Source organism: Mustela erminea, chromosome 7, assembly GCF_009829155.1.
Source record: "Mustela erminea isolate mMusErm1 chromosome 7, mMusErm1.Pri, whole genome shotgun sequence".
In the NCBI taxonomy this organism is placed as follows: Eukaryota; Metazoa; Chordata; class Mammalia; order Carnivora; family Mustelidae; genus Mustela; species Mustela erminea.
The window spans coordinates 51,501,311-51,789,551 of record NC_045620.1 but is presented as its reverse complement, the minus strand read 5'-3'; the positions used below and the strand labels follow the sequence as shown (position 1 = coordinate 51,789,551).

Sequence of the window (288,241 nt, the reverse complement as noted above, 5' to 3'; positions counted from 1 at the left end):
ATCTTGGTTTCTTGGCTACATCTATGATTTATATTATAGAAGTATAGTGAAAAAGTTGTCATAATTGAGTCATGAACAAAAAGAGTTGATCTATATTTTGGAATTCTGTGTGGACAAGAGATACAGAGCTGTTTCACAGATAACTCCCTGTCTGTTCATGCCCAAGCTCACTGAGGGCTAGACGCTCCCAAGCACCAAGGCTTTGAGCAGACCTGTGCCTGATCCTTTGTTCTTTTCCTCCAGTTCTTTTGACCTGGCTTCCCCTAAGCCCTTCCTGACCCGTGAAAAGCTCTTGGTCATCTTCTCACTCCCTTGCTTCCCCAACTGCTGACTTACTATGTGCTCACAAGGCACACTTTACCATTCACTCCTTCTCCACACCTGGCACAGCTCCAGCTTTCACTCAGTCAAGTTTCTTCTGCTTCACAGAAGTATTTCCAGATTCTCAGTCTTAGTTTGGACCACCTGGAAGGAAAGTCTGGGGAAGGAGGAAACTAGAGTAGTTAGTTATACATCAGCTCCTGTCAGTCATTTGTTAAGCTTTAATTTTCCTGCATATCTGGACTGCTGTACATGCATGCTCTGAAAGAGCCCTTAGGCACAGAGATCAGATAAGGCAGATGGGACTGACTCTAGTTGATACTGAAAAAGGAAGGGTCTGAAGGCTACTGATGAGAAAGAACAGTGGCAACCTGGTTCATAAGCTCTTAGGATTTTAGAGCAGAAAAGGAGTTTAGAGACCATCTAGTCCACTTTCTCCCTCTCCCCCAATGGAGTCACATATAAACCTTGCATTTATAAAGAGGAAACTCAGATGGGAAAATTTCCTGAATTTCTCCAAACTTCACTGTTATTTTTTAAATTTTATTTTAAAATTTGTTTTCATTTTTAAAAAATTTTAATTCCCATGTAGATAACACAGTGTTATATTAGTTTCAGGTATACAATATAGTGATTTGACAATTCCATATATTACTCAGTGATCATCAAGATAAGTGTACTCTTAAATCCATTCACCTGTTTCACCTGTCCCTCCACCCACCTGGAACCATCTGTTTGTTCTTTGTAGTTAAGAATCTGTTTTTTGGTTGTTTTCTCTTTTTTTCTTTTGTTCATTTGTTTTGTTTCTTAAAGTCCACATATGAATGAAATCATATAGTATTTATCTTTCTGCCTGGCTTATTTCATTTAGCATTATACTCTCTAGATCCATCCATGTTGTTGAAAATGGCAAGATTTCATCTTTTTTTTAATGGCCAAATAATATTTCAGTGTGTGTGTGTGTGTGTGTGTTTTTATGTGTGTGATGGGTACTTGGGCTGCTTCCATAATTTAGGTTGTAAGTAATGCTGCTATAAACATAAGGGTGTTATGTGTCCCTTTGAATAAGTGTTTTTGTGTTTTGGGGGGGTTAAATATCCAGTAGTTTATTTACTGGGTCATAGGGTAGCTCTATTTTTAACTTTTTGAGGAAATTTCATACTGGTTTCCTGAGTGGCTGCATCAGTTTACATTCCTGCCAACAGTGCACGAGGGTTCTTTTCCATCTGCATCCTCACCAACCCCTATTGTTCGTTGTGTTGTTGACTTTAGTCATTCTGACAGGTATGATGTGAGGTGATATCTCATTGTGGTTTTGATTCGTATTTCCCTGATGATAAGTGAGAGGTTAAACATCTTATCATGTGTCTGTTGGCCATTTGTAAGTCCTCTTTAGAGAAATTTCTGTTCATTTCTTCGGCCCATTTTTAAATTGGATTGTTTGGGAGTTTTGAGTGTGTGTTGAGATATGTAAGATCTTTATATGTTTTTTGGTTGCTAATCTTTTTTTTTAAATTTTTATATTATTTATTTATTTTTAAAAATTCTTTTCAGTGTTCCAGAATTCATTGTTTATGCACCACACCAAGTGCTCCATGCAATACATGCCCTCCACAATACCCACCACCAGGCTCACCCAACCTCCCACCTCCCTCCCCTTCAAAGCCCTCAGTTAGTTCCTCAGAGTCCATAGTCTTTCATGATTCAGATGCTAACTTTTTATTGAATATGTCATTTGCAAATATCTTCTCCCATTCAGTATGTTGTCTTTTACTTTTGTTAGTTGTTTCCTTTGCTGTGCAAAAGCTTTTTATTAATTTTAATTTTTATATTTATATATATTTATTTTTGCAGTTTTTTAAATTTTTTAATGTTAGTCACCATAAAATACATCATTAGTTTTTGGTACAGTGTTCCAAGATTCATTGTTTAGGTATAACACCCAGTGTTCCATGTAATATGTGCCCTCCTTAATACCCATCATCAGGCTCATCCATCCCCACATCCCCCTCCCCTCAAAAACCCTCCATTTGTTTCTCAGAGTCCACAGTCTCTCATGGTTCATCTCCCCATCCAATTTCCCCAATTCATTTTTCCTTTTCTTCTTCTAATGTCCTCCATGTTATTCCTTATGTTCCACAAGTAAGTGAAACCATATGATAATTGACTTTCTCTGCTTGACTTATTTCACTCAGCATAATCTCTTCCAGCCCCATCCTTGATGCAAAAGTTGGGTATTCATCCTTTCTGATGGCTGAGTAATATTCCATTGTATATATGGACCACATCTTCTTTATTTATTCATCTGTTAAAGGGCATCTCAGCTCTTTCCACAGTTTGACTGTTGTGGCCATTGCTGCTATGAACATTGGGGTACATATGGCCCTATTTTTCACTACATCTATATCTTTGGGGTAAATATCCTGTAGTGCAATTGCCAGGTCATGGGGTAGCTCTATTTTTAATTTTTTGAGGAATCTCCACAGTTTTCCAAAGTGGTGCACCAATTCACATTCATACCAATGACGGTGCTGGGAAAATTGGACAACTATGTAGAGAAGAATGAAATTGACCATTCTCTTACACCATACACAAAGATAAACTCAAAATGGATGAAAGACCTCAGTGTGAAACAGGAGTCCATCAAAATCCTGGAAAAGAACATAGGCAGTAACCTCTTCAACATCGGCCACAGCAGCTTCTTTCAAGAGACATCTCCAAAGGCAAAGGAAACAAAAGTGAAAATGAACTCCTGGGACTTCATCAAGATAAAAAGCTTCTAGGGTGCTTGGTTGGCTCAGTGGGTTAAGCCTCTGCCTTCAGCTCAGGTCATGATTCCAGAGTCCTGGGATCAAGCCCCACATCAAGCCCCACATCGGGCTCTCTGCTCAGCAGGGAACCTGCTCCCCCCACCCCCTGCCTGCCTCTCTGCCTACTTGTGATATATATCTCTGTCAAACAAATGAATAAAATCTTTAAAAAAAAAAAGATAAAAAGCTTCTGCAAAGCAAAGAAAACAATCAACAAAACAAAGAGGCAACCTATGGAATAGGAGAAAACATCCGCAAATGACACTATTTATTTAAAAAAAAAGATTTATCCATTTGAGGGAAAAAAAAGAGAGTGAGCCCGAGGGGGAAGGAACAGAGGGAGAGATTCTCAAGCTGGTGTGGGGCTCAATCTCACAACCCTGGGATCATGACCTGAGCTGAAATCAAGAGTCAGATGCTCAACTGACTAAGCCAGTCAGGCAACCCAAAGCTTTTTATTTTGATATAGTCCAAATAGTTTGTTTTTGCTTTTCCCCCCCTTTCCTTAGGAAACCTATCTAGAAAAAAGTTGCTATGGCTAATGTCAGAGAAATCACTGCTTGTTGAGCTTCACTTTTGTCATATGTAAAGTGAAGATTAAAAATAGTATCTAACCCGTGGGTAGTGCAGAGTACACCATAAATGTTAGGTGTCATTTTAGGAGAAAGAGACTTGGATTAGTTAGCTATTGCCACAAATCATCCCAAAACTTAGTGCATGCAGTAAGATCATTTCTGAAATGGTGCGAGATGAGCTCTGCAGACCTTTTCCCAAGCAAAACAGCCAAAACAGGCAAAGATTATTTGAAAGAAATAGCCATGTAAAGTCTGAAAATCCTAAGGGCATACAACACATGGAAAAACACTTACTCAAGAAGTTCTAGAACTCTTGGTAAGAATAATGAGAGTCAGTGGCACTGAGATATGATCTCCCCTCTTTCCCTCCCTGAAGCTCTATTCCAGGTGGATACCATCAATGAGATGGTCTCTTCCCCTCAACTCTTAATTTTGGTCTACAGATTTACCCTAGAAGGGAAAATATGCTCATATCTCTCATCTCTCTCCAGCTCCATGTTCACAAGAGCTCCATTTAAGACGAGTGGCCAAGAAGCCTATTGCTATCTTTCTCCACCTATGAGCACCCACACATATGGCAAAAGCAATACTCCAGTTATGACAGGCCAAAAATACCGGGTGCTGATTGCCTGTACCCCAGCTCATTCATAAGACAGACATTCCATACCTGAAAAGGTAAGTTGAGAAAACCTCTGAAAGCTGAGGGGCTGTGTCCCTGCTTAGTGCCATGCTATTAAAGCAAGGACATCATTCTAGGAGCAGGGGACAACTGTCCCTTTCCCCAGAATCAAAGCAGTGGTGCAGTTGTTCTGTGAGGGAAAGAGACAGGTCATAAGAATGACATAGGGCTTTGTAGTTCTCCTCAAGGGGACTGACTTACATGAGATAGAATATGTGGAAGTTGAAGCCTAATCAAACTTTCAGAAGCAATAGAGATTTTGGTGCTCAGCAATTAAGAGGAGATGGATAACAATGAAGGAATTGGTGGGCCAGCTGTACTTTCCACAGAACCAGGGAATTAGGTAGCTAGGAAGAGCCCTACTGGAGTCAGAACATGTCTCAAAGACCGATTCAAAGACTACTCCTTTAAAGGGACCCCAAGTTTAATTGGATCATCCAGAGCAATTTATGGCCCAGCATATTGTCAAAAACTAAGCTAACAAGCAGTGGATGTTAAATCTGACTACAGTATCAGTAGAGGTAAACGATCTAGAAACATAAAAGGACATAGTCCTTTCCACAGAGAAAGAGAAGTCAAAGCAAGTCCAGCTAGGACAATTGTCCTCCCTGGATGGGGAGGGTTAACGTGACTGTGAAAGAGCTGAACATTGTGCCTTCTAAAGAATGAATAACAGTTTGCATATAGGACAGGAAATGGACATCAATAAAAAGGTCTAGACAAGTCAGTAAACAAAAAAGCAACTATAATGTTGGAATAAGTGTTCAGAGTTGCTACATTATATTACTTAAAATGCACAATTTTCAATGAAAAAGAATGAGACATGCAAAGAAACAGGAAAGTGTGACCCATTCACAGGAGGAAAAAAACTAGTAGTAGCAGAAGTTATCCTTCAGGAAGCCAAGATGTTGGACTTAAAAGACAAATACTAAATGAAAATATATCTAAAGAATTAAAGGAAAGTATGAGAACAATGCCTTGCCAAATAGAGACTGTCAAAAAAATAGAAATTATTTTAAAAGAACCAAATAGAAATTCTATAATTGGAAAAGGACAATATTTAAAGTGAAAAATTACTAGAAGAGCTCAATAGCTCTTTGAACCAATGGAATCAAGAATCAGCAAATTTAAAGTTAGAGCAATTGAAATTATGCAGTCTGAGGATCAGAAGGAAAAAAATTAGACAAATGAAGAATATAAGAGACCTGTGGGACATCAACAGCCATACAAACATACACATAGGGGAATTCTTAGAAGGAAAGAAGGTAAAAGAGCACAAAGGATATTTGAAGGAACAATAGTAAAAAACTCTCCAAATTTTATGAAAAACATTAATCTGCATATTTCAGAAGCCAAACTATTTCAAGTAGAATCAGCCAAAGAGATCTATACCAACACACAACACAAACAGCTTAAAGCCAAAAACAAAGAGAGAATCTTGAAAGCAGTGGAAGAGAAGTGATTCATCACCTAGAATGGATCCTCATTCAGAAACCATGGAGGATCGAAGGACACTGCCTTCCAAGCATGAAAGAAAAAAAAAAAAACATAAAATTTATATTCAACAAAAATGCCATTCAAAATGCAGAAGAAATTAAGACATTTCCAAATAAAACCCAAGGGAGTTTGTCATTAGTAGACCTAACATACAAGAAGTGCTAAAGTGTCTTCCAAGTTGAATATAAGGACACTAGACAAAAACTTGAATCCACATGAAAAAGCAAAAAATACTGAAAAGATATATGTGTATATATATACATATACATATACATATATATCTGTATTTTTGTTTTAAGCATTTTCTTTTCATATATGATTTAAAAGACCACTCTATAAAGCAATCATTATAAAATTGTGTTGATGAACTCCTAATGTATACAGATGTAATCTGTTTGACAATAATAAGACAAAAGCAGGAGCAGGGAACAGAGCTACATTGTAGCAAAGTTTTTGTGTACTATTGAAATCAATTAGCCTTAGTCAAAACTAGATTATTTTAAATTAGTATGTTCATTGTAAACTCTGGGGCAACCACTAAAAAACCACCCAAAAGTATGATAAAATAAACAGAGAGAGAATTAAAATGATATATTAGAAAATATTTAAATAGAAAAGACAGTCATGGAGTAATGGAAACGCCAAAAAGATGTAAAAAGTGATTACTGAGAAGGTAGGATTTATGGAAGACATAAATCTTACCTTCTCAGTAATCACTTGGAGTGTAAATGGACTAAATATTCCAATAAAAAGACAAAGATTGTTGGAATGGGTAAAAATGATCCAATTATTCTATTAGCCAACCAGGAAGAGTTCTTTTATAAGCTGATTTATATAATACTCTCTCAAGATAGGGCAATGTTATATAATTATATAATGAGAAGGAAAGGTCTTTCTGAGTCACAGACACATAAGCACTAAGATAGCTTTAATTATACAATTTTAGCTGCAGGCAAAAGATACAAGATATAAAATTCATAGGTCTTGATATCATAGAGTGTTTTCCAGTGGGCTGATGTGTGCTCAGACAAATATGCAAAAAAAACAATAATGATAAGCCAAATTCTCTGTCATTTCTAATCCCAACAGAGAATATAACTCTATAAATCCATTAGACCAAAACACCAAATTCCATAATCATTGCTATCACTGCTGGGGAATCACTTGTCAGATATAAGTAAGGCAGAAACAAAAACAAATCAAAGGAGTATGAGAGAAACAATAAGTCAGCAAAATTAAAGTTCCATTTGTGCTTGAAACACACCTGTGGAAGTCAGCAAAAGTGGTTACTGAGCTTAAGCAGCCCATGTAGTGTGTTTCTTCAGCAACATATTTTACCTGGCTTTGGGTAAATCCATTGGGCATCTCAGTTAATAACACCCCTAACTGTTAAAGGATTTTCTAAATTAAATTATTTATTTTCAGAAAAACAGTATTCATTATTTTTTCACCACACCCAGTGCTCCATGCAATCCATGCCCTCTATAATACCCACCACCTGGTACCCCAACCTCCCACCCCCCCGCCACTTCAAACCCCTTAGATTGTTTTTCAGAGTCCATAGTCTCTCATGATTCACCTCCCCTTCCAATTTCCCTCAACTCTCTTCTCCTATCCATCTCCCCATGTACTCCATGTTATTTGTTATGCTCTGCAAATAAGTGAAACCATATGATAATTGACTCTCTCTGCTTGACTTATTTCACTCAGCATAATCTCTTCCAGTCCTGTCCATGTTGCTACAAAAGTTGGGTATTCATCCTTTCTGATGGAGGCATAATACTCCATAGGGTATAGGGACCACATCTTCCTTATCCATTCGTCCGTTGAAGGGCATCTTGGTTCTTTCCATAGTTTGGCGACCATGGCCATTGCTGCTATAAACATTGGGGTACAGATGGCCCTTCTTTTCACGACATCTGTATCTTTGGGGTAAATACCCAGGAGGGCAATGGCAGGGTCATAGGGAAGTTCTATTTTTAATTTCTTGAGGAATCTCCACACTGTTCTCCAAAGAGGCTGCACCAACTTGCATTTCCACCAACAGTGGAAGAGGGTTCCCCTTTCTTCACATCCTCTTCAACACATGTTGTTTCCTGTTTTGTTAATTTTGGCCATTCTAACTGGTGTAAGGTGATATCTCAATGTGGTTTTAATTTGAATCTCCCTGAGGGCTAGTGATGATGAACATTTTTCATGTGTCTGATAGCCATTTGTATGTGTTCATTGGAGAAGTGTCTGTTCATATCTTCTGCCCATTTTTTGATATATTTGCCTGTTTTGTGTGTGTTGAGTTTGAGGAGTTCATTATAGATCCTGGATATCAACCTTTTGTCTGTACTGTCATTTGCAAATATCTTCTCCCATTCCGTGGGTTGCCTCTTTGTTTTCTTGACTGTTTCCTTTGCTGTGCAGAAGCTTTTGATTTTGATGAAGTCCCAAAAGTTTATTTTCACTTTTGTTTCCTTTGCCTTTAGAGACATATCTTGAAAGAAGTTGCTGTGGCTGATATCAAAGAGATTACTGCCTATATTCTCCTCTAGGATTCTGATGGATTCCTGTCTCACGTTGAGGTCTTTTATCCATATTGAGTTTATCTTTGTGTACGGTGTAAGAGAATGGTCGAGTTTCATTCTTCTACATATAGCTGTCCAGTTTTCCCAGCACCATTTATTGGAGAGACTTTTGTCCACTGTATATTTTTTCCTGTTTTGTCGAAGAGTATTTGCCCATAGAGTTGAGGGTCCATATCTGGGCTCTCTACTCTGTTCCACTGGTCTATTTGTCTGTTTTTATGCCAGTACCATGCTGTCTTGGTGATCACAGCTTTGTAATAAAGCTTGAAATCAGGTAACGTGATGCCCCCAGTTTTATTTTTGTTTTCCAACATTTCCTTAGAGATCCGAGGTCTCTTCTGATTCCACAGAAATTTTTGGATTATTTGCTCCAGCTCTTTGAAGAATACCGGTGGAATTTTGATCGGAATGGCATTAAAAGTATAGATTGCTCTAGGCAGTATAGACATTTTAACAATGTTTATTCTTCCGATTCAAGAACATGGAATGGTCTTCCATCTTTTTGTGTCTTCTTCTATTTCTTTCATCAGTGTTCTGTACTTCCTCAAGTACAGATCCTTTACCTCTTTTGTTAGGTTTATTCCCAGGTATATTATGGTTCTTGGTGCTATAGTAAATGGAATCGATTCTCTAATTTCCCTTTCTGTATTTTCATTGTTAGTGTATAAGAAAGCCACTGATTTCTGCACATTGACTTTGTATCCTGCCACGTTGCTGGATTGCTGTATGAGTTCTAGTAGTTTGGGGGTGGAGTCTTTTGGGTTTTCCATATAGTTTGACTACTTCATTGCCAATTTGGATGCCTTTTCTTTCTCTTTGTTGTCTGATTGCTGTTGCTAAGACTTCTAATACTATGTTGACCGAGAGTGGTGAAAGTGGGCATCCTTGTCTTGTTCCTGATCTCAACGGGAAGGCTGCAAGTTTTTTCCCATTGAGGATGATATTTGCTGTGGGTCTTTCATAGATAGATTTGATGAAGTTCAGGAATGTTCCCTCTATCCCTATACTTTAAAGCGTTGTAATCAGGAACGGATGCTGGGTTTTGTCAAATGCTTTTTCTGCATCGATTGAGAGGACCATGTGGTTCTTCTCTCTTCTCTTATTAATTTGTTTTTTTCACATTGATTGATTTGCGAATGTTGAACCATCCTTGTAGCCCAGGGATGAATCCCACCTGATCATGGTGGATAATTGTTTTAATGTGCTGTTGGATCCTGTTGGCTAGGATCTTGTTGAGAATCTTAGCATCCATATGCTATATGCTATGGTCTGAAATTCTCCTTTTTGGTAGGACCTTTGCCTGGTTTGGGGATCAGGGTAATGCTCGCTTCATAGAAAGAGTAAGGAATTTTTCCTTCTGCTTCAATTTTTTGAAACAGCTTCAGGAGAATAGGTGTTATTTCTTCTTTGAAAGTTTGGTAAAATTTCCCAGGAAATCCGTCAGGTCCTGGGCTCTTGTTTTTTGGGAGGTTTTTGATCACTGCTTCAATCTCATTACTAGATATTGGTCTATTCAGGTTTTCGATTTCTTCCTGGTTCAATTTTGGTAGTTTATAGTTTTCCAGGAATGCATCCATTTCATCTAGGTTGCTAAGCTTATTGGCATATAACAGTTGATAATAACTTCTTTTTTTTTAATTTTTAATTTTTAATTTTTTATAAACATATAATATATTTTTATCCCCCGGGGTACAGGTCTGTGAATCGCCAGGTTTACACACTTCACAGCATTCACCAAAGCACATACCCTCCCCAATGTCCATAATCCCACCCCCTTCTCCCAAACCCCCTCCCCCCAGCAACCCTCAGTTTGTTTTGTGAGATTAAGAGTCACTTATGGTTTGTCTCCCTCCCAATCCCATCTGGTTTCATTTATTCTTCTCCTACCCACTTAAGCCCCCATGTTGCATCACCACTTCCTCATATCAGGGAGATCATATGATAGTTGTCTTTCTCTGCTTGACTTATTTCGCTAAGCATGATACGCTCTAGTTCCATCCACGTCACAAATGGCAAGATTTCATTTCTTTTGATGGCTGCATAGTATTCCATTGTGTATATATACCACATCATCTTCATCCATTCATCTGTTGATGGACATCTAGGTTCTTTCCATAGTTTGGCTATTGTGGACATTGCTGCTATAAACATTCCGGTGAACATGCCCCTTTGGATCACTACATTTGTATCTTTAGGGTAAATACTCAGTAGTGTAATTGCTGGGTCATAGGGCAGTTCTATTTTCAACATTTTGAGGAACCTCCATGCTGTTCTCCAGAGTGGTTGCACCAGCTTGCATTCCCACCAACAGTGTAGGAGGGTTCCCCTTTCTCCGCATCCTCGCCAGCATCTGTCATTTCCTGACTTGTTAATTTTAGGCATTCTGACTGGTGTGAGGTGATATCTCATTGTGGTTTTGATTTGTATTTTCCTGATGCCGAGTGATATGGAGCACTTTTTCATGTGTCTAACTGGCCATCTGGATGTCTTCTTTGCAGAAATGTCTGTTCATGTCCTCTGCCCATTTCTTGATTGGATTATTTGTTCTTTGGGTGTTGAGTTTGCTAACTTCTATATAGATTTTGGACACTAGTCCTTTATCTGATGTGTCGTTTGCAAATATCTTCTCCCATTCTGTCAGTTGTCTTTTGATTTTGTTAACTGTTTCCATTGCTGTGCAAAAGCTTTTGATCTTGATAAAATCCCAATAGTTCATTTTTGCCCTTGCTTCCCTTGCCTTTGGCGATGTTCCTAGGAAGATGTTGCTGCGACTGAGGTCGAAGAGGTTGCTGCCTGTGTTCTCCTCAAGGATTTGGATGGATTCCTTTCTCACATTGATGTCCTTCATCCATTTTGAGTCTATTTTCGTGTGTGGTGTAAGGAAATGGTCCAATTTCATTTTTCTGCATGTGGCTGTCCAATTTTCCCAACACCATTTATTGAAAAGGCTGTCTTTTTTCCATTGGACATTCCTTCCTGCTTTGTCGAAGATTAGTTGACCATAGAGTTGAGGGTCTATTTCTGGGCTCTCTATTCTGTCCCATTGATCTATGTGTCTGTTTTTGTGCCAGTACCATGCTGTCTTGATGATGACAGCTTTGTAATAGAGCTTGAAGTCCGGAATTGTGATGCCACCAACTTTGGCTTTCTTATTCAATATTCCTTTGGCAATTCGAGGTCCATTCTGGTTCCATATAAATTTTAGAATTATTTGTTCCATTTCTTTGAAAAAGATGGATGGTACTTTGATAGTATTTGCATTAAATCTGTAGATTGCTTTAGGTAGCATATACATTTTCACAATATTTAGTCTTCCAATCCAGGAGCATGAAACATTTTTCCATTTCTTTGTGTCCTCCTCAATTTCTTTCACGAGTACTTTATAGTTTTCTGAGTATAGATTCTTAGCCTCTTTGATTAGGTTTATTCCGAGGTATCTTATGGTTTGGGGTGCAATTGTAAATGGGATTGACTCATTAATTTCTCTTTCTTCTGTCTTGTTGTTGGTGTAGAGAAATGCAACTGATTTCTGTGTATTGATTTTATATCCTGACACTTTACTGAATTCCTGTACTAGTTCTAGCAGTTTTGGAGTGGAGTCTTTTGGGTTTTCCACATATAGTATCATATCATCTGCGAAGAGTGATAGTTTGACTTCTTTGCCTATTTGGATGCCTTTAATTTCCTTTTGTTGTCTGATTGCTGAGGCTAGGACTTATAGTACTATGTTGAATAGCAGTGGTGATAATGGACATCCCTGACGTGTTCCTGACCTTAGCAGAAAAGCTTTTAGTTTTTCTCCATTGAGAATGATATTTGCGGTGGGTTTTTCATAGATGGCTTTGATGATATTGAGGTATGTGCCCTCTATCCCTACACTTTGAAGAGTTTTGATCAGGAAGGGATGCTGTACTTTGTCAAATGCTTTTTCAGCATCTATTGAGAGTATTATATGGTTCTTGTTCTTTCTTTTATTGATGTGTTGTATCACAATGATTGATTTGCGCATGTTGTACCAACCTTGCGGCCCTGGAATAAATCCCACTTGGTCGTGGTGAATAATCCTTTTAATGTACTGTTGAATCCTATTGGCTAGTATTTTGGTGAGAATTTTCACATCTGTGTTCATCAAGGATATTGGTCTGTAGTTCTCTTTTTTGATGGGATCCTTGTCTGGTTTTGGGATCAAGGTGATGCTGGCCTCATAAAATGAGTTTGGAAGTTCTCCTTCCATTTCTATTTTTTGGAACAGTTTCAGGAGAATAGGAATTAGATCTTCTTTAAATGTTTGGTAGAATTCCCCTGGGAAGCCGTCTGGCCCTGGGCTTTTGTTTGTTTGGAGATTTTTAATGACTGTTTCAATCTCCTTACTGGTTATGGATCTGTTCAGGCTTTCTATTTCTTCCTGGTTCAGTTGTGGTAGTTTATATGTTTCTAGGAATGCATCCATTTCTTCCAAATTGTCAAATTTGTTGGCGTAGAGTTGCTCATAGTGTGTTCTTATAATTGTTTGTATTTCTTTGGTGTTAGTTGTGATCTCTCCTCTTTCATTCATGATTTTATTTATTTGGGTCCTTTCTCTTTTCTTTTTGATAAGTCTGGCCAGGGGGTTATCAATTTTATTAATTCTTTCAAAGAACCAGCTCCTAGTTTCATTGATTTGTTCTATTGTGGTTTTTTTTTTTTTTTTTTTTGGTTTCTATTTCATTGATTTCTGCTCTGATCTTTATGATTTCTCTTCTCCTGCTGGGTTTAGGGTTTCTTTCTTGTTCTTTCTCCAGCCCTTTTAGGTGTAGGGTTAGGTTGTTCATTAGAGAACTTTCTTGTTTCTTGAGGAAGGCTTGTACTGCTATATATTTTCCTCTCAGGACTGCCTTTGTTGTGTCCCATAGATTTTGAACCATTGTATTTTCATTATCATTTGTTTCCATGATTTTTTTCCATTCTTCTTTAATTTCCTGGTTGACCCATTCATTCTTTAGAAGGATGCTGTTTAGTGTCCATGTATTGGGGTTCTTTCCAAACTTCCTCTTGTGATTGAGTTCTAGCTTCAGAGCATTGTGGCCTGAAAATATGCAGGGATGATCCCAATCTTTTGATACTGGTTGAGTCCTGATTTAGGATTGAGGATGTGATCTATTTTGGAGAATGTTCCATGTGCACTAGAGAAGAATGTGTATTCTGTTGCTTTGGGATGAAATGTTCTGAATATATCTGTGATGTCCATCGGGTCCAGTGTGTCATTTAAGGCCTTTATTTCCTTGTTGATCTTTTGCTTGGATGATCTGTCCATTTCAGTGAGGGGAGTGTTAAAGTCCCCTACTATTATTGTATTATTGTATTATTGTTGATGTGTTTCTTTGATTTTGTTATTAATTGGTTTATATAGTTGGCTGCTCCCACGTTGGGGGCATAGATATTTAAAATTGTTAAATCTTCTTGTTGGGCAGACCCTTTGAGTATGATATAGTTTCTTTCCTCATCTCTTATTATAGTCTTTGGCTTAAAATCTAATTGATCTGATATAAGGATTGCCCCTCCTGCTTTCTTCTGATGTCCATTAGCATGGTAAGTTCTTTTCCACCCCCTCACTTTAAATCTGGAGGTGTCTTCGGGCTTAAAATGAGTTTCTTGGAGGCAACATCTAGATGGGTTTTGTTTTCTTATCCATTCTGATACCCTGTGTCTTTTGATTGGGGCATTTAGCCCATTCACATTCAGGGTAACCATTGAGAGATATGAATTTAGTGCCATTGTATTGCCTGTAACGTGACTGTTACAGTATATTGTCTCTGTTCCTTTCTGATCTACCACTTGTAGGCTCTCTCTTTGCTTAGAGGACCCCTTTCAAGATTTCCAGTAGAGCTGGTTTGGTGTTTGCAAATTCTTTCAGTTTTTGTTTGTCCTGGAAGCTTTTAATCTCTCCTTCTATTTTCAATGATAGCCTAGCTGGATATAGTATTCCTGGCTGCATGTTTTTCTCGTTTAGTGCTCTGAAAATATCATGCCAACTCTTTCTGGCCTGCCCGGTCTCTGTGGAGAAGTCTGCTGCCAGTCAAATATTTTTACCATTGTATGTTACAGACTTCTTTTCCCGGGCGGCTTTCAGGATTTTCTCTCTGTCACTAAGACTTGTAAATTTTAATATTAGGTGACAGGGTGTGGGCCTATTCTTATTGATTTTTAGGGACGTTCTCTGCACTTCCTGAATTTTGATGCTTGTTCCCTTTGCCATATTGGGGAAATTCTCCATAATAATTCTCTCCAGTATACCTTCTGCTCCCCTCTCTCTTTCTTCTTCTTCTGGAATCCCAATTATTCTAATTTTTTTTTCATATTATGGTGTCACTTATCTCTCGAATTCTCCCCTTGTAGTCCAGTAGCTGTTTGTCCCTCTTTTGCTCAGCTTCTTTATTCTCTGTTATTTGGTCTTCTATATCACTAATTCTTTCTTCTGCCTCATTTATCCTAGCAGTGGGAGCCTCCAGTTTTGATTGCACCTCATTAATTGCTTTTTTGATTTCAACTTGGTTAGATTTTAGTTCTTTTATTTCTCCAGAAAGGGCCTTTATATCTCCCAAGAGGGTTTCTCTAATATCTTCCATGCCTTTTTTGAGCCCGGCTAGAACCTTGAGAATTGTCATTCTGAACTCTAGATCTGACATATTACCAATATCTGTATTGATTAGGTCCCTAGCCTTTGGTACTGCCTCTTGTCCTTTTTTTGTAGTGAATTTTTCCGCCTTGTCATTTTGTCCAGATAAGAGTATATGAAGGAGCAAGTAAAATACTAAAAGGGTGGCAACAACCCCAGGAAAATATGCTTTAACCAAATCAGAAGAGATACCAAATTGTGAGGGGGGAGAAAGGGGATAAAAAGAGGTTCAGAAAGAAAGAAAGAAAAAAGATAAAGAAAAGAATTAAAAAAAGAAAACGAATAAAGAAAAGTATTTTTATATATATAATAAACTAGTTAAAAAACATTAAGAAAGTAAAGGGTAAAAGTTAAAAAAATTTTAGCAGAAGAAAAAAATGAAAAAGAAAACAAAATTAAATTAATTGCAAGACTAAAGAATCACATGGAGAAAGCCATGAGTTCCGTGCTTTGCTTTCTCCTCCTCTGGAATTCTGCTGCTCTCCTTGGTATTGAAACCGCACTCCTTGGTAGGTGAACTTGGTCTTGGCTGGATTTCTTGTTGATCTTCTGGGGGAGAGGCCTAGTGTAGTGATTCTTAAGTGTCTTTGCCCCAGGCGGAGTTGCACCACCCTTACCAGGGGCCGGGCTGAGTAATCCGCTCAGGTTTGCTTTCAGGAGCTTTTGTTCCCTGAGCACTTTCCGTAGAGTTCCGGAGGACGGGAATACAAATGGCGGCCTCCTGGTCTCCGGCCCAGAGGAGCCGAGAGCCCAGGGCCCCACTCCTCAGTGCGCCCTCAGAGAACAGCGCCCAGTTACTCCCGTCTGCCTGACCTCCGGCCACGCTCCGAGCTCACCGAGACTGCAACCGGTTCAAGGTAACCCCCGAGCTGTGATCTTACTGTTGGCTTTGTCTCTGAGCGGGCTTCCCTGTTCCAATACCCGCAAGCTCTGCGCACCACTCAGACACCCCCGATTTTTCTGTGACCCTGCAGGACCTGAGGCCACGCTGACCCCGCATGGGCTTCGCCCCAGTTTAGCCTCTGGAGTGATGTCCCTCAGCGGAACAGACTTTCAAAAGTCCTGATTTTGTGCTCCATTGCTCCGCCGCTTGCCAGGAGCCGGCCCTTCCCCCCGGGGTCTATCTTCCCATCGCTTTGGATTCACTTCTCCGCCAGTCCTACCTTTCAGAAAGTGGTTGTTTTTCTGTTTCTAGAATTGTTGTTCTTCTCTTCAATCTACTGATGGATTTGCAGGTGTTTGCAATCTTTAGATAAGCTATCTAGCTGATCTCCTGCTAGCTTAAGTAGTCTCAGCCTGCTACTTCTCCGCCATCTTGACTCCCCCTTGATAATAACTTCTGATGATTGTTTCTACTTCCTTGGTGTTAGTTGTGATCTCTCCCTTTTCATTCATAATTTTATGAATTTGGGCTTTCTTTTCTTTTGGATTAGTGTGGCCAATGGTTTATCGATCTTATTGATTCTTTCAAAAAACCAGCTTCTAGTTTCATTGATACATTCTACTGTATCTCTGGTTTCTACCTCATTGATCTCAGCTCTAATCTTGATGATTTCCCCTCTTATGTGTGGAGTTTGTTTGATTTGTTGTTGATTTTCTAGTTCTTTAAGGTGTAGAGACAGCTGCTGTGTTCTGGATTTTTCAGTTTTTTTGAGGGAGGCTTGTATGGCTATGTATTTCCCCCTTAGGGCCGCCTTTGCTGTATCCCATAGGTTTTGGATCAAAGTGTCTTCATTCTCATTGGTTTCCATGAATTGTTTCAGTTCTTCTTTGATCTCCTGGTTGATCCAAGCATTCTTAAGCAAGGTGGCCTTTAGCTTCCAGGTGTTTGAGTTCCTTCTGAAGTTTTCCTTGTGATTGAGCTCCAGTTTCAAAGCATTGTGATCTGAGAATATGCAGGGAATAATCTCGGTCTTTTTGTATCGGTTGAGTCCTGATTTGTGACCCAGTATGTGGTCTATTCTGGATAAGGTTCCATGTGCACTTGAGAAGAATGAGTATTCTGTTGTTTTAGGGTGGAATGTTCTGTATATAAAGGATTTTTTTTAAGATTTTATTTATTTATTTATTTATTTATTTATTTATTTGACAGAGAGAGAGATCACAAGTAGGCAGAGAGACAGGCTGGGAGCAGGGTGAAGCAGGCTCCCCGCTGAGCAGAGAGTCCAATGTGGGGCTTGATCCCAGGACCCTGAGATCATGACCTGAGCTGAAGGCAGAGGCTAAACCTTCTGAGTCACCCAGGTGCCCCTAAAGGATTTTTAAAGAAGGAAATATTATGACTTCCAAAGCCATATAAATTGCTCATATGCCAAAGATTATTTGGCTCATTAATTAATGAGGGAGACTGTAAGTAAAATCTTAAAATCAGTATAAAGGCAAATTTTGAGTAGAATTATGTAGTCAAGTATGAAATGCTGAAATAAGTTTTAAAAGAGAGGGGAAAACTTACAGCTTTAAAAATAAATCCACAATATCTAAGTGCATTCCAACATACAATTTATATTGTAAAATATCTCAAAGTCAAGGAAATGTGAAAAACCCCTGTAGAAATAGATACACAAAATGGGAATATCCTTAGTAAACTCTCAGTCCATTTCAGGTCTTCAAAAAAGATCCAATTGTGTGGCGGGGGGAGGGCATCTGAGTGGTTCATTTGGTTAAGCATCTATCTTTGGCTTAAATCGTGATAGCAGGGTCCTGGGATCTAGCCCCAGGTGGAGCTTTTATTTTCAGTGGGGAGTCTGCCTCTCCCTCTCTTCCTCTGCCCCTCCCCATGGCTTGTTTTCTCTTTCAGACAAATAAATAAAATCTTTTAAAAAATCCAATGTGTATAAGAGACAATTAGATTTAAGCCCACAAATAAATGGAAAGTAAAAGAGTAGAAATAAAATACAGTAACCAAAGGAAAGCTGTAATGGCTATGCTGACATCAGGCAAAATAGACTTTAAGACAAAATTTTACTAGAAACAAAGAAGACATTTTATAATGATAACAGGGACAGTCCACCAAGTAGAGATAACAATTATAAATATGTATGTACCTAACAACAGTTAAAAATAAGTGAAGCAGGGGTGCCTGTGTGGCTCAGTTGGTAAAATGACTGCCTTCACCTCAGGTCATGATCTTGGAGTCCCAGGATGGAGTCCCACATAGGCCTCTGTACTCGCCAGGGAGTCTGTTTCTCCTGCTGACCTCTCTCTCTCTCATTCTCCTCTCTCTCAAATAAATAAATAAAATCTTAAAAAAAAAACAAGTGAGGCAAAACTGAATAATTTAATTAAAAGTATATGAAGCAAATGTAAATAATTGAAAGGAGAAACAGACAATTCAACAATAATAGTTGGAGACTGTAATATTCAATGTTCAATAATGAATAGAGACCATGTATGCAAATGGCTGAAAAGGAAATAAAAAATTTGAACATTACAAACCAGCTAGATCCATTAGATATTTATGGAGTATTTCGCTGAAGAGCACACGAATATATTCATCTCAGGCACAGGATAGACCATTGGTAGGCCATAAAGCAAGCCTCAATGAATTTAAAAGAATTGAAATCATACAAAGTACATTATCTGACTTTGATGGAATGAAATTAGAATCAGTAAACATGGAAATTGAACAACATACCCAAATAACTCATGAGTCAAAGAAGGACTCCAAAGGTAAATTAGAAATTGAGATGAATGAAAATGAAAACACAACATACCAAAACTTACAGGATACAGCTAAAGCAGTGTTTAGGGGGAAATTTATGGTTATAAATGCTTATATTAAAAAATAAGATCTCAAATAAACAACTATCCATCTTGAGCAACTGGAGAGAGAAAGAAAATCAAATTCAAAGCAAGCAAAAGGGAAAAATTAGTAAACATTAAATTAGAACTCAATGAAATAGAGATTAGAAAAACAGAAGAGAAAATCAAGAAAACAAAAAGTTGATTTTTTGAAAGCCACAAAATTAATAAGCCTTTCACGAGATTAACCAAGAAAAAGAGAGAGAGAGAGAGAGAGAGAACACTCACATTACTAAAATAAGAAGTTAAATATGTTTATCATGGGGCACTTGGGTGGTTCAGTAGGTTGAGCATCCAACTCTTGATTTTAACTCAGATCATGATCTCATGATGGTGAGATCAAGCCCCACATCAGCACCATGCCCAGCAGGGAGTCTGCTTGATATCCTCCCTCTCCCTGTGCCGCTACCCCTGTGGGTACATTCTGTCTCTCTCTTTCTGAAATAAATTATAGAAAAAAAGATGTTTATCATGACCAAATTTCAGAAATAGAAAGAATTTTAAGAATACAATGATCAACTGTATGCAAGCATATTAGGTACTCAATGAAATGGTCAAATTCCTAGAAAGACATAATTTACATAAAATTACAAAGACTGATTTAAGAAGAAATAGAGAGGGCCACCTGGGTGGCTCAATCTGTTAAGCAGCTGCCTTTGGCTCAGCTCACAATTCCAGTGTCCTAGGATCAACCCCCATATCGGGCTCCTTGCCCAGGGGGGAGTCTGCTTATCCCTCCCCCTGCACTTGTGTTCTTGCTCTCACTCTCTCTCCCTCTCAACAGATAAAATCTTTTTAAAAAGAGAGAAGAAATAGAGAATCTGAACAGACTGCTGTAAGTCAGAGATTGAATTAGTAATCAGAAGTTAAAAACAACAACAAAAACTCCACCCCAAACAAAAAAACAAAACAAACAAAACTTCCTATAAGGAAAAGCTCAGGCCTGGATAATTAAAAACAAAATTTTATATAGATATAGATATCTACATATATTTTATAGATATCTAGATATCTATATATATTATATCTATATATATTAATGTATAAAGATATATATAGATATCTATATATTAATGTATCTCTATAGATATATATTGAGATCTATATATATATCTATAGATATATAGATGTATAATGTATAGAGATACATTATAATGTATAGAGATAATGTACATATATGTATATAATGTATATATGTATATAATGTATAGAGATACATTATATATGTATATAATGTATAGAGATATATTGAGATATATATATCTCTATATATATAATCTATATAATCTATAATCTATATATATAATCTAAATGTAAGAGCTATCTATATATATTATATATAATAATATATAATATATATAATATATAATAACCTATATATAGATAATAATCTATCTATATAAAATATGTCTATATATATAGATATATGATATCTATATATCCATCCTTTCTAATATCACCCAAAAAATAGAAGGGAACATTCCATTAACTCATTCTATGAAGCATGTTTTACTCTGATAACAAAATAAAAGACATCACAAGTAGAGAATACTACAGACCAATACTTCTTATGAATATAAATGCAAACCTCTCAGCAAAATAGTAGCAAACCAAAACCACCAACATATTAAAAAAAGATTGTGTTGCATGACGACATGTAATTTATCCTAGAAATGCAAGATTGGTTGTATGAAAACCAAAGTTAAACATCATATTAATAAAATAAAGGACAAAAATCACATTATCATCTCAACAGGTACAGAAGCACTTGACCAAATCCAAAATACTTCCTGATGTAAACTAGGAATGAAGGGAACATTCTCAAAGTATTAAATGATATCTATAAAATCCACAGCTATACTAGCATAAGGACAGACATGAAGACCAATGGAAGAGAACAAAGAGCCCAGAAATAAGCCTGTACCTTTACATCAAACAATTTTCAACAAAAGTGCCTGCAGGTGGGTGGGAGGTTGGGGTAACAGGTGGTGGGTATTATAGAGGGCACGGATTGCATGGAGCACTGGGTGTGGTGAAAAAATAATGAATATTGTTATGCTGAAATTAAATAAAAATAAATTTTTTAAAAAGTGCCTGATCATTCAGTGGAGGAAAGAACAGTCTTAACAAATATTGTTAAGAAAACTGGATATCCACATGCAGAAAAATGAAGTTGGATCCTTACTTTACAATGTATACAAAATGTAATTCAAAATAGATCAAAGAGGGGTGCCTGGGTGGCTCAGTGGATTAAAGCCTCTGTCTTCAGCTCAGTCTTGATCTCAGGGTCCTGGGATCAAGCCCTGCATTGGTCTCTCTGCTCAGCAGGGAGCCTGCTTCCCCTCCTATCTCTCTCTGCCTGCCTCTCTGCGTACCTGTGATCCCCATCTGTAAAAAAAAAAAAAAAAAAAAAAAAAAAAAAAAAAAAAAATCCAAAATAGATCAAAGATCTAAATGTAAGAGCTAAAATAAAATTCTTAGAAGAAAACAGAAAACAGGAAAAAACTTCATAACATTAGATATGACGGTGATTTCTTGGATATGACAACGAAAGTACAGAAACAGATAATAAATAGATAAATAAATAGGACTACATAAAAATTAAAAGCTCTTATGTTCATCAAAGATAGAGTGAAAAGAATCCACAGAATGGGAGAATATATTCACAAATAATATGTCTGCTAAGGGATTACTATATAGAATATATAAAGAACACCTATAAGTCTACAACAAAAAACAACCTGATTTTGAGAGGGGAAAAGACTTGACTAGACATTTCTTTAAAGATATAGAAATGAATAACAAACACACAAAAAGATGCTCAACATCACTAATTATTAGGGAAATGCAAATTAAAACCACAATGAGATACCACTTCACATCCATTAGAATGGCTATTATTAGCAAACACAACAAAACAAAACAAAACAGAAAATTACAACTGTTAACAAATATGTGGAGAAACTAAAACACTTGTGCCATTTCTGGTGAGAATGTGAAATGCAACTGCTATAGGGAAGAGTACGACAGTTCTTTAAAAAATTATGGAATTACCATATAGTCCAGCAATTCCAATTCTGGGTATATAACTGTAAGAATTGAAAGTAAAATATTTGTGAAGCCATGTAGCAGCATTATTCACAATAGCCAAAAGGTGAAAGCAACTCAACTTTCTATCAATGGATAAGTGGATAAACATAATTTAGTACATCCGCACAGTGGAATATTATTCAACTTGAAAAGGGAATAAAATACTGACACATGCTGCAACATGAATGAACCTTGAAGACATTATGCTAAGTGAAATAAGTTATGCACAAAAGGCTATGATGCCATTTCCTTTAATATGAAATACCTAGAGTAGTCACACTCACAGAGATAAGAATAAAATGGTTATCAGGGAGGAAATGGTTATCAGTAGGAAAGAATGGGAGTTAGAAATTAATGGGGACAGAGCTTCTTCAGTGTAGGGATATATCTCATTCTATGAAGCCAGCATTGCCTTGATCCCAAAACCAGGCAAAAATCCCATCAAAAGTAGAATTACAGACCCATACCTTTGATGAACATGGGTGCCAAAATACTCAACAAAATGCTAGCCAATAGGATCCAACAGTATATTAAAAGGATTATTTACCATGACCAAGTGGGATTTATTCCTGGGCTACAAGTGTGGTTCAACATTTGCAAATTAATCAACATGACAGATCACATTAATAAAAGAAAACCAAGAATGATATTATGCTTTTAATTGATGCAGAAAAAGCATTTGACAAAATGCAGCATCCTTTCCTGATTAAAACTTTTAGTATATAGGGATAGGTGGAACATACCTAGGTCTCATAAAAGCCATGTATGAAAAGCCCACAGCAAATAGAATTCTCAATGGGGAAAAACTTGAGAGCTTTTCCCCCAAGGTCAGGAACATTACAGGATATCCACTCTCACCACTGTTCAACATAATACTAGAAGTCCTAGCCTCAGCAATCAGAAAACAAAAATAAATAAAAGGCATTCACATTGTCAGAGAAGAAGTCAAATTCTCACTCTGCCAATACATGATTCTTTATGTGAAAAACCCAAAAGATTCCACCCCAAAATTGCTAGAACTCATATAGCAATTGAGCAATGTGGCAGGATATAAAATCAATACACAGAAATGTTACATTTCCATACATGAGCAATGATACAGAAGAAAGAGAAATTAAGGAGTTGATCCCATTTATAATTGCACCAAAAACCATAACATACCTAGGAATAAACCTAACCAAAGAGGTATAAGATCTGTACTCTAAAAACTACAGAACATTCATGAAAGAAATTGAAGGACACACAAAGAGATAGAAAAACATCCCATGTTCATGAATTGGAAGAATAAATATTGTTTAATGTCCATGCTACCCAGAGCAATCTACATTCAATATAGTCCCTATAAAAATACCACTGACATTTTTCAGAGCTGAAACAAACAATCCTAAAATTTGAATGGAACCAGAAAAGACCTCAAACAGCCAGAAGAATGTTGAAAAAGAAAACCAAAGCTGGTACATCACAATACTGGCCTTCAGACTCTACTACAAATCTGTGAACATCAAGACATATGGTAATGGCACAAACACAGACACATATTGATCGATGGAAGAGAACAGAGAACCCAGAAATGGATCCTCAACTCTATGGTCAACTAATCTTCAACAAAACAACAACAAAAAAAGAATATCCAAATGATAAAAGGCACTCTCTTCAATAAATAGTGCTTCTGCCACATGCAGAAGAATGAAACTGGGCCATACACAAAGATAAACTCAAAATGGATGAAAGACCTAAATGTGAGACAATAATCCATTAAAATCCTAGGGGAGAATACAGGCAGGAACCTCTTTGAGCTCAGTTGCAGCATCATCTTGCAAGACACATCTCTAAAGGCAAGGAAACAAGAGCAAAATTGAACTATTGGCATTTCATCATGATAAAAAGCTTTTCCACAGCAGAAGAAACTGTCAACAAGACAAAAAGGCAACCTACAGAATGGGAGAAGATATTTGCAAATGACATATCAGATGAAGGGCTAGTATCCAAGATCTATAAAGAATTCCTCAAATTCAACACCCAGAAAAATAAAAAATCCAATCAGGAAATAGGCAGAAGATAAGAACAGACATTTCTTCAAAGAAGACAGGCAAATGGACAACAGACTCATAAAAAAATACTCCATGTCACTTGCCATCAGGGAAATACAAATCAAAACCACAGTGAGATACCACCTCACACTGGTCAGAATGGCTAAAATTAACAAGTCTCTGGAAACAACAGATGTTGGCAAGGATGTGGAGAAAGGGGAAGGAACCCTCTTACACTGTTGATGAGAATGCAAACTTGTGCAGCCACTCTGGAAAACAGTATGGAGGTTCCTCGGGAAGTTAAAAATAGAACTATCCTATGACCCAGGAATTATACTACTAGGTATTAACTTCAAAGATTCAAATGCAGTGACGCAAAGGGGCACCTGCTCCCCAGTGTTCATAACAGCAATGTCCACAAGAATGAAACTCAGGAAAGAGCTAAGATGTCCATCAACAGATGAATGGATAAAGAAGATGAGGTATACACACACCTACTCACCCACACACACACACACACACGCACACAAACACTGGGATATTACTCAGCCATCAGAAAGGATAATACTTCATATTTACATCAGTGTGGATAGAACTGGAGGGTATTATGCTGAGTGAAATAAGTCAATCAGAGGAAGACAATTATTGTAAGGTTTCACTTATATGTGAAATATAAGAAACAGTGCAGAGGATCATAGGGGAAGGGAGGGAAAACTGAATGTAAGTCATTAGAGAGAGGGAAAAACCATGAGAGTCTATTAATGGTAGGAAACAAACTGAGGGCTACTGAAAGGGAGGTAGGTGGTGGGATGGGGTAACTGGGTGATGGTTATTAAGGAGGGCACGTGATGTGATGAACACTGGGTGTTATATGCAACTGATGAATTATTGAACTCTACATCTAAACTATTGATGTACTCTATGTTGGATTATTGAATTTAAATAAAAAGAAGAAGAAAAAAACCCTTATGAGGTATTGCTTCACTTCCACTAGGATGGAAACAATAAAAAAAGAGAAGAAATATTGATGAGGATATGGAGAAATAGAACCCTTGAACATTGTTGTTTTGAATGTAAAATGATGTAGCTGCTGTGGAAGACAGACTGGTAACTCCTCTAAAATTTAAAAATATATCTTCAATATGATCTAAGAATTCCACTGCTGGGTAGAAATCCCAAAGAACTGAAAACACATGCTTAAAACAGTTATTTGTGAATGTTCATAGCAACAGTATTCACAATAGCCAAAAGGTGAATGTCCACCAATTGATAAATGTATCCATTTATAATGTGACATATTACCCAGCCCTAAAAAGGAATGAAGTGCTGGTACATGATGTGACATGGATAAATCTTGAACACGTTGTGATAAGTGAAAGAAGACACAAAAGTCTACACATTGTATCAGAAGTTTCCAATTTTATGGAATGAGCAGAATAGGCAAAGTCACATAGACACAAGTAGATTAATGATTGCAGAGGCTGGTGTGAAGGAGGAATGGGGTGTGATTGCTAATGCCTTTCTTTTTGGAGTAAGGTAAATGTTCTAAAACTAGATAACAATAATGGTTTCAAGGCTCTCTGAATATACTAGAAATCACAGAACTGTACACTTCAATAGAGAGAATTGTATGGTTTGTGAATTACCGCTCAATAAACCTTTTATAGAATAACAAGTATCTTCACTGCTATAACCACAGTACAATAATTAAAATTAGAAAGTTAACACACTAATATAATACTGTAATTCATATATCTTAGTTTGAATTTATTATTTGTTCTATTAATGCCCCCTATAGCAAAAGAAAGTCTTTGATTTTGTGTTGTAATTAGTTTTCATGTCTCATCTCATTTAATCTGGAAGAGTTTCTCAGTTTCCCTGCCCTTCCCTTCCCCTGACCACTTTAAAAAAAAAAAAGATTTTATTTTTCTCAGAGAGAAAGAAAGCACATGCAGGGAGAGCAGCAGTCTCCCTGCTGAGCAAGGAGCCTGATGTGGGACTCAATCCCAGGACCCTGGGATCACGACCTGAACTGAAGGCAGGAGTTTAACCCACTGAGCCACCTAGGCATCCCTTGACCATTTTTTTTAAAAGAGTTTATTTATTTATTTGACAGAGAGAGATTACAAGTAGGCAGAGAGGCAGGCAGAGAGAGAGGAGGAAGCAGGCTCCCTGCTGAGCAGAGAGCCCGATGCGGGACTCGATCCCAGGACCCTGAGATCATGACCTGAGCCAAAGGCAGCGGCTTAACCCACTGAGCCACTCAGGCGCCCTCCCTTGACCATTTTTAAGAGTAAATTATTTTGTACAATGCTTCTCACTTTGCTGCTTCTGATATTTTCTTATGATTAGTTTCAGATTGTGCATTTTGTCAGGAATACCACAGAAGTGATAATGTGCCTTTTCTTTGCTGTGTATCCTAGCAAAGGGCAGGTGGAGGTTCGTTGTCCAGTCATTGATGATGTAAGGCGGTGTCTGCTTGGTTTTTCCATTGTCAATGTGTTATATTTTCTTGTGAAATTAATATGTACCTTGTGGATAAATACATGTATGACTATGTAAATATCCTCAAATTTCCATCCCTTTGCGTGGAATTGAAGATTTTTGCCTGAAAAATTCAGACTCATATCAGTTCCTACTTTTGTTTTGGTGGGCTTTATTTTGATTTAAAAGACTCAAAGAGCTTAGAGTTTTTTAAAAAATGTACAGTCAAAAAAAAAATAAAAAAAAAATAAAAAATGTACAGTCAAGCACTGTCCTGCCTTTTTTTTTTTTTTAAGATTTTATTTATTTGACAGACAGAGATCATAGGTAGGCAGAGAGCCAGGCAGAGAGAGAGGAAGGGAAGCAGGTTCTCTGCTGAGCAGAGACCCCGATGCGGGGCTTGATCCCATGACCCTGGGACCATGACCCGAGCTGAAGGCAGAGGATTTAACCCACTGAGCTACCCAGGTGCCCCTGGCTTGCCTATTTTGAAGGGAACATAGAAATAGCCAAATTATCCAGGTTTAATCATCCCTATTTGCAGAGAAGATGATGACATCTTGACTCAGGGGCTTAACACCAGCTAATTTTTGGGAGTTTTTTCCTCTGCCTTCTTAGACTTGTAGGGGTGTTTTGATGATTTGGTAATTATTGTAAATAACACTAAGCTAGTGTTATTTATATCATTGATACCATTTTAAACTTCTGCCAGGTGGGCTTTCACTTCTGTCCTTAGACATTCTATGTTGTCACTAATGGTTTTCTCTAACCTAGCCATTGCCTGGATAATTTTTACTCTGAATTCCCTTTCCGACATACTGTTTATGTCCATATCCAATAGTTCTGATGGAGAGGGCACAGTCTCTGAATTTTTCCTCTGTTGGGTGTTCTTCCTCCTAGCCATTTTGGTGAGAGGTGGTTGAGGGTACATATAGCTGAATATATCAACCACTATCCAGGCGAGGTGCACCCTGGAATGTTTTTATACTTCACAGAGGTTGAGAGGGTCCTGGACAACTTTTATTTGTTGAGATTTCAGAATATTAAAATATAAGTAACAAAAGTGGGTTGTGACTCTGGTAGAAAAAAGATCAATAGTTACTGCCTGTGGGGGGTGAGGGTGAGCTGGGGTTGCCTGGAAAAGGCCAGAGAACTTTTTAAGGTAATGGAATTTTATGTATCTTAATTAGAATGATACACCATGGTGTCAAGTGTTACATTATGTTTTACCTAAAAATTCCCACCAACACATACTGAGCTCTGGTTAATGATGCACATGCTGAGACTTTTAGGGAAGGGCACTGATGTTAGCTTAACTTAGATGCTTATCTAAGTTAAATACCTATCATTGGATGGATAGGTAAACAGAGGGATAAATTTGTGATAAGACAGGTTACCAAAACTTGTAGAAGGTTACCAAACAATTGTAGAATGTAAGTGGGGGCTAAATGAGTTTTCACTTTCAACTTTTCTGTATATTTGAAAATTTTCATAATAAAGTGTTGAAGGAAGGGGGAGGAGTAAAATGGCAGCGGAGTAGGAGACCTAAATTTCCTCTGGTCCAGGAATCCAGCTAGATAGTTTTCAAACCATTCTGAACACCTACAAACTCAACAGGAGATTGAAGAAAAAAAATAGCAGTAATTCTATGAACAGAAATACAACCACTTTCTGGAAGGCAGGACATATGAAGAAGTAAATCCAAGGTGACATTTGGTATTAGGCAGCAGAGGGGGTGGGGGAAGGAGCCTCCATCAGCCAGTATCAGCAAGTGATAGAACAGAGGAACACAAAATCAGAACTTTTAGAGGTCTTCTCTGCTGAGGGATGTCATTCCACTGGCTAATCAGGAGGTGGAACACTTGCTGGCACAGTATGGTCTCAGGACCCTCAGGGTCACAGAAGGACCAGGGGTACCTGGGTGTGGCAAAACTCCCAGGTATCAGAGAGAGGAATCCGGCTGCAAAGACAGAGCTGACAGAGCTCTCAGCTTGGAGTTTACATAAGCCATGATCCATGGCACAGTTGGACCACTACTCTTTGAGCAGGGACCCCAGGAGTGGCAGATCGAGGGATACTCCCCTTCCTCCTCCCAGCAGGAGCAGCACAGGAGCACACCACAGGAATCAGCTGGGTCTGGAAACTCCAAATGGTGTCATGTGCTAGGGATAGAAACACTAGGTCACAGGCTGGGTGAGAAGGGAGCATCGCTAGAGACCAGGGGGACAAGAGAGATTGACTGCTTTTCTCTAAGGGTGCACTGAAGAGTGAGGCCCTGAGCTCTTGGCTCCTCTAAGTCTGAGATTGGGAGGCCACCATTTTCATTATTGTTCTTCAAACCTGTACAGAAAGCTTTCAGTGAACAAAAGCTATTGAGACCAAACCCAAGCAGATTACTTAGCCTGGTCCCTGGCAATGGTGGTGCAATTCCACCTCACGCAAAGGCATTTGAGAGTCACTACAGCAGGCCCTTCCCCCAGAAGATCAGCAAGAACATCCAGCCAAGACCAAGTCTACCAATGAACTGCAAAACTCCAGTGCTAGGGGAATACAGCACATAGAATTTGTGGGTTTTCCCCCATGATTCATTAGTCTTTCAAAGTTAATTTTTAAAATTTTTAAATTTTCTTAATTTTTCTTTTTCTATTTTTTTGAAATTTTCTTCTTTCCTTTTTCAACCATCTTGTCAATTCCTTTTTAAAAATCTTTTTTTTTTATTTTTACACTCATATTCTGTCCCATCATTGTATTTTATATATATATATAAACACATATATATAATCCATGTATTACATATATATAATATGTGGATTATATATACTTTTGTATATATATATGTATATATAAATATATATTTGTATTTTTTGTATATATATGTATATATCCATACAATTATACATATATATATATATATATTTATTCTTTCTTTCTTTCTTTAAAATTTTGGGATACAGTTTCTTCTAGCAGCCCAAAATATACCTAAATTTAGGGTTCTAGTGCCCACCTGATCACATTCTCTCCTTTTTTCTTTTTAAATTTCTTTCTTCTTTCAACCAACTTCTTATCAATTCCTTTTTAAAAATGTTTTTAAACTTTCATCTTTATACTCATAGTCCATCCCTTCAACATATTTACCCTTATTTTTGTGTATATATATATAGATTTTTCTTTCTTTAAAATTTTGGGAGGCAGTTTCTTCTAAAAGAACAAAATACATGCAAAATCTAGTATGTGTCTTTGTTCTATCCAGCATCCTGATCATATTCTGTTTTCTTTCCCCCCTCCCTTCTTTCTCCCCTGGTTTCAGGTCTCTCCTGATTTGTTTAGTGTATATTTTTCTGAGGTCATTGTTACACTTTTAGTATTTTGTCCTCTCATTCATCTATTCTTCTCTGGACAAAATAACAAAACAGAAAAACTCACCTCAAAAAATAAAGAACAAGAGGCAGTTCTGATTGTCAGGGGCCTAATCAATAAGGACATTAGTAAGATGTCAGAACTAGAGTTCAGAATGATGATTATAAAGATATATAGCTGGGCTTGAAAGCAAGCATAGAAGATACTAGAGAATCCCCTTCTGGAGAAGTAAAAGAACTAAAATCTAATCAAGTCGAAACAAAAAAGGCTATTAATGAAGTGCAATGAAAAATGGAGGCTCTTACCGCTGGCATAAATGAGACAGAAGAAAGATTTGTGATATGGAAGACCAAATTATAGAGAATAAGGAAGCTGGGAAAAAGAGACAAACAACTACTGGATCATGAGGGGAGAATTCGAGACATAGGTGATACCATAAGATGAAACAATATTAGAATAATTGGGATCCCAGAAGAAGAAGAAAGGGGGGGCAGAAGGTATATTGGAGCAAATTATAGCAGAAAAATTCCCTAATTTGGGAAAGAAATTGGCATCAAAATCCAGGAGGCACAGCGTACCCTCCTCAAAATCAATAAAAAATGGGTCAATACTCCATCATCTAATAATAAAACTTACAAGTCTCAGTGACAAAGAAAATATCCTGAAAGCAGCTTGTGACAAGAGGTTTGTAACCTACAATGTAGAAATATTCTATTGGCAGCAGGCCTATCCACAGAGACCTGACAGGCCAGGAAGCACTGGCATGATATATTCAGAGCACTAAATGAGAAAAATACTAAGAATACTATATCCAAAAAAGATGGCAGAGAAGTAGAAGACCCTATTTCAACTGGTTGCCTAAGTGAGCTAGATATCCACTCTGAACACCCATGAAATCAGCCCGAGATTTAAGATTATACACTTCTGGATCTCTACAGGAGCAGAAGACATCAGTGGAGAGGTAAAGCGGAGTGGGGACACTCAGACTGATATCAGAGGATAAGCAGAAGGGGGAGGGAGTCACCCAAAGTGACCCATTGGAAAGTAATACCCCAGTATGTAAGTGCCCTGTGGTTGGGGAACAGCATTAACTTGGAGTCTGGTTGATGGCACTCAAAAAGAGCAAAAGATCTTAAGGGGCAAATGGAGGAATCAGGCTGTCATGGGCATCAACCTAAGCCCACGGACCCAGGACAGCCACAGCCAGTGACCACCTGTGCCAGAGAGAGTGCGGCAGAGGCTCCAGTCTGTGGTCCCTGAGCCCCTCCCTTTGCACTGCCTCCACCACTGCTTGGCTGGGCACACTCCCGTCCACATGTGAGAGAATCTGGTGTGGGCACCAGCTGGTGCTTTGTAGGTCCACAGCCTTCTGTGCTCTGTGTGCTCTGCACAACCATGGAGTGTGAGCACTCTCCTGCCCATGCCTGAGAGAGCTTGGTGTGGGTGTCAGCCAGCACTCTTTAGGACCCTGGCCTTCTGCCACCGGTGGAGGGTCTGGATGCTCCCACCCTGCACCTGGAAGAACCTGGCATGATCTCCCATCAGGATACCTCGGTGGCAGCCTTCTGCAACCTGTGCAACCAGGGGTCTGCGCACACCCTGCATGGGCCTGGACCCCAGACAGCAGTCCCAGCAAAGGCAGCCACCAGAATTGGCCTCCCTGGATCAATATTGCTTGTCGTTTTAGTGGCAGAGGGTGCAGAGACAAGCGGGCACCTCAGGTGACCACTGAGACAATGGCTAGGGATGCACACCGCCTGTAGAATGTTGTGCTGTTTAGCGGAGTTTGTAGAGGAGGAGTCTATATGTTCTGGACCATCCCAGAGGAGAGCAGACTGAAGCTTCTATCTGAGGTGGAGGTCTGGGTGCAGTTTACTTTTCACTAAACCTCCAAAAAGCTGCAAAAAGCCTCGGAAGGAAAAAAACCTCCAGAGAACAAAAGCCTGAAAAACCGGTTTCCACAGAGCCCAGCCCCTTGAAAGAGGGCAGGATGAATCAACCCAAGCAAAACCTGTTTCCACAGAGCCCAGCCCCTTGTAAGAGGGCAGGATGAATCAACTCAAGCAAGAATGACCGAAAAACAACATGGCAGGCCCCTTCCCCAAAAGGCAAGTCAAAAAAATGAGAGGACAACAACCACAGGGTGCCCATAAAATGTAAAACCCCAACATCAGGGGAAAAGAATATATTAAGTTCCCGGTATTGCCCTAAAACCTGTATATTTCATAGATACGACTTTTTTTTTTTAATTCATTCTCATAATTCTTGTTCTTTTAATTTTTTTTAACTTACTTACCATTACAACTAGAGGTTTAAACAACATATTCCATAATAATCTTTTAACTTGAACTTTTTTCATACAAACACCTGTGTTTTTCTTTTCTTTTTTTTTTCTTCTTTATAAAAATATACATATAGGGTGCCTGGGTGGCTCAGTGGGTTAAACCTCTGCCTTTGGCTCAGGTCATGATCCTGGGGTCCTGGGATCAAACCCTGCATCAGGCTTTCTGCTCAGCAGGGAGCCTGATTCCCTGCCCCCCTCCCCCAACGCCTGCCTCTCTGCCTACCTGTGATCTCTGTCTGTCAAAAAATAAATTAAATCTTAAAAAATAAAAAAAATAAAAATATATACATATAGATACAAGCTTCAAGGTAATCCTTTTTCCCTAATCAATACTACCCCTATATGTAAATAAGTTTTAATCTCCCTTCATCTCTGGAAAGTTGAGTCCTTTAACAAAGTTATCAAAATACACCCAGAAAGAATAAAATAACCTTATTTGTCCACATCAAGGATTTATAACCACCCTCCCATCTTCTGTCAGCATTTCTGTGTATTTGTTTTTGTTCTGGTATTATATAAATCTTATTCATGGGGTTCATTTTGGTTGGGTTCATTGTTTTGGATTTTTTTTTTTTTTGGCATTTACTTTTGTTGGTCTTTTTGTTTGTCCATTTTTGTTTATGTACCTTATAAGTCTTATTTTGGGGGCTCATTCTGGCTGAGTTTTCTCTTTTTCTTTCTTTCTCTCTTTCTCTTCTTTCTTTTTGGTGCTAACTTCTGATTGCTCCAAAACATTCCAGGGTGCACCTTGCCTGGATAGTGGTTGATATATTCAGCTATATATACCCTCAACCACCTCTCACCAAAATGACTAGGAGGAAGAACACCCAACAGAGGAAAAATTCAGAGACTGTGCCCTCTCCATCAGAACTATTGGATATAGACATAAACAGTATTCAGAAAGGGAATTCAGGGTAAAAATTATCCAGCCAATGGCTAGGTTAGAGAAAACTATTAGTGACAACATAGAATGTCTAAGGACAGAAGTGAAAGCCCACCTGGCAGAAGTTAAAAATGCTATCAATGCTATCAATCTATCTAAATACTCTAACAGCTAGAGTAACTAAGGCAGAAGATAGAATTAGTGATCTCAGGGACAAACTGATATGAAAAAGGATCAGGAGGAGGTCTGGAACAAACAGCTTAGAAGCCATGAAAACAGAATTAGGGAAATAAATGATGCCATGAAATGTTCCAACGTCAGAATTATTGGGATCCTTGAGGGTGTGGAGAAAGAGAGAAGACTAGAAGTTAGAGTTGAACAAATTCTCCATGAAAATTTTCCCAATCTGGAGAAAGGAACAAGCATTCCTGTCCTAGAGGCAAAAAGAACACCCACCAAGATCAACGAATCTAGAAAGACCTCAAGACACTTGATTGTGCAACTCACAAATCATAATTTTAGACAAGCACTTCTAAGGGCAGCTAGGGGGAAGAGATTCCTTATGTACAGAGGAAGGCCTATCAGAATAAAGTCAGACCTATCCACAGGAACCTGGAAATCCAGAAAGGGCTGGCAAGACATATTCAGGGACTAAATGAGAACAACATGCAGCCAAACTTGCTAGATAAAGCCAAACTTGCTTTATCTATCAAATTTGACATTCAAAATGGATGGAGAGATAAAGGGCTTCCAAGACCGGCAAGGTTTAAAAGAGTATGTAACCATCAAGCTGACACTACAAAAAAAAAAAAATATTAAGGGAGGCTCTATAAAAGAAGAAAGAACCCAAGAGTGACATAGAACAGAAATTTACAGAGACAATCTATAGAAGCAAGACAACATGATGTCAATAAAAATGTATCTTTTCAATAATCACTCTCAACATGAAAAGTCTAAGTGCTTCCATAAAATGGCACAGGGTTGAAGACTGGTTAAAATGACAGAACCTATCCATATGCTGTCTATGAGACATATTTGGAACCTTAATGATATATCCAGACTGAAAGTGATGGGTTGGAGAAGCATGTTTCATGCTAACAGGCCTCAAAAGAAAGCTGGGGTAGTGATTCTCATAAAAAATAAATTAGATTTTAAGCTAAAGACTATAGTCCGAGACACAGAAGGACACTACATGATTCTTAAAGGGTATATCCACCAAGAAGTCTAATAATTGTAAATATTTATGTCCCCAATATGGATGCAGGCAATTACATAATCCAACTGTTAATCAAAATAGTCATACTGATATGAATACATTAATAGTAAAGGATCTTAACATGCCATTTTCAGTAATAGATCATCTAAGCAGGAAATCAATGAAGAAACAAGAGCTTCGGATGACCCATTGGATCAGATGGACCTCATAGATATATACAGAACATTCCACCTTAAAACAACAGAATACTCATTCTTCTCGAATGCACATGGAACTTTCTCCAGAATAGTTGACATACTGGGTCACAAATCAGGGCTCGAAGAATACCAAAAGATTTAGATTATTCCCTGCATAATCTCAGACCACAATACTTTGAAACTGGAACTCAACCACAAGAAAAAGTTTGGGAGGAATTGAAACACTTGGAAGCTAAAGACAACCCTGCTTAAGAATTTTTGGATCAACCAGGAAATTAAAGAACTTAAGCATTTCATTGCAATCAGTGAGAGTGAAGACACCTCGGTCCAAAACCTATGGATACCAAAAAGGCAGTCCTAATACATAGCCATCCAAGCCTCACTCAAAAACAACAACAACAACAACAACAACAACAAAAATAAACAGAAAAAACCCCAAACAAACAAAAACAAAAACAAAAAACCAGAATATACCAGCACTCTTTGCAACCTTAAGGAACTGGAAAATTAACAACAAATGAAGCCAACCCCATACACAAGAAGGAAAATAATAAGGATTAGAGCAGAGATCACTGAGAGAGAGACTACAGATACAGAGGAACACATCAATGAAACTAGAAGCTGGTTCTTGTAAAGAATCAATAAGATCGATAAACCACTGCCCAAACTAATCCAAAGAAAAGAGAGAGAACCCAAATTAATAAAATTATGAATGAAAGGGGAGAGATCATGACTAACATCAAGGAAATAGAAACAAACATCAGAAATTATTATCAACAGTTATATGTCAATGAGTTAAGCAACCTAGAAGAAATAGTTGCATTTCTGGAAACCTATAAACTTCTAAGACTGAATCAGGAAGAAATTGGCAACCCAAATAGACCAATATCTAGTAATGAGATTTAAGCAGTGATCAAAACCTCCCAAAAAGCAAGAGCCCAGGACCTGATGGATTCCCTGGAAATTCTACCAAACATCCAAAGAAGAAAGAATCACAGGTGGCACCTCCTCCTTTCTCCGTGGCTGGTCTCAGCTGCCTCTTTCTCCGTCACCTCCGCTGCAGCCCTAGTCCCTGCGGGGCGATGGGGCCCTTCACGCTGGCAGCCCCTCAGTGTCGCTCCAGTGCCTTGACGAGCAGGTGGTTGAGGCGGCCCACCATGGGGCGGAGGTCATCCACGAGTCCTGCAGTGATCATGGCATTCTCGTAGATCTGATCCACCAGCAGCTGCGCCAGTTCTGGCTCACTGTCCCGCAGCTGACTGAGCTTCCTGATAATACCTATTCTCTGGAAGCTGTTTCAAAAAATAGAAACAGAAGGAAAACTCCCAGACTCTTTCCATGAAGCCAGCACTACCCTGATCCCCAAACCAGGCAAAGACCCCATCAAAATGGAGAATTTCAGACCAATATCTCTGATGAATATGGATGCCAAGATTCTCAACAAGATCCTAGCTAATAGGATCCAACAGTGCATTAAAAAGATTATCCATCATGACCAGGTGGGATTTATCCCTGGGGTGCAAGAGTGGTTCAACATTCGCCAGTCAATCAATGTGATAGAGCAAATCAATAAGACAAGAGAGAAGAACCATATGGTCCTCTCAGTGGATGCAGAAAGAGCATTTGACAAGATACAGCATCCATTCCTGATTAAAACTCCTCAAAGTATGGGGATAGAGGGAACATTCCTCAACTTCATAAAATCTATCTATGAAAAACACACAGCGAATATCATCCTTAGTGGGGAAAAGCTGACAGCCTTCCCTTTGAGATCAGGAACACGACAAGGATGCCCACTCTTGCCACAGTTGTTCAACATAGTACTAGAAGTCCTAGCAACGGCAATCAGACAACAAAAAGAAATAAAAGGTATTCAAATGGTCAATGAAGAAGTCAAACTCTCTTTGCAGATGACATGATACTTTATATGGAAGACCCAAAAGACTCCACCCCCAAACTACTAGAACTCATACAGCAATTCAGTAATGTGGCAGGATACAAAATCAATACTCAGAAATCAGTTGCTTTCTTACACGCTAACAATGAAAATATAGAAAGGGAAATTAGAGAACTGATTCCATTTACTCTAGCACCAAGAACCACAAGCTACCTTGGAATAAACTTAACCAAAGAGATAAAGGATCTGTACTCGAGGAACTACAGAACACTCATGTCATTTGGTCTTCTATATCGCTAATTCTTTCTTCTGCCTCATTTATCCTAGCAGTGAGAGCCTCCAGTTTTGATTGCACCTCATTAATAGCTTTTTTTATTTCAACTTGGTTAGATTTTAGTTCTTTTATTTCTCCAGAAAGGGCCTTCATATCTCCCGAGAGGGTATCTCTAATATCTTCCAAGCCTTTTTCGAGCCCGGCTAGAACCTTGAGAATTGTCATTCTGAACTCTAGATCTGACATATTACCAATGTCTGTATTGATTAGGTCCCTAGCCTTTGGTACTGCCTCTTGTCCTTTTTTTTTCCGCCTTGTCATTTTGTCCAGATAAGAGTATATGAAGGAGCAAGTAAAATACTAAAAGGGTGGCAACAACCCCAGGAAAATATGCTTTAACCAAATCAGAAGAGATCCCAAATCGTGAGGGGGGAGAAAGGGGATAAAAAGAGGTTCAAAAAGAAAGAAAGAAAAAAAGAAAGAAAAAAGAATTTAAAAAAGAAAATGAATAAAGAAAAGTATAAAAAAGAAAAAATATATATATATTAAACTAGTTAAAAAATGTTAAAAAAGAAAAGGGTAAAAGTTAAAAAAAATTAGCAGAAGAAGAGAAAAAGAATGAAAAAGAAAAAAATTAAATTAACTGCAACACTAAAAAATCACAGGAAGAAAGCCATGAGTTCTGTGCTTTGCTTTCTCCTCCTCTGGAATTCTGCTGCTCTCCTTGGTATTGAAACCACACTCCTTGGTAGGTGAACTTGGTCTTGGCTGGATTTCTTGTTGATCTTCTGGGGGAGGGGCCTGGTGTAGTGATTCTCAAGTGTCTTTGCCCCAGGCGGAATTGCACCACCCTTACCAGGGGCCGGGCTGAGTAATCCGCTCAGGTTTGCTTTCAGGAGCTTTTGTTCCCTGAGTGCTTTCCGTAGAGTTCCGGAGGACGGGAATACAAATGGCGGCCTCCTGGTCTCGGGCCCGGAGGAGCCAAGAGCCCGGGGCCCCACTCCTCAGTGCGCCCTCAGAGAACAGCGCCCAGTTACTCCCGTCTGCCTGACCTCCGGCCGCACTCCAAGCTCACTGAGCCTGTGACCGGTTCAAGGTAACCCTGAGCTGTGATCTTACTGTCGGCTCTGTCTCTGTAGCCGGTTTTCCCGTTCCAGTACCTGCAAGCTCTGCGACACTCAGACACCCCCGATCCTTCTGTCACCCTGCGGGACCTGAGGCCACGCTGACTCCGTGGGCTTCGCCCCGGTTTAGCCTCTGGAGTGATGTCCCTCAGCAGAACAGACTTTTAAAAGTCCTGATTTTGTGCTCCGTTGCTCTGCCGCTTGCCGGGAGCTGGCCCCTCCCCCCGGGGTCTATCTTCCCGTCGCTTTGGATTCACTTCTCCGCCAGTCCTACCTTTCAGAAAGTGCTTGTTTTTCTATTTCTAGAATTGCTGTTCTTCTTCTCTTCGATCTGCCAATGGATTTGCAGGTGTTTGCAATCTTTAGATAAGCTATATAGCTGATCTTCTGCTAGCTGAAGTAGTCTCAGCCTGCTACTTCTCTGCCATCTTGATTCTCATTTTTCTACAGAACACTCATGAAAGAAATTGAAGAAGACACAAAAAGATGGAAAAGCATTCCATGCTCATGGATCAGAAGAATAAACATTGTTAAAATGTCTATACTGCCTAGAGCAATCTATACTTTCAATGCCATCCTGATCAAAATTTCACCAGAATTTTTCATAGGTCTGGAACAAACAATCCTAAAATTTGTATGGAACCAGAAGGGACCCCAAATTGCCAAGAAAATGTTGAGAAAGAAAAACAAAACTGGGGGCATCACATTGCCTGATTTCAAGCTTTACTGCAAAGCTGTGATCACCAAGACAGCATGGTACTGGCACAAGAACAGACACATAGACCAGTGGCACAGAGTAGAGAGCCCAGATATGGAGCACAACTCTATGGTCAAATAATCTTTGACAATGCAGGAAAAAATTACCAGTGGAAAAAAGACAGTCTATTTCTTTTAATCTCAGAAAACAAACTGAGGGTTGCGGGGGGGAAGGGGACAGGGAGAGGGTGGTTGGGTTATGGACGTTGGGTAGGGTATATGCTATGGTGAGTGCTGTGAAGTGTATAAGCCTGACGATTCACAGACCTGTACCCCTACCCCTGGAGCTAATAATACATTATTTGTTAAAAAAAATTTTTTTTAAGATAGTCTCTTCATAAATGGTGTAGGGAAAATTGGGCAGCTATGTATAGAAAAATGAAACTTGACCATTCTCTTACACCATACACAAAGATAAACTCAAAATGGACAAAAGACCTCAACGTGAGGCAGGAATCTGTCGAAATCTTGCAGGAAAACATAGGGAGTAACATCTTCCACATTGCCCACAGCAACTTCTTTCAAGATATGTCTCCAAAGGCAAAGGAAACAAAAGTGAAAATGAACTTTTCGGATTTTGTTAAGATCAAAAGCTTCTGCACAGCAAAGGAAACAGTTAAGAAAACAAAGAGGCAACCCACGGAATGGGAGAAGATATTAGCAAATGACATTACAGACAAAGGGCTGATATCCAAGATCTATAAAGAACTCCTCAAACTTAACACTCAAAAAACAGATAATCATGTCAAAAAAAAAATGGGCAGAAGACATGAACAGACACTTCTCCAAAGAGGACATACAAATGGCTAACAGACACATGAAAAAATGTTCATCATCATTAGCCATCAGGGAGGTTGGCCACATTAAGATACCACCTTACACCAGTTAGAATGGCCAAAATTAACAAGACAGTAAACAACAAATGTTGGGGGGGATGTGGAGAAAGGGGAACCCTTTTACACTGTTGGGGGGAATGCAAGTTGGTGTAGCCACTTTGGAAAACAGTGTGGAGATTCCTTAAGAAATTAAAAATAGAGCTACCCTATGACCCTGCAGTTGCACTACTGGATATGTACCCCAAAGATACAGATGTAGTGAAAAGAAGGGCCATCTGTACCCCAGTGTTCATAGCAGCAATGGCTACAGTCACCAAACTGTGGAAAGAGCTGAGACACCCTTCAACAGATGGAGGGATAAACAAGATGTGGTCCATATATATAATGAAATATTACTCAGCCATCAGAAGGATGAATACCCAACTTTTGCATCAGCATGGATAGGACTAGTTAATTATCAGATGGTTTCACTTATTGGGGGAACATAAGGAATGACATGGAGGACATTGGGTGAAGGAAGGGAAAAATCAAGGAGGAGAATCAGAGGGGGAGATGAACCATGAGAGACCCATGGCTCCAAGAAACAAACTGAGGGTTTTAGATGGAAGAAGGTGGGGGGAGCTGGTGATGGGTATTAAGGAGGGCACATATTGCATGAAGAACTGGGTGGAGGATAAAAACAATGAATCATGGAACACTATCTCAAAAAGTAATGATGTGCTATATGGTAACTAACATAACTTAACAAAAAAAAAAAAAAAAGAAAACAAAGGAAACAAAATTAGTATCTTGAAGAGATATCTATACTCCCATGTTCATTACAACGTTATTCTCAGTAGCAAACATGGAAACAACCTAAGGGTCCATCAATGGATGAATGGATACAATGGATACAATGCCATGAGAAAGGAGATCCTGCCATTTGGAAAAAGGATCTCCACTCAGCAGGGAATCTGCTTGTCCTCTCCCTCACCCCCCCCACCCAGGCTAGTGCACTCAAGCAAACTCACTTGCTCACTCTCTCTCAAATAAATAAATAAAATCTTTTTTTAAAAATTCTACCTCTGAAACTAGTTTTTAAAATGTGTTTTCTATTGGGAATCAGGAGTGATTCAACATCAAAACTCAACTTCCCACATTTACAAAATAATGGAGAAACTCAGATGATTGCCTTAATAGATTAATAAAATATACAAAATAAAATTCAACATCCTGTAATGATTTTTTAAAACTATTAAACTGGATTAAAAGCTCTTAAAAGAAAGTTTTCTTAATCAGATGAGGTGCACATTAATATTTAATGATTAAAAAGTTAAGGGACTCCATGGAAGGGAAAATAGCAAATATGCAGCTGCTCAAGGTGTTAAACAGAACAATCTTCCACATTAGTCCGTCTGATAGTTAACCCAATCACCCAGAACACTACTTACTCTTGTTATAGCCACATTTATTGGGGTCCCAACTAGATTATCACTATGGTGCAGGTGGCCTCTGTTGACCATATATCAGAAAGTCAAAGGAGACCTTGTAATGGCCAATGTGGCAGGCAGAAATAATAATAGCCAACCTCCTCTGGGCAAGAGGAAGTTTTCCCTCACATTTTTCATGTATGTACTTTTGGAAAATGGAGGGCTAGCCATGAATGCAGAGGATGTGACTTTTCTGGAGAGTTAAGAAAGAAAAATTTGAATGGGAAAGCAGCAATTTGTGGTTATACTTTCCAGAGAATCAGAAGTGACTAAGATACTTTGTTATCAAAATGACCTGTGAGCAATGGGTGTCTTAGACAAAAATCTCCCCAAAACAAATGCTAAAAAGGGAGTGTAAGTAGTTGGGGAGCCTAGATGGCTCAGTCAGTTAAGCATGTGCCTTTAGGTCAGGTCATGATCTCAGGATTCTGGGATGGAGCCCCTTGTTGGGCTCCCTGCTCAGTGGGGAGTCTGCTTCCCCCTCTGGCTCTCTGCCACTCATGCTCTCTATCTCACTTTCCCTCTGTCTCTCTCTAATAAAATAAAATCTTAAATAAAAAAGGAGTGTGTGACCCCAGGAAACTCTAATAGAGTGGGAAAGACAGGGACAGGGAGTAAGCCAGTATGGGTCATTGCTCTGGGCAACTGGGGCTCAATTACACTGTACACCTTGCCAGAGTGCTGTTCTACTTGAGGTGCAAGGGAGGGAGAGGTAAATGATCCAGGGTATTCATACCTGTCATTGCCTTAGCCAATGGAAGCATTAGCTCCCTGGTGCTTTGTTGTCCAGCATGCTTGCGCCAAAAGAAAGCTGTCATGGGGAGAATCATTGGTGATTGAAATGGGAAGGATATGGGGCAGGGAGGGTGCTGGTACATTCTGATACCAGGGCAGTGTGGAGTCCATGTGTTTCTGTTTCATGTAGTAGATCTGCAGATGTCCCCCTGGACTGATGTGAGTAGGTAGATAAATCTGAGCAAGCATCTGCACAAAATAATGGGTTTCTGCCACTCTGTCCGTAGTTACACTGGGTAAACTGAGGCAATTTAGTAACTCATTTACCTCTTCTAAAACTTCCTTACCTCCCAAAGGTAGGGCCAGTCATACCTCCCTGCTGTCAGAGCACTTGCACACATTGTCTGCCATCCCATATTGTTGGTATCTGTCCCATTTCCTGTATGTCCAGAACAGGTGCCACTTGGCTTCCATCATCTTTCACCCAGAGGACTGAGCTGCTGCTTCTTGGCTGAACAGTGAAAACTGCCAAAGCACTACAATTAATCTATGCATTCCTTCAACAAGTACTTATTGAGCATTGCTTTGGTTTGGGTTTCCCCAAAGGCACTCTGGACAAGAGCTTAGATCTAAGTAGTTTATTTGGGAAAGGGGGCCAAGGAAGAAGAAAAAGTCAACCCAAGGGGCTGGACATGACTGAGCTGGTTACCACTGTGGGAAACTCAGGCTCAATCCAACTCTCATGAAGCGTGGGAGGCTGAAGCATTCAAACCCAATTAGTTAAGGGTTAACTTCCCTGAACTTCCAGATTATTCCTGCTCCCAGGGCTACCAGAGAAAGTTCTAAGGTAAGCTCTACAGCGGACAGCAAAGATCTACTTGAGGTGGCAGCATTCATGAGAACTCTCCTCCGCCACTGGAGAGCTGAAGTCAGAAGTGGACTGAGGAAATAAGGTAATAACAGTGTCTGCTACAGGTACCTACCACATGCCAGGCAGGGTGCTAGGTGCTACCCATGCAACAACCATCAGGACAAACCACTTCCTCACTTCCATAGAATTCACCTTTCAGTAAGGTATAAGGAATATACCAATGTACAAATGAGCAAATAAATAATGATGGGTTTGAAAAGTACTATTAAGTAAATTTTAAAAAAAGATTATCGGGGGAGGGGGACAGAACCACTCTAGATAAAATGTTTTCATGACATTTGAGTTGAGTCTTAAAGGAGGAGAAAGAATCTATGTCTCAGTCCATTGGGACTCCTATATGACTAAAATATCATACACTGGGTGGTTTATAAAGAGCAAACATGTATTTCCCACTGTTCTGGGGGCATGGAAAGTTAAGATAAAGGCACTGGCAGATCTGGTTTCTAAGGGCTGGCTTCCTCAGAGGGCTGCCTTTTGGCTGTAACTGCACATTACAGAAGGAATAAGGGAATTCTCTGGAATCTCTTTTATAAAGACATTAATCACATTCATCTCCCAAAGACCGTAATACTATCACCTTCAAGGTTTATGATATGAACATATAAATTTGGGGAGTATACAAATATTCATACCATAGCAGTTTACTAAGCAAAGACCTGGGGTAAGAGCTTTCCAAGCAGTGAATGGCATATACAAAAGCCCATGTCAGTGAAATTGACAAATTCTAGAAACTCTAGGAGTGAAATATGGTAAAGGTGATGTTATGGGTAAGGTGGACAGAACCAAGGTCATCACGGTTTCATGAACAGAAATTTCAAAATATTAGAATAAATGTAAATTTAAACTGTATGTGAGATAGAATTTTTCAAACAGTGGGTTGGCACAGATACAAAGGTTTGTAATGGTTCCACTGGGGAAAAGTGGGGAAACCCACACTCCCATATATTATTGTGGGTATGTAAGTACAATGTCTAAGAAGCAATTTAGCCACATGTATCTTAATATTTAAAAGAAAAAGGGGAAGGAGGACATAGTCTTTACCATAGCAATTCTAAGAATTTTTCCTATAGATATACACACATGTGCACACAAAAATAGTCCTCTAGGATCCTTGTAGTATTACTCATGACAGCAAGCACCTGGAACAAGGGACCATACGTGCTAACTGTTGTGTAACCAAGTCTTAGCAATTTGACCTGGTGAGTAAGGGCAGAGCCCAAGCAGGTGCTCATGATGATGACATGCCCCATGCCAACTCCTGGTCTATGTATGTTGTCCCTATGTCCTGTCTGGTTAGCACTGACTCACTTTCAAAAGTGCCACCATCTTGACCACAGACCTAAGAGCACCGTGTGCTTCTGGAATCCACTAAGGGCCCTCCCAGGGTCTCCCCCTTCCCCTGCCCCATACCACCTCGAGATGGGGGGGGGGCGGTTCTGAACCAGCTCCAGAGGAGGCACACACTCAGCTCGTTGGCCAGATGCTGTCACATGGGCAGCCCAGCTGCCAGGGAAGCTAGGAAGGCAGCTCCAGCACTGGGCTGAGCAAAAGGGGACTGACTGAGCAGACATCTGGCTGACCCTTCCACCATGATCCTTAAATAAACCGGGAGCCTGCGTGGATGCCTAAATAAACTCATGAGCTCCAGCCAACCTTGGCAGCACCTGGGAAGTTAGGAAAATGGGGGTCAAGAACAAGAGAGATTCATCGCACTGCCTGTCCTGTTGTAGTTCCATTTTCTATCTTGTATGACCTTCAAAAGAGAAGGCTGGGGTGGGGGGCGTGGCTTTAGGTGTGGAGGGACCCAAGGAAAATTCTAAACTTCCTCAGGCTGGTCAAGGTCAAGATTGTGAGGTTAGGGCGGTAACTCCTTGGCCAGCACCACAGCCTGCCCTGCCGCCCAGAGGAACCCCTGCGAGCTGGGACAGCAGCCGAATCCGGCCGGCGAGGGCCCGACTGGCGCTCTGGAAGCCAGACGGGCCAAGATCCCGGCCAGGGCTGACAGTAGGCAAACCTATTCTGAAGGGAAACGTGACACCTACCCGCCAGAACACGCGCCCGCGTCTGCGCAGCGGGGTCCACCCCGCCCCGCCGGTCCGCCGCGCCTGCGCGCTGGGCCCCCAACGGCCCGCTCCGCCCAGCCGGTGACGCGACGAGCACGTGGGCGGGACTCCTGCTCCGGGGAACCAAGGAATCGCGGCTTGTAGGCGGAGGCCCGGGTAACGCCGGCCGGGAGCGAGAGCTGGAAGCTTACTCTGGCGCCCGCGCGCTCCCGGGAAAAAGAACCTCCCTCGGTGGTAAGGCAGAGGGGACCCTGCCGGGTAAGGGCGGTCCGGGGGCGCGTGTGGGGCTGGCGGAATCCGCAGGGCCCGAGCAGCTGCACGTGGGCAGCCCGGTGTACTGCGCGCAGGAGGGGGCCTGAGTGGAAGAGGGTCGGGGTCTTGGGGATCTAGACCCACACACCTGTCAGCTCCTTGGTCTCTAGCAGCGGCTCCAGCAGGCGGACTCAGGGTCATTCGCACGCGGGTCTTCCCTCTTGCTGCCTTCCTGTCCTGGCTCCATTAGTCCTTCCAGAACTCTGGGTTCGGCTGACCTGTGAGGGAAGCGATCCGCGTTCTGGTTACTGGATGGGCCAGACAGCAAGGGTCTCTACCCAGAGGAAGCCTGGAGCTGTTGCATTCATTCATTCAGCGTTTGCTGACCCGCTTCCCAGCTCTACGCCAGCTGCAGGAGATCCAACAGGGGAAGGACTGGCGAGGCCCCCTTCCCTCCTGGGCCTCACAGCCCAGTTGGAAAGCCCAGGTAACAGGCAAGACCATGCCATTCTGAGACTACCGCAGATGAGAGGACAGTAAATTCTGACATTGCTCTGGTGACCAGAAGAGCTCAAGGTGGTTCTGCCTGAGCTGAGGCATGAGCGAACAGTGCTCCAGACTACCAGAAAGAGAGAGAAGGAGAAAGACACCCTGAGGTGGATGGAGCTGGACACCAGGCTCGACTCCCTTCAGTGGAAATCCTCGAGTCAGGAAAATGAAAGAGGAGGGAGAGATGGACAGGGACCATGGAGGAAGGAAGGGTGGCTGTATCTTAAGTTCAGCTCGGAGCCATAGAATGGTTTTAAGGGTTGGGGGAAAGCCTGACTTGTTTTTGTTGATTTTTATGATGAGCACAGCGCTCCATATCCCAGGTGTCCTTCCAACAGAATCAGCCACCCAGAAGTGTCTGGGTAGCTTCCAGGGTCATGCATACCAAGCCGTACATTGTACATCCTTAAGATCCTGTGGTGGTCCTAGCCCATAGTCCGCCACCCCCCCAGTGTGGGAATCTGAAACTCTAGAAGGAGGTTCTTGGGGATAGGTAGATAGCAACTGTGATTACAAGGGCTTTCTGACCCACTGTGCAAGAGCCATGATGGGTGGGGAATTCGGTTTTGTCTGGGGGAGATTCTCCTGTTGGTGTTACCAATAGAATAACAAGGTTCGTGGGGGTGGGGTAGTGGGGGGCATAGTAGTATAAATCCAGAAATTGTTTTCTGTACCCCCCATTTCTTCCCTTGTAAGCATCAGTTGGCAAGTATGATGTGTGTCTCTCTCCCCTGTGGAACCTGATATGAAAAATCAGAGAGGTGGACAACCTTGTAAAGAGATCTGGAAGAGCTTCCCCACCCACTGTGTCTTGTGGAAAGGAAACAACCGGTGGTGTTAACAGGGCTGACTCCTGTATGTATACTTTTTTTCAGAAAAGGAGAAAGAAGTCAGTTTAAACCTCCAGGAGAACAAGTAGTGGTTTGTTAATGTCGTTTAAGTTTGGATAGGTTTTTAGCATATGTGGAAGTCATTTGCACATGTGGCTCTTTTGTGTACTTTAAAGGAAAACCTTGAAGAAACTGGCTAACAGATTGTGTGGCCACTGATCCATATCAGATAAAGCTTATATTTCCAAGAGCTCGCCTGCCTTCCCCAGCTCCTAGAAAGCTAGCTGAGGGATGGGGCAGGCACCTGCCTCCGGCACCACTGTTCCACAACCAAATTCTCTCTGACCCCGACCTCCATTTGACAAAGGGTAGCCCCGGATAGGAGCCAGATGAGTACAAGTTTGCTGAGCCAAACCTGTTTGCCTTTGTGCACCTTTCATCATGCCCCACCCTACTGCCAGCCCACTTCTTATTCCCCACCTGGCTTACCCTTCCTTGTGGCCTTGTTCTAGACTCTCTCTCTCTTATAAAGGACAAAACTAAAGCTGGGTCGTTTTCTTGAGCAGACCTCTAGGAAGAACCTGATTGACACATTACACTATGGTGTTAGTGGTCCCCATGGAAATGCAGTTTGCTCCTCTGGAAATTGTCTTACAGTGCTTAGTATTACTGAACACCTTAACCCAATGGAGTGAAGCTGGCTTTTAGGTTTGCACCTCCAAGACATGGAGGTGCCTGTGGGCCAGGCTGTTCCAAGCTCTGTGCTCCCTTAAATGTTTTCTGTTTGGACTCTGTTTATGTTGGGCTGAGCTTGTTGGTGTGTAACTGTAATGATATGCATGTAATTTCATGTGATATTTTTTGGTTGTCTAAAGTAGAGTCTTAATAGGGAAAGTGAAATGATGGAGCACATTTGATTTGGAGACAGAAGCCACAAAGTCTTGTCTGTGCCTCACCACATGATTCCAGGCAAGTCTGTTTATGGATACTCCCTGGGTCTTGGCACTATTTATTATATGGAAATAAGTTGTCGTCTGTTGTATCGTGTAAGTATTGGCTTTGTGGTTCTCTCAACAGGATATAGTATATGTAAAGGGTATTTTTTTAGTGGGTAGTTAAGTTTATTTATTTATTTTAAAAGATTTCATTTTTTTATTTATTAGAGACAGACCATGAGAGGGGAAAAGGTCAGAGGGAGAAACCGACTCCCCGTGGAACTGGGAGCCCGATGCGGGGCGTGATCCCAGGACTCTGGGATCATGACCTGAGCCCAGTTGCTTAACCAACTGAGCACCCAGGGGCCGTGGGTAGACAAGTTTAATAAAGAGCAACCTTTACCTCAAAATCTGTTGTACCACCACCATGATCAGATTAATCTGATCATGTAGGTCATGGTTCTTAGACTAACAAAGGGCATAATAAAAGTTGATTATGTGAAAGGGTCTTATACCGGTGCTGCACTGGCCCACTGGCAGAGAGGAACAGGAGAGCAAGGGAAAAAAAAAGAATAAAAAAGAAAAAGAAGGAAAAAAGAAGAAGAAGAAGGATCTTTTTAAAACAGTGTCAGATTATAAGATGTATTACTTTTATTAGTATTACTTTTGTGTCCTCATTGTTCATCCTTAGAAATAGTTGCTCTAGAACATTGTCCAAAAATACTTTTTGTTTAATGATTTCTTAGCAATGGAAAACTCTGGGTTACAGTAACCTAATGAAAGGAGGCCTGTGAGACGTTTAGTTGTAGGGTGAGTGCTGGCTGCCTGGGAACAGGCATTCCCCAGGTCACATTTCAGCCTCTGCTCATTCCTGGGTCTTCTTTTTCTCATTGATGTCGTCACTCCTGATCTTAGCTAACATCCTCTTGATGCAGATCATTCCCTATGTCCCAACCCCAAACCTGCTGTCTCACAAGGGTCAGTTCCATTTCTGACCAATGTCCTGCTGTCATTTCAGATTTAACATATTGAAAACCTGGTCACAATTGTCTCCTGCCCAAATAGCCCCTTCCTAAATGGCCTGCTTGTGTTGGTGGCCATCATCTGGGTCCTGAAACACTGTTGATGGCTCCATCAGCTAGACTCTCGGATAGCCTTCTTCACCAGCAAGTATTGACTGAATGGCTACTGGGCTCTGGCCTTGTTTTGGGGTTGGAAGACCCAGGACAAGTGGGCTGGTCCTTGTTTCTAGAGAGGCACTCTAACCAGGGGAAAGAAAGGCGAAATGAACAACTCCACATACTGTTTACTCAGGGACACTGAAAAGCCGAAGAGAAAAGCCTCTAGCTGCCAAGGTTCAGAGTGGCAGTAAACATCTTGGGTAGATTTTGTAGGAGTATGGAGAAAGGACCAAAGGAACAAGATTTAAAAAAAAAAAAAAAAAATGCTTAACGTAGAAAGAATCACATTAGGACATGACCTGCTGCTGTTGTTGAGAGAGTGAGGTAAGGCAGAATTGAAACTTTAAACGTTTGATGCAATAAGCAGGCCCAGCCCTCTTCCTTCTCCCTCCACCACTGCCTTTAGTCCTGTGCCCACAGAACTCATTTTTGTCACCTGTTTGGCCTCAGGGCCATTAAAGGATTTTTCTTCTTGTGGAAAATATATATAACATAAAATTTACCTTTTCAGCGATTTTAAGTTTACAGTTAGTGGCATTCATTACATTCACATTGTTGTGCCCATCATAGCTATTCATCTCCAGAACTTTTTCATCATTTCAAACTGAGTCTATGCACTCATTCAGCATTCCCTACCCTACGCTAACCCCTGGAACCACTATTCTACACTCTGTCTCTGAATTTGACTACTCTAGATAATTGATGTAAGTGGACTGTTCAGTTGTGACTGACTTATTTCATTTAGCATTGTGTCTTCAAGGTTCCATGTTGTAGCATGTGTCAGTTTCCTTCCTTTTTAAGGCGGAATAATAATCCATTTTGTATGTACACTACATTTTCTTTATCCATTCTTTATCCAACTACATTTCTTTATCCAAAATCAGTGGATTTTGGAGCTGTTTCCATCTCTTGGCTATTGTGAATAATGTGGCAGTGAACATGGGTATGCAAGTTCTCTCTTCAAGACCCTTCTTTCAATTCTTTTTCTGATATATACCCAGAAATAAGATTGCTGGATCTATATGGTGATTCTATTTTTAGTTTTTGAGGAACATCTCTACTATTCTCCATAGTGGTTCAACCATTTTATAATCCCACAGAGGGGGATATCTAGGTGTCTCAGTCAGTTAAGCATCTGCCATGGGCTCAGATCATGATCCCAGAGTCCTGGGATCGAGCCTGGCTTTGGGCTCCTTGCTCAGCAGGAAGCCCGTTTCTCCCTCTCCCTGCCACTCCCCTTCTCTCACCGCTTATATGCACACACTCTCTGTCAAATAAAATCTTTAAAAAATATATATAATCCCACAGAGGTTCTAATTTCTCCATCCCTTTTCCAACACTTTAGTGGCTATCCTAATGGGTGTGAAATGATACGTCATTGTGGTTTTGCATATCTAATGATCAGTGCTGTTGAGCATCTTTTCATATCCTTGTTCGTCATTTATGTATCTTTTTTTTTTTAAAGATTTTATTTATTTATTTATTTGAGAGAGAGAGAGAGAGATCACAAGTAGGCAGAGAGGCCAGGCAGAGAGAGAAAAGGGGAAGCAGGCTCCCCGCTGAGCAGAGAGCCCGATATGGGGCTCAATCCCAGGACCCTGGGATCATGACCCGAGCCGAAGGCAGAGGCTTTAACCTACTGAGCCACCCAGGTGCTCCAGTCATTTATGTATCTTTAAAGAGGTGTGTATCCGGATGCTTTGCATGCATTCATGCTATGAATTAAGTTCAGTTTTTTTGTTGTCGAGTTTTAGTTCTCTGTATTCCAGATGTTAATCTCTGAGCAGATATGATTTGCAAATATGTCTTCCTATCCTGTGGGTTGCCTTTTCTCTCTGTGGTTAGTGTCCATTGATGCATAGTTTTTTTAATTGTCACATTTGTCTTTTTGCTTTTGCTCTCCTGTTTTTGCTTCTGGTACTTTTCCAAGAAATCATCGCCAAATTCAACGTTACAAAGCTTTTCTACTATATTTTCTTCTTGGAGTTTATATAGTTTTAGGTTTTATACTTAGGTCTTCAATCCATTTTGGGTTAGTTTCTGCATATGCTGTAAGGTAAGGCTCCAACTTCAGTCCTTTTTAGGTGGATATCCAGTTTTGCCAGTACCGTTTGTTAAGGAGACTGTCCTTTCCCCTATTAATGGTCTCGGTACCCTTGTCAAAGATCATTTTATCATATATGTGAAGGTTTATTTCTGGGGTTTCTGTTCTGTTCCATTTGTTTTTGTGTCTGTCTTTCTACCACTACCACAAGTTGTTGATTAGTGTGGCTTTATAGTTTTATAGTTTTGAAATCAGGAAGTATTAGGCTTCCAACTTTGTTCTTTTTCAGAATTGTTTTGTTTTTTGGGGTTCCTTGAGATTCCTTGTATCTCCTATGAATGTTAGAATTTTTTTCCCTGTCTCTACAAAAAAAAAAAAAAAAAAGGTCATTTGGATTTTTATAGGGATTGAATTGAATCTGTGGACCACTATAGCTAGTATTGATACCTTTATCAATATTAAGTCTTCCCATCCATGAATGCAGGATATCTATTTGACTCTTAATTTTCTTTCAGCTATGTTTTGTTTTGTAGTGTTCAGGGTACAAGGCTTTCACTTCCTTGGTTAACTTTATTTTTAAGTATTTTATTCTTTTTGATGCTATTGTAAATAGAATTGTTTTCTTCCTTTTCAAATTGTTCATTATAATGGATAGAAACAATTGATTTTTGTGTGTTGATATTATGTACTGTTGAAATTATTAGTTCTTAACAGTTACTTTCCTTCCTTGTGGAATCTTTAGGGCTTTCTACATATAAGATCATTTAATCTATGAACAGATAGTTTTACTTCTTCCTTCTCAATTTGGATGGCTTTTAATTTTTTTCTTTCCTAATTGACCTGGCTAGAACTTCCAGTACTATGTTGAAGGGAAACATTGAAAACAGACATTCTTTCTTGGTCCTGATTTTAAAGTAAAAGAGTTCTCAGTCTTTCACCACTGAGTCATGTTAGCTGTTGGATTTTCATATATGGCCTTTATTATGTTGAGGTAGTTTCCTCCTATTCCTGTTTATTGGTTGTGCTCATTATGGAAAGGTATCAGGTTTTATTAAATGCTTTTTCTGCATCAATTGAGATGATCATACTGATTTTCCCCTTTATTCTGGGTGTTTTTTTAAGACTTTATTTTTACTTACTTATTTGAGAGAGAGTGTGTGTGAGAGAGAGAGAGAGTGGGAGAGAGAAAGAGAGAGAGAGAGAGAGAAAGAGCTGGAGAAGAAGCAGAGGGAGACAGACAGGCAGATTCTGTGCTCAGCACAGAGTCCAATGGGCCAGATCTCATGACTGCAAGATCATGACCTGAGCTGAAATCAAAAGTTGGATACTTAACCAACTGAGCCACTGAGGTGCCCTCCCCCCTTTATTCTGTTAATGTGATATATTTGCCTTGATGGATTTTCAAATCTTGAACCATCCTTGTATTCCAGGAATAAATCCCACTTGGTCCCTTTGCTCTGTGGCTGAATTCAGTTTGCTGCTTTTTTTTTTTTGAGGATTTTTACATCACTATTCATAAAGAATGATGATCTGTATATTTTTGTAGTGTCTTTGTCTGGCTTTGGTGTTAGGGTAATGCTAGCCTCATAGAATGAGTTAAGAAGTGGTCCCTTCTCTTCATTTTTTGGGAAGATTTTGGAATTCTTCTTGAAATGTTTGGTAAAATCAGAGGTGACCAACAAATCAGTATTCATTTGGGCCAGGGCTTTTCTTTGTTGGGAGATTTTTGAATACTGATTTGGTCGCCTTACTAGTTATGTGTTTTTAGATTTTTATTTCTTCATAATTCATCTTGGTAGATTGTATGTTTCTAGGAATTTGTTTATTTCATGTAGGTTATCCAATTTATTAGTGTACAACGGTTCATAATACTCATAAGCATTTTAATTCTATAAAATCAGTAGTAATGTTTCTTCTTTCATTTCTGATTTTAGTTATAATTTGAATCTTCTCTCTTTTTTTTTTTTAAAGATTTTATTTATTCTTCAGAGAGAGAGGGAGAGAGAGCGAGCACAGGCAGACAGAATGGCAGGCAGAGGCTGAGGGAGAAGCAGGCTCCCTGCTGAGCAAGGAGCCTGATGTGGGACTCGATCCCAGGATGCTGGGATCATGACCCGAGCCGAAGGCAGCTGCTCAACCAACTGAGCCACCCAGGCGTCAAAAATCTTCTCTCTTTATTCCTTAGTTAAGATAGCTGAAGGTTTCAGTTATGGTCATCTTTTCAAAGAACCAACTCTTAGTTTCATGGATATTTCTCTGTTGATTTTCTATCCTCTATTTATCCTGCTTTAATTTTTATTGTTTGTTTTCTTCTAGCTCTGTGCTTAATTAATTCTTTTGGGGGGCACTTGCGTGGCTCAGCATCCATCTGAGCTTAACCATCCAACTGATGGTTAAGCATCCAACTCTTGATTTCTACTCAAGTCTTCATCTGAGGGTCCTAAGTTCAAGCCCTGTGTTGGGCTCCATGCTGGATGTGGAGGCTACTTATAAAAAATAAATAAAAATTAAAAATGTTTAAAAATAAGTATGTGAGTGGGGGGATGGGGTAACTTAGTAATGGGCATTAAGGAGGGCCCCTGATGTGATGAGCACGGGATGTTATATGCAACTGATGAATTACTGAACACTACATTTGAAACTAATGATGTTGGCTAATTTAATTTAAATTTTTAAAAAATGTTTAAAAATAAATAAGTTGTTCTTTTTTAGTTTCTTAAGGTATACAGTTAGGTTGTTGGTTTGAAATCTTTTCTTTTAATGTGAGCATTTACAGGTATAATTTTCCCTATTGGTACTGCTTTAACTGCATTCTATAATGTTGTGTTTTCATTTTCATTTGTCACAAGATACTTTCTGATTTCCCTTTTGATTTCTTTTATGACCCATTGGTTGTTTTAAGAGTGTGGTATTTAGGGGCACCTGGGTGGCTCAGTTGGTTAAGTCTGCCTTTGGCTCAGGTCATGATCTCAGGGTCATGGGATCAAGCCCTGCATTGGGCTCCCTGCTTAACAGGGGAGTCTGTTTCTCTCTTTGCCCTATGCTGTCTCTTGTTCTATCTCACATAGATCCTTTCACTCTTGTTCTATCGCAAATAAATAAAAAAAATTTTTTTTTAAAGTGTGGTGTTTAGTTTCCAGGTATTTGGGGATTTTCTAGCTTTCCTTTTCCTGTTAACTTCTAGTTTCATTCCATTGTGATCAGAATATATACTTTGTGATCTTTTAAAATATATATTCTTGATGAACAAGGATGCAAAAATTCTTACCAAAATACTAGCCAGTAGGATCCAACAGTACATTAAAAGGATTATTCACCACAACTAAGAGAGATTTATTCCTGGGCTGCAAGTTTGGTTCAATATCTACAAGTCAATCAATGTGATACAATACATTAATAAAGGACAAGTACCGTATGATACTGTCATTAGATGCTGAAAAGCATTTGACAAAGTACAGCATCCTTTCACGATCAAAGCTCTTCAGAGTGTAGGGATAGAAGGTACATACCTCAATATCATAAAAGCCATCTATGAAAAAGCCACAGTGAATATTATTCTCAATGGGGAAAAACAGAGCTTTAAGGTCAGGATCATAACAGGGATATCCACTATCACCACTGCTATTCAACATAGTACTAGAAATCCTAGCCTCAGTAATCAGACAACAAAAAGAAATTAAACATCTGAATCAGCAAAGAAGTCAAACTTTCACTCTTTGTAGATGATATGATACTTTATTCTACATAAAACCCAAAAGACTCCACTCCAAAACTACTAGAACGCATACAGGAATTCAGTAAAGTGTCAGGATATAAAATCAATGCACAGAACTCAGTTGCATTTCTCTATACCAACAAGACAGAGAAAAGAAAGTAAGGAGTCGATCCCATTTACAAATGTATCCAAAACCATAAGACACCTAGGAATAAACCTAACCAAAGAGGCAAAGAATCTATACTCAAGAAACTGTCAAGTACTCATGAAAGAAATTGAGGAAGACACAAAGAAATGGAAAAATGTTCCGTGATCACAGACTGGAAGAACAAATATTGTGAAAATGTCTATGCTACCTAAAGCAATCTACACATTTAACACAATCCCTATCAAAATACCATCAATTTTTTTTTCAAAGAAATGGAGCAAATAATGCTAAAATTTATATGGAACCAGAAAAGACCCCAAATAGCCAGAGGTATGTTGAAAAAGAAAAACAAGTTGGTGGTATCACGATTCCAGACTTCAAGCCCTGTTACAAAGCTGTAATCAAGACAATATGGGGGCTCCTGGGTGGCTCAGTGGGTTGAAGCCTCTGCTTTCGGCTCAGGTCATGATCCCAGGGTCCTAGGATTGAGCCCTGCATCGGGCTTTCTGCTCAGCAGGGAGCCTGCTTCCCTTCCTCTCTCTCTCTGCCTGCCTCTCTGCCTACTTGTGATCTCTGTCTGTCAAATAAATAAATAAAATCTTAAAAAAAAAAAAAAAAGAAATGAAATCTTGTCATTTGCAACAACATGGATGGAACTAGAGGGTATTGTGCTGAGTGAAATAAGTCAATCAGAGGAGGACAGTTACCATATGATCTCTGATGTGAGGAATTTGAGAAGCAGGGCAGGGAGCTGTTGGGGGTAGGGAAGGAAAAAATGAAACAAGATGAGAGGGAGACAAACCATAAGAGACTCTTAATCTCATGAAACAAACAGAGTTGCTGGGGAGTAGAGAGGTAGGGATAGGGTGGCTGGGTTATGAACATTGGGGAGTGAGGGCATGTGCTATGGTGAGTGCCGTGAAATGTGTAAGCCTGATGATTCACAGACCTGTACCCCTGGAGCAAAGAATACATTATATGTTAATTAAAAACATATATTGAGACATGTTCTGTAGCCTGTCATTGGGGTACAGATGGCCCTTCTTTTCACTACATCTGTATCTTTGGGGTTTATACGCAGTAGTGCAATGAGCATGGAATGTTTTTCCATTTCTTTGTGTCCTCCTCAATTTCTTCCATAAGTGTTCTGTAAGTTTTCAGAGTATAAGTCCTTTGGTTAGGGTTATTCCCAAGTATCTTACAGTTTTTGGTGCAATTAGAATTTGGATCAAGTTCTTAATTTCTCTTTGTTCTGTCTCATTGTTAGTCTATAGAAATGCAGCTGATTTGCTGAATTCCTGTATGAGTTATAGCAATTCTTGGTTAGAGTCTTTTGGGTTTTCCACATAGAATATCATGTCATCTGCGAAGAGTGAGAGTTTGACTTCTTTGCCGATTTGGATGTCTTTTATTTCTTTTTATTTATGATTGCTGAGGCTAGGACTTCTAGCACTATGTAGAACAACAGTAGTTGAGAGTGGGCATCACTGTCGTGTTCCTGACTTCAGGGGAAAAGCTCTCAGTTTTTCCCCATTGAGAATGATACTCTCTGTGGGCTTTTCATAAGTGGCTTTTATGATATTGAGGTATATTCCCTTTACTACTGTGGAGAGTTTTAAGAAAGGATGCTATGTTTTGTTTTGCTTCGTTTTTTGTTTTTTAAAGATCTTATTTATTTATTTGACAGACAGAGATCACAAGTAGGCAGAGCAGCAGACAGAGAGAGAGGAAGGGAAGCAGGCTCCCTGCTGAGCACTTATCCTCCCCAATGTCCCGCATGGATCCCGATGCGATGCGGGGCTCTTTCCCAGAACCCTGAAATCATGACCTGAGCTGAAGGCAGAGGCTTTAACCCACTGAGCCACCCAGGTGCCCCAGGATGCTGTATTTTATCAAATGCTTTCTCTGCATCAATTGAGAGGATTGTATGGGCCTTATCCTTTCTTTTATTGTGATGTATCTTGATTGATTTGCGGATGTTGAACCACTTTGCAGCCCAAGAATAAATCCTACTTGGTTGTGGTGAACAGTCTTTTTTTTTTTTTTTTTTTTGGTGAACAGTCTTCTTAATGTTTTGTTAGATCTTTTTTTAAAATAATCTTTATTATTTTTTTAAATAAACATATAATGTATTATTAGCCCCAGGGGTGCAGGTCTGTGAATCGCCAGGTTTACACACTTCATAGCACTCACCATAGCACTTATCCTCCCCAATGTCTGTAACCCCACCCACCACTCTCTCCGTGTATTATTGGATCTTAATGTATTATTGGATCCTATTGCCTAGTATCTTGGTGAGAATTTTTGCATCCATGTTTATCAGGGATATTGGTCTGTTATGTGCCTTTCTTTCAACATGGCACTTTCCTGTCTCCTTACCTCTAGAAGTGTCCACTCCACTTGCCACAACAGAGTTAGGGATGGACACAGGTGGACATTCCCCAAGGGTAGGGGATCCCTGAGAATCAAGTACCCCACTTCTTGTCCTTTGAAGCCTCAGGTTTTCAGCATGTAATCCTTTAATAGCCATATTCCACTGTTTTCTCTCCAAACTTTGAAGCATGGTGTCTTACACCAGAAGCTGCTAAGAAAGCCCAAACAAATGCATTCATTTGGGGGCACAGGGGGCATTGAACAAAGACAGTGGTGCTGAGGTAGTTCTTTTGATATTCAGGTAGGATTTTCATAAGCTTGGAAAGCACACAGGCATTATTTCCTCCTTGGCAGAGTGTAGTACCTGAGTGAAAAGAGACATCTGTGAAACCTCCAGGAAAATGAGCTGCATTTCTCAGATATGGCTGGGGCTCACTGTAGTTCCCAAGGGATGAGACTTTAAGCCTTCTAAGAATTGAATATCTGTATAGAAGAGGAAGTGAGAATTGAAAAAATGAATTGGACATGTGTTTATGTACCTTGAAAAGTTTGGGGACACCATTTACATGTGGCTTTTTAAAGTGGCAACAAGTCCAAAAACCATTAGTCTGGAACATTACTTGCTGGGGACCAGGCTCAGGCCTTAGAGCCAGCAGTTGTGGGTCTGTGCCCCAAGTCAGACCCTCCAGGACCTGCTGCCTCGAACAGGTTTTCTGGTCTTTGTAAACTCCCGTTTCTGTTCTCTTCTGTAAATTGGGCTCATACCTCTGGAAGCACTTTGAGGACTGAATGAAACTTCTGATTCCAGGGGGAAAATGCAGATCAGTTTCTGGCTGACCATTTTGTCCCTAAGCACAGGAATTTCTGACTTGCCCCAGAAGCTTGTATCCTAACATGTCTTTCCTGCCTTCCCTTCAGCAGCTGCAGCACAGTCCTCAGCAGACAGAGAAATGAGAAAAATACCAAATAATGGGAACCTGAAGATGACAAAGGTGGCATACCCCCTGGGGCTGTTCATATGCCTGTTCATCTATGTCGCCTACATCAAGTGGCACTGGGCCTCTGCCACCCAGGCCTTCTTCAGCATCACTGAGGTGGCATCAGGGGCCCGGAGGGGCCACCAGGCTCACAGTGCCCCAGGGACAGCTGCACATGGTCATGAAGTTTTCTACGGCATCATGTTTGATGCAGGAAGCACTGGAACCCGCGTCCACATCTTCCAGTTCAACCGGCAGCCTGGAGGTGTGCTGGGTAGAGTGCCTTGGCCTCTCACTGCTAGGATCTCTTCACTCACAGCAGAGCTCTTGGGATCTCTTTCACTTACAGCATAGTGGTTAGGCTGGATGCCCTGCCTCGGACTCACCTGGAAGCTTGTCAAAAATACAGGTTCCCAGAGAGGCTGGTTCAGATGTGGGTTGGGGCCCAGGAATCTAAGTTTCCCAGGACTCCCTGACTGTCCTTACTCACAGTAGCTTCTGGTGACCACCTGAAGGCATCTGAGATCCCTGAGGGTGTTGGGTGGCCTGTCTAATCCCAGCATTCAGCAGCAGGTCAGGTGGCCAGGATCATGACTTAGGTCAGAAGCTGCACTGAGAGAGTTTAAGGTAGGAAGTTGCTCCTGACTTGGGCTAGTATGAGGCAGAGTCTGGGAAGTCATGAACTAGCCAAGGAACTGGGACCTAGACTGACATGGTGCAGCCCAGTGGGTCCAGTCAGAGTGACAGATGAGAGTGGCCTCAGCAGTGAGAAGGGAGCTGGAGCCTGAGCCCCATTATAACCTGTTTTATAAACTGCGGATGGGGGTCCGCAGGCTTCCGGCCCTAGGGTGGAGGGAGTTTATATGTGTTCTCCCGTAGCTGCTTCTGTGGGGAGATCCAGTCCAGTGCGCAGCTCTGTACTCTATCCTTTCTCCCTTTGATCTCCTTTCCTGTCACCTCTTGAACCCTCCTGCTCTGAGAGTCACCCTCCAGCTTCTAGCCTGAGTGTTTTCCCCCTGACTGCTCAGTAGGTCCATTGGCCACAGCTGGTTCTTTGCTGACCCTCAATACCTTTTGAGTAGACACTGTTCTGGGCATTTAACAGAGCTGGTGGCAACAGACACTGTTAGTAGCTCTCTCCAGAGCTGTCATGTTTTACTTTTCATCTGCTTTATCTTTTAACTCACTTCAGTAGTTGTTTTTATCTGCCAGACCTACCTACCTTCAAAAATGGTTTTTAAGCTTTTAAGACAACTTGTCAGCATGTAATCCTTTAATAGCCATAGTCCAGTGTTTTATCTCTAAAGAGACCTCCTTTCAAAAAGTTCTGTCCCTGATTTTTCCTCCTGGGTCTTCATGTCCAAATTCAGGCCAACATCCCTTGGCCACCAATGTGCCTCTAAACAGTCCCCTGCTGTATGCACATGAATCCAGGGCCTTCATAATTTAGGACAACTGTTTTTTTAAACGAAGAGAAAAAAAAATGTTCTTTAGAACCTACTACACCTATCCCAGGATAGAAAAATAACTTTTATATTTGCAGTTTAGAATTATCTGCCCTGCTCCTCAGTCAATGTAACAGGAATTAACCATATTAAAATTCAGCAGTTTAGATGGATATAGTTTTATATGTAAATCATACCTCAGTAAATTGGGTTTTTTTTTTTAAGTTCTGACCAAAGCATCAGGTAGAATGCTTATTTTGTTTATCTGGGCTAAAGAGGCAGTGTTCCGGTCACTTTGGAATTGGTCTGATTTCAGACATTTGCCTTTAAAAAGGGTGGCTAGCCATAATTATATATATTCATATATATGTTCACATTTGTACTTCTTTTTTTTTTAAACATGTTTTCCTCTTAGAAACTCCCACGTTGACCCATGAGACATTCAAAGCACTGAAGCCAGGTCTTTCTGCTTATGCTGATGATGTTGAAAAGGTAATGATTTTCTCTCAGGTCTATTTGTCCTTCAGATTTGTTTTTCAACTCGGCAACTTGTTAAAGCCAACTCCCTTTCTCGAGTGCGTTGATCTTTGCAGAGGAAAGCATCTCTGATAGTGCTGCCCTGAGACATTTCATGCTATTTAGGATAGTCAGTTGGGGGAAACTGGTACAGTGCATGGGGCCAAAGGAGGACCACGACCCCTACCCCACCACCTTCCCCCACACTCCAGCTTCCCAGGCCCTTCCCCCAACCACCAGGCATGCCACCCAGAAGTCTTGGCGCAGTTCAAAAACACAAAGGCTACAAACTGACAAAAAAAACAGTGTTTGAGGGTTTGTTTTTATTCCAGTTCCTTCAACTGAAGATGACAAAAGTTGACAAAAAAATTGAACTTAAAATGTATTTTGCAAAAATCCACAAAACCAAATAAGTGTAAAAGTGATTTACTTAAACTGTCCAATAATGATTTTTGTAAATTCGTAACTTTTATACTTCTCAACTCCTTAAAGCTTACAGCTACACTCATTCAGGACACCTGTATTTCTGCTAAGGTGCTGATGAAATGGACTGGGTAGTAACATAGCTACTATTTCCTTTTGAGTCAAGTATGTCAGGGCACCTGAGTGGCTCAGTTCAGGGAGTGATCCTGGGGTCCTGGGTTTGAGCCTCATGTCAGGCTCCCCAGTGGGGAGCCTACTTCTCCCTCTGCCGCTGCCCCTGCTTGTACTCTGTCTCTTTTTCAAATAAATAAATAAAATCTTAAAAAAAAAAATAAAGTAATACATATTTTTGTGCACAGGTCCATCTTGATATCAGATAGTAAATTCATAGGACTGCTTTCCTGTGGCTTGGTTAAAAAACAAGTTGAAAACAAAAAATGAGTGATGTTAGAGTAACTATAATATTACACACGAGTAAATTAGGTAGCTTTAGAATAAACTCGTAAGATTTTTAAAACCTTAGTTGTTTTAGGCAATGCATATTCAAGTGGGACATATTTCACAGCTTCACAGGGCAGGTGGTGAGAGTGTTCCTCCTGCTCCATTCTTCCCTAGGAGGGCTGGTGATCCTGGTTTCTTTTCTTTTTTTTTTTTTTTTTTTTTAAGATTTTATTTATTTATTTGACAGAGAGATCACAAGTAGGCAGAGAGGCAGGCAGAGAGAGAGCGGGAAAGCTCCCTGCTGAGCAGAGAGCCCGATGCGGGATTCAATCCGAGGACCCTGAGATCACGACCCGAGCTAAAGACAGAGGCTTAACCCACTGAGCCACCCAGGTGCCCCCTGGTTTCTTATGTCTTTCAAGGACTTGTTGACATACCTATGAACAAATTCATCTGTATTCTTCCCTTTCCCCTGTTTATTTCACATAAACAATAGAATGGCATTCATGTTGTCATGTACTTACTTGTGTCCCTCATCAATATAATAGAGAGAGTATTTACTATCAGAATGAGAAGGGCTTCCTTTATTTTTCTGGCAATGATATTGCAGTGTGTATGGGTACATTGAATTTATGGGAACCAGACCTCCCCTGAAGGACATTCAGGTAATGTCTGAGAAAGGCTACGGTTTGTCACCTTATTGAACTTCATTACCCACATATTTAAGGGCATCCATCTCAGATGAATTCATAGAATGAGATTTCTGAGTAAGAGGAATGTACGTTTTCTCCTTGGGCAGGCCTTGCCAAATTGTTCCCTCAGCTTTGTAGCTGTTGGTAATATCCAGAATTACTTTACCAAAGTTGTTTTCCCACCTTTGCACTGACACAGGGCCTTAGCCAATTTTGGATTTCAAGCATTCTGGCAGGTATAGATGATTCCTTTGGGGTTTTCAGCACCATGAGAAACCCCAGGATTCATTCATGATGTCCAGAGGAGTCACAGCTCATCTGAGATCGTCTGGTGAGGGTTGGTGATGGGGCTAGGCCAGAGTTTAGAATAGCAGAACCCTCTTATGTGCCTTCACCCCACCATGCACCACTGCCAGGAGTGTTGCTCTGTACTCGCCTGGTCTCTATACCCCTCACACTCACAAGCACCACTTAGGTCGTTTTCTGCCAATTTGGAAAGTTAGAAGAGGATGTGTTTGTAAGTTAATAAAGCCAAAAGGGTTGGGGGAACATCTGTGACCCTGTATGCTGAGCTTTGACAGACCCTACTTTTACCACATTCACAGAGCACTTCAGGAATTCAGGAATTACTGGATGTAGCTAAACAGGATGTTCCTTTTGACTTTTGGAAGGCCACCCCCTTGGTCCTCAAGGCCACAGCTGGTTTACGTCTGTTACCAGGAGAAAAGGCTCAAAAGTTACTGCAAAAGGTGATTTTACCCATTTCCCCCAGCGGGGTTGGGGGGGCGGTAGGGGCTGGTGGATAGCTTAGGATAACTGAAAACACCAGATACTCAGCCAGTGTCTGAGCAGTCAAATGGGCTATGTAGAAGCTTCCTGAAGAGGAAAACACATCAAAATGTTAACAGCATCACCTTTAGCTGTTCCTGTTTTCTATAATGAACCTTGTTATGTAATAACAGTAACTTTAAGTATGTGTTGAGGCCTTTTGAAGGGCTTCCCCCCATGCAGAGACTAGATCCTTGTAGAGGGTTATAGAAGCCTGAGTTCCTGACGCTTCATTTCCAGGCTGCATGTTCTCATGGTAACTGCCAATTCTTCTCTTGGTCTGATCCACAGATGTAACTGCTGAGGAGGCCTTTACCCTTCCCCTGCCAGGATCTGACTCTCACATGGCCCAGATTGCCGCCAAGCCTAGCGGCAGCCCTGCAAAAAAACTATGAACCCTGTTTCTTACAAGTGCCTGGACAGTTCTTGTTGTCAGGCCCATTAGGAAAACTGCTTTTCATCCTTAGTACTGTTTCTAAACTATGCAGCTGGTAAATGATGAAATGTTGTACATTGGTCAAGGTCCATTGTAAAAGTTACCTTTACATGCTCAAGTCTGATTGTAGGTCACAGGTGTAGTTGGGATGTGCAGATGTACTGAAGTTTCTGTATGTTAGTACTTGCTAAAAAATGGGGAAGGAAGTGCACCCAAATGCTGCTGCTCACTGCCTTTACCTCCTGGCTACAGGGCCACCTCCTGGGTCCCAGGCTGAGCTCTGCTTTGAGGAGCTTCTGGAGCCTCATCTCCAGTCTAAAGCAGGGCAGTGTTTGGGGGCCTAGCAGGCTCAAGGTGCCCTTGAGCTCTTCTAGCTCAGAGTGGCTTTAAAACAGGGTTCTTCAAACACACATTGGAGAGGATGTGGAGAAAGGGGAACCCCTTACACTGTTGGTGGGAATGAAAGTTGGTGCAGCCACTTTGGAAAACTGTGGAGATTCCTCAAAATATTAAAAATAGAGTTAACCTATGACCTGGCACTTGCACTACTCGGTATTTACCCCAAAGATACAGATGTAGTGAAAAGAAGGGCCATATGCACCCCGATGTTCATAGCAACCATGTCCACAATAGCCAAACTGTGGAAAGAACCGAGATGCCCTTCAACAGACGATGGATAAAGAAGCTTTGGTCCGTCTATACAATGGAATATTACTCAGCCATCAGAAAGGGTGAATACCTAACTTTTGTATCAACATGGACGGAACTGGGGGAGATTATGCTGAGTGAAATAAGTCAAGCAGAGAGAGTCAGTTATCATATGGTTTCACTTACTTGTAGAGCATAAGGAATAACATGGAAGACATTAGGAGAAGGAGAGGAAAAGTGAAGGGGGAAAATCAGAGGGGGAGATGAACCACGAGAGACTGTGGACTCTGAGAAACAGTTTTAGAGGGAAGAGGGGTGGGGGGATGGGTGAGCCTGATGGTGGGTATTTTGGAGGGCCCATATTGCATGGAGCACTGGGTGTGGTGTATAATCAATGAATCTTGGAACACTGCTAATGATGTATGGTGACTAACAAAACACAATAAAAAAATTTTAAAAAGAAGGTTTTCTTCAGGGTAGCATCTGCCTCCACCAGTCCAGGCAGTAGATAAGGATATCACTTGCAGAGGATTCGAAAAATTTAAAATAAGACATGAATTTTATTACTTCACAGCACCAGCTGACACCCTCTGCTGTTTTGTCATGACCTGCTGAAAGCACGGTGTAATTGGAAACTTTGAATTTTGACTGTAAAGGATAATGGTGTGTCTCCCTTTACATTTAGGTGAAAGAAGTGTTTAAGGCATCGCCCTTCCTTGTAGGAGATGACTGTGTTTCCATCATGAACGGAACGGATGAAGGTAGGGTCTCCAGGAGCTCTCTGTGCAACGAGGCTGTCCTGTGAGACAGGCCATGTGCAGGGTTGCTATGGGAGCTTTCTCCTCAGTCAGATATGGGCAAGCAAGAACCAAAGTGACAGTCCGATTGTATTCGGTGTCACTGTCTTCAGAGGATCTCTGGGGGGCCAGTATTAGAGACAGATTCTCATCTCAACGAGCTCCAAACCTGGCACAAATGAGGTTTCTGAAAACAAATCATCTTTTCAGCTTTAAGAACATTTAGGGAGAATCCCCAGATTTTAGAAGTTTGTTAATGCTGAGATAGAGACTGTCAGGTTCTTCACCAGCTCCTGATTTTAAAATATGACCAGGGGAGAGGGAGAGCAAAATTCTCTTTCCAAAAAGAGGAAGTTCATGATAAAGAATAGGAGGGAGAGATGTGACATTTGGCCGAGTATTGTGGTGTTGTAGTATGGCATCTTCTGGAATAGTCTGCCAGAAGCTGCTGGGTGGCTTGGTGACCACTGCCTCTTCCTGTAGCTGATCTGGAGGCTGAGGAGTGAGGGGCACTCACTTTGAGCTCCTGGAATCTCAAAGTGGTTATTTGAGTGCATGTGTTGTTTACAGCCATCTCAGGTGATTCACATGGTGTCTATGACCCTCTCTTGTAGGCGTTTCAGCGTGGATCACTGTCAACTTCCTAACAGGTACATTCTTCCTCCCTCTCCCTGAAGCAGACAGTCCACAGATGCCATTCTTGATGGCAGAGGTCTCATTTCTACTCTTTCAAATAACCCCTTGGGTTTCTGGAGTGGTACTGGCTCAAAGTAGAGCATTAGGTTGAGTGAGGGCTCATCGGGCGAATATCAAGCTTCCAGATAAAATTGCTGGGGAAAGGAGCTTCTTTGTAGGCCTGGATTTCTACAGCATAGTTCCTGCTTGCTGTATCCGCTTCAGCCAGGGGCCGTGTCCTTTCATTTCTAAGAGAAGTCATGAAGAAAACCTGTCATACTTTCAGTTATTCAATGTGGTGGGAATGCTTTTCACCTTAAAAATGAATTCCTCTTCTGTAGGTAGAAGAGGGAACAGAAACATCTGTTCTTGGAACAAGATGACAAGGAATCATTTTTCTTAGATTATTCTCAGTATAGGTTGCTTTTGTACCTTATATTATAATTATGGCAAAGACCAGTGTGTGTGAGATGCATGTATGGAAAAAGAAAGAAGCTTTATAACAGAATTTGCCCCTTGGGGATGGAAAGCCATGTTAAGGGACACATTAGGAGCACAGTGCTGGGGGATGCTTGCCTCTGGGCATGAAGGGACGTGATGGAAGTCAGTGTCCCTGGGGATGAGCAGTAGATAAGGCAGGCCCCAGTTGATTCTCTGCTGAAGGTCAGTATTGTTTTACATTGTTCAAATTAAAGCCACAGCTGGCAGAGCCACATTCATGTCCCTTCAACATGTGCATCCTTCCATGGAGATTGTTAAATACCCACAGTTGCTTGTCTGTTTTTCTTTCCACTGTGGGGCTTGGCTCTCAAACTAGCTGTACTTTTTCACCTGTTCTCATCTATTTACTATGTGACAGTGCTGTGTTGGTTTCTACTCACTCTGCTCCAGGCAGTTTGAAAACCCCAGGAAGGAGCAGTGTGGGCATGCTGGATTTAGGCGGAGGATCCACTCAGATCACCTTCCTTCCGAGAGTTGAGGTAACCAGCCCTTGCTGCTCCACTGTGGCCCCCACCCTCCAAAAGCCACCTGCCACCAGGAGTTGCAGTCCCTCAGGAAAGGCCCGTTAACCTGGTGCCTCTCCGCCTGTGCATTCAGTTTCTGTCCTGAAGGCCAGATTCATTCACAATTAATGCTCCTTCACTTGATTTTAATTTTGCCTGGGGGGAAGAAATGGAAGGTTGATCTTCAGTTTGATGATAAATTAGGTACTACCTAGAACCCTCAGGGCCAACCACAGGATGTGCGATGTCCCCTTTTCCCCCAGGACAAGCCAGAAAGGGGGTCATTACTTAGTCTACTCCTAGAAGGGGAGAGAGCCTCAAGCCCTGTGGGATGAGACATTGTAAAGGAGATGAAAATGCTTCTAGTCTGGACCATCTGCTGCTCTAACCACAGTGCATCCCTCACCCACCACTTTCTTCTTATTATTTTTAGTTTACAGTGGAAGCGTACTTAAATTTATTCACAGTTGTCTTGGTTGGGCCATATTTGTCAGAATGGTAAATGTTAGTTAGGAGGAGGAAAAACATTTTTCATTTTGGTCATTTTATTTTTCATTGCTTATTCAAACTCTTTCACAACATGTGACTTAATGAAAAACTAATTTAATTGAATACTTCTATGAATACCCTGGTATTTTCAAAAGAAAGACCGGCAGAAAGGATAATAACTTTCATGTTCTTCTTCAGGACACCCTCCAGACCTCCCCGCCTGGCTACCTGACATCACTCCAGATGTTTAATCGGACCTACAAGCTCTATTCTTACAGGTTTGTTTGGGAGTTGGGGGAAGAGGGAGAGGCTGCGCATCCAGGATTGTTGCTCAGCCAGCCCTGTGCTGTGACCCAGAGCACCTGGAAACCCCACTGCTGGAAGCTCTCCCTCTAGCACTTCCTCCTCCCTTGCTGTTCCTTTCTCCTCCTGCCTTCTCCCCACTTCATTTTTTAGTTCACCTACAGTAAAATCCCATTTCTTTTTTTTGTGTGTTTATTTTGTTCTGCTTTGGAGGAGGTTTCTAAAAGGTGGGGAAGAGCCCATGGATTGTTCAGGAATTTTCTTGGGCATTTGTTTAACACATGGTGCCTTCAGTCGATTCTTGGTGTAAAGCATATGCACTCCATAAAGATCAGGGCACATCTATGTCATTGACTGGCATCTGAGGCTCCTAGGCAAGCTCCTGTTAAGTAACAGGCTTTCACTTGTTGAGCTGAATGCCCTAACCTCCATAAAGAAAGGCTTCTAGAAGCAGAAAGTCTGCTGCCTCGCCACAGGTTTCCTCCCTTTCCCACTTGTTTTGGATTTAGGCCAGGTGAACTGGAAGCAGGAATGAAGGTGTTACCCAGCGGTTGCTGTGGCAGGCCAGCCCCTCACGCAGACTTTTCTTTCCACAGCTACCTGGGGCTCGGTTTGATGTCGGCGCGGCTGGCGATTCTGGGTGGCATAGAGGGGAAACCTGGTGAGTGGAATGAGAATTGAGAGTCCTTCTTGCTCAGCAGGCTTGAGGAACCCTTCAGGAAATGTGACCCTGCCCTCCATCATCACAGCAGCCTACTGGACCCTGCTCCGCAGGACTAGGGGAGCCCAGGAGGGATGTGTGAGGAAGAATGCACCCCACATCATGTCAATGGGCACTATGAGAGTGACAAATGGTCATGTGTTTTACTTGTGTATGTATGCTGTTATGTTTTAAAAGGAAGAGATGCTGGAGAATTCATTTCTCAAACTGTGGGCTGTGGGCATTTAGCCACCAAGTAACTGTTTAGTCATCCCATGCGTTTGGAGTGGACTGGTTTTTAAGCATCTGAAGGGAATTTATTCTTTATGACAGTACAGCAGGGACCATCAGCAGGTGATTCTGGGGCTGCTGCTGTGGAGCTGGGGAGACTTTTCCCCTCATTCACAGAGATTCCAGTGTTATGAGGATGTCCCTCCATCTTCTCTTGCTCTGTGAAGGATCATTAAACATGAGCTTGGCCCTTCCTGCAGACATGGCATTGAACTGGAGATGGAGTCTATGTCAGGTCAGGAAGTTTCCTCCCAGGCCTTCTGTGATCATTCCTGACTGGGCTGGGTGAGGAGAAGCCTGGTGCTGGCCAACAGGTACATGAACTCTAAGGAGGTCTTAGGGGATCATTGTGTCCCAGTTTGGGAATAGGGGGACGTTGCTTCAAGGGTGGTATGGCCTGTCTTTCCTGACGACATCGATCAGGGCCTGAAGGCCTTGACACATGCCTCTGGTCCAGATGTGTGCCTGTGGGCCTATACTTATGCTCCAGCCACATGCCTCTCCTTGCCCCACACCTGCTCACCTCCACAGGCCTACCGCTTCTCTGCAGTTCTTCCAAGGGCCTGGTTGTTCTGACTGGAATTTTTGTTTTTCACATACATCTTATTTCAAATCTTGGTGTTTAACCTCATTATGGTACTCCTCTATTGCAAACCAAAAACATTTCCATGTCTCAGAAACACTTGTAACTTTCATTTTGTGGCCAGATAACACCTATTTAGCCAGCAGGAAGAAGGCAGTTACCCATTTGCTTGTTGAGGGCCAGCCTTAAACCCGTTAACTACATGAAGTGCCTACCTGGGACACATAGGGCTGTGACACCTGCCAAGAAGGGTGTGGACAGCTCCTTGCCCTAGAGGAAGCATCTCCCTATTGTATTATCTGTTGTTGCACAACAAGTACACACTAAACTGAGTGGTCAAAACTAGCAAATAGCATTCATTTTATTACAATATCTTGTGATTGCACAGGCTTGAGCTGGGAAGTGCCTCTCCTGGGATCCCTAGAGTCTTGTATGGTGACAGCTGGGGTGGCTGCATGAATGTCTTACACCTCAGTGTTCCCCCACGTGGTGTCCCCCAGCAGAACAGCCTGCGCTTCTCTGGCAGCTCAGGAAGGAAGACTGGCCTGAAATCATATGCCATCATATCTTACACATTCTGCTAGTGAAAGCAGGCCCCAGCCAGAATCAAGGGCAGGCATAGGAACTCACTTAGCATGCGTATCCTTGAGGGGTGGCATCATGAGGCCAACCTTAGAGGCCAACCACCATACACCCTTTGTTATTTGTGGGGCCCCAGTTGTTGTGTTGTGGGGCAGCACAGATACATGGCATGGTGGCATTGTCCTGGCCCTGCCAGGTTTCTAACAGCCTCGTTTATCTATAAAATCAGGTAGTGTTTGTTTCCCTTCTATTAGGGTGGTTTTGACAGTTGACTGAAAGGCACTTGGCCCAGTGCCTGGAACCCTGAAGCGCCTCAGAACATGTAAGCTAGGAGAGGCTATGTCTAGAACTGATGAGGCTTTGCAGCAGCTTTTGTGACAGAGAAAGGCTTGCATCCCCTAGTTGACCTGGAAAGCATACACAGGTCAGGTCTCATCTGGCAAAAAGGAAGAATGTTCCTTGGCCCTCCAGTGCCTTCATTACTAGTATTGGGGAGGAAGAATTTTTCTTCTGCCTTTTAAGATTCTTTTGGCCTGTCTACCAATTAAATTCACATGAGATGGATTAATGGGAGAAAATTTTAATTATGTATATACAAGAGCCCTATAAGAATATGACATTCAAGGACAGGTCAGACAATTGAGGCTTATGTGCCATCCTGAACTAGGGAATAGGATAGGGGTCTGGAGCTTTAAAGGGGAGGAGGATAATTCACACAGAACAATAAGAAGAGTGGCCGTTTGGTCATTATATGTTTACCCTTGCATACAGAAGTCATTCTTAAAAGCTTATGTCTATTAACAGCTCTCTTTCTGGGCCAGACCCCCTATCTAAATTCTTTTAGATAGTTAAGAGAAGGGTAAAAGTTATTCTTGAATCTGCTGGGTCTAGATTGTCTTTAGCTCAGAATAGTCCACATGCCAAAGTGGCACAGTTTGGGGTAATGTATTTTATTTCCTCTCAGTCCTGTCTTTGAAATTTCCCTAGGAAGTGTCACAGTGCAGAAGTCAAGCTGCTAGATTGCTCCATCTCACTGAACCAGGCTCTTAGTCCCAATAATAAATGGGTTCAGTTAGAGAGTTGTTTCTCATTTCAGGAGGCAGTGATGCAGTTGGGCTCCCAAGTTAGGCCTGTGGTACAAGAAATCAGGTATTTAATAAAAGGCATTTCTATGGAAATAAATCATGGTTAATGATTAGAACAGATTATAATCCCAGTTTTTGCATTCTGAAGGCATCCAGTTGACAAAGATTTCTAGATCTCCGGCTTGAAGCATCTTCAGACAGAGTGAGGGCAGGCAGCAACAAACTGATAGGTTTTCCTGTTGCAGTTTCAGTGTCTTTGGTAATCTTTCGGAATGGTCTACATAGCAGGAGGCATGAAGATTATCTCTACTTGATCTGTTGTGGTGATTTCTCTGAAGTTGTTATCAGAGCATCTAGCCTAGGTTGCGTGACTTTGAAAAAAGGGCAGTTTTAGTTCTCAGTGATTCCAAGTCAGAGGGGTGAGAGAAAATCTGGAAATATTATTTTGGAGAGTTATAGCCAAATATTGGAAGAAGGTAGAATAAGGAGGATCCAGTCCAACTTATAGGCAGAAAAGAAAACCTCAAAGACAGCAGGAGTAGAATCTAATATCCACAAGTGTATACTGTGGTTTCTACTGAAACATAATTTTTCTTTCTACAGTCTACTGAAGATAACAACAGTAAGACTAATTTGTTTGCAGATTAAGTCTAGTGTCAATAAATTTGGTTTGATTACTTGTATAAGTACAGTAAGAATAGGGACTGGCTATTTAGGATTTTTTTTTTTTTAATCCTCTTTGCTGGAATTTTTCATAAGGAATCTCAGATTGAAGTTCTTAAAAACTTCTTAAAGCCAGAAAGGCAATCCTTGGCCATCAGACTTAACCTGCCATACCTTTAGATTTGGGTGAATTCCTTTCTTCTGGAGATCCCAAAAATATTATGGGCTTCTGTGCCTGCCAGTAAAGGACCTTGTTTACTCACCTGGTAAAAATGCGGTAAATCCTGTGAGCAAGGTACCAGGCTAATTTTTCCAGGGGCTTCTTTGGTTTCATAAAGTCACCCTTAGTTCCTTAAAGCTGTCTGGTCATATCTGAATTTCACACATCCTTCTCAAATATGACATTCTGGTCAAAGCCTTGGTAATATAACTGGCATTTGCAGTTGTGTCTTGGAGACACAAGGAGAATAGATTCCTCCTGAAGTTATGTATATAACTATCTTGCCATGAAAATAAGAATATTGACTGTTTCCAAATTGTGGAAGGATCAGGTAGAGAGAAAAAGCAATTGTTTCATCTTTGTTCACAAAGGTATATCTTACCAAACTGTTGATAGCTTAGGAGAAGAGTAAAAGGTTTCCTTCAATCTGGAAAAATGAAACAGAACAGGCAGTGTTTCAAACAAAAACTCATAAACATTATAATCCTCCTCCTCCATTTATTCAGTTCCATATGAGTAGTGGTTGTTCTCCTTAAATCCAGTTTTCCCTTTAGTTCTGGAAATTCTTACCCAGCCCAGTTTTATGGCCTTTAAGGTTATAAGAAACCTGGAGGTTTCTGACAAGTTTTTGACAAGTTCACTTGTCAAAAGTCCTTTTCTTAAATCTCCTTGAAGGGAAGTGCTTTTTCAGGAACACGTTTACCCAGAATCATAGTGATACAGTAACTGTAATTGACAAAAGACTTAAGATGCCCATTATTAAAGATATAATGAGAGTTCATTGTAGCAGAATTGACAAGTCTGGTTATTTCTGTGGTGTGCAGTATTTTAAGGTAATAGCTAGAATTATGACTGATAACATTATACCAGGGCATATCAGAATTTTAGGAATTCCATAAAATTTCTATTAATTCTTACGTTAATAACATTTACCTGTACATTTTTTTTTTAAAGATTTTATTTATTTATTTGACAGAGAGAGAGATTACAGGTAGGCAGAGCAGCTGTCAGAGAGAGAGGGGGAAGCAGGCTCCCTGTTGAGCAGAGAGCCCAATGTGGGGCTTGATCCCAGGACCCTGAGATCATGACCTGGGCCGAAGGCAGAGGCTTAACCCACTGAGCCACCCAGGCGCCCCTTATCTGTATATTATGACCTAAGAAGGCTTACCATCACTTATTTGACATGCCTACCAGGTATTTCAACATACCAGATAAACTCAGTGTAACATCTCTTTTTGTAAACAGAGAGCACATATTTTTTTATTATGTTATGTTGGTCACTATACAGTACATCTTTAGTTTTGGATGTAGTGTTCCAAGACTCATTTTTTAGGTGTAACACCCAGTGCTCCACACAACACGGGCCCTCCTTAACACCCACCACCAGGCTCACCCAGCACCCCACCCCCTCCCTTCCAAAACCCTCAGTTTGTTTCTCAGAGTCCACAGTCTCTCATGGTTCGTCTCCCTCCTCCAATTTCCCCCAATTCACTTTTCCTTTCCTTCTTCTAATGTCCTCCATTATATTCCTTATGCTCCACAGGTAAGTGAAATCATATGATAATTGACTTTCTCTGCTTGACTTACTTCACTCAGCATAATCTCCTCCAGTCCCACCCACGTTGATACAAAAGTTGGGTATTCATCCTTTCTGATGGAGGCATAATATTCCATTGTATATATGGACCATATCTTCTTTATCCATTTGTCTGTTGACGGGCATCTTGGCTCTCTCCATAGTTTGGTGTGATATCCAAGACCTATAAAGATCTCAAACTTAACACCCAAAAAACAGATAATCACATCAAAAAATGGGCAGAAGACATGAGCAGACACTTCTCCAAAGAAGACATACAAATGGCTAACAGACACATGAAAAAATGTTCATCATCATTAGCCATCAGGGAAATTCAAATCAAAACCACAATTTTTGGTATGTTCTAGAGGCCCTCTTGAAAATCTCAAACTGAGTTTAAGGCCATAAAAGACTTCATTTAGAATGATGTTGGAAATTTGTCAAAAATACCACATAAGATTTGGACACTTGACTAAATAGGTTAACAGATCATTATGAAGCATTACTTATCTGTTTAACCAAAGTGACAAAGGATTTTAAGGGCAAATACAGAACATTATGTAGTTGTGAGCAAAAGTGATCAAAGACTTGATAAAACATGGAAAATTATTTTGATAAAATATAATCTGCTTTTTGAAGACTGGGTACTTAGAAGGTGACAAAAAGCCTTTCACAGTCTTAGCAGGCCAGTAGTCCCAGAAAACTGTCCTTTCAGCAAGTGAAAGAACATTTAGTTTTGGTCTCGTATAAGTACACTACTGATTTTAAAGCTTCATTCTATAACCATTAAAATAAATTCATTCAGTTTTAGCCACCTGAACCACACAAGGTAACATTTTCTCTCTCTTTCTAGCTATTTAATCTGTCTTTATTTTCCTGTTTCCCATCTGGAAATAACCAGTTTTACCTGGGACAAATTTACTTTCCCTTTTTTTCCCTTAAAAACATGCCTTTTTATGCCTCATATCTCTTCTTACCAAAAACACATCTTACTTTCCTTGCATACAGAGTTGTTTCTCTTATATTATTTCTAGTAATTTTAGTTACATATATTAATTAGAATTAACTCTTAGAAACCTTGACTAAGAAGTAAGCAGTTAGTGAACTGTCACACCAGCATTATTTACAATGGCAAACTGATGAATTCATTTAATAATTTCTAGAGATGTATGTTAACTCATGACCCAAATACCTTTTAGTTCTTCTCTAAAAGGAATACTGTATAAATCTTTGTTCAGCAGTTAAAGTGTGTAAATCTGTTTGGTGCTTTATTTAGAAATGGTATGGACATTCAGTTAATTTAACTTAATTTATCATTTCACAAAAGTTTAAAGCTTCAGCTTACCTGAAAGATTTGGGGAAACTATTTTTAAGTACACATACCATAAAAGATAATCATTGCTAAAAAGTTCACCTAAAAACCTTTTATACTACTAATATATATTTACTTGTTCTTAACAACTGTTTAGACTGCTTCATGAGACACAAAGTAAGCCATCAGCCCAAGCTATGTTTCTTGCTGACAAATTTTTTTTTAAAGATTTTATTTATTTATTTGACAGAGATCACAAGTAAGCTGAGAGGCAGGCAGGGTTGGAGGGGGGAGCAGGCTCCCTGGCAAGCAGAGCCCAATGTGGGGCTTGATCCCAGAATCCTGGGATCATGACCTATGCCGAAGGCAGAGGCTTTAACTCACTGAGCCACCCAGGTGCCCCTTGCTGACAAATTTTTGTAAGAGATAGGATGAACTCATAACTACACCTTGTGTGCACATTGACCGACAGCAACATTTGTCTATACTAGCCTGGTGAGAACTATGAACTTACCAGTCTGTGAGTCCAGCCTGTCCCGGCAAAGCGGTGGAGCAACGGAGCACAAAATCAGGACTTTTAAAAGTCTGTTCCGCTGAGGGACATCACTCCAGAGGCTAAACTGGGGCGAAGCCCACGCAGGATCAGCGTGGCCTCAGGTCCCGCAGGGTCACAGAAGGATCGGGGGTGTCTGAGTGTCACAGAGCTTGCAGGTATTGGAACGGGAAAGCCGGCTACAGAGACAGAGCCGACAGTAAGCTCACAGCTCGGTGTTACCTTGAACCGGTTGCAGGCTCGGTGAGCTCGGAGCGCGGCCGAAATTCAGGCAGACGGGAGTAACTGGGCGCTGTTCTCTGAGGGCGCACTGATGAGTGGGGCCCTGGGCTCTCGGCTCCTCTGGGCCGGAGACGAGGAGGCCGCCATTTGTATTCCCGTCCTCCGGAACTCTACGGAAAGTGCTCAGGGAACAAAAGCTCCTGAAAGCAAACCTGAGCGGATTATTCAGCCCGGCCCCTGGTAAGGGCGGTGCAATTCCGCCTGGGGCAAAGACACTTGAGAATCACTACACCAGGCCCCTCCCCAAGAAGATCAACAAGAAACCCAGCCAAGACCAAGTTCACCTACCAAGGAGTGCAGTTTAATACCAAGGAGAGCAGCGGAATTCCAGAGGAGGAGAAAGCAAAGCACGGAACTCATGGCTTTATCCCTGTGATTTTTTTTAGTCTTGCAGTTAATTTAATGTTTTTCTTTTTCATTTTTTTTCTCTGCTAAAATTTTTTTTAACTTTTATCCTTTTCGTTTTTAACGTTTTTTAACTAGTTTATCTAATATATATATATTTCTTTTTTATATTTTTCTTTATTCGTTTTCTGTTTTTCATTCTTTTCTTTTTTTTTTCTTTCTTTTCTTCTTTTTTCTTTCTTTCTTTTTGAACCTCTTTATATCCCCTTTCTCCCCTCTCATGATTTGGGATGTCTTCTAATTTGGTTAAAGCATATTTTCCTGGGATTGTTGCCACCCTTTTAGTATTTTACTTGCTCCTTCATATACTCTTATCTGGACAAAATGACAAGGCGGAAATATTCACCACACACAAAAAAACAACAAGAGGCAGTACCGAAGGCTAGGGACCTAATCAATACAGACATTGGTAATATGTCAGATCTAGATTCAGAATGACAATTCTCAAAGTTCTAGGCGGGCTCGAAAAAGGCATGGAAGATACTAGAGAAACCCTCTTGGGAGATATAAAGGCCCTTTCTGGAGAAATAAAAGAACTAAAATCTAACCAAGTTGAAATAAAAAAAGCTATTAATGAGGTACAATCAAAAATGGAGGCTCTCACTGCTAGGATAAATGAGGCAGAAGAAAGAATTAGTGATATAGAAGACCAAATAACAGAGAATAAAGAAGCTGAGCAAAAGAGGGACAAACAGCTACTGGACCACGAGGGGAGAATTCGAGAGATAAGTGACACCATAAGACGAAACAACATTAGAATAATTGGGATTCCAGAAGAAGAAGAAAGAGAGAGGGGAGCAGAAGGTATACTGGAGAGAATAATTAGGGAGAATTTCCCCAATATGGCAAAGGGAACGAGCATCAAACTTCAGGAGGTTCAGAGAACGCCCCTCAAAATCAATAAGAATAGGCCCACACCCCATCACCTAATAGTAAAATTTACAAGTCTCAGTGACAAAGAGAAAATCCTGAAAGCAGCCCGTGAAAAGAAGTCTGTAACATACAATGGTAAAAATATTAGATTGGCAGCTGACTTATCCACAGAGACCTGGCAGGCCAGAAAGAGCTGGCATGATATTTTCAGAGCACTAAACGAGAAAAACATGCAGCCAAGAATACTATATCTAGTTGGCTATCACTGAAAATAGAAGGAGAGATTAAAAGCTTCCAGGACAAACAAAAACTGAAAGAATTTGCAAACACCAAACCAGCTCTACAGGAAATCTTGAAAGGGGTCCTCTAAGCAAAGAGGGAGCCTACAAGTGGTAGGTCAGTAAGGAACAGAGACCATATACAGTAACAGTCACCTTACAGGCAATACAATGACACTAAATTCATATCTCTCAATAGTTACCCTGAATGTTAATGGGCTAAATGCCCCTGTCAAAAGACATAGGGTATCAGAATGGATAAAAAAACAAAACCCATCTATATGTTGCCTCCAAGAAACTCATTTTAAGCCTGAAGACACCTCCAGATTTAAAGTGAGGGGGTGGAAAAGAATTTACCATGCTAATGGACATCAGAAGAAAGCAGGAGTGGCAATCCTTATATCAGATCAATTAGATTTTAAGCCAAAGACTATAATAAGAGATGAGGAAGGACACTATATCATACTCAAAAGGTCTGTCCAACAAGAAGATCTAACAATTTTAAATATCTATGCCCCCAACGTGGGAGCAGCCAATTATATAAACCAATTAATAACAAAATCAAAGAAACATCAACAATAATAAAATAATAGTAGGGGACTTTAACAGTCCTCTCACTGAAATGGACAGATCATCCAAGCAAAAGATCAACAAGGAAATAAAGGCCTTAAACAACACACTGGACCCGATGGACATCACAGATATATTCAGAACATTTCATCCCAAAGCAGCAGAATACACATTCTTCTCTAGTGCATATGGAACATTCTCCAGAATAGATCACATCCTCGGTCCTAAATCAGGACTCAACCGACGGTATCAAAAGATTGGGATCATTCCCTGCATACTTTCAGACCACAATGCTCTGAAGCTAGAACTCAACCACAAGAGGAAGTTTGGAAAGAGCCCAAATACATGGAGACTAAACAGCATCCTTCTAAAGAATGAATGGGTCAACCAGGAAATTAAAGAATTGACAAAAATCATGGAAACAAATGATAATGAAAATACAACGGTTCAAAATCTGTGGGACACAACAAAGGCAGTCCTGAGAGGAAAATATATAGAGGTACAAGCCTTTCTCAAGAAACAAGAAAGGTCTCAGATACACAACCTAACCCTACACCTAAAGGAGCTGGAGAAAGAACAAGAAAGAAACCCTAAGCCCAGCAGGAGAAGAGAAATCATAAAGATCAGAGCAGAAATCAATGAAATAGAAACCAAAAAAACATAGAGCAAATCAACGAAACTAGGAGCTGGTTCTTTGAAAGAATTAATAAAATTGATAAACCCCTGGCCAGACTTATCAAAAAGAAAAGAGAAAAGACCCAAATAAATAAAATCATGAATGAAAGAGGAGAGATCACAACTAACACCAAAGAAATACAAACTATTATAAAAACACATTATGAGCAACTCTACGCCAACAAATTTGACAATTTGGAAGAAATGGATGCATTCCTAGAAACATATAAACTACCACAACTGAACCAGGAAGAAATAGAAAGCCTGAACAGACCCATAACCAGTAAGGAGATTGAAACAGTCATTAAAAATCTCCAAACAAACAAAAGCCCAGGACCAGACTGCTTCCTGGGGGAATTCTACCAAACATTTAAAGAAGAACTAATTCCTATTCTCCTGAAACTGTTCCAAAAAATAGAAATGGAAGGAAAACTTCCAAACTCATTTGATGAGGCCAGCATCACCTTGATCCCAAAACCAGACAAGGATCCCATCAAAAAAGAGAGCTATAGACCAATATCCTTGATGAACACAGATGCGAAAATTCTCTCCAAAATACTAGCCAATAGGATTCAAAAGGATTATTAATTCAAAGGATTATTCACCACGACCAAGTGGGATTTATTCCAGGTCTGCAAGGTTGGTGCAACATCCGCAAATCAATCATTGTGATACAACACATCAATAAAAGAAAGAATAAGAACCATATAATACTCTCAATAGATGCTGAAAAAGCATTTGACAAAGTACAGCATCCCTTCCTGATCAAAACTCTTCAAAGTGTAGGGATAGAGGGCACATACCTCAATATCATCAAAGCCATCTATGAAAAACCCACCGCAAATATCATTCTCAATGGAGAAAAACTAAAAGCTTTTCCGCTAAGGTCAGGAACACGGCAGGGATGTCCATTATCACCACTGCTATTCAACATAGTACTAGAAGTCCTAGCCTCAGCAATCAGACAACAAAAGGAAATTAAAGGCATCCAAATTGGCAAAGAAGAAGTCAAACTATCACTCTTCGCAGATGATAAGATACTATACGTGGAAAACGCAAAAGACTCCACTCCAAAACTGCTAGAACTAGTACAGGAATTCAGTAAAGTGTCAGGATATAAAATCAATGCACAGAAATCAGTTGCATTTCTCTACACCAACAGCAAGACAGAAGAAAGAGAAATTAAGGAGTCAATCCCATTTACAATTGCACCCCAAACATAAGATACCTAGGAATAAACCTAACCAAAGAGGCACAGAATCTATACTCAGAAAACTATAAAGTACTCATGAAAGAAATTGAGGAAGACACAAAGAAATGGAAAAATGTTCCATGCTCCTGGATTGGAAGACTAAATATTGTGAAAATGTATATGCTACCTAAAGCAATCTACAGATTTAATGCAATTCCTATCAAAGTACCATCCATCTTTTTCAAAGAAATGGAACAAATAATTCTAAAATTTTTATGGAACCAGAAAAGATCTCGAATAGCCAAAGGGATATTGAAAAAGAAAGCCAACGTTGGTGGCATCACAATTCCGGACTTCAAGCTCTATTACAAAGCTGTCATCATCAAGACAGCATGGTACTGACACAAAAACAGACACATAGATCAATGGAACAGAATAGAGAGCCCAGAAACAGACCCTCAACTCTATGGTCAACTAATCTTCGACAAAGCAGGAAGGAATGTCCAATGGAAAAAAGATAGCCTCTTCAATAAATGGTGTTGGGAATATTGGACAGCCACATGCAGAAAAATGAAATTGGACCATTTCCTTACACCATACACGAAAATAGACTCAAAATGGATGAAGGACATCAATGTGAGAAAGGAATCCATCAAAATCCTGGAGGAGAACACAGGCAGCAACCTCTTCGACCTCAGCCGCAGCCACATCTTCCTAGGAACATCACCAAAGGCAAGGGAAGCAAGGGCAAAAATGAACTATTGGGATTTCATCAAGATCAAAAGCTTTTGCACAGCAATTGAAACAGTTAACAAAATCAAAAGACAACTGACAGAATGGGAGAAGATATTTGCAAACGACATATCAGATAAAGGACTAGTGTCCAAAATCTATAAAGAAGTTAGCAAACTCAACATCCAAAGAACAAATAATCCAATCAAGAAATGGGCAGAGGACATGAACAGACATTTCTGCAAAGAAGACATCCAGATGGCCAGTTAGACACATGAAAAAGTGCTCCATATCACTCGGCATCAGGAAAATACAAATCAAAACCACAATGAGATATCACCTCACACCAGTCAGAATGCCTAAAATAAACAAGTCAGGAAATGACAGATGCTGGCGAGGATGTGGAGAAAGGGGAACCCTCCTACACTGTTGGTGGGAATACAAGCTGGTGCAACCACTCTGGAGAACAGCATGGAGGTTCCTCAAAATGTTGAAAATAGAACTGCCCTATGACCCAGCAATTGCACTACTGGGTATTTACCCTAAAGATACAAACGTAGTGATCCAAGGGGACACGTTCACCCAAATGTTTAGAGCAGCAATGTCCACAATAGCCAAACTATGGAAAGAATCTAGATGTCCATCAACAGATGAATGGATCAAGAAGATGTGGTATATATACACCATGGAATACTATGCAGCCATCAAAAGAAATGAAATCTTGACATTTGCGACAACATGGATGGAACTAGAGCGTATCATGCTTAGCGAAATAAGTCAAGCAGAGAAAGACAACTATCATACGATCTCCCTCTTATGAGGAAGTGGTGATGCAACATGGGGGCTTAAGTGGGTAGGAGAAGAATAAATGAAACCAGATGGGATTGGGAGGGAGACAAATCATAAGTGACTCTTAATCTCACAAAACAAACTGAGGGTTGCTGGGGGGAGGGGGTTTAGGAGAAGGGGGGTGGGGTTATGGACATTGGGGAGGGTATGTGCTTTGGTGAGTGCTGTGTAGTGTGTAAACCTGGCGATTCACAGACCTGTACCCCTGGGGATAAAAATATATGTTTATAAAAAATAAAAAATTTACAAAATAGAAGAAAAGAAATTGGGAGGAAAATATTCTCACCACTTGCTTCAGCTAGATCCTGCAGGCAGAGATCCAGGAGCCTCACGTGGTAATAAGAATTCTTACCTGCTGCTGCACCTGTCAGAGGTCCCATGCTCTCCCCTCTGCCATAGCCCTTGAATAGGCAGTTGTGCAGCCAGTGAAGTTTCTCCAGTCTAGCTCACCAACTATGGGGGAGGGAAGATTTTTCTCCTGCCCTAGTTCTTTTGGCTAGTCTATTAATTAAATTGACATAGGCAGATTAATAGGAGAAAAGCAAGTTTACATATGTACGGGAGCCCCAGAAGAAAATGACGCCCAAGGACAAGTTGGGCAATTGAAGCTGTGGGTCATCTGGAGCTAAGGAATGGGCTAGGGGCCCGGGGCTTTAAAGGAAGGTGGATGATTCACAGAACAAAAGAAGAACAGATATTTGGTCATTAGATGTTTGCCTTTCCATACAATGGTCATTTAGATAAAAATTTATCTCTAGTTTCACTTATTTGTGGAGCATAACAAAAAGCATGGAGGACAAGGGAAGTTCGAGAGGAGAAGGCAGTTGGGGTAAATTGGAAGGGGAGGTGAATCATGAGAGACTATGGACTCTGAAAAACAATCTGAGGGGTATGAAGTGGCGGGGTGGTGGGAGGTTGGGGTACCAGGTGGTGGGTATTATAGAGGGCACGGATTGCATGGAGCACTGGGTGTGGTGAAAAAATAATGAATACTGTTATGCTGAAAATAAATAAATTAATTAAAAAAAATTTATCTCTAGTAATACTTCTCCTTTTGGGCCAGACCCCCTACTTAAATTCTTTAAGGTAGTTAAGGGAGAAGTAAAAACCTCCCCTTCACTAGAATACAGACTTCCTCCCAGCAGAATCCACATCCCAGTCTCCCTGTGGTAATGTGCCTTTCTTCTTTATCTGTTTATTTCAGCTGAGGATGGAAAGGAGTTGGTCAGCCCTTGTTTGTCTCCAGGTTTCATAGGAGAGTGGGAACATGCTGAAATAACATACAGAATTTCAGGACAGAAGGCAGGTAAGGTGGAGTTCTCATTTGTCATTGGTGTGTAAGGGTTAAGAATGACAGCCTGTCCTCTATCCCATACCTTCCAGATACCTCTGAGAACCAAGGAAGCTGTTGTCAGACGACCTCATTCACAGACAAGCCCATACTTGTCCAGGAAATGGAAGTAGCTCTGTGAACCGTTAGGGTTGCAGGAGGCCCTTGCCAGAACACACTGGGAACTGCTGGCAAAGGGTCTCTCTGCACAACGCTCCCTTCTCTGTTGCCACATACTTTCTTTCAAAAGACTGCATTTCCTAACAAGCCTCCAGTGAGGAAGGACCTGAGCATTCTGCCGCTCTAAGACAAATGGTCAAGTTGGGGCTATTGGCCCAGTAGCAACAACTCATCTCTGAATTGAGGGAAAAACAGCTTCTCCTTAAGTGAAATCACCTGTCACCTCAGACTGCCTGGTGAGCATAGGAGAGGCTGCTCCAAGCTGTGTAGCCCACCGCCTGTGACAGTAGGTGTGCTGTCCCACCAGCCTGGCCCCTCTCGCCCCATGTGGGTGGTCTTTGTTGCCCTGTGCTCCTTTAGTGGTGCTAATAGAAACATTCAAATACTGTTTTCAAGCTGGACACATTGGGCAAGAATTTTGTCTGCCTTTGGTGACAGAGCTATTTCTACCCACATTTCTGGCACCAAATGTGTGTGTGGGTTTTCCCCAAACCAGCCAATTCTCCATCCATGAATAATTCTATTCCCACTTTCCCTGGAGTTAATGCAGACCACAGAGGTTAAGGGCTCAGTCTCACCAAGGCTCCCCCTAGGCACCTTCCACTTCAAATGCAAATCGCAAGTCCTAGGCCTCCTGTATTTCTAACCAGCCAACTACAAATTAGGGGTTCCCACAACCCCCCACCAGATAATTTGCCAAAATAGCTCACAGAACTCAGGAAGGCACTTTACTTATTATCACTATTTTATTATAAAAGATACAACTCTGGAACAGCCAAACGGAAGAGATGCATAGAGCAAGGTGTTGGGGAAGGGGTGTGGAACCTCCACATACTCTCTAGGAGCACTATTACCCAGCCCCTCCATGTGTTCACTACCCAGGAGGCTCATGGGACCCATCCATTAGGGTTCTGGGAAGCTTCACTACACAGATGTTAACTAAATCACTGGCTGCTGGTTTACCTCAATGGCCAACCCCCTACCATCCCTGGAGGTTTGGGGGTGGGGCTGAAAGTTCCAACCTTCTAATCACATGGTTGGCTCCTCTGACAGCTAGCATCCATCCTGAAGCCACCTGGGACCCACCAACAAGTGTACACTCATTCTCATAAACTCAGGTATACCTGAAAAAGAGGTTCATAGTGAATAATGGAAGAGGCTCATCTCATACCCATCATGCAGGAAATTCCAAGGGTTTTGAAAGCTCTGTATTCAGAACCAGGAACAAAGACCAGATATTTGTTTCTTATTATCTGGTGACCATGGAGTTCACTCTGACTCAGCCAGCCACTCATGCACGTGATAGCATCAGGTCCTGCAGCAGCCCCTGGCACCCAGCTGATACTCCAGTGTGAGGAGTTATTAAAACACATGAGGAAGTAACTTGTAGGAAAAAACAGAGGAGGGCTGAAGAGAAGATTGCAGTTTTAAATATGATGGCCAGGGAAGGCTACATGGGTGGTATTTGAGCCAAAACATGAGCAGCTGGGGAATGGGCCACATGGATCTAAAGCATCACTTTTCCAGACCAGAGGAGCAGCGTGTGCATAGGCCCTGGAGTGGCTGCTGTGTTTAAGGAAAGGGGGAGGTTGTATGGCTGTCCTGATATGGGAGAGTGGAGAGAAATAAGGCCCAGCAGGCAAGGACATGGGGAGAACTGGCTGGAGCTGCCTTGAGACTTTGGGCAGGTCTGCTGGTGGAGATGGGAAGCTGATTCTACCGGTGGGTAGTGGGATACTGACATCTGTTTACCTCTGGGGCTCTCTGTTGTCCTTCTTCCAATCAGGGGTTCAATGATCTCAGCTATGTGATTGACAAGCTGTCTGTTAGGCCTCTGTTTTCTCATCTATGACGTAAGGAGGTTGTAGGCCACACCTCCAAAGTGACTGATGGGACAGAGTAAGAGTTTAGAGTTCAGCAAGGGCCAGCGGAAAATAAACGGTGTGAATCTGAACCCACTGGGCTAATGCCAGGACAGTAGATGTGTCCAGTTGGAGGCTGGTGTCCTCCAGGCTTGAGGGCCATGCTATCTCTAGCGACCATACTTTGGGTTTCTCTCCCTTGATCTGAGCCTGCAGTGCTATGGCTCCTGTAAGGTTCCTGTTGGCATGGGTGGTGTTGATGAGCACCCAGACCCAGGTGCCATCCAGGCTTCTTTTCCTGCTTCACCCTCCAGGTCCAGGTCTCAAGTCATTGGGAAGGGCCTCAGGGGTTGTATGGCCCAGGCGCTAAGCCCCCTAACCATTGTCTTTGTGCTTTTCTTTTGCCCCAGCGGTGAACCTCCATGAGCTGTGTGCCAGCAGAGTATCGGAAATCCTTCGAAACAAAGTGCACAGAACGGAAGAAGTGAAGGATGTGGATTTTTATGCTTTTTCCTACTATTACGACCTTGCTGCAAATGTAGGCCTCATAGGTAAGGGTAGGGCTGAGGTGTAGGTTCTCTGGACAGAGGGCCCACAGCAAAGAGTAATCATATTCTCAGTCACTCTCACAGTAACAGAAATAGAGGAGTGTCTTGTCATCCATATAAGAAGTAATAAGCTCCCATTTTATAAATAAATCAGGTCTTTGAGCCACTTAGTAAAGTTACATTGTCAGTGCAGGAACAGATAATTGCTGTCAAGTTGTTCTGCTCTAAGGCAGAACTGACCTACCTATGTAACTGACCCTTAGTCGTTCCTGCCTGGCCCCAGGTTTCTGGCTGAGGGAGCCCTTTGTGACATGGTCACATGGCCATCTTTCCCATATAGCACCCAGGCTGGCATGGGGAGGGGTCAGCGCACTCCACAGACCACCCTTAGGAGCTTATAGGCATTGTGGTATCTCAAGGCTCACTGAGCCACCTACTGCTCGGACCCAGTGTGCAACGCATTTAGCCAGGAGTGGGTAGTCCAGGTAGAAGGTGACCTTGTCATGCCTTGCTTGGGCCCGGGTCTCTCTGGCACAGGGCAAGGTCCTTGGGTGCCTCCCAGTAGCTGGTCCTATAGCTACTTGGTCTTTTGGGCCTGAGGGCCCCTGTGGGCTTCTCATAACTGGAGCAGCAGTTTGTTGATCTGTACTCTCCTGGCCGTGCCACTAGCTATGGACATCACAATGCTCAGGGTCTACTACATGCAGCGTATTGGGGGCTCCACCCTTTCAGGCTGGCTCAAAAGGACCCTCCGCAGTATCACCTCATCAATTTGGGGCCCCTCACCTTGCCTTTAGATTGCCCTTCCATTAAGGGACTGACACTATCCCAGAGTGACCTCAGGAGGCGCTGGGCTGTTCAGAAAGCTCTTCCAATTCCCTTTTGTGGTCACACATGGCTCTGAAAGAGCTGCTTGGGTCTGTTTTAAGAAATGGAATCCATCTTCAGTGATGATATTTGCTGACTGAGCAAATGCCCAAAGTCAAGGAAAAGTCAGCTCACTGAGAAGCTGCCTCATACAAAATGTAAATGTGTGGGACAGCTCGAGAACCCTCTATCAAATGTAGAGGTTTTCGGGTGCATTGAAGAAACAGTTGCTATTTATAAGATTTGGGGGGACACAGTTTTCATGCCTATTTCCCTGGGAATGTCACAGAGGCCTAGGGCCACTCTCTTCTTGAGAGCCCTGTAAAGGCTCTGCCCATTTGATCTAAGACCTGACAAACCACTTCTTGGCTTTTTTTTATAGAACTTTTTTCCCCACATTCAGAAAATTGATACCCAGCGTACCGTTGCTGAACTCAAGGCCACAGCTCATGGAAACATGTCTGATTCTGTGCTTTTGTTTTTTTAACTTAAAATGAAGAGATTTCTCAGTCTGTGGGGCCCAGGGCTCCTGGTGACCTTCCTGTGAGAGACCCCCGAAGATCCGTGACTGCTAATCATCCCCTTGTGGTCTTGCACGGAACAGTTGCCCACTCCCAGCCACATCACCTAAGACACATGACCAGTGCATGTGGGGCTGCTGGCTGCTTATACCCAGACTTGTAGCCAGCCTGGACTCTCCACCGCATGTCATCCTCTCACGGGTGCCAGCCTCAGCGCCTTGGTGGCATCTCTGGTCCAGGGATGCTGGTGCAGACCAGGTGCTTGGTCTTGTCCAACAGATGCAGAAAAGGGTGGCAGCCTCGTCGTAGGAGACTTTGATATCGCGGCCAAGTATGGTGAGTAGCGGTTTCCCTGCTGGCTGAGAAGGGCCAGGTTGGGAGGCAGGAACCCTGCCCCACCATGTGGCAGGTGCAGCTTGGTACTTGTGAGGCAGTACTGGAAGTTCCAGGTTTGGTTCCTGATTGAGCCAGCCTAACGTGTTCAGAGGTATGAGAGTGTACTTGGGGGGTCACTGTCCTGTGGGCCCAGACCACGGGTCTGCCCCATCCTATGTGACCACGGCAGGGGGAGGGGGAGCCTCAGTGTCCTTCACTCTGAAAGTGCATAGTTCTAGTCCTAGGGTTGTTAGGAGTGGGCTTCCTGGATTTCACTTTTTCTGACATCTCTTCACGGTAGCTCAGGTGATTGTCACAGGGATTTCTCCTGAAAGTGTCCCAGCAAATTCACAATTGTCACAGCAGACCCAGCTTGTGGGGGTGAAGAGCTCTTCCTCTTGAATTTACAGATGGCTGACCCCCTTCCTCTCCTTTGTCCATCACAATCCGGCCAGATGGGGTATGAAATGAAGGCTGGCTATAAATATTCTGCTCTTCAGTGCTGTTCCCAATTACAGATCAAAAGAGTTAAACTTCATTTGTTTCTCTATAGAAAGTCCTTTCTCCCCCACTCCCCCCAAGTGGCTTTTTTTTTAAGCTTTCTTATCACTTATGGTTTTATCCCATGGACACCTGGTATCCATGACTCTTCAACAGGAAAAGATTCTGAGCAGAATTTTGGGAAATCTGTTGGTGGGTTTGTTCATCGGCTTCAAGAATACACAAGAACACACAAGAATGTTTGTGTTTACATTCCCAGGAAAGCCCAGATTCACACCTGGAAAAGGTGTCCAGAGTCACAGGTGCAGGGCTCTGCCCTGTGAGACTATGGCCTTCAGCTCCTGATGCTAAAACATATAAGTCCTTCTTTGTCTTGGAGGCCAGGCCCAGTGGAGGCTGGTTCGCCTTGATATCCTACCTTTTGGTGTACTCTTGGTGAATCACCTTGCTATAGGCTGTAGTCTTGTCTAAACCAGTGAGGACCTGGGGCCAGCACAGAGCCTAGCATAGGGTGGGCACCTGGAGTGTGTAGAGCCAGTCTGCCCAAGCCCTGCCCCCCCCGCCCCCACCTGGAATCTGGGAAAGGGCTCTCTCACCCCCAGTGTGCCGGACGGCAGAGACCCGGCTTCAGGGCAACCCCTTTCTGTGCATGGACCTCACCTACATCAGCCTGCTGCTCCAAGAGTTTGGCTTCCCAGAGAACAAAATGCTGAAGGTAAGGACTGTCTCTAGATTACCCCTTTTGCCCTTTATGGCCAGAAGGGCTGGGGGTACTGCTTCCAGCCTCCCAACCATGCCCACTCTGCCCCTCCCTTTGTGTTTTCAAGCTGACTCGGAAAATCAACGATGTTGAGACCAGCTGGGCTCTGGGGGCCATTTTTCATTACATCGACTCCCTGAGCAGACAGAAGAGTCCAGCCTTGTAGCGGCCAAGCCGCCCTGGCCAACCTCACAGAAGTGACTCCGTCTCCATGAGAACAGACCTTCATGAAAATAGACCTTTGTGGAACCCCTTGACATGTTGGGAGGAAGCTGCTACTCTCCCTTTGGACTTGCAGAGTTGCCCCTGGACAGGCAGAGGGCTGTAGTGTGACCCAGGCCCAGTGTCTCTTGCCTTGGCTCCAGGTAGACAGTGAACCAGATAGGGAAAAGGGCACATGCCAAGGCCAGGGTGATGCAGCCACACCATCCCCGACCTGTCCCTCTCTGCAGGATGGAGTGGTTGTAACGTGTTTCTGTGATAAGAGTCTTGTTTTATCTCCCTTCCCCTGTCTGGTTCCTCCCCCTATGCCCAGGACAGACCTTCACCTTCTCCCCAGAGACTCGGTGGGAGGTTGTACAGGCTCCCTGGCTGCTCTCAGGGAGGACTGGGTGGCAACCACCATGCCCTCTGGGACAGAGGTTCTGTCAGACTTGAATGTTTTGCCTCCTCCTTGGATATGGATGTGTGAGGTCATCCAGAGGTCTGTTTTTTCAGGTTCTTGGATGGCTTGGAGCTGATAAGAGTTGACCCTGTGAATGGGAAGAGGGGCTGGGGGAAATACCTCTCATGTGCCCCAGCCCTACAGAGGAGGTCTGAATGTGAGCGTGAACTGCTTGCAATATTTATGGCTGTGCTGTGTGAGTGATGTCTCCATCGTGTGGGGCTGAGTATTTGTGTAACAACTGTGTTCTGAGCCCCAGTGGATGTATCGCTACTGTGAGCCATTTGCAGCTGAGCAGTGTTGAAGACACATACCAGTCCCCTATGGGTCAGGCAGGCTACAGTCCCTAGAGCTGCCCTCTGGCTGTGCTGGGGTGCAGGGCCATGCCCATCCACAGGACACTGGGAGCTCCACAGGGCACTGGGCCAGACTCTACACTGGGGTGCAAGATCTGTGAGATCTGGTTCCCTGGATCACAGTCGTTCCTGCGGTACCTGTATGGTATGTGGAATAAGCTAAACATTATGTGTTCCACTTAAAATAAAGGGTTTACAAGGGTTTCTGGCCTGGTGACTCCTCTCAGTGAGTGTGGGCAGTGTCCTTCTACCCCAGCACTGGTGGGAAAGTCCCTGAGGTCCCTGTTTACTGTAGCTGGAACAAAGAACTGCCCAGGCTGGGTGACAGATGGCACATAGGTCTCCTCAGTGTGCCTTTTGAGGAGACAACCACAAGACACATGGCAGCCACTCTCAGGCACTCCTGTGTCCCCATGGTGGCAGGCTCTGTGGAGGCCCAGGCTGTTCCAGGGGAGCTGCTCATCTTCCCAACAGAACTCCCCTCCTCCCTGGACCTGCGACCTGCAGCACCTGCTACATGGTGTGTTCGATGCGAACCTGGCTCTAATCTGGGACAGCTAGAAAGGGGTCGCATGCCAGGAAAAGACTGGGCAGGAGCACAGGGTCTGGCCCCTTGACCACCCAGGGCCACAGCAGGACCATGATGGACATGACTGCCGAATGAGCCCATGAGTGGAGAGGCTCATCGGGAAAAGGGTTCTGCAGAATGCTGCAGAAGGTTGGTTTAACTCCTCACCTCTAAAAGCCCTTTGTCCCCAGTCCCCACAGGCAGAGGCAGGGAGGAGTCCAAGCCTAAAACCTTCTTTGATGTTGAGGAAGTGCTGTGCCCACAGGACATGCCAGGGGAGCAGTTCTCCCCTTTTCTGAGGGTCCTAATCTGGTGGTCTGATCATCACTGCCCCAATTCCAGAAGACTGGAGAGAAACAGCCCCCCCCCCACCCTGGACAAAAACCACTGACAAAATAAGGCTAACCACCCTCTGCCCAGTGGTTTCCCCAAAATGTAAACCCTGGGGCAGAGGTCCAGAGGTGTACATGTGACATGAGCAGAAGAAAACAAAGCAGGAAAGGTGCTTCCCCTAAATAAAAAGCCACCTTTGGGCTATGAATCCTTCCCTTGACAAGGGCAGGAAAATTCAGCCTCCTGCACCTCATCACCCCTGCCTGGGTCTCCCCAGCCTTTTCCTTCCATAATATCCATAAAGTTCCATAAAGAACTCCAGAGGCCAGGAATCAAATATGCATGAAGGTAAAAGTAAAAATTTATTTGGTCCATTTCTAGGTTAGTGCTCTCACATCTGAAAAAATTGAAACAACTGGAAGTCTCCCAAAAGATCACCAAATAAGTCCTGGAATATTTTTAGGCCCAGAAAAGTATGCAAGTCATTTTGCTCTGTCTTTTGTGGTTACAAGGTAGGCCCTTGTTTTAAAAAAAAAAAAAAAAGTAGCTATATAACACATATCCGAATGTATAAAGCATGCAAACTAGGGGTATGGTAAGGATGTCATCACCTCTGCTGTGCCCCACCTCACAGGGATGTGCTCAGATCTTCCTGGCACACTACCAGGCACACTACCTCCTGCTCACATGTCCTGCACCTTCCTGTTCTCAGAACAGCTGCATTATCAGTGCACGCTCAGTTGCCTCTGTCTTGCAGTGGTTAGTGGCAGTCCTACATCTGGCTGACAAGACGCCATGGCATCAGAGGGTTTCCAGTCCCACATCCCTGTGCATGAGCCCTTCTGACATTGCCAGATCCAAAGGCTGAAGTATTTTAAATTATGGCTGTGTTGTCAGTTTTCCCTTCAGTTCTACTAGCAGCTTCTGTGCCAGCTTCCTAAGCCCTCCTCACCAATAAAGCTACAGCCAACACTGTTAACTCTACCTTACTGGAGGGTAGAAAATAACTGGTAATTTTACTGGGCACTGACCTAATTTTTTTTTTTTTAAGATTTTGCTTATTTGGGGGTGCCTGGGTGGCTCAGTGGGTTAAAGCCTCTGCCTTTGGCTCAGGTCATGATCTCAGGGTCCTGGGATTGAGCCTCGCATCAGGCTCTCTGCTCATCGGGGAGCCTGCTTTCCCCCCTCTCTCTCTGCCTGCCTCTCTGCCTGGTAATGATCTCTGTCTGTCAAATAAATAAATAAAAATCTTAAAAAAAAAAAAAAGATTTTGCTTATTTGTCAGAGAGAAGGGAGCAGAGAGAGAGAGAGAGAGGCAGGCAGAGGGAGAAGCAGGCTCCCCACTGCACAAGGAGCCTGATGTGGGACTCAGTCCCAGCACCCTAGGATCATGACTTGAACTGAAGGCAGATGTTTAACTGAGCCACCTATAATTCATCTTGTTTGTATGTCCAAGAGCATTTCCTTTTCAATGAAACATCCGTCTTTGTCCCATACCAATTTTTCTGAGAGACTGTGGTTATTCTCTTACTGGTTTTAGATTTTTATACATTAAGGAAATTAACCATGCTGATAGAAGTGTTGCAAATTTTTCCTCATTTTGTTACTACTTTTTTACTATATGGTGTTTTCTTCAATGCACAGTTTTACTATTTTTGTTTATATTTTTATACAACTTTATTACAATGACTTCCAGGTTTTATGTCATAATTAGAAAGGCTTCTACACTGAGATAGTTGTAAAAGTCAACAAAACAGTGTTGTGGGTTTTTTTTTTTTTTTACCTTAAGAACTTCCAATGCATGCTTATGAACACCCTCAGTTCATAAGCAACTCATAGTTTCAAGGTAGATTTGATTTTTAGAACCATTTCAGGGTCACTGGAAGGCAAATGTGATATTCAAACTGGGATAATACCATTTTTTGGATAAAATCAAGTCTGAATATAAAGTCCTGAGGCTCTTTCATAAGTGTGCAGAATCCTAGCAGTGTCAGGAACAGTCTCCCCAGAAAGCCACACTGCACACGCAGCATAGTAAGGTTGTTTTCACGACTTGTTTGGAGAGCATGAAGCATGAGGAATGACTGAAGCCCCTGGGACAGTCAGTTCATGCTCATGGAGGAAAAACCCCTGCCTCCTCTGCTGCCCACTCAGTCCTCTGTGCTCCATACCTCCTTCTGACACTAGTTATTCAGGGTCTACCCCAGGCGCAGCAGGGCTGTGACACCAACTGGGTGGCCTAACCCTGTCTACCTGCAGTTGGTGCAGACCACACAAGTACCCCCCTCCCCCCACTTCAGGCTCTAGGCACAAACCCAGCTTGCCACCTGTGCTTCTGACCAGCTGGCTCTAAGTCCATGGTTTCCATGACCGCTTTCTCAGATTCCATAGTTGCTAAAGAGGCTCACAGAATTCAAAAGAATTCTGATTCACTATTGTTGATTCACTACAGAGGATACAAATGAACAGTTTGGTGGAAGAGACACAGGGCAGGACATGGAGGCAGGAGTCTGGAGCTTCCATGTCCTCTTTGGGCATGCCACCCTCCTAGCACCTATATGTGTTAATTAAACCAGTATCGGGGAGGCTGGCAGGCCCTGCCCTGCTGGAAGATCATGCAACTAGTAATCTCAGGGTTGTAAATTCCAGCCCCCCATTGGGTGTAGGGGTTACTTAAAATCTTAGAACAAAAACCAGAAGCTCTCCAAACCCCTACTTGGGATTTCTATAGAGGTTTTATTATGTGGGCTTGATTAAATAATTGGCTTTGGTGATAAGGCCAATCTCCATCCCTTCTTCCCTCCAGAAGTCAGGGATAGGAGAGGTTGAAAATCCCATCCTGCTTTTTGTTGTTGTTGTTGTTAAGATATATTTATTTATTTATTTTAGAGAGAGAGTGTGTATGGTATGAGGGAGGCAGAGGGAGAGAATCTACAAGCAGACTCCCCACTGAGCATGGAGTTGGACACTAGGTTTGATCTCACAATCCATGAGATCGTGATCTGAGCTGAAACCAAGAGTTGGACACTCAGCTGACTGAGACACCCAGGCGCCCCTGAAAGTGCCAACCTTCTGATTACATGGTTTCTTCCCCTTCGCAAATGTCCCCCACACTTTGTTCCCCATGGGCTCTCTATAAATCACCTCATTAACATAAATTCAGATATGGTTGAATGAGCTGTGTTGAATGGAACCTGGGACAAAAGACCCAAGTACGCAAGTATTCTAACAAAGATGCTCCCATTATTCTTAACGCTTAACCCCAAGGGTTTGGGGAGCTGTGAGCTAGGAGCAGGAATGAAGGCCAAATCTGTTTCCTGTTACAAATCACGTGTGCAGTCCTGGGAAGAGAGGCTTTAGGGTGGATGGGACCCTGACAGCATCTTCATTACTATGAGGATTGTGAGACCCTGGCCTTGCCTGTGTTGCTGCAGGGGCCAGAGTTCAGACACGTGGGCACAAGTTACAGGGAACTGTTTTCAGATTTCTGTCTAACAAGGAAAGATGTCCTAAAAGACAGGGTCTTAGCCATGTGCATCGCTGCCCTGTCAGCACACAAGGGTGCTCAAAAAGGGATTCCTGCCCAGATAAGAGGTCGGAATCCGGCACCAGTAAGGCCTCTTCATACCCAAGATCTTTGGATTCGCCTAGAAAATGATCTTGAACATCATGACCAGGTAAGCGTACTTGCATGTAATGTCCCTGAATTTGAATTGAAATGACAGTGGCCTTTATTGTGGAGTGCTTATTGTGCGTCAGGTATGAGTGATTGCATCGTTGTGGCACCCATGAACAGGTACTGATCAGGGGACCCCAAGGAGCTCAAGGTTAGTGAGGAGTGAATGGCGCCACTCAGACCCAGATCTGGAGACTTCCAAACCAGTGTGCCATATTGCATGCAAAGTGAAAGGTGTTAAAAGAGGAATTCTTCCTCCTCACATCAGGCCTTACACAAAGCTATTTATCAAAAGCAGATCTCCCTGCTAAAGAATAAATTATCACAGTAATAATTTGTTTTGTAATATTTAGAAACGTAGTTATACAGTCAAAAGAAATTAAAACTAACTGGGCCTAAGTGTCCCTTTATCATTTTGACAGCCTGACAGCCTACTTTTCTGTGTTATTGATTGGTGGATAAAGGTTTCTGCCTAAGAGCTTAAGTGCAGCTCTGTAAATCTGCATGTCGGTCTCCGGATTTACATAGTGCAGAGCAGATATCCCCCTATATGGCATCCTGCCTTGAGAAGCTGCTCAAGGTCAGAAGAGCGCCAGAGTCACGTTTATGGTGTGGAACACAGGGCAGTGGGATGGCTCCAAACAGCTTCCAAGGTGTGAGGTGCTGAAAAAAGCAGCCTCGTGGTTTCCCAGATCCATCTGGAGGTCAGCTAAGGATCAGGTGGTTTTGCAAATAAAAATGCCAAAGTTTAGAAGGCCACAGGGCTTGTCCTAAAGCAACAAGGAGAAGTGGGAATGTAAACCAGGGTTTTCAGCTTGCTGGGGATGAAGAGATTTTGAGGACTCTCCATACACTGGAACATTATTTGCCAGTAAAAGTGAGTGAAGTACTGACATCTGCTGCATCATGGATGAAACTTGAAAACATTAGACTAGTCAGTGAAAGAAGCCAGATACAGAGATCTCATGTTACATGATTCTGTATACAATGTCCAGAACAGGCAACCTGATAGTACAGCAAGCAGTTTAGTGGTTGCCTGGAGCTGGGGTGAGGGGGAGAGAATCGGAAGTAGCCGCTGAGTGGTCTGGATACAGGATTTGGGGGAGGTGATAGGAAGGTTCTAAATGATTATCTGGATGGGTGTGCACGTCTGCAGATATACCAAAGATCACTGAATCATGCACTTTAAATGGGTGACTGTGGTGTATAAATTATATCTTAACACAGCACTCTAAGAAATGAGGACTGAAAAAAAAAAAAAAAGAAATGAGGACTGGAGGGGCAACTGGGTGGCTCAGTCAGTTGAGCATCCAACTCATAATTTTCAGGTCATGGTCTCAGGGCTCAGGGTTGTGAGATCAAGCCCTGTATAGGGCTCCATGCTGGGTGTATAATCCTGCTTGGGTTTCTCTCTTTCCCTCTCTTTCGCTCTACCCTTCCACAGCTATCTCTCCCCTTCTCTAAAAAATAAATAAACAATAAAAATAAAGTAAAGATGGGGATGGGAACTCCAAAAGGGCAAAAACCTAAAAGAGCAGGTTTCCCCTAAGTGGGTATAACTGACAGGTAACATTATTGAGTTTCTGGTGTGCAACATAATGGTGTCATAGTTGTACACACTGCAAAATGATCACACGAAATCTGGTTATGATCTGTCACCATACATAGCTAGAATTTTTTAAACATTTTTTTCTTGTGATGAGAACTTTTAAGATTTATTCTCAGCGACTTTCAAATAAACAGTACAGTATTATTAACTATAGTTACCATGTTGTATATGACATCTCTGGGATCTGATTATTTTGTAATTTTTTGACCATCCTCTTCCATTTTGCCCACCCCATGCCCCCTGCCTCTGATAACCGCATATCCATTTTCTGTATCTGTGGGCTTGGGCTTCTTTTTTTGTTTGTTTCTGGTTTTTTTGTTGTTGTTTGTTTTTAGATTCTACATATAAGTGAGATCATACAGTATTTGTCTTTCTTTGTCTTACTTCTTTGTCTTACTTGTCTTTGTCTTGGCAAATGCCCTCAAGGTCCATCCACATTGTCACAGTGGCAAGAGTCCATGCTTTTATGGGTGAATAATATTCCATTAGAAGATACACACAGACACATACACCACACACACCACATCTTTATCCATTCATCCATTGATGAACACTTAGTTCGTTGCCATCTCTTGTCTATTGTAAACAATGCAGTGAATATGGGGGTGTATATATCTTTTTGAGTTAATGTTGCTGTTTTATTCAGTAAATAAAGTAGAATTGCTGGATCATCTGGTAGTTTTATTTTTTTAACTTTTTAAGGAACCTCCACACTGTTTTCCACACTAGCTGCACCAGTTTGTATTCCTACCTACAGTGCACAAGGGTTCTTTTTTCTCCACATTCTCTCCTAAACTCACTATTTCTTCTCTTTTTGACAATAGCCATTCTGACAGGTGTGAGGTGATATCTCATTGTGGTTTTGACTTGCATTTTCCTGATGATGAGTGATGTTGAGCACCTTTTAATGTGTCTATTGGCCATCTGGATGTCTTTGGGAAGGAGACAGTTCAGATCCTCTACGCATTTTTTAATTGGATTATTTCTTTTTTGCTATTGAGTTGCAGGATTTCTTTATATATTTTGGATATTAACCCCTTATCAGATATGATTCACAAATACTTTCTTTCATTCAGTAGGTTGCCTTTTTGTGTTGTTGATGATTCCCTTTGCTGTGCAAAAGCTTTTGGAAAACCTGTACACAGAAAATTATAAGACATTTGTGAAAGAAATAGAAGAAAACACAAATAAATGGAAAGGTATTCCATGTTTATGGGTCAAATAATTAATATTGTTAAAATGTCCATACATCCAAATCAATGTACAGATTCAATGCAATACCTATCAAAATTCCTCACAGAAAAAAACAATCCTCATTAGTATGGAAACACTTAAGATCCCCAAAAATCAAAGTAATCTTGGGAAAGAAGAACAAAGTTTAAGTACAAAGCCCTGATTTCAAACTACTACAAAGCTGTAATAATCAAAACAGTGTGGTGATGTGGTTTGAAGTGGTGGGGTTCAGAGTGAATGGCCAAAAAAAAATTCTTGAGACATCTTCAGTGCAAAAAGTTGGTTTTATTAAAGCACAAGAACGGGACCCCTGAGCAGGAAGGACTGCTCTGGGGTCATGAGGAGTGGCTGATTATATACTTTCAAGCTGGGAAGAGGTTAGGAATAGTACAAGCCTCCAAGGTATTTTGGAAACAAGGTTTCCAGGATCCTGAGGGGGCTAGTTATTGTTAGCAAAAAGTCATTTATTATTGTTTAGTAAACCCTCAGTCTTGAGACCCTTCAGATGGTATCAGTGGGCCATATGCTTGGAGAAGATGGTTGCTAACACGTATCTTGGTGGGGGGTGTTTAGAGATAAAGGAAGTTTCCAAAGGAATGTATATGTTAAAGTAGACTTATAGGATCCTGGGTGGGGGGCAGGGAGTCAAGCTAAGATTGCATTTTCCTTTAACATGAACATCAAAGCAGCTGAGCTCCCAGAGGAAGGTCACTGTACCTGTTTCCAGGATTTGTCAATGGGCTGTGAATAGGAAGGAAATTTAATTCATTCTTTTGCCTCTGTTTCACACATGATATGGTACTGACACAAAAACAGACACAAAGATCAATGGAACAGGATAGAGAGCCCAGAAATAAACCCACAATTATATGGTCAATTAATCTATGACAAAGGAAACAAGAGTATACAGTGGAGAAAGGACAGTCTCTTCAATATATGCTATTGGGGTAACTGGACAGCCACACACAAAAGAATGAAAGTAGATCATTTTCTTTCACCATACACAAAAATTAACTCAAAAGACCCGAGACCATACAACTCCCAGGAGAAAATTAGGTGGTCAGCTCCTTGGCATCAGCCTTAGCCATGATCTTATGGACTTGATTCCAAAAGCAAAGGCAACAAAAGCAAAGTAAACAAGTGGGGGCTACATCAAACTCAAAGCCATTTGCAGAACAAAGGGAATCAAAATGGAAAGGCAACCCTGAGACTTTTTCCAGTCTCATGGACACCCCTTGCACCTGTGAGCTAAGAGAAAATCCCATCCCTGGGGTGAGTTCAGGTCTGCTCCTTCCTGTTGAACCCCTGGGTCCTTTAAGTTCTGAGCTCCTGGGGAAGGGCTCTCTATTGCCTACTGAATAATGAAAGGTTGAAAGAAAACAGGAGAATTGGAAACCCCTGAGAATAGGGACACGGACTTTCCCTTCCCACCCTCCAGATTTCCTAGTGGAGCTAATAATCCTCTTGTTTACTCAGTGGGAGTGCCTGGCCAGGACTCCACCCAAGGCAAACACATTTAACACATTAGGTTAAACTGTCAGCAAGGCAAGTAGGTTTTCTTTCAAGAAGGCTTCCTTCACTTCCGTCTTGCATGGAGCCTTCACAGTTGGCTCAGAGCTTCATCGGGAATTCCTCTGCAGAAAATGAATCTTGAAGGAATTTGGTACTGCTTCCTACAGGCCTGGATTTGCAAAAGGCTGCCTGTGTTTGGAACTGAAGATTGTTTTAGCTTTTACTTCTAGTGAATTTTTTTAAGACTATTTTTGCTTAGGTATTTTCATATAGAAGGGTGTACAGATCTTAACTATACAGTTCAAACGGTTTTGGCAAATACACGAGGCACATACCCCTATTCTATTGGCCGAGAAAGTCCCGAGACAGTCCCCTCACCCTTGGCCCCTGGTAACTACAGTTCTGATTTCCATCACAGCACCATACTTTTGCCAGTTCTGGAATTTCATATGAATGGAATCCTACAGTATGTGCTCTTCTGTATGTCTGGCTTTCGGCTCAGCATGTGTGTGGGTGAGTGTGGGTGAGATATCAACATGCGGGTCAGCAGTTTATTCATTTTTATTGTTGAGTAGGAGTCCATTATTTCCATATATTCTACCTGTTTCCTCCTCTTCCTGTTGACAGTCACCTGTGCTGTTTCCCATTTAGGGCTTTAATGATAAGACTTCTGTGAACATTTTTGCACAAGTTGGTTTTTGGACATGTTTTTATTTCTTTTGAATGAATACAAGCATACTTCATTTTATTGTGCAAAGCAAACATTATTGCACTTCACAGGTAATATTTTTTGTTTTTGTTTTGTTTTTTACAAATTGAAGGGTTGTGACAACCCTGCATTGAACAAATCTGTTGGTCCCATTTTTCCAGCAGCATTTGCTCACTCTGTGTCTCTATATCACATTTTGGTAATTCTTGAAATAATTCAGACTTTTTCATTATTATCAAATTTGTTAGGGTGCTCTGTGATCAGTGATTCTGAGTCACTGACAACTCCAATAATGGCTCTGATTTTTTAATTAAGATACATGCTTTTTTTAGACATAATACTTAATAGTCTATAGTATAAGCATAACTTTTTTATTTAAGATTTTATTTATTTATTGGACAGAGAGAGAGACAGCAAAAGAGGAAACACAAGCAGGAGTGAGAGGGAGAAGCAGGCTTCCTGCTGAGCAAGGAGCCCGGTGTAGGGCTCGATCCCAGGACTTTGGGATCATGATGTAAGCTAAAGGCAGATGCTTAATGACTGAGCAGCCCCAGATCCCTAAGCATAACTTTTTTTTTTTTTTTTTTAAGATTTATTTATTTGAGGGAGGGAGCATCCATAAGCGGGAAGGGCAGAGGGAGAAGGAGAATCTCAAGTAGACTCTGCAATGAGCCCAGAGCCCAACACGGGGCTCAATCTCACAACTGTGAGATCATGACCTGAGCGGAAACCAAGAGTTGGACGCTTAACTGATTGCACCGCCCAGGCGCCCCTGTGAGCATAACTTTTTTTTTTTTTTTTTTTTTTTTAAGATTTCATTTGTTTATTTGAGAGCACGAGCAGGAGGAGGGGCAGAGGGAGAAGCAGACTCCCCACTATACAGGGAGCCCCATGTGGTCCTCAGTCCCAGGATGCCCCCAGGATCATGATCTGAGCTGAAGGCAGATGCTTAACAACTGTTGGAGCCACCTAGGTGTCCAAGCATAACTTTTATATGCATTTTATTTGCACTGGGAAACCAAACAATTCATTTGACTTATCTTATTGCAGTATTCGCTTTATTGTGGTCTGGAACCAAACCTACAGTATCTTTGAGGTATGCCTGAACCTGCAAGTGGAATGGTTGGGTCATATGGTAAGTGTATGTTTAACTGTAAGAACCTGCCAAACCATTTTCCAATGTGAATTACGATTTACACTCCCATTAGCAGTGCTTCACATCCTCACCCACACTCGGTACTTTCACCAGTCATTTTAATGCTAAACATTCTAGCCGGTGAGTTCTGGTACCTCGCTGTGGTTTGACCATTCATTTCCTTGATGTGATATGAATTTTAAAGAGCCTCAAAGGTGCCTGGTTGGCTCAGTTGGTTAAGCAACTTCCTTCAGCTCAGGTCATGATACCGGAGTCCCGGGATCAGGTGCCTCACGCTCCCAGCCTCAGGAGTCTGCTCCCCTCTCATGCTCTCTCTCTCTCTCTCAAGTGAATAAATAAAAGTCTTAAAAAAAAAAAATAAAGAAGGTTCAAGAGTCCTGCCGGGGCCAGCTGCCTCTTCCACCCCCCAATCCACCTTGGCTGCCACGCTGCACGCAGATCCACTGGGAACTACTTTATTCAGTGTCCACTTGTGGAGCCCACACATGTGAGGCAGTGCTGGGGACACACTCCAGGTTGGGGGCAGCAACCTCTTTCTGTTAAGGGCAGATAGTAAATACTTCAGGGTCTGCAGCCATGTGGCCTCTGTCCCGTTTGCTCAGCTCTGCTGTGGAAGTGTGAAAGCAGCCTTAGACTGAATGTGAAAGAATGGCTGCAGCTGTGTTCTGGCCAAACTTGATTTACAGATGCTGAAATTTGAATTTCATGTCATGTCCATATATCGAGAATTAGAATTCTTTTGAGTTTTTGGTTATTTTTGTCATTTAAAAACATAAAATGTATTCCTAGCTTGAGGGCCATGTAAGGGCTGAGGACCTGCCCTAGGTTAAGCAGAAGTGGCCGGTTCAGGTGCAACCCTAAGCCAGGCAGGAGCTTCACCGAGGGCCCAGTACCCATCAGGGAAAGTGGCGACATCCAGCTCCTCCAGGAAGGGACTCCATGAGATCAAGGGACTGGGTGCCTCCCACTCAGGGGCTGAAAGAGGCAGTGGTACAAGAACCAAAAGGGGAAGGTTCCTCACAGACCCTCACAGCAACACAGGCAGCCCTGTGCTCCATAGTTCTGGGGCTCCTCCCCACCCTCACCTCGGTTCTGACACTCCCGCTCCTGCCTGGTTCCTTTGGAATCAGATACGTCAGAATGCCCACCCACTGTAGTCAGGTGCCCCCCATCCCTTTCCTGCACATCAGATCCCCCTCTGGGCCAGCCCCACGCCTGCCCAGAGCCCTGCCAGGGAGTGGCTGAGACTGGCTTAGAAATCTTGCCCAGTTGGGGTTGTGGTTTATAAGAGCAGTGTTGGGCTCAACCTTCCCCTGAAGGAGTGTTCAATTCTGCAGCCTGTGTAAGGACAGTTCTAGGGAGTGTCTGAGAGGAAAGGGAACACATTAGGAAACTACAACAGGAATCCCAGCAGGAGGACTAAAGAGCAGCCGAGGATGGGTGAAAGGAGTCTAGACCCGCAGAGAACAAAATGGCTAGAGGCCCCAGATTTCTTGGAGGACCTCAGTTCCTGAGACAGCCCTTGGGAGCTTGGGGGAGAAGATGCCCATGGCCCTTTGTGGTGTTGGCACCTGATCTAGAAGTAGGCAGAAAGCCACTGGCCTAAAAAAGTATCTGGAGCCCCGTTGGTCTGTTGGTTGTGGTGGGAGGAAACAGGATAAGCTGGGGAGGAAGATGGTGGAAGGCCAGGGACTGCACAGTATGAAACCCCAGGCTCTGCCCCCAGTCTGTGGTGTTCACCATGTCCACAGATGCTCTCCACATGGGACTGGCTCCTAGTGTGCACAAGGTGAACTTTTGCACTTATTCATGCCATACTGCGATAGTTTTCCCAGACCCCGCAGACTCATGTCATCCCCAGTGGTATCCACCCCTCAAACTCAATCACCAATCTTAAGGCTGATGTCCTAGAGAATTGTCTGTCCTAGGACATCATGTAAATGGAATCTTACTGGATGTGCTCTAGTGCCAATGCTCTCACCCAGCATTATTCGCCCGCGTTCCTGGCTGGAGTTGATCGTTCTCGCCACTGTAGACTATTCAGCTGTATGAATATGCTGCAATGTATTTATCCAGTGTTAATGGATATTTGCATGGTTTCCAGTTTGAACTGTTTTGATTAGGGCTGTTACAAACATTTTTGTGCATGCCTTTGGGTAGGCATATGTATTCATTTTTTTTTTTTAAGATTTTATTTATCTGACAGAGAGATACAGAGCACAAATAGGCAGAGAGGCAGGCAGATGGAGAGGGAGAAGCAGGCTCCCTGCCAAGCAGGGAGCCCAATGCAGTGCTCGATCTCAGGACCCTGGGATTATGACCTGAGCGGAAGGCAGCTGTTCAACACAACCGAGCCACTCACGCACCCCATTACTGTTGGGTATTTTCTTTGGACTAAAATAGCTTGTTCCAAGGCAGGTGTTTGTTTAACTTTCAGGAAAACTACCAGGACACCTAGCAGGCTCAGTCGGAAGAGTACTGTGACTCTCGATCTTGGGGTCATGAGGTCGAGCCCCACGTTGGGTGTAGAGATTACATAAATAAATAAACTTAAACAAAAGGAATACTACCAGTTTTTCAATGTATCAACCTGTAAGTGTTCTTACTGATACAGAAACTGCAGAGGCCAAGATGAGATCAGGGTCAGTGGGAGCAGGGCCGAGCCAGGGACTCAGCCTTGCGGAATACCAGCAGTGATGTTAATGGGTGTGGACCTGAGTTGCTGGTAAGAGTAAGCAAGGAGTCGGTCCTCAAGTCCAGGGTCTGCAGGCAGGAACTAGGTAACCCTGGCTTTGGGTAGGAGGAGGAGCAAGAGGAGAGGGGTGCTGAGACATTGTCATGGCATGGAGGGAAGGACAGATACCAGCAGGAGTGTGGACCACAGGTCCAGACCTCATCCTCAGCTCTGCACATTGAAAAATTCAGCTAATTCATTCATCCAGGGGTCAGGAGATGGCAGGAAATCGTGATATAGCAAGTTGTAGGAGATGCCAATTAAGAAACAATTTGATGGGCATGCCTGGGTGGCTCAGTCAGTTAGGTGTCTGACTCTTGATTTCAGCTCAGGTCTTGATTTCAGGATCGTGAGTTCAAACCCTGTTTTGGAAGAAAAAAAAAAAAAAAAAGAAGAAAGAAAACAATTTGATGTATTTATGGTGTGGCATACACCCATCCTCCAAAAGGCACTGGTTGTCCCTAACAGCCCCAGGTAAGCTCACTCAGAGTCACAGCACAGTCTGGAAATTCCAAGTCAGCAGAGATAGGTAGATGTAATGGAGGGACACTTCCATCCAGCCCAGCCACCTTGAGGAACTGCTCTTCCTCCCTCCCTGCAGAGGACAGTGGCAGGGAGTGTGGGAAATCATGATTTCTTCAAAACACCTTTCTACTAATTTCTATAATTAAAAACTCTGAGCTGTGATTATCCTGTAAGGCCTCAACTCCTAAGGTGTGCTCCCAGAATATGGGGGCTTGTTTGAAATGCAGACTGCAGCCACACTCCATACCTGCCGAATCAGAACCTGCCTCCCCCTCCATTTTTTTAAAAGTGAGCTCCATGCTAAGCATGGAGCCCCGTGCAAGGCTTGAACTTACAACCCTGAGATCAAGACCTGAGCTGGTATTAAGAGTCAGATGCTTAACTGACTGAGCCACCCAGGTGCCCCCAGCACCTGCCTTCTGACACTCTTGTGTACCTCCCAGGAATCAGGGGCCAGGGGTCTGCTATAACTGTTACTCAGGTGAAGTGGGCCTCCTGGGGGCACCTGACAATGAGTCCACCGGACTCAAGGAGGCTTAAGGAATGAATAATGGAGCCCTTTACCTTGTCCTCTTGGGAATTTTTACACAGCTCCTCCCACAGAAAGCATCCTAAAATTCCCCTTGGGCTGGACCCCGGTCTCCTTCCAGCCCCTTCTTTGTGTCTTCTGTGGGTGTGGAGCAGATGTACAGCCTGAGCTGTGCACAGCAGGTGTCAAGAGTGCCAGAGACTTTGGGAAGCTCCTGTGCCAGGGGAGCAGGTGACACAGACCAGGCGCCTCCTCGTGCAGCCTAAGGAGCACAGGCCCGGCTCAGCCGCACCTCCAGTCCAACTCCCCACCCTCCCCCTGGGCTGTGCATGGATTCACAAAGACACTTGTTTTCCAGGGTGACTTCCACAGGTAGCTGTTATCCCTCATTTTACATTAATTCAGGCTGTGCTGAGCCAGACTTCCTCACTGTGAGCTTAAATATTCTCTGCAGAGACAGGCTGTGCAAAAACCAGGCCTGCCTGTGTACTAGAACCTTCCTCTCCTTGCGTTCCCAGGAGGTCTGTGCTAAGGGACAGGAGTGATACTGAGGACCCTGAACCTCTAAAGGCTGATTTCTTCCTGGGGGTCTGACCTTGAATGAGCAGGAGTTGTGGGGTGCAGGTGTGCATGTCAGACTCTCCTCACGCCTGGCCCTTCTACCCTGGCCCCATGGGTGAACTGCTGTCCCCCAGCTTACTCCGGTACAGCAGGAAGCCCATCCAGTATTCAATTCCAGGCTAATCTTAAAACTGCAAGGGCTTGTCCAGTTCAAGCCTATCAACATTGGGGAATGTTTCTGGCTTGGAGGACACCAGGGCAATGGCCCTGGAGTGTAACCAACTTCCTGTCATTAGCATGTTCACCACCCTGTCCCTTGCCAGCCCCTGTCTGTGCCACCTTTCCAGGGGAGAGGGTCCTTTGGGTAAGGAGGACCTCCTAAACTGACTCTTGCTGGCTTTAGACCCTACCTCACAATCACTTAAGAAGTAGCAGAACTTAGGACCAGACAGCTACATGCAAAAGAATGAAATTCTTTTTTTATACCACACACAAAACTAAATTTAAAATGGATTTAAAAAAAAATAATAAAATGGATTAAAGACCCTGGCACCTGGGTGCTCAGTTAGTTGAACATTCTTTTTTTTTTTTTTTTTTTTTTTTTTTAAGATTTTATTACTTATCTGAGAGAGACAGAGAGATCACAAGTATGGGGAGCTGCAGAGACAGAAGGATAAGTAGACTTCCCACTGAACAAGGAGCCTGAAGGGGGCTTGATCCCAGGACCCTGAGATCATGACCTGAACCAAAGTCAGATGCTTAACTGACTGAGCCACCTGGGTGCCCTATAGATTTCTTTTTGACATCAATGTTTACAATACATTAATGTCATTATGAGTGTCTGTTACATACCCCAGTAAAGGGAAATCCCCAATTCCACAATATCATTCTAGCTGATGGTCTTATTTCTACTGAGGTTTACAATTATGGACCTCTCAAAAATAATGCATTTATTGTTTGTCTCCCATTTCCTGAAAGGCCAGGTCTGTGTTCATTTGCAATACTTAATTGACCCTCACAGATTGGCCAGGGTGTTGCTGGGATCCCAGGCAGTCTCCCTCTCTCTTTTCTTAAATTTTATTTTTTCAGTGTTCCAAGATTCATTATTTATGCAACACATCCAGTGTTGAAAGAACAGTCCTTTCCTTGGAGGGGCAAAGCTGAGCCCACTTTCTTCCCATTTTATCTGTTCAGAAGCCCTACAGCTCTGTTGGAAGATCCAGATTCTTTATCAAGCCTGACCTGGCTCCCCACCTCCAGTCTGAATGTATCCCTTGGTTGTCTTGGGGAGGAATAAATCTTTTCTGCTATTTATCTCAAGTTCTCCATGTGGGTCCCTATAAATTTGGCTGGCCAAAGACAGATTAACAAGAGAAGAACAAACATAAACTTATTAGCATGTGCATCACACAAACACCCAAGAGTACCCAGAGACGAGCAACTTTTTTTTTTTCTTTTTAAAGATTTTATTTATTTGACAGACAGAGATCACAAGTAGGCAGAAAGGCAGGCAGAAAGAGAGGAGGAAGCAGGCTCCCTGCTGAGCAGAGAGCCCAATGCAGGGCTCGATCCTAGGACCCTGGGATCATGACCTGAGCTAAAGTTAGAGGATTTAACCCACTGAGCCACCCAGGCGCCCTGAGATGAGCAACTCTTAGTGGTGGTTAGAATTTGAGTTTAAATATCATTCTAGACTAAAACAACAGAGAGGGTTTGGGCGTCCTAGCTAGGAAGGCAAGTTATGGGAAGGTGACCAGAAATATGGTAAATGAAAGTTGTTTAGTTGTTTTATAGTCACACCTGTTAGGAGCGGAAAGATTTCTAGGAATGGAAGTGCCCTTTTAAATGTAAATTTTCCTCTACAAAGGGAGAATTTGCGCCCTATTTTTAGAGTTTTCCTGCTTTTGCTGTTTTCTCAGAAGCCTTTAGCTCAAAATAGTCTATAGGCCAAAGAGGCATTTTGGGGCTGGCATATTCTGGTACCCCTCAGTTGCCCTCTTTGCTCCACCTGCACTGGACTTGCTGTTCTGTGAACTGTCCAAGTGGGTGCCCACCTCAGGACCTCTGTAGTTCCTTCTCCCCCAGATTCTTTACTCGTTAATATTTTGGGGGGGGTCTCAATTCAGATATCATCTCCTGGCTGCTTAATGTGCTTTTCTTCACAACACTTAAAACTATCTAAAAATTACTTATCTGAAAATGGCTGAGATGACCATGGGGTTCATTATCCATTCCAGTTATATTAGTGACCACCTGGAGAAATGCCAGCCTGCCTGCAATTTATTGCAGTCAGGCTGCAATTAATTCCACATTTATAGTCCTCCAAGAAGTATGCATATAGGAGAGAGTCCACGTAAGAGGATTACTTGAAGTATCACACCAAGAAAACTCCTGCATCTACTTTCATGGCATCTTCTGCAGGCAAATTTGACCTCCATGTAAGTGGGGAATCTTTGCAGCCCATCAGTGTGAGACCACCAAGTGCAAACCTGCAGTGGCACAAAATTGGGCGACTGTTCCACCGCAGTGAAGTAACTACAGGGAGTGGGACGTGGGCATCCAGGGAACAAAGGAAAAGAAAGGCAGGGGTCAGGGTGAAACTCCCATAAAGCAGAAGCTCAGAGCAGAGCAGAGCTGTATGCAAGGTGCCAGGTGCAGTTCCCTTGGGAAACCACTGCCACCCCCCGTGTTAAGCAGATGTGGGAGTCTGTGTCCAGATTCCCCTTATCTGGGGCTCCCACCTGGGTGGGATGGCGGAGCCTGCATCACATCACCCAGATCCTTGGCCAGAGTGTGGTGTTTCCTTCTTCCTGAAGTAATCTGTAGGGCAAAGTGAGGGCCAGTGATTTAGGGAATCCAGTTTCTCAGTGAGTAAGCAGCGGTTGTTCCTCAGAGGGGTTGTTGTGACACTTCAGGGCGGCAGTGCCCCTGGGGAATGCTGGCTCCTGTTCACCAGCCTTGTGTGTCAGCCCAGGCCGAGGATCGCAGCCAGGCTGGCATTTATCAGTATGAGCAGTTTTACGTTAGCTGTCGTTTTCAGAGCCACTCCGCCTCCAGTTCGGGAGACTGAGCCCACCAGGCGTTGGTGGGTGCGTTTTTAACATGCACCGGTTTCCCTTCCCATTTCCCAGGCCTCGGCATCACCCCAGCACCCAGGGCGCTCCCAGCTGGGGCAGCGCGGAACCCTGGCCGGGCGAGGGACGCGGGCCCCCAAATCCCAAAAGCCGCGAAAAACAGAGTATTCCATCCCCACGTGGCACTGGGGGCAGGCAGGGCGGGATCGAAGCTCTTTCCGAGGCCTCCGGCTCCTCCAGTCTCCCCGCCTCTGGCCGGGCTTGGACATCTTGGGTCAGACCCCACTCTTAGTTGACGTGGGTAAATCACTTCATCTTCCCCACCTGTGAAACAGCACGCCCCTGCCGCCGTCCGACAACTAAAGCCTGGACCCGGGACCCTACAGTGCCTCTCTGGAGGCCCCGCCCCTTGAGCCGCTCCCCGTCTCCTGAGGCCCTGACTCAGGAGACTAGCGTCCCGCCCCTATGTAGCCCCGCCCCTCCTCGCCTCTCGGCCCCGCCCCGGCACACCGCGCAGGCGCGGCCCATGCCAGCCGCCTAGCCGCAGTGCCCGGCTCCAGAGCCGCCGCAGCATCCTCGGTGTCCGCGTGTTCTCCTCGCTCTGCATCTCGTCCTTCTCCTCCTTGGCCGGCGCGATGGCGAAGCCGCTGACGGACAGCGAGAAGCGGAAGCAGATCAGTGTGCGAGGCATAGCGGGGCTGGGCGACGTGGCCGAGGTGCGGAAGAGCTTCAATCGGCACCTGCACTTCACGCTGGTCAAGGACCGCAACGTGGCCACGCCGCGCGACTACTACTTCGCGCTGGCGCACACGGTGCGGGACCACCTGGTGGGCCGCTGGATCCGCACGCAGCAGCACTACTACGAGCGCGACCCCAAGGTGAGGCCAGGGTCGCCTGTCTGGGGTCACTCCGTCCGTCTTGCCGCGGCCGCTGCCCCATCCCGGAAAAGGGCAGCCCTTCTGCCGGCTCTCGCAAGCCGGGGGCCCCTGTGGCGAGAGAGCAGAGTGACGCGTCTCTCCCTGAAAGACGCACGTAGTGCCTGTGCTTGCGGGTTGTCTTTAAGTTGGGCACGGCCACCCCCTCTCCGTCTCCGCAGGCCGTCGGTGGTCCACGCCCCGGGCTCTCTGCTGGGAGAATAGCCTCGGCGGCGGCACGTTTCTCCCACCGCTTTTCCCCGGTCAGCCAGCTTTGCACAGGCCTAGTCCGGGACTTCCCGCACTGCCACCCCGGGCGCAGAGCGGATTTGGGGGGTCAGGAGGTCGTCTAAGTAGGCAGATTAGGGTGTTGTCTACCCTGGGGTCCCCGGGGGACCAGGCCTCGGCATCCTCTGCTTGGGCCCGAGCCCACAGACCCTTAGCACGAAGAGCTCAGTCTTGCAGGGGTCCGCTGCTCCCCGCGACTGCTGAGCCCCGGAGTCCTGGCGGAATTTTCCAGTCTGTTTCTAGACCGGAGCTTCCGCGACGGCGGCCCAGTCCGTGCTTCCTCCTCCGCTGTCCCCGCCCCCCACCTTTTGTTTTTCTGCAGCAGAGTATTGGAGAAGAGAGTACTGGAGCCAGGCCTGGGCAATTTTGTGTCGGAGGTGGGTGAGCTCAGTCTTCTGCGGGGAATTGTGGGGCTTTTTTTGGCTAGGCGGTGACCAGAAGAAAATCGTTGAGGAAGCCTGCTAGGGGGTAAGGAGCTCAGAGAAGGAGCCCTCCAAGAAAGCTCTGTCGTTAGGGGTTTCTACACCTTCCTTGAAGAACGTTGTCTTTGGGTTAAAGTTCACGGAGATTAAGTAATTAATCGCGGAGATTAATTAATTGTTACTTCTTGTATTTTGCAGAAATTTATGCTTATGTAGAAAAAGATGAAATATGCCAAAGAAAAGTCACTGATGGGACTCCATTACTCTTAACCATATTAAAATAAAAGTGTATGGACTTTCAGATTCTTTTCTATTAAATATACATACACATTTTTAAAAGTATATTGCATGTACAGTTTTGTGGTTTTTCTGTTGACATTTGTAGCTTTTTCAATAGCTTTCCAAGTTAGTAAATATGCTTCTCGAATGCCATTGGTAGGTTGATGGGCCTATCATAGTCTTGGTCACCCATCTGCTGCCAGTTTGGGGTTTTTCTTTTTGCTCTTGACTGTAGAGAATATTGTTCTTTCTGTGATTCTGAGGTAGAGCGACTGATGAGGAAAGGACACACTTGCAGGCCTGAAACCAGTTTGCAAATACCCGATTTGCAGTATACACATAGGCAGTGCTTAGCTTTGTTGATAGTATTTTAGAGTATTTTCATGAGGCATTAAGAAATGTTTAATAAGTGGTAAGACTGAGATTGACTGCTTTTCCAAATTTACTCTGGGGAACTCTTTTTTTCTAAAATAGAGATGGTAAGAAGGACAGATTTGTTAGAATACCAAATGGGCTGCTTCACATTTAGCATGCAAGACGGCATAGAAAGAAGTGGCACCAAATGGGCAAAATGGATTTTTACAGCAGGGGCTTAGGATGACTTTGCCAGGGACACTAGCCAAGAGGCAATGGCTGCCCCAGAACTCCTGAGGATGTCAGAGCTCTGGTTTGCAACATCATTTTTGCTGTCAGTGTAGCAGTTGACAGGGGTACAGCTTTGCTTGCACATTCAAGGACATTTCCCTGGATCTGGGCCAGGACACACCCCCAAACCTTGCGTTCCTGGTAAAGTGTTTATGTATAATTAGATCCTGAAAAGGACAGTGAGGCTCAGGGATTACGGAAATGACCTTTAATGAACAGAATTAATTCCTCTAACAAAACGGCTTTCCCAGTCCTCCTGCCTCTTGTGAGAGGTCTGAGTTTTGATTGCCGTGGTGGATACAGATGGAAAGTTTTGTCTTTTAAAGAAACCGCACAGCCTGTAAATGGAAGGTTGTTTGCCTGTTTACTAACAGCTCTTTCCCATAATTATGCTCACAGCATAGCCGTGATAGTAGATTAAGTAAAGACAGCTCCACCATGGGCCCAGACTGCAGTCTTAAATATTTCTGATAGAATAACCATAATGAATATGATTAATCTTATGGTTTGGCTGGACACAGGAGTTAAAGGAATATGATCTAGAGCAGTGTTTCTGCATTCTTGGCTGCCCACCGCCTCCACTTAAAAGATTTCCTTTCAGTGATGGGACAAGCCACTGGGGTCTTTTTAACACACCCAGTTTTGGTATGTTTCCACTTGTTTTGTGAAGTTGACCTTGTATCCCATGGGCAAACTTCCCTGACACCAGAGAGCTGTTATTTTCTCTCAAGCTAGAAGCTTGAGGATAGACAGATGTTTTGTGTTGCTGATTAACCTGACAGCTCACCAAGTGGAAGATAGGGTTAAGCTGTCATTTTATGACACTAAGAAGCCTCTCAGAGTATGTGCTATGATTTTTCGAAGAAGACAATCTGGCTCTGCTCTTAAGAGCTGTGATGGCTTATTTACTGTGTCACCTTTTCTGGGCCCCAGTGTCCAGAAATTTGATCCAATACTATTCTGGACGTTTCTGTGAAGGTGTTTTTTAGATGAGATTAATATTAAAATCAGTGGATGCTTGAGTTGTGCAGATTACCCTCTGTTGTGTAGGGTGGGCCTCATCTGATCACTTGAAGACCTTAATAGAATAAGGACTGATAGCACCACCCTTGACCCCCACCCCCCAGGCTCTCCCCTCCCTAGCAGGAGGAAATTCTGCCAGCAGATTGCATTTGGACTGCAAATACCATCCTCCCTCCCTCATCTGATTTTAGCCTTAGACCTCCACAACTGTGTGAGCCAATTCCTTAAAATAAATTTATATATGTATTTTTCCTGTTGATTCTGTGTCTCTGGAGACCTCTAATACCCAGATGCAATGGATGGCTGCAAGGACCCTTTGTATTTTTATGAAATACCATCACTGACCTTGCTTCTGAATCCTAGCCCTTTTTAAATGACTTTTTAAATAATTCTATTTTATCAGACTTAAAAGTTGCAGAAATAATAAATTCTCTTTTTCATGCAAATTCACAAACATTAAACATTTTAACACATTTCTTGTGTCCCTTTCTTTCTTTCTTTCTTTCTTTTTTTTTTTTTAAAGATTTTATTTATTTATTTATTTGTAAGAGAGAGAGGAGCGAGAGTGAGCACAGGCAGACAGAGTGACAGGCAGAGGCAGAGGGAGAAGCAGGCTCCCCGCCAAGCAAGGAGCCCGATGCGGGACTCGATCCCAGGACACTGGGATCATGACCTGAGCCGAAGGCAGCTGCTCAACCAACTGAGTCACCCAGGTGTCCCCTTGTGTCCCTTTCTTTACATATTAATACATTTTTTTCTCTGAGCCATTTGAAAGTAAGTTGCAGACTTGCTGCTCCTTTACCCTTAAAAATGTAAGTGTGTGCTTCCAAAAATCAGGGAGACTCTGTTAGACAAACCCCATGAAAGAGTAAACCCAGGACATTCATAGAGACATGGTGCTGCCTCTTACAGATCTCCTATAAATACAAATAAGACAATTTGGAGAACTTTATGTCTTTTCAGATTGTACCTAATTTTTCATCAAACAAATCCATGCTTTAAGCTATTTAGAAATCTGTACATTCTGAGATAAGAAGCAGATCAGCAACAGATAATTACTGGCTTTTTTTTCCTACCTTCTACAGGATGGGGTTCTTAGGACACAGTAAAGGGAAGAGAAATAAACACAAATTTAGCAAGGTAGTCAGACTATAGAAAGGTTTGGTCAGCTCTATCTTGGATGGGATCTTCTGGTGTAGGAATTACATGTGATTTCAGCTCTAGTTGAGCATCTTCTCAGCCTGGAAATAGCACTTAAGATGAAAGGTGGAGGTAGCTTGGTTAAAATGCTGACTAGAAAAAAATTTTTTTAAATAAAAAAAAGTGCTGACTAGGACCACATGGGTTATAAACCTACTTCGACATAGTCCAGATCATTTCACATAAATTGATTAGGCTCTGGCTTCTCTGGCTGGGGGAGGGAGACTTGCATGATTGGCACTGGAATGGGAGTGAGTAGATATTTTGTAGAGCTTAACAGCATGGAAGGCAGAAGGGAGGGGATTTTAAAAATGTCACGGAGCACACAGGAAATCTGTTCCCTGCAGAACTGAGTGATCTTTGTGATCCCTGTAAGTTCTCAAATTCTATTATTATATTTTACATTTTCCAAATTGAGCAAATAGCCCCATGTTCTAGTTCTAGGTACCAGTACCTAAAGTGGAAAAAGAAATTCTTGATCCACACCGGAACAAAAATCTTCCAGTTACAGGAAGCCAAGTTTCCCTGGCACTTAATCCTAAAAGAAAGTGCTTGAGTGTGACTTCATAGATTGGGGGTTTAAGAACTGAGATAATGTTGGCACCCAGGTGGCTCAGTCGGTCAAGCATCTGCCTTCAGCTCAGGTCATGATCCCAAGTCCTGGGACTGAATCCCACATTGGGTGCCCTGCTCAGTGGGGAGTCTGCTTCTTCCTCTGCCTCTCCATGTGCACATGTTTTCTCTCTCAAATAAATAAAATCTTTAAGAAAGAGAGAGATGAGCTAATGTTCAACATCCTTATGGCAGACAGAGCAGTGGTTTCATAAAGGTGTTGTCAGTGTGACTCTCCAAAAAGCCCCTCAGATGCAGCAGAATGTGTGCCGTGACACAGCCAGTGAAGATTAGGATGAGCCTCAGTTGTCGGCAGCAGGGAGAGGCTGGGGCAGTGTGGCCCTGGAGCCACTGGAGAGGCTGGGGAGCCCACCAGAGTTGGCCTCTTGTTGGGCTGGTGGTCTCTGTCCTGGCCAGCTCCCTGACAGAGCTAGCTGCCTGCTGTGGGGGCCACTCTGCCTGATTAGCCACCACGAGAAGGCATTTGGCGTGTGAAGACATAGCACAGACAGAATCTGGTCGAGAAGGGGAGTGCTGCTGCCTTTTCCAGGGCACAGGATGACATGTCTCTGGCCAGAATCTGCTTCTTTTTGTTGAAAACAATTGCCCAGTCTGTGTTCCGTTGCCCTGAATGTTGGAGAAGTTCTCTGTTCCTTTTCCTGCAGAGCATTCAGAGCCTTCTGCTAAACAAAGACTTTCTTTTCCCTTGGGGAGGGAAAATAAATTGGTGGTCTGTAGAAGTCCAGTTCTGTTAATGAATCTCCATCGTGTAAAGAGAAAATGAGGCTCTGCCTCTTGTCATTCAGCTCCAGCTCCACAATTCAAATTCCTTAACTCCTAAAATGTCTTCAGGAGATTACTGTGTGGTGTAGGGTTTGTGTTGCTCCTCTTTTCATCTCTTTATGTTAGGGAGTTTCATTTGTTTTTCTGCAGTGCTGCCTGTTAGTTTAGGCTTCGCCTGTAATAGGTGAACACAATTTGAAAAAAAAAAAAAAAAGCTGCCTCTAAGCCACTTTTTTTAAAATATATTTTTTTAAGATTTTATTTATTTGGCAGAGATCACAAGTAGGCAGAGAGGCAGGTGGGGGTGGGGGTGGGACAGACTGAGCCGAGAGCCCGATGTGGGGCTCAGTCTCAGGACCCTGAGACCACGACCTGAGCCAAAGGCAGAGGCTTAACCCACTGAGCCACCCAGGCACCCGTCTAAGCTTCTTAATATGTGTTACAGTCGTATTGCAAGAAGGGACCATACAGGAAAGTTCAACAGCCTAGCTCAGCATCTTAGGCGGCAGGCCCCCCCGCTGCTATAGAGGGGCTAAAGGGGTCCCTGTCTCTCTCAGGCCAAAGCAGGGGAGCGTCTGGTTTTTCAGCTGGCTCTCCTTGAGCTGGGTGGCCCTGTCCACAGTTGCACAGACGGTGGCTGGGGAAGCTGGGAGGGTGGGAGGGGTGGAAAGAGGCTGGGCCAGACCTGGGATGAATCTGGACTTGCAGCAGCAGCAGCAGAGTTTGGTCATACTGAGGAGCTGGGCCTTCACAGGTGAGCCGACTATGCTTTTTCTTATGCCAAGCCTGTGCCCTCAAGTGGTTTTGTCCAAAATTGCCACCCTGCTAATTAGGTTCTGTTACTCTCCCTGAAAGTTTGGCCTGGCAAAGGGACCAATATAGCCTGAGTTCAAAGCTTGGTTGTACCCCAAGGTACACACGGTGTTTCTCAGGGAGGTGTACGGATCCAGGCCACACAGCTGGCCAGGCTACATGCCGAGATTGGGCCTGAGTGTGCGTGATTCCAAAGTGTGCTCATCTCCTTGGGCCGCACCGCTGGCAAGCCTTCTTCAGTTTGCCTTACTCTGAACCATCTTAAGGAAATGCGAAAACAATTTCAATACATTTGAGGAAACTATAAAAGTTCCTAGAACAAATTACACAGCAACAACAGAAAACTTGCCACAGGCCAGAGTGCAGAGCTCCAACTGGGCAGATGAGCTATGCCTGACTTAGAGCCCACTGTCTCCAGTCTTCTCTGAGTGACTGGGGGAGCCCTAGGGTCACTGCTTCTGCTCCCCTCTAATTCACAGGGGAGGCTCCCTGGAACTGTCTGTAGAATTAAATAAACCACTGAGCCCTTGACATTGTGCTCGACTTGGGAGAAAAAAGAAAGACTGGAAGATTTTAAAACTAGACCCAACATTTCATCCCTTACAAAAAGATAGTCAAGCTGTTTTCCTAATGCTAGTTAAAAGTTAGAGACTTTAGGGGCACCTGGGTGGCTCAGTGGGTTAAAGCCTCTGCCTTTGGCTCAGGTCATTTTCTCGGGGTCCTGGGATCCAGCCCCTCATTCGGCTCTCTGCTTAGCAGGGAGCCTGCTTCCCTTCCTCTCTTTATGCTTGCCTCTCTGCCTGCTTGCGATCTCTGTCTGTCAAATAAATAAAATCTTTAAAAAAAAAAAAAAGAGACTTTAGCAGAGATGGAACTACAACTCAAAAGTACATATTTCTATGGGGCACCTAGGTGGCTCAGCCAGTTAAGCGTCTGGCACTTGATTTTGGCTCAGGTCATGATCTCAGGGTCATGAGATCCAGCCCCCTATGGGACTCTGCCCTGGGTGTGGAGTCTGCTTGAGATTCTCTCTCTCCCTCACCCTCTGCCCCTGCCCTCATTGTGCATTGTGTGAGCGCATGCTCTATCTATAAATAAACAAAATAAAAACACACATTCTAGTTAAAGGCAACATAAAAACGTCTTGATTAATATTCCTGAGCTACCAACTTGTTATAAAGCCTCTTGGGGAGAATCTCAAAAGTAGTTACGTGGGGGAGAAGCAAGCCTTCATGTGTACATAGGAAAAGGGCACAACTGTTCTTGAAACCTTCACTCACACTCTTCTCAGACAGCTGGGTTTTGTTGGGCTCCATGTGTTCTTATGGTGGCTGAGCCCCGTTTGGAGGGAGGGGCTGCGCAACACTATGGAAACCCTGTATGACAATAACTCAGTTCAAGTGCAGAGTAAATAGCATCTGGGAAGAAGCAATGGACCATGAGCCGTGGTGACAGCAGCTGTCCTCAGCATGGCTGTGGATTCACTCACTGTGCTGCCAAGTGTGCGAGAAAAGGCTATCAGAGACGGAACTCGGCATGATTTTTTTTAACGTATGGGTTCTCTGAATTTGTGAATTTAGCTGGGTATGGAAAGTTTTCTTCAATTATATCAAAAAAAGTTTTTAATATTTTATTCAGGTGCTGTCTTTAGGAACACTAATCACACAGATATTAGGTATTCTTTGTATTCCGTATGGATATTTTCCTCTCCAATCTTTTTCGTGCTGTCCCCCATTTTGTTCACTTTTCCAGCCAGGTTTTTGTTTCCAGCTTTGCCCCTGTTTTGCATTTAGCAGTATCTCCATTTCTGTGGTGGTTTTATCTCTTATTTATTTTTCTTTCTGTGTGTGGTGGTGTCTTTTTGTTACCTTATCAGTGTTTCTTGATATCTGGGATTAGTCTGTATTAACAAGTTGTATTTGTCCCTTGATAAATGCTGGGTGTTGTTTGCCCTTCTTATTTCCTGTTCTGTTTTCTGTTTTATTTAATTTTTTTTTTAGTTGTATTATTATTTTTTTCCCATGCAGCCCAAAGGGGCAAGTTTTCCTGTTTTAAATTTCAGGATGTAGATCCTGAGTTCCATCTCCCTGAGTGGAGGGAATTCTTCCTGAACTAGCTTTTTGCAACTAGATAATGGGGCAGGGGACTGGAGGATGTGTGCAGCCTTGGAGCAAACAGCCCTTTCTTGGTCCCCAGATTTATGAGTGTGTACATGTGTTTGTGTGTGTCCATATGTGTGAGTAGACATATGCGAGTGAGTGAATTGCATACAGGTTTGAGTGTGCACATCTGTAAGTGCATGCACATGTGCCCACTTGTGACTGTGTACATAAGTGCATGCATCTCTGGGTGTGTGTGAGTGCACAGGTTTGGGAGCGTAAAGTGCTTTATCCATTCCTCCACTTCAGAAAAGCAGAAGCCAGCTGCGGACAATCACCTTTGTCCTCCCCTTGCAGCTCGGTGGTAAAGAGGTATGAGGGCCAGTTTTCTAATTTAGTTCTCCCTGTTCTGACTTCCCATCAGTGTGTTTTAGGGAAAAATGGGCATTTATGCCATTTTTATTCTATCATCTTTACATTGGAAGTATTCTACTTAATGTACATTTATTTTACTATAATCTGTCAAAATTTTATACATTGTTTGTACTATTTTATGTATATATATATTTTAAAGATTTATTTATTAGAGCATGTGCGTGTTCATGGGGGTGGGGGCACAAGGGAGAGACTCCTCAAGCACACTCTCCATTGATGCAGAGCCCAACACAGGGCTTGATCCCAGGACCCAGAGATCATGACCTGAGCTGAAATCAAGAGTTGGACACTTAACTGACTGAGCTACCCAGGTGCCCTTAATATTTTATACTTTTTGGTAAAAGCTTCGAGATAAAATTCAGATACCATGCAGTTCACCAATTTAAAGTAACAATTCAGTTTCAATATAGTCACAGAGTTTCAGTATAGTCACAGAGTTGGGCCATGACCACCAGTCAGTTTTTAAAACATTTTCATTACCCCAGAAAGAAACTCGACAGCTTTTAGCTATCACCCACCCCAAACTCCCTACCTCCAACCAGTTAGGCAACTCCTAATCTACTTTCTCTTTCTATAGGTTGATCTATATTTTATAAAGGGAATCATATAATATGTGGTCCTTTGTGACTGGCTTTTTTCATCTAGTGTAGTATTTTCTAGGTTCCGTCTTATTGTAGCGTCTCTCTCTCTCTTTTTTAAGGATTTTATTTGACAGAGCAAGAGCTAGCACAGGCAAGGGAAGTGGCAAGCAGAGGGAGAGGGAGAAGCAGGCTTCCCATGGAGCAGGGAGCCCTACTCAGGGCTCCATCCCTGGACTCATGACCTGAGCTGAAGGCAGACACTTAACCAACTGAGCCATCAAAGTGCACTGTACTCGATTTCTTTTTATGGCTGAATAATATTCCATGATACAAATATACCACATTTTATTTACCCATTCACCAATTGATGGACATTTGAGTGGCTTCCATCCTCTATTACATACAAGTTTTTGAGTGGACATAGATTTTCATTTCTTTTAGGTACCTGCTTCAGCATAGAGCAGTTGGACACATGGTATCTACTTTTAACTTTTTGAAGACCTTCCAGACTGTTTGCAAAGCAACTGTACCATTTTAGAACTCACTTTCCATACCCCATATATGAAGACTCTGATTTTTTCAAACTCTAGCTGACATTTGTTATCATCTGATAACTTTTTGATTACAGCCGTCCTATAGAGGATGTGAATTGATGTCTCATTGTGGTTTTCATTTGCATTTCCCTGATTGTGATGTTGGGCATCTTTTCATGTGCTCATTGGCACTGGGTATTTTCTTTACAGAAACATCTGTTCAGATCCTTTGCTCAAAAAACCATTGGGTTGTCTTTTTATTATTAAGTTGTATATATTCTAGATATAAATCTCTTGTCAGTTATATGATTTGCAGATATTTTCTCCTATTCTGTTTCTTCCCATCCTTTTTACTTTCTTCATGTTATCAGAAGTTTTTAATTTTGATGAAGTCTAATTTTTCTGTTTTTTCTTACTTGTGCTTTCAGTGTCATACAAAAGAAACCATTGCCTATTCCAAGGTCATGAAGATTTACTTCTGTGTTTTCTTCTCCAAGTTGTATAAATCTTTGATCTGCTTTGAATTAATGTTCATATATGGTGTGAGGTAGGGGTCTGTCTAACTTTGTTCTTTTGTATGTGGATATCCAGTTGCCCTGAGCCATTTGTTAAAGAGATTATTCCTCTGACTGAATTATCAGGGCATGATTGTTGAAAATCAGTTGACCATAAATGTGAGGGTTGATTTCTGGCCTCTATTCCATTGCCCTGTGTGTCCATGCTTATGCCAGTACCACACAGTCTTGTTGACTATAGTTTTGTAATAAGGTTTGAGATTAGGAAGTGTTAAGTCCTCTAATTTTGTCCTTCCTTTTCAAGATTGCTTTGACTATTTCAGATCCCTTTCATTTCCATCGATCCACCTAATCCACCTCATGAATTAGTTTATCAATATGCAAGGAAGCCAGCTAGAATTTTGACAGGAATTATGTTGAATCTGTAGATCATTTCAGAAGTATTGCCATTTTATCAATGTTAAGCCTTCCAATCCATTGACATGGATGTCTCCATTTTCCTAATTCCCCTGGCTGTGTATTTTGCAAATTGGGAGCCCCTTTCTACCTTGGCTCACCTTCTGAGGCTGCTTCTTGGTTCTGAGGAGAATTGTCTAAAAACTGCTGCATGAAAGTTTGAAGTAATGGTATGAACACAGCTGTAAAAAATCAGAAGACGACACTGCTGAAACTGAAACCGTGGAGTTTTATCAAAAGGCTTCTGGTCAGCTGCTGGTCAGAATTCTAAATGGGGTATAAAGAAATACAGTTTAAGCGTGTCACTGCATGGAATATGGGTTCCAAAGTGGCTCAGGCTGGTCACCCTGTACAGGCTGGACATCCCAGTCAAACCCTGGCCCGACAAAGCCTGATGATGACGGTCTGTGGAAAGTGAATTCTCTTGCTGCATTCTGCAACCAGCTGATTTTTTAAAAATTGTCTTTTGAACATTTTAACCTGAAGGAAAGATAAAACTATAGTACAGTCCATACTTCCCCATGGATTCACACCTGAATCTGAGATACATACACTCATCGTGCATGTGCACCACAGACACACCCCTTTCCAAAGCCTGGTTTTGCTTTGTAACTTTTTATTTAGGAGCAACATTAGATTTGCAGAGGGTCACAAAGATAGTGTGGAATATTGTGTGGTGCTCTCTTTCTGCATGACCATAACACCATTATCAAAATGAGCTGGCACTGGCTCAGCACCTTCTTCAGATTTTTAGCACTTTTTCCTCTAATATTATCTCTGTACCTGATCATACCCAGGGTCCTCTGGTTATTATGCTTCCTTAATCTCCTCCCACCTGTGAATGTTATTGGTCTGTCCTTGTCTTTCGTGACCTTGGCAAATTGGTGAATGCTAGCCAGGCAGTTCACAGAATGACCCCTAGTTGGGGACCTGTCCAGGGCTCTCTCCTGATTAGTCTTGGTTGGGGGCTTGGAAGGAATACCGCAGGGTACCTTCTCGTCACAGCATATCACTGTGACCTGGTACTGAGTCTGTTATCCCTGTCACCTGAGGAAGGTGCCACAGCCAGTTCCCTTCCCCATGAAGTTACAGTTTCCCCCCACTCCTAGACTGTTGAGTAGCTGGGAGTCATCCCAATCCAGCCTACCCTCAGGGAAAGGGCTTGGACACAACCTACTGGAGGGACAGATATCAGAATTTTGGACATTTGTTGAAACCACCATTGTAATTAATAAATATTTTGGGGGTGATGTTGGAGGCTGACAGATACCCCATTAGTCTGTAAAGCTGTGTCTGCTGGTTTCAGTGTTCATGGTGACTCTTATCTGTGACAGTTATACTGTGCTGTATTTGTGGTGATTTTCTGTCCCGCTCATTCCACCTGTGTGCATTCATTGGAATTCTTCTGTAAGCAATATTTCTCCCTTCTTCCCCATTTATTTTCCCAGGCTTTCCTTTCGATGGCAGGAAGCAGCATGGAGTCCTGTGTAAGAGCAAGACTCTGAGGGCCAGAGTGTGGCTCATTCACTGCTGCCCCATGGCCCACTGTATGGATGGTTGTGAGGAATAATTCATACCTTGCGTGGGAAGGGCTCAGAACCCCGCTTAGCTCCCAGCGAGGGGTTGGTCCTTATCCTTGTTTACACAGACTGTTGCATATCCTAGTCCCCCAGAGTCAGGCAGCAGGCACTATCCAGACGTGTGCCCAGTGGAAAGGGATGTGTCCATCCATCCATCCTGTTGTGTTGACTGGGTGTACTTATCGTGGGTGTCAGAAGTTGTTAATACTTGGAAGTACTTCCCTGTCACAGGGTTGTTTTCTCCTATGTTAGAGAGGTGAGGAGGTCATTTACTCATGGGCACGTGGTGGGGAAGAGGCCAAGGTAAGTTCAGACCTGGCTTTGTCCATTCTGGGAGCCTTGTTCCCCAGCACTGCCCTGCCCTCCCTCCGGCCATCTGGGGGAGGCCAGCTTACATCCAGTAGGGCAGTGAGCAGAGGCTCTGTAGTCAAAGGGTCCTGAGTGCTGCCCTTGGAAAGCTGAGGTTGGCCAAGGCTTTGCACAGGGAGTGAGCCCATCTAGGGGCTGTGTGGGTAGCCCAAATGAAAGACCGAAGTAGGTACTCTTATGAATTTGCTCATCACCCTAATCTTCATCATGTGTGGGGTTGGAATGCAAAATCTGAGATGCTTTCTTTTGCCTCCCCAGCGCATCTATTACCTTTCCCTGGAATTCTACATGGGCCGCACACTGCAGAACACAATGGTGAACCTGGGCCTTCAGAATGCTTGTGATGAAGCCATTTATCAGGTACGGGACCCTAGGGCCCTGCTGCTGGGTAGCCTCTCATGGCACACTAAGTCTTAATCCAGGCCTCACAGAGGTGAGCAATGACATTGACATTTTCTCCATCTGGGGCTAGGAGTGACTTACGTCATAGTCTATCCTACATGGGACAGAATGGGTCAGTGGGTGGCACTCCTCAAGGGGCAAACATAAGGATTGTAGGGGAAGTTAATGCATGAGCCTGTGAGCACAAGGATGCATAGTGATGCTAAGGTTTCAAGGCTTCTAAAAGCCATTGCACTCCTCATTCCCACCCCAGGGGCAGATTTACCGCAGGGCAGAAGTGGGTGGTTCTGTCCCATTTTTTGTCACTTTACTGAACTAGTAACCCACCTCTGGTCCCCTCTCCCACCCCAGGCAACCTGTTGTGTTCATCTTGCCCTCTAGGTATAAAATTGCCCTTTCTCCCCAGTCAGAATAAAAACTGCCTTTGCTTAAGGGTTCGTCATTAACAATTGTACATTTGTGATTCCACCCACAGTTCATCTGTGGCTTTAGAGCAGATCTGAAATCCAGAACGTCTGTTTTCTGTCTCCATACATACCCTCCTTCTCTGGATACCACCTTCCTCCTGCACTGGACACTCAATACATAGTTCTTAGGGTATGAACGTGCAGCACTCCCTCCCTCCTGCGTGAATGTATCAGGGTCCTCACCAGAGCCTTCCCTCCCCTAGCTCCCTTGCTTTTGTTCACTTTTGGTGTGGGAGGTGCTCTGGAGGCGCCACTGGTAGCATCGTGGTAGGGACCTCACATGGGTCTCAGCAGCCTGACATTTCTGGGGCTCCCGTCTCCCTTTCCACAACTTAGTGGAGAGGAGTCACTGGGGCAGGTAGTTTCAGTTGGCAAAGTAAAAATTTGGAAAAAAAAAAAAAAAAAAGTGACTCCCCCAAATGGGAATCAGTCCTCAGAATTATATAAAAAGAGATTGAAAGGGAAGACAGTGGTGGAGTAGGAGGACCCCAGGCTCACCTTGTTCCATGAACACCTAAATATCCCAGAAATCAATCTGGAGACTGACAGAACAAGCTCTACAACTAAAGAGAGAAAAGAAGCTACATCAGAGAAGTTTGGAAGTATGGAGACATGAACGGTTTGGGAGAGAAACTGATCACGCCACGGTGATTGGGAGGGAGCCATGATTGCAGAGAATGGCAAGAGTCATACTAGCACAGAGGGGAGCATGCAGGGAAGACGAATCCCCACAGCAACTGGTATGGAAAGTGAGAGGGGTTGAGGCTGAATTTCATGACTTCTTGCAACCAGTGGGGCTTACTTAAAGCCTGGGGTTTTAAAGATCAGTGGGCTTGGCTGGGATAGTGGGCGTTGCACTGCTATTAGAGAAAAGGCAGGCAAACAACCCACAGACACACAGCATGGAAACAGCTACCTGAAGAGCACCTGGGACACACAGAGGTTATTTGCTTATCTCAGAGCATGTTACAGAGAGGCAGCATTCATAGAGACCCCTCTGAGAACAAAGGAACTAGCAGTCACCATTTCTCTCCCATACCCCTCAGCATATGCACAGGGCCACCTGGGGGAACTGGCACAGTGCCAAAACTCACTAGGTCACTTGCTTATACCAGGTCTCACCCTCCCCCAACCCCCTGGTGGAATTGCTCCTCCCAGTCACACTTGTCTCAGTCCGAGAGTGGTGATCCCTTCCACCAGAAGACTGGACCAAACCCCTGCTCACACTGTGTCTCCTGTTGCGGGAGTTTTGGGGGGCTTCAGTTTCTGCAGTGGTGGAGACAGGTATCATTTCACAAGCAGACCAGAGTACACCTAAGTCAAAACTTGCACGTTTGGGCCAGGGACTAAACACTGCTCACAACAAAGAGAGTGACTGCAGATGACTGGCTTGAAGGACAAAGTGGCCAGGACACAACAGAAGAGTGCACAGAGCACACATTGGAGACACTCCCTGAAATGCCAGGTCCTAGGGAACATGGGACACTGCACTACAGAACACTATAGAACCTCATCTTCCTAAGCCATTACCTCAAGAATAGGAGATATAGCTGACTTTCCTAACACAGAGAAATGGGTATAGAAACTTAGACAAAATGAGAAGACAGAAATTTGTTCTAAATGACAGAACAAGATAAGGCCACAGTCAGATGTCTAAGCAAGACCCATAAAAATAACATGCCTGATAGAGAATTTTACTTGTTTGTTGGTTTATTTATTTATTTATTCCTGATAGAGAATGTAAAGTAATGATCATAAAGATACTTGCTGGACTTGAGAAGAGAGTAGAAGGCCTCAGACATTTAACACTGAGATAAATAATATAATAGGCATAACAGGTTCAATACACAAAATGAGAAGCATGTTTGATGGAATGAACAGCAGGCTGGAAGAAGCAGAGGAACGAAGTAATGACTTAAAACACAGAATACGGAAAGTAATCAAGTTTAAGAAAAGAGAGAGAAAAGGATTATGTAAAACAAGAATAGATTTAGGGTAATGAATGACTCCATCAAGCATAATAAATTATATGGATCCCAGAAGAGAGAGTCCCAGAAGAGAGGGAAAAGGGGGCAGAAAATTTAATTGAGGAAATAATAGCTGAAAACTTCCCTAATCTGGGGAAAGAAACAGATAGCCAGATCTAAGAGGCACAGAGAATTCTCCCAACAGAATTAACGAAAGTAGATCCCCACCAAGACATATAGTATTTAAAATGGTAAAATATAGTGATAAAGAAAAAAATTTAAAGCAGTAAGACAAAAGAAGACAGGACAGAAGGAAAACCCCCTAAGGCCTTTAGCAGACTTTTCAGTAGAAACTTTTCAGACAAGAAGGGAATGGCATGATATATTCAAAGGGCTAAATGGGAAAAATCTTCAGCCAAGAGTACTCTATGCAGCAGAGCTGTCACTCAGAATAGAAGAGATTAAGAGTTTCTCAAACAAAAAAAAAATACAGGATTTCATGACCACTAAACCAGCCCTGCAAGAAATATTAAGGGGACATTTGAATAGAAGGGAAAGACCAAAAATGACACCATGAAAGTAGGAAACACAAAGCAGTAAAATGAAAATTTCAGTAAAAAATCAGTCAAGGAACTGACAAAAGGATGTGAAATATAACACCATATACCTAAAACATAGGGAGGAGAGAAGTAAAGAATTGGTCCAAACAGTCATCAACTTAATATAGACATATATGCAGAAAATGTTATATAAAAACCTGATAGGGGGAGCCCGAGTGGCTCAGTCAGTTAAGCATCTGCGTCTGGTTCAGGTCCCGATCCTGGGGTCCTGAGATCAAGTCCTGCATTGGGCTCCCTGCTCAGCAAGGAGTCTGCTTCTCCCTCTCCAGCTCCCCCTGCTTATGAACACTTTCTCTTTGTCAAATAAATAAATAAAATCTAAAACAAAACAAAACAAAACAAAAACACTAATAGTAACCACAAATCAAAAACCACTAACAAATATGCAAAGAATAGAGAGAAATCCAAATATATCACTAAGAAAAACAGCAAATCATGAAAGAAAGAAAAGAAAGAAAAGAAAGAAAAACTTCAGAAACAACCACAAAATAAGTAATAAAATAGCAATAAATACATATCTATCAATAATCTCTTTGAATGTAAATGGACTAAATGTTCCAATCAGAAGACATAGGGCAAGGGTACCTGGCTGGCTCAGTGAGAAGAACATTACCTCTTCACCTCGGGGTTGTGAGTTTGAGCCCCATGTGGGGTGTAGACGTTACTTAAATAAACTTTTAAAAAAAGACATGGGGTATCAGAATGAATAAAAGAAGCAAGACCCATCTATATGCTGTCTACAAGAGACTCATTTTAAACCTAAAGACACCTGAAGATTGAAAGCAAAGGGATGGAGAAATATTTATTAAGCAAATGGATATCAAAAGAAAGCTGGAAATGCAGTACTTCTATCAGAAAAAATAGATTTCAAAACAAAGACTGTAACAAGAGACAGAGAAAGACAAAATAAAATAATAAAGGGGACAATCTTACAAGAAGATAAAACTATTGTAAATATTTATGTACCCAACACAGGAGCACCCAAATATATAAACAGTTATAGTAATAATGTAATAATAGTAGGGACCATAATAGTAAGGGACCATAACACCCCTCTTACTGATGGATAGATCATCCAAACAAAAATTCAATGAGGAAACCATGGCTTTAAAAAAAAAAAAAAAAAAGATTTTATTTATTTGTGAGAGAGAGCAGAGCAAGAAATAGAGCACGAGGCGGGAGGGGGGCAGAGGAAGAGGGAGAAGTACAGGGAGCCCAATGTGAGGCTCAATCCCAGGTCCCTGAGATGACAACCTAAGCTGAAGGCAGATGCTTAACTTACTGAGCTACCCAGGCACTCAAAACTGTGGCTTTGAATGGCACATTGGACCAGGTAGATTTAACAGATGTATAGAATATTCCATCCTAAAAACATCAGAATACATGTTCTTTTCAGGTGCACATGGAACACTTTCCAGAATAGATCACATATTAATTAGGCCACAAAGCAAGTCTCAATAAATTCAGAGACATTGAAGTCACACCATGCATCTTTTCTGACCACGACACTACTTCAAGAAGCAAGAAGAATCTCAAACAGCCTAACCTTGCACATAAAGCAGCGAGAAAACAAATAAAACCCCAAAGCAGCAGAAGGAAGGAAATAATAAAGATGAGTGCAGAAATAAATGATATAGAAACCATAAAGTTTTTAAAAGTAAAGCAGATAAATGAAACTAGCTCATTCTTTAAAAACTTTAACAAAATTGATAAGCCTCTAGCCAGACTCATCAAGAAACAAAGAGAAAGGACTCAAATAAAATTACAAATGAAAGAGGAGAAGTAACAGCTGACACCACAGAAATACAAATAACTATAAGAGAATATTATGAAAAACTGTATGCCAACAAATTGGACAGCCCAGAAGAAATGGATAAATTCCTGGAAACATATAACCCACCAAAAGCGAAGCAGGAAGAAATAGAAAACTTGATTTCTTTAGAAATCAAATCAGTAATCAGTAATCAGGGGTGCCAGGGTGGCTCAGTTGTTAAGCATCTGCCTGCCTTTGCCTCATGTCATGATCCCAGGGTCCTGGGATTGAGATCCACTTTGGGCTCCCTGCTTGGTGGGAAGTCGGCTTCTCCCTCTCCCTCCCCCTGCTTGTATTACCTCTCTTGCTGTGTCTCTGTCCAACAAAATTAATTAATTAATTGAGAACCCTTTTTTAAAAAAAGGAAATCAAATCAGTAATCAAAAAACTTTCAACAAGCCTAAGTCCAGGACTAGACAGCTTCTTCACAAGTGAATTCTACCCGACATTTAAAGAAGGCGAAATACCCATTCTTCTCAAATTATTTCAAAAAATAGAAAAGGGAGGAAAACTTAAAAATTCATTCTGTGAGGCCAACATTACCTTGATTCCAAAACCAGATATGTATATTTTTTTCTTAAAAGTGATACTTCACTCACTTTAAGCTTTTTTATTAATCTTATATTTGAAAGGTTTTCCTGATGATCAAATCTTTAGTGTCTCTAGGCACACAATTGCTAGACCCTTATAGTTGTAAGATGGGGTGCCAGATTTTTTGAGTGGGAACCAAATGATGATGCAGGGCTTAAGTGGACCCCCTCCCCCAGGCTCCTGAATTTATAATGTAGTGTGAAAAGTGAAACATGCCACTACTCTATTGTACAGAGCTAGAAAGTAGTTCTGGGGAGCAGGTTACACTAAAAACTGGAACTTGAATAGAAGTACCTCCCTCCTGACTGAGCCATCAAGGATGCATTTAAATCTTTTCTTTAATCATAGAAAATTTTAATTATGTACAGAAATGGAGTGACTGCTATGATGAACTCCTTCCATACACCCATCACCGGCCTCCACCTATCTTTAAGCCTCACTCATGACCTCTCTTGTTTCCCCTCATACCCCTAACTACTCCCAGATTATTTAAGCTAATATCAAATAGCATATTTCACTTATTGCTGTTTCAACAAGTATCTCAAAAGATAGGGTCATACCATTATGACCCCCCAAGATATTGACAATAATTTTCAGGCAATTGACAAACTTGTTGATTGCCTTATAATTTTTTAACAATGTATTCAGAAAATTATTTGCATTTGGTTGATATGTCTCTTAGGTCTCTCTTAATCTGTAAACTTCTTCACTTTTTTAGTGTTCTGCCTTGCTGTTTATTTGCTGAAACTGAGTTTGTCCTGTAGAGGGTTGTACAGTCTCTATTTGAGTGATGGTGCCCCAGCTGGTATTTTTTTTATTTTATTTTATTTATTGATTTGAGAGAGAAAGAGTGAGAGAGAGATCACAAGCAGTGGGGAGGGATAGAGAGAGAAGCAGACTTCCCACTGAGCAGGGATCCTGACATGGGACTCAATCCCAGGACCCTGGTATCATGACCTGAGCTGAAAGCAGACCACTGACTGAGACACCAGACACCCCCCAGTTAGTGTTTAACCTCCCACCTGTCCCAGGGATTTTGCTCTCACCAATTCTACTCAACATCATACTGATGATTTTAGCTGGGGTATTTAGGCAAGAAAATGAAATAACAAGCATCCAGATTGGAAAGTAAGAAGGAAACCTATCTCTATGTGCAGCTGACATGATCTAGAAAATCTTTTGGAAACCAATAAAAATATATTAGTACAAATGAGTGAGTATAGCAACATTGCAGGATATAAGATCAGTATACAGAAATCAACTGCATTTTTATATATTGCACTGAACTGTCCAAAAATGAAATTAAGAAAGCAATGCTACTTAAAATAGCATCAAAAAGAATGCAATTCTTAGGAATTAATTTCCAAAAGAGATATAGACTTACATTCTGAAAATTGTAAAACATTGTTGAAAGAAATTAAAGGAGACCTAAAAATGAAATGACATTACAGGTCCATCCATGTCTTAGAAGACTTAATCTTAAGATGGCCATATTCCCCAAATCCATCTACAGACTTATTGCAATTCTCACTAAAATTCCAGTTGTCTTCTTTGCAGAGATTGGCAAACTGATCCTAAAATCCAGATGAAATGCAACAGACCAGAAATAATTAAAACATACTTGAAAAAGAAGAACAAAGTTGAAGGACTCATACTTCCCAATTTCAGAATTCACTGTGAAGCTTTAGTCGTCAAGACGGTGTGGTACTGGGTGCTGGCATAAGAATAAACATATAGAACAATAGAATAGAATTGAGAGTCCAGAAATAAACCTTCACATTTATAGTCCATTGATTTTTCCTCAAGTGTTTCAAAACTATGGTAAAATAGACACAACAGAAATTGTATTCATATTGTACCATACTCACCACTGTCCATCTCTAGAACCCTTTCTGTCTTGCAAAGCTGAGCCTCTATATTCACTAAACACTAACTCCCAATTCTCCTTTCCCTTAAGCCCCTGACAGTTACCATTCTACTTTCTGTCTCTATGAATTTGATATTCTAGGTACCTCATGTAAGTGAACTCATGCAATGTTTGTCTTTTTGTGGCTGACTGGCTTAATACTAGTACCTTCAAGGTTCATCCATGTTGTAGCATATGTCAGAATCTCCTTCCTTTTTAAGGTTCTGTGAATAATATTCCACTATATGTATATACCATACTGTGTTTATCCATTCATTTGTCTATAGGTGCTTTGATTGCTTCTGCCTTTTAGCTCTTGTGAATAATACTTTCATGAATGTGAGTGTATAAATATCTCTTCAAGACCCTGTTTTCAGGGGCATCTGGGTGGCTCAGGTAATGATTCTGGAATCCCAGGATTGAGCCCAACATCTGGCTCCCTGCTCTGTAGGGAATCTGCTTCTCCTTCTGCCCTTCACCCTACTCGTGCTCTCTTACCCCACTTCTCTCTGGATCTCGTTCTCATTCTCTGAAATAAATAAAATCTTAAAAAAAACAAAAAACCTGCTTTCAGTTCTTTTTGGTCTATACCAAGAAGTGGAATTGTTCAATCATATGGTAATTCTATATTTAACTTCTTGAGGAAACATCATATTGTTTTCCACAGTGGTGACACCATTTTAATTTCCCACCAGTAGTGCACAAGAATTCCAATTTCTCTACATCCTCATCAACACTTGTTCTTTTTCTTTCTTTTTTAAAGTAGCCATTCTGTTGTAGGGGGGATAGTATCTCATTGTGGTTTTAATTAACATTATTACTGATGAGTGCTGTTAAGCATCTTTTCATGTGCTTATTGGCCATCTAAATATCTTTGGAGAAATGTCTGTTCAAGTCCTTTGCCCATTTCTCAATCGAACTCTTTGTTTTTTGTTGCTGTTGTTGAGTTTTAGGAGTTCTCCATTCCGGATATTAATCCCTTACCAGACATATGATTTGCTAATACTTTTCCCTGGGTTACCTTGTCACTTTGTTGATAGTGTCCTTTGATGTGGAAAAGTTTTCAGTTTTCTTGAAGCCCAGTTTTTTTTCTTTTGTCACTTGTGCTTTTGGTGGCCTGTGTAGTCAATTGCTTTTCTTCTTTTTGAAGAAATTTCCCAAAACAGCTCAGCAGAGAAAAAATAGTGTTTTTGATAAATGATGCTAGAACAGTTGGATGTCCACATGCAAATAAATGAAGTTGGATCCCTACCTCACACTACATATAAAAATTAAGTCAAAATGGATGAAAGATCTACATATAAGAGCTAAAACCATAAAACTCTTAGAAGAATATATATGAGTAATTCTTCATTATTTGGTAATAGATTCTTAGAAATGACATAAAAGCATAAGCAATAAAAGGAAAAATAGTTAAACTGGACAAGAGTAAAAACTTTTGGGCATCCAAGTATATTATGAAAAGGTGAAAAGACAAAATAGGAGAAAATATTTGTAAATCATAAATCTAATCAGTGTCTGCTGTCCAGAATGTACAGACAGCCTAATTTAAACATGGGCAAAGCACTGGAATCAGCATTTTCCCAAAGAAGGTATGAAAATGGTCAAAAAGCATGTGAAAAGGTACTCCACCTCATTAGTCATCTGGGAATGCAAATCAAAACCATGAGCTACCGCTTCACATCCACTTGAGTGGCTATAATTGTAAAGACAGAGAACAAGTGTTGGCTAGGATGTGGAGAAATTGGAACCCTCATACACTTCTGGGAGAAGTAAAGTGGTGGACCCTCTTTGAAAAGTAGTTTGGCAGTTACTCAAAAAGTTAAGCATAGAATTGTTTAAACCAGCAATTTCACTCCAAGGTTTATTTCCAGGAAAAATGAAAACATATGTCCACACATAAAATTGTACATGAATGTTCATAGCAGCATTATTCTTGATAGCCCCAAAGAGGAACAAGCCTAAATAACCATCAGCTGATAAATGGATAAGCAAAATGTAGACTAGTCCTACAACAGAAAGCTATGCAGTGATAAACAGTACTGTTACGTGCTCCAACGTGGATCAACCCTGAAAACATTATTCTAATTGAAAGACGCCAGATACAAAAGGCCAAATGTTTGTATGCATTTCCATTTATATGAAATGATGAGAATAGGCAGATCTGTAGTGACAGAAAGTAAGAAAAGTGATTGCCAAGATCTGAGGGAATAGGGAAAGTGGGAGTGATTACCAGAAAGTATGGGGTTTGTGTTGCGGGGCAAGGAAGTACTGGAATCAGTGGTGGTTGCACAACTTCGTGAGTATGTTAAAACCATTGAATTGTTTGCTTTAAAGGGTGGGTTTTTTATGCGATGTGAATTATATCTCAATAAATAAATAAACAGGTTAACATGCTCTATCGTGCTTTTTCTGTCTTCGGTTCAGAGCCCTCTTTTGCGAGATTTTAGACTTGCTGTCACTTAGCTCTTTTTTTGTGCTTCTTTTGAATAGTCTCAAACTCATGGCAGAATTTGCCTTACTAGGTAGGCTGAGGTGTACCTACAACATTCAAGGTAAAAACAGAAAAGAACAAAACATCTTGCCTCCCACATTGGCTCTTAGCTCACCTTTATGTAGTGTAGTGGTCTTTGACTTTAGCAAATGTTTCATGAGTAAGAGGTTCCATAGTCAGATAAATTTGGAAAATGTAGTTAAACGTGTTTCTTAAATTGGAGCTGGTGTGTACTACTAGGTAAATCCTGCCTCCCCCACATACCCAAAATATTTTTGGTGGAACATGTTCCTTGAAATTGCTATGGGAATTCAGTCAATATTTTGAAATCTTTCTCTGAATCAGATTACTGTTTGTATTAGTACCATTCAATTTATTTAATAGACATTAAACCATCTCTATAACTTTGTTTTTATTTTTCCACAAGTTTGCTTTCACCCTTTGTAATTTATCGGATTCTTGAAGTGTGGTCTGGAGACCTCTGGGAACTCTGAGACCTTTTCAAGTGGTCCACTAGGTCAGAACTGTTTATTTTTATTCTATCATGACTATGTGGTGAAGCTTTCCAGAGGCTGTATGATGTGTAGTATCTCAATAGATTGAATGCTAAAGCAGAAAATTTATTAAAGAGATTTGTAAAAATGTAAAACACTGCTACTCTTCTTAGTATTTGTTTTAAAATACTGTCATTACAAAAAAAAAAAACCCTGTCATGACATTGTGTTATGTTAATATTAATGGGATTATTAGTTTAAAATGAATTCATATATACTTAAAAAATATTAATCTGTTTTAAGTTTCTAACTTGATAAATACTATAGATATAATTCCATTAAAGAATAGCTCTTGAAGTCCTCCAGAAGCCAAAAAGTTTAAAACACACTCATCAAGATAATTAATGTGAGCGATTTGTGAAGTTTAACACACTAAAGCCAGATTGAGATTGATGGAACAGTTATCCATCCAAACCATTGTAGGATGATTTCAAGTCAGGTGAAGAAGTTGGGACTTTGTTACTTTCGTTCCGATTTTCAACATTCCATATACCTGCTTCACAAGATTGCTTGAATGCAGTTGGGATACCCCGGGAAAGGTGCTTTAGTTTAAAAAGCTGTCGCATAGGAGTTCCAGAGAAGATGGCAGAGCAGAAGGACCATAAGCTCATCTCATCCACAGGCACAGTTAGGTGACTCCCACATCAGTGTAAATAACCCAGAAACTGACCTGAAGCCTGGCAGAACAGATACTCTACAGCTAAATGTAGTGAAGAGGACACTTTGGGGAGGCAGATAATAAATACAGCTAGTTAAATAATTAGTAAATAAATAAATAAGTCACATAAATATTATGAGACCATACAAAACTAGAGAATTACTGAAGCTACTGGTTTCATTTTTAGGATACATGTTATAATCTGTTCACTGTACATAGGTTAATAGTATTTATTATTATAAATAATAAATATTTATCTTTGGCTATTAAACCATGCTCCCTTTTGATTATTAATTCTTATGTAGTTTGGCAGCTTTTAAAATGCCTGGAAACTTTCATTTTCATGCTTTGATTAAGTGCCTGATTTTAATATTAGATTTTCAAGTCTCAAAGAAAGCAGACTCTGAGCTTTGACTGATACAAACTCACAAGATTTACTATCTTTTCACCTGTTGCTTGAGGAAGATATTAAGTGATATTGAAATGTTGGCTGTTTTTTTTCATAGCTGGGGTTGGACTTGGAAGAACTGGAGGAAATAGAAGAGGATGCTGGCCTCGGGAATGGTGGCCTGGGAAGGCTGGCAGGTAACCCCGCCCTCTGGCTAGGCATGGCCTCTCCTGATACGGTGCCCTGGTCGCTGGTATCATGGTGAGGCTGAGGTCAGCTGTGCTTCCAGCAGCAGTTTGTTGGGGTAAATTGGCCTCTCTGAGTGGATGGGAGAATGTGTCATCCAAGTGGAATAAAATGCAAAACATGTTTTCCTTCAGACAAGGATACTTCCTGATGATCATGAAGACAGGCCTTGCCAGTGTTGGGTAGCTGGCCATGGGGGTGGTTTCCAAGGTACTGATCACATCCCACAGCTGGTAATTAGGAGAAAGATGGAGAGACACACACACGCATGCACACAGGCACACACATATACACATGCACAGGAGTGAACATGTACATATATGCATGCACATGTTTGTACACACACAAACACAGGTACAGGCACATACATATGTGCATACACATGCGCAATTGATGAATGAAGTCCTGCTGGGAAGCTGTTCCTGCTTTACTGTAGTAAACAGATTGCCCCAGAATAGCGAAGTCATTCCTTTTGGGATATTGCTCCTTTGGGTCATTATGTTGGAGAGCATATCCAGTTTTGTTTTGTTTTTCCTGTTTGAGTTATTTTTGCTAGCCTTTTAGGGCAAAGGGAGCAGAGTGAAGGACTTAGAAGTGGAATGCTGCCTAGTGGTCTCAGTTGGAAGAATATGTGGCTCTTGATCTCAGGGTCGTGAGTTCAAGCCCCACATTAGGTATAGAGATTACTAAACAAACAAATAAGTAAATAGACTTTAAAAAAAAACAAAAACGAAAACAAGAACTTAGAGGTGGAAATCACTGTCACAGTGAAATTTGATTTTGCTGTGTGCTTCAAGGCTCTTGGGCACAGTGTTTCTGGAAGAGAAATAGCCCAGGTTTTGTATTTATGTCCCCTTGTGTGGGGGCCACGGGAGGGTGGGCTCAGACCCCTGCCATGTTGTATTACTGCTCTTTCTGAGAGTTGTCATTTTGTAAAGGGATCAAACCCCCTCAGATTTATCTGAGTATATGTATTATGTATATGTTTATGTTTTCAAATCTTAAGTTAAATTCTTCAAAAATTATAAAAGCAGCAGATGTTTCTCTCAAACGAAATAACACCTGTATCTGTGTAATGGAACAGCTGGCAGGGCCTGCCCCACCTTCACCTCTTTGTGGGAAAGGTCTCGAGGTCCCTGCATCTGCTCCAAATGCAGGGCTTTTTTGTAGCTTATGATGTGATCATTCCAGACAGGAAGCTGAACCTTACTTCCCCCACAGATGGAATCAGGGTGCCCCCTCCTGAGGGAGCCCCACTGTGCTGCAAGCTTGGGACATCAGTCCCCTGCAGCCCCCTGCACCCTCAACAGCTCTCTCCCAGTCAGTAAAACAGCACCCGTTTCACCAAGCTCAAGGAAGGCTCCAGAACACTTGGTTTCCTTCACAGCTCAGGACAGCTTCCTAACTTCTCCTCCGACCCCAAGGCTGGTGACTGTCAGCCAGGACAGTCCCATCCATGGCCTTCCACCATCTGTGCCCTTCAGGGGTTCAGGCCTTCCACAGTCTGGATCCTATTTAGACTTCCTAGTCAGTTTCCTGCCCCTTGTAACTTGATATGTCCTGTGTTCTTTCTGCGAGAATGATTTCTTCAAAACAGGAGCCTAGGTCTTATATTTGTGGATACTGTTGTTGCTTCCCCTTAGTACAAGGTCTGATAACAGGGGTCTGGGAGTATTTGTTCAGTTCAGCAAGTATTTTATTTGCTTGTTTCTTATGGACTGTTTTTTTTTTTTTTTCTTTTTAATCTGGAAGTTTAATAAGACTGCTTTCTGGATCTTTACTTAAAACATTGTTTTTGTCGGGATGCCTGGTGTCTTGGGAAGTAAGGTTCAGCTTCCTGTCTGGAATGATCACATCATAAGTGTCTGGCTCTTGATTTTGGCTCAGGTCATGATCTCAGGGTCATAGGATCAAGCCCTGCATGAGGCTCCATGCTCAGCATATAGTCTGCTTAATACTGTCATTCCCTTTTCCTTCCCCATCCCCGGCTCTCTCTCACTTTATCAAATAAATAAATGAGTCTTCTAAACATTGGTGTTTTTTTGTTTTTTTTTTTTTTCCCCAAGACATTTTGATTGGAACAAAGACTCCTTATGTCAACTAGCTGCTCCAGCCACCTTCCTGGAGGTCTTGGGGAATTTTGGTTCTTAGGTGTTTGACGTGTTTGAGTCCTTATATGTCCATCCATTCCCAGCCCCCATCCCTGTGCTTTCTTCACTAGTGCGTAGAGCTATTTTGTGGTGTTACTGTCCAAACTACTTGGAGTTTAAGTAGAACATGTAGGGGTGTTGCACCCTCCAGCCTGCCTGAGGCTCTCCAAGACAAAGCTAGCAGTGAGGGGACTGTGCACTCAGAGGCATGCCAAGTTAGATGGGCTCTCTGTGGGGTGCCTTACTTCTGTCCTTGCCACCTCCCCTCACCCTCATGCTGAACACCCTCTTGGCCTGGTCCCCTGGCTCTCAGGGAGGGGAGGGGGCTGTTTTCATTTCATGAAATCTGAAGATGATAGGTCAGCCTTTAATTGCCATCTGGCACCCAGTGGCTAGCGTCCCAGGACCTACTTAATTAACATGGTTGTCTAGGCTTTGCTTCCAGTGGGCCTTGAAGCTGCTGATTGTCTTTGATCCCAAGAAGTGCTTTGTGTTTGGAATTTTCAGCCTGCTTCCTTGACTCCATGGCCACGTTGGGCCTAGCAGCATATGGCTATGGAATCCGCTATGAGTTTGGGATTTTCAACCAGAAGATTGTCAACGGCTGGCAGGTGAGTGAGACTCCCATTTCTTCACTTGTTTCCAGCTCTCATGTACACAAGAAAACAGGCACTTTCAGTCCAGCCTTTTATACGTTGAACTCCTTTCTGGAGAGATTGTGTGCTAGTCCTGGCCAAAGCAGAGGTGGGACAGATCTATCCTGTGAGCTCCATTCTTCCCTTAGAGTTCTCTGTGGGCTGCCAGAGGTTGATCTGTGTGAGCTTATTGCACACAACTTCTTTGTGAGCCTGCGAGGCCTGTTGGGGTGGGACCCGGCACCCAGCTGGTCCTGTAGGAGCACCAGGGGTTGAGGACATCACATGCTGTGTGCTGGTTCCCTGTTGTACCTCAGTGTGGAGCAAAGGTGACCCTCTCTGGTTCACCCTCAGTGGGACAATTGACTCAGAGTAGTTTGAGAAATAGCAGTTATTGTAGGTTTTGTTCCCACCTTCTGCCTTCATTCCCTGACCCCAGAGACAAGACAATGTCCTGGGGGTTAGAGGCCAGACTGCAAAGCAAAGTGGCTCTGGGGAAGAGTGAGCTTGGATTTTGAAGCATCAAACCACAAGCAAAAGGAGGTGGCCAAGACCACATTGGTGGAAAGAGTGCAGTGTCTGAGTGCAGGCTCATTGCCCTCCAGTGGACAAGGAGACCATTTCCCTCATTCAGGACTTAAAATAGAAGGCATATTCCACTTGACTGGAGAATAGTTTCTGTAGTATAATTTGAGGCCTAACAGTGACACATAAAGCAAGGCTGGGGTTGGGATTAAAAGGTTTGTAACAGGAGAGTAGTACAGAACATGAACAGACTGGGGTGTTGGAAAGCTCTTGTGTCTTGATGGGGCTTGGGTCAAGGGCACAAGCAATTGCCAGAGCTCAAGAGTATCCTTCAGCTTTGTACATTGCACTGTATACAAATAAACCTAAAACATAAACACAGGATACACTCTCCTTTACGGTGTGCATGCTCAACTGTTCGTGGAGAAGTGTACAGATGACTTTGAAATGCATCAAGAATTGGATGGGTTGATGGATGGATATGTGATAAATCTGTTACCCGAAGGTAACATGGGCACACCTGATACAGCAACGTGTTAACACTTATGGATCCTAAGTTGAAGGTGCGTGAGTGTTTACTGCCAATTCTTTTAATACTTCTGTATGTTTGAACACACTCATAATAAAAAGTTGACGGGGAAAAGTATGGCTAACAGTAAAAGAAAACTTAAAACAGATTTGTATCTATTGCTTAATTTGTAAACATACTTTCTCCAACCTTAGAACTGCACTTGTCCTCCTGGACAAGTCTGGGTGATTTCATGCAGAGTTCCTTATGCATGTGTGTCTATCAGAGGCACACCAGCCCTCGTACACCTGTGTGCTTTGACCCATTCAGGCTCCTTACAGTCTGTGCAATATGCATTCATAAGACAGAAACTTAGAGGCCCCTCATTGCCAACCTAGTGTGATGGTTATAGCAGGAAGATTTTTTTTAAAGACTTCATTTATTTGGCAGGCAGAGAGGCAGGCAGGCAGAGAGTGGCGGGGGCGTGAGGGGGGGGGAGCAGGCTCCCTGCTGAGCAGAGAGCCCAATGTGGGGCTCGATCCCAAAACCCTAAGATCATGACCTGAGCTGAAGACAGAGGCTTAACCCACTGAGCCACCCAGACGCCCCTAGCAGGAAGATTTTTTTGTGTTGTCTTTTGTTTGCTTGATCACAGACATTTCTTTGTTGTGTTTTTGTTCTTCTACTTCTTGCCATCTTGCATAATAGCTTAAAGACACCTGTGGTATGATGGGTGAGTTATAAATTCATCCTCCTCCCACCCTGTTGTGATGGGAGCCAGTTTTTGATTGAGTTTATCTATAGCAGAATTAAATGCGGGCACTGGTCAGACAGCAGTGTTGTTGGCCATAGGGGCAGAAATAGGGGTCCCTGAGAGACCTCTCCAACAACCTCTTACAGTCGAGGAGATGCTGCTTCTGCAAACTATTCATGGACGTAGATGGCCAGGCTGTGGTATTGGAGAATCTTACTAATGTACAAGGACATGGCACCAGATCAAAAGGCAGGGCTGGTCCCATGATGAATAGCTGCCTGCACCAGACAGAAAAGCCCAGCCAGGAGTACGATGCAGAGACACATACTGATGCAATAATCTCGGCTGTGTCATCTCCCTATAACTGCAACCAGAAATTCTTGACTTTTTACTTCTGTGTAAGAACCATTAATTTACTTCTGTGTAAGAACCATCCTGCTATAACCAAAAAACAAAAAACCCCAGGGGTGCCAGGCTGGCTTAGTCAATAGACCATACAACTCTTGATCTTGGGATGGTGAGTTCAAGCCCCACACTGGGCATAGAGCTTACTGTGAAATAAATAAATAAATAAAAATTAAAGAATAAAAATTTTTTAAAACCCTGAAGGTAACGTATGGGCACACCTCGTTCTATTGTACTTCAATTTATCATGCTTCTCACATAACACATTTCTTACAACTTGAAGGATTGTGTCAACTCTGCATCAAGCAAGTGTGTGGGTCCCATATTTCCAACAACATTTGCTCTCTTTATGTCTCTGTCACATGTTGGTAATTCCCACAGTATTGCAAATGTTATTATTACATTGTTCTGATGATCTGTGATCAGTGATTACAACTTGCTGAAAGCCCAGATGATGGTTAACATTTTGTAGCAATATTTCTTAATTAAGGCATTATATTTTGTTTTTGTTTTTTCGCCAAAATTAAGAAAAAATGTTTATTGTGTTATGTTAGCCACCACATAGGTATTATATATATTTTTAAGACGTAATGCTGTTGGACACTTAATAGACTACAATGTAGTATAAATTTAACTTTCACATATGCTGGGAAACCAAAACATTCACTGGGCTCTCTCTCTGGCTATATTCACTCTATTGCTGTAGTTTGGAGCCAAACCTGGAATATCTCCAAGGTATGCATGAACTTAAGGTTGCTTATTAAATTTTTGAAGAAGACAGGGGCACCTAAGTGGCTCAGCCAGTTAAATGTCTGACTCTAGGTTTTGGCTCCTGTTGTGATCTCAGGGCTTTGAGATCAAGCCCTGATCTTGCCTGCTTAGGACTCTGTCCCCCTCAGCCCCATCCCTACATGTGCACAGTGTGTGCACGCTTTCTCTTTCCCTCTCTAAAATAAATAAATAGACCTTTTTTTTTTTTTTTTAACAATTTGAAGAAGACTCCCATTTACATTTATATTTCTAATTCTTTATTCACTGCTTACCAAATTAATTTATTCCATTGCAACCCCACCAAATGCTTCTGCTCAAAGATTGTTAGATCTGTGGGGCTACTTTTGGTTTTATTTGTGGGATACTCTTCTGTGTATTTACTGATTTTGGATGCTACCAGGTGCAGTTTTTGAAAAACAACCTGGTTTAAGGAAGGCCTTGCAGAAAAGCAGTGTCTTCCAGTGGTGTATCCAGGCACTCCTGTGGCAAAGGCAGCCCAGCCACAGGTACCCACTAATTTGTGGTATTATTTTCCAAGCAGTGGGCTCCAGTGATTCTTTTCTTTAATTTCTTTTTCTTTCTTTCTTTTTTTTTTAAATACAGCTTTATGGGATGCCTGGGTGGCTCAGTCGGTTAAGCGGCTGCCTTCAGCTCAGATCATGATCCCAAGGACTTGGGATTGAATCTAGCATCGGGCTCCTTGCTCAGTGGGGAGCCTGCTTCTCCCTCTACATCTGCCTGCAGCTGTCCCTGCTTGTGCTCTCTCTCTGGCAAATAAGTAAAATCTTTAAAAAAAAAAAAAAAAGTTTAAACAACAGCTTTATTGAGATATCAAGTGGTTTTTAATATGTTTCCAAAGTTGGGCAGCTATCACCACTATTTCTGGAATACTTTTCATCACCCTAAAAAGAAGTCCCACATGGATTTGCAGTCACACCCAAGTGCCTGATGAGCACTGATCTACCTGCTGTCTCTATGCATTTGACTGTTCTAGACATTTTCTGTGAATGGAGCTGTACCCTACCAGTACTTCTTTGACTACACGTGTCTGTGAGGTTCACCCATGTTGCAGCACGCAGCGGGACTTCATTCCTTTTTATTGTTAAATTTGGGTGATTCTTTTTATTATTATTTTTTAAAATTTTATTTATTTGACACAGGGAGAGAAAGAACACAAGCAGGTAGAGTGGGAGAGGGAGAAGCAGGCTTCCTGCCGAGCAGGGAGCCTGATGCCGGGCTTCATGCAAGGCTGGATCCTAGGACCCAGGGATCATGACCTGAGGTGAAGGCAGATGCTTAACCACTGAGCCACCCAGTGCCCCTAAATTCCGGTGATTCTTAATGTCTTTACTTTAATGCTTTTTCCTGAGTTTGTTTCTTTAATAGTCCAACATGTTCACTTTTGAACACATGCCCTCGACCAGAACTGGAAATGTTCCTGGGCACAGAGGCCGTGGTTTGTTCGGCACGGCACGGTGGCTCCTGGACGGCCAATCCCTGTGGGCTGAGGGCCTGTTTCCCTCACTACCGGCCCCTTTCCAGGTGGAGGAGGCGGATGACTGGCTGCGCTACGGCAACCCCTGGGAGAAGGCGCGGCCAGAGTACATGCTGCCTGTGCACTTCTACGGGAGAGTGAAGCACACCCCTGATGGCGTCAAGTGGCTAGACACCCAGGTAGCCTCCCCCAGGGGAAGTGTGGGACGCAGTGAGGGATGGCCACAGTTCCTGGTCATACCAGCTTCCCTTTGGGAGTGCACACTGTGTGGTTTCCCCACACAGCCTGACCCGAGGTGAAGGCCTGGGAGGTTTTGTGCTCATATGCCTGCTTCTTACCAGTTGTCGGTTGTTGGGAGCTGCCCAGGCAGGGAGAAAGGTTCCACGGGGGGCTTGTGTGGGAGTTGAGACCAGCAGTCATTGAACGGCTGGCAGGACAGTGTGGTGATAGGGGCAGGGCACTGAGGCCCTGGGGGACACAGATAGCTCCTCAGCATCTCCAGAGAGCAGGTGCTTGATGCCTGCTCTCAAATGCATACCACAGGCCTTAGTAGTGCCTCCCAGGTGTCATGCACCACCACTGAGCTATCTGAGCCCTGGGCAGTGTGGTGAGCTGGGTCTAGATGTCCCAGAACAGGGCACTGGCATTGACAAGGGGACAGGAGCATGGCGAGTCCAGTCTAGGCTCTGGGATGGCAGGTAGTGCTCATCTGGGTGGTCTTGGGGGCAGAGGGAGGTAGCAGGAGAGCCTTCCTGGGACATAGCTGTAATGAATAAGATTCAGTCGTCTGGATGTGGGGAGGTGAGCCTGGGAGACTGGGGAAGCCCTGGGCGTGCAAATGTGAGTCGTCCAGATTTTCTGCAGCATAAGTTTTAAACAGAGTGCATAGGCTAACGCTGGCTAGAGCCATGTTAACATGGCTAAGCCATGTTAAGATGCCATCATACATTGTTTTTAATCTGAAAGAATAGAGAAGGGGTCAGTTATCCCAGTGCTTGTAGAAGATAAGCATATCAGTGTATGCTGATAGAGAAAAGTGTAGAGACCATAGGGGCCTTATGCTGGAGGGCTGGCCCTGGATAGGGAAGGAGGGGTGGTTAGGGATGCTTTGGAGGGCTTGTAACTGGCTTGGACAAGGCTTTGGGGAGCCGGGGGGAGAGGGAAAGGGAGGGGAAAGGTGATACTAAGGTTCTCGTGATGCTATCCTGTAGTCCTTTTGGCTGTAGGAGGGGATTTCATCTTGTAAAGCTACAGAGTTGAAACTGTATGAGCCCCCACAGACATGCTTGAGTGTGAGAAGCCCCTTCCAGGGGTCTAAGGGTTGGAAGTGACCGTGAGACTTGTGCATATCTTCCTGTCCTTGGTAAGAGTAAAGCAGATACTTGTGGACAGAGGGGCGTCAGGAGGGGACATGGCAGGCCCTATGTTTGTAGCACAGGCCATACATTTTCCATTGTGAGTAGAGTGTGGCCTGGTTTGGTTTCTCTGAGGGTTAGAGGTCAAGACCTTCTACAGACATTGGGAAATGGAGTCAGAAATAGAAGCTGTCTGTGGAGAAGTTAGCTGAGTCCTGCAGTTGCACAAGCAGAGTTGAGCAAGAAGAGGGACAGTGTTGCGGGCAGAGGACGAGGATTGAGGAGGTGTGGCTGCTAGCCCTGAGCATCAGTGAGGTTGACACAGTGGCCCCTTGAGCAGCTGAGTGGGAAGAATTCTTTTTTTTATTTTTAAGATTTTATTTATGTATTTGACATAGAAATCATAAGTAGGCAGAGAGGCAGGCAGAGAGAGAGAAGGAAGCAGGCTCCCTGCCGAGCAGAGAGCCCCATGTGGGGCTTGATCCCAGAACCCTGAAATCATGACCTAAAGCCAGAGGCTTTAACCCACTGAGTCGCCCAAGCACTCCACTAATTCTTAATGCCAGTGTTGAAGGAGGTGAACTCAGAGAAGATAGAAGTGACCTCAAGAGTGTGGTCAGGACCTTCCTGCAGGGCCACCACAGGTGCTTTTGGCCTAGGCTGCCCTTGGGCTGGACTGTGGCCTGTCACAGGGTGAGTGGCAGGAGTCTGGGGTAGAACAGCCAGAGGGCAAGCAGGTTGGCGGCCAGCATGCAGCACAATGTTATTGGTGGAATGGGAGGAGGCCTGGGCCTGGGGCCTGCATCTCTGACTGACTGGATTGGACCATCTCTCCTTGGCCAGGTGGTGCTGGCCATGCCGTACGACACCCCGGTGCCCGGCTACCAGAACAACACTGTCAACACCATGAGGCTGTGGTCCGCCAAGGCGCCCAACGACTTCAAGCTCCATGACTGTGTGTTCTGCCTCTCTTGTCTCTTTTGGGTGGTTTCCCCCAAACTTGCCTCTCAGAGCTCTTATCCTGTCTGCACTGTCCCTGCTGTGGAGAGCATGAGGCTCTCCTTATAAGGCAGAGAGCGGCTCCTCAGAGACCTGGGGCCTCCCAGGGAGCACCCCCGGGCAAAGCCAGTGCTCCTGGGACCCTGTGCCTTCAGGAAGGAGCGAGGGGCCTGGGGTCCTGTAGGGTGTGAGGGCTCAGTGAAACCATGGCTCTGTGGGCACCCCCTGTTTGGGAATGCCCCTCCCACAGTTCAGGGAGGTGAGGGGGAAACTGGAGGCAGAGGGCACATGGGGAGTCGGGAAGGCACACGGGTCCTGACTTCACCGTCTCTGCTCACAGTTAATGTGGGTGGCTACATCGAGGCAGTCCTGGACAGGAACCTGGCCGAGAACATCTCCAGAGTCTTGTATCCAAATGATAATGTGAGTAGCTCACGTGGTTGGTTCTCATCTACTAGGAAAGTGCCCTGGGGGGCTGGAGCTGTCTAGAAGAACCACACTTATCATCAGGTCAAGACCACATAAGTGCCCACCAGCAGCCCTCATGTGGCTCCTTGGGGTGAGGACGGCACCACATGCTTGATTATGCCCCACGAGTCTGTGTGTGTCTGTCAGCATCTCCCCCTTGCCGTCTCCCTAAGGGGACACTTTGGGAGGTCCGTGGCCTCTTCTCACACCTCCACGCTGCCCCATACACGGCTGCCCCTGCAGGCTGGCTCTTAGCTGACCCCATATGAGGCCATATGCAGGGCTCCATGGGGGCAACGTGACTTCACCTGTGGCCAGTTTCTGCTCTTCTGCCATGTGATGCTGCTTCCCTGAGAGTTGGGTGACCCCTTTCTCAAGTGGGGATAGCGGTCCCTGTTTGTCAGTGATGCCTTGAGGCATGTGCAGTCATGGTTTGAAAAACTTTTAGTATGTGTCACCACGCACTAGATCAAGTCCCAACCACAGCCTCCATTGCCACCGAGTTTAACATCTGCTGGCTTCGTTATTGTTGCCAGGCAAGAGCCCTTTGGAATTCACCTGTCTTAGTGGGTTTGCATTTTCTATTTAATCCGAGTAATATGTGCACCTTAGTAGCAAAGGGCATTGGTGCTGAAAGGCTCACAACCAAACACACCCCATCCTCACTACCCCCGCCAAGATTTTAAGCATTTTACCCCCGCCAAGATTTTAAGATTCTAAAGTTTTGGAGCTTGTGCTCCCGATTGACTCTGGGTGTTAAGGAAAGAGACCTGCATGCCTGCTGTCCTCATGCAGGGCAGTGTGACCCTGTGCTGGCTGCCTACCTGTCTGAAGATCACATGCAGATTAGGCCGTCATCACTTAATGCCTGTGCCCTTGAGCTGCAGGTTACCTGACCTTGGGCCCAGGCCGGGGGTGGGGTGGGGGCCCCCAAGGGCTCCCGTTCTCATGCACACATATGTCCCTGCACCCCTGGAGCGGGATCTTTCAGCCTAGTGCCCTTCTTGGGTCCTGAGGGGGTCCCTCGAGGGACCCTGTGCTGGTCCCGCTGGCTGTTGGTGATGCCAGCTCTATTCCATGTCTGCAGTTCTTCGAGGGGAAGGAGCTCCGCCTGAAGCAGGAGTACTTTGTGGTGGCTGCCACCCTCCAGGACATTATTCGCCGCTTTAAGTCCTCCAAGTTTGGCTGTCGGGACCCAGTAAGGACCTGTTTCGAGACCTTCCCCGACAAGGTTGGTTTGTTGATGGGTCTTAACGCCGGTACAGAAGGCAGAACATTCCCAGGCTCTGTTTGTTCCTCAAGGTTGGGGTTCCTCAAGGTAGGGGAGGGGCAGGACCGCGGTCTCCCCTTATCCTGGTCTCCTTGTCGTCGGGAGCTGGGCCCCTCCTCCCTGACTAGGGCCACACAGGGCATCCTAGGAGAAGCAAGGGACACTGTAAAAGGTTCCCGTGGGTGAAACATGATGCATTTGGCAGGCTGGGTTCTGTGTTTTAAAACAAGGCCAACGTATCCTAGGGGGGAGGAACGTTCTGGGCCAGGGGGAGCAGTAGAGAGCATGAGGAGGGCCTTGGAAGCAGGCCAAAGGTCCTACTGAGGAACCTGCCTCCAGGGTCTTCCTGGCCCCTCCCTGTGGCCCCTGTGACCCCGTTGTCTCCCTGTTCCTTGGCTGGTTGTCCTGCTGGGCTCAGCACCTGTGCCATTGCTTTCAGCTCCAATTGTTGGCCCTGTAGACCAGGCTTCTCAGGGGTAGGCAGCTGAGGACCCCCATTCTGCACACAATGACCACAGTGGCGCCCATGCAGGCAAGAGGATTGAGGGGGAGACCCTATGTAAATTGCAGGTCGCCATCCAGCTGAATGACACCCACCCAGCCCTTGCCATCCCTGAGCTCATGAGGATACTGGTGGACGTGGAGAAAGTGGACTGGGACAAGGTGAGCACCGAAGGCTGGGCACCAAGGATATGGTATCCCCACAATCATGGGCATGTGGGGTGATGGGTGTTCCCCACAGACCGGGGCATGTGGGGTGATGGTGTCCCCTGCAGATACCTGGGTATGTGGGGTTATGGTATCCCCCAAGACCTGTGTGTGGGGTGACAGTGTCCCCCAGACCTGGGCACATGGGGTTATGGTTTCCCCCTGCATGTATGGTGGTCGTGTCCCCCACAGACATGTGGGGTTATGGTGTTCCCCCCAGACCTGCATGGGGTAGGACAGTGTTCCTCTCAGACCTGGACACATGGGCTTATGATTTCCCCCCCCAAACCTGCATGTGGGGTGATGGTGTCCCCTTCACTTTCAAGCCTGTCCCAACAACAGTGGTTGAGTACTGAGCTGGCCCTAGGATGTTGAGGAAGGCTTTTCTCCTGTGGCCTGGGGAAAAAGGGACATTGTCCCTGAAGAGACAGAGCCATGGGGAGGAGGATGTTCCAGGAGTGGGTCTGGGGTTTATCCCAGGGGACCAGGACACGGTGGGTGGGACAGTGGTACAAAGGCACAGGAGCAGTTTTCTGGAAGACAGGAAAAGGATCCTGACACTTCTTAGAGCTTCTCACATACTTTTTCTCATCTTAGAATTGTGACAAAATCCCCAGAAATATCAAGTGTAAAGAAACACATTGTTTATGTTTTTATGTTTGTTCTCCTGATTCATTTGGTCTTAGATCCTTGTATAGTGGGATTTTCTTGATCTAGTTTAAATTAACATGTAAAACTGTAGAGCAACTTTTATGTCATGGTGTAGAACCCAGATCCCCTCTCTGGTTTGCAGTGCACTTCCAGGTGGGGTAGGCAGCACTCCCATGGTCCCATCTGCTCTTGGCCAGTGGAGGGAGGTCACACAGTTTCCCAGTGTTCTCGGACTGGATGTGAGATTAGTTGGGTGGAAATAAATTAGAAAATTGTTTGGTGTTCTGCTTTGTTCACCAATAAAAAATGGTTTACACAGAGGAAAAGTCAGTCAGTGAATGATGCCACATGGTGAGGTAAGCGTTACTCATTTATATGTGTGTGCTCTGTTAGGAAGTAGAATGTATGTGGTCATGTCTGAAATGTAAAGGGCATGATGCTCACTTGTGGGTTTTGAGAAGATTCTAGACAGGGCCAGAGGGCAGAGATGTATAGCTAGCTGGCCTGGCCCCTTTCTGGTGGATCCGAATATCTCTATTTGATACTGGGCTTGCCCCTTGCCTAGGCATCTGGTAGAAGAACTGTTCCTAAACAAAATGCATTGGAATGTTCTGGAATGTTCTAGGCCTGGGAAATCACAAAGAAGACCTGTGCATACACCAACCATACCGTGTTACCCGAGGCCTTGGAACGATGGCCTGTGTCCATGTTTGAGTCGCTCCTGCCACGGCACCTGGAGATCATCTATGCCATCAACCAGAGGCACCTAGATGTGAGCAGCAGGGATGCGGGTGGGAGATTTGGGGTTGCTGCCTGACCTCCCCATGTCGTGATCAGGGGTGGAGGTGGTGGGCAGAGGTAAAGGGCCCTCCCATCCTCCACATGGAATCGTCTGGCCTAGAACAGGTGCCTTATTTCTTGAATAGCCTCTGCCCAGCTGAGGACTTGGGACAATCTGGCAGAGGTGTCAGAGTCAGTGATATCTAGTTCCCACACCTAGACCCCCACAGTGTATGTAGGAGTCATGGATTCAGGTCTTTTTAAAACATTCCCATTCCTGAGTGGGGCTCAGATGTGTCTGTTCTTGAAATGTCTTTGTCCTGGGCCATACAGCAACATTTGGGTGATTTGGAAACCAAGTAGCATTTGTCTTTCCTCTGTTACCTGCAGAGAGGAGAATGTACACGAAAAGGGCAACTTCGAGTCCAGGTGTGTTTGTTGTTCATTTTTAATGATTTTTTTTTTTTTTTAAGATTTTTAAAAATTTATTTGACAGAGAGAGAGAGATCACAAGCAGGCAGAGAGGCAGGCAGAGAGAGAAGGGGAAGCAGGCTCCCCGCTGAGCAGAGAGCCCGATGCAGGGCTCAATCCCAGGACCCTGGGATCATGACCTGAGCCAAAGGCCGAGGCCTAACCCACTGAGCCACTCAGGTGCCCCTGTTATTCATTTTTTTTTTAAGTTTTCTTAATTAATTTTTTTAGAGAGAGAGAGCACAAGTGAGGGGATGGGCGGAGGGAGAGAGAGAGAAACAGACTCCCTGGTGAGAGCGGAGCCAGACTGGGGCTTGACCCTGGGCTCGATCCTAAGATCCCGGGATCATGACCTGAGCCGAAGTCAGACACATAACCGACTGAGCCACCCACATGCCCCTGTTGTTCAGTTGTTAACCTTCTGGTGAAAAAGTAGCCATTACCAGCTGATCAGACTGTGGCTGGACCGTGCCTAGGCCAGGAGGGCAGCACTCTTGTCTCATCCTTGTGAGTCACATGGCATGCCTCCGCACCAAGGTCCTCTGACTGTCTGCTTCTGGCAGGGCAGGTTTGCTGAGTCCTCTGGCCAGCACAGGCCCTTCCCTGGGTGGCAGCAGCATGGAGAGCTCCTCCTGCCCTCAGGGCTCTGGGAAGTGCATTCCAGGAACTCAGAGGCATATATGGAGTACAGCAACCCCAGGTTTTTCTTGGAGGAGGTGGACTCTTCCATGTGGGCCCCTGGGCCTTCTGCTCACAGCTCTCTGTCTTGGCAACAGCACGTGGCTGCCCTGTTCCCCGGGGATGTGGACCGCCTGCGGAGGATGTCTGTGATTGAGGAAGGGGACTGCAAGCGGATTAACATGGCCCATCTGTGTGTGATCGGGTCGCATGCCGTCAATGGCGTGGCGAGGATCCACTCGGAGATTGTGAAGCAGTCAGTGTGAGTAGGGCCAGCATTTGCCCTGAGCTGGGTGTATCTCCTCCTGACCCCAGATCTGCCTCTGGGGACGGTTAGCAGCCAGACACATGGTGGTTCCACACTTGCTCTGCTGCCGTCATGCACGCTGACTTAACTGCCTGGGGCATATCCTTCCATGGATGAAGACACCGAGGGCTCCAGCTCAGTGGTATTAAGGTGCTGAGCCTTCTTGTCACCAGTGCCCTCCTCTTTTCAGGCTCTCCCCTCGCCATCTGCTGCTTGCCAGGTGCTGGGAGTGCCCCACTTCAGGACAAGTGTCCCAATGCCTATACAGCATGGAGGTCAGGGCAGGGAAGAGCCAGGGCTTGTCAGCGAGTGGAAGGAAGTATTCTTAGGTCGGATCTCATGCTTCTGCTCTCTCTCGGTGGGATGTGATCTTGGAACTCCTTCCCTCCATCCTCGACCCAGATGTGTGTGGAGCACCTCCATGACACTGGGTCTGTCCGTGTGGAGGCTTCTGTGTTCCCAGGGCCGGCCCAAGGGCTTCGTGTGTAATAGTCTTCATTCCCTGCAGCAGGCCTGTCAGTGGGGTGCATCCCCATTTTACAGATGAGGAAACTAAACCCCAGTTCTCAGGCTTCATAGCCTGTACCCTCTCCAGTGTCACAGTCCCCGTGGAAGATGGCCAGGCTCCACTGCCTGTATGGTCATTGCTCTGTGGCCGAATGTGCAGTGCTTTGAAAAGCGTGTGCTCTATGCCCACTGTGGTCAAGGTGGGCAGTAATGCTAACTGCTCTGTGCTCTTTCGAAAACAGAACAGAAAAACAGAACTTTGGGACCTTCCAGAAGATTTCCTTAATGTTTTCTTGCTCACTTTGTTCCAAACACAGCTCTTGTGATACTTGCCTGTCTTCTTTCTTAGCTTTAAGGATTTTTATGAGCTGGAGCCAGAGAAGTTCCAGAATAAGACAAACGGCATCACACCGCGACGGTGGCTGCTGCTGTGTAACCCAGGACTGGCTGACACCATCGTGGAGGTGAGACCCACGGCACCTGAGTCCCCAGGGAGCTGCGGGCACACTTAGATCCTCAGCTGTCACCCAAGGCCCACAGGCCTGTCGCCAGGATGTGCTGAGGGGGTAGCGATCCTCCTTTGTGTGTTGGCCAGCAGTGGCTCCTGGCTGGGGACGCATGGAGTCAGATATGGGGACATTGAGCCAAGCTATACTGCCAGTCAGTGGCCCTAGCGGCTTGTGCAGGGGTTCAGAAGTGAGGTCCTAGGCTTTGGGAAGGACTGGGGTGGGGCCGCCTAGCTGAGCAGCAGCCACAGACCCACTGGAGAGGTTTGGTGAGGCAGACACGCGGTGATAAGCTGATCATTTATGTGCTTGTGCAGGAAGGAAGGAGGAAGTGGGTGCTTTTACACACCAGGTGCTGTGCTGGCCTTGAGAATGCAGCAGGTGGCTGGAGGGTGACGCCTGGTGAGGGCCTGCCATGGGGACACTGGCAGTCTGGCTAGATGTGTCAGGGAAGGCAGCCCTGGCAAAGGGCCAGCAGAGCACAGACCTGAAGGGCTAAGGGGAGGGAGCCAGGAGCCCTGACTCTCTGCTCCTTTGGCCGAGGGGCATGGCCCACCTGGGAGCTGGACCGCCAGCGGGGCTCAGTACCAGGTGAGGCAGGCAGAGGGAGGACAGGCCAGAAGTTTTCCTTGTGATCCTAAGTTAGCAACAGGGGCACTTGGCGGGGGCACTTGATGAGCAGTGCATTCAGACCGACGGCCCTGCTGTAGTGCAGAGGGCCGGACCAGGAAGTGGCTGGAGGGTGCAGGGCCTTGGGTATGGGTGAGGAGCTGCTGGGCCATGGTTGGCCCCCAGGTTTGGGACGTGTCTGTGAAGGGGACAAGGAAGGATTGCATGATTATTGTGGGTGTTTGAGCTTGACCAGACTGTGACGTCCTAGTCAGGAGCAAACCCAGGTCTGATTGGAGAGAGCCTGGGGAAGGAATGCTCGCAGCAGCTGCGGCCATGGTCTGGGGGTGTTTTCTGATTGCTGGCTATTGTAAGAGAGAAGCAGGCCTGGGGCCAGGCTAGAGCAGATCTAGCAAGGAAAGCAGAGGCAGGGATGACAAAATGGGAAGACAGTATCCAGGACGACAGGTCCTACAGTGAGCAGAAACACTGTTTCCCTTTATGTTTTATAGAAAATCGGAGAGGGTTTCCTAACTGACCTGAGCCAACTGAAGAAGCTGTTGCCATTGGTTGATGATGAGGCACTCATCCAGGATGTGGCCAAGGTCAAGCAGGTAGGCCCAGTGTGGGACAGCAGTGCTACGTGATCTGGGTGTCAGACCCAGTGGCTGCCCTCAGGTCACCATCAGGCGGGCAGGTGGGTGCAGACCCCAGAGCAGCCCAAGGATGCGTTGCCCCAGGTTCTACAGGAAGACTTTGTCCACAGGAGGAACTCTGAAAGTCCATCCAGTCCTGGCATCCCTTCACGTGGCACATTGCTTGCTAGTGTGAGAGCCTCTCCCCAGGACAGCCAGCCTCACAACCAGATGAGCAGGGACCCTAGAGCCCTCAAACCTGACAGGTGACCCCCATGACCAAGAACACAGCCCCTCTGGAACCTGCCTTTCTCCTGGGCTGCCACATGGTCTTAGGCCCCAGAAAGAGTCCTACCTCTTGAGTCTTCTCTCCCTGCCTGCCCCCATCTGTGTCCTTTGACACCACACTCATAACTCCCCTTCGTTCTACATTTTTTACCTTTCTGCTTCTGCGTAGGTTTGCTTTTTGGTCTAGTTTCCCATTTATTTCTGCCACCGGGGAGTGTGCCCAGCTTCAGTACCCCGCTGCCCCACCCCTATCCCCAGAAGGTCTCCGGGAGCCCCTGCCCTGCTGTGTGGCTGGAAAGCTGAAGCCTCAGTCAGACCTTGGGGACTCAGGGGTTTGACCTTCCTTGTCCTTTTTCCTCCCCAGGAAAATAAGCTGAAGTTCTCTGCCTTCCTGGAGAAGGAATATAAAGTGAAAATCAACCCTTCCTCCATGTTCGACGTGCACGTGAAGAGGATCCATGAGTACAAGCGGCAGCTGCTGAACTGTCTGCATATCATCACCCTGTACAACCGTGAGTGTGCCTGGGCACCAGGGCCTTCGCTGCAGCCCCCAGCAGCCTCCACAGCACCACAGGGACAAGGGAGCTGGGCGAGAGGCTCCACATAGTGTGGCATTCAAAATTAGTTGCTATCCGGTAGACTTGTCATGAGTTACTGGGAAAGATTTTACTTAACAGAATCATTTGAAGTATACTTCCCAAAAATAAAATAGAAGGTGTTAAATTTATACATGTACCTTAAACTGAGCAAACATGAATCAAAGAACCACTATAAGTAAATATGAATATTTGCCAGATTTTTATATATATAAATAAAGTCTTATGCAAAAACTTAGATTTTAGAATTTTGTAATTTAATATGCTGACTCTTAATTTTGAAAACCAAGGAACCGCAAATACTCTATTCAGGATACAGAGCTCGTCATATTGGTCAGGTGGAGGAAACCGCTCCCTCGTGAGACAGTTAAGTAACAGGACAGGTGACGTTCATGGCTGAGTGTTTCTGATGCTCCTGGCGCCAACCCTCCAGGAAAGGCCCCAACCGAGGGCCGCCTGTGTGTGGCTGAAGGAGGCACTCCACAGGCCCTCCCTGGCCAGAGAATGCAGTTCACAGAGTCTGTGATTTGTTTTCTTTGCCATGGTTTTCTTTTGTGGTGGTTATTTTCCACCTTTTCTTTGTTCTGGGCCTCTGCTGGAAGCACGCCATCCGTCCCCTGTCTGTGAGCAGCTATGATGTCCCTGGGTGCCCACGCCATCCCTGTCGGTCTGCGTGGGCCCGAGTGCTTCTTTCCCATCCACACCACTTCTGGGCTTGCTAGCTTTCTATGGCATCCTGTGAGCCCAGCTGTACTACCAGGCAGGCTGCTGGGGGCTTGGGCCATTCCCCCCCATCATCTCCCCTGCCTGCCAGGTGTACTTTCTCCCTGGTCATAGCAGACTGCCATGTCACTCTGCTCTGCTGTCCCAATTCCCATCTCAGTCTGAAGATGAATACAGTCTGTGCTCACCACCCATCTTTCTGCAAAGCTGTCCTGCTCTGCCCTTCTGCCCAAATTTCCCTCTGTTTCATGACAGCCAGTTGTGTGAATTGTGCTGAGTGAGTTCTTGCTTGTTCAGAACATGTAGGACATTTGCAGGTGACATTCTTGGCTTCATTTTCTTTCCTTGAGCATCTTTTAGGTCCCTCCTGCACTGTCTGGAGCGGGGGGGACATTGGTGTGTCGTGGTGTCATGAGGACCTGTGCTGATGTCATTGGGCTGGTCTTGGTACTGAATGTTGTAGGTCAGTTTTCCAGTTTTCCCGGATACTCAGGGCATTCCGAATACACTCACTGAGGTCTTGTATAATTTCTAGGAAGGTCTCTTGAAGTGTATTTAAAACATCTATTTGGCGCCACCGTTTTGGTTTCCTTCTTCCCAGGTTCCAGTGAGGTATGCGATGGCTTCCTTCTACCTATTTTCTTCTTGTCTCTTGAGTACTCTCTGAACATTTCCAAAGATCTTTCCTTTCCTGCTATGTTGTCTACTTCTTTCGTTTCTATCCTGTGTGTGTTGTGTGTGTGTGCTTTTTCCATCTGGCTCTTTCTTGGCTTCCTTTCACTCCCTTATCCTGACAGTTCTCATTTCATGCACTCCAGTGTGATGCCCTCCCCCCCGGGATCTCAGTTCCCAATCTGTGGACTCTTCTAGGCTGACGGCCATCCCAAGTTGGAGGTTCTTATAGGGAGGGCAGTTCAGCTTCTTGTCCAGAGGGAAACCATGTATCTTCTGTGTTTGAATTTGCCTGAGCTGCACTACCCGGGGCTACCAGCAGGGGCTTCATGGAGCCCAGGGCAGCTGTGGGCTTCCTCAGTGCTGCCGTGGCCCCTGTCTGTGTGGCCATTGGTCCTCTGTCTTTCCAAGCCCAGGCTGGCTTAGAAGGCCACTCGCCCTGACCCCTTGATTTCTGCCTGGGGGCCTCTGCCCCAGGATGTCAGACCCTCCAAGCAGGTTTCCCTAGAAAAGAGGTACAGGTCCTGTACCCCAGGACACCAGCCCTGCCGTCAGCTCCTTTGGAGAGGCTGGGTCCTGGGGACCCCTTGCCCTCATAGCCCTATCCCCCACCCACGCCGTGATGTGGCATAGCTGTTCGGTGACCTGGAGTTTGTGTGTTTTTCCTCTTTCTGGGTTTTGGTGAAAATGTAGTTTGTGTTTTATTTTTTTCCTCCTTGCATTGTTGTTTGGTCTGATTTCTGGAAGTGGGAAAGTTCAGAACTAGGGACAGCCATATTCTTGGTAAGACCTGGAGTCATTTAAAGCTCAGCCACAATTCTTACTGCTCTGATTGGTCCCTGGCCTCTGAAGAATGTCATGGAGGGCTGCCTCATCCCTCTTTGTAGACCCCCTCCAGCATCTGCCCATACCCACTGACATTGAGACCCAGGGGCCTGGCAAAGGACTCTCTCAGTCTGCTGGGGCTGCAAGTGAGCCAGCCACTGTACCTTGACCCTCGGGCTGCACCCCTGCAAGAGCTTCAGGAGAGCTTCTCACCTCTGAACACAGCAAGGGTAGGGGGAAACTTGGAGTCTTGCCTGACACCTGTCAAGGGCTGACGGTACAATGACCATCATCCTGGGGCCCTCTTTTTCCATGTGCAAGGGCCTTGATAGCCAGTGACTAGAGCCAAGCCAGCCCCCCTGCTTTGGGCTGTTCTGGAAACAGAGGTGCATCTTTTGCTGTGAGCCTTTTGGAAGAGTTTGTTCCTAGCCTCCTTCCTCACCAAAGTGGGATATAAATGCAGCATCTAGGGGCTTGTCCCCCTTTTTGTAAGTGAGAGTTCCCAACAGACACAGGGGCCCCAGTGGCTGCACCCGGCCCCATGAGTTGGGGTTGATCTCTGAGGATGCTGGTCACCACACCGTGTCCCAAAGCAGGGGTTTGTCTGGCTTTAGTGCCTTATTTGAATCTCTTGTTTGTCCTGCAGGAATAAAGAAGGACCCAGCCAAGGCCTTTGTGCCCAGGACTGTCATGATCGGGGGCAAGGTGAGGTGATGTCCTCTTTGCTCCTTGTTTGATATTTAGCCTTAATGCACAAACCACCATGCTTTTTGTCCGTGCAGACTGTGTCCTAACTGCGGTGCCAGCTGCCCAGTGGGCTGGACACTGTGGTGGCTTAGGGCTGGCATATGCACAGACTGCTAGAGGCCTTCTGCTTCCCCTCTGTGCCTGTGGACTGAGTTAGTTGGTTCAGTGTCCATCAGAACAGCCACAGGAGGGAGCCGAACGGGACCACTGCCTGCCAAAAATAAGAGTGGGGGTCCCCAGCTACAGCGGGCTTACAGGCCCTCCATTTGATGGGGCCATGCCTTTCCTTGCGTAGCTACTGCCTTCCACACCTGTGCCCAGCTCTCAGGCCCTAACATGCTGCCCACTCACTCCCCTGTACTTGTGTGCTGAGCGGACATAGATGTCTGGCTGCTTCCTCAGCCCAATGTACACCAGCTGGGAACTCAGCCTAGCTTTCTTTCATTTTATTCACGGTGGTGCATGCTTTTGGACATGTGATCATGGGGTCCCGGTGTGCGGCCATTACTCCCTGGTGGGTCTCCTCTCCGTACTCTGAGCTCTAGGACCTGTGTTTCCACTCTCTGCCACTTTTCCCCAAGAGCCTCAGTGTCCTCAGAAAACATGAGGACACTGTGGAGCACAGCTTCTTATGGGGGACTATGGGGCGGAGACTGGGCACTATCTGCCCCGCCAGCTCAAGCACACACGAAGGTGGGCAGGAGGTATGAGCACCTGCCTGGGGCCAGCAAGCCCCACAGGGCTACCAGCTGGGCCCCTTCCCTCCCCTAGCGCCTGTTGGTTCCTTTGTCAGTATCCCAGGGTGCATTTCTTAGAGGTATGGGCTTTCCAACAGTTCTTTAAATGTTCATTGTTAAAAATTTTCAGCCTAGAGAAAAGTAGAAATCCTAGTAATAATATCCATACACCCATCCCAGACGCCTGTGGGACCATTTCAAAGTCAATTCTAGACATAGTATCACTTCACCTCTAAGTACTTCACATGTTTCCAATGACTTTTTCCTTCCAAACTGCCACAGAAACACTCTTTTTAACACCACCACACGATTCCATCTTCACACATAGATAGTGAACTTACAAATATCTGGAACAGATTGATTAAATCTGGACCCCGGCAGGGCCTCACCTGGTGATTGCTTGTTGTCTGCCACATCGTCGGTGGCTTTCCTCCATGCCACCCACCTCTCTCTCCCTGCAATTGATTTGTTACAGAGACTGGGCTGTGTGTCTTCCAGATATCTGTCTGGCATGTTCCAGTATGTTGCTTAGTTCCTTGTGTTTCCTATAAGTTGGTAGTTCTGAAAGTCTTCATCCTTTTTTTTTTTTTTTAAATTTTTATTTTCATTTTTTATAAACATAATATATTTTTATCCCCAGGGGTACAGGTCTGTGAATCGCCAGGTTTACACACTTCACAGCACTCACCAAAGCACATACCCTCCCCAGTGTCCATAACCCCACCCCCCTTCTCCCAACTCCCCTCCCCCCAGCAACCCTCAGTTTGTTTTGTGAGATTAAGAGTCACTTATGGTTTGTCTCCCTCCCAATCCCATCTTGTTTCATTTATTCTTCATCCTTTTATCTCATTTCTGAAGAACTAACTAGAGTCAGAGATGCATTGGAGGCTGACAGGTTTCAGCCCAGGCTGAGGCAGCTGTTGGGTTGGCTGAGGTAGTCCCTGGAGTGAGGTCACAGGCAGGCGTTGCACCCTGTGGGGCGTGGGTTCCTCTGTCATGAGGCTGTCTGCCAGACTGCATGCAGGACAGGCAGAGGGGGCCGTGTGGCCAGGTGTAACCTCAGTGATCCAGCGCAGGGCCCCAGGATGCTCTGAGGACCCTGCACTGCCCTGAGCACAGGTGTTCTTGTACTAAACCTCCCTCTGTCTCCAGGCGGCCCCCGGTTACCACATGGCAAAGATGATCATCAAGCTGGTCACATCCATTGGCAGTGTCGTCAACCACGATCCTGTTGTGGGTGACAAGCTCAAAGTGATCTTCCTGGAAAACTACCGAGTGTCTCTGGCTGAGAAAGGTAGGCCCAGGGCAGCCATGTCAGACAAGAAACCCTGCCCCTGCCTGGGTGCGATGTGGGTGGTGGTTGCTGGTGGGGCCAATGAACTCTGCCCCAGATACCAGGCTCTCCTGCTGGAGCGGGCCTCCGTTCTAGCAGTGAAAGGCTTCGGGGAAGCTCTCTGCCCATCACCGAGTGCAGAGAGTTACTCTCAACCTCAGACATCCTTCGTCTCCAGACCTTCTCACTTCTGCCTGTGACCTCCTCTGCTCCCCAGCTTTCATTTCTGCTCCTAGAGCTCACTCTTTCTGGTGGGATACAGCTTCCAGGTCGGCCTCCTTATCCCCTCCTCCCACCCCCAGGGGTGCTTCTGCTATCACCACCGATGTGCTCTCAGGGGCATAACTGCTTCTGATCTGGGCCGGCACCTGCCTCTTCTGTTGGTTTCCAAAGGCAATTTAGGACCTGACATCATGCCCCCTGGGGCTATTCCTCCAAGGGTGGATGTTGCCCTCTGGAGAAGTTCCTGCAGCCAGGTGTGCCTTTGAGCATGACTATCCTGAGCTGGGCAGGACTTTGTAAACTGGCCCTGTCTGGAGGTCCTGGCAGGAAGCAAGAGATGGGAAGCCTGAGCTCTGAGTATCAGGGACATCTGGAGCTCAGACAGACCAGCAGTTGCCTTCTACCCTGAGTAACGATGTGCAGGCTGACTCACTCCCCTTTCCTGCCAGTTCGGCCAGCTCATCGGACCATCTCTGGGTCCCTCAGCTGTCACAGACCATATGTGGTTCAGGGTCAATGCCATGCTTAGCTCCTCACTGAGCTTCTGACATCTTTGTCAAGCCCTTGGCCGCCTGGAACTGCCCTTCCTCACTGTTATTTGGGGCCGGCTGGCTCCTGGGCATCTTTAGAACTGAACTTGGGGTGCCTGTTCTGGGACCTCAGAGCTGAAGTCTGGGTTCCCCAAGTGCTCCCTCAGCTCTTGAACTTGCTGTAGCAGCATGTACACTATCACATCAGCCTGCTCTCTGTGTAGAGATATAAGGGGGCTTGGGCTTGACCTTGAAGAAGGGCTGGACTCTGCTCTTTGCTGACCCCAAGTGCCAGCCACTGGGCTGGGGGAGCAGCATCAGCTCCATGGACAAGATGAATGTGGGAGCAGGGAGGCCAGGGCGGGGTAGGAAAATGGAGCTTTCCCACTAGCCACATCTTCGAGGCACAGGGAGCCCACCCTTGGGAGAAACCTCGGGGCCCTGGCATTAGGGTCATCATCCTGGCAAGCTGTGCCCAGGGTGCATACTATAGAGTGACTTGCGTGCATGTGAACACAAGGAAGTTCCTAGTTCTCTGGTTCTAAAGTCCTCTTGAAGTGCTCTAAGGAGCCTTCCGACCCGATGGCATGAGACAGAACTCCTGTCGGGATGAAACAGAGTGATAACACCAAAAGCCAGAACCAGGGTCCCCCAGACTATGGTTGGGCCCAGTCCCTGGAAGGTCCCAGAACAAAGGTCTTTTGTGACCTGGGGTCTTCTCAGGAGTTACCATCTTGGCTTCAGGCTGCTCTGAATCAGGAAGGGAAGCCCTTACAGGCTAGCATGGGTGGGCTGCAGGGCTCAGGCCCATCCTGGACTAAGCAGCAGATGGCACCTGCTCTGGGAGCACCAGCTGTGGGCTGGAGGAGGGCGTGTGGTTTCCCTACACAGAGTTGCCATGGCTCTCATGCTGTGAGCAGCTTGTGGTGACATACCTTCTCGCCCACCTGCTTGCAGTGATCCCCGCAGCAGACCTGTCCCAGCAGATCTCCACTGCAGGCACCGAGGCCTCGGGCACAGGCAACATGAAGTTCATGCTCAACGGGGCCCTGACCATTGGTACCATGGACGGCGCCAATGTGGAGATGGCTGAGGAGGCTGGGGCTGAGAACCTCTTCATCTTTGGCATGCGTGTGGAGGACGTCGAGGCCCTGGACCGGAAAGGGTGTGTGTCCCTCCCTGTGCTGTCAGGGCCCAGCAGCTCCCCTGGCATGGCTTGGAGCACTGGGGGTGGGGGAGCTGAGAGCAGTCTGGGAGCCAGGCCCATGCTTGCTGGGGTGATGCCTACCTGGCAGCTGGGGGTGGCTATGGGCACGTTGGCTGAGCCTGCTCCTCTCCTGAGCACCCCACAGGCTGTCCCGAAGGCTGGCTTGGGTGGGAACTAGATGTTCTGTGCTGGTCTCCACTGGCCCAAACCGTGTGTTCAGAGCGAGTGTTTTCAAAAGGGTAGAAGGCTCTGGTCTCTGGAGGCAAGCCCTGAGCACTCCAGGCCAGTGTGGGGATTTGGAGTTGGCCTGCAGCTGAGATTCCCTGGACTGATTCTGTAAAGTAAACTGATTGTCTTGGAATAGTATCAAGTTTTTAGAAAAGTTGCAAAGAGATCTCAGAGTTCTGTAGTTTTCCTATTGCTGACATCTTCCTAAGTAGGGTGGTACGTTATCAGAATTAGCTAACCAGCAGCAGCGCAGTGTTACTTAAAGTCCCTGCTTGATTTTAATGTTTCCCCATGAATGTCCTCTGTCCCAGGATCCCACCCAGGGCACGCTTGTGTTTAGACGGCAGGTCTCCAGTCTCCTCTGGTCTGTGACACATTCTCAGCCTTTCCTCATGTGTCATGACCTCAGACCCTCTTGAGTTTGGCTGCAGCCTGATTCAGAGCAATAATGCAAAATCAAAGACAGTACTGCCTAACTGCCTAAAAGCTCTCAGGGGAATTGATGAGGTCTCAGGTACCAGCTGAGTGAAAACCCAGAAGTCATGGATGAGAGTCACCCAACCTGAGAACACTCCCCCGTGTCCTTTTCTGCCTGACCCTCAGTTTGGACTTCCTGCCACATCAGTCTCCTGGCACTGCACACCTGCACACCTGCTCCGTGCTTCGCCCCCCGCCCCCCACCCCTGCCCCTGCTCCGCTCCAGACTCTGATGGCTGTGGCCTCTTGTGTCTGGTTATGCTTGGTGTACACCTCATTTCCTTTGTCGTGGTGGACGGGGGTAGGGGGTGGCAGGAAGCAGGGCAAGGACAGTTAGGGGTAGGGTGTGGGGGAGTGGCGTGGAGGTGGCATGCAGTGGGCATATTCTCGGGCAGCCTTCCCCTACAGGAATATGATGGTACCAAGCATGTGATTCTGGGTCTTCCAGTGATTGTGTTTCTCTAACCAGGGAGCTGCAGGATTCATTCTGCCCGTCTAGGACATCACTGCCTCTGTGGGGCCCAGCGGCGCACGTGGCTAGGCAGGCCCAGAGCCAGGGGTGGTCTGAGACCAGAGGTGTGCCCAGTACAGACACCCTGTCCCTCACTCTGGAACCTGAGGTTTGGCCCCACCTCTCCACAGGTACAATGCCAGAGAGTACTATGACCGCCTGCCCGAGCTGAAGCAGGCCGTGGACCAGATCAGCAGCGGCTTCTTCTCTCCCAAGGAACCAGACTGCTTCAGGGACGTGGTCAACATGCTGCTGAACCACGATAGGTTCGTTCTCACGTCCCTTCCCACCGCTGGCCAGACAGAGGGGTCCTCCTGGTGGGCCAAAGCCTGCACTTTGGGGATGACCCATGGTAAGGCTTGCTCCCCACCCGAGCCCACGGGCAGAGCCCCAGGCTATCAACCAGGTCCTGCAGGGGCCTCTGGAGGTGCTTGCCTGCTTGGGGCCCTGGTGGTAGGGGTGGCCAGTGCATGGTCCAGCCCCAGGGCCCCCCAGCACTGGCTAACCCTACCCCCCCACCAAAGGGCATGACAAGCAGAAGGTGGTTTCACATGGGGCTGGTCTGAGGCAATTCCTGATCCTCTCTTCCCTGTGGGCAGGATGCCCCAGAAACCTCTGGGAGGCGGGGTGAGGTGGGGGGCTGGGCCTCTACAACCAAAGTCCCACGGGCCCAACTGAGCCAGCTGTTGGCCAGTGGTGACACCAGGTGGTTTAAGAGGAATTAACTTGTGATGCAAATTAAGTTGTGATATTTTATTACAACGCATCAACAAAGGGCTATACTGTCCACATTCCCGCACGTGCTCATTTGCAGCAGGTCAGCACCGCCGCTTGCCCTCTCGTGGCCTTTCTTTGCTCTGGCCTGTTGGCAAGAGCTGAGCTCTGTCCCACTCTCAGCTGCCTTCAGGTGGTGGCCTGTGCTGGCCATCTGCTGCTGGCCTGTGAGGGCTGGGGGCTGGTGTCTGTCAGACCAGATCGCGGCCCCGCACAGCGCAGGATGGGAGCTTGGCCCTGATTCGGACTGGAATCAAGGAAATACTGCTCAGTTTCCTGAACTGTCTCCGCAACTCAACCACAAACGGAAACACAGTCCCCTTACATAACTCCTGCCATGCTGTCCACGGGATCCTTTCCCTGGATCACCAGCTCTCACCCCCTTGGCTCTGGGAAGGAATGGCCAGGCGGAGCCTTGCTGCCTATCTGTGCCACGTACCCTGGGGCAGTGGAGTTGGAGGAAGCCTCTCAGCCTATGCCACTCAGCCCCGCCTGCGTGGGGAGGGTGCGTTAGAAACAGGTGAAAACAAGGTTTCTGTAGAATAATATCCCCAGTACAAAAGTTCTGCTCCTAGAGCCACCTCTGTGGCTCATTCCAAAGCATGAGGACCTGGATGGCCGGGGCCTAGTGGCCCATTTCCTGACCTCTGACTCACCACCTGCCACAGTGGCCTAGCTCCCTGTCTCCTGTTTCAGGTTCAAAGTGTTTGCAGATTATGAAGCATATGTGGCATGCCAGGCCCAGGTGGATCAGCTGTACCAGGTATGGTTCTAGGGCCCCCAAGCTGGGATGGGAGGGTGGCCTGGCAGGGGAGCAGCAGGGGACGTCTGTAAGGTCCAGTCCTGGGAGGCCACTGTTCACCTTGTGGCCTGGACAAAGGGGGGTGGGCGCTCAGCAGGAAGAGGTGCATCATGGACATGGGCTGTCCAGGGGTTCTTGATCAGCTTCTACTCACATGGTCTCCGTTGTCCCTCTGCTGTCCCCTGGTGAGGCTGGTGCCTTGCGACCCCTCGGGGCCAGGCCACTGTCCACACTGGCACGTTTCTGCCCAGGCTCTGAGTGGCTGCCACAGAACACACGTGAGCAGGACAGGAGTTTCTGTGGACGGCAGAGACGATGGACACTGTGGTCTGAGCCGCCAGTGGGTGTGATTGGGAGGATGTGGGGAGCAAGTGCAGAGCCAGGAAGACATGTGTGCACACAGAAAGCCTATGTTCAAAAATGAGAGTGCTTCCTTGAACAGGGCAAGCTTCCATGTTGAGTGAGGGGCCATTGCTGTAAAGAGTGGTCTTTCTAAGGCTGGACCACTATAGCCAGCTCCCCAGTCCTTGGCGAAGGTGGACAAGGAGGGACCCCTCATCCCAGTTTCTGTATGGAGCATGTCCCCTAGGGAGTGGGTGTATCCACGTGGGGACTCATAGGAAGACAGAGGACCAGAGCTTGCAGGGCTGAAGGAGGGTATCCCTTGGTGCCCACTTCCCTCCCCTTACTGGGGTTTTCTGGACACCCAGCCTGTGTGCCCCACCAGTGGTGGCAGGGGGAGAGGACTCTGGGTGTTGTGGTGTGAGTCTGCAGTGCTGGGTCAGATGGATTCTTCCCCTGGTTCTTGGATGAGGCCTGCAGGATGTTTCTGATGTGTTGCGGTCCTGGCCCCTATCCCCCACCTTTAGGGAAGCTGTCTGCCCTTGGAGACCCATTAAAGAACAGGGGGGCCTGGAAAGCTAAGTTACCAGGCAGGGCTCTGGGGGGGCACCTTTGCTTCCCAGACGGCCTCAGCAAAGTCTTCCCTTTTGGGGAGGCTCCCCGTGATGCTGGCTCAGTCCAGGGATGGTTGTCAGGCTCTGGGGGAAGCCGTGGAGGGGAGACCACTTAGCCTTTTTCCATGGATGCACTTGGCGGGTACTCACTTGGTGGTGGTTCTTTGTCAGGTGGGCTGTGCCTCAGAATACGTGGCACATTTTGAGGCCCAGGGCCTTCTCAGGTTCCTTACCCCCATATCTAGTCATTTGATAGCTTTTCTGATTGGTGAGGATCCCCATTTCAGTGAGCTATTGATTGCAATTTCATCTTTGTTCATCATGCTGATGAACAGGGGCTGAGAGCCCATCTAGAAGCAGCCCTGAAGTTCTGGAAGTGCAGGCTGTCTTGTGTGGTACCTGAGATTACTCAGCCTCTTCTTCCCTCTGCAGAACCCCAGGGAGTGGACCAAGAAGGTCATCAGGAACATCGCCTGCTCGGGCAAGTTCTCCAGTGACCGGACCATCACAGAGTATGCCCGGGACATCTGGGGCGTGGAGCCCTCCGACCTACAGATCCCACTCCCCAACCTCCCCAGGGATTAGGTACCCTAGCAATGGCCTGCTGTTTCTGGAGGGCCATGAGAATTGTAGTGGTGATGGCTTGGGGTGGGCAAGGAAGAAAGGGTGCAAAGAGAGGTACTCCCAGTTTCCTGCAGGAAACAGAGCTTGCAGCACTGACTGGGGCAGCTGGCCCCGCAGCTTTAGCTCACCTGACACAAGGAGGTGGGGAGGGTAGAGCCACCGGGTGGGCTCCTCTCAGACCTTGCACGCACCTTGCAGTGAGCTTGTTTTTAGTTTTGAGCCTCTGGATTCCAGGGTCCGGGCAGATAGCTGTGGCGAAGCCTGGGGAACTGTGTGTTTTCTGTACCACAAGTGCTGTCCCGCTGGCGTGGGCTCCCAGCCTCCTGGCCATGCTAGTATTCTGGCTATGTCTGCAGCTGCAACGTGGGCGCTGTGGCCCAAAGTTCCAGACTGATCAGATAAAGGGGCTCTAGGATGGCTAAGGGGGACATGGGGAGGACATCTGTGTCCAGCATCCTGGGGTCCTTGGCTAGGACAAGGCTGGCTGACGCAAAGCTACCATGGTTTTGCATTCTTGAGAGGATAATCAGCTTCCCAGAGAAATGAAAGTAGCTGAAGCCTTTTCTTTTTTTTTTAGCAACTAAAAGTTATACTTTTGAAGTTTTGTGGAGAGGCAATGCTGGAATGTGTTGTCCAGACCTGGGGGCCCTGCGGTGGGGCGCTTTGCTGGGGAGGCCAAATGCCCCTGCCACGTGTGTCCTGGGGCCTGCCTTTCCTGTCTTACACTTGGGGCCACCCTCCCTTCTCCCTTGGTTTCCAGCAGAGTGACCACCTTGGAAAGGACTGAGCAGGCCCAGAAGGGAGCCCACTTTGCTTCTGTCTGGACAGCAGGCTGGTGGCAGGAAGGGTGGATGAGCCCCTCTCAGCAGCCCAGGGGAGAGAGCCAGGGAGCAGGCTGGCGTGCTTCACCACAGGCTTAATGGGACAAGGAGGGGAAGCACCCTTCCAGAGGCTCTGCATCCTTGCATGCTGGGTCTGGATGGCACAGGGCTCTGCCCTCACCCCAGGTCCTGACTGCTCACAGAATCAGGCCATGGAGGATTTGCTCACATGTGCCCTTCACCAGAGTTGCAGAGGTCTGCTGGGGAGGCCCATGTTCTGGGGCTGTGGTCACACCTCCGCCACCTTCCCGCTGCCCCATTTCTTAGGCCATGTGTGACCATCACTGTGCCACTTGATGTCACTGCCTCGTGTGAGAAACTGATTAAACCTTCCTGCCTGTGCCTCGTTGACCTGGCCTCTGTTTCATTCTGCACCGAGGACAGGGTGGGGGCTGCATCACAGGGGCAGGCTTTGGACCCTCCCACGTAAGGGGCCCATCACTCTGGGATTAAGGACAGACCAAGCTCTCCCATCCCAGCTGCAGGTGGGACTTAATAAGAGTCTGTGTGAAAACAGATAATCATATCAAAAAATGGGCAGAAGATATGAACAGACACTTCTCCAATGAAGACATACAAATGACTATCAGATACATAAAAATGTTCATCATCACTAGCCAACAGGAAGATTCCAATTAAAACCACATTGAGATACCACCTTACACCAGTTAGAATAGCCAAAATTATCAAGACAGGAAATAACATGTGTTGGAGGGGATGTGGAGAAAGGGGAACCCTCTTCCACTGTTGGTGGGAATGCAAGTTGGTGCAGCCTCTTTGGAGAACAGTGTGGAGATTCCTCAAGAAATTAAAAATAGAGCTTCCCTATGACCCTGCCATTGCACTACTGAGTATTTACCCCAAAGATACAGATGTAGTGAAAAGAAGGGCCATCTGTACCCCAATGTTTATAGCAGCAATGGCCACGGTCACCAAACTGTGGAAAGAACCAAGATGCCCTTCAACAGACCAATGGATAAGGAAGATGTGGTCCATATACACTATGGAGTATTATGCCTCCATCAGAAAGGATGAATACCCAACTTTTGTAGCAACATGGACGGGACTGGAAGAGATTATGCTGAGTGAAATAAGTGAAGCAGAGAGAGTCAATTATCCTATAGTTTCACTTATTTGTGGAGCGTAACAAATAGCATGGAGGACATGGGGAGTTAGAAGGGAGCTGAGGGAAATTGGAAGGGGAGGTGAACCATGAGAGACTATGGACTCTGAAAAACAATCTGAGGGTTTCGAAGGGGTGGGGTGGTAGGAGGTTGGGGGAACCAGGTGGTGGGTATTAGAGAGGGCACGGATTGCATGGAGCACTGGGTGTGGTGCAAAAACAATGAATACTGTTATGCTGAAAATAAAAGAAAAAAAAAGAGTATGTGTGTTTGAACCACAAGCTGGTAAAAGAATCATCCAATCTGTTGTATAAACTGTCATCTGGATGTTGGCATCATTGGTGCAAATTACACTGGTTCTTTTGCACCTGCCCTCTACCAGCCACTCTTGGCCCTAGGACATGGAATGCCCTGGGGATGAGAGCATGTCCCCCAAACTGTGTCACTGTAGGCTGAATTAAAAGCCAGGAGGGACATGAACTTGGGGCTGTTAGCCAAACAACCTGAAAACCACAGGACAATGGAGCACCGTGGGCCCACTGGAGCGGCCTGGGGATGCTGAGCAGCTCCCAGGAGACACGTTCTTCCAGGAAACGTGTATTAACTGCAGAATTTATAGCTGTGCATGTCTTGATCTGTTCTTTTTTTTTTTTTTTTTTTTTTTTTTTTTTTAATTCAAGGATTGGTTTTGTGATCAGCAGAGATTACATCTGTCCTAGCCCACAATTTAGTTACTAATCTGAGACCAGCAGTGAAGGCATTTGGACTTGATTAGCCAATCCGATGGCCCAGCAGCTCACCATCCCTATCAGTGCTTTCTAGAGCACTATCTAGAGCACCTATCAAAATACCAACAGCGTATATTTTACTTCATATCCTCTCACATGGCTCACACATACACAGAACACAGAACAGGAGGAAGCTTCCTGCCCAGGCAGGGTGGGTGGGTTGCATCTGGCTGAAGTGGGGTGGGAGGACAGCTCTGACTTGGGGCCTCAGTCACAGGGCTGAAAGAGCAAGCCTTGGGGGGCTACTCGGGCCCAGGGGGCACATCACGCAGAGCAGTTACATAGGAACACGCTATAGGAAGGGGCTTATGTCTCACCCCAGGGATGGGGTGGGGTCTTGCAGGTAGTGCACACACCCAAATCTGATGCCAGGGGAACCCGTCCAATAGAAGGAAGACATAAACTGACCTCAGGAGAGTCTGTTCATGCTTCAACCCCTTTAGGAAAGGCATGGTTTCCCCAATGTGAGAATCACTATAGGCAGCTTGAAGGTACCTCAGAAAAGAGAAGCTGTCACCTGCCTTGGCGCATCGGCCCCACAGACTGCCCACAGCTGCCAAGAGTGGCCGCAGACCTTAAAGAACAGGCTGGTGAACTAGGCTCCCTGTAACCCAGGGGAATTTCTAAGCTGCCAAGACCGCGAAGTCCCAGAGCCTTAGGACCCTGGTGGGGAGAGTCCAACCATCAGGGGAAGTAGGTCCCAGGTGGGCTTTCATCCTCTGTTGTGCATCACGCCTCTATACCTAAGCCGCAGGGGTAGGACAGTCCTCTGTGGGGCCAGCCTGAAAGCCCCTTACTAAACCACAGACTTCTCACTCTCTGGTTACTTAGCTAGGATATGAGAATCTGGCCCTTCACCAGCACCGGGGCTGTTGAGAAGCAGGATCCTCAGAGGGTGCCAAGTGGGGGCAGCAGAAGTCCAGGGAGACTAATTTGACAAAAAACTGAACAACACTCCCTTTCCCCAATAAGTGAACAAGGCGGTGCTCACAGACTAGAACTAGAAACCTCTTACTCCAGTGCCCCATGTCCTTCCACGGACTCGTGCCAGGGCTTGCTTGGCGTCTGTGGGTGAAACCCTAGAGCCTGCCAACCAATACCAACATCCAGTAAGCTTGCTACAGTGTGAAGTTGAAAGGGGCCTGTATTTTAGGAAAACGCCCCCTGTCCCCTCTGGAGAAGCCACCCCCCGGCCATGAACATACCTTGTCCTGGGACGATGCCCCCCTTGCACGGACCTCCACATCTAGAAGGAGGAAAGGAAGGCCCAGGATCCCTGGCCTTACAGAGCTGCCCCTCCTCCCACAGGCTGGGCTCTGAACATGACCTGAAAATAGCTGGAGGGGTCACTGAGAACACAGCAGATAGACCACCACCACGATTTTATTCTTAAATAAATGCTCAGTCTAAGGCCAGGTTAGGCAGAAAGGTGGGCAGAAAGTGGAGGAAGTGCAGGTCATGGGCACCTCACCTCCCCCGTTGTGAGCAGTGGGACCTGCCCAGGGATGCAGGGACCACCAAGGTAGGCAAGCAGGGTGCTCTGGGTTGGGGGGGTTGCCAATGGGACCATTAGAGTCTATTCTGCGTGGGCTGGGAAGGGACAGAACCCATCTCCCCACGATCTTACCAGTGATGCTGGAAAGCTCAGTGTGGTCCCAAGACCCCAAGCCTCCTGCCCCAGGCTCCCTTGCCCAGCTCAGCAAGTGCGGGATAGACCAGCTGGCGGCTGGCCTACTCTGTCACTGTCTTCCCAATGAGAGCTCGGGTTGAGTGGCAACAAGAGGGAGAGGGGATCCCATGCCTGCAACCTGTGTTTTCCACAAAGATCCATGCTGCCAGCCACCTAAGACAGGTGCCTCAGGTCTGCCGGGTCTCCTCCGCCTGCCTCAGCTGGCATCCAAGTCCTCTCTCCGGGGGCATTGAAGACGCTGGCACCCCTGGGCCCCAGGGTGCCAGGTTGGCTGGAGCAAAGGGGAGGAGGGTAGAGGTCTTCATGCTCCTTCAGGCAGCAAGACTCAGTGTTGGCGCCCAGGTTCTGACTTCCCCAGGAATTCCCTAGACGACACGAGGACAGCCATCAGCCAAACCCAGAGCCCACACCAGAGCTCTTTCCTCCTCCGTCCTCAAACAACTCATCCCAGGAGTCTGAGAAGGACCCTGGAGGACCACCCCCGCTCAGAAAGCCTGAGTTAAATAAACAGGGCTCCAATGGAATTGGCCTGGTCAAATCCCAACCCTGTAGGAAGAAAGACAAGGTAATGGGCTACTCTTCTTTGTTCTAAACTCTAGAGCTGTACCCTGGACTAAATTTCCTATAACCTATTCCTTTTATGCTGGAAAAATCACAACCCTAGAGCAAACCCATACTCTTTGAGTTCACAGTCCCCTCTCAGCAACCCAGGTCCCTGATTCAGGAAATGGCAAACCACTAAAGAAATGCACCTTTGGGGGGTGCTTGGGTGGCTCAGTGGGTTAAGCCTCTGCCTTCGGCTCAGGTCATGATCTCGGGGTCCTGAGATCAAGCCCCGCATCAGGCTCTCTGCTCAGTGGGGAGTCTGCTTCCTTCTCTCTGTCTGCCTCTCTGTCTACTTGTGATCTCTGTCTGTCAAATAAACAAATAAAATCTTAAAAAAAAAAAAAAAGAAAGAAATGCAGCTTTGCTTCTGGAACTGCTGAGACAGCCATAGGAGAGCTGAAGTGTAATGGCATAAAACTACTGAGGGCCAATTCCAACACCCCCAGGCTCAGCAGCCCCAGAAAGGTGAACTTGCACCATCCCCACCTCGGCATCCTGCAGAAGGCCACACGGCCAGGAGGTGCTGGGCTGCCTGTGCCTGGGATGGGAGGCAAGGAGGCTGGGGAGCATGGGCCTGAGTGATGGGATTTGTCCCTGCACAAAAGCCTGGGCTCCTGAGGCGGGGCCAGGGCTCATCCAGTCCAAACAACCCTGTGCCACCATCTCGCCCTTCATGCCTGGGCTTGGCACCTGGGCAAGGGATGGGCACCATAGCCCCGGCCACTCACTGTCCTGGCCCCAGACCATGGCTATCATGGTGTAGCCAGGAGCACAGCTCCCTTTCAAGAAGCAGCTGAGGACAAACAGGTTTTGCGAGCTGGCCCAGAGTCTCCCATGTGCATATGCACAGGGGCAGGACCTGATGGGTGTGTAGGAAGAGACTGAGGTCTGACCCACAGTGGCTGGATGCTCCCGAGTGGGGTGTCTATGTAGCCTGCACAACCCACACCACAGGGAAGTCACTGCCCTGTCTGATCACGGAAGCGCTTCAGGAGGGAGGCGCCATGCACACTGAACCCCTCTCCGTGGAGATGGAAGGTTCTTGAGTCACGGCAACCCTCTGCCCCACTGAGGCAGCTTTCAGGGCTGGGCCTGACGCATACCTGGCCTGAGCCACCACACCCCAGGGGGAGAATGCCTCACCTCAGTATCCGTGGAAGCTCAGGGCTCTTGTAGATATACTTGTGCCTGTAGCCAAGGTCTGAGTGGAAGGGGATAAACTGAACTTTGAAGTCTCGGAAGCTTCGGGATGGAGCAGCGATGTTGTAGAGCTGGGATGAGGGAGAGACAGGTCAGCACCCACAGATGGCAGCCCTGCCTAGTGGTCTCCCCAGGAGAGAAACCAGTCAGTGGCTGCTACCTCCGAAGAGGAACCCAAGTCCTCCGCCAGCGATGGTGCTGTCCTGCTGCCTGTGTGGCCAGAGCAAGGGGCACGGGTGTGGACAGGAATCAGCTCCTTGGCTTGACACTCGAGACCTTTTGTCCTAATGCCCCTCTCCCAGATGGCCCCTCGGCAGGGGGCAGTAAGGCAGCTGAGCCCGCCTCACAGGAAGAGCTGCCTGGCATGCAGTCATGTGGATGCCTAGGTGCCAGAGCAGCCCTGAGGGCTCATCCCGGGGCCTTGGCTGGGCTGTCTGCCTTGGACTTTGCCATGTGCCTGGGTCAAGGCCGGTCGGTAGCCTGGCTCACAATCTGTCCTTCCTCAGCCCCTTCCTCCCTGAGATGGCCAGGATCTATGGGTCTGAGCAGCCGTTGCGAGACAGCCCCGTGGGCCCGAGCTCGCTGGAGGGAGGAGACTTGGCCATGCTGGAACCCACTGGCCCCTAGGCCTCACTCTATCAAGGCTGCCCCTGACCCTCACCATCACCATGCCAGATGGTGCTGGCTAGCTGCCACAACACTTCTACAAATTGAATGCTGCTGCCTGGCAGCAAAGGCAGAGCAAACTCAGCAAAAGCAAACATGGAGGCCCCCCAACAGCATGGTATTCCTGACATCGGGCCCATTCCAAAGGCAGGTGAACAGACAAGAGGTTCTGTATCAAGTCCGCCAACTGGGATCCCTGCACGGGGGCCAGGGATCCTCCTCCTCGAGGGCTCCTTCTGTCCAGCCTAGCCGAGTACCCAGCAGTCAAGTCTGTCAGGCCAGGCTCCCTGCGCATGGACTGGGAGCCATCTGCTTACTTCTCAGGTTTCCTCTTGCTATCACCAAATGTACTGGTGAAGAAGTCCATGCCCTCTAGCGTACCTTTGCTGATAAGACATCAACTGTTTGCCCCCATCCGACCCTGCTGCTGACCTCCCCTAGCTTCTTCTTCTGGGGTGGGGGCACCTGGCAGCAGCAGAACCCCTGCAGATGCCTGGCCCAGCCTGAATGGGAGCTGGCTAGACACCCGCCCACACCAGAGTTGGCACCAACTCTCACCTTTCTGCCAAGCTGGAAGGGCACGACCGGGTCGTCCTCGGCATGCAGGATGAGCAGGGAGCAGGAGATGTGCTTCACACTGTGGGGGAAGATGGAACTGAACCAAGGCCCCAGGGAGAGGGCGGGGGTCCCTGGGCCTACCCAGGTTTCGTGGGGCTTCACCATGGTGCTCAACAGATAGAACTTGACTGGCTTTTCACTAGAGAACTAGTGTTTACACCATCATCTATTCAGTCAAGTCTAGAGATCGATCCATTCATCTTATCCAATCCCTGTGTATTTTCTAGAAATTGGAAATTATTATTTTTGCCACTAGACCTATTCTTTAAAAGTTAAAAAATGATATTTATATTTGGCCCATGGAGGTGGGCCAAGAAACCTATAGCAAATGATGGTCACTAGAAATGTGTTGGTAAAAAAGCCTATAGGCTCTAACCTGTCTTTATTGAAAATGACATTTAAGGTCACCCGGAAGGTTTACAAATAAATTAACATTTTCAAGAGGTTCAGATGATCCAAACCCTCTAGCAAACCACAGAGGGGCTGTGGGCATAGACAGGTCCTGGCCACCCCTCACTGAGCAAGCCTGGCACCGGGCAGGACCTGGGCCAGAAGGCTTGTCACCCCACCGATGCCCAGCCCATCCGGTGATCTGGGCTTCTGCTTGCAGTACACATACATGCACACTTTCTCTGCATTCTGCTTCCAGGGAGGAGCATCTCTGCTGCAAGGGTCACACTTTGATGGTGACACTGCCCATCTTTTCAGGACTTCCATTCTAAGGGGTATGTCCTAAACCTGACCCACTCTAGAAAAGGCCTGGTTCACATGCTGTCACCATGCACCCAAGTGGGGGCTTATGATTTCCTGCGGGTGAAATACTGCCAGCCCCTCAATGGTCAGCCCGGAGCATGGCCAAGGCACCTTCGGGGGACCCAACGCTCACTGTGGTGCTTGTTGTTGGAATCCACTTTTTTCAGATCATTCTTGAAGTTCCAAAACAATATTTATAAACAACCAAGTTTTTTGCTTATTTCTGTTCAAATTTTAGTTTGCTCTATTTTCAGAAACAAAACAAAAAATTAAGAGGAAAAATATCCCATTTTTTCACATTTATTCCTGAGTGTAGATTTTTAAATGTTAACCTGATATTTATTTTTTTAAGATTTATTTATTTTAGACAGATCAAGTGAGTGAGGTGGGAAGGGGCACAGGGAGAGAATCTTCAAGCAGACTCCTTATGGAGCCCAACATGGGACTTGATCCCACGGCCCTGAGAAGAAACCAAGAGTTGGCTGCTCAACTGACTGAGCCACCCAGGAGCCCCAGTAGAAATATATATATTTTTTAAGATTTTATTTATTTGTCAGAGAGAAAGCCAGAGCACAAGCAAGGGGAGCAGTAGGCAGAGAGAGAAGCAGACTCCCCACTGAGCAGGGAACCCAATGAAGGGCTCGATTCTGGGATCCTGAGATCACAGCTTGAGCTGAAGGCAGACGCTTAACCAACTGAATCACCCAGGCGTCCCTAGAAATATTTTTAATAGTGAACTCTGTAACGTTTTTCTACAACCAAACAGAAATCAAACGGCCGAGGCAGTGTCATTTTTTGAGTAACAGCTCCCCTTATTAGAATCTGTCGGGAATTCTTTTTTTTTTTTTTTTTTTAAAGATTATTTATTTATTTGACAGAGAGAGATCACAAGTAGGCAGAGAAGCAGGCAGAGAGAGGAGGAAGCAGGCTCCCCGCTGAGCAGAGAGCCCGATGTGGGACTCGATCCCAGGACCCTGAGATCATGACCCGAGCCGAAGGCAGCAGCTTGACCCACTGAGCCACCCAGGTGCCCCTCTGTCGGGAATTCTGATTCTGATTTCAACTAAAAAATAAAACAAACACAGGGACACGTTGTCTTCCTGTTGCTTTAATGCCATCATGGCCTTTTCAAATCCCTTTTCTCTCGGTTGTAGCTCCCAGCCTGACTTGCCCTTTACAAAGGTCTGATGGTTGGGGAAGAACCCCAGTATACAGAATTCCACCCTGTTTGGTTAAGGTGACTAGTCCTGGGGGTTCTCAATGATTTTTTTTAAGTTGGAAAATGAGATATTGTACCATAGTACTCACTTTTCATCATTTGCAAATTTAATTCCACTGCTTGTAATGGGGTCGAGGAAGAACCAGTCAAACCCAGGGAAGTATCGGTATATCTGAAGGCGACACAGAAACAACATGCAGAAACATCAGTTAAAACAGCCACAGCAAAGGCCGAGGTCAAGGATTTAGACAGAGTGTGCTCAGTGCCCAAGGGTCTCCTGTGCTTCCAAATGGACTGACCTGAGGCCCCACCAGAGCTGTGCTGGGGTGCCCCACTGCCCAGACTACAGACTCTGTGCTTAAGAGGCTCCCAAACTGGCCACGCATAGCTGCCCACAAAATGGGCTCCCACACCTCAGAGCAGCAGCTGGGCAGGACCGGCTCCAACAGATATGAGGGCCTCCACCCATGGGAAAACAGGGGTCCATGTGACTTGGGGGTAAAGCAACACCAAAGAAGTAAGATTATAGAGGACTCCTTCGGTCTGCAACAGAGCACCGTGAGGTCAGGTAGGGGGCTGACACAGCCCCCCTGAACCCACAGGACAGAAAAGGACACACAGGGGCCCCCTCTGGACTAGGCTTATAAAAAGAGGGTCCAAGGCCTCAATCCTGGCAGGTAAGAAGGGCCTGAGTCACCCTGGGATCCCCACTAGGGTTCCCCCAGGTTGTCACCTGGAGACACGACTGGGAGAGCCTTACTGTTGAGCACCGTCTATGCAGACAGGGAGCAGGGGCACCTACCAGCTCCACGTTCGCGGAAGCAGCCAGGAGAGCAGCCACAGGCCTGGGCTGAGCCCTGCAGGGCAACGATGCCAGCTAGGCAAACCATGCCTCAGAAGCATGGCCTCCCGGGGATCCTACTATCCTTGGACAACCCAGCTGTGACCCCGTCCTTCTGCCTACTACAGAGTTATAAAATTCCCCAGCAGCGCCCTGCACTAAACAAGGATTAATTTTTATTTTATACTTATTCTCTTAAGACTTACCTTGATAGTAATTATTTTAATAATAACAATAAGGCAACTTTTAATAAGATCTGTACTTGCCACTGAGAAGGGATGGCTCTTAGCTTCTTCACGTATATTAGTGAATGGAGATTCCAATATAAGGGCATCTGGAGGTGTCTCTAGAAAATAAAACAAACAGGGGGCTGCGAGGTGGGCAAGAATCCCTCATGGATGTCCCAGGAGAGGCTGGTCCCCCAGACTGGAGAGTGGACCCCAGGCACCCCCCACCACCGGCCCTGCCCCCCCTTAACAGGCACTCCTGCATGGATGGGGCACAAGAAGTACCCACACAGGGGCCTCTCAGGTGGCTGTCATTTGCTCCCCAGCACCACATTTACTGAAGCTGTGTCTTGGGAGCCCAGTCCTGATAAGGCTCCGCTAGCTGCTCAAAAATCCATGGGGAATGCAGGCTGGGGTCAGCTGAGGGTTTACCCAGACCGCGGCACCTCTGTGTCTAGGGCTCTGAGATGACACCAGGCACTGTCGCTGTGCTGTCATACATCAGCATCCCTCCCAAGAACCCACAGCAGAGCATGGGGCACAGCGAGTGTGCACAAACACGCTGCTCACCCCGCCTGAGCCCAGAGACCAGGAGGAGACCCTGCCCAGCCCACCAAGACTCCCACTGCCACACAGGCCCCTACCTCGCTCACAGAGGCGCCGCACCAGATTTGTCGCCACTCTGAGAAAGAAGGAAAAACAGTTCAGATGAATGACGATGGAAGTTGTTTGAGATGAGACTGTTCTAGTCTTGTAAGTGAACCAGAGGAACTGTGGGATCTGTGAAGCGACTGGTGGAGTTTGGGGCTGGGGGAGGGTATGGACAAAGATGCCCAGGACCATGCTGCCCCTGCCATGGGCCACCCCTTCTGACGAGGATGGCAATGACAGCCCCCAGATCTCTTGCCATCCCAGGGCCACACTGGGCGGGTCCCATGCAGACAGCCACAGCAGGATGGCCTGCTCCCTGCTCGGCCCCAGCTCCTCTCTGCAGGCACTTCCCAGCCCGCAGGTCCACCCCAACTGCAGCAGGGTGTCCAAGGTGAGCATCAGGGGGAGGAAGGGGCCACGGCCACTGCACCCAAAGGAAAAGCTGCTGGAAAAGGGATGGTTGCTGAAGGCCTCATGACTCCGGGCACTGACAGCAATGCCCCTTTTAGAAACATTGTTGACCTTCCATCAGCAGCAGCGATTCAGGCAGCCCCAGATGGAGTATTAAACTGTTTCCCCCATCCTGGCAGATGTAGGAAGGGAACCACCCACTGCTGCCTCCCCTATGGTCTCTGGTAAGCCAAGTACAGGCCAAGCGGTCATGCTGTTTACAAATGTCCCTGGTTTGCAAGTGATCAAAGCCCCAGCCCTCAGGTTGCCAGCCAGCACCCACACTCCAGAGCCAGTTGATGCTAACCCAAGTGCCCTGTCTGGTCTGCTGTGCAGACACCTCCCTGAGGAACACCCTGGGACTGAGGCAAGTGTGCCCACCCTCCCTGCAGAGGTTAAATGGCCACCCCACAGCTGCCTGTGTGTATCTCAAGTCCCTTTTTGGGTTGAGGAGTAGCTCAAACTCTTCATGGTGTCTTGTGGCACTTCTTCCCCATCCCCATCACGGGCATGAGGGACAAGGGTTGTTGGGACTCATGGTGTCACGGGATCCAGACGCCATCAGGGCAGTCTTGGAGAGACCTGGTGAAACGTTGCCCCATGAAGACCTGCTCCCCCATGACTCCACCAGGCTGTGAACTCACCCAGTGCCTAGAGAATGACCCCAAATATACACAGGGTTGTCTCCACTTCTTGCTTTGATCCAGTCAAAAACATGGAGTGCATCGTATGTCATGCCTCGCTCCGATGGCGTTCCTACCGAGTCACCCCAACCTGGCAGGGGGAGAAGTGGGAAGAGGAGGAAGTCAAATCCCAGCCCCTGGAACCGCTTGAGGGGTGGACTCATACCCTTCTTTCTCAACAGGCAGCCTAGGACTGGCTGGGGCAACAGAAGTCTCTGCCACCATCATTCACAGACCCACATGAAGGGTGTGTGGACAAGCCGGATTCTACTTCTCCGGCTTCCTTGGCCAGCTACAACCCCTGAGCCCAAACAGCCATCCACACACCCTTATCTAAGCCTCAAGGAACAACTGTGCAGACAGGGCCGTCAGACGCACAGACTCCTGCGGGCAGATGGGGCAGCAAGCTCCCCAACCCTTAGGGCTTGCTGGTAGCTGGCCCAAGGTGATAGGCCAGTGAGACCTCGGCCTGCCCAGAGCCCCGGCAGGAAAGGAGCGTCCCCAGGGGGATCCTGAGCCCAGTCTGGCTTCCATGGCCAGCTGTAGCCCAGCTAAAGACAGATGTGGGTAGTCAGGCTGGGGTGGGGGCAGGATTCCAGGTTCAAGGCAACTCTGACCCAGAAAGAAAAGGGGCTCTCAGAATAGCAGAGGAAAGCTAATCATCTCTGTCCCCAGACCCCATTTTCCCCCAGGACCCTCCCCCCAGGATCTTGTAAAGGGCAAATGCCACTGTCATTTCTAGCAACTCAGCAGTGAGTCACCATCAAATGATCTGAAAGCACCACGAGGCTCAGAAAGAGCCTGCTCTGCTGCCTAAGCAAAACCGACAACTAGTGGGCACAATAAGGCACCTCCCCTGGGCATCCCAGATGCTTAAGGGGGCATGTGAGAGACAAGGCCACCCTGAGAGCTTCAAGGTGTGGACAGAAGGAAGGAATACCGAGAGACAGAGACTGGCAGATGTGGAGCTTAGAAATGCAGAGACTTGATGAGAACTGGAAAGACAAGTGCTGTGAGGGCTTTCACTTCCTGGTAGAAGCACAAGGAGGTGAACAAGGAAGGAGGCTGCTCTATCACCCTGAAGTCTCTAGCACTCTGTAGGAACACAAAACCCTTTTTAGCACAGAGAAAAGGATAAGTGGGTGAACTACTTTCCAGATCCTTATCTGTAGTTTTTCCCAACCCAGAACTTGTGAACACTCTTCTGGGAAAGAACCATCCCTGCAGCAGGCAGGCCACTGCCACCCCAAAGGCCTGTGTGTTCATCCCCGGGGCCTGTGAGGACATTTGATTCTGTGGCCAGCAAGGGGCGGGAGTGAAGCAGCAGGAGGAAATGAGGCCACTGATCAGCAGACTATGACACGGGCGATTATGGGCTTATCAGCATGGGTGCAAAGTCACCACAATGGTCTGCTGGACAAGTGAGAGGGAAAGGCAAGGGTCAGAGATCAGACTCAAGAGGCCATGCACTGAGGCACAAGGACAGCTTCAAGCAGCTGGAAGGGGAAGGAACTAGATTCTCCCACAGAAGCTCCTGAAGGGCTGGCCCCGCCAACACCTGTATTTTTATTTAACCCAGTGGCAAAGGTTTTGGACTTTCGACCTCCAGAACTGCAAAGTAAGTCTGTGCTCTTTGAAGACATCAGGTGTGTGGCAATTTGTTACGACACCATATCCTCGGTCTGAGGGTATTGACACCATTACCCTCCCCGTAGGTCAAGCTAAGCAGGCTAAGTAAGCCAAGCAGCCCTCTGACCTCTGACCTCTGCTGCTGAGACTACAGGAGGCCCATGCTTCTCACAGGGCAGCTCTTGATCAATACGAAGTATTTTCCTGGCTCGTTAAGGTGCACCATTCTTAGCCTACAGTGACTGTGGGTTCTCCATCTCTTCGGCAGCAAAGCCTTCTGACTCACTCAAGAAAGAAAAAATGCTGAGGGGCAAGAAGAATCTTTCTTCTCTCTTAACAGTTCTTTCTCCTGTTTTCAGAACTTTAACAAGAGGGGTGCCTGGGTGGCTCAGTGGGTTAAAGCCTCTGCCTTTGGCTCAGGTCATGGTCCCAGAGTCCTGGGATCAAGCCCTACATTGGGCTCTCTGCTCCACAGGGAGCCTGCTTCCTCCCTTCTCTCTCTGCCTACCTCTCTGCCGACTTGTGATCTCTGTCAAATAAATAAATAAAATCTTAAAAAAAAAAAAAAAGAAGAAGAAGAACTTTAACAAGACAAGCTCTTCTGCCCACAAAATGTGTCCGAAGACCAGCTCTGGGGAGTCGGAATCCAGTAAAGAAATGACAGTATCTTCTACATTTAAAATGTTGCTGAGGGATGCCCCTCATCAGCATGCAGGACACACATGGGAAGATGATGTGCCCTCACACCGACCACCACACTCACCATCACTGCACATCAGGGCACCATGAGCTACAAACGCTGCCTCGGCTCCCAAGGTGACTGACGCCTGCACAGCAGACCCAGATGGGAGCAGTGTGAGGGCCCAGACTTGCACTTGCAAAAGAACTCACCTCTGTAGTCAAAGGTGACCACGTGATAACCAAGGGAACTCAGCACCTGGAACATAAAAAATAAATATCTGGGCACAAATCCACACATCTTGAATTGAGGGCAGCTTGCCTCTTACCAAAGCCAGCCCAATGTCAGTCTTTGGGCCCCGCACACAGTGGGAGCTTCATAAACACTGTGACCATGATGCCCATTCCCCATTATAAAACCCACACATCTGCTGCTGCTACAGGACATGCAGATGCCGCCGCCTTGGGAATATGATGGAAAGAAGGGCTCTCCCACAGCTCAGACCCCCAGGGCACAGGTAGCCCCCCAGCCAGGGCAGACACCCTGAGACCAGAGACTCAGAAGGAGGGGCTCTATGGTCAGAGACTGCATCTGGGATCCTTACTGCAACCTAGCATTTCTTAGACTTGAAGATTTTGTTGGATTTTTCTATTATTGAAAACAAAATCCCTCTAAATGACGTGATCTTCTGGACTAGATAATTTCTCACAGCCCACACCTGAGCTTTCCCCTGTAGTGTGCCTGGAGACATGTGGAAGTGGCCAGCCACCAACATGCTCCAAAATCCCCAGAGGGAGGTGTGCTCCTTTCTCCTTTGCCTGCCCCAGGGCAGCATCTGCCCCTACAGCATCTGCTCCCACCAGGGCCATACTTGCTCTAGGTGCAAACCCTTACTAAGAACAGAAACCTCAAGAAGGGGCCACAGCTCTGCAGAAGCACCCCCTCCCCAACTTGATCCAATTCAGCCAAGGAACAAACCCTCCCATGGCCCACAGCAGTGCGTGGCCTTGGTGTGTGAGGGACAGAGTGGTGCCCACAAGATGCAGATGTTCCCTCGCATTTGCTCTCTGCCAGGTTAACCAATGCAGGTGTCGGTCCCTGTGAGGGGTAGATGAGGGAGAGGACCCTGAAGGCAACTGCACATTTCCAGCTCTGAGACTCAAGCTTTCCAAGAAGACAACCAGGCAGAAGTGAGGGTCTGAGTGCCTGGCTGGCAGACCCACCAGCCCCTCCACCAGATCAGCCTGGAATCTGGTGATGGGTGAGACTTCAGTGTGGCAGAGTTCCCGACCCTGCAACTTGGCCAGAGTGTGACTTCCTGGCCCTGGGTGCTCTCCATTCGTTTTAGAGGAGAAATGCAGCATTTAATGACAATTTCAAATGCCTTTAATATAACTGCCAATATCTGGCAGATGATGACTGAAGTCCACTCATTCTGCTTTTGGAAGCTCTCCCTAGAGGCAGCATCAGAGGGAAGCATTCCACGGTAGAGGCTTCCAATGGAGGCAGCATTGGAAAGGCCAATGTTGATCATCTCTCTCACAAGTACTGGAGGGACTCCCTTGTGTACATTCCTACTGGAAAGAACAGGTGGGAGACACCCCTGGGTGATGCACTTTCCTTCGTATACTGTGTGGATGCCACTCTCCCTTCATACACACTACATATGTGGCTCTGCCCTTCATATGCCCCGTGTACACAAATCTCCCCACCCGTACACCCTGTGAATACCACTCTGTGTGTCCTACACTGTGTGTACACTGCTCTGCCTGTCATCACACCATGTATGGCACTCTCCCTGTCACACACACCATGTACATGATGCTCCCTGTCATATACACCGTGTACATCATTCTCCCAATATACACTACTCTCCTGTCATCACACCAAAGTACACCACGCTCCCAATCATACACACCGTGTACACCGCTCTCCCGAAATCACACCATATACACCGCTCTCCTGTCATCACACCATGTACACTGCTGTCCTGTCATCACACCATGTTAGTGCCTTTCCTGTCATCACTGTGCACACTGCTCTCCTGACATCACACTGTGTACCCTCCTCTCCTCTCTTCACACCATGTATGCCGCTCTCCTGTCATCACTGTGTACACTGCTCTCCCAACATCACACCATGTATGCAGCTCTCCCGAAATCACACTGTGTACACCACTCTCCCATCATCACTATATACACCACTCTGCCCATCATGCAGCCTATGGACACCACTCTGTCCATCATACATTGTGTGCCATCTTCACCTACCTTGTAAAGTTCCACCCGGTGGTCGCCTCCTCTAGAGAGTCAGGGAAAAAGAAACAAGAATGGGTGTTAGCACATCTTCTCAAAAAGGTATGCCCCCAGGGTCAGTACTGGAGTGTCTGGGTCCTTAGTGGCTTGGTCCCCAAATTCATACAGAGAGGGTCATTGGGGGACAGATGACCTCTTCTACAGGGCATCAGAGCAGCTCCATGCTTGTTTCTGGCAATACCGTGACAAGCAAGGGATAGTCTTAGCACTTTGGGGATATTTCTTAATTATCATATTACTTCTATTTTTGACTAACACATAGAAACAACACAAACTTCAGAAGATACAGAAGACAGACAGCAAGCCCCCTACTCCTGCCCAGCATCTAGCCCTTCCCTCAGCATCCTGGTGACCAGCATGTGGCAGAAGTGAAGGCACTTCTTTCCTCGACATGCACACTCTACTGCCTCTCACTTTTCACTCAGTAATGCACAACCAACTTTCAGGACTCTTTTAAGTAGTGGTTCACCTTCCTTATCTTGCAGTCATTGTGACCCTCTCCTACCTGTTGTGAATATAAGTTTTGCTGCCATGGCCAGCCCATGCTGATGTCCTCCTGCACACATGTGCTCCATATGTTCCTACACATGGAACTGCTGGATGGAAGGTGTTTGTGATCATAATCTTGACAATTACTGCTCAGCCATCTTCAGAGAGGCCCTGACCATCTCCCAGCCCCACACCCACAGATTAGTGTGTTGGGGTCACTTCCTATTATAGATGCTAAACAGGCTTTTGTGCATCCAAAGTGTTTTGTGTGTTTATACTTCTTTGTCCGAGTACTATCTATCCCTCCTCACATTTTGTCCAGCTACTGGTCGGCTACTACTGTGGATAGACACCAAAGTGGGAAAGGGGTGACCTCAGGAAGGAAAGCACGTTAGCAAGTGAGCCACCCTCTCCAGACTTCTCAGCAGTTTTCTTTTTTTATACTGAGCACCCTGGCCACTTTGCTGTGTGGTGCTTGTGGGTGGGGAGGGCAGGGAGTGTCCCTGAGAGAGACAGGGATGAGACAAAGAAAGAAAACCAATGCAATGTGGCCACAGAAATACAAGGGAATGAGTTTCAGGACCAGAAAGAAATGTTTTCAGTTATCTTTGGAGATAACTGTCTTGATGTCTTGTCTAGATTATTCAAATTCCCCACTTTGAGCAAAAAGAAGAGGGGTAAATTAAAAAAAAGAAAAAGAAGAAGAAGAAGAAGAAGAAGAAGACGACGACGAAGAGGAGGAGGAAGAAGAAGAGGAAGAGTGCACAACAGTAGCCAGAGACTGGCTCTTGGGGAGACAGAGCTGCTGTAATTCTGCCAGGCCAAGGGGGGTCTCGCTGGGGATGGGGGAGAGGACAGCAAGACTTTCCAAGTCACAGGGCTCCTTCAAACCTGAAGTTTAGGCAGACTTTGTCTTTTTTACCATGTGACTGGCATTGCTTAACTGAACCTTATTCCCAGTAAACTACAAAATTTTCTCATTTATAGGAAGATGCTAGCAGAGTAGTTATAACCACTTGCCCTTTGAAAAGCAGAAGAGAAACCCACTGTAGCTTGTCCCAGGCAAAGAAGAAAGCAAACTGCCAAGTGCACACGATTCAGCAGCTGAGCACTCTGCAGTCTCACAAAGCATCCTCGCAGCCCACACTTCCTGGACTTCCTGTGGTGTCCACTATGCAGCCCCGGCGCCCCAACATCGCTGAGAGACACTGTTGGCTTGCCCCCACCCCCAAAACCCACAAGGCCTAAGAATTCACCTCCTTGTTGGTTCTGCTTACAAAATAACAAGCCCCCAGCCTGCCACTGCAGCTAGGCACCAGGCTGACCTTCACCCAGAGCCTGGAGCAGCCCTGCCTCCTGCCAGCTCCTGCTGGCTCCCTCACATGCCCTAGTGAAGCTGCAACAACAGCGGCCTTCCTGGGGGTTTTCAGACAAGGTTCTGTTCAGAAAATGTACAGGCATGAGAGAGAGAGAGACTGAGCACGAGTGCATGAGCAGGGCGAGGAGCAGAAGAAAAGGGAGGAGCAGACTACACGCTGAGCAGGGAGTCTGACATAGGGCTCAAGCCCAAGACCCTGAGATCATGACCTGAACTGAAGGCCGCTGCTTAACCGACTTAGCCACCCAGGCACCCCTAAAGACACTCTTTTTTTTTTTTTTTTTAAATAAACATATAATGTGTTATTAGACTCAGAGGTACAGGTCTGTAAATTGACAGGGTTACACACTTCACAGTACTCACCATAGCACATACCCTCCCCAAGGTCCATAACCCAACCACCTTCTCCCATCCCCACTCCCCTCAGCAACCCTCAGTTTGCTTTCTGAAATTAAGAGTCTCTTATGCTTTGTCTCCCTCCCGATCCCATCTTGTTTCACTTATTCTTTTCCTACTCCCCAAGCCCCCCACATTGCATCTCCACTTCTTTGTATCAGGGAGATCATACGATAGTTGTCTTTCTCTGTTTGACTTATTTCACTAAGCATAATACCCTCTAGTTCCATTCACGTTGTTGCAAGTGGCAGAATTTCATTTCTTTTGATGGCTGCATAGTATTCCATTGTGTATATATACCACATCTTCTTGATCCATTCATCTGTTGATGGACATCTAGGTTCTTTCCACAGTTTGGTTATTGTGGACATTGCTACTATAAACATACAGGTGCACGTGCCCCTTCGGATCACTGTGTTTGTACCTTTAGGGTAAATACCCAGTAGTGCAATTGCTGGGTCATACGGTAGCTCTATTTTCAACTTTTTGAGAAACCTCCACGCTGTTTTCCAGAGTGGTTGCACCAGCTTGCATTCCCACCAACAGTGTAGGCAGGGTTCCCTAAAGACACTCTTGGAAATGATCTGGGATAAACTTGAGCAACGGCTTGCCACAGACAGGGCCTCAGCCATACCCAGGAGGATATATTGGCATTTGCTGTTGTAAGAGTGGTAACGCTGAGAGACAGAACTCACACTCATCACCCAACCCAACAGCATGGTGGGCAGCCTGCACGGATGAGTTTATCTGTATGCATTCCCCTGGGGTCCCTCTGGCCTCCTTGTGCTTTCAGCCATCCTTCCTTTGATGTCACCCCAACTCCTCCTCAGCACTCACTGCCCCTTGCCAGGAAGTGTGCTTCCCCCCACCCCCAGAAGGGCATGCCTGCCAGCGAGAAAGGGCCAGCCTCCCTGCGACCCTCATCCTGAGCTGACACACAAGGCTGGTGAACAGGAGACAGCATTCCCCAGGGGCACTGCCGCCCTGAAGTGTCAAGACGACCCCTCTGAGGAACAACTGCTGCTTACTCAAGGAGAAACTGGATTCCCTAAATCACTGGCCCTCACTTTGCCCTTCAGATTACTTCAGGAAGAAGGAAACACCACAATCTGGCCAAGGATCTAGGTGATGTGACGCAGGCTCCTCCATCCCACCCAGGTGGGAGCCCCAGATAAGGGGTATCTGGACACAGACTCCCACATCTGTTTAACATGGGGAGTGGGGGTGGTTTCCCAAGGAACCTACACCTGGGCCCACCTTCCATACAGCTCTGCTCTGCTCTGAGCTTGTGGGAACACTGCTTCATGGGAGTTTCACCCTGACGCCTTTCCCCCCAATCCCATAAACTCTGCCATTTCCTGTGTTCTCAGGATGCCCCACGGCCCCACTGCCTGTACACTCCCTCTCTGTAGTGGGTCAGCAGACCAGACTGGGCCAGCATTGAGGGGAGGACATGCTACACAGGCTATTGTTCCTCACCTTGTGCCTGCATTCCCATGCAGGTACAGGATGATAGGGTGACTGGAAGCCAAGGCATCCTCGTACCACATCTGGTCCTTTCCCTGGGCATCCTTCCACCAGACAGCAGGGACAGTGTGCCTGGAAGCAGAAGCAGAGTGGAGTAGAATGATCAGATAAGGATGATTATTGACAGAATGACACAGGATCAGAGTCACAACTGAGCGCAGAGCAGGCCAGGTGGTGGCAGGGGTGGGGGGGGGGGTGGCAGGCAGAAGAAATAACTACAGAACTCCAAGCTACAGTGATGGCTTCTGACAGCCTTGGTAGGAGATTTCCTCACCCACACCTGGGCCCCTCTGGGCCACAGAAGGGGTAGCTGTGGTAGCATGTAGACAGGGGCTGGGGGTGGAGTTTCTCCCATGTGAACTGGACATTCTGTAAGATCTAGTTTGGCTCATTCACCAGGACCTCATCTGGGCCTCACACAGAATGACTGCTTAATAAATACTGGCTAGGTAAGATCATTTCCCCTCATACATACCCGTATTATTAAGCTGTACACTATTTTTTATTTTTATCTAAATTCAATTAACATATAATATATTATTAATTTCAGAGGTAGAGGTCAGTGATTGATCAATCTTATATAACACATGATGCTCATTACATCACGTGCCCTCCTTAATGTCTATCATCCAGTTACCCCCATAGCCCCACCTACCTGCCCTCCAGCAACCCTCAGTTTGTTGAGTCTCTTATGATTTGTCTCCCTCTCTGATTTTGTCTTTATTTTTTCCTCTCTTCCCTTAGGATCCTCTGTTTTGCTTCTTAAATTCCACATATGAGTGAAATCATAGGATAACTGTCTTTCTCTTATTGACTTATTCTGCTTAGCATTAATACCCTCCAGTTACATCTATGTCCATGTAAATAGTGAGTATTCATACTTTCTGATGGATGAGTAGTATTCCATTTTATATACCACATCTTTATCCATTGATCTGTGACTGGACATCTGGGCTCTTCTCATAGTTTGTTTATTGTGGACATTGCTGCTACGAACATGGGGGTGCTGATGCCCCTGCAAATGACCATTTGTATCCTTTGGATAAATACCTAGTAGTACAATTACTGGGTCATAGGGTACCTCTTCTTTCAACTTTTTGAGGAACCTCTATACTGTTTTCCAGAGTGGCTGCACCAGCTTGCATTCCCACCAACAGTGTTAAGAGCATTTCCCTTTTTCCACATCCTCATCAACATTTGTTGTTTCCAGTCTGGTTAATTTTAGCTATTCTGACTGGTATAAGGTGGTATCTCACTGTGGTTTTGAAGTGTATTTCCATGATGCCAAGTGATATGGAGCATTTCTTCATGTGTCTGTTGACCATTTGTATGTCTTCTTTGAAGAATGTCTGTTCATGTCTTCTGTCCATTTTTGACTGGATTATTTGTTTTTTGGGTGATGAGTTTGATAAGTTCTTTATATATCTTGGATACAGGCCCTTTATCTGATATGTCATTTGCAAAATCTTTTCCCATAATGTAGGTTGCCTTTTAGTTTTGTTCACTGTTTCCTTTGCTGTGCAGAACTTTTTATCTTGATGAAGTCCCAATAGTTCATTTTTGCTTTTGTTTCCTTATCAGAGACATGTCTAGCAAGAAGCTGCTGCAGCTGAGGTCGAAGAGGTTGCTGGCTGCGTTCTCCTCCATGATTTTGATGGATTCCTGTCTCACACTGAGTTCTTTCAACCATTTTGTGCTTATTGTTTTTACGGTATAAGAGAATGGTTCAGTTTCATTCTTCTGCATGTGGCTTTCTAATTTTCCCAGCACCACTTATTGAAGAGACTTCCTTTTTTCCATTGGATATTCTTTCCTGCTTTGTCGGAGATTACTTGACCATAGAATCAAGGGTCCATTTCTGGGGTCTCTATTCTATCCCATTGATCTATGTGTCTGTTTCTGTGTCAGTACCATACTGTCTTGATGATCACAGCTTTGTAATATAGCTTGAAATCAGGCACTGTGATGTCCCAGCTTTGGTTTTCTTTTTCAATAGTCCTCTAGTCATTCAGGGTCTTTTCTGGTTCTATATAAATTTAAGGATTATTTGTTCCAGCTCTGTGAAAATGTCAAAGGTATTTTTATAGGGATTGCACTGAATGTGTAGATTGCTCTGGGTAGCATAGACATTTCAACAATGTTTATTCTTCCAATCCATAAGCACATAACGTTTTTCCACCTCTTTGTGTCTTCCTCAATTTCTTTCGTAAGTGTTCTATAGTTTCTAGAGTATACATTATTGACCTCTTTGGTTAAGTTTATTCCAAGTGTCTATGGTTTTTGGTGCTATTGCAAACAAGAATTGATTCCTTAACTTCTCTTTCTCTGTTTCATCATTAGTGTGTACAAATGCACCTGATTTCAGTGCACTGATTTTATATCCTGCCACTTTGCTGAATTGCTGTATAAGTTCTAGTAATTTTGGGGTGGAGTCTTTTGGATTACCCACATGAAGTATCATGTCATCTATGAAGAGAGAGAGTGTGACTTCCTCTTTGCCAGTCTGAATGCCTTTTATTTCTTTTCATTCTCTGACTGCCTAGGACTTCTAGTACTATGTTGAATAATAGTGGTGAGAGTGGGCGTCTCTGTCATGTTCCTGACCTTAGGGGAAAAGCTCTCAGTTCTACTCCATTGATAATGATATTCACTGTGGGCTTTTAATAGATGGCTTTTATGATATTGAAGTATGTTCCCACTATCTCTACACTATGGAAAGCTTTAATCAAGAAAGGAGGCTGTACTTTGTCAAATGCTTTTTCTGGATCAATTGACAGGATCAATAGTTCTTGCCTTTCTTATATTAACGTAGTCTGTCACACTGATTGATTTGGAGATGTTGAACCACCCTTGCAGTCTAGGAATAAATCCCACTTGGTCATGGTGAATAAAACTTTTAATGTACTGTTGGATCCTATTGGCTAGTATTTTGGTGAGAATTTTTGCATCCATGTGCATCAGGGACACTGATCTGTAATTCTCATTTTTGGTGGAGTATTTGCGCAGTTTTGTGATCAGGGTAATGCTGGCCTCATAGGATGAGTTTGGAAGTTCTCCTTCCATTTGTATTTTTTGAAACAGCTTCAGAAGAATAGGTATTAATTCTTCTTTAAATGTTTGGTAGAATTCCCCTGGGAGGCCATCTGGCCTTGGAATCTAGTTTTTGGGAGATTTTTAATTACTGCTTCAATTTCCTTGCTGGTTATGGATCTGTTTGGTTTTTCTATTTCTTCCTGTTTCAGTTTTGGTAGTTTTTATGTCTCTGGGAATGTACATATTTCTTCCGGATTGTTTAATTTGCTGGCATATAGTTGTCTCATAATATGCTCTTATAATTGTGTGTATTTCTTCAGTGTTGGTTGTGATCTCTCCTCTTTCATTCATGATTTTATTAATTTGTGTGCTTTCTCTTTTCTTTTGGATAAGTCTGGCCACATGTTTATTGATCTTATTAATTCTTTCAAAAAACAAGCTCCCAGTCCTGTTGATCTGTTCTACTGTTCTTTTGGTTTCTATTTCATTGATTTCTGTTCTAATCTTTATCATTTCCCTTCTTCTTGATTTAGGCTTTATTTGCTGGATTCCCTCCCATCCCAGCTCCTCTAGGTGTACAGTTATGTTATATATTTGAGACCTTTCTTGTTTCTTGAGAAAGGTTTCTATGGCTATATACTTCCCTCTTAGGACCACCTTTGTCACATCCCAAAGGTTTGGAACAGTCGTGTTTTCATTTTCATTAGTTTCCACGAATTCTCAAATTCTTCTTTAATTTCCTGGATGACCCATTCGTTCTTTAGTAGGATGCTCTTTAGACTCCAGGTATTTGAGTTTTTTCCAAATTTCCTCTTGTGATTGAGTTCCAGGTTCAAAGCATTATGGTCCAAAGATATGCATAGAATAATCTCAATTTTCTCGTACTGGTTGAGACCTGATTTATGACCCAGTATATGACCTTTTGTGGAGAATGTTCCATGGGCACATGAGAAGAATGTGTATTCTTTTGCTTTAGGATGGAATGCTCTGAATATATCTGTGAAGTACAGTCCAGTGTGTCATTCAAATCCCTTGTTTCCTTGTTAATCTTCTGCTTAGATGATCTGTCTATTGCAGTGAGTGGGGTGTTAAAGTCCCCTACTATTAGAGCACCTGGGTGCTTCAGTCATTTAAGCATCTGCCTTGCGCGGCATGATCTCAGGGTCTGGGATTAAGCCCCACATCAGGCTCTTTGCTCAGTAGGGAGCCTGCTTCCCCTCCTTGTGTTCTCTCTCTGTTAAATAAATAAATTAATTCTCTTAAAAACTAATAAAGTCCTTTACTATTATTATATTATTATAAATGTGTTAGTTTAATTTTATTATTAATTGGTTTATATAATTGGCTGGTCCTGTGTTAGGGTATAAATGTTTACAACTGTTAGATCTTCTCACTGTATAGAACCTTTAATTATAATATAGTGTCCTTCCTCATCTCTTATTACATCCTTTGGCTTAAAATATAATTTGTCTGACATAAAGATTGTCACCCCAGCTTTTTTTTTTTTTTTAATGTTATTAGCATGATAAATGGCTTTCCATCCCCTCACTTTCAACCTGCAGGTGCCTGTGGGCCTAAAATGCATCTCTTGCAAACAGCATATGGATGGGCTGCTTCTTTATCCAATCTGACACTCTGTTTCTTTTGATTTGGGTAATTAGCCCATTTATATTCAGAGAAATTACTTAAAATTATGAATTTAGTAACTTTTTATTACCTGTAAAGTCACCGTTTCTGTATATTGTCTCTGTTCGGTAATTTGGGCTCTCTCTTCACTTAAAGGATCCCTTTTAATATTTCTTGCTAGGCTGGCTTAGTGTCACAAATTCTTCTAGTTTCTGTTGTTTATCCTGGAAGCTTTTTATCTCTCCTCTTTTGAACAACATCCTAGTCGGATAAAATAGTCTCAGCTCCATATTCTTCTCATTTAGCATGCTGAATATATCATGCCAGTCCTTTCTGGACTGCCAGGTCTCTGTGGATAGGTTTGCTGGAAGTCTAATGCTTCTACTCTTGTAGGTTATGGACTTACCCTGAGCTGCCTTCAGTATTTTGTCTTTGAGATTTGCAAGTTTCACGATTGTATGTCAGGGTGTTATCCTATTTTTATTGATTTTGAGGGGAGGTTCTCTGTGCCTCCTGGACTTGGATGCTTGTTTCCTTCCCCACATTAGGGAAGTTCTCTGCTATAATTTGCTCCAGTATACTTTCTGCCCCTCCCTTTCCTCTTCTTCTGGGATCCCAATTATTCTAAAATTGTTTCATATATCTCTCAATTGTTTCACTTATCTCTCAAATTCTCTTCTCATGGTCCAGTAGTTGCTTATCTCTCTTTCTCAGCTTCTTTATTTGCCATCATTATGTCTTCCATATCACTATTTCTCTCTACTGCCTCATTTATCCTGACAGTTAGAGCCTCCATTTTTTATTGCATCTCATTCATAACCTTTTGATTTTGACTTGATTAGATTTTAGTTCTTTTGTTTCTCCAGAAGGGGATTTTCTAGTGTCTTCTATACTTTGTTTCAACCCTAGCTAATATCTTTATAATTGTTATTCTGAACTCTAGTCCTGACACCTCACTTACATTCATACCGATTAGGACCCTGGCAGTCAGTATGGCCTCTTGTTCTTTTTTAGGTGAGTTTTTTGTCTTGTCATTCTCTCCAGAGAAGAACAGATGAACAAGAGAACAAAATACTAAAATGGCAACAACAACCCCTGAGAAATATAACTCAAATGAGAAAAGACCCAAAAATGGGGGGAAAAAAGAGAGAATATAATCAGACGTGATCAGAAGAGACCAATAGAGTGGATCCTGTTTGTATTTTGGTCTGTTAGAAAACGAGATCCCAAAATTGTAAAGGAAGAAAAACTTATATATGTACAAAAATAAAATTAAATGCAATGAAAGAACAGAACATAACTATAACAATGAAAATTAAAAGACTAAAAAAAATTTTTAAAAAAGCAAGAAAAAAAGAGAGAATAGTTAGATAGTGAAGAGAACAGAGCCATACACTAGATTCTGAGCGTGTTTTGGACTGTTTGTTAGAAGAAACTGCATCCCAAAATTGTAAAGAAAGAGAAACATATATATACAAAAATGAAATATAACAGAAGAATAGACTGTAACTATAAAAATGAAAATTAAAAAAGATTTAAAAAGAAGAGTTGATAAAGTAAGAAAGAGGTTGAAAAGGAAAGAGAAGAAAAATAATACTGAAAGACTAAAGAATCACGGGGCAAAACCCACGAATTCTATATACTATTTTCCAGTAGTGCTGGAGTTTTGAAGTTCTGTGTGATCGGTAAACTTGGGTCCTAGCCAGATGTTCTTGCTGGTCTTCTGGGGGAGAGGACTGTTGTGCAGATTCTCAGGTGTCTTTGCCCCTGGGCAGAATTGCACTGCCCTTGCCAGGGGCCAGGCTAAGTAATCCACTCCCGATTGCTCAGTGTGGCTTTTATTCCCTGAAGGATTCCTGCGCTGCTTTAGAGGATGAGAATGAAAATGGCAGCCTCTCAGTCTCTAGGCCATGGGGCCCACCTCCTCAGTCTGTCCTCAGGGAAAAGCAGTCAGTCACTCCTGTCTCTGGGGGTCTCAGTTCATACTATGTGCTCACCTATCCTGTGACCGAGTGTTTCTATCTCAGGCATGCGACCCCGTTTGGAGTCTCCAAACCCTGCAGACTCCTGTGGTGTGCACTGGCGCTTCTCCTCCATGGGGCAGAAAGAGGGTCTCTCCACGGCTCTGCCACTTTTTTGGCCCCTGCTTGGAGAGCAGTTGCCCAACCACGCCACAGTTCATGGGATAGGCAACCCTGAGCTGAGAGCCCACTCTTGGGCTCACTGATGGCAACCAACTTCCCCCCTCTGATGTCTGGGAACTCTGCCACACACAGGCACACCCAGTCTTCCTGTGACCCTGAGGATCCTGAGACCACACTGCCCACCTAGGATTCCTTCCCACTTTGCCATCTGATCTGAGCACCTGTCAGACAGGTATGTCCCTTACCGAAGCAGCCTTCTTAAAGTTCCAATTTTGTGTTCTGCTGCTATATCACTCCAGTAGCTGGCTTACAGAGGCTCCCCATCCCATGGTTTACCTTCCCATATATTATCTTGGACTCACTTCTCCACACCCTTGCAGAAAGTGGTCACTTTTCTATTTGTAGAGTTGCAGCTATTCTTTTCTTAGATCTCTGGCTGAGTTCACAAGTGTTCAGAATGATTTGATAGCTGTCTAGCTGAATTCCTGGGACCAGACAAAACTATGTCTTCTGCCATCTTGGACTATCTAGTCTAACCTGTAAACAAGTTAACTCACAACATACTCAAGAGAGTTTATGGTGTCAGCGGTGATAATTAAGTGACACTGATCTTTTGATCTTTACAAGCTGGACTAGAAGCTGGACATCCTTACAGCACCATTTCTAGAGTCTGCTCACAAGGCACCTGGGAGCAGACCCATCTCTGGAGGAGGAGATGCTATAAGCCAACATGCTGCATGGATGGACTGGTGTCAGCCCAGTTCATCCCACACCTGGCAGGCAGGTGCACTCAGTCTCTCTGGCCAGAACTCTCCCTCAGGGAGATGCTCCAGTTAATGTGATGTCCGTCCACATCAAATACTGTTAATTGCTGGGAAGGGTCTGAATGAATAAGGTTTTTCTATAAAACATATTCACACTTATTAGCAAGAATGCTTGAAAATATTAAATAGCCATTTCTTTAAAAATAGCCATTTTTAAATTTCCTAACTCTTAAGTTTCAGTTTTATCACTTTTTTTTTTTTTTTTTTTTTAAGAGGGTAGAGGAGGGAGGGGCAGAGAGAGAATCTTAAGCAGACTCCACACTCAGTGCAGAGCGTGACACAGGGCTCGATCTCACAACCCTGAGATCATGACTTGAGCTGAAATCAACGGTTGGATACTTACCAACTGAGCCACCCAGGTGCCCCTCAGCATTTCACTTCTAATGTTTCTTTGACCTGTTCCAGAGGATTGCATTTTGGGTGGTTCTGACCATAATGACCACTCTTGGACAATTATAAACCCATGGGACCAAAAGGCGCATTTTAAAGGTCCTGGATGCTGATTACAACCAGGAGCCAGCCTGCCCCAAACCTGGTACTCTTGACAAGGGAAGTGCCTAGCCAGAGGAGAGGGACCCTATTCCCAGGGCTCTCCTGCCCCCTACCAGATGGAGAGATTACTCCCACAGACAGGGTGCGAAGAACAAGGCCTACTGCTGCCTCAGGGCCCACAGTGTCCTCACAACAGTACAGGGAGCAGACGTGGGCTAGCCGCAGCCCAGCAGCACACAGCCTGGCTGTCAGTAACTTGAGTCTCGCCATTGCTGCCACTAAGGGCAATCTTCATGGGTGACGGCTGCGGGAGCTTTCAGCCCAAGTATCAGCACCATAAACACTCCTCCCACAATAGAACATCCTAACCACTACCCAAAAAAGAGGTCCCTACTAACAACCCCCTGTCAGTGTCTCAAAGCATAGACCACACTAACTGGCAGGAGGGCCGACCAATTCCCTGCCAAACAGCTCTGAGCAAAACACATCAAGCTTCTGACTGAGGACACAAGAACAAAGTGTCCCATGCACACATACTGGTCAGTAAATGTAAGATTAAATTAAACCAGAAATAACAAAAGCCTAGCCCAAGCATTAACTCCTAGAACAATAATCTCCCTTCCCACTTTATGTTCTCTATCCAGGATCATTAGATATGGCTGAACTTCCTCATAGCCCACAGTGGGAAGCCACCCACAGCATTTTGTTTAGAAGCATCTCACATACACAGCAGTTTTCTGCAAGGGCAGAGAAACATCATGGCTGCTGAAAGAGAAACCTAGCTACACAAAGGGGCAATGATGCCAAGCTGCTTCTGAGGGAAGAAAGAAAATGGCACAGAAAAGTTGGTCAATTTTAATTTAGTTTTCAGAAACACCCACTTGTTCATAAGGAAAAGGAGAAAAACATATTCTAAGGAGACAGAAAGAAGTCACAGAGTTTAATTAAGTCCAATTTAAATTTGTGGCTCAAAAAAGTCAATACAAAAAGAGAGCAAACACAATATCAGTGGCCAGAAGCACTGCTTATGAAAGAAATCCAGCTGTTTCCAATATCTAAACATCCCCTTCTCTGAGAAGAAAGGGTGTACTCAAATTTGTGCTTGCACTTCTATGCTCATACTCTCTTTTTTCCCCCTGGAAATAAGGTTTCTTTCCACAAACAGCCTGGTTCATAAAGCCATCAGTGTTTGAAAACCTAAGAACCTAAGATTTGATGCCATCTCATTGTGCTCCATTAGGATCAAATTTAGCCAACATCTCTGTTTTGGAAACGAAGAGTGGGAGGATAAAAACAAGTGATGATCTTGGACAACACTGGCCATACTGCTGGGCACTCACCAGACTCCAATGGTCACGTCTTCCTCTGGCTCGAGGTAGTAATTACACGTGTGATTCAAACCTTGATCCTGCGGTTTTTTCAAGTCAATGAAATAAGGAACCCTCACTGTGGAAGAGAAAGAGATGGAAACCAGGATTAGTGGGGCAGATGGACACACACGTATACACATGTGCACACAGCAGAGGCGAAGCTCTCAGGAAGTGTCATGTCTTTTCCAAACCAAGACTTCCAGGTACGCAGGGCCTTCCAGCCTCAGGTGCAGAGCTGGGTGAGCGAGCGCTGGAATGCTGTGGGCACACCTGCACATCCTCTAGCAAAGACGAGGACCCCCTGAGAAGACAGAGTGAGAGAAGAAAAGATCCCTGAGGGACCTGAGGGACATCCTGGCCACGAGAGAGGCTGGAGATGGGGAGGCCAGCCATCTCTGGCTAAGCGACAGATGAAAGCTGGAACCTGGGTGGTTGGGGGGAGGAGGAACAGTGAGAAAGGTAACAGATGGGTGGTGTTCTGGAGCCAAGGCCACAGGACTCAGTAACCAAGTGAATGCAGGTGTGAGTCGGGGAGTCTGAAGTTTCTAGTGCTCTCACTTCATGCACACAGGACAGCCAAAGATGAGGTTCAGGTGCAGGGAATCCACAGAGCCCATCTAGAGTTGAGTGACACCGAATGGAACCGTGCAACAGGAGGCCTACATATAACAGGTCACCTGCCAACAGAGCAGAATTCTATAATGTACCCACACTATAGAAAATCTACGGACCATTAGCTGGAGACCAACAGAGACCCACTGACATGGAGGAATGTCCATGAACTATAGGTAGAAGAACAGAGAAGGAATGAGATCACCATATGTGCTGCATAGTCCCAAAAGTTACAGTGAAAACAAGCAAATGTATTCAACATCATAACCCATATGGGACTCACAAAGAAATAAAGGAAGACATAGGCCAGGCTTTTACCAAAGTGAGTGTGTGCACACAGACGCATGCAGGCATGCATGGGCAGGTGGGGGATATTTCCTTTATATACTGTTGCACTTCTACTGCTTGTGGTGAGCATAATGTTTAAAGCTATATTTAGTCAAAAGTTAAAAAAAATTTTTTTTTTTTGAGAGAGAGAGCAAGCGAGCATGCAAACAAGATGCAAGGGAGGGGAGAAGGAGAGAGAGAATCTTAAACAGGCTCCAAGCCCAGTGTGGAGTCCAGCACAGGGCTCGATCTCATGTCCCTGAGATCATGACTTGAACTGAAACCAAGAGTTGGATGCTCAAACGACTGAGCCACCCAGGTACCCCAAAGATAAAAAAACGTAAAAAAACAAAACAAAACAAACAAACAAAAAAACCCAAAACCAAAAACCCGGGGCGCCTGAGTGGCTCAGTGGGTTAAGACTCTGCCTTCAGCTCAGACTATGATCTCAGGATCCTGGGATCGAGCCCCACATTGGGCTCTGTGCTCAACAGGGAGCCTGGTCCCCCCACCCCCACCTGCCTCTCTGCCTATTTGTAATCTCTCTCTGTGTCCAAAAAAAAAAAAAAAAAAAAATCTTAAAAAAAAACAAACAAACCCAAACCCTAAAAACCTTGAGGTGAGATTTACTCACTTTATCAAATGGCAACTCCCAAAGAGGGTAGTGACAAACAGCAGGATGGTCCTGGCCTCTAGCCAATCCCACCTTGTACGAGGGAGTCACACACCACCGTACAGATTCCTTTGGTGAAGAGAGCAGTTTCATTACAAAATCGTACATATCTACATGGCACAAAAGCCAAACACATCTCCTACTACCATCCTGTTCTTAAGAAACGGCCTTTGATCTCCTCCCTCCAGGCCTTTGCACTTGCTGTCCTCTCCACCTGAGCACTCTCCCGCCACACACCTGCACATTCAGCTCTCACTCCTCCAATGCCCACTGCAGCTCCTCACTACACATTTGTTGAAGAAATGAAATACCCACTCATACTCCCCCCCAAAAATTCCCTGAGCATTTCAGACCATGCAAGGAGATAAATCCTCCCACGAGGGCTGCCATTTGTACCTTCAGCTTCTTAATCCACCCCTTCCCCAAGGGGGTGGGGGCTAAATATTTTAGACTTTATGACTTTCTCTTAAAAGAAAAAGGGCCATCAAAGGAGGTGACACTGCACGTCCTGGTGCTCCTGCCATGCCAGCCCCACATATGCACACCCTCCTGCAGGGCCTCCTGTGATGTGCACCCCACCTCTTCCACTTCAGAGCTCTTGTTCAGTCACCAGCTCCCACGTTACAGACCTGGGACTTGCACCCAGACAGCCTGACCCCACAGCCTGCACCCTTGACTAATCAGACAGGAAGGAAGAAAGATGAATGGCTCTAATACTAAATGGCCCTCACGTCCTTTTCAGGATACACTGAAAGATACACTGAAGTCCCAACCCCCAGCCCATCAGATGTGACCTTATTTGGAAATAGGGTGTGCAGAGAGATAATCAAGCTAAAGTGAGGTCATACAATGGACTTCAATCCAGTAGACCTGGTGTCCCTATCAAAAGGGAAAACTGGGACACAGACACAGACAAGGGCAGAGGAAGACAATGGAAAGACACTGGGAGTAGACAGCTGCAGCTGACGACAGAGGCAGAGGCCAGAATTGTGCAGCCACAGGCTGAGGGACAACACAGATCCCTGGCCAACACCAGAGGCCCGGAGAGGCCAGGAAGGACCATGCCCAGAGTCTCAGGGAGCATAGCCCTGCTGAGACCTTGATTTCAGGATTCCAGGCTCTAGAAGCTGGAGAGAATAAATTTTTGTTGTTTTAAGCCATTCAGTTTGTGGTATTTGTTACAGCTGCTCCCGGGGCCAAGGCAGTCAAGCTATGGAGGTCAGATTTTACTCTGGCAATGGGACTCAGAGAAGGCTCCTGACCAGAGAGAAGGCTGGCAAGGGCCTCTGTTTCCTGTGCTGTTTCAGATGCGGGTACCTAGTCCTGCAGCCGCCATTCTGGGACAGTGTCCCACGCTGCAGGAACTGACGGCTGCAGCTTCACGTGCCCACTGACAACTGTGAATTGAAATGACTTCGTCAACAAAACTCTAAAAACCTCAATTTCATGCCCACCGTTCAACCCTATACCCAGATTCCTTTAATTCTGCTCCTGAGACTGGAATTATCTACCCTCAGCCCCCATGCCAAACAGAAAGGGGGTGTCATCAAGGGCTGAGGGCACTTGGCTTCCACTGGTTCAGCTCTCAGGCCTCGGCAGGTTCTATGTTGGGAAAGAAGGTGGCCAAGCTACTTCCACATGGCCCCAGAGCTCCAAGAGAACCCCCTACCTGTGAAAAGAGTTTGATGAGGATTAGTAGCTAATCCCAAAAGCTTTGAGGCCTGAGAAATCTAGAAACCAAGAAGCCAGATGCTCCTCCAGGAAGACCTCACTCCACAAAACTTGTCTTCCTGTCCACTCTTACTTCTGTTGTAGAAATAACCGTGAAAAAGGCAGTGAATGTACTGAGTCCAGCAGATGCCACCCATGTGCCTCCCTTCCCCTGGGGCCCTTCCGGAGAGTGGGGGTCCATGGTCATTCCAAGGGGTTAGACAGCTTGAGAGGAGTGGCCAGAGGAACCACTGGTAACTACCAATCTGAGTAAGCAAAATGCCACAAAGAGACCGGGTCAAGGGGTGCAGGAGGAGGGTGGCAGGATATGCCCAGGACAGAACACACGTCACTCCTGCTGGCGTGGAACAGCTGGGTTCTGTTATCCCTTGACCCCATGACCCTCGGGGCTGCAGCAAGGACACAGCACAGGCCCCACAGGCAGCCCACAGGGCACACAACAGGGGTAGGAGTGAGGCGTCCAGGACAGTGACCCAGCCGCTCACTGCTAGCTCTACAAGTTCGGCCTCACATACAGCTTAAGTGCACAACTGGAAACCCAATATACATGCTGCTGTCCTCATAGGCCTGCAAGACACATCCAGATGCTTCAATCCCATCTCTGGCTTCCTGTCCTCCCATTTTTCATTATTCACCCTTTGACCGCACTGTCATTTATTGGCAACCACATACCAACTGGCATGATTTAGAGAGGATCCTGCACAAACAGTGGTCAGTGAATAAATCAGTGAGTATACAACTGAATGGGAAACGACCTAGTCTATCATCCTTTCTTTAGTCCATCTGCAAAATACATAAAAGGGTGAGAGGCTACAACTACTTAGCCATAATGGACACTTCTAACTGCCTGAGGATTTTAAATGTTGGGCCACCTCTCATCCCAGTCACTGATGCATTGGAAGAGGTGTGGTGCCAATACGGGGGGCGGGCAGAGAGCTCTGGGTTGTATCAGATTCTAACATTGTGATGGGGGCTGTAGGGGCTTCCATAAGAGAAAAGGGGTAAGAAAGGAAAACAGTTGGGAAATTCCTCAAAAAATTAAAAAGAAAAATACCGTTATGATCCAATAATTTCACTACCAGATATCTACCCAAAGAAAATGAAAACACTGGGGCAGCTGGCTGGCTCAGGCATTAAGTGTCTGCCTTCAGCTCAGGTCATGATCCCGGAATCCTGGGATCAAGCCTGTGTGGGGCTCCCTGCTCAGTGGGAAGCCTGCTTCTCCCTCTCCCATCCCCCCTGTTTGAGATCCCTCTCTCACTCTGTCTCTTTCTGTCAAATAAATAAATAAAATATTTTAAAAAATTAAAATAGAAAGAAAATGAAAACACTAATTTGGAAGGATACATGCACACCCATATTTACTGCAGCATCATTTACAATAGCCAAGATACTTAAGAAACCCAAGTGTCCATAGATAGACAAATGGATAAGAACAATGTAGTACATACACACACACACACACACACACACACACACACACACACTAGATTGTTACAAAACCATAAAAAAGGACAATACCTTGCCATTTGTGAAAACATAGATGTACCTAGAGGGTATAATGCTAAGTTAAACAAGTCGGGCAGAGAAAGACAAATATGATTTCACTCATATGTGGAATCTAAAACAAAAACAAAAAACAAATGAATAAATAAACAAAAAGCAGAATCAGACCTGATCTGTTTGTAAACACAGAGAACAAACTGATGATTGCCAGGGGGAGAGGCATGGGAGGATGGGCAAAATAGAGGAAGGGAAGTGGGAAGTATGGGAAGTACAGATGCCCAAATCTGGAACGAGTAAGTGACGGGGATGAAAGGCGAGACATGAGGAATATAGTCAATGATATTGTAATCACATTTACGGTAACAGATGGTGGCTACACTCAGGTGTTACACACCTGAAACTAATGTAATATTATGTGTCAGCTACTCAAACAAAAAAATTTCAAAGGAAAGAAAGAAAGATATCAAGGATTAAAAGGGACTGCTAAGAGGAAGGAGAAAGACAATGCATAAGGATTAATATCCTGGAGAATGTTGAGGAGGACTGGCCGGCCTTCCACTTTAAAAACAAATACATAGCTCTCTGCTCGGCGGGGAGCCTGCTTCCTCCTCTCTCTCTCTCTCTGCCTCTCTGCCTACTTGTGATCTCTCTCTGTGAAATAAATAAATAAAATCTTTAAAAAAAAATAAAAATAAAATAAAAATAAAAACAAATACATAATTCATATATCTAACCTATTTCCCAAAAAAGGCCCAAGGTAATGTGGAGAGAGGAGCAGTTCTGTGCAGGCCTCTAAACTGAAACATTCCTTCTCACCAAGAGACGGTTCTAGATCTGAGGGCAAAGAACTGCAGAGAAGATATCTATCTAGGTTTCATTACTCAGCCATTAAAAAAGGATGAGATCTTGCCATTTGGGACAACGTGGGTAGGCCTAAAGGGCGTTATGTATGCTAAGTGAAATAAGTCAGACAGAGAAAGACAAATACCATAGGATTTCACTTACATGTGGCATCTAAAAAACAAAACCAAGGTACAAGCAAACTGAAACAAACAAAAACCTGAAACAGACCCACAAATACAGAGAGAACAAATTGGTGGTTGCCGGGGGGTGGGGAGGGAGATGGGCAAAATAAGGGAAGGAGATGAAAAGGCACAAGCTTCCAGTTAAATACACACATCACGGAGATGAGAAGTACAGCACAGGGAATACGGTCAACACTACTATAGTAAGTCAGTAGGCTGACAGATGGTGACCACATTTATTGTGATGAGCGCAGAGTAATGCAAACAATTGTCAAACCTCTCTGTTGTACCCCTAAAATTAATATCCTATAGTTTGCCAACTATACTTCAATTCAACAACAATAACAAAAGTCATCTCAACTTCAAGACCACAAAATACTGGGTATCACCCAACATCACTGACACTGGAATCTCACTTTCTTTTTTTTTTAGATTTTATTTATTCATTTGACACAGAGAGATCACAAGTAGGCAGAGAGGCAGGCAGAGAGAGAGAGAGGAGGAAGCAGGCTCCCCGCGGAGCAGAGAACCCGATGCGGGACTCGATCCCAGGACCCTGAGATCATGACCTGAGCCGAAGGCAGCGGCCCAACCCACTGAGCCACCCAGGCACCCGGAATCTCACTTTCGAACCCGAGTAGTGAAAAGGGCATATACTCATGTCTATGTGTAGAGACTCAGACAAAAGGGACCAGCAGGAAATAGACAGATAAGCAACAACATTAACAATTTCCTCAGAATGATTTTCATTTTCTTCTTCACTGCCATTCAGGGCTTTTTCATTAATCTTCTGTTTTTGGAAAGCTCATGTAGTTTTTGTTTATGAAAATATACTTAAAGTAGAATAATGCCTTAAATGACAGGGGCTATGCTTTTTCTATAGCTTATTTATCTGATGTATGAATGTGATTTCAGATAGATTTGGTGTGAACTTGAGAATGTATTCTTTATTATATTCTGAGGTCCAAAAGACTGTTTAAACTTCCTTTAGAGTCCAAATGGAAATCTACGGGATCAAGATTCGCATTCTGAGGAGACAAAAATGGAGGTGCTATCCCAACACACTGGCCCTCCAGCCCCATGGGCTGAACCTGCCCCCCCGTTCCTCCATAGGCCAGGCAGCACAGATAGCTAACCAGACAATCTCCTTTAAAACGGCTGCAGGAGGCGATCGCACTGCCACACAGTGGACATGCAGAAAAAGGGTGAGCGACTGGCATCTCCTTGTGGGTGTACAGGGGCCTGGACTAGGAGAACCCAAAGTTCTGCTCCTGTGCAACACCCTACCATTTCATGAGGAAATCAACTGAGCAACATTTGAGGGCTGGGTCTAAAGTAGCCCAAAGAACTGATCTGTAGAAAAGCAATTCAATTCAAATATTTGCTGGGACCCCACCATAGGGCAAAGGCACCTGCCCATGGCACCTTAGAGGCCTATAGAGTTGGAAAAGCCATTCGTGGTCCATCCTAAAGTCTGCCTTCAGGGTATCTACAACCTGGTAGCTTCATGTTTATATTTAAACCCAAACCCCTTTCTGTGCTAGACTGACTATGGACACTTAAGGGTTAAAGTCAGAAAATAAAAACTCCCTTGATTTTACTATGTTGTTAATTCCTTTTAAGTTTGTGCCTCTCACGCTGACGAAAACATAGGATAAATTCCTCAAAGTTCAGCTACGTTTCCATTAGGAAAATCAAATGCCTCTTGGTATACTACAAATATCTCACTTATTTTAAGACACCAAAGGAAAAAACTTACTTCAGATTTACAAAGTATTAAACATTGACCTTACTATTTCTCTTCCTCCTCCTACTATTCCTCTTTAGAGCAGAAATGCCCTTTTTGGCCAGTGACTTCCTAGTTTCTGTGATTAAGACCACTATAGACTTCATAAACCTGAACTCGCATGCCCAGGCACCTTCAGAGCCTGGAGCACTATGTTACTACAGAAGAGGGTTCTGGAGTCTTGACATACCTGGTCCCAGTACCACCCCCTCAGCCTGCTTGTCCCGGCCACGGGAGCCATCTCAGCACCTCCTGTCTGTCCTCCCCTCATCTTCATGTTCTTCCTTCCTCCTCCCTCCTCTCTACCAGCAACCCTGCTGCCTCTTCCCACAGCATCAGCCCCAGCTTTCAAATCTCTCCTTCCAAATAGACAAGGTCCAAACCTACTCTTCGCAAATCAACAGCTAAAAAAATGCACAGAGCCCACCTTGACTGCCCATACCTGCACACCAAGCTGAAGTCCATCACTTATGGAGTACCTGCTATGTGCCAAGCACCATGTTCTATCTTCAAACTCTAACACTCGAAGACCCAGGCTCTTCCCTCCTCACCTCATCTTGTAGGTATAAAATGATGCTCCTTAAGAGGATTATTCCCAACAGTTATGTACCTGGGAACCCTCTACCTTCTACTTCCTGAGCTTGAGACTTCTGGACCTTTCTCCTCCCACTTGCACAAAAGTAAATACACAGCATGAAAAAAAAAAAACCTTTGGAACACACAAGGTCTAAATTAACTCAGGGAGACTACAACACCTATAGAGCCAGTATATAATTCCATAGAAACCAAAGCATGTTGGATTGTTTTTTTGTTTTTTTTGGTTTTTTTTTAAAGAAAAAAGTCCTAATTATTTTTGTTTAAGGTGGTCACCTTTCAGGGGTCAAGAACAGTGAGCCTCCTAGATGGCACAAGGGCAGAGGTCCTCCAACACAACACTGTTAACATCCTTACCCACTGCCACTAAAGGAGGACCCCCACCCAAGCAGGCATTACCTATGTACACAACTATTAGCCCTGGAGGGCAATACAATCCCTGCAGCAGCCTGTAACTGGGAATGGACCAGGGAACTTCCTGGGTAAGAGAAATGCTCTATTTCTTGATCTGGGTGGTAGATATAAAAACACGTAAATCATCATGCAAATGAACTCTTACTAAATTCAAGACAAAGTACTTTGGTACTTCGGTACTTACCAAAATTCAAGAAAATCAGTTTGGCCTGTATCCCAGGACATAGTTTGATGAGAAATGGAATGGCAACATACAACCCCAGAATACAGAGAAGTATCTTCCTCAGTCGGAACCATAGGCCCTTTCGCCTGCAAGAGAAGATCAATTAACAGGTCAAAGACTGGAGGTACAATTTTGCTCCCATTTATTAATAACAGCATTATCAAAATTGGTAACTAAAATCCACATGTCTCTTTCCCCACAATAATTGGGCCAGTAGTAAGACTAGTCTCCCACTTGCTTCTGTTAAAATAATTATTTTAGACAGTCTTTCAATCTGAGCTTAGAACTCTATTGCGGGCACAGGGGGAGAGTACACAGATTCTCCTGAAAGCTAGTGGACCATCCTGATGATATCCTATGCTCGCCCTGTGATCAGAACACAGCATAGACCTCAATCAGCTCCTCAGCAAGTGCCAAACCTCAAATCAGAGAGTAACAGCAGCTTCATCTCGGGAAAGTGGCTGGCTCTAGGCCTCATGATCACTGTCCTGCAAGCCAGCTGCAGGCATGGGTTGCCCGAGGGCTCCTTGTGGGAGGCTGAATCATCAAAAGAACCTGTCCAACCAGGTCTGGGGAGTGAGCAGGGGGCTCACAATGAGACTAGCTGACACTGCCTGTCCCTGCATTCCAGCCCACATTCCATTTGGCACCACCGGAGGGAGGCCCCTTCTCCAGGCAATACAGGCCAGGTCTCCAAACCCACCCAGGAAAAAGACTTTCTCATCCTATTCCTGATGCTGATGAGGGAGCAGGAGGCTGGCTGAAGACAAAGCCAAAGCTGGCACCTTGCACCCCCTCTCCACCTGCTCCCCTTGCTAATGTGTGTGACATTCCTCAGGCACCTCTGGCTGCCCTAAAAGAAAAACAAATAGTTAACTTGCAGAGATCACAGTCCTGCAAGACAGGAGTCTCCCTTGGTTTACCAATGTTCTAGAGATTTACAACAAAGAAGCTATCTAATAATAGCACAATTTCCAGAGGCAAATAACTCAGTTCCTCAAGCCCTAAATAAAGTTAAATTTCTTCTAAACCCAACTCTCACTAACAAGGACACTTGATAGGAGAAATGTGAAACTTTATCTCTAGATTTCCAAGATAGTGTCGAGAATCATTCCCAAGCATATGGCCCACTGATAGACATCTAAAGGGTCTCTCAAGAAGATTTTTACTACTAGTAATGAATAACCTTTCTCCCAACAATAGCTAGCCCCTCAAGGTCCTGGAGACCTTGCTTCCAAAATTCCTTAGAGACAAACATCACCCTCTTTGTCCTCACCTACCCAACTCCTGTGTATATAACCAGCCACTCCTCACATGCCCGGGGCAGCAGCATCTCCGTCCGCCCACAGGTCCTGTCCCCGTGCTCTAATAAACCACCTTTTTGCACCAAAGATGTCTTAGAATTCTTTCTTAGCTGTCGGCTCCGAACCTCACCCCATTGAACCTCACCTAGGTTCAAGAACTTCATCAATGCCTTTCCAAAAATATTCCTAGTCCAGAAGATTCTAAACTTCTTAGACTAAGGGTTTCTCTACAACTAGAAAACAGAAGACCCCAAAAAGCTTCTGTTAACATGGTTTATATTTATGAAGATTTGTCATGTAAGAAATTAAAACAAAATTTAAAAATATTTACTCATGTATCTAATAATAACAAGAAAGCCATTAAATGTTAATATAATTAATAATTGTTATTTAAAACGTGACTATATTTTCCAATACAAAAACTTTTAGTGAGAAGAGAGGCATTAACATTTTTACAAATTTCTTTAAGCCAGACAGCTTAACAGAACACAGATGGATTACCATCTTTGTGCTACCAAACTGTTGCAAAACCACATTGTCAGGTGGCATCTGGAAAACTCTGAGAGAATGAGGAGAAAAGGCAAATAATATCTTTGGGTTATTATGAAAATTATTTTGACCTTGTACACACTCTGAAAGGATCTTAGGGAGCACCCTTGGAAACTGCTGCTCTATAAACCATGTCTAAACCTGAGTGAGGCTAAGTATTTCTGCACTATTTCCAAAATAACTATTTAAGGCAGTTTTAAATATATACCTGGAATGCTGACATATGCAATAATATGGATGCATCCCAAAAGCATTCTGCTAAATAAGACAGACATAGAAGACTATGTACTGTATGATTCAGTTTATCTAAAATTCTAGAAGAGAAAACCATAGGGACAGACAAACAGAATAGTGGTGGCTGGGGACAGAGGGAGACTGCAAGGGGCACAGGAAACTTTTAGAGTAATCAAGATAATTTTACCTGGATTGTGGTTACACATTTATATGTGTAAATAATACCTCAACAAATTTGATGACAAACATGGATATCTGACCGTGTAATTCATTCACTCATTCACCTGGTTTACTCAATGCTAGCTAGCACTCTTTGGGCAGCAGGCACTAAGGGAAGCAAAGGAAGGCATCTGCATCCATGCTGTGCTCCCAGCTCAGTAGAGCAGACACAGAGCTCTGAGGGAGGATGCATGCAGGGTGATCTGACCCAGTCTGGGCTGCCAGGGAAGGGGCCACTGGGACAAAACACTAAGTTAGGAATATAGGAGTTAACTAGATGATGTGGAAGAACAGTTTAAAATGGTATCTTAAATTCCATGCACAATTTACCCTTCCAATGACGAAGGGTATACAACACTGTGGTTGAAGGTACTGGCTCTGAAGTCAGATGATTTAGTCCAACATCCAACCTACCACTTACTAACTGTGCAATACTGGACAAATCACTTAACTCTCTGAGCTGTGGTTTCTTCCCTGCACAGAGGGCATAAAAGTGGTACCTCCTTTGTGGGGCTCCTGGAAGGATTACACACAGTAATGCATATAGACTGCACACATGAGTTCCGGGTCCACAATGTAACTAAGCTGTCATCACCATCTTCTTATTCTCATTAAAGGAAAGAGCAGGGACTGGGCATAGTAATGGACCTAAAAAGGAAGGATGGGCACAATGTGAGAAGTCCAAAGAGGCCAGGAAGAATTCGGAACTTCAATCTAAGAAAAAATGGAGAAGCCACAAGAAAGAAAATAGCCTGCAATCAAATGCACAACCATCAAACGCCAGATGGAAAGCTCATGCTTGGGTCCTCTGCTCTGGCCACACTGGCCATTCCTATGTCCCTTGCACAATCTAGTCACTCACCCTTCAGAACCTGCATAAATCTGGCCATTGTAAGGTATTCAAGCTGCTTGTAATTTTATGTCCTCAGAGCAAGGAAAGCATATGTCCACACAAAGACTTGATCAAAAACATTCCTGGGGGGCACCTGGGTGGTTCAGTCAGTGGGCATCTGACTCAGTTTTGGCTCAGGTCCCGACCTTGGAGGTCATGGAATTGAGCCCCACATCAGGCTCTGTGCTCAGCGTGGAGTCTGTTTGGGGTTCTTTCTTTCCCTCTCCCTGTGCCCCACCCCCTACTCGTGCTCATGCTTTCAAATAAATAAACAAATAAAAATTAAAAAACAAAGCCAAAAAAACCCCACAGAAGTTTTATTCAAAATAGCCACTGAGATAATACAAACCTGTCTATCAACAGGTGAATGGATAAGTAAACCATAAATTGTCCTTAGAACAGACTACCACACAGCAAGAAAAAGGAGCCAGCTATGGATACATGCAACCATGTGGATGAAACTCCAAATAACTATGCTGAGTAAGGGGTGCCTGGCTGACTCAGTAAAAAGAGCATATGACTCCTGGTCTCAGGGTCATGAGTTTGAGCCCCACATGAAAGTACATTAAAAAATAAAATTAAATTTGAAAAAGAAAAAACCTATGCTGAGTGGAAGAAGCCCAACAGGATGGCCAGGACAGCAACAGACTTCTGCTTTGATATATTATTTCACCTAAAAAGTATTCCTGTTCATTAGTAAAACCAGCATTGTCTCCTCTGTGCTATTTTGGGGTGGTGTTTCCTCCACGACAGTGGCTTTTCATCTTCCTCATATTTCGAAATCATGTATATAAGACAGAAACTGTCTGCTCCTTATAAAGTTAAAAGAATTTACAAAGAAGAAACAAGAGAGAAGGAGGATATAAACAACATCTGGAAAAATATATCATTTTCTTCATTTCTCCTTAATTATTACCTACTTGTTGTGACAATTTCATTCATTTTCTCAGAAATTCCTTTAGTTGCAAACCTCACTTATTGCTGGTAGTGCTGCTATTAATGTAGTTACTCCCTGCTAGAAGCATTCCTTGTTCTTGATTACTAGTAAGAATGAACATTTCCCACACAGCTGAGTAAAGTTTCACCTCCATTTAGCACCTGCTTGCGACCTGGAATAATCAGAGGTCCACCTTTTTCCATACCACACATATCCACACAATGGGGAATAACTGTTGCCAAAGGCTGCACAATGGCTCAGTGTGCTTGTCTTTAAAGGTTACTCATATTATCAGTACCACAGATAACCTGAATCACTTGCCAAGAAATAGAAAAGAACTGAAAAATAAATACAATGAATGGACTTAGGCTACAGCCTATCAGCTGCATTCTCGGGCATGTATTCCAGAGAAATGAATTTTATTTTCATGCAGGAACTTGTACATTAATGTCTACAGCAGCTCTATTCAGAATAGCTCCAACTCAGATGCCTTTCAAGAGGTGAGTGGATTGGGCACCTGGGTGGCTCAATCGTTAAGCTTCTGTCTTTGGGTCAGGTCATGATCTCAGGGTCCTGGGATCAAGTCCTGCATCGCGCTCCCTGCTCAGTGGGGAGTCTGCTTTTCCCTCTCCCACTCCCCCTACTTGTTTTCCCTCTCTTGCTATGTCTCTCGCTCTGTCAAATAAATAAATAAAATCTTAAAAAAAAAAAAAAAGAGGTGAGTGGATAAACAAACTGTCCATACTGGCCATGGAACACTACTCAGCAAAAAAAAAATAATAATAATAATAATGAACTATTGATTGTGAAACAACTTGGATGAATCTGGGAATTATACTGAGTTTTAAAGGTCAATCAATCCCAAAAGGTCACATATTGTGTAAGTCCATCTATAAAAATGTTCTTTAAGTGACAAAGTGATAGAGATGGAGATGAGATTAGTGGTTGCCCCACTTTAGGGATGGGAGGGAGGGGATGGGTGTGGTGATAAAGGGATAGCACGAAGGAGCCTGGCAGGGGTGGTACAGGTGAGCACCTCCATGTGGTAGTGGTTCCATGATGCCATAAATGTAATGAAACTGCACAGCATTACACACACACACACACACACACACACACAATGAATGTATTTTTAACTCACGGAATCTGAATAAGCTCTATGGATTGCATCAATGTCAATCTCCTAGGGCTGATTTTGTACTATAGTTGTGCTGGATGTTACTTCAAACTGAAGGAGGCTGGGGGATGGGAACACTGGACATTACTGTATATTTCTGTGCAATTCCTATGAATCGATAATTATTTTGAAAAAAAAAAACAAACATAATGGGAAAAAGTAAAAAAATCTAAAAAACAGAAAGTAAAATATAAGTAATCTTTAATAAATCTGACCAATTTACTGGATTTCATGTTATCTCAATCTGTCCAAGTAAATATTAGCCTAATTTTCACAGAGCATACAGCGAGTTCTAAGGAGTTCAGTAACTTGCTCCTAGACAAGAAGCCTAGCATAGTGTGTGGGGGCTGGCCAAGGTGACCTCTGTACCCACATTCCTCCAGGCCTACTGAACATCCTACCCACCTCCATCCTGGTCTTTCATTCTGGAAAAGAAGCCCAAATCAGAGCACTCTACGTGCAGTCTGAGATTTTCTCTTAAATGATATTAGATCTTCAGACATTTTCTGACAAGAGGCATTTTAACAATTTATTCTAGAAATTTATTATAGAAACAATTTATTCTAGACACTTTGTGTAATTTACAACTTCTTGTTGCCTCCTACAGTAGATCCCAAAGCAATCCGTGGCTGAACTGGTTGATAAGGATGTGAGAGGGAACAAAACCTGTACCTCAATGGGAGGGAGTGGTGGAGAAGGGCCAAGGCCAAGGAGTCTGGGGAAGGAAGCCCAGAACCCACAAAGAGATATAGGGAGGCTGCAGGTTGACATTCAGCCAGTTCCAGTGTGGTACTGCTGAAAGAACATACAAACAGATCAATGGAACACAGCAGTGAGCCTCAGAAATAGAGCCACATAAATATAGTCAACTGATCTCTGACAAAAATTTAAAAGTAATACAATGGGGAAAAAAAGTCTGGTCCACAGGTGGTGCTATAATAACTAGACATCCACATGCAAAAAAAATGAATCCAGACACAGACTCACACCCCTCACAGAAATGAATTCATAACAGCCCAGAGAGGTAAACGTATAATGTGAAGCTATATTACTCCTAGAAGACAGCAGAAGAAAATGTAGGTAATTTGGGGCAGGGTGATGACTTGTTAGATACCACATCAAAGGTACAGTCCACCAAAGAAATAATTGATAAGTTAGACTTTATTATTAAAACGAACAGGTTCTGCTCTGCCACAGATAGCATTAAGAGAATGAGAAGAGAATCATCTGGGTGGCTCAGTCGGTTAAGCATCTGCCTTTGACTCAGGTCATAATGTCAGGGTACTAGATCGAGCCCTGCATCAAGCTCCCTGCTCAGTGGGGAGTCTGCTTCTTCCTGTCCCTCAGCCCCTTCCCCACCTGCTCATGCTCTCTCTCTCTCTCTCAAGTGAAAAAAATCTTAAAAAGAGAGAGAATGGGAAGAGAAGCCATTGGCCGGGAGAAAATATTTGCAAAAGACATATCTGATAAAGGACTATTGTCTAAAATAGACAAAGGACTCTTAAAACTCAACAATGAGAAAACAACCCAGGATGAGAGACCTAAACAGACATTTCATAAAAAAAGATATATAGGGGCACCTGGGTGGCTCAGTGGGTTAAAGCCTCTGCCTTTGGCTCAGGTCATGATCCCAGGGTACTGGGATTGAGCCCTGCATCAGGCCCTCTGCTCAGCAGGGAACCTGCCTCCACCACCCACCCACCCCCGCCCCACCTGCTGCTCTCTGTCAAATAAATAAATAAAATCTTAAAAAAAAAGAAGTTCAAACATAAGAAATACAAAATTGATTAGCAAATCCAAGAGTTTTTTCTTCAAGAAAAAAACAAGGAAAAAAAAAGAGTACGTTTTGGGCTAAAAAGAGAATATACAAAATTAGGGATCAGAAAAGTGAGGTAATTCCATATGAGAAAATTTCTTTTAATAGAGAATACCACATGCTTTGCTAACCTAGTAAAATTTTTATAATTCAATGATACAGACCATATTGTAAGAAAACATAAACAGTGACAATCTTCTCAAATTGTTAGAAAAAGCCCCTGTCAAAAGACACAGGCTATCAGAATGGATAAAAAAACAAAACCCATCTATATGTTGCCTCCAAGAAACTCATTTCAAGCCCGAAGACACCTCCAGATTTAAAGTGAGGGGGTGGAAAAGAATTTACCATGTTAATGGACATCAGAAGAAAGCAGGAGTGGCAATCCTTATATCAGATCAATTAGATTTTAAGCCAAAGACTATAATAAGAGATGAGGAAGGACACTATATCATACTCAAAGGGTCTGTCCAACAAGAAGATCTAACAATTTTAAATATCTATGCCCCCAACGTGGGAGCAGCCAACTATATAAACCAATTAATAACAAAATCAAAGAAACACATCAACAATACTACAATAATAGTAGGGGACTTTAACACTCCCCTCACTGAAATGGACAGGTCATCCAAGCAAAAGATCAGCAAGGAAATAAAGGCCTTAAACGACACACTGGACCAGATGGACATCACAGATATATTCAGAACATTTCATCCCAAAGCAACAGAATACACATTCTTCTCTAGTGCACATGGAACATTCTCCAGAATAGATCACATCCTTGGTCCTAAATCAGGACTCAACCGGTATCAAAAGATTGGGATCATTCCCTGCATATTTTCAGACCACAATGCTCTAAAGCTAGAACTCAACCACAAAAGGAAGTTTGGAAAGAGCCCAAATACATGGAGACTAAATAGCATCCTTCTAAAGAATGAATGGGTCAACCGGGAAATTAAAGAAGAATTGAAAAAAATCATGGAAACAAATGATAATGAAAATACAACGGTTCAAAATCTGTGGGACACAACAAAGGCAGTCCTGAGAGGAAAATATATAGCGGTTCAAGCCTTTCTCAAGAAACAAGAAAGGTCTCAGGTACACAACCTAACCCTACACCTAAAGGAGCTGGAGAAAGAACAAGAAAGAAACCCTAAGCCCAGCAGGAGAAGAGAAATCATAAAGATCAGAGCAGAAATCAATGAAATAGAAACCAAAAAAACAATAGAACAAATCAATGAAACTAGGAGCTGGTTCTTTGAAAGAATTAATAAAATTGATAAACCCCTGGCCCGACTTATCAAAAAGAAAAGAGAAAGGACCCAAATAAATAAAATCATGAATGAAAGAGGAGAGATCACAACTAACACCAAAGAAATACAAACTATTATAAGAACATACTATGAGCAACTCTACGCCAATAAATTTGACAATCTGGAAGAAATGGATGCATTCCTAGAAACATATAAACTACCACAACTGAACCAGGAAGAAATAGAAAGCCTGAACAGACCCATAACCAGTAAGGAGATTGAAACAGTCATTAAAAATCTCCAAACAAACAAAAGCCCAGGGCCAGACGGCTTCCCGGGGGAATTCTACCAAACGTTTAAAGAAGAACTAATTCCTATTCTCCTGAAACTGTTCCAAAAAATAGAAATGGAAGGAAAACTTCCAAACTCATTTGATGAGGCCAGCATCACCTTGATCCCAAAACCAGACAAGGATCCCATCAAAAAAGAGAGCTATAGACCAATATCCTTGATGAACACGGATGCGAAAATACTCAACAAAATACTAGCCAATAGGATTCAACAGTACATTAAAAGGATTATTCACCACGACCAAGTGGGATTTATTCCAGGGCTGCAAGGTTGGTTCAACATCCGCAAATCAGTCAATGTGATACAACACATCAATAAAAGAAAGAACAAGAACCATATGATACTCTCAATAGATGCTGAAAAAGCATCTGACAAAGTACAGCATCCCTTCCTGATCAAAACTCTTCAAAGTGTAGGGATAGAGGGCACATACCTCAATATCATCAAAGCCATCTATGAAAAACCCACTGCAAATATCATTCTCAGTGGAGAAAAACTGAAAGCTTTTCCGCTAAGGTCAGGAACACGGCAAGGATGTCCATTATCACCACTGCTATTCAACATAGTACTAGAGGTCCTAGCCTCAGCAATCAGACAACAAAAGGAAATTAAAGGCATCCAAATCGGCAAAGAAGAAGTCAAATTATCACTCTTCGCAGATGATATGATACTATATGTGGAAAACCTAAAAGACTCCACTCCAAAACTGCTAGAACTTATACAGGAATTCAGTAAAGTGTCAGGATATAAAATCAATGCACAGAAATCAGTTGCATTTCTCTACACCAACAGCAAGACAGAAGAAAGAGAAATTAAGGAGTCAATCCCATTTACAATTGCACCCAAAACCATAAGATACCTAGGAATAAACCTAACCAAAGAGGCACAGAATCTATACTCAGAAAACTATAAAGTACTCATGAAAGAAATTGAGGAAGACACAAAGAAATGGAAAAATGTTCCATGCTCCTGGATTGGAAGAATAAATATTGTGAAAATGTATATGCTACCTAAAGCAATCTACACATTTAATGCAATTCCTATCAAAGTACCATCCATCTTTTTCAAAGAAATGGAACAAATAATTCTAAAATTTATATGGAACCAGAAAAGACCTCGAATAGCCAAAGGGATATTGAAAAAGAAAGCCAACGTTGGTGGCATCACAATTCCGGACTTCCAGCTCTATTACAAAGCTGTCATCATCAAGACAGCATGGTACTGGCACAAAAACAGACCCATAGATCAATGGAACAAATAGAGAGCCCAGAAATAGACCCTCAACTCTACAGTCAACTAATCTTCAACAAAGCAGGAAAGAATGTCCAATGGAAAAAAGACAGCCTCTTCAATAAATGGTGCTGGGAAAATTGGACAGCCACATGCAGAAAAATGAAATTGGACCATTTCCTTACACCACACACAAAAATAGACTCAAAATGGATAAAGGACCTCAATGTGCGAAAGGAATCCATCAAAATCCTTGAGGAGAACACAGGCAGCAACCTCTTCGACCTCAGCCGCAGCAATATCTTCCTAGGAACAACGCCAAAGGCAAGGGAAGCAAGGGCAAAAATGAACTATTGGGATTTCATCAAGATCAAAAGCTTTTGCACAGCAAAGGAAACAGTTAACAAAATCAAAAGACAACTGACAGAATGGGAGAAGATATTTGCAAACGACATATCAGATAAAGGACTAGTGTCCAGAATCTATAAAGAACTTAGCAAACTCAACACCCAAAGAACAAATAATCCAATCAAGAAATGGGCAGAGGACATGAACAGACATTTCTGCAAAGAAGACATCCAGATGGCCAACAGACACATGAAAAAGTGCTCCATATCACTCGGCATCAGGGAAATACAAATTAAAACCACAATGAGATATCACCTCACACCAGTCAGAATGGCTAAAATCAACAAGTCAGGAAATGACAGATGCTGGCAAGGATGTGGAGAAAGGGGAACCCTCCTACACTGTTGGTGGGAATGCAAGCTGGTGCAGCCACTCTGGAAAACAGCATGGAGGTTCCTCAAAATGTTGAAAATAGAACTGCCCTATGACCCAGCAATTGCACTATTGGGTATTTACCCTAAAGATACAAATGTAGTGCACGTGCACCCGAATGTTTATAGCAGCAATGTCCACAATAGCCAAACTATGGACAGAACCTAGATGTCCATCAACAGATGAATGGATCAAGAAGATGTGGTATATATACACAATGGAATACTATGCAGCCATCAAAAGAAAGGAAATCTTGCCATTTGCGACAACATGGATGGAACTAGAGCGTATCATGCTTAGCGAAATAAGTCAAGCAGAGAAAGACAACTATCATATGATCTCCCTGATATGAGGAAGTGGTGATTCAACATGGGGGCTTAAGTGGGTAGGAGAAGAATAAATGAAACAAGATGGGATTGGGAGGGAGACAAACCATAAGTGACTCTTAATCTCACAAAACAAACTGAGGGTTGCTGGGGGGAGGGGGTTTGGGAGAAGGGGGTGGGATTATGGACACTGGGGAGGGTATGTGCTTTGGTGAATGCTGTGAAGTGTCTAAACCTGGTGATTCACAGACCTGTACCCCTGGGGATAAAAACACATGTTTATAAAAAATAAAAATTAAAAAAAAAATTGTTAGAAAAAAAATTAATGAAACCTATAATCAATGGAGATACTGGGTAAAGCTATCAAAGAATTACATCCCTGAACACCACTGAGCCCAGAAAGACAGACAGGCACTCCCCTCTTAACTTTTCAGAAACAGACAATTATCATAGGCCATCAGTGGCAGAACACAGGAAACCAGGGAGAATGTTCAAAATCAAAGCTGGTTTTATAGATATTCATGTCAAAAAATGCACAGAAGACATGAACAAACACATCTCCAAAGAAGACATACAAATGGCTATCAGACACATGAAAAAAATGTTCATCATCATTAGCCATCAGGGAGATTCAAATCAAAACCACATTGAGATACCGCCTTACACTAGTTAGAATGGCCAAAATTAACAAGACAGTAAACAACAAGTGTTGCAGAGGATATGGAGAAAGGGGAACCCTTTTACAGTATTGGTGGGAATGCAAGTTGGTAAAGCCATTTTAGAAAACAGTGTGGAGATTCCTCAAAAAATTAAAAGTGGAGCTACCTTATTACCCTTCTCACTACAGGCTATTACCCGCTCCTGGGTAAAAGAAGGGCCATATGCACCCCAATGTTCATAGCAGCAATGGCCACAACTGCAAAACTGTGGAAAGAGCCAAGATGCCCTTCAACAGGCAATGGATAAAGAAGACATGGTCCATATCTACTATGGAGTATTATGCCTCTACCAGAAAGGATGAATACCCATCTTTTGTATCAACATGGACAGGACTAGAGGAGATTATGCTGAGTGAAATAATTCACCCAGAGAAAGACATTTATCATATGGTTTCACTCACTTGTGGAGCATAAGGAATAATATGGAGGACATTGGGAGAAGGAAAGGAAAATTGAGTTGAGGGAAATCTGAGGGGGAGATGAACCATGACTGACTGTGGACTCTGAGAAACAAACTGAGGGTTTTGGAGGGGAGGGGGGAGGGGGTTGGGGGAACCTGGTGGTGGGTATTATGGAGGGCACATATTGCATGCAGCACTGGGTGTGGTGCATAAACAATGAATCTTGGAACAATGAAAAAAAAAAAAAAAAAAAGGTGGTTTTAGTATAATCAACAAACAGAATCAGTGTAGTCCCACAAAGAAAATAACTATGGGTATTAAGAAGGGCACAGACTGCATGGAGCACTGGGTGTTATATGCAAACAAGGAATCATGGGACACTATATCAGAAACTAATGATGTACTGTATGGTGACTAACATAACACAATTAAAAAAAAGAAAAAGAAAATAATCAATAAATTTCAAAATATAAAGAGATGCAATAATCCTGGTAGTATAAAAGCAAATTAGGTAGGAATGTAAAATAGTACAGCTGCTATAGAAAACAGCTTGGTAGCTCCTCAAAAAGTTAAACACAGAATTACCATATGATCCAGCAATTCCACTCCTGGGTAAATACCAGACGAACTGAAAACAGGGACGCAAACAAGATACCTGCAGACCAATGTTTACAGCTGCATTGTTCACAATAGCTAAAAGGTGGAAGCAACCCAAGATGAATGGACAGATGAATGGATAAACAAAATGTGATGCACACATACAGTGGGATATGATTCAACCATAGAAAGAAATCAAAGTCTGATATAACATACATGAACTTTAAAAAACATTATGCAGCATGAAATAGGTCAGACACAAAAGGATAAATATTCTGTAATTCCACTTATATGAGGTAGCTAAAATAGTCAAATTCATAGAGATAGAAAGTAAAATACGTTTACCAGAGGCTAGGTGGGGCAGAGGTGGCAAGGAGGAGCTAATATTTAATGAGTACAAAGCTTCTGTTTGAGATGATGGAAAAATTCTGGAAATGGATAGTAGTGATGTCACAATATGTGAATGTATTTAATACCACTGAATTGTACATTTAATGGTATATTTTATGTTAGGTATATTTTATACCAATTAAATAAAAATCAAGTGCAGGGAATACAATAAGACTAATAAAGTATGCCCATGTAGGTTTTACTCCAGAAGCATTAGGACTGGCCACAGGAATAGTGGGAGGATAAAAGAGAAGTATTGAAAAGGTTAATAAAGCTCAACGTGTAGTCCCAATAGCAAATACTTAATAAAGAACATGACTTCAAGATCATATTCATACCTATTTCAAACCAGTAATCAAAAACAAGCAGTACTGAGGAGTACTATCACTAGAGAGAGCTGATGTTCACTATCAGAGTGATTTAACACTGCTCTGGAAGTGTAATTTAATAAAGCAAGAGAAAACAGAGTATAACCATAAAAACTGGAAGAGAAAAAATAGTTGATAGATTTCTTCAGACAAAAATCCAAAAGACTTAACTGAAAAACTATAAAAACTTAATGAGTGAAAAGGTGGCCATTTGCGAAATAAATGCCAATTAATAGATTTTTTTAATTGCAAATTAAAATATGAATTGGAAAAGGTTCATACCACAATTAGAAAAAAGAATGTTTTTAATTCTCCAATAATCATCTTCACAGGAAATGAGAAAACTATGGAACTTTTACAGTCAGAAGTATGAAGTAAGACTTGGTATAATGATGAAGTTGTATGTTCCTTTATGAGAAGATTTAATATTTCAAGTTATCTTTTCTTTTTGATGCTACTATAACTAGAACCGTTTCCTTAATTTCATTTTTACTGTTCATTGTGAATGTATAGAAATACTATTGATTTTGTGCAGTTGGCCCTTAAACAACATGAGTGTTAGCTGCACCACCTCCCTTTGCAGTCAAAAACCTGATTATAACTTTCTTTGCTGGAGGGAGGGGCCAAAGGAGAGGGAGAGCGAATCCCAAGCAGTCTCTACTCCCAAAATGGAGCCCAATAAGGGGTTGGATCTCACGACCCTGAAACCACGATCAGAGCCAAAATGAAGAGTCAGACATTTAACTGAATGAGCCATCCAGGCGCCTCTGACTGAAACATTTTTAAAAATCTGATAAGAAAAAACCTTTTGACTCCCTGAAAACTTAACTACTAACAACCTACTACTGACCAGAAGCCATACCTATAACAAACAATTAACCTATATTTTTCATGTTGTATGTATCATACACTATATTCTTCTAATAAAGTAAGCCAGAGAAAAGGAAATGTTAAGAAAATCATAAGAAAACAGAACTGTTTTATAAAAAAAATTCATGAGTAAGTGGACCGATGCAACTCTAATCTGCATTTTTCAAGGGTCAAGTGTATACTGATCTTGTATCCAATAACCCAGCTGTACTTACAAATACTAATAGCTTTTTAGTAGAATTCTTATGGTTTTCTCTATATAAGACTATGTCATTTGCAGAGACAGTTGTACTTCTTCCTTTCCAATCTGGAGAATATCTACAACTTCTTGCCAATTGCCCTGGCTTGAATCTCCCACTACAATGATGAACAGAAATGGTGAGAGTAGGTGCGCCTGGGTGGCTCAGGTGGTTAAGCGTCTGCCTTCAGCTCAGGTCATGATGTTAGTGTCCTGGTCAAGCCCTGTGGCAGGCTCCCTGCTCAGCAGGAAGTCTGCTTCTCCCTCTCCCTCTGCTGCTCCCCTCTACTTGTGCTTTTTCCCCCTCTCTTGCACTGTCAAATAAATAAAATCTTAAAAAAAAAAAAAAAAAAAAAGAAGTGAGGAGAGTAGACACCCTTGTCTTATTCTGGTTATTAGGGGGAAAGTATTCAGTCTTTGTCATGTATGGCATTAGCTGTGCGGTTTTATAGATGTCCTTTATCAGGCTAAGGAAGTTCCCTTCTATTTCTAGTTTGCTGAGTGTTTTATCATGAAAGGGTGTTGGACTTTGTCAAATGGCTTTTCTGTGTCTATTAAGATGATCATGTGTTTTTGTCACCTCTTCCATTAATATGATATATTTCATTAATTGATTTTTTGAATGTTAAGCCAGTCCTGCAGTCCAGGGACAAATCTCACTTGTTCATGGTACTTCTTTATATTGCTGCATTTAGTCTGCTAGTATTTTGTTGAGGATTTTTGCATCTATATTAATAAGAAATACCATCTATAGCGTTGTTTTCTTGTGATATCTTTGCCTGATTTTGGTATCAAGGTAATACTAACATATAGAATAGACTGAGAAGTGTTTCCTCATCTTCTGTTTTTTGGAAAATTCATGAAGAACTAGTATTAATTATTCTCTAAAATTTTGGCAGAATTTACCAATGAGGCCACCAGGGTTTGTTTTTTGTTTAACTACTTCACTCTCCTTAGTTATTACAGGTCTACTCAAAAGTTCCTGTTTCTTCTTAATGCAGTTTCAGTAATTTGCATGTTTATAGAAATTTGTCTACTTCATCAACACTACTTCAGTAGCATACAATTGTTTAAAGTATGCCTTCACGACCCTTTATATTTCTGTAAGGTCAGTAGTGATGTCCCTACTTTTACTTCTTATTTTAGTTATTTGCATCTTCTCTTTTGTTTCTTGGCCTGTCTACCTAGTTTGTCAATTTTGTTTCTCTGTTCAAAGAAACAACTTTGGGTTTCACCAATTTTCTCTACTGTTTTCTTATTTTTTATTTCATTAATCTCTGCTCTACTCCTCATTATTTCCTTCTGCTTGTTTTAGATTTAGTCTAGTGTTGTTCTTTTTCCAACGTTTTAGGGTAGGTTAGCTTATTGATTTGAATCTTTTAAAAATTTTGTTATTAACAGCTATAAATTTCTAAGTAGTGCCTTAGCTACATTCCATTAAGTTTTGGTGTGCTGTGTCTCCATTTTCATTCATCTTGAAGTAGTTTCTAATTTCCCTTGTGCTTTCTTTGATCTGTTGATTGTAAGGGTCTGTTCTCATGAAACTGACCCTTACTATAAGGAATGCAATTTAAATATATGAAACACTGGTTGCTGCTCTGACAATGGGAGGCTGAAAACCTTATCTAACACTGTCACTAATCCCCTTTGAAATTCACTGAATTCATTTTATTACCCACTAATGAATGGGCTTATACCTGCAGTTTGAAAAACAACTCTACATGCCCATATTATCAGGGGTCAGGGCAGAAAGAGGAAAGGACTAGAGAGAAAGCGAGGCAGTAGAAGCTGCCCCTGGGAGTGGGAGAAGGAAGTCTTATATAATGGATGCAGACTCAGATGCCACTAGGGACCATGCAGGTAAATGGAAATACAGTAAGTGGTCTCTTCTCAGATCATGGGAACAGAACATGTCCTACTTAATGACAGACATCTCCACTCCGAAGTAATCTTTACACCATTTCTGGTGGTTATCATCCCTATGCTGCACTGCATAATGTGGCTCCTGGAGCTGCTGTGCCCACAACTCTGTAGAGGGGCAGCAGGCAGCCTAGATGCAGGAGGCCAGGCACTCTTCCACTTCTGACAAGATGGGCAAGCATGTAAGAACCTAAGGACCTGTTTTTCTTTCTTTAAACATGTTTTCAGATAATATCTGGACCAGTCTTCTCCTATTGCTTCTGTTGTCTGACTCATAAGAATTTTGAAATTGTATCTCTCTTTGCAAATTTTTAAGCTGACATCTGAAATTTGTTACAAGTTTAACAGGGTGTCTGGCTGGCTCAGCTGGAAGAGTATGCAACCCCTGATCTTGGGGTCATGTGTTCCAGCCCCATGTTGAGCACAGAGATTACTTTTAAAAATAAGTAAATAAAATTTGTTATAAGTCTAAAAGTTATTGGGGCACCATGTTGGCTCAGTGGGAAGAACATGCGACTCTTGATCTTGTGGTTGTGAGTTCAAGCCCTATGTTAGGTGTAGAAACTACTTAAAAATAAAACAAACAAACAAAAAGTAGGGGAACCTGGGTTATGCATTTGGTTGAGTGTCCAACTCTTAATTTCTGCTCAGGTCATGATCTGAGGGTTATGAAATTGAACCCCACATCAGGCTCTGCATTCAGGAGGGTGTCTCCTTGGAACTCTCTCTCCCTCTCCCCATGCTCTCTCTCTCAAATAAATAAGCTTTAAAAAAAAATTAGGGGCACCTGGGTGGCTCAGTCAGCTAAGCATCTGCCCTCAGCTCAGGTCATGATCTCAGGGATTTGGGATCGGGCCCTTCATCAAGCTCCCTGCTCACAGGGGGCCCAGGCTTCTCCCTCTCCTCCCTGCTTGTGCTCTCTCTTGTTCTCTCTCTCAAATAAATAAAATCTTAAAAAGAATTTTTTTTTAGGGGTGCCTGGGTACTCAGTCAGTTGGGCATCCAACTCTTGGTTTCAGCTCAGGTCATAGTCTCATGGGGTCCTGGGATTGGGCCCCACCTCAGGCTCCCTACTTGGCAGGGAGTCCACTTAAAGATTCTTTCCCTCTACCCTACCCCCGACTCGTAAGCACCCTCTTGTACTCGCTCTCTCTCAAATAAATAAATCTTTTCAAAAAAATTTTAATTAAATAAAAGCTGCTAAGTTTAAATAGGAAATAATTTTTGGTATATGGTAAATACTGATCATTTAATATATACAACTCTCTCAAATGTATGCAACAGAATCAAAATACCATAGTGATTTAATGTGTACTAACATCCCTTCTGAAAATACATGAATATGTCAATTGTTAGGTCAAAAACCTGTGTCTCGCAAAGGAAACAGTCAACAAAACAAAAAGGCAACCCACGGAATGGGAGAAGATACTTGCAAATGACAGTACAGACAAAAGGTTGATATCCAGGATCTATAAAGAACTCCTGAAACTCAACACACACAAAACAGACAACCATATAAAAAAATGGGCAGAAGATATGAACAGACACTTCTCCAATAAAGACATACAAATGGCTATCAGACACATGAAAAAATGTTCATCATCACTAGCCATCTAGCTAGTTGATGGCTAGCCATCATCACTAGCCACTAGCCATCAGGGAGATTCCAATTAAAACCACATTGAGATATCACCTTACACCAGTTAGAATGGCCAAAATTAGCAAGACAGGAAACAACATGTGTTGGAGGGGATGTGGAGAAAGGGGAACCCTCTTACACTGTTGGTGGGAATGCAAGTTGGTGCAGTTTCTTTGGAGAACGGTGTGGAGATTCCTCAAGAAATTAAAAATAGAGCTTCCCTATGACCCTGCCATTGCACTACTGGGTATTTACCCCAAAGATACAGATGTAGTGAAAAGAAGGGCCATCTGTACCCCAATGTTTATAGCAGCAATGGCCAAGGTCGCCAGACTGTGGAAAGAACCAAGATGCCCTTCAACGGATGAATGGATAAGGAAGATGTGGTCCATATACACTATGGAGTATTGTGCCTCCATCAGAAAGGATGAATACCCAACTTTTGTAGCAACATGGACGGGACTGGAAGAGATTAGGCTGAGTGCAATAAGTGAAGCAGAGAGAGTCAATTATCCTATGGTTTCACTTATTTGTGGAGCATAACAAATAGCATGGAGGACATGGGGAGATAGAGAGGAGAAGGGAATTGGGGGAAATTGGAAGGGGAGGTGAACCATGGGAGACTATGGACTCTGAAAAACAATCTGAGGGGTTTGAAGTGGCGGGGGGTGGGAGGTTGGGGGAACCAGGTAGTGGGTATTGGAGAGGGCACGGATTGCATGGAGCACTGGGTGTGGTGCAAAAACAATGAATACTGTTATGCTGAAAATAAATTTTAAAAATTAAATAAAAAATTAAAAAAAACCGGTTTTCTTCTGGATGGAGTTTTCATTACAGTTATTAATATATACATTAATTAAGATGACAAATGCACATCTAAATGAGTTGCATTCCACTACTTTTGCAAGTACATCCCATGTCTAGACACATATTTATTGGCAGGCAGGTGTTACTAGCATTAATTCTATTTCTGTTTTTGGTTTTTAAAATTGTAAGTGCTAAGGACTTTTTCAATCAGCAAATGGGAACTGAAATTTAGTACTCCCACCACTAACTTTTAATTCCTTCAAGGTTACGTGCCAAAAATCATAGAGTGGCAAAAAATTATTTTTGATGAATTGGTAGCACAATTAAGACCCTTTTAATATTTGTTGACAGCCAAGAATTTGACACACCTGACTTGCAAAATAATTTTTACACCATCATTAGACATTAACTTACTATTTCTCAGCTTTTACAAGATCTGAGCCCTCTTCCCCACTCAGCCTCAACCTTGCCTTTAGCAAGGATCCCAAGAAGTCACTTCCCCAACTCTGATAACTGATCAAGCCTCTCATCCCCCACCTTTGATGTCTCAGTCCTTGACCTGCCATTAGCAAGAATAAGGCCGATTTAGCAAGAATCCCTCCATACTTGATAATGTTTGTCCTCCTAGGAATTTTCCATCCACTGATACCCTTAACTAACCTTAATTACTTGTTGGCTATAAATCCCAAGCTGTCTCCTCAAAAGGGATTCCACACAAGACTGCACATGAAACTGGCTCCCACCTTTTGCCTCCTCCACACCTCTGTCCATCCCCCAAGCCTCTCCCTTCCCACTCTAGCCCCTCAATTCCCTATGTCAGTAGGACTTCAGGGACTGCCTCCATCAGGGGCTCTCAAGGGACTCAGTAACCAGCAAAATCAACCACCTGAGGCCTAAGAGAATTGGAAACAGGCTGGATATTCTACCCCCTCAGTTGATCTTTAGAAACACCTGGACTGCTGCTTGGTGTTTCCATAAGGTCCCTCACCCAAGCTTCCATCTACAGCCAACATTACACATCAGGGGAGATGACAATCTTAAAAGCCTCCTCCACAAATGTAACAAAGAGCACCAGCCCTCATACTAAGCCCATCACTTAACTTGTTCCATCTCCCCAAAACCAAGATAAAACCATGAAGTGGGACCAGGAACCAACTCTCACATAAGCTAATGAGTTTTTTTTATTACTGTGTTTATGCCTGACTCATGGCTAGAACTTTAGAAAGAAAGCAGTAAGATCTTTATTTGCATCTGTCGATACTTCATGTATGTATGTTCACATGTTATGTATATATATTTTCCTACCTCCAGATGGTATTACCAAATTAAGATGGTATAACCAAATTAAGACCTCCCTTAAAGGAGGTCTATTCTAATTGGCTTAGAGAGAAGTAAGCCCTGATATAAATTAAGTATTCCTAAAACTCCCCAAAATAAAGGAACTAACCCAAATGTTTTTCAAGTTCATGTGTAAAGATCAGTTTGGTATTATCAGTTTAATAAAAACAGGAATGTCTTCTGAGTTATCAGCATTAAGTATAATATTTGCCACTTGAGTTGATTAGTAAAATAATCTACCTACTAGATTTTTAAGATCATAAGAATTATAAAATCAACCTAAGAACAAATGTACAAGTAAATTTGCAATAAAAATTGTTTGATATCCATTACTTCATGCATATCAAGCACAGAAATAAAACAAACAAACAAAAAAACCCATGTATTTAACTTTCTTAGTGTTTTTGCTTTTGTAATTTTTTTTGATACCTGACTAACCTGTGTGTTACATATTTAACAGGGAGATAACCTGATGATGGCTAGCTTTGCTTAATGTTTTATGAAATCTTCATGAACAATCCAAGCATAACTGTTAAGAACACATGTATCAGATTGATGTAAGTGAAATAAATATATTATGGTTTTTTAACAATAATTATGTTTTATAATATGTCTGCCTAAAATAGTTTTGAAAATCCTTTCGGTAACTTGCAACTTTAAAGTATGATAAGTTAACTAATAAATATTTGCTAAATATCTAAATTAATTCTACGTAAGATAAAATACTGAAATACAATCTTTAAGCGTAAGTTTCAAATTTCATAATTTTGCCTTTTTATTTTATGTGGTAAAGAGTGGCTAAAGATAATTAAGTCTGCCAATAAACATGTCCTTTTGGTCACACTGAAAAGTTGTACCGTGAGGACTGTGAGGAAACATGTAGTTACAAAAACTATAAAATGGGGGCACCTGGGTGGCTTAGTCGTTAACCATCTGCCTTCGGTCATGGCCCCAGCATCCTGGGATAGAGCCCCACATCAGGCTCCCTGCTTGACAGGAAGCCTCCTTCCCTCTCTCCTACTCCCCCTGCTTGTATTACCTCTTTCACTGTCTCTCTCTCTCTCCCTCTCTCTCTGTCAAATAAATAAATAAAATCTCTAAAAAAAAAAACCCCAAAACTGTGAAATGGTATATTCATAAAATTGCTAACCTGCAACAAAATGCTGGTATTTGACAAACAATTCACGATCACCTACATCTTTGTTTTCTCTAGAAGATAAAGATTACTGGGGCACCTGGGTGGCTCAGTGGGTTAAGCCTCTGCCTTCAGCTCAGGTCATAATCTAAGAGTCCTGGGATCGAGCCCTGCATCGGGCTCTCTGCTCTGAGGGGAGCCTGCTTGTGATCTCTGTCTTTCAGATAAATAAATAACATTTAAAAAAAAAAGATAAAGATTACTAATAGTTAAAAATTATAATCAATATATGTAAATGAAACCATTAGAAATAATAAGGATGAAAGGCAACTTTGCATGAAAAGTACACAAGGGGAGGTGCCGGGGTGGTTCAGATGGTTAAGTGTCTGCCTTCATCTCAGGTCATGTTCTCAGGGTTCTGAAATTGAGCCCCCACTTGGGTTCTCTTCTCAGTGGGGAGTCTGTTTCTCCATCTCCCTCTGCCTCTCACCTCCACTCGTGCACACATCTCTCTCTGAAATGAATAAAATCATTTTTTAAAAAAGTATACAAGGAACATAGAATGTTTTTCTGTTAAGAGAAAAAGAGTAAATTTTACACTAAAGTAAAACAACTTATTTTTCCAGAATAAGAAAAAGGGAGAGCAGGATTAAAACCTGAATAGATACAGAAAGTTGTGGAAGTTTTGTCAAAAAGGAATTTCATGTTGTGTGGTCAAAGCTGGCTAAGACTGGATGAATATGTTTAAAAATGAGCTTTAGTAACAACAATATGTGAATGCAAAACTGGAGTTTGGTTTCTTACTGTTAAAATTTTCTTGGGCTATAAGTATGCCCTTAATAAGGGACTGTAAAACATTTTTCTTTATATTTACATAATCTATCTAGACAACAAAGACACTATGTCTTATCAGAACACTTTTCTGTGCTTTATCTTCATCTTTATCACATTTTTGACTACTTAAGAGAACCAAGTATTCTCATTGTCAAAACACCTACGGTTGTTTTGTTACAATCCTATTACCTCCTACAGCTACTTTTGAAGCTACTGTCAATTTGCTTAAATAAGTAGCTATGGGGGTGTCTAGGTGGCTCAGTGGGTTAAAGCCTCTGCCTTCCACCCAGGTCATGATCCCAAGGTCCGGGGATTGAGCCCTGCAGGCTGCAGGCTCCTTGCTCAGTGGGGAGCCTGCTTCTCTCTCTGCCTCTGCCTGCCACTCTGCCTATTTGTGCTTGCTCTCTCTCTCTCTCTCTCTCTCTCTCTCTCTGACAAATAAATAAATAAATATTTTTTTTTTTTTTTTTTAAATCTTGATCTCAAACTGATTTTGGGATTTCCCGGAAAATCACAAAGATTTGTTCTTTACCTTGTAAAAAGAGAGATATTAAAAATAACTAGGTTTCTGGTACCTGTGGCTGGCTCAGTCAGTAGAGTATGTGACTCTTGATCTCAGGGCTGTTAGTTCAAGCCCCACGCTGGGTATAGAGTTTACTTAAAATAAAATCTTTAAAAAAAAAAAATAGTTTTGGGGTAACTGTGTGGCTCAGTCCTAGGCGTCTGCCTTTGGTTCAGGTCGTGATCCCAGGGTCCTGGGATCGAACCCCACATCGGGCTTCCTACTCAGTGAGGGGACTGCTTCTCCCTCTCCCACTTCCCCAGCTTGTGTTCCCTCTCTCGCTGTGTCTCCCTCGGTCAAATAAACAAATAAAATCTTTTAAAAAATAGGTTTGATATGTTGAGTTGCATAGAAGCATTGTCAAATAAGAAGAGGTATCTAGGACGGCCTGGATGGCTCAGTAGGTTAATCATCTATCTTCGGCTCAGGGCTCCCATCTCAGCAGGAGCCTGCTTCTCCCTCTCCTCCCTGCTTGTGCTCTATCTCTGTCACTGTCTCTCTCTAATAAATAAGATCTTAAAAAAAAAAAAAAGATCTTTAACCTTCGCTAAGTTATATTTATGTGAACAAATATTAGTAATAAAAGTATTTCAGAAATTGTAAGCAGTTCCTAGAAAATTGTCAATGCCATCACTATTCATGAAAAGTCCTAGTATAATGTATACCTGGTATAATGTAATATGTATGCCTAGTATAACCAGTCATAACTCTGGTTAAGATTTTAAATGTTATCTGTCATGGAAATAACCAAATTTCCTTGTCAATTGTTTTTTATAATGAATTCTCATCTGATCTTTAACCATGGCCATTTTAGGTCCTTTGCCATCTACAGATAGTTGTTTTACACTGATTCTTCTCTGATTCTCTAAAGTGTCTGCAATCAGTTACAGTTACAGATTGACTGGAATATCATACTTAAGAATGATGCATATGATCACATACAAAACTATACACCTTTGAGGTCTACTTTTTGGAGCCAATGCTTACAAAACTCTCTTGGAAAAACAGTCCTGGTACCTAACTAAAGGACCCAGCCTTTCTGACAGGTCACTATCTGGCAAGCCCAAGGACCATAAGATATTCTGGGGACTTTGAAAAGAGAGGAATTCATCCAAAGCTATAGGTACTGCAGTTCCTGGCTTGCCTTCCTAGCCTTGAGTGGTTTTTGAAAGTTTCACCTGAGATCCCTTATAAAAAGTTCTAGCAAAGCAAACTTAAAAAGGCCTATGTGTTCAACTGGCATTCTTGTTGCACTTTTGTAAATAATCTAATTTACTAATGAGAACTGAATTATTTTGTAAAGAAAAACCATCTTGATTATCCTCAATGAAAGAAGGAAGTGACCGTATCAAGAAATTTTATGTTTCAACAGAAAACCTTATAGATTATCAGATTCTAGTTCTGCTCATTATCTCTGAGCTTTTATTATCTACTACTCATAAACCAGCCTGGATCCTGCCACCTTGCATATTTTGTCAGTCCCTACCAAATTCTCAATTCTTCTGGTGTCCTTTGAAGATTTTAAGTAATCTCTCCACTCAATGTGGGGCTTGAATTTACAACCCTGAGATCAAGACTCACATGCTCTAACAAGTGAGCCAATCAGGTACCACCACACATCCCTCCCACCCCGTTTCTTTTAATATCTGATTAAAACCCTCCAATGCAACACTTCTGATTTTTTGCCCACCTTCCTGACATGGGGTAACTGTAAACTACAACCTGGCCGTCCAGACCCATACTGGAACTCCTGATTGTTTTGTAGTTCTCACTTTCCCCAAGGATGGGAAGCAGTCTTGCAAGCTGAAGCCAATCAACTTGATGTAAGCTCCAAAGGGCTCAGCACTCTAACAGTGTACAGGACAGCACTGCCAAAGATACTCACTTCAAACCAAGAAATCCATTGTGTTGCCACTGCCACTTCCATTCACCACCTAACTATTTCAAACTAGTGTTTAAAAGATCCTCTCAACTGCCCTCTGGACTGAGACGCTGGGTTCATAATCTGCTCCAGCCACTAATCTTTGTTTTCTGTTTCTCTTCCTTGTTCTAAATTCTTCTTCCCTTTACAGATCTGTTGTCTCAACCTCTATACTGAGTCTTTTCTCTGTGGCAAGCAACCAGCACCTTGTTTGGGGATCGCTTGGGAAGTTGCAATGGGGGAATATGGGGACTGATAACCCATCAGAAATGGCTTAAAGGTCACCTCAAAGTGAAAACATCTGAGCTACAGCAGACGCAGAAAGGAATCTTACTGGAACTTTCCCTCTCTGACTGGAGCATAGGTTACAAGAGTCAGTTGCCACAATTTGCCCCTCCAGAGATGTCTCCAGTCAGGGAGATGACTGACCCTGGGCACCAGGACATTCTGAAAAAACTACAAACAGGGCTCATCAGAACCTTCCACCCTATAAAGGTTAATCCTAATTATGCCCCTTCCTTTATTAAACTAGCATATAAATCTTTTCCCTCTAGCTGTTCGAAGAAGCTTCTCTCTCCTTAGAATACCCCACGTGCATAATAAACTTTTCTCCAGTTAATCTGCTGTCAGTTAACTCACCGGCCCAACCATTCAAATCTAAGCTTGTAGAGGAAAGCTTTCTTCTTCTCCAACATAATGAACTCCTTCCAACAAAGACCTTGTCTTTCACCTCTGTCTGATCAATGCCATGCCTAGTTTGTGCACCATGAACCCTTGATCCAAGAATTACTGCCCGACGATCATTAAAGCAGAAAAATGAGCAGAACCGTCAGCACCTTCTCCCACTGCCTATAGACTTCCAAATTTTTTTATCTATTTCACAGTCTCTGCCTCCAACCAAGCAACTACACTGAAAGTTACTCTGGTGACAGTCACTTGGCTATATATTAGAAGCTTCTGATAAGTTCACAAAACATCAGTGTCTGACAGAACAAGTACATAATGGCAATAAATACATGTCTATCAATAGTTACTTTGAATGTAAATGGACTAAACATTCCAATTAAAAGGCAGGGTGACAAAATGGATTAAAAAACAAGACACACACACCAAAAAAAATAAAAAAATAAATAAATAAGACACATCTATATGCTGCCTACAAGAGACTCATTTCAGACTGAAAGACACCTGCAAATTGAAAAGTGAGGGGATGGAGAGATATTTACCGGGCAAATAGGTGTAAAAAATGAAGCTGGGATAGTAATACTTACCTTGGACAAAATAGACTAAAACAAAGAAACACAATGTAATAATAAAGGTGACAATCCAACAAGAGATATAACAAGTAAATATTTATGTACCCAACATGAAAGCACCTAAATACATAAAACAGTAACAAACATAAAACAATTGATCAACAGTTTTATAATAATAGTAGGGGACTTTAACACCCCACTCACATCAATGGGCAGCTGATCCAAACTGAAAATCAATAAGTAAACAATGGCTATGAATAACACACTGGTTTTAAAAGATATATTCAGAATATTCCATCCTAAAACAGCAGAATATTCCTTTTCAAGTGCACACAGAACGTTCTCGAGAATAGATCACATATTAGGCCACAAAACTAGTCTCAACGAATTCAAAAATATCAAGTCACACCATGTACCTTTTCTGACTAAATGCCATGAAAGTAGAAATCAACCACAAGAAAACATCTGGAAAAACCACAAATACATGGAAGTTAAATAACATGCCTCAAAACAATGAATGAGTCAACGAAGAAATTAAAGAAGAAATCAAAAACTACTTGGAAACAAATGAAAATGAAAACACAACAGTCCAAACATTTGGGATACAGCAAAAGCAGTTCTAAGAGGGAAGTTTACTGCAATACAGAATAACTCAAGAGGCAAGGAAATCTCAAAAAAACAACCTAACCTTACTCTTTAGGAGCTAGAAAAATAAGAATAGCAAAAACTCAAAATCAGCAGAAGGAAAGAAATAAAGATGAGAGCAGAAATAAATGATAGAGAAACTAAAAAGCCAGAGAACAGATCAATGAAACCAGGAACTGGGCTGGATCTTTGAAAACATCAATATAATTGATGAAACTCTAACCAAACTCATTAAAAAAAGAAAGAGAGAGTGTGATATAAACAAAATCATGAATGAAAGAGGAGAATAACAACTGACATGACAGAAACACAATCATAGAAGGTATTACTGAAAACTGTATGTCAACAGATTAGACAACCTAGAAGAAATTACCAGCAAAGAAATCAAATCAGTAATCAAAAAATTCCCAAAAAACAAATGTCCAGGATCAGAGAACTTCACAGGCAAATTCTACCCAACATTTAATGAAGTTAACATCTATTCTTACCAAACTATTTCAAAAAATAGAAGAGGAAGGAAAACTTCCAAATTCATTCAATGAGGCCAGCATTACCCTGATACCAAAACCAGACAAAGACTCCACTAAAAGAGAACTACAGGCCAATATCCCTGATGAACATGGATGCAAAAATCTTCAACAAAACACTAGGAAACCAAATTCAACAATACATTAACAGAATCATTCCACCAAAATCAAGTGAGATTTATTCCCAGGATACAGGGTGCCTCAATATTCACAAATCAATCAACATGATATACACATCAATAAGAGAATAGGTAAGAACCATATAATCCTGTCAATAGATGGAGAAAACGCATTTGACAAAGTACAACATCCATTCCTGGTTAAAAAAACCCTCAACAAAGTAGGTCTAGAGGGAACATACTTCAACATAATAAAGGCCATATCTGAAGAACACACAGCTAACATCATCCTTAATGGGGAAAAACCAAGAGCTTTTCTTCCATGGTCGGGAACAGGACAGGGATATCCTCGCATCACTTTTATTCAGTATGGTACTGGAAATCCTGGCCACAGCAATGAGAGAAGAAAAAGAAATAAAAGGCATCCAAATTGGTAAGAAGAAGTAAAACATGATAGTATACATAGAAAACCCTACAGACTCTACCACTCTACTCTTGAATCACACACTTTAAAGAGATGCACAGGATCTCAAGCAGCCTGGGGAACATGGCAACACCACAGAAGTCCTGCAAGCCAAAGAATTACGTCCACAAAATCCTATGCAAAACTTGACTGTATTGCCAGAAAAAATTAAGGTTTTATACACACATACACACACATAAGTAAATATATCTATATATATATATGAACATATATATATGTAAATAAATGAACTTGTCTGGTCTGCATAGCTTTTGCCCATCCTTTCTGTTTTCTTATGCTGACAGTGTTCAGCCTCTCCAGCAGCTCAGAATTAGAAACCTGCCTCAATCACATGTCTGTCCCTTCTCTTAATCTTTGTTTTCTCTTTCCTATCTTCTTCTCCTTCTGTGCCTTCTAAAGAGATACACAAACATAATTAGATTGCTTTGAACAATAGAGACGTTATTTTTTCTAAGAGGTCTGAGCAGTCCAAGACTGTACTTGGACCAGGAGATAGAAAAAAATAATGGTACAGTCATTCCCCCAAGGTCCCCACCCTCAAAGAAATGCTATCACATCCTCTGAGCAGCAACAGCTGGATATTCTGAGCCAACTGGTATTAGGAAATGAACTTGTTTTAGACTCTGTCAGGACTAGCAGAGGTTTACTTTCATTCTCTGTTATCACCTCTCACAAGAAAGCTGGAAGATTTTAAATAAACGAAGATGTTAAAACACAGATTCCTGGGGTGCCCAGGTAGCTCAGTGGGTTAAGCCTTTGCCTTCAGCTCAGGTCATGATCTTGGGATCAAGCCCCGCATTGGGCTCTCTGCTCAGTGGGGAGCCTGCTTCCCCCCTTTCTCTCTGACTACTTGTGATCTTTGTCTGTCAAATAAATAAATAAAATCTTAAAAACAACAACAACACAGATTCCTGGGGCACCTGGGTGGCTCAGTCAGTTAAGCAGCTGTCTTTGGCTCAGGTCATTATCTCAGGGTCCTGGAATCGAGCCCCGCATCAGGCTCCGTGCTAAGCCTACTTCTTCTCTCTCTGCCCGCTGCTCCCCTTGCTTGTGTGTTCTCTCTCTCTCTCTCACTCGCTATCTCTGTCAAATAAATAAATAAAATCTTAAAAAAAAAAAAAAAACAGATTCCTGTCCCCAATTTTAAGAGCAATACTGAAAAAAGGAGGCAACTGAGTTCATCATGCTTAAGGAGAAACACTGTGTCCCTGAACTCAAGCTAAGAAAGCTCCCTGTTGTGGAATGCCTGGGTGGCCCAGTCGGTTAAGCCACAGCCTTTGGCTCAGGTCATGATCCCAGGGTCCTGGAATCGAGTCCCACATCCGGCTCCTTGCTCGGCAAGGAGCCTGCTTCTCTCTCCACCTCTGTCTGATGCTCTGCCTGCTTGTGCTCACTCACCCTCTCTCTCTATGACAAATAAATTTTTTAAAAAAATTTAAAAAAAGAAAGCTCCCTGGTGAAGTTATCATTTCTTCAATTTTAATTTTACCATTTACTGCTAAAAGAGCAAAATATTTTCTTTGAGCAAATTCAAAAGGCATTATTTATTAAAAGATCTCTGATTGCATGCCACTAAATAAAAGCCATCATTTATACTTTTTCCCACTCTGAGCTGTGAAAAAAGGGTAACAGTATGAAACACTGGTGGTGGGTAAGGAGAGTCCCTCTCCTGAGAGAACAGAGCCAAACTGGAGCCAAGGAAGTCTCACAGATGATCTTTACTGAGGAAATCTTGAGTGAACAAGCTTGTTTATATAAATGTAGTTTCTGCACTTAGAGCTAAAAAAGGAAAATACATCTTAATGGTATTACCCAGAACCTTTCAGTCAAATAGCATCTGCAAAACAGAAAAGAAAAAGACCCCCAAGATCAGGCCCGCACAGTAACTCTTCCTGCTGGCTCCGTACTGTTCCTGGCCCCAAAACTGCTGGGGTTTGCACATCCCATGGGCCCTCCACGGGGCAGCTGGCACCCTCACACTCCCCTCAAGATGCCATGATCAGTCAACACCCAGTGCTTGCAAGGTTCTTGATTCAAGTCACGCCTTTGTGCTTCCAGACCGAGGCTTTCCCACCCATTACTTTGACATCCAAAGGTTTAAAACTGTGGGGAATATGGTCGTCCTGGCTTTCCTGGGGGTGTGACCTCAGCCAGCTTCTGCTGCCCCAGATGTGCTCACCTTCCCACAATCAGGACGAGAAGCCTTCACACCACCGTGGGGACTGACTCCACCTGCACAAACTCCTCCATAAGCATCCCTCAGACGCATTACAGAACACCCACTCATCTGCAGAAGGGCCGCAGCTACTGTCTTCAGCTATGGAAAACTGGGTGAGAATCCAGAAGGCCCTGCTGAACTGGGTCGTACAGCAGTGGTGCCTGCTTCCCCTCTGACCTCCCATTCAATAGCAACTGGCTTTAGATCTTACTATTCCCAGGACAGATGTTCAAACAACCTGCTGTGATTCCTCTCCCAGAGGAGGGAACAGACCGGGCAAAGACCCAAAGAGAGGCCCCCAATTACAAAAACTCTCAGGCAGTTACAAAACAGAACTCTCAGGCAGTTGTTTCCCTCTGGGGTGGTCACTGCACCTGAGCAGGGCTGAGATGGCATGTCACCCCTCATTTGCCCGGACCCCTGGGCAAACTTACTTGGATCGTCAATTTCCTCAACTAACTGAATCTACCTATAAGGCCCCTTATGCAGAGTAAACGAGCAAGGAAATGAAATGCTTAGCTCAGTGTCTTGCACAGGGAGCAGGCAATGTTAAGCTGAATGGAGAGGGCCTCTTTGTGGGAGGGAGTGGGCTAACATATCCCAGCTTGTCCGGCCCTCACTGATAGGGTCCTCTTGCTCAGCCAAATCATCCACCTGAGCTCTAATTTCTTGCTCTGGTAGCTAAAAATACAATTAGTCTTTAACCACATCAGTGCTTAAAAAGCAGTAATTTGATGCCCAGAAATGATTCCAGTAATGCTGTGTGCAGCATCAGAAGGGAAGCTAGGCCACAACCAGGCACAGGTCTTGCTGTGGGGCCAGTAGTCCTCAGGGGTAGTCTCTGCCCAGCCCCGGCAGCTTGCAGTCGGACCCTCCTGGCTTCTCCTGCAGCTCTTGGGCCTGAGAATAAGTGAACCTTCTATTGACTCAAAGGACCTTCCTTGAGAAGTTCTGCCTGACTCCCTCCAGGGCATGCCCTAAGCCCAGTGAAGGCAAGGATGGCACAATGTTCTCTGCTATGCATGCCTGGTGTTCTCCTACTGTCATCTATTAAAGACAGTGGGCCCATGAGTTCCTCTGCATAATTACCAGCAGTAGCCAGCACTGCTCACCAATTATCTCTGGTTCTCTGCCTACTGGCTCCATGGTAGGATGCATGTCTCTATCCCCTCGAAAGTTAAAAACTAAGGAAATGTGAGCAAGAAGAGACTTCAGGAGCAGCAGACGTGCAGTGGAAGTGAGAAACACTCCTGAGAGGCAGGGGTTCTACAGCATGACCTGGTCTGTCCTGAACAGTACTCCTTTCCCTCCCAGAAGGCCCTCAGGTAAGACCACCAACGTGGAGCCTGAAGGACCAAGCAGTCTCTTCAGCATCTCCATTTGGAGTCTCACAGGCCACTCAAATTAGCATGTCCAAAACCACATTCTTGATCTTCGGCCCTCTCCTCCCCTGAATCTGCTTCTCCTCTAGGTTCTCCACCTCAGCAAACACCATGTGCCCAAGGCCTACAGCAGGTGCCAACACTCCCTCCTCACCCCTAGCCCCATTTACAACCCATACCAAGTCTCCAAAACACATCTCAACTCCATCTACTTCCAACCACCCAAATGCTATCTCTCTGGAGCATGGCCAACAACATATCTTGCCCAGACAGGTGGGCTCAAACTTTTGTGATTACACATTCCCTCAACATTTTTTGGAGCATGCCCTCCCTATATATGTACTTATTAAATTATACACATGTATAATTGTTCTACATGTGTATATTGGTTAATTTCTGAATATGAACATAATTGTAAGTCCCCAAATTTCTTTCCCATACCCCACTATGTCTCATACGTTCCATGAGTGAACACACCCCACTTTCAGACCAATACCCTGGCCTTCTGAAAGAACCACCTGAACAGAACCTCCCACCGCACTGTGCCCCTTTGAATTCACTATGTTTGTATACTTTGGATAAATACTTAGTGCAAGTGATGGGTCATAGGGTAGGAATATTTTTAATTTTTTGAACCTCCATACTGTTTTCCAGAGTGTCCGAACACGGTGTTCCCACCAATAATATAAGAGGGTTCTCCTTTCTCCATATCCTCACCAACATCTGTTGTTTCCTGAGTTGTTAATTTTAGCCATTCTGACCAGTGTGAGGTGGTATCTCATTGTTGTTTTTTTTTTTTTTTTAAAGATTTTATTTATTTATTTGAGAGAGAGACAGGGAGAGAGAGCATGAGTGAGGAGAAGGGCAGAGAGAGAAGCAGACTCCCCGTGGAGCTGGGAGCCCGATGCGGGACTCGATCCCGGGACTCCGAGATCATGACCCGAGCCGAAGGCAGTCGTCCAACCAACTGAGCCACCCTATTTCCCTGATTCCGAGTGGTGTGGAGCATTTTTTCATGTGTCTGCTGCCTGAGCAAAAATGTCTTTTTTGGAGAAATGTCTGTTCATGTCTTCTGCTAATTTCTTGACTGGATCTTTTGATTTTGGGGGTGTTGAGTTTATAAGCTCTTTAGAGATTTTGGGTGCTAGCCCTTTATCTGATAAGACATTTGCAAATATCGTCTCCCATTCCATAGGCTTTTAGTTTTGTTGATTGCTTCCTCTGCTGTGAAGAAGCCTTTTATCTTGATGAAGTCCCAAAAGTTTATTTTCCCTTTTGTTTCCCTTGCCTCTGGACTCTTCTCTTACTATCATTTATTAAGGATATTACCCCTTTGTCTGACATTTTACATATTTACAAGCATTTCCCTCTACTTATCATTTGTCTTTTTATTAGGAATATTTAAAATATTTTATTTATTTATTTGACAGAGATCACAAGTAGGCAGAGAGGCAGGCAGAGAGAGAGAGGAAAGGACACAGGCTCCCTGCTGAGCAGAGAGCCCACTGCTTGCAGGGCTCGATCCCAGGACTCTGGGATCATGACCTGAGTGGAAGGCAGAGGCTTTAACCCACTGAGCTACCCAGGTGCCCTAGGAATCTTTTTTTAATTATAGGAGAATTTCATTTTTTTTTCTTTTTAAAAAAATGTTTGAGTATAGTTGACACACAATACTACATTAGTTTCAGGCATGCAACATCTCTATTTGTTAGGCTGTGCTCACCACAACTGTAGCTACCATCTATCACCATACAGCACCGTTACAGTACCACTGACTATATTCCCTGTGCTGTGCTTCTTACTCCCAATTACGGGAGAACTTTTAATTTTTATGTATTCTTACTGTATTAGCCTTTTTATGCTTTCTTCCTCTACTTTACAGGTAGATGTTCTTCTCTGCCTTGAGACTGGCTAAATAAACTCATTTGTCTTTCAGGGCTTGGAACTTCACATTGAATCCATGTGGGCTGTATCTTGGCACATGGTGGGAGGTAGGGCTCTGAGTTTATATCCTAAATAGTCACCCAATAGTTTCTCTCTGTCTAAAATGCCACCTTGAACACACATTATATAGCTAACGATGGTAGATTTTTTTTTTAAGATTTTTTTTTTCTTTTCAGCATAACAGGATTCATTGTTTTTGCACCACACCCAGTGCTCCATGCAATCCGTGCCCTCTCCAATACCCACTACCTGGTTCCCCCAACCTCCCACCCCCACCCCTTCAAAACCCTCAGATTATTTTTCAGAGTCAATAGTCTCTCACGGTTCATCTCCCCTTCCAATTTCCCTCAACTCCCATCTCCTCTCCATCTCCCTATGTCCTCCATATTATTTGTTATGCTCCACAAATAACTGAAATCATATGATATTTGACTCTCTTTGCTTGACTTTTTTAAAGATATTATTCATTTATTTGATAGAGAGACACAGTGAGAGAGGGAACACAACTGGGAGAGTGGGAGAGGGAAAAGCAGGCTTCCTATGGAGCAGGGAGCCCGATGTGGAGCTCGATCCCAGGACCCTGGGATCATGATCTGAGCTGAAGGCAGCTGCACAACGGCTGAGCCACCGAGGTGCCCCAAGATGGTAGATTGAACTGTTCTCTTCCAAACCATCTCTAAAATCACAACACAGTTTGTTGTAAAAAGCATGAAACCCTAGGGGCAAAGAATGAGAGAAGAGAGGGGCACCTTGGTGGCTCAAGCCTCTGCCTTCAGCTCAGGTCATGATCTCAGAGTCTTGGAATGGAGCCTCACATTGGGATCTCTGCTCAGCGGGGAACCTGCTTCCCCCCCCCCCCCCCGCCTCCTTGTGATCTCTGTCAAATAAATGAATAAATAATCTTAAAAAACAAACAAACAAAAGAATGAGAGAAAAGACACCAACATTTTGGAAGTTAGAAAGCAAGAGTCCTGGGAATTCAGCTGATACCTCCAGGAATGTCCTAAGGCAGCCTGCAGGGACATAAGACATGTGAGCCAATGACTCCAGGTACATGTGGAAGGGGCTCAGCCTGGGACTCCAATCAGGAGGACAATTTGGAAAAACCCTTCAGGACCCCCACCTCACTGATTAGAGTGGGACCACTGTTTCATCCCACTGAAAGGCTGCAGGTTCATTCTCTGTGAAAGGTACACAGGTTTCTGGGCTGTACAGGGTCAGGTAAGCTAAAAGCAGAAAAGATACGTGAACATTTAGAAAAGCACGTTGAGAGTCCCCAGCCTTCTTGCTCTGTTCCAGAGAGCTGGAAGCTGAAGATGGGCCATGGTGTGCTCAGGAGGAAAAAACGTAGGGCAGCCTCATACCTCTGACTCCTTTTGCCAAATGCCCAGCCCCTGATCTACACTACACCTTGCCATTTGCAACCATGGGAGCTCTATGTGCCCAGCACTCACTCATGGCCTTGCATCTTGCCTTCCCTAAAGGACAACTGAGGATGACTGAAACAGACAGAACTGCATTAAATCTATTTGGAAAAGAAGCATTGTTTCAATATATAGCTTTTTTTTTTTAAGATGTTATTTATTTCAGAGAGAGAGAGATAATTAAAGAGAGAGAAGGGGAGAGCAGAGAGAGAGTATGAGGGCAGAGTAGAGGGAGAACTCTGAGCAGGGGAGTTCAACACAGAGCTCTATCCCAGGACTCTGGGAACACAATCTGAGCCAAAGGCAGATGCTCAACAAAATGAGCCAACCAGACACCCCCAATATGTAGCTTCTTATCTAAAAACAAAATATATATTTCCACTTAAGCAAGAATTATGTTATGCTTTCAGTAAAGTTGAATTATTTTCTTGACAAACATCCTACATATTTCTTATGCTTCTTCTTAGACACTATATATTTTTGGTTGCTACTGTAAGATAGATAGTTACATTTTTCCAGCTGGTTAGTTCCTAGTATATAAAAAAGCCATTAATTGGTGTATTTATTTATTTACTTTACATTTGAAAATCCTGCTGATCTCCATTAATTCTGAGAAATTTGTAGTTGATTTTTATTGGTGTTTTCCAGATGGGTAGTTATCATCTAAAGGCAAGGAATGATAATTTTGGCTCTTCCTTATAGGTTTATCTTTTAACATTTTATATTCTCACAATATCTACAACATTCAGAATAATATTTTATGGCAAAGATGAAAGCAGATGAAAAGTCTTGTTTCTTCACTTGAATTTCTACTCATTTACCAAATACTTATCAAACATCTACTATATCCCAAGCAGTAAATAAAACAATGATTAACATTTTATTTTTTATTATAATGTTGGTTGATGAGAATGTCATCTTTGATCAAGATTTAATTTTAAGTGCAGTAGATGGCAGACTTGTCAATAAAACTACTGGAATATGAAAGTATAAAAAGCAGCTTTAGGGGTGCCTGGGTGGCTCAGTGGGTTAAAGCCTCTGCCTTCAGCTCAGGTCATGATCCCAGGGTCCTGGGATTGAGCCCCGCATCGGGCTCTCTGCTCAGCAGGGAGCCTGCTTCCTCTGTCTCTGCCTGCCTCTCTCCCTACTTGTGATTTCTGTCTGTCAAATAAATAAATAAAAACTTAAAAAAAAAAAAAAGCAGCTTTAGGGATGCCTGGGTGGCTCAGTCAGTTAAGTGGCTGCCTTCGGCTCAGGTTATGATCCCAGGGGTCCTGGGATCAAGTCCCACATTGGGTTCCTCACTCATGGGGGAGCCTGCTTTTCTGTCAAACCTGCAGCTTCCACTGCTTGTGCGCTCGCTCTCTCTCTCGCTCTCTCTGACAAATAAATAAATAAAATATTTAAAATAAATAGATAAATAAATAAAATTAAAAGCAGCTTTAGAAGACACAATATAAGCATTTCCCTCCATATGAGAAACTCTACACCCTAGTGGACAAGTCTCCTGCTGCTGAAACTCACAGGGCAGGTAACAGGAACAGACTGAAGGCCCCAAGACCATACCACCCAGCCCTTAGCCAAGGCCATCCTGAGACTTCACAGAAAAAGCTCTCAAAATCATTTCCTTCCATTTTTATTTAAAAAAAAAACAAGTTAAAACTCACAATGAAGCAATATTCTGGAAACTGTCTTCAGATATAAAGGGCTACATACCTATTATGAGATACTTCCTGTTATCAAAACAAGTAACATTCAGTTAACATGTAGAAATGAAACAATGAAATTCCACCTTCCCCCCTTTTTTTCAAATAAGAAACTGACAGTACCAATGAGGCCAATGTGAGCAAACACTCAGTGGGATCTGCTCTCTGACTGAGAAACCCCTCTCTGATAGGGTGACTGCCTGGACTCCATCATCCCAGTACTTCAGGAAGACTACACAGACGTCCTCTCTGCAACACCGTCCTTGAGACAGTAAGGGAATATACTTGCAATATTCAACTAAGATTACATTTTCACAGCTTTACGCCCTCCCTGATTAACAGATAAATGTAGAAAATTTGCAAGCTGGAAAAAAAGAATTAAAGAGAATAAAAGTCACCTCATATCACATATGTTTAGGAAAACCACCACTGTCAATGTAATAATGTAGTATGTGTGTATAAGCTCGATTCCATACTGACTATATCTTTCAGAGTTAGGGTCTGTGGTGGAGACAGCTAGCAGACCACCAAAAGTTTGCAATCACCCTCCTCTAGGGTAGAGCTGGTGGTAGGAGGTGGCTGTCTACTTGGGACTACAATTCCTACTCTGCCGAGGGAGCAGGTAGGACTACACGCACAGAGTTCACCAAGGCAATGTGAGTCAAGCAATGGGTGTTTGGCTGTCCTATTGATCTGGTAAAGTAGCTAATGTCATCCTAACTAATATGAGATTACACTCTGCATGCTCATTTTTACTTTCAGCTCACCAATAATTTTTTTGAGGTCATTTATGTAAATAGTTAAAAAGAAATAAGACAATATAAAGTCTCACTGCCAACTTGTCTCCATGAATCCTAACTCCCTAGTGCCCAGATAATCATTTTTATTAGATACTTATTTTTCCTTCCAGGGTATCCTTATTCAAAGACATGTTTTCTTTTCTTTTTTTCTTTTTTCTGTACAAAAGGTGGCCTACTACATTTTATTTTATTTTATTTTTTAAAGAGTTTATTTGACAGACAGAGATCACAAGTAGGCAGAGAGGTGGGCGGGAGTTGGGGGACTCCCCACTGAGCAGAGAGCCCAATGCAGGGCTCAATCACAGCACCCTGAGATCATGACCTGAGCCGAAGGCAGAGGCTTTAACCCACCGAGCCACTGAGGCGCCCCGGCCTACATTTTATAAACTGTTTTACACCTTGATTTTTCTCTCTCAACAACATATCCAGGCAATTTCTCTGTATCGACTCATAGCTTTTATGCAGCTCCATAGTATTTCACTTAGTTGATATAGCACAGGTGATTAACCCAGTCTCCCACTGCTGAACTTTTGGTGGTTTCCAACAATGAATGCCACTATGAGTCATTTTGTACACATAAAAAATTTTTTTTTAAAGATTTTATTTATTTATTTGACAGACAGAGATCACAAGCAGAGAGAGGGAGGGAAGCAGGCTCCCTGCCAAGCACAGAGCCCAATGTGGGGCTCGATGTAGGGTCCGATCCCAGGACCCTGGGATCATGACCTGAGCCGAAGGCAGAGGCTTTCACCTACTGAGCCACCCAGGTGCCCCTTAATTAAATTTTTTATTTTTTTTAGGTATTTTCTTTTTCTTTTTTTTTATAATTTTTTAAAAAATTTATTTATTTTCAGCATAACAGTATCATTATTTTTGCACCACACCCAGTGCTCCATGCAATCCGGGCCCTCTATAATATCCACCACTTGGTACCCCGACCTCCCACCCCACCCCCCCCCCGCCACTTCAAACCCCTCAGATTGTTTTTCAGAGTCCATAGTCTCTCATGGTTCATCTCCCTTTCCAATTTACCCCAACCCCCTTCTCTCTAACTCCCCATGTCCTCCATGCTTTTTGTTATGCTCCACAAATAAGTGAAACCATATGATAACTCTCTCTGCTTGACTTATTTCACTCAGCATAATCTCTTCCAGTCCCGTCCATGTTGCTACAAAAGTTGGGTATTCGTCCTTTCTGATGGAGGCATAATAACACATAAAATTTTTACGTGCAACTGCACAGAGGATGGTCCTAGGGTGGAAATGGACAGATCAAAGAGTAAACACACCTATAAGAGACAACTCTCACAAATCCCTGTCTCTCTCAACGCCTCAATAGCAAAGTGGTTAATGAAGATGCATGTCTGCCATCTGATAAGTGAGAAATGGCACCTTGGTATAGTTTTAATTTGATTTCTCTAATTATGAATGTGATTAAGCACTCTTTCACATACTCAAGGGTTATGGTAATTTTCTGTCTATGAATTACACATGTCCTTCGCACACTTTTCCACTAGTTTTGACCTTCTTCTTTTCAATAACTTGAAGTTCTTTATCTATTAGAGGAATTAGCTCATCTATATGAGTTGCAAATATGTTCTTGTCTTTTGTCATTAGGTATGTCATGCCGATGTTTTCCATGTTTATGAGTGAAATTTATTTTAAAACTTTTTAATAGAATTCAACTTTCAGATAAAGGGCTGGTATCTAAGATCTATAAAGAACTTCTCACACTCAATACCCAAAAAACCAAATAATCAAGTCAAAAAATAGGCAGAAGACATGAACATTTCTCCGAAGAAGACATAAAAATGGCTAACAGACACATGAAAAAATGTTCATCATCATTAGCTATCAGGGAAACTCAAATCAAAACCACACTGAGATACCACCTTATACCAATGAGAATGGCCAAAATTAATAAGGCAAGAAACAACAAATGTTGGCGAGGATGTACAAATAAGAGAACCCTCTTACACTATTGGTGGGAACAGTATGGAGGTTCCTCAAAAAGTTAAAAATAGAGCTACCCTATATCCTAGCAATTGCAGTACTGGGTATTTACCCCAAAGATACAGATGTAGGGAAAAGGGGCGCATGCACCCCAATGTTCATAGCAGCAAAGTCCACAACAGGCAAACTGTGGAAAGAGCCAAAATGCCCTTCAAAATACAAATGGATGAAGAAGATGTGGTTCATATACACAACGGAATATTACTCAGCCATCAGAAAGTACGAATACCCAGCATTTGCATTGACATAGATGGAACTGGAGGCGATTATGCTAAGTGAAATAAGTCTAGCAGAGAAAGTAAATTCTTGTATGGTTTCACTCATATATGGAACATAAGAAATAGCATGGGGGACCATAAGGGAAGGAGGGGAATACTGGAGTGTGGGAAATCAGGGAAGGGAGACAAACCAGAGACTATGGACTCAGGAAACAATCTGAGAGTTTCAGAGGGGAGAGGGGTGGGAGGGTAAGGGTAGCTCAATGATGGGTATTAAGGAGGGCACGTGTTATAATGAGCACTGGGTGTTATATGCAAATAATGAATCATGGAACACTACATCAAAAAATAATGAGGTACTGTTTGGTAACTAATATAAAAAAATACGAGTTCAACTTTCTAATTAGAAAGACCTTCATTGCAAGACTATAAAGAATTTCACTCGTGTTTTTTTCTTGTACTTTTGGTTTCATTTTTACACTGAGTCCTTTTGAACGTTGATCCTGGTGTATGGTCTAAGATACGATCCAGCTTTATTTTATTTCAAATGGCTACCAGTTGTCCCTAAACCCTTTGTTAAAAATCTAAATCAATTTTCACCCCATTCATCTATGATCCCACCTTTACCCTAAATACCCACGTGTATTTGAGATTATTCCTGAAATTTCTGTCCTGTCTCACTGGCTTGCTACTCCAAGTTACTGCCATACTCCTAAGACAGAACTCTGCAACATTGACCAGGCTCTACTCACCGCTCTCTCTTCCCTCTGCTGGCACTCCTGCATGCCATTTTTCATTTAACTTCAGAATCAGCTTGTGTAGAACCCAGGAGAAACAGGCTGGCATTTTTATTTGAAATTTTGTTAAACGAATAATCTGACTTAGAGAAATTAGGCTTTCTTATTGAAGAACGCATATGTCCTTACATGTGTTCAAGCCTACTTTTGTGAGCTTTGGGAATGTTTTACAAGTTTTCTTCTTACGGATTTTGCATATTTCCAATCATCAGTGACATTTGTCTTCCCCTCCCTTATACTTCACAACCAATTGGTGTTTTGTGTATACAAAAGCTATGGATCACGGTATACGGATTTTCCATCTCCATGATAAGGGATAGGGCATCTGTATACTGGGATGACATGCAGTTGTTAAGAACAAAGAAATGTGTGTCTATGCAGTGACACAGTGTGGGGGTAGAAGGACTTCCAGACTTGTGAGGAACTGTTCATGTCAGGGAAGAAGAGGTGGGGCACAGAGAACTTACTGCAGATGCTTCAGTATTTTTAAAAATTTTACATATCTTTCTTTAACGGAAACTTGGTGAGGAGCAGAGATGTGCCCACAGGGTCAAACAGCTGAAGTGGGTGTACAGCACTTAGAAAATAGATAAAGTGAGATACTTCACAAATTCACATTGGAAAAACCTGCTCTTTAAAAAAGCCCTAAGAGGGGCGCCTGGGTGGCTCAGTGGGTTAAGCCGCTGCCTTCGGCTCAGGTCATGATCTCAGGGTCCTGGGATCGAGTCCCGCATCGGGCTCTCTGCTCAGAAGGGAGCCTGCTTCCCTTCCTCTCTCTCTGCCTGCCTCTCTGCCTACTTGTGATCTCTCTCTGTCAAATAAATAAATAAAAATCTTTAAAAAAAAAAAAAAAAGCCCTAAGGGGATGCCTGGGTGGCTCAGTCGGTTGAGTATCTGCCTTTGGCTCAGGTCATGATCCCAAGGTCCTGGGATCAAGACCCTTGTCAGGCTCCTTCGTCAACAGGGAGCCTGCTTGTTCTCTGTCTGCTGCTCCCCCTGCTTTTGCACTCCGTCCCCCACAATAAATAAATAAATAAAATCTTAAAAAAAATAAAAAATAAATAAAAGAGCCGTAAGTAAATTTTTATTTAAATGAAGGACTATTTTTAGGTGTAAGTGGTCCTACCCCCATAAACACACCCTTTTTTTTTGAAGTAGTCCCCCACTGGGCATGGAACACATCGTGGGCTCAAACTCACAACTCTGAGATCAAAAGCTGAGCTGAAATCAAGAGTTGGTCACTTAACTGAGCCACCCAGACACCCCATACTTTTAAATTTCCTATCTGAAGACTGAGCTTCCAGACACTTTATTAAAAGAGTGCACACTGATAATACAGAAATCACTACTTAAATTGACTACAGGTGCCCTGGACAGATTCAGCCTTCAATGCTTGTGGTCCCTCATGTTGATGATTCACCATCACTCATCAGAGAGGGGCTGGCAAGGTGAGCTTCATGCAACGCTTTCCTTGGAGGCCTGATTTCCCCACAGCCTCTGCAGTAGAGAGCCAGACGCTGCCAGCCACTCCAAAACTGACAAGATGAGAGATGCTAAGCTACACAGAAGGTCCCAAAGGTGGCCATCAACCCAAGGAAAGGCTCTGCGGCAGGCCTATAATCTCAGAAGCCCACCCGTTAGCACTGTGCCATGGCTACTAATGTGGTCCGAGAAGGAAAGCCACATCCTGGTTAAAGCCCTGGGTTCCCTCCTGAGATATCAGCCCGTATTTTCAACCTAAACTATTTCCCCCTTCTAATAGCACGTGTACGAGAGACAGCCCCAACACAGGCAGGAGAAGAGTGGCTAGGGCGCAGGCCCAGGGGCCCCCCAGCAACGCTGGCAATGGCAAGCGACAGACTACGTGTGAAATAGTTTCCTCATCTACGATAACACACCTCAACTCACAAGGTTAGTTGTGAACATAAATTAATACACACAAAGTGCTGAAGAGGATGCTATCTGCTACTAAGTACCGTATGTTATTTTTACTAATTCTTTCTATGCCTACTTTTATTGACTGTTCCCTTTTCCTGTCTTCACTTCTTTGGGACTGTTCTGCTTCGACAGTCCCCTTCACCTTCCTTTCGTCCATCATAAGCAAACACCAACTTGCCAAATGCTGTTTTTGAAAGACAGGGGAGTCTGGGACACAAGAGATGTGGCCTAATCAGGAACTATTGCTTTAAAAGCTCTGCAAATGCAGCCTTCCTGCTGAGGGGCCCCAGACCAAGACCTGGTATGATAGCCTCCACTCTTACACACAGGCCTATGGGATCAACACAGGCACTTAAGCGCTATGGACCCACACCTGCCCACTGCAGCTAAGTGGTGGTAGCCACGCATCGGATCTCAGGATCTCACAGTTACCAGCCCTCATAATCACAGTCACAACCTGGAGTCAGCAGCAGGCTCAATTCACCTCCCAATCTATCCCAACCCGCCCTCCCCAACTCTCCCTGCAAAAAGACTGATTCCTAGATTTTTGTAGGTCATGAACCAGCAAAATTTTCTGCAAAATGAGGAGTGACACAGTGTTGCCAAGTTTTTAATTTTACCAAGGAAGGATTTCTAAAACTAGCTAATCTGAAGAGAACATTTCAACACCAAAAAAGACACAAAGGACACTGTTTCCGAATTCCAACACTATATAAATTTACCTTTATGAGGTATTTTCTCCACTATCCTTATTTTTTCATTTCCCTTCCACATAGCAAAAATTTAGTTCAAAACTACCATGGACCCCAAGCCAATGCTGGAAACTCCTGTTTCTCAGGAATGGCACCATGGGTTTCCTCCATCTTTCCTGCCTTCCTCTTCACACCTGTGGGCCTGTTTTCTGTCTGCTTTGGTACCCAAGAAGGACCTGATTTCAGGACAAAATTGGTTCCAGAAACCCTCAGATCCCAGGTCAGGGCTCTTATTCCTGTATCCTCGCTTTCATTTATGGAAGCAGTACTGTTTACAGGCAAGAAGATAAACTTCTGGCCTCATTCCCTAAATGGGGCCAGTGTAATGAGATGTAATGACATCTTTTTATTTTTTTATTTTTTTTAAATTTTTAAATTTTTTATTTCTTTTCAGCGTAACAATATTCATTGTTTTTGCACTGCACCCAGTGCTCCATGCAATCTGTGCCCTCTCTAATACCCACCACTTGGTTCCCCCAACCTCCCACCCCACCTGCCCGCCCCTTCAAAACCCTCAGATTGTTTCTCAGAGTCCATAGTCTCTCATGGTTTAGTATCTTATCTGGGGTTTTGCTCTTCCTGGCCCAGGACAAAACAGCACAAGTCTTGCATTTTTTTTTTTTAAAGATTTATTTATTTATTTGACAGAGAGAGATCACAGTAGGAGAGAGGAAGGGAAGAGATCACAGAGAGAGAGGAAGGGAAGCAGGCCCCCTGCTGAGCAGAGAGCCCAATCAAGTCTTGCATTTTTGATGACAGTAAGAGCTAATGCACAAATGGTAGGAAGGTATACATTGACAAAAATCAAGACAGGCTTTTCTTTTTTTCCTCTCTCTCTACATATTGCTTTTCTATCTTATCAACAGTGCAAGCATAGAAATTTTAAAAATTCTTTCTCATCATTAATAAAAATTAAACCGGGGGCACCTGGGTGGCTCAGTGGGTTAAAGCCTCTGCCTTTGGCTCAGGTCATGATCCCAGGGTCCTGGGATCAGGCCCCGCATCGGGCTCTCTGCTCAGCAGGGAGCCTGCTTCCTCCTCTCTCTCTGCCTGTCTCTCTGCCTACTTGTGATCTCTCTGTCAAATAAATAAATTTTTAAAAAAAAATTTAAAAAATAAATAAATAAAAATTAAACAATCTCAAGGAAAATGTGGTATGTACATACAATGGAATATTATTCAGCCTTAAAAAGGAAGGAAATTGTGACATATATCACAATGTGGATGAACCTTGAAGACATTATACGAAGTGAAATAAGCCAGACACAAAAAGACAAATATTCTAAGATTCCACTTCCATAAGGAACCTAGAGTAGTCATCAAGTTTAACAGTTGTTATCAGGAGCTGGGGGTGGGAGTGGGGAGTCACTGTTTAACGCGTACAGAGTTTCAGTGCTGGAAGATGAGAAGGTTCTAGAGACAGGGAGTAGTGATGCCTGCATAACTTGTGAATATGCTTCATGCCATGGAACTGTGCACTTAAAAATGGTAAATCGTTATGTATATTTTTCCACAATAAAAAATATTTCCAAGAGGCTATCTCAATTGGGGAATAAATATAGCTCCCTTTTTATCTAGCTGTTCACTCAAGAAGCACTGTTTGTCTAGCTCTAGATTCCTTACCAATTAGAACAAGAAACTACCTGCTTTCCAAACCTATTTTCCTAGCAAAAAAAAAAAAAAAAAAAGTATCCAAGAAAGTTCTGAAACCTGTGGCAATGCAAAGCAAAAATAAAAGAACTGAACATGTATTAGCAACATAGGTAATTTAGTATCTCAAAGAAACACATAAATACTGGGAAAACAAATTAACATGTAACAAAGGTGTCTCCTGTGAACTTTTAATTTAAAAGTAAAAGACCGAGTGAGTAGAAAGAGAAAAGCATTATGCCACTTTATACTTGTATAGAGCTGATCTGATCTTGTTGCAATTTTAGTACAACTCAGTGAAGCAGGCAGGACAGATAATCCCCCCAGCATACAGACGTGGAAGGTAAGCTCATCGCTATTAAATAAGTTGCTCAAGGTAAGGCCTCAGTTAGGGAATGAGTTCTGGTCCTTGGTCTGGAAGTCTGGTCCACTCTTCCTATTCAACTAAATCCTCATTTGGAATGAATAATAATACTGACCGATATCTAGAAAATTTTTAGAAAGAAAAATAGTAAAACTCAGGAGTGCCTGGGTGGCTCAGTGGGTTAAAGCCTCTGCCTTCAGCTCAGGTCATGATCTCAGGGTCCTGGGATCGAGCCCCGCATCAGGCTCCCTGCTCAGCTGGGAGCCTGCTTCCCCTGTCCTCCCCTCTGCCTGCCTCTCTGCCTACTTGTGATCTCTGTCTGTCAAATAAATAAATAAAATCTTCTTTAAAATAATAAAATAAAATACTATTTTTTAAAAAATGGTAAAATTCAGTTCCCCTGGATTTTCTCCTTAGGGTTTCTGATCACCCAACTATGTTCAGAATCCCAAAGGCTGGTGACAGCCAAACCCACAGCAGTTCCTAGTGATGGCAGGTACACAGGTGAGAATGAAAGCTGGGGAAAAAAATTTTCTTTCAAAATGTTCATGCGAAAGCTCTATAGCATTTGTTTTGTATCTTAAACAACTTTGAAATACAATTGATATGAATTGCAAATATTTAATGTGTGTAATTTTATCAGTTTTAACACATGTAAACACTTTTGAAACCATCACCCCAAGAGTTCATCTTGCCCCTTTTAACTCTTCCTTCTGCCCCTCTCTGGTCCCCGGTCCCCACCCCAAACAGTCATAGATCTGCTGTCTGCAACTACAGGATAATTCCATATAAATGCCTATCTTTTGACTGGCTTCTTTCACTCAGCATAATTACTCTGAGATTCCTTTGTTTATTTGTTCATTATTGCCTTAAAAAAAACTTTCATTTTTAGAGTTTTAGGTTCACAGCAAAACTGAGCAGAATGCACAGAGATTTAACATAGACCTCTGCCCTAAACACAGCCTCCCCTATAATCAACACCCAGCACTATACCCAGCATTTATTACAACTGATGAAGCAATATTGACATATCTTTACCACCCAGAATCCATTTACTTTAGGGTTCACTGTTGGTATTGTACATTCTAAGAGTTCAGACAAATAGATAATGACATGTTTCTACTGCAGTCATTTCACTGCCCCAAATATCCTCTATGGTCCAAGTTCATTCCTTTTGATTGCTGAGTAATATTCCACTGTGGGGCTATGCAACTTGCTTTTACATACATTTGGGTTTTGGATTGCTACCAGGTTTTATTTTTAAGTAATCTCTCCACCCAACATGGGGCTCAAACTTACAAGATTAAGAATCACATGTTCCACGGACTGAGCCAGCCAGGCACCCTGGATCATTTCTAGTTTTTGCCCATTACAGATTAAACTTCTATGAATATTATAACATTTTCGATTTCTTTGATTTCTGTTTTGATCTTTATTATGTTTTTATTTTCTTTTTACTTTGGGTTTGATACGGGGAGTCTGCTTCTCTCTGAACTACTTTCTAATTTCCTCTTGGATTTCTTCCATGACCCATGGCTTATCCAAAAGTGTGTTATTCACTTTTTGTTATTCATGTTTTATTCATGTTTAACACACATGTGTTATTCATGTTTCAGGATTTTCCAGACATCTTGTTTTTACTGACTTCTAATTTGATTCCTTATGGTCAGAACAGACTTTGCATGGCTTAAATTATTTTAAAGTTCTTGAGACTTGTTTTATGGCCTAGAATATGATCTGGTTTGATGTGCACTTGAGGAGAACAAGTATTTGCCTTTGTTGGACAGACTGTCAAGCAAGTTGGTGGACAGTGTTGTTGAAGTCTATTACATAATTTTTTTTTTAAGATTTTATTTATTTATTTGACACAGACAGCAACAGAGGGAATACAAGCAGGGGGAGAAGCAGGCTTCCTACTGAGTAGGAAGCCCAATGTGGGGCTTGATCCCAGGACCATGAGATCATGATCTGAGCTGAAGGCAGACACTTAACAACTGAGCCACCCAGGCACCCCAGTCTATTACATCCTTGCTGATTTTCTGTCTCCTACTTCTATCAGTTATTGAAATTTCTGGCTATAATCATGTATGGGCCTATTTTTCTCACAGTTCTATTTCTACTTTACAGATTTTTGAAGCTGTTAATTACACATGCAAATGTCCAAAGTTGTTATGTCCTCTTGATTAACTGATCTGTCATTATGAAATGATTTGCTTTAGCTCTCATAATATTCTGTGCTCTGAAATATACATTGATATTAATATAGCCACCCCTGCTACATTTTCTTTTATGACTTTCTTCATATAATTTTCTTATATATAGCTTACTTTCTATAGGAATACAGTATATAATACATATAGCATAGAAAATAGGTATTAATCAACTGTTTATTAGTAGGGCTTCTGGTTAACAGAAGCTATTAGTAGCTTCTTTTCTATAATAGACATCATAAAGTCTCCACGACCCAGTTTTGTGGAGTCAAAAGTTATACACGTTTTTTTGACTGCATGGGACTGGGTTATCCCTAACCCCCCATGTTGATGCCATTCAAGGGGCGACTTGGTACATAAAATACATATGTAATATATAACATAGAAAGGTTTGCATAACATATATATTATCTTGTGTTCTCTGAGAATGAACAAAAGAGTAAAGCCAGGATTCATTCCCCAAGACTAATAGTTGGTTAAATTCTTCTTAGTTCACAAATAGAAACCTTTAGAACAGTCTTTAAAATCTTATTCGAACACAGTGAGTACTGGGGGTAATTTCACTCAACAGAATTGAAAAAGTTAAGGCCTTAATAAAATACACAAGAGCAGGGCACCTGGGTGGCTCAGTGGGTTAAAGCCTCTGCCTTTGGCTCAGGTCATGACCCCAGTGGGGAGCCTGCTTCCTCCTCTCTCTCTCTGCCTGCCTCTCTGCCTACTGTGATTTCTGTCTGTCAAATAAATAAATCAAATCTTAAAAAAAAAAAAAATACACAAGAGCAATCCATAAATGTCTCTTTGTTTCCGGAGAAGAAAACAAAAAATCATGAGGATGTTGGCAGAATTGTCCTGCTGTAAAAAGGCCTTATTCTCCTGCCAGGGATAAAAATATTTGACACTACAGTATAGCTTGTTCTCAGGTGCTTTACACACAATTGCATTACCTAGTGTTCCAAAAAATAAAAAATAAAAATCAACTGTGTGCATTTTAAAGATCTTATTGGCTCCATTCAACAACTCCTAAATCAGGCAGCATTTAACCCAGAAAGGAGCTTGGAGGAGCAATACAGAATGAAAGGCTTTTACAGGCAGAGAAGTGAGCAGGAATACGGACGTTACACTGGCCAAAAAAGCGGGTTGGTTATTGCCTGGTCACTTTACTTTAGTGGATGGCAAGGGTCTGTCAGGCAGATAACCTCACTAGTGCTGATCAGGCAATTCCTGAACGAGCGGTTTAAGATTCCACTTCTGGGAGAGCTGAAGCTATAATTAAGTTAGGTCTTGGTTTGGCCAGGTAGGGCTTAGCATAAGGGACTCCATTTGGGGCCTGTTGTCTTATGTTTAACACTATCTTGCTTTATTTTTCTTTATACCATTTTGCACCCCCTTTGAAATGTCACTGTATATATTTAAACACTACCTTTTTTGCTACCTTTCTCCTTCATGACAATGTAAGTTCTCTAAAGGCTGGGACCCATCTGGCTCTTGTGCAACATTTGGTCCGCATCCTCTTATACAAAATAGGCCTCAACAAAGTATTTATTAGATGAATGAAAGAACAAACATGCAAGCAATATTTCTGATATACGCCACACTGTTAACAATAATCATCCAGGGAAATTCCACTTTCTAGTTATCTTCTGTTTTAAACTTTTATTAAGAAATCTTTGTTACTGGGGTGCCTGGGTGGGTCAGTCATTGAGCGTCTGCCTTCGGCTCAGGTCATGATCCCAGGGTCCTGGGATCAAGCCCCGCATTGGGCTCCCTGTTTGGCGGGGAGCCTTCTTCTACCTCTCCCACTCCCCCTGCTTGTGCTCCCTCTCTCGCTGTGTCTCTGTCAAGTGAATAAATAAAAATCTTAAAAAAAAACAAGAAAGAAATTTTTATTACTTTTGTAATCAGAAAAAACTTTAAATGAGAGAGGAACAGAGGGAGAGAGAGGGTTCTTTAGGGGCTGTCTTTCACCATGGCGACCACCATCCCTGGAGATCCTTGCCTTGGAGCCTGCAGAATTTCCCTCACGCTTTCTCTTGAAGCCTGAGGCTGTCCAGGCAGGCTCCCAATCAGCCTACACTGGTTTAACAGTCCCTTCCTTCTAGAACCCTAAGCCAAATATCAAAACCTTCCCAAAAGTTCTGCCATGACATGGCTTGTTGAAGTGTGCTGTGTCCCCCAACTCTGAGGATTTCTTTTTTTTTTATATCTACAGAAACCTTGGTAAGCCAGGGAGGCACTGAGAGGATGCACTACAACCTGTCAAGGAAGTGAGAGCCTAAAAGATAAGATTCTGTGAAGATAAAGTGGCACGCAAAAAAATGTCAGAATATAGAAAGACAAAAGTGAGACCAGACTAACCATCTCCAGCCGTGCCTGTGTTTTGTCTTTACTATAGATATCATTAAAATACTTGAGTGTAAGAGCTGGTGGCAGCCACAAGTAAAAACTGACAGACAACAAACTCCATTGAACAGGTACGGTTTCCTTCCATCTTTATGTTTCCAGAGCCTAGCATGCATCTGACCAACAACCCAAGTATTGTAACCGTGTGCTGAATAAAACAATCTATGGGCACCTGCCACTGACATGGCCATTTTCAGGTGGTGGCGAAATGATCCTCCAGGACCAAGGATGGCACAAATCAAGAATGAAAGAAGAAAATGTGGGAAGTCTCACTTGTACAAGAGAACAGTTAAAAGCCATATATGTCTCTTGAGCACTCATCAAGACTGCATCAAAATGACCCCTGCTCCAACCCTGAACATTCCTTTCCATTATGAATAGTTCCTTGCATGGAGATCTCACAAGTCTGTACGAACTGAAAACAACTTGAACTTTCTTTTCTTATCCTAAACTTTAGGGCAATTTCTTTCAAACTTCAAGAAAAGATCCAAAAGTCTAGCATTCTGGAGATCGGCTTGTACTCCTTCAGTGACACCCCTTCCTTGCCTTCATCTTTGCAAAAATAAGTGTCTTATTCTTCTGAAACTACTCACACTGACACTCATTGACCTTCCCTTCTTTTTACCTTTTAGGACACTTCCATACCAGGTGAACAGAACACAGATACTAAGGTAACTCAAGTCCACAAGTGCCATCTCAAGACAAATTTTATTTTAGAAACAGTTTTTTGTGTATTAGAGAAACCTGGAAAGTAAGGATTCTACCTGGGTCACACACAATCTCTCTATCTTGACCTCAGCTCACATTGCTCCTTTTCCTACTCCACCTCCAACTGTGATCCCCTTGTCGTGAGGTTGTGTGCAGGAACCTTGTGGAGCCACTGCCCTTCCACTCAGGCCCCCACAACCAGGCAGCACTAAACTGTGCGGAAACATGTGTGGCTTCTCAGACGAGAGCTCACAGCTGAAATGACTTCCCATGGGAGCCATTTCTGAAACATTACATGTCCGAAAGAAAAAATGGACAGTCCCTGCTAGGTAACATGATTGTTCACATTATTGTTTAGCAAATATGGTGGATCAGTCTGTTTAGGTCAAGGACAAAGAACTAGGACTGACCAGGTGGAGAAGTGAAAGGGAAAGAAAGACCTGCAGCTCCTCTGGCAGGGGACTCTGGCAGTGTCCCCTCAGTGGACAACCATGCTTTTAATTCACAGAGAAAGCAGAAGCATGCAGAAGACAACTACCAACGTTTCCCCAACAAATCTAACCACCTCTCTGCATCTTCATGGCCCCGTTGGCCTGTCTTCATGTATGGGGACCCTCCACTTAGCCTTGAGGTGTTGGGTCCCAGAGACACCATGTCACCAGCATCTGCATGGCCAATGTATGCCTACTGGACCATCCCACTGAGCAGAGCAATGAGCTCTAACAACAGCACTGGTCAGAAGCCTCTTCCCACCCCAGGGATCCCCCTTATTTTTGTTCCCTTTTATGGTAAAGCTCCTTAAAAAGCTATCTGCATTTCTTCTCTCCATCTCTCCCTTGAGCCACTCTATTAGGCTCTTATCCCCACCATTCCACCATTCCCATTCTTGTAAACCACTCATCTCCATGTCACCCAAGGCTTCTTCACCCAGCTGCCTTGATCCTTTCCTCCTACCACTCTTCCTAATCCATTCCCTTGCTCCCTCCAGGTCTCCTCCTCTTCTCCCAGCCCTTAACCACTGAGGACCTGGGGCCCAGCCCTGATTCCCCCCCACCCCACTGTGACTCTAAGTACCTTCTGCAGGCTAACGGTCAGAAGTCAACCTAACTCTCCCAAACTCTAGCTCCTCCTAGCTACTGCTAGGAGGAGGTCTCAATAAGCCCCAAACCAAGCTCATCACCCCCCAAAGCATTTGGTCTTCCCACAACTGCCCCAGCTCAGTGCATGGCAGCCCTTTGCCTCCCATTGCTCAAAAGAAAACTGGTGAAACATCTCTGGCCATCCTTGCTCTCTCACACTCATCTATCTCCCAAGTCTTACTGACATCTCCTTCAAAACAGATCCACAATGCAGCACCTCTCCCCTCCACAACTACTGCCAGCCCAAGCCCCATCATCTGCTACCTGGAGGACTCCTAACTGGTTCTCCTGCTCCCTCTGGCCCTCCAGTCCCCCCAGTCTGTCCTTGTCACAGCTGTCAGAGTGACAAGGTAATGACATACATCACAGCAAGGCATTCCTCCACTCTAAAGAGGCCAGTGGCTTCTATTCAAATGTCCTCTGTCAGAAAGGTCTCCTGCCACCTAAACCATGTACATATCACAGGTGCTCCTTACTGGCCTACTTATCTCCTTAACACCCCAAGCATGTGATGCACGTCATCCGCACTTGTTATTTGCCTCCCCTATAGAATGTAAAGTCCACAAGATGTGACCTGTACTTAATAGTATTAGTAGTAACCCTGGGGAGGGCCAAACTATAAGGTGGTATACTGATTGGGCACTGATCATATACCCAGCTCTTTTGTACATATGAGCTTCACTCCAATCCTATAGGGAAAGTATTTCTATACCTACGTCACAGAGGAAGAAACAAACTCAAAAAGTTGAACAAGTCTCCCCAACCCACAAAACCTGGAAACACTTGCTTGGGGCTCCACATCTATGTGAGTGATATCCTACAAGATATCAAATGATACTACAACTAGAACCACACCCAAATAATGGATCTGTTGGCTAAATGGACATTTCAGGCAAAGTTTCCTACTACTGTTCTTCCCTGTGTCAGCATCTCCTCTCTTAACTGACCCTTCCCAACTGGCCTTCAGTTCAAGACAAAACAAATGACTTACCAACTCCCTGTGCTGAAAGAGTCCTCTGTCAAAGCACGAACCCACTTACACCCAAATTCTGCAGCATCATCTCTGGGAGAAGAGCACTGACTTAATCTGTCAGTATTCAAGATCATATTACAGTAAAAATTTTTCCTGTAGACTTCATTTTGTAAAGAAAAGTGTCCTAGTGGGAGGAGGAGGAGGATCATGAGTCTGGAAAGGCAGCCTGTCTCCACTGCTGTCAGCATAACCCTGACAAGATGACCCATCTTCTATGCCTCTTCCCAAGGCTACCTCCATGATAATGTCTTCAGGAGCCTTTGATCTACTCAAAAATATCTCCCACACATAAGCAGTATCTATCTGCTTACCATACAAGAGACACTCCCTTGAGAAGGGAGAGTATGCACTGACTAAAAAGGAATGGGAAAGGAAGCAGAGATACAGGGCGCAAAATCCCACCAAAGAGGGAGACACCAGAGAAGTGCCAAATCTCAGGGTCCCAGGTCCAGCGCTGGAGTATGGCCTTGATAAGATAAATCGCAGTTGGAAAGAGATGGACTCAGCTGAGAGACCCAGCTGAAGTGCCATAAACAAATCCTGTTCCCTTGCTTGTCACAGTCCAGGCACACAATGTACTCTTCGGAAGTGGAAGAAGAAGGGGGACTGAAAAAAGTACATTTTAATGGCAAAAGCTAACTCAGAACACACTCTCACCTTCTCAGTGTGTAAGGAAAGAAAAAAGAGATACCATGCAAAGTACCTTCTAAGGTGAGCTCAAGAATGATGCTGAAGGAAAGGGCTGTTAACCTCAGCACCTGCCTTTCTGGATTACAGTAAAGCCATCAGCAGCTGGATGAAGTCCCTTGCTTCGGGTCAAGGAGGAACCAAGGATGATGCCTCAGTTCCTCTGTATTTACATGCAAGGATCACTGGTTATGAAACCTCCCATTCATCCCAATGATCCCAATCACCTGCAGATCCACTGATGAGCTGGGAGTTGAAGGATAAAAACTAGTTCACTTTAACACACAGACCCATACATCTCAGTACCACCTTCCTAGGGTCCAAATTACATCACTCACACCATTAAGGCATATTCCAAAGAACTCCAGGGTTACTGACAAAAACAAAAAAAAACAAACGAACAAACAAAACAAAAAAAAAAACAGGAAAAGCCCACAAACTCCTTGTTTGCCCAAAATTACCAGATACTGCACAAAATTAATATCTAGTCCCTCCTTTCATGGAATGCAGGGTTAACACACAAGTTAGATAAACATTTACCTTTAAAAATGATGAATCCAGAAATTTTTAAAAACAAAACAAAAAATGTTTTGTTCTATCTTACTCCAAAGTTATTGTTTTTATCTGAACTAGTGGCCAACGTTTACAAAGTCTGAGTACACATACACATACACACATCCCCAGGTCCTCTTCTTGAGGTACCGGATGATCTGGCCATCTTAGGGCCACATTCCTGCCAGGTGCAGCAACAGAAGAGGTGCAGTAGCAGCTTTCAGATGGAAGATGTTCTCTCTACTTCTCCAGAGCCCTCAGCAGCATCTTGGTCTCCCAGAATTAATTAACAACAAAAAAATTTTATTGGGAAAAAAGAGATTTTTTTCCAAAGAAAAAATACTTCAGTGTATAACCATTTGCTAGTTTAAATAATCAAAGGGGAAAAAAGGAAAAAGAAAAATGTAAGCACACAAAATTAGGGAACAGGACAGGGATAACAGCCCCAGATACAGAGGAAAAAGCTGGATAAAACAGGTGATTTTCTATGGACATGTAAATCACCAAAACTAAGCCCAGAAAGAGATAGCAAATCTAAAAAAGCACCAGGCTTAGGTAATTTCACAGGGGAATTCCACCAAATTTAAAGAAACCGATAATTTCAAGAGTATTTAAACTAGCTAATGCAGAGAAAGCTTTGAATAAAGCTACGGAAAGCATTAAAGCAACCTGATAAAGAGTACATTAAGAAACAAAATTACAAACTAGTTTCACATATAACAATGTAAAATGACTAAGTAAAATATTAATAGCACCTGGCTACATATTAGCAGAGTTTTCACAGATGATTCAATAATATGATGATGATTCAATAACATAAAATCTGTTACTATAATCCATATCAACAGGTCAAGAAAGAACATCTAAATGATAATTTCACAGATGTTAAATGGCATTTCTTAAAACTCAACAACCATCTTTGATAAAAAAAAAAAAAAAACAAATAGCAACAACACAGCCCTTAGTAAAATAACTAGTGTGGCAAAAACACTAAAAGCATTCTCAGTAAAGTAAGGAACAAGACAAGAACCCACTAGCATTCCCAGTATTTAATCTTGTTTTGGAAATACAATGCAACCAAAAAAATGAAACAAGAGACATAAAAAGTAGAAAACATGGAATGAAATTCTTATTTGTGACTGATATGATATTATACCTGAAAATCCAAAAGAACCAACTGCAAACACTATTAGAAACAATATGATTACAGGGGTGCCTTGGTGGCTCAGTGGTTTAAAGCCTCTGCCTTCGGCTCAGGTCATGATCTCAGGGTCCTGGGATCGAGCCCCACATCGGGCTCTCTGCTCAGCAGGGAGCCTGCTTCCTTCTCTCTCTCTGCCTGCCTTTCTGCCTACTTGTGATATCCGTCTGTCAAATAAATAAATAAAATCTTAAAAAAAAAAGAAACACTATGATTACATAAGTTGCTGCTTGCAAAATTAATGTACAAAATTAATATGTAATTTAATAAAATTTCAGGGTGCCCTGGTGGCTCAGTCAGCTAAGCCTCTGCCTTCGGCTCAAGTTCTGATCCCAGCATCCTTGGATCAAGCCCTGCATCAGGCTCCCTGCTTAGGGGGGAGTCCGCTTCTCCTTCTGCCTGCTGCTCCCCCTACTTGTGCTCCCTCTAGTAAATAAATAAAATCTTTAAAAAAATTATTAAGTACAGTAATAGAAATATGTAACATAAGAAAGGGTCCTATTTTCAACAACAAAAAAAGACAAATAACTAAGAATAAACTTAAGAAATGTACAGGATTTTTAAACAAACATTTTATATGTAGATTTAATTTAGATTAAATTAGTAATAGACAATAAACTTAATTTTGATAAACATAAAAAAGTTTTGATAAATATAGCAATGAGGTTATATTATTTCAAGTTCCTATATGTTCCAGTTCCCAAGTTATACTCTTAAGTAGTTATGAATAAAATCATTTGTTAATTCTGAAATAGTTATGAATAAAATCATTTGTTTTAAAATATTCTAGTTCTCCATCCTACAAAGAAATGGAGGGAGGAGAGACAAATGATTCAAATGACAAATGATACTGTTTAAGAAGATGTGATGGAGGGGTGCTTGGGTGGCTCAGTGGGTTAAAGCCTCTGCTTTAGGCTCAGGTCATGGTCCCAGGGTCCTGGGATCGAGTCCCGCGTCGGGCTCTCTGCTTGGCGGGGAGCCTGCTTCCCTTCCTCTCTCTCTGCCTGCCTCTCTGCCTGTTTGTGATCTCTGTCTGTCAAATAAATGAATAAAATATTTAAAAAAAAAAAAAAAGAAGAAGATGTGACGGATACATCAAGGTTCATTATATTGTCTCCCCTACTTTTGAATATTTGAAAATGTGCACAATAGGACCCAAAGAAAAGGCAGATAATGAGACCCAAAGGTAAGCAACAGGCTTATAAAAACACACAAAAATTGCCAGCTAACAATTAGAAATGCAAATTAAAGTTACAAACAGGATGTCATTTTCATCAATCAAATAGAAAAAAGATAAAAAATATTTGGTAAAATTCAGCATTGGGGGGAAGAGAGGCAACTGACATTGCTGGGGAAAATATCCATTGGTACACTGGAGGGCACTTTGGCCTCACCTTTCAAAATTATAAACACACACTCCTTGGCCCAGCAATTCCACTTCTTGGGAATTTACACAACAGATAATTAAATCAAGTATTTTCTGCCACCTACAATAGCCATACACTAGAGATAGAAAAGTGGAGGAAACAATGCCCCTGCTCTCATAGGGCTTCCATTCTTGTAGGGAGGAGACAGCCAATAAAGCAAGTTAAGTACACAGACAATTGTTAAGGTCAAGACAGGTTAAGTGTGATGAAAAAAAAAAAAAAAACAGAATAAGGGCATTGGGATGGCAAGAAGTCTATTTTGCATAGGCTGGTCTCTCAGAGAGGGAGGGCCTCTCTGAGGACAGGAGGATGTGACAGCTGGGCAGAGACCTGGGTGAGGAAGAAAACAAAGCAGAATCATGTCCAGGAGAACATTCCAAGAAGGGAAGGAAGCCACAGGCTAACATGCAAACTTGGCTTTCCTGCCCTCTGCTTTACTTTTTATTCCCTAACAGTCTTTCGTTCCTCCAAAGAATATGAGCACCTCTTGAATGTCTCTCTTTGTCCCAATACAAAAATGAAAATAAGCATACCCTTTTAATACAGTACATCTTTCAAGGAAGGTACCAGGCCAGCACTGTTTCCCCAAACACTCTTGGGCCTAACAATTTCATTTCTTCAAAGGAAGAATTCCCAAACTTAGCTCGGTGTAATGCCAAACCTGTTAACAAAAGTACACTAAAGCTATTTATGAGTTTTTAATGCAGATAAACCTTTCCACACAAAACAAGAGGACAAATTAGTTTCATAAAAGATACTGACCTGCTACTAGATAACTTTGCACACACACACAAAAAACAAAAACAAAAACAAAAAAACTGTCAGTCCCTGCCCTTCTGGCAAGAATGTAAACCACTGACTTAGAGGAGACTGCAATTTAATTTCATAACCTTTTAAGCAATGAATTTGAAATGCTGAAATGTCTATTTGGGTAAATATTTCTATAATATAAATATTCTATAAATAAAAATATTTATCGAAATATTTATATTTTTATTTATCCAAATATTCATATTTTCAATTTCGTGATCTTTTAGGCAATGAAACTGATATTTTTAGAGACTGTTTTGATAAATATTTGACACTGAAGTGGCCAGTGTCAATTAAGGGCATTCCAGTTGACCCCAAAAGAAAGAACTCTGTAACACCTGAGAACATTACATAGTAACTTGTTTAAAACCGTGAAACATCCAGACTTCACACTTGCCATGAATGATACCTTCTATGACCAGCCAGATTACGAAACTAGCATACAAGGAGAGCTTTGTCCCTGTGAAATACACCATCTTAATTCTGAAATTAGCTTCACCTGGATTCAATGCATTACCTACATTCATCTCCTACTCAGAGGGAGAAAGCAAAAAACTAGGACTTCCAGACTCTACGGAAATTACTAAGGAGACAACTCAGTCCAAATTTCAAGCACCTGCACAACCAACGACAGTTTTCCCTACAACCGCTGGCTATGCGGTGTCCCCCTGGGCACAGCGCATTTAACCTTCCCCCAAACGTCCAGCAGTTGTGAGCAGAGAATGCCACTTCTGACGACGAGCTACGCGAGAAAAATGACCAGAGTGAGAAACCGAAAACAGGTAAGCTTCCGCACAAGCCAGCCCAGCACGAGGGGCGCTCGGTTTTGAGTTCTATGCAGATCTGAGGCGAAGAGCCCCAACGCTTTCAGGCTCGGGAGCCTGCGCTTCTGCGTCTCATCTACGTGCCTGCGGCCGGGAGCCTCACAGGGGACGCCCCCCCCCGCCCCCGCTCTCCTCTATTCTCCCACGCGGGGTCGTGACTGCCCGCTGCTCCCAGCCCTTGGAGGAGACACTGGTCCAGCCCGTCGCGGACACGGGGCTGAGCTCCAGGGAGGGCCAGAAAAGGACACCCGGGGAGGGAGGGGACCGTCGGAGTGCTCCCGCAGGCAGATACCTTGGGGAAAGGATGCCCACGGGCTGCACCCGCGGGCCAGGCGAGGGGAAAGGATGGAGGAGAATCGGAAGAGGACACCGGAGTGTGGAAGGGAGACGTGGGGCGCTCCTGCAGGCAAGAAACTTATGGAGGGCCGAGAGGATACAGGTCTGCTTGCGCGCCAGGTAGGGGGCCTCGCCCCTGCGCCGCGCCTCACCTGCCCAGAGCCCGCTTCATGCCCGCGTCCGCGGCGCAGCGCGGCTCTGCCGGCCTCTTGCCCGCCAGGCGCAGGTTCTGCTTCAGGCGGCAGTCGGCGTCCAGCGCCGCGGCGGCCGAGCCGGAGGAGGACGAGCCCGAGGCGGCGCAGCGCTCATGCTCCAAGGCGACGGGATCGGTCCGCTTCCTCATCCCGCGGCCGACACGGCCGGCCGCCGGCGGCGTCCGCAGACCTCGCCCGCCCGCGCTGCAGTCGCCGCTACTCACGGGAGCCCCGGCCGCCGGGAGCCCGCACCCCCCCGCATCCCAGCCCCAGGCCGCGGCGCCAGGCTCTACTGACCGGCGCCTGGGACCAGGCTGGCCGCGTCGGCCAATTAGCGCCGCGCTCCCACCGGCCCCGCCCCGCCCCGCCCCGCCCCCTCCTGGGTTCCGCGGGGAGCGCGCCCAGCGTCCCCGGCGCCGACCTGCGGCCATTTTGGAGAAGGGCGTGCGGAGCCTTGCGGGGCGTCGCAGGCTGGTGGGGGCCGAGCAACGGGTAGTGCAGGCGAGCAGTCTGGGCTAGGGCGCCGCGGCGGGGAGGCTCGCCTTTGCCGGCATGCTCAGCGCCGTGAGCAAAAGCACTCGGTCCTGCCCCAGATCAGTGGGCCAAATGTGGAAGGAACACGGCCAGAAAGCACCCAAAGAGCAAGAGCCGCAGAGGAGAGCTGGCTCCTTCCTCTCCCGCCCCAGACTGGTTTTTCCCTAATGCTGGAAACCCAACGTGAACGAATCCCTCGGAAACGTTTCTATAATGATTTATGAGAACCAAAAGCAAAAGGTAACAAGTCACCATTTTCATGATTTATAACTATTTTCCCACAAGATTTTACTTTTTTAAAAAATATGCTTTCAGGTACTTTTCTTTTTTTAAACACAAACATATAGGTAATTTAATTTTTAAGTTTAGGGCTGAAAGTATGAAACTGAACTCATTAAACAATATACTTCTTAAGTCTGTATTTGATTTTAGATTTTTGTAAAGTAATTAGTAGCTGGAGCAGGAGACTCTTGACCAGGTTGGGAGTAGAGATTACTTAAAGAATCTTAAAAAAAAAAAAAAAAAAAAGGTGGAAAAAAATATGTTTCAAAGATAAATTTACACTTGTGAAACCCAAGTTAACTAATTCAGGGGCGCCTACGCGGCTCAGTGGGTTAAGCCTCTGCTTTCGGCTCAGGTCATGATCCCAGGGTCCTGCGATCAAGCCCAGCATTGGGCTCTCTGCTCCGCGGGGAGCCTGCTTCCTCCTCTCTCTTGCCTGCCTCCCTGCCTCCTTGTGATCTTTATCTGTCAAAGATTAAAAAAAAAAAAAAAAGGAGAAATTAGTAGCTCCTTCTATTAGCTTTGTAATGATACTTAAATTGTGAAAGAATTTCAATAATTGTGTTATAAAAATATCCCAACCAGCATTCATATTTGTGTGGATATCACCAAATACTCTTTTAGAATTTAAATTGTGAATTCTTTAAACTGTTATACTAGCACATACTGGGATTAGGAATCCAGAAACTGAATTAAAAAAAAAAAAATTTGACCCTATCACTCACAAAATCCTCTTTAATAGGAAAAAGAAAAAAAAAAAAAACAAGGGAGGGCTGTTGAGAAGAGAAATGTGAGGGTTATTGAGTCTGGCTGGCATTAGGCCTTGCCCATACAGTCCTCAGCTCTTGGTCCTGTAGGGGCCATGGGCCAGGCTGCTCCAAGGTGGGCCACCTTGGTTTGAGGATTATTTTGAGCTAAAGGCAATTAAGACCCTATAGACTTCCTGTGGATGAAACTTTTTGCCCCTCCCTTGACTATATAGAAGAATCTAAATTGGGGGGTTTTCCCAGAATAATTTATTACCAGAAATAAATTTTACCTGAGTGACCCATCTATATGGCAAGACAAGTATCTAATTACCGAACATTTGCTCTTCTTATTGCCCTGTGACTTACATTCTTTCCCTTCAAAGTCCCAGACCTGTACCTGATTCTCCTTAGTTCAGGATAATATACAGATACCTTATTTTGCCTGACTATCTTTGGAATTTCCATGTCAGTGTGGATTCCGTGTATGTAGGAAACTAAATTTGGTTTTCTCCTGTTAATCTATTTCATATCAATCTGATTCTTAGTACAGCTAGAAGGTCCTAGAAGGGAACAGGAAATTCTTGCTTCCTGATATTCCACATTGACTTTCTGTATGGTCTTTAAATACCATCCTACGCTGGTGACACCCACATTTGTATCTTGTACCCCTTCCTTGAACTCCAGGGTCTTCTATCTAATGGTCTACTCATCCACTCTGATATCCTGTAGGCACCTAAAATTACTATGTTCAAAGCTGAGCTCCCAACTCTTTTCCCATCCCAAACTCCATGTGTAACCTTCTTCACCTCAGGAATGGCAATATTATACTTCTGTTTCCTTGGGTCAGAACCCTGGGATCATCCTTGAATCCTTCCTTCTTATGTCTATCTGTATTACCACTCCTTTCAAAATCTATCCAGGATGTAACCATTTCTGACTACCTCCTCTGTCTGCACTCTGGCCCAAGCTGCCATCCTCTCTCATTTGGATTATTTTATTAGTGTAAGTGGTCTCCTACCTCCAGTTTTGCCAACTTTTGTCTACTTAACTCACCTGTCACAAAGTTCTTTTTAAAGATGTAGATTCAGTCCTGTCATTTGTTTGCTTAAAATAACTGTATGGTTTCCCATCTCACTGAAGATAAAACAGAAAGCTTATGAAAGGGCCTCCGGCCCTCACTTTGATCTCAGCCACCAAGGTCTTCCTCCCTTATTCTGCTCCAGTGTCACTGCCTCCTTGCTGAGGCTGGGGTCTCAAGGAGAGGTGTGGGTGGCATGTGTGTGATTCATACATCCCCCTCCTTGGGGCCTTTGCACTTGCATTCCTCCTGCTGCTAATTCTCTGCCCATTCTATGGCCCCATCTCCACATGGATTATTCGCTCCCCACTGCAGGTCTGTGCTTTCTCTGAACACTAAGAAAACCCTCAGGTCCTCTCATCATCACTCTGTTTACCTGCCTTGGCTTATTCTCCTGAGCATTTTTCACGAATATATTTATCATTGGTATATCTGTATCCCACACTGGAACATAGACTCTGAGAACAAGGACTTTGTTCACTACTTTATCTTCAGTGTCTAGATCAATGCACAGAATATAGTAGGAACTTCATAAATATTTGCTGAAGGAGTAAGGAATCACCACCACCCTTCTGAAGTGTGTACTGTTGCCCCCATTGTGCTGGTGAGGAAATGAATCTCAGGCCGAGGATCTGAAATTTAAAAGGTTTATGACAAAGAAAGGTGGATACTGGTGACTGTTGGAATACAGTCTTGTAGCACAGACCACTATGGATCTTGTTTTTAATAAAACTTAGCTAAATTATCCCTGACTGTAGAGCTGAAAAGGAAATGTCAATTAGCTTAAAGATTCAAAGGCGTTGTAGTCCATTTCCATGCTCATTCTTCAGATTACATATCTGTTGTATCTTTATTTGCAAAAGAGGACCATAGTTTCTAGGGTTAGCTAGAATGAATCCAGTAATATTGCCTTTTTTAAAAAGTTTTGCTTTTTTAAAGGTAGCCAAATAAAACAAGTTGTCTCTACAGCATTAATTTTCATCTCTGATTCTATATGATTATGAAAATTTCCATAATCATGTAGGTAAGATTATAGCTGTGTGAATTGATGTTAATCTGGGTATTTTCCCCCTTTGTAGGCTTCCTGATTAAAACTATTTTCCAAATGTTTTTAAATGTCTCCTTTAAAATCAAAGGTGATTTTGTGGGGTTCAAAGCTTAAATACAAAGTCTGTCACTTTAGAAGCTGAGTCAACTTGGTAGGTTATCTATTCAGTTGTTGGGGCGCCTGGCTGATTCAGTCCTGACAACCTGCAACTCTTGATCTCAGGGTACTGAATTCAAGCCCCAAGTTGGCTATGGAGCCAACTTAAAAAAAAAAAAAAATTATTTTGCTTTCTAATCAGTACCAAGGGTCTTTTAAAAGCTACCTTAGGGGGCGCCTGGATGGCTCAGTTGGTTAAAGCCTCTGCTTTCAGCTCAGGTGATGATCCCAGGGTCCAGGGATTGAGCCCCGCATTGGACTCTGTGCTCAGCAGGGAGCCTGCTTCCTCCTCTCTCGGCCTGCCCTTCTGCCTACTTGTGATCTCTGTCTGTCAAATAAATAAATAAAATCTTAAATAAATAAATAAAAGCTACCTTAGGGTTAATCATGAGAATTAAATGATACATATGTCACACTCCCTACCACAAAGGAGATACCCAATAAAAGTTGGTTTCCCTTTTGAGCAAACAAAAGCCCACACTGCACAAGGAAAACGAAATACTGCGTCATTGTATTAATGCACACCAAGTTTCTGAGCATCCTCAATCTCAAAGTAGAACCCCGTTGAACCTAAATGAAAATGACTCGACCTAATTTTAAAAAAAGACGTTGCGAGATACGTATATATCGCGAACTGAGCTTCAAAAGAGAGCCTTTGCTCAGCTTACAGGCCGGAACCCATTCCCGCTGACTCCCGCAGCTGCACGGGTTTCCCTAGGGAAGGATACGCCAGCGAAATCCTCCTCAGCTTTCACCTTTCTTAGAGTGCGGCTGCGCAGCAGAGGCAATTGTCCTTTGGCCGCCGCCGTAGGCCACGAGGCCCTGGAGCGCGTTTCTATTGGCTGGGCGTGTTTGGCGCCAAAGAGCGAACCGGAGGCGGGGACGAGTACCTGCCGCTGGGGGACTGGAAACCACCCGATCCCCAGAGCGGTGTGCGTGAACCCGGCGACCGTTTCGCGTGAGAGCCGGCGGTTGACGAAGCCTCGGGACCGGGCTGCGGACGATATGTTCTGCGAAAAGGCCATGGAGCTGGTCCGCGAGCTGCATCGCGCGCCAGAAGGGCAGCTGCCCGCCTTCAATGTGAGGGAGGACGGGGTCAACCGGGCTGGTCTGGCTGAAGGCGCGGGGCCTGGGAGAGCGGCCGGCGGGCGGGCGGGCGGGCGGGCGGAGGGTGGGCGACCCTGTGGGTCTAACCTGCGTCTCCTCCGAGCGTGGGCTTTCTCACCGTGTCAGCTCCAAAGTAGGGAACAAAAATTTTGGAACACAGAAAAACGAAACATAGCAGGAAAAAGAGCATTCATGTTTATATTACGCAGCGATTTGGTGAATTTCTTGAGTATATTGCCTTCAGTGTTTCCTACATACAGCGTTACTGCTGGTTCCTTTGCTTGACCAAGCGTATCTTGGCTGCCCGGTAACCATCTAGCGTTTGTTGAACGCTAAGGCAGAAGATAGGCCTGTAGAGCCAGGTCGGGATTCAGGCTCCGTGGTGTGAGGTTGGAGCAGTACTCCGGCTTTCTGTGGCTGTCCGCTTCTGCAAAAACGAGAAAGAGCATAATAATAGGGCTCAGTTCTTCTTGTAGTGAGGGCCCTCGGAGTGGGATGTATATGTGTAGGTCCTCTGGACAGTGCCTGATACTCAATCTGATAATCAACAGATTGGAGATGAGAAAGAACAGTGGCAGGGAGATGTTATGGGCGGTTATGATCACTCCTTTAAAAAAAAATCCTTAAAAAAAGAAATTATAGATCAAGTTCAGGGATTTGTGCAAACTTACAACATATTGGCGCAGAACCTCACCTTGAACACAGGGTTCCTAGATTCCTGTCTTAAACCTCTTCAAACATAAGAAAATATATAATTGTTGTTCTTCAAGGACAGTTACTTCATTTAAAAAGTTAGGAGACAATGGTGGGAAGTTCAGCAGAGATGCTGGAATGCCAAGGGGTGCAGGCTCTAAAATAGGACTCCACGCTGCATTTAGATAACTAGGCATATGAGGAGACAACCTGAAAGAGACACTTGTCCAACAGGAACTGGCCACAACAGCCTTGCGACTGACTCTGCAGACCTTGAGTCCATCCAACAACCTGTTTCACTCAAATTTTAAGTTACCACTTTTGGGGGGTGTCCAGGGAAGGAACTTAAAACTTACAAAATCACTCCTTTTTCTAGGTCGTAGTTTGGCAGGGCACCTTTTGCAGTTTTGCTGCATGTGCACCTTCTGCTGACAAACCCACCTGCTAGCCAAGTTACTCAGCAGCCTGGAAGACTCAGCTTGAGGAGACTGGCCACTCCTTGACATAGCCAAGCAGGGACAGGCCAATCCATCTGATTGGTCTGATTGTTCCTGTAGGCCCGTGGCCCACAGGAACTTCCAAGAATCATTCCTCCCAGGAAGATGATAGTAGGTCTAGAGCAGGACTCTGCCTTATTCATTCCAGGATCTCTCAAGGTTAGATGCTGTATTCAGCAAATTGAAATAATTGTCCACTTTCTATATGCAGAACTGGTAATAGTTTAAGTGAGTTTTTAGGAAAATTATCTTGGGCTCCCAGCCTGAGGTGGGAATTTTTACTATAGATAAATCTAAATCTGAAAGCATGTATGTATTTTTATTTATTTAAGGTTTTATTCATTTGAGAGAGAACACAAGCAGAGGGTAGGGGCAGAGGCAAAGGAAGAGAGAGAAGCAGATTCCCCATTGAACAGGGAGTCCCACCTAGGGCTCGATCCCAGGATCCTGGAGTCATGACCTGAGCCAAAGGCAGACATTTAACCAACTGAGCCACCTAGGGGTCCCAGCATGTGTGTATTTTTTTTTTTTTAAGATTTTATTTATTTGAGAGATAAAATACAAGCAGGGAGCAGGGCAGAGGGTAAGGGAGAAGCAGACTCCCTGCGGACGGGGAGCCCAATGTGGGACTCGGTCCCAGGACTCCAGGGTCATGACCTGAGCTGAAGTCAGATGCTTAACTGACTGAACCACCCAGGTGCCCCACATGTGTGTATTTTTATAAAATTTCACATGTCTTTTTTTTAAAGACTTTATTTATTTGACAGAGATCACAAGTAGGCAGAGAGGCAGGCAGATGGAGAGTGGGCCGGGGGGGGGGGGGAGCAGGCTCCCCGCCTAGCAGACAGCCCAATGCTGGGCTTGATCCCAGGACCCTGAGACCATATCCCAAGCGGAAGGCAGAGGCTTAACCCACTGAGCCACCCAGGGGCCCCTCATACATATCTTTTGTATGCCTGTAGATCTATTACTCATCCAGGAGTTTCAACTATTTCTTAAAATATTATTTGCTGATAAAAGGAATATTGAACTGAATTCTAATAGATCAGACTTTTCCATGACCTCTTTTTAACTACTTGAGCAAAGGGAAGATAGAAATCATGCTTAACATTTTTTTTTATTAGGAATTATATATTTTCTTATGTTTGAAGAGGATTAAGTTCTTGATTTTGTAGTTATACCAATAGTCCCAAAATGTTTTTTGCTACTGCATACATTTTGGTCTTAAAAGTAGCTGGGTCACTTATCTTTGGATTGCTGAAAGACCTACTATGTAATATTTATGAATTTTAGAATTTTAATAATTTTATTCTTCCAAAGGAAAATTTTTTAGAAGTTTGCCCCAAGGTGGATAGTAGAGAAACTCCTTTGGTCCTTCTCTTGTTGCAAACCAAAAGTGTTCATGTTTTCTGGTAATCTTTTTTTTTAAGATGTTATTATTTAGGGGTGCCTGGGTGGCTCAGTGGGTTAAGCCTCTGCCTTCAGCTCAGGTCATGATCCAGGGTCCTGGGATCAAGCCTCACATCCAGCTCTGCTCAGTGGGGAGCCTGCTTCTCCCTCTCTCTGCCTACTTGTGATCTCTCTCTCTCTCTCTCTCTGTCAAATAAATAAATAAATAAAATCTTTTAGAGGCACCTGGGTGGCTCAGTGGGTTAAGCCTTTGCCTTCAGCTCAGGTCATGATCTCAGGGTCCTGGGATTGAGCCCTGCGGCGAGCTCTGCTCAGCGGAGAGCCTGCTTCCCCCTCTCTACCTGCCTCTCTTGTCTACTTGTGATTTCTCTCTCTGTCAAATACATAAATAAAACCTTAAAAAATGTTTAAAAAAAGATTTTATTATTTATTTGAGAAAGAGAGTACATAAGCAGGGAGAGGGGCAGAAGGAGAGAGAGAAGCAGATTCCCCACTGAGCAAGGAGCCCAATGTGGGACTCAATTCCAGGACCCTGGGATCATGACCTGAGCAGAAGGCATTATTACTACCCTTGTAGTAATTTTTTAAGATCTATTTTCATTATTTATTTACTTACTTATTTTTGTCATGCCTTAGCACTTTTTACAAATGTATACATCTTTATAACCAGTGCCACAGTCAAGATTCCTGTCACCCCAAGGGTTCCCTTTTCCCCTTTTGTAGCTACCTACTGTCTGCAGCTGTGGGCAACCACTGATAGACTTTCCATGGCTACAGATAATTGTCTTTTTTGGTGGGGAGAGGCTTCTGGATTCAATGTGCTAGGAGCTGCATACTTTTTCTCTAAAGGGCCAGCAGGGATCATACAGTATGTACTCCTTGGTATCTGACTACTATTGCTTACTACAGTGTATTTAAGAGTTTCTTTAATCAGTTATGTTGATTGCATAAGTTGTCGGTAATTCATTCCTTTTTATTGCTTTTTTTCTCTATTTTTATTTATTTATTTATTTGACAGAGAGAGAGAGATCACAGGTAGGCAGAGAGGCAGGGAGAAAGAGAGAGAGGAGGAAGCAGGCTCCTCGCTGAGCAGAGAGCCTGATGCGGGGCTTGATCCCAGGACTCTGAGATCATGACCTGAGCCAAAGGCAGAGGCTTTAACCCACTGAGCCACCCAGGCAACCCTTTTTTCTCTATTTTTTATTGTGGTAGAATATATATACAACATAAAATCTGCCATTTTCACCAATTTTAAGTGTACATCAGTGCCATCAGTTACATTCACATCATTGTACAACCATCACTCCTCTGTCCAAAACATTTTCATCAACTGTGACAGAAACTTTGTAACCATTAAGCAATAGCTCCCCATTTCCCTCTTCCCTCAGCCCCTAGTAACCTCTAATCAAATCCCTAGGAATTTGCCTAGTTAGATATTTCAGGTAAGTGGAATCACATAATATTTAACATTTTATGTCTGGCTTATTTCACTTAGGATAATGTTCCCAAAGTTCAGTGCATGTTGATGCATGCAGTACTATATTCCTTTTTATGTCCAAATAATATTCCATTGAGTAGATATACCATATTTGATTTATTAGTTCATCAGTTGATAGATATTTGGGTGTTTTCACTTTGGGGCTGCCATAAATAATGGTGCTCTGAAAATTTATGTACAAAGTTTTTGAATGAACATGTTTTCAAGTTTCTTGAGTATTATACCTAAGAGTGGAATTGCTAGATGATATGATAATTCTATGTTAAATTTTGAGGAACCATCAGAATGTTTTTCATAGGACTGCATCATTTTATATTCCTGTCTACAATGTATGAGTGTTCCAATTTCTCCTTATCCTCACCAACACTTGTTATATCCATTCTCATAGGTATTGCTTTTGATAAGATATCAAAATCAAAGATAAACAGAGTAGATCAAACATTGCTATGGACTTGGTGGAGGAATTAATAGATGTGTATCAATATCATTTTATATATTCTAGGAGGATGGACTCAGGCAAGTTCTGGAGGAGATGAAAGCTTTATATGAACAAAACCAGTCTGATGTGTAAGTTTTGACAGATAGAAGTCTTTTTTAAGAGTATTTATTTGAGAGCACAAGCAGGGGGAAGGAGGAGAGAGAGAGGGAGAAGCAGGCTTCTCACTGAGCTGCAGCAGCCCAATATGGGGCTCAGTCCCAGGACCTCAAGATTATAACCCGAGCCAAAGGCAGACACCCAACCAGCTGAGCCACCCACACACCCCTGATGAGATTGATATTTTAAAACAACTTAAAAAATATGATACTGAAATAAGATAATGTCCCATCAGTTTTTAGATAAGATTTTTTTTTTTTTTTTAATTATCTGTGAGCCTGATCATACTGTAGCTATACAGGACTGAGGGGATTTGTGTTGATCACCCTAAATTTATGGGGATTCAAATAGTGCATGGTACATAGCAGATGCTCAGTAAATATTTATTTGAATCGTATGACAGGGTATTAGAGTGAATTTAAAAGAAATGAGACAGCAGCAAATAAAAATTCTAACAAAGTGAAATCTAGAGTTTCCACTGCTCATTTTCACTAATAGCTGCCTTGGTGCCTTAAATGGGTAACAGGCAATTTGTAAACTTAATAGGAGCTGCAGTGATTTCCAGCAGCTTTAGCAAAGTTTGCCTAGAACCAGTGCTATAGAAGGCTACAGCCTGGTGTGTAAAAGAGCTCTGGGTTTAGAAAACATTTAGAGCTGAGCATGGTGGTGGCACAGTGGAGCATTTGGGCTGTGTGACAAACTTCATAAGTTCTTGTGATTTGGTGAAGAGTAAGATACAAGGAGTACCAGCTCTGGGATCAGAGGTGATTTATCCAGATTTCAGCCAACAGATGTCAATCAACAGATGTCCGTCTGTGACCGGACATTTCATTTTTGGCCTTATTAGGTACAGTGTTTTGATCAGTTACTTGGGCATAGAAATCCGTAACATGCTGGTAAGATCTGTGGAGCACATGAACAGTGGGAGCATTTTCCAACTGAGTAGTTTAAGGAGAGATACAGAAAAATCTTCACAGGTGGAATGAAGGAAAGAACCATAGCAGGTTTACAGTAAGTATAAGGCAAATATAAAGTCCCAAACTCAAGTTCCCAAGCACTTTGTTCATTCATTAATTCATGCAACAAATATGTACTAAATGATTATGTGCTGATAAGTGGCTCTGGTATTTCAGCTGTAAACGACACAATAAAGATGTCTGTCCCCATAGCCCTCACAGTCTAATAATGCAGAAGATAGATAATAAATAAATACAGATATGCCGAATTGGGATACATGCCATGAAGGAAAACAACAGTTCTGGGAGAGAAAATAATCAATTAAAGGCAGACTTAGATTGAGGTATCAGGGAAGTTCTCTCCAAGGAAGAAACCTTTCAGCTGAGATCTAAAGGAGAAGCCAGTTTCAGTGAGGCAGTGACGGGGCAGAGAGTGTCCTAGGTCAAGGGGGCAGTATATGCAAAGGCCCTGAGTTGTGAAGGAGGGTGGGGTGCTCAGGACAGTGATAGTTAAAGAAGACCAGTGTGGCTGAAGCTTAGCAAGCAGGCAAAGGGTAACACAAGATGAGAATTTTAAGCAATTTTAAGATGGTGGCATGGTTATGTTTTAAAAGATCACCATAGCTACTCTGTGGACAATAGACAAGGGGACCAAGAGAAGGGAGGCATGCTGGCCATCCAGGTGACAGCAGAGGTGACCTGGACTAACTAGAAAGTGAACAGGTTAAAGACATATTTATTTAGGAGGTGGCCTGACAGGCCTTAGTCCAGTAAGGGAATGATTTTCCTGTATTTGCTGTATTTGTACCATTTGCAAGTTTGTGATCCAAAATTATGTGCCCCACCCTCCTAGTTTCTTTCTTGGTGGGGTGTAGGGGACAGTCACTATTATTAGTTTCTGTTAAAATTTTTTCGGAAGTCTATTCCTTTTTAATTACTCGTGTAAAAGTAAATTTTTTTAGGAAGTTATTATGTACTTAATGAAATACTCTGGTATTACCTTGGGTATATTTTATTTGTACTGTTTCTTTATAATCCAGAGCACACTGTAAACAACCTGGAGGATGAATCTGACTTTCAGAGAGTGACAGAAATGTACAGAGCAGATGTAGAGGACGTGATAGGACGGGGACATAGATATTTCCCTCTATTTTCAGGGACTGGAACAGGCACTACAGGAAGGAATCCCTTTTTGTATCTGTCCAGTTCCTTTTATTTTTTTTTTATTTATTTATTCATTTATTTATTTTAAGATTTTATTTATTTATTTGACAGACAGAGATCACAAGTAGGCAGAGAGGCAGGCAGAGGGGAAGACAGGGGAAGCAGGCTCCCAGTTGAGCAGGGAGCCTAATGCGGGGCTCGATCCCAGAACCCTGAGATCATGACCAGAGCCAAAGGCAGAGGCTTTAACCCACTGAGCCACCCAGGCACTCCTATCCAGTTCCTTTTAAAACTCCAAAGTAGATTCTTACTCAATCTGTACATTGTCTTTGATTTGTTTTTTTCCATCATTTTTATTATGGTAAAATATAAATAACATAAAATTTGCCATCTCAACCATTTTAAGTGTACAGTGCAGTGGTAGTAAATATGTGCATAATGTTACACAGCTATCACCACCATCCATCATCATAATCTTTTATCCTATAATACTGAAACTCTGTGCCCATTAATTATACATCTGGTTTGTGGTTTTTCGTTTGTTTGTTTTTAAAGATTTTTATTTATTTGACAGAGAGAGAGAGAGCTCACAAGTAGGCAGAGAGGCAGGCAGAGAGAATGGGGAAAGAAGTCTCCCCACTGAGCAGAGAGCCCGATGCAGGGCTCGATTCCAGGACCCTAGGATCATGACCTGAGCCGAAGGCAGAGGCTTTAACCCACTGAGCCACCCAAGCGCCCCATACATCTGGTTTTTAAATATGATATTTATCTAATATCTAAGGAGATGTACATTTTGTAGGGTAAAACCAAAATTTTTCCCTCTCTGTGTGAACAACACTGCAATATAGGACACATACGTGTTGAAGATCAATAAATATTTGTGGGATAAATGAAGGACCATTTTTACTACCATTTTAACTTATTTTATTGCAAAGATTTGGAAAAGCCATTAAGAGTAGTCCTATTTAAAATAAAAATATGATATAAGATCATAATCTTGTTAACCATGATGTTAGGTTTATCTCTTACTCCAGCATGGTAAAAGAATTCTAAAAAGGGAGTAAACACAATGTGTGTCTTTTGAAAATAATGAAGATTAATCAGTGTGCAAAAATGCAAAATACCAAATGAATACTTAATACTTAAATACTTAAGTGAAATACTTAAATACTTAAACACTTAAGTGGATACTTAAATACTTAAATGAAATGCTGATAGCATGATTTTAGGTAAATTAGTTTACTTTTGGTTTTTGGCTTTTTTGTCTTTTAGCATACCAATTAAAGCTCTTATGTGGAGGCAGGTACTATTTGTTTAGATTAATCCCTAATTATAAATAGATAAAAACAAATGTGGAGGTCAGTTGTTAGTTGGCTTTGAAAATTTTCCTTATGCTGAAATATGTATATTTGTTCTTTTTTTTTTTTAAATGTTCTTACCAGGAATGAAGTAAAGTCGGGTGGACAAAGTGACTTGATATCAACCATCAAGTTTCGACACTGTTCTTTGTTAAGAAATCGACGCTGTGCTGTAGCATACCTGTAAGTTTCTCAGTTTTTGCTTGTGGTGCAGGGAATAAATGGAGGGCTTCCCATGTGGTTTCCTAATTAACCATTTCAAATGGATAACAGACATTCTTAGATTTGTTTTTCCTGTATAAGCATTCTAAATACTTTTCTTTCTTCCATTAAATTTTTTCTTGTGAAAAATTGTAGTATTCATAAAACTAGGGAGAATAATACTATGAACCCCCATGGAGACATCATATAGGTTTAACAGTTTTTTAACATTTTCCCATGTTTGCTTCATCTTGTTTTATTTGCCTGTATTAATACTATTCTAGAAACTGATGGGCTTTTACCACTGAATACTCTAAGAAATAAGGACCTTTGGGGCCTTTTCTCCCATGATCATGGCACCATTCTCAAACCTAGAGAAACAAAGAACTCTTCACTGCACCCATCCAGCCCATATTTATGTCTCCCTGTCATTCCCAAGGTATCTTCTTATAGTCATGCAATCTCGTACCTTCTTTCTGTCCTAGGTATGACCGATTGCTTCGGATCAGAGCACTCAGGTGGGAGTATGGCAGCGTCCTGCCCAATGCCTTACGATTTCACATGTCTGCTGAAGAAGTAAGCTAGTACTGTTGTTCACGTTTCTGAATCTGGAAAATTGTGGTTGTGGCATTGTTCTGTAATAGTATTTGTATAGTAGAGTATTGCATAGTATTGTTCTATAATGGTATTTCTCTTTAAAATCTGTTTTTCAGCAGTTTTTGGTCTGTATTTACTTAGTATATAGTATGATGAGAATGATAGGAGTAATTCTAAATGCTATGTGGGAACCTCTCAGATTAACAAGATTAAGGATTCCATTATGTTACTTATTAGTGATCCATTTATAGGATTAAAGAACTGGCATCATTATTTAGGGATTTTCCATAAAGAGAGAGAGTGTGTGTGTGTACTTTCTTATTCAACATGAATACCTGTAACAAAACTCTTCATTTGTCCCGTCACTAAGGCCCAGAGCTAGCCCAATATTTAAGGACACAGGATTAGAGTCAAGTAAACTTGGGTTCAGAATGTTGTTTCTGCCACTGTCTAATCTTTGGTAAGTGACTTGAGTTCTCTCTATGTCTAAATGCCCTCATTTACACAATGAGGGTAGTAGTACTTACCTATTCTAGGCTTGAAGTGACTTCTGACACTATTAAACTTAGACCAAACTTCCCCAGCCACAGGTTTGGGGGTTTCCAGGGCTTCTTTCTGACTAACTGGCTACAAATTTGAGGGGTCCTGCTATCTCCTTAGGTTTAGAGCTTTGAATATCTTGATTCCAGTCAAACTTCCAGAGAGGAGAGTGGAGATAGAGACGGAACTCAGTCACATGGATGGTGTTTTAAACAATGGTGCCTGGGGGCACCTGGGTGGCTCAGTGGGTTAAAGCCTCTGCCTTCGGCTCGGGTCATGATCTCAGGGTCGTGGGATCGAGCCCCGTATCGGGCTCTCTGCTCAGCAGGGAGCCTGCTTCCCCCTCTCTCTCTCTGTCTGCCTCTCTGCCTACTTGTGATCTCTCTCTGCCAAATAGATAATAATAAAAAAAAAAATTTCTTAAAAAGAAAAAAAAAAAAAGTTTAAACAATGGTGCCTGTGTGATAAAACCCCAGTAAAAATTCTGGACACGAAAGCTTGTGTGAGCCTCCCCAATTGACAGTACTTTGTGTGTATTGTTACATATTGTGCCAGAAGGGCAGTGTGTCATGATTCCATAGGGAAAGGACACTAGAAGCTTCATGTTTGTTTACTGTCAGGGAGCAAGAATGTCCTGTCCCCTTAAGGTCCTTTTAACCAGAATAAGAATCGAATTGACATGAGCTAGATTTTTTGTTTTAAGATTGTGTTTATTATTCATCAGAGAGAGAGGGTATGCACAAGCCAGAGGAGAGGCAGTGGGAGAGGGAGATAATCTCAAGCAGACTTTGTGCTGAGCACAGAGCCCAATGTGGGGCTCGATCCCACAACCCTGAGATCATGACCTGAGCCAAAGTCAAGAGTGGGGCACTTAACTGACTGACCCACCTTGGGTGTCCCAACATGAGACAGATAAACAGGAAAAAATCAAATTTCATACATACAGGGAATCCATATAGACATGGAAATTCGAAAAGCAGGCAAAATGAGGTATATATGTCTTTTCTGTTGTTGTTAAGTAAGCTCTGTGCCCAACATGGGTCTTGAACTCAGGACTCTCAGATCAAGAGAATCAAGAGTCATATGTTCTACCAGCGGAACCAGCCAGGAGCCTCAAGGGTTAGGGGTTTAGGACTTGAAAGGGAAAGAATGTAATCCTCCAGAAGAATGGAAAACAGCAAATGTTTGGTAAACAGATGTTTGAGGGGATGGGTGGGGTAGGGGGTGAGGGGTGGGCACCCACAGAAACAATGAGACAAAGAGAGGCTTTGTTATCAAACAGGCTTTGCTAGGTCCCTCCCTGTCTACCATACCTTGTTCAGAGAATAATGTGGTTGTCTATGGTGGGAACTCTCTTCCTGGAGCAGATACTTAATCTAAATTTTTTAAGGCAGTTGTAAGAGAGACAAAGAGCTTTTCCATTTTCTTTTTAAAGGTTTTTGTTTATTATTTGACAGAGAGAGAGACAACAAAAGAGGGAACACAAGCAGGGGGAGTAGGGGAGAGAAGACTTCCCGCTGAGCAGGGAGCCTGATGCAGGTCTCTATCCCAGGACCCCAGGATCACGACCTAAACCAAAGGCAGATGCTTAATGACTAAGCAACCCAGGCCCCCTAAAGAGCTTTTCCTGAATCTGCTGGGTTTAAATTGCTTTTTAACTCAAAACACTTCTTGCTAAATTGGCCCATATTGGGGTGACCTAACCTTTGCCCCTGTAGTACCTTGCCAGACCTCCCCATGTGCCTCTTCCTTCTGCTGCTAGTGTTTCTTATCCCTTTCATTATGGTAAAATTGTGATTGTAATTGTAGCGCTTTCCACAGTTCTGTGAGTCATATAGGTGCATTATTAAACCTGAGGGCTCAGGCAGGCGTGCACACACACACATACTTTCTTATAAGGATTATGAAGACGTTTTTCTATGGAATCTTTTAGGAGCTGTATTGTTTTGCCTTTCACGAGGAGATCTACAGTATTGGCATTGATTTCTGTGTATAATGTTGAATTTTGAATACGGATAGTGAGATAATCCAATATCACTTAATTGAAAAGGTCTTTTTACCATTGCTCTACATGTGGTGCCACTTTTGTCATAAATTGTGTGTCAGTATATCTGAGGATTTGGGATAGGGGACTTTCTCTTCTATTCTCTTAATCTATATGTCCTTATACCAGTTCTACACTGTTGTAATTATTATAACTTTATTGTATGTCTTGAGTAAGTATTACCATCTTGTTCTTTTTCAGGTGTGTCAACTATTTTTGGCCCTTTGCATTTCCGTGTAAATTTTAGACTCAATTTGTCAGGTTCTATTTCTTTTCTTTCTTTCTTTTTTTTTTTTTAAGATTTTATTTATTCATTTGACAGACAGAGATCACAAGTAGGCAGAGAGGCAGGCAGAGAGAGAGAGAGGAGGAAGCAGGCTCCCCACGGAGCAGAGAGCCCGATGCAGGGCTCGATCCCAGGACTCTGGGATCACGACCCAAGCCGAAGGCAGAGGCTTTAACCCACTGAGCCACCCAGGTGCTCCTATTTCTTTTTTTTTGGAGATTTTGGTTGAAATTGAATTGAATCTATAGGTGAGTTGATATAATACTGAATCATGTATGTGGTAATCCCTGCACATATTTAGGTCTTAAATATCTCTCAACAATGAAAAAAATAACAGATTTACTTAGACGTAACTTATATAATATAAAGTTTACCCCTTTAAAATATACAACTTGGGGTTTTTTGTCTATTCAGAGTATCTGTTATCACCATCTTATTCCAGAACATTTTCATCACCCCCAAAAGAAACTCTGTATCCATTATCAGTTACTCTACATTGTCTCCTGTTTCCCAGCTCCTGGAGGTTACAAATCTACTTTTTATATAGGTTTTTGTATTACGGATTTTTCATTTAAGTGGAATCATGTAGTAAGTATGTGGCCTTTTGTGCCTTTCACTTAGCATGTTTTTAAGGTTCATCCATGTGCTAACATGTACCATCCTGAGGTATGGCTGAATAATATTCTATTGTATGGATATACGTATCTTATTCACTCATCAGTTGATGGACACTTGGGTGTTTTTCTCAGCAGGGTTTTAATGGTTTCCAGAAAAACTATCAATGCAGGGTTTAGAGAGATCATAATTCTGAAATGGAGTTTTTATCTGGTCAAATGTCTCTTAGGTCTGTGATTAAGTATGCTAGAATGTAACTTCTGTGAGCATAGAGATTTTCACTTTGTTAAATGATCCATCCTAAATCCCCAGACCAGTTCATAGCAGGCAATTCGTAATACTTGCAGTTTAAATGAATGAATGGTCAGTAGTGATCTATGTGGGAAAATGTGCTATTTATGAAAGGATAAATATACAATTTCTGCAAGTTTTTCTTTTTATAACTTTGTAAAATGACTATATTTACAGATGGAGTGGTTCAATCATTATAAAAAATCCCTTGCTATCTATATGAAGTCACTGGGAGGAGATGAAGGTTTGGATATCACACAGGATATGAAACCTCCGAAAAGCCTATATATCGAGGTAAGTATACCTTTTAAGATGGATTTTTCTTGGTGTGCCTGGCTGGTTCAGTCGGTAGAGCATGATGCTCTTCATCTTGAATTTGAGGCCTCTGATGGGTGTAGAGATTAGTTAAAAGTAAAATCTTTTAAAAAAAACCACTAAGATAAAATAGATTTTTCTTCAGTGCATAGATTATGCTGACGTTTGTCTAAGAAGAGGGAGTATATGAATATATATTAACTTAACATTAAAAAAGAAACATATATCCAAACCAAAAATGTTACCTCTAGGGGGATGGTGGGAATAGGATAGAATAGCTAAAATTTTCTGAATATACATATTTTAACAGTGTTAACTTTGGAACCATATATATGCTTTATATATTATTAAAAAAACTAAAGTGGAAGACCAACCCGTAGATTTTGAAAGCAGAATGAAACATATGAACCTATGTTTTAAGTTGGTAGATTAGTCGAACAGGAATTATTTTAAATTACTTTAAAGGCAAATAGCTTCTAAAACCAGTAGGTGAAAAGTTAATGGAGATGATGATGAGGTTTACGGATGGGTACAGGTAACACCTAGACCCACTGATCAGTCGTAACATCTAGAAAGGAACAACCAGACATTCTATGTTTCATGAGGTCTTGCAAGAGGAAGTGTGTAACACCATTTGCCAGAAAGTCAAACCTGATCTGATCAAGCCTCTAGATAAAACTTCAGTTTATAGGAAATTTGGGGACTGAGGAACATGTTAAGTGACCCCATAGGTACCCACAACAAAATCTAGTTTGTGGGAAACTACCAAAGTACCCACTTTCTTTATCAGTAGATTGCCAAGAGGAAGGGAAAAGGGGAAAAAACTGTATAGATTAAAAGATGTGGAGACATGTCAGAAATGTGTCATGTGTAGCTCTCGTTGGATTCTGATGTAACATGGCAGCCTTAAAGAAAACAGTGATGAAATAGATGGGGGAATGTGGATACTAGCCGGGAATTTCATGATAGTAAAAATGATTAATAAGATGTGATAACAGTATTGAGATTATGTTTCTTGAAAAAAAACTTACACCTAAAACTAATATAACAGCAACTGAAATTAAATAAAAACTTAAGAAAAGAAAAAGAAATTAATTGAAACCAAAAGCTGATTCTTTGTGAGCAAGAATAAAATTGATAAACCTCTAAAAAATTAAATAAATAGAATCTCATTTTTTAGAAATAGGTACTTAAATATTTACGGATGAAATGGTATGTAGGATTTGGTTCAAAATAATCTAGAAGTAGGTGAGGAAGCAAGATTGGCCGCATGTTGATAATTGTCGAAGCCAGTTGATGGAGTTTCATTATATTAGTCTTTTTACTTCTGAGTATTTGAGGTTTTCCATAACATAAGTCTTTTTTTTTTTTTTTAAAGATTTTATTTATTTATTTGACAGACGGAGATCACAAGTAGGCAGAGAAGCAGGCAGAGAGAGGAGGAAGCAGTCTCCCTGCTGAGCAGAGAGCCCGATGTGGGGCTCGATCCCAGGACCCTGGGATCATGACCTGAGCCAAAGGCAGAGGCTTTAACCCACTGAGCCACCCAGGTGCCTCTATAAGTCTATTTAAAGAAGCAAAAATGTAGCGTTGGAGCAGGGGAGGAGATTCTTCTAAATGGTGTTTTTTGAACTAAGTAAAATACCTTTGGAAGTCATGTTAAGATTTCAGAGGGATGGGGCACCTGGGTGGCTTAGTGGGTTAAAGCCTCTGCCTGCGGCTCAGGTCATGATCTCAGGGTCCTGGGATTGAGCCCCACATTGGACTCTCTGTTCAGCAGGGAGTCTGCTTCCACCTCTCTCTCTGCTTGCCTCTCTGCCTACTTGTGATCTCAGTCTGTCAAATAAATAAATAAAATATTAAAAAAAAAAAAGATTTCAGAGGGATCATAGGGCATGAAATCTAGGAAAAGTAGAAGACTGGAACTTGCTGGTGGGGTTGGCTTCACTCATACTAATGCAAGACCTCAGGAGCACCAACTCCTATCCTGGGTTCTCATGGGAGAGGAAAACTGAAAGCTGCAGTCTCTTGGTAATCTTCTTGGCAGTGACAGAAGTGGTTATCAAAAGGCTGCCTCACCCCTCCTACCTCCTGACAAAGAACCTCTCTTGATTCTTCTGATGTGAGTCTGCATCTCTTCTTTCATGGTGTACTTCTACATATTTCTGGGAAATAATCTGAATATTGAAGAAGCCCTTTAAAACAGAAATTGTAGAGACTTACCTATGTTCTTTTCTCAGATACTGATATTTCATGGAAGAATCTGTTAAGAGGCAAGTTGGAATCAATAAAACATTCTCTTTACTTTGTAGATAGGTATTTTGATTTTTCAGGATTTGCAGAGGGAACACAATATGTGATGTTGTCTTCCCTCACCAGCTCCCTAGGTTTCTTTGCTGTCGGCATGGACATGTGGAGATCCTGCCATTCTCCCCATCCCAGCAGGACAGTTGGCTTGTCAGTAAGGAGTCCTAGGCCTAGGTACACAGAGAAGAAACAGAGAGACAGAAAGCCTAGCATTTGTACTGGGTGGGTATTTTTATAACCCTTATTTACTTTATGGTCACTATATATTAAACATAATTTAGATAAAACAAAAGGTTTTTGTTTTTTGTTTTTTTCAGGTGCGGTGTCTAAAAGACTATGGAGAATTTGAAGTTGATGATGGTACTTCAGTCCTGTTAAAAAAAAATAGTCAGGTATTTCTCATGTTGAGATACTTTAAATCCTATGAGAGTGTTGAACGATGCAAATGTTAGAATCAGTAGCAAAGTAAATGTTGCCTTGTGATGAGCATGTGTATCATAAGCATTATGCTTAGTATAAGACACACTGTTTTGCCTGTTTTCTAAATATAAAGACTTGCATATATCAAGAAAAGGTTAATTTACTAGGTTATTGCTTGTATTTAACACTAAGCATGTTACTGGGAAATTACACAGTGGGCCTTTTTCTAGGTAAGTGGGCTTATTCTTATTAAGGGCTTATTAAATTGTTGGATTTAACAGCTCTCTTTGAATTTATTAAAAAGGTGCTAAGTGCTCGGGGCACCTAGGTGGCTCAGTGGGTTGCTTCCTCCTTGCTCTCTGCCTGCCTCTCTGCCTACTTGTGATCTCTGCCTGTCAAATAAATAAATAAAATCTTTGGGGGGAAAAAAAGGTGCTAAGTGCTTATTTTCAGCTTGTAGGTCACCTTTCAAATTCTAGTTCTTTGGCAAAGAAATAGTGATATCGATCAAAAGTTTATTTTTATTTTATTTATTTATTTATTTTTTTAAGATTTTATTTATTTATTTGACAGAGAGAGAGAGAGAACAAGTAGGCAGAGAGGCAGGCAGAGGGAGGGGGAAGCAGGCTCTCCACCGAGCAGAGAGCTTGATGCGGGACTTGATCCCAGGATGCTGAGATCATGACCTGAGCGGAAGGCAGAAGCTTAACCCACTGAGCCACCCAGGCACCCCTAAAGAGATTCTTCAAGGGATCCTAAAATCTTTGATTGTGAGAGCAAAAATTTCCCTCCCAAGTATCCTCTGGGAAGTAGATAGAATGAATAGAAAGCAGATGATGAAGAAGTGCTCTCATCAAAATCTGTATTTCTGGAAGACCCAGCAGGAAGTTGTGATTCACAAGAACAAAGCTATCCCCATAAAGCAAGATAGGAGAAAACTTCATCTCAAACACTGTCATCCTGTGTTTGAATTTCTCTCTCAAGCTCTTTGATCTCTCCACCATAGTGCCCACGTGGGGCTGGCTCAGGTAGAAACCAGCTGAGCCCGCCCCACCCCTTCCTGCTCCCAGTGCTAGATAGTTGTCACTCTCTGTAGACCGTGCAGAAGCCTTCCCCTTGAGATGTTTAACTTGTCTCAGTATTGCCCACCCTCTATTATAAAAATAGAGGACAATTTTATGTGTCTTTTACTTACTATCTATTTATCTACTTCTAAAATATCTGACCACATCTAAAACGAGTTTTCTATAGAATTTGGTGTAGATCATCCACATAATATAAAACAATAATAGGAACACATTTTTTTGCCATAGATTTCTTTATACTTGTCCATATAGCAAGCATGTTTATGTGCCCAGAAATCAGAACCCCCCCCCCACTTTGTAGTAGGAATTGGAATAACTTAAACGAACAACTAAATATATTTTCTCTTTTTTTACATTTCACATTCTTAACATTTTAAAAATCCATTTAACAAATTAGACAGCAGGGTGTCTTCCTGACTGGTCAGGAGGTAAATCCCTGTCTCTGGGCCCATGATAGGCCTGTGAACTGGTGAGGAAGGCCCATAGGCCCATGGAACCATGGCACACTTCCCTAAACTATTGTGATAATCCCTCATGCTGCAGTTATTTTCAAAGATTATTTGCTGTGAACTTCCTAATGTAGGGTTTTTGGTTTTTACCCAAGAACGTCTATCTTTTCTTTGAGACTTCTTTGGTCATCTTTGAGATTGGAAAGTTTTCTGCCTTGCTGCCTGTACTTTCCCACCCCAGACTTCAGTAAACGCTCCCATGTTTTGGGGGAATCAGACAGGGAGAATCTTTTTGACCTCAGAATGAGAGTGGTTTTCTCTTGGAAGGACATGGAGTATGAGCCTTAGCTGGGTACCAGTGTCTTTACATGCAGTGTGAACAGCACCCACCCTGCAAATTACAGATACTTCTAATCCTTGAAAAATACAGGAGGATAGAGGCTACTGTAGTTATGATGAGAATAAATGTTCAGGCTCAATACTAAAGCAGCTTAATTGAGAAGAAGCTCCTTTCAGTGGTCTTCCCAACAAGCTGTTGTCCCCTTGTGGTCCACTGGTGCAGAATCCCACCCTGGGGTTTTCTGTGCATAAATCCCAAAATGCAGATTACAAAATTCCTGATGGAATGCATAAGTCTTCAGTTAAGTTTAACTGAAGCAAACTATAAATTTATTTATAAAAATCAGAATTCAGTAGAGTTTTAAGTGGCTTCAATTTCAATTGACTAAAATAACAAAGGTACTTACGTTTAGCTACTCAGCTGCTTGAAAAATAGGTGATCAGTTGTTGCTTTTTAATGATGCAAAATGTAATTTTCAATTCTTTTCCAATTTTTTCTCTTTCTCCCTCTCCCCGCCCTTCCCCTCAGCACTTTTTACCCCGGTGGAAGTGTGAGCAGCTGGTTAGACAGGGCATTCTGGAGCATGTGCTGTCCTGACCTTGTGCTGAGGCGCCACTAGGCTTCCCTGTGGTGTGAGGGGCAGCCACACAACGGAATGTGCTACACGTCCATCTCCACCCTCATCTCTTTGATTTTAAAGGTTCTTTACAGAAGTTCTTTAAGATAACCAGGAGTATCTGGCAAAGGAGTGGTTTGCTTTTCTTTTGTACAGGATTCATCCTCCTCTTTGTAATAAACTATTGTAAGCTATGTCTATAATTACAAGATTCCTACAGTTACTACAATGTGGTTTTTTGACAAAATTTTTTTAATGGAAGTAAGCATTTGTTAATATTTGATTTTCTTTGTCCTCCCTGGTAATGACTTTATTTTTCCAGTGTACATTTCCAGCCCATGGTATAGCATACTGTCTTATAGTACAAATTCAAGGAAGGTAATACCTTTCCTAAGTGATAAAACTTCGGCAAATTAATATAGTACTCTTTAATATAATAAAATTCTTTTTTGTTGTTGTCGGGGTCATGTGTTACTTTAGTGATAATTTTCACTCCAAAAAATGTTATTTAAGTACCAGAACAAAACACTGTGGTTTATAATGGTGCTTTATAGCGGAACAAGCTATTTTATGCAAATTAATATGTCTTTTAAGACTATGTAATTTCTCTTTTTATTTATTTATTCATTCAGAGGGACAGAGGGAGAGAGAGAGGCAGAGGGAGATAGAAAGCGAGAGAGAGAGGGAGGGGCAGAAGGAGAGAGAGCGAGAACCTTAAGCAGGTTCCATACCCAGTGCAGAGTGTGATGTGGGGCTTGAACTCTCAACCCTGAGATCCTGACCTGAACGAAAACCAAGAGTCGCACACTTAACCGACTGAGGCAGCCAGGTTCCCCTGTAATTCCTCCTTTTAAAGAGCATTCCCTCAGGGGCTCCTGGCTGGCTCAGTCATGTAAGTTGTTGGTTTTAAGTTGGAGCCCCATGTTGGGTGTAGAGATTAAATTAAAATAAAACTTAAAAAAATAAAAAATAGAGCATTCCCTCATACAAGTTTGTGAACTTTATCATAGCAGGGTAATTGCATTCAGGTGGCTCTGCTTTGCAAGAATTCCAGTGCATGACCAGTTTTAAAATTCTTCCTTAAAGGAGATTATTATGCCAATATGATTTACAAGTACTTATCAGAAAGTATGAAATTTTTGCATAAATACTGGAATCCTTAAAATTAGGTAGTCATTTCAAACAATACTACTTTCAAATGGTCCCTTTTATTTAGAAACTCTACACCTCTTTGGTTTGATGAAAAGTCATATAGCTTTTCTTCAGCTTATCTAAAAAAAAAAAACTCTGCCTAAATTATAGTTTTTTTAAAGATGTATTTATTTATTTCAGAGAGACAGTGACTGTGTGGGGGAAAGAGGCAGAGGGAGAATCCCAAGGAGACTCCCTGCTGAGTGGGAGCCCTAGAGGGAAGCTCAGTCCCACAATCCCGAGATCATGACCTGAGCCAAAATCAAGAATCGGACACTTAACTGACTGAGCAACCCAGGCATCCTGATTTTTTAAATAACAAATACACTGCCCACTTGCAGAGACCTGGGGGAGTGGGTGTCGCCTACTAGCCTTCCTTGTCATTTGCTGACATTTTACAAATGCTGCTGTGCTATTGCTCTTGGTATCCCTATATGCCCTCTTGCTGGAGCTGCCATTCCTCAGTCTCGGGTTTTTTTGTTTTGTTTTTGTTTTTGTTAGATGGGAGAGAGGGGCAGAAGGAGAGAAAGAAACCCAATCCCAAACAAACTCCATGCCCAGTGCAGAGCCCAACCTTGGGGTGGAACTCATGACCCTGAGATCATGACCCTGAGATCATGACCTGAACTGAAATCAATAGCTGGGGCACCTAACTGACTGAACCACCCAGGTGCCTCTCAGCATTTAATTTTTTTATTATCCATTCCATTGCTTCTCAGCCCATTATTAGCAATCGAAGATACTGTACTTGCCCTTAGTCTTTCAAGGTAGCTGCTTAGATGGGGACTCCTTTCACAATAACTAATGTCTTTTTTTTTTTTTTTTAAGATTTTATTTATTTATTTGACAGAGATCACAAGTAGGCAGAGAGAAAGGGGGAAGCAGGCTCCCGCTGAGCAGAGAGCCTAATGTGGGGCTTGATCCCAGGAGCTAAAGGCAGTGGCTTAATCCACTGAGATACCCAGGCACCCCAGCTAATGTCTTCGAGTCAACAGTTAATCTGTGTCTGGAGAATGTGGTTTGTATGTGAGTTTCAACTACTGAAATTGTATTTGTAAATAAAATACTAGTAGATTGAAATTCCATTGTTTTCTCTGTAGGATCAACTATAGAATGTTCTTGTACCTGTGTTTTTGTTCTTGCTGCACCAATAAGAGATTTCACAATGGAAGGCAGCCCTTCTGTGCTGAAAAGTGTATGGCTACGCAACTTTCCAGAGGGATCTAGAAGTCTATCCAATAAATCAGTTCCAACCACATTTGGGTTCATAGAGTTTGGGTATTTCTGTATTGTAGCTGTTATAACAGTTTCCTATAGGTGGTCAAAGATGCTCTCTGAAGTCCAGATATTCATGGTGCTGGCAGCCTGCCTGATGTCTAGGCAGTGCTGGGGGAAAAAGAGACCAAAAAGTCACACTTGACCCCACCTCATCCCCAGCCGCCCCACTGCTGTTGTTTGTTTTAAATAATCTCTTGCTGCATAGGGAGAAGGTAGGTCTCTACATCTTGTGTTGTTTCTGGTGGTGTGTGTAGTACAAGCCCAGATGCTAGGTTTCTGGGATATGTGTTTCTAAATCACATGGGCAGGTGAGGATGATGGTCTACCAAATTTTCAATATATGTAATGTTTAATGATAGTAATTCATCTGACTATTTGGGAAGGCAGAAAGGAAGAATACTAGATTTTGCCCATTCCCAACAGCAATTGATCTGGCTCTTCCCTGCTGAGCTTGTGGGGTAGCAACCAGTATCACCACTTGGCAGAGGGGAATAGAAACGGGGTAAGCCAGGAATTCTATGCAGTTTCCCCCCGAGATTCACACTGACTGAAAAGACACATGAAGCTGGTCAGTGAAGTGGAGGACACCCTCTGTTGTCTGACGAACTCTGAATGTCCCAGGCTGGAGAGTGGCCTTTCTCTGCCAGTCCCCTCCATGGCTGCTACAGTAAGCTGAAAGAGGCATTCAAACTTAAAAGTCCAGATAAATTCATAACCTGTCACATACTAAATATGCAGCTTCATTTTTACATAGGGGAGATACTTCTCTGGCCAAAATTATATCCAAGAAACCAAGTTATAGAAAAACTTTACTTGGGATGTGGATTTTTATGTTTTCATACCTACTTTCATCCGTAGGCTGCCCTTTACAGATTATCTTCATTACTGGAAAAAATTCCTCAATAGTTTTTGTAGCCAGATCAGATCTTTAATTAAATCTCTGCAGATAAACAATAAAGACAATTTCCCTAGTGAATGGGATGGATGATGTTGATATTTTAACTGTGGGTCTGTGTTGACCTCCCTTGTTCTACTAGCATGCAGCTAGGTGAGGCCTGCAGTCCACGTTGAGTCCCCTGTGAGGATGAGCAGCCATGAAAGACATTGCTGTGTTGCTGGCCCACCAGCATTCCAGAACTTACATTATATGATATATTTTTGTATTTAATTTACCAAATAAGTATATTCCTTATTTGAAATGAATGTATACTACTTGGAAATCTGAGATTTTGGATGTTGTATTGATTTATATTGACTGCCCATTTAAAATTGTGATAGAATTTTAAACATGTTTTTTCTTATGATGGTAATATGTATGCAGTTAGAAAAAAACAATGTAGGAAGTGAAAGTGCCCTTTTTTTTTTTTAAAGATTTTATTTATTTATTTGACAGACAGAGATCACAAGTAGGCAGAGAGGCAGGCAGAGAGAGAGGAGGAAGCAGGCTCCCTGCAGAGCAGAGAGCCCGATGTGGGGCTCGATCCCAGGACCCCAGGACCATGACCCGAGCTGAAGGCAGAGGTATCAACCCACTGAGCCACCCAGACGCCCCGAAAGTGCCCTCTTCCCACCACTTAGTGTGTTCACTGCTGACTGATCACACACAAAGTCCAATCCCATTTCTTTCTAAGTGGTTTTCCAGTTATTTTCTAGATTTTGTTCCTAATGTGAATGCAGTCTTCGCCCCATTATATTTCCTAACTAGCTTTGCCTGATACATGTAAAGAGCTGAAGGGGCTCCTGGGTGGCTCAGTTGTTAAGTGTCTGCCTTCGGCTTAGGTCATGATCCCAGGGTCCTGGGATCGAGCCCCACATCGGGCTCCCTGCTCAGCAGGAAGCCTGCTTCTCCCTCTCTCACTCCCCTGCTTGTGTCTCTGTCAAATAAATAAAATCTTTAGCAAAACAAAAAGAGCTGAAAATCATGGTGACTTGGCCACTTTCTAATATTTATTAACCTCATTGTTTGGTTTTGATTGTGTTGACCATATGAATACACAGAAAAGGTGGATGTCTGCAATCCAAGGGGACAGGTCCTCAAAAAAAAAAAAACAACAGGAACAACATACTGAGTTCCAGACTCTAGGACTGCAAGAAAATAAATTTCTGTTCCAGCCACCTTGTCTGTTATTTTGTTATGGCAGCCCTAGCAAACTAATATGTAGTGTTAAATACTTTTTCTTTAAAATCTCGTTCCCTGTTGATGGGACACTGTTTCCAGCCTTTTACTACTTTCCAGCCTTTTACTACTACAGACAAAGCTAATGTGAGTAACCTGGTACATATTTTTTACATATGCAGCTTTATCTGTAGGAAAATTAGAATCTTTATTGCTCTTGACAAAATATATAGGAATTATAATTTGCATCACCATCAGAAATGACAGTAACTATGCCCTTTCCCACTCCATCCTTGCTAATAGTGTGTTGTTTCCAGTTTTCGACTATTATAAAAAAATATGCCAGGAACATTTGCATACAAGTCTTTAATGGACATATATTTTCTTTTGGGTAAATGACTAGGAGTAGAAGTTATATATATGTTTAACCATTTTTAAGATTTTTAAAAATTTGAGAGAGAGCACAAGGAGGGGCAAGAAGAAGAGGGAGAAGCAGACTCCCCATAGGGATCCCAGGACCCTGGGATCATGACCTAAGCCAAAGGCAGACACTTAAAACAACTGGAGCCACCCAGGCATCCTTATACATGATTAACTTTTTAAGAAGCTGCTAAAGTGTCTTCCAAGGTGGTTGTGCATTTTGTATTCACACCAGCCATATTAGAGTTCTTGTTCTTCCACATCCTAGCTAACACTTGGTATTGGTTAGTCTTTTCAATTTCAGCCATTCTACTAGTGTGTCATATGTAACGCCTTCTGTTGAGGTTTTAATTTGCATTTCCCTAAAGGCTAATGATGTTGACTATCTTTACATGTGATTATTTGGAATCTATCTTTTTTGGTGATTTTCCCAAAAATGTGTCCTTTAAAAAAAAACCTGTGTTGTTTTCTTAAGAGTTGAGAGTTCTTTATATATTCTGGATACAAGTCCTTTATGAGGTGAATACGTTGTAATTATTACCTCCCAGTTTCTGCCTTGTCTTTTCTTTTTTTTTTTATTTTATTTTTTCAGTGTTCCAAGATTCATTGTTTATATACCACACCCAGTGCTCCACGCAATACGTGCCCTCCTTAATACCTACCAGCCTCACTCATCGCCCCCACCACCTCCCTTCCAAAACCCTCAGTTTGTTTCTCAGAGTCTATAGTCTCTCATGATTTGTTTCCCCCTCCAATTTCCCCCAATTCACTCTTCCTTTCCTTCTCCTAATGTCCTCCATGTGTCTTTTCATTTTCTTAACAATATATTTTGAAGAGCAAACATTTTAGTTTTGATAAAAATCTGTTGTATTCATTTGTTCTATTATGCTTTTGGTGTCTTGGCCCAGCTCAAGGTCACAAAAGATTTTTTCCTTCATCTAGAAGTGTTATAGTTTTAGATTTGCCCTTAGGTCTAGGATCCATTTTGAGTTAATTTTCATATATGGTACAAAGTATGGACCCAAAGTTACTTTGCGCAGGGGGAAAGTGGAAGCATGTGGCCTTCCTCTTCTAGTACCACTTGTTGAAAAGGCTATCCTTTCTCCATTGTAAACAACAACAAAACCAAAAAACTTAAATGCCTATGTGTGGGCTTATTTCTGGACTCGGTTCTGTTCTAATGATCTATTTATCTATCCTGACACCAATACCCATGCTATTTTTATGTAATGTACGTAACTTATAATAATTCCT

General features: G+C 43.5%; 5 protein-coding genes and 1 long non-coding RNA gene across 15 annotated transcripts in view; 3 read left to right on the top strand and 3 right to left on the bottom strand.

Annotated features, from left to right (window-relative positions):
* Positions 1-44,652, bottom strand: part of LOC116595372 — a 45,140-nt gene extending 488 nt beyond the window's left edge. The window contains exons 1-3 of one of the 2 annotated variants that reach the window (XR_004287642.1): positions 44,580-44,652; positions 41,954-42,131; positions 1-478 (exon numbers count right to left, since the gene is read on the bottom strand). The exon at positions 1-478 is cut by the window's left edge and continues 488 nt beyond it. This is a non-coding gene — a long non-coding RNA (uncharacterized LOC116595372). Of the gene's footprint in view, positions 479-35,443; positions 35,808-41,953; positions 42,132-44,579 lie in introns of those variants that run through there. The other variant, XR_004287643.1, reaches the window with a different exon arrangement.
* Positions 44,641-87,890, top strand: ENTPD6 (ectonucleoside triphosphate diphosphohydrolase 6). Of its 7 annotated transcripts, none has more exons than XM_032351609.1 (14): positions 44,641-44,858; positions 57,546-57,869; positions 59,465-59,541; positions 61,727-61,870; positions 63,719-63,794; positions 64,445-64,480; positions 65,397-65,485; positions 66,197-66,276; positions 66,898-66,962; positions 80,927-81,028; positions 83,505-83,645; positions 85,310-85,366; positions 86,509-86,621; positions 86,734-87,890. In XM_032351609.1, the coding sequence occupies exons 2-14, from the start codon at positions 57,578-57,580 to the stop codon at positions 86,830-86,832; spliced, it is 1,371 nt and encodes a 456-aa protein (XP_032207500.1). In that variant the 5' UTR covers positions 44,641-44,858; positions 57,546-57,577; the 3' UTR covers positions 86,833-87,890. The 7 variants fall into 7 exon arrangements, with proteins under 7 accessions (XP_032207500.1, XP_032207502.1, XP_032207495.1 ...); XM_032351604.1 differs by having other exon boundaries at positions 44,730-44,834; XM_032351605.1 differs by having other exon boundaries at positions 44,752-44,834; positions 57,549-57,869.
* An 18,515-nt stretch (positions 87,891-106,405) lies between these two features.
* Positions 106,406-162,229, top strand: PYGB (glycogen phosphorylase B). Its single transcript, XM_032351602.1, has 20 exons — positions 106,406-106,783; positions 119,711-119,812; positions 131,431-131,509; positions 134,216-134,319; positions 138,849-138,980; positions 141,000-141,111; positions 141,496-141,578; positions 142,711-142,854; positions 143,464-143,556; positions 144,878-145,024; positions 146,280-146,443; positions 147,345-147,459; positions 148,623-148,724; positions 149,398-149,545; positions 152,496-152,554; positions 154,486-154,627; positions 156,376-156,583; positions 157,973-158,107; positions 159,312-159,378; positions 160,806-162,229. Exons 1-20 carry the CDS (start codon positions 106,541-106,543, stop codon positions 160,956-160,958), a joined length of 2,532 nt encoding a protein of 843 aa, XP_032207493.1. The 5' UTR covers positions 106,406-106,540; the 3' UTR covers positions 160,959-162,229.
* LOC116595369 lies at positions 158,105-160,807 on the bottom strand. The gene is made up of 2 exons (XM_032351615.1): positions 159,572-160,807; positions 158,105-158,862 (listed from the first exon to the last, which is right to left on the bottom strand). The coding sequence occupies exons 1-2, from the start codon at positions 159,995-159,997 to the stop codon at positions 158,608-158,610; spliced, it is 681 nt and encodes a 226-aa protein (XP_032207506.1). The 5' UTR covers positions 159,998-160,807; the 3' UTR covers positions 158,105-158,607.
* Positions 162,230-163,674: 1,445 nt separating the features above from the next.
* Positions 163,675-259,084, bottom strand: ABHD12 (abhydrolase domain containing 12, lysophospholipase). Its single transcript, XM_032351603.1, has 13 exons — positions 258,710-259,084; positions 200,149-200,273; positions 191,267-191,372; positions 181,760-181,879; positions 177,973-178,003; positions 175,915-175,960; positions 173,356-173,485; positions 172,255-172,292; positions 171,650-171,729; positions 170,632-170,714; positions 168,511-168,589; positions 167,230-167,357; positions 163,675-165,845 (listed from the first exon to the last, which is right to left on the bottom strand). The coding sequence occupies exons 1-13, from the start codon at positions 258,898-258,900 to the stop codon at positions 165,806-165,808; spliced, it is 1,197 nt and encodes a 398-aa protein (XP_032207494.1). The 5' UTR covers positions 258,901-259,084; the 3' UTR covers positions 163,675-165,805.
* An 87-nt stretch (positions 259,085-259,171) lies between these two features.
* On the top strand, positions 259,172-282,438 carry GINS1 (GINS complex subunit 1). Of its 3 annotated transcripts, none has more exons than XM_032351618.1 (7): positions 259,172-259,525; positions 268,306-268,370; positions 271,961-272,059; positions 272,563-272,653; positions 276,628-276,744; positions 279,390-279,464; positions 281,895-282,438. In XM_032351618.1, the coding sequence occupies exons 1-7, from the start codon at positions 259,499-259,501 to the stop codon at positions 281,961-281,963; spliced, it is 543 nt and encodes a 180-aa protein (XP_032207509.1). In that variant the 5' UTR covers positions 259,172-259,498; the 3' UTR covers positions 281,964-282,438. The 3 variants fall into 3 exon arrangements, 2 of the variants coding, with proteins under 2 accessions (XP_032207509.1, XP_032207508.1); XR_004287640.1 differs by lacking the exons at positions 259,172-259,525; positions 281,895-282,438 and adding exons at positions 263,439-263,678; positions 279,145-279,294; XM_032351617.1 differs by lacking the exon at positions 259,172-259,525 and adding an exon at positions 263,444-263,678.
* The last annotated feature ends 5,803 nt before the right edge of the window (positions 282,439-288,241 follow it).

What these genes read in the sequence shown, in the direction of transcription:
- ENTPD6 (XM_032351609.1), top strand. Translation starts at nt 57,578, where the DNA reads ATGAGAAAAATACCAAATAATGGGAACCTGAAGATGACAAAGGTGGCA. An exon ending in TGGCATAGAGGGGAAACCTG is followed by an intron (nt 66,963 to 80,926) that starts GTGAGTGGAATG and finishes TGTTTATTTCAG; the next exon opens with CTGAGGATGGAAAGGAGTTG. An exon ending in TGATATCGCGGCCAAGTATG is followed by an intron (nt 85,367 to 86,508) that starts GTGAGTAGCGGT and finishes TCTCACCCCCAG; the next exon opens with TGTGCCGGACGGCAGAGACC.
- PYGB (XM_032351602.1), top strand. Translation starts at nt 106,541, where the DNA reads ATGGCGAAGCCGCTGACGGACAGCGAGAAGCGGAAGCAGATCAGTGTG. An exon ending in GAGATTGTGAAGCAGTCAGT is followed by an intron (nt 146,444 to 147,344) that starts GTGAGTAGGGCC and finishes CTTCTTTCTTAG; the next exon opens with CTTTAAGGATTTTTATGAGC. An exon ending in ATGCTGCTGAACCACGATAG is followed by an intron (nt 158,108 to 159,311) that starts GTTCGTTCTCAC and finishes CTCCTGTTTCAG; the next exon opens with GTTCAAAGTGTTTGCAGATT.
- LOC116595369 (XM_032351615.1), bottom strand. Translation starts at nt 159,997, where the DNA reads ATGCTCCATACAGAAACTGGGATGAGGGGTCCCTCCTTGTCCACCTTC. An exon ending in AGAGGGACAACGGAGACCAT is followed by an intron (nt 158,863 to 159,571) that starts GTGAGTAGAAGC and finishes CCTTGATTCCAG; the next exon opens with TCCGAATCAGGGCCAAGCTC.
- ABHD12 (XM_032351603.1), bottom strand. Translation starts at nt 258,900, where the DNA reads ATGAGGAAGCGGACCGATCCCGTCGCCTTGGAGCATGAGCGCTGCGCC. An exon ending in CCTTCCAGCTTGGCAGAAAG is followed by an intron (nt 167,358 to 168,510) that starts GTGAGAGTTGGT and finishes CCCTCATCCCAG; the next exon opens with CTCTACAACATCGCTGCTCC. An exon ending in GAGCTTCCACGGATACTGAG is followed by an intron (nt 165,846 to 167,229) that starts GTGAGGCATTCT and finishes CGTGTCGTCTAG; the next exon opens with GGAATTCCTGGGGAAGTCAG.
- GINS1 (XM_032351617.1), top strand. Translation starts at nt 263,604, where the DNA reads ATGTTCTGCGAAAAGGCCATGGAGCTGGTCCGCGAGCTGCATCGCGCG. An exon ending in GAACAAAACCAGTCTGATGT is followed by an intron (nt 268,371 to 271,960) that starts GTAAGTTTTGAC and finishes TGTTCTTACCAG; the next exon opens with GAATGAAGTAAAGTCGGGTG. An exon ending in TTCACATGTCTGCTGAAGAA is followed by an intron (nt 272,654 to 276,627) that starts GTAAGCTAGTAC and finishes CTATATTTACAG; the next exon opens with ATGGAGTGGTTCAATCATTA.